General features: G+C 41.3%; 4 protein-coding genes and 1 pseudogene across 16 annotated transcripts; 4 read left to right on the top strand and 1 right to left on the bottom strand.

Annotated features, from left to right (window-relative positions):
• The first annotated feature begins 2631 nt into the window (after positions 1-2631).
• Pdcd4 (programmed cell death 4) lies at positions 2632-27780 on the top strand. Of its 2 annotated transcripts, XM_085694094.2 has the most exons (13): positions 2632-2773; positions 6218-6323; positions 7633-7935; positions 9430-9524; positions 9730-9843; positions 16874-17095; positions 18404-18501; positions 19346-19460; positions 23860-23967; positions 24436-24546; positions 25095-25234; positions 26993-27100; positions 27640-27780. In XM_085694094.2, the coding sequence occupies exons 2-12, from the start codon at positions 6281-6283 to the stop codon at positions 27051-27053; spliced, it is 1410 nt and encodes a 469-aa protein (XP_085550220.1). In that variant the 5' UTR covers positions 2632-2773; positions 6218-6280; the 3' UTR covers positions 27054-27100; positions 27640-27780. The 2 variants fall into 2 exon arrangements, with proteins under 2 accessions (XP_085550220.1, XP_085550219.1); XM_085694093.2 differs by having other exon boundaries at positions 26993-27780.
• Positions 27770-44965, bottom strand: Bbip1 (BBSome interacting protein 1). Of its 4 annotated transcripts, XM_048423421.3 has the most exons (5): positions 44786-44965; positions 43070-43179; positions 36457-36564; positions 31355-31430; positions 27770-30571 (listed from the first exon to the last, which is right to left on the bottom strand). In XM_048423421.3, exons 4-5 carry the CDS (start codon positions 31398-31400, stop codon positions 30405-30407), a joined length of 213 nt encoding a protein of 70 aa, XP_048279378.1. In that variant the 5' UTR covers positions 31401-31430; positions 36457-36564; positions 43070-43179; positions 44786-44965; the 3' UTR covers positions 27770-30404. The 4 variants fall into 4 exon arrangements, with proteins under 4 accessions (XP_048279378.1, XP_048279376.1, XP_048279379.1 ...); XM_048423419.3 differs by lacking the exon at positions 43070-43179; XM_048423422.3 differs by lacking the exons at positions 43070-43179; positions 44786-44965 and adding an exon at positions 44162-44302.
• LOC125393522 (F-box only protein 43 pseudogene) lies at positions 28450-29519 on the top strand (annotated as a pseudogene).
• Shoc2 (SHOC2 leucine rich repeat scaffold protein) lies at positions 44492-131659 on the top strand. Of its 6 annotated transcripts, none has more exons than XM_048423414.3 (9): positions 44492-44670; positions 90676-91610; positions 105842-105979; positions 117652-117782; positions 123721-123909; positions 125728-125850; positions 127678-127815; positions 128142-128259; positions 129372-131659. In XM_048423414.3, exons 2-9 carry the CDS (start codon positions 90908-90910, stop codon positions 129578-129580), a joined length of 1749 nt encoding a protein of 582 aa, XP_048279371.1. In that variant the 5' UTR covers positions 44492-44670; positions 90676-90907; the 3' UTR covers positions 129581-131659. The 6 variants fall into 6 exon arrangements, with proteins under 6 accessions (XP_048279371.1, XP_087763933.1, XP_085550215.1 ...); XM_085694089.2 differs by lacking the exon at positions 44492-44670 and adding an exon at positions 45206-45290; XM_085694090.2 differs by lacking the exon at positions 44492-44670 and adding an exon at positions 45652-45673.
• A 12972-nt stretch (positions 131660-144631) lies between these two features.
• On the top strand, positions 144632-148562 carry Adra2a (adrenoceptor alpha 2A). Of its 4 annotated transcripts, none has more exons than XM_087907811.1 (2): positions 144632-145396; positions 145574-148562. In XM_087907811.1, the coding sequence occupies exon 2, from the start codon at positions 145815-145817 to the stop codon at positions 147204-147206; it is 1392 nt and encodes a 463-aa protein (XP_087763937.1). In that variant the 5' UTR covers positions 144632-145396; positions 145574-145814; the 3' UTR covers positions 147207-148562. The 4 variants fall into 4 exon arrangements, with proteins under 4 accessions (XP_087763937.1, XP_087763936.1, XP_087763935.1 ...); XM_087907810.1 differs by having other exon boundaries at positions 145526-148562; XM_087907809.1 differs by having other exon boundaries at positions 144632-145433.
• Positions 148563-243793: the final 95231 nt, after the last annotated feature.

Genomic DNA, 243793 nt, shown 5'->3' with positions numbered 1-243793 from the left:
ACCTCATCTCTAACACAAAGTTAATGTGGAGCCGTAGGCTAAGGGCTTTATGTAACAAAAAGTCTATGAGAGTTTATAATGAGAGAGAAAAGGCCACACAGTGGCCTGAAAGCTGGGGAGTCCTAGGCTTAAGGCCTCAGTAAACGCCCTTTCGCCAAGAACACAGATGGATTAACTGGGTGCTTTTCATAGATTATTGGGCCAATAAGTACGTGTAGATTGAATTGCTAGGCAAGAATTCTTGACACTCGGTTATTTTTCTATTTCTAGTTGATTCTTTGATTTTTATTCTTTTAAAACATTTAGCTATAAAGGCACAGTTGATCAGGGAAGCAATGTTGGTGACAGTGGCCATCATCTATATTCCCAAGCTGTTTTTTTGCAACATATTGTGAGATATCTTGAGATATAAGAGTTCTGTGTTCAAATAAATAGATGTCAAGTTTCTTGGACTGCCTACCAAAGATGATTAGAGTCAGTAGTAAAGGAAAGTTTATTTTTTTTTGAAAAAAATGTTAAGAGTTCTTTCCAAAATGTGGCTATGAAAGTTTCTCCACAACTTTTTTTTCCAGAATACCTATTAAAATATTGCAAAATACATATGCTTCTGAAAATACCTTCTGAATTTTACTGGTAAAGAAATAGAAGTCTTGAGAAAGAAGTGGAGTTATTATTGCTAGTAGGGGACCTGGAACTGGAACATCGTTCCTACCTTGACCATACTGGTCAACCACATACTAAGGTGCATTTAGGGGCTTCAGATACTGGGACGAGGATCGAGATGGTGAGCGTTTCATGCTCCATTAGGCCCCTTTGCCAGGGCAGATTTGCTGACAGACACTGTTTTATATTTTAATCTCTATTAGATCCCTCTGCTGGGAGATTTGCTAACAGACACTGTTTGAGAGGTCTAAGGTGCGCTTTTGAAACTGGGGATTCTATTGTGTTCTTATTTGAGAGGTCTTGGTCTCTCTGCCCTATCGAGCCTGGCTATCCTGTGTGCTACACGAGTGTGGGAAGGGAAGAACTTAGCAGGGGTCTGCAGCTGGTGACAGGCTGGGGGAACAGAGGGGGTCAAGAACTAAAGTCAAGAGAGGGATGGGGAAAAAGAAGGCAGCAGCCATAGACTAGGGGAGAGAAAGGAGACAGCTGCAGATAGTTAAAAAACCCACAAAACTGAGTGGCTAGGAAGCTCTGATTATAATAATGACCATGACTCATGAGGCTAATTCAGATGCTGGCCATGTGAAGGAGTCCCTTACAAAGAGCTGGTGATCACCACCAACGGATTCTCTGTGAACTCATATAAGGCATATTTATTGCATGGGTTAGTAAATCTACAAAGCGGCTTCTTAAGCATACAATACAAAGGATGAGTGAGGGACAGATCTCTTGTCCAACAAGGCCATGTTCTTAGGGAGACAAGCCTGGACTGGGACTCAGATAAAATCATGCCAGGTAGAACGCAGCCAATGCCCCCAGAGATACAACAGGCCAGTACTCCCTTCGAGGAATTGGGTTTCAGAAAATGGATCATATGGGCAGGAGACTTGATAAAGACCGAGGGAGGTCAAGAGATGTTGATAGGATGTACCAGGCATTTCAAGATGATACGACAAGGGAGGTTGTGGACCGCGAGCTGTCCAAGTGGGTTCCAGACAGGCATATCCATGGACCAGGAAGGGTGTGGGAGGTATGGCCTCAAATCCTTTAGCTCACATTGTGGGTTGTAGGATGTCTGCTGGGAAGCAGGTACCCCAGGGAGGCTGTGGGATGCTTGTGAAGGAGTGTGCATGTGCCTGTGTATGTGTGTGTTAGCATTATATAACACCAGGCAGGAGATTGGGCAGTAAGGCCTAAGTTAGGGGATGGTGGTTGCTACTGAGCAAGGAGACACTTCAGTTCTGAAAAGACTAATTCTGTTATTGCCATTCAGTTTTTAGGTAAAAGTGGCCAGAGAAAAACAGGTCAGTCCTTTATAAGGGCACAGGGAGAGCCTAAGATACTTCCCAGTCTCAGGATATAACGACCCAGACAAAATGAGAGACATAGAGATGGCAGCCAGAAAGAAAAGTCACACAAGACAGCTGTAGAAGTCTGTTTCAGTACGGAAACTGTAGCCATGGTTGAGAAACCCAGCCTTGAAATCCAGAATGCAAGAACCACAGTGGTTGGCCGGATAGCAAAGGGAATGGGAAACGATTTTTATCTCAAAGGGCTTAGGTCTTTGCTATGAGAAAACTTCTGAGCACGTGGACGCACGGTAGGCCACGCGTGGAGCAAGGGCCGGCGACTGAAGTAGAAGATGGCTTTCCTACGCGACCAGGAACGGAGGGTCCGAGTCTGCCGGGACACTGAGCCGCACCCCAGCCCCGACTCCGTCCCCCGCCCCGCCGGCTCCCCCCCCCCACCGGCTCCTCCCCCCCTCCCCCGCCTTCCCGCAGAGCGGCTCCCGAGCCCGGGGCGCATGCGTCGACCGTCGGTGCCCCGCCCCCTTCCCCCAGTGCCCCGCCCCAACTTTCCACGTTTCACTTCCCTCCGTCTCCGCCTCGGCCGCAGCTTCGCCGCCACGATTGGCTCCCGGACCCCGTCGTCTCGGCCAATAGACGCCACGCTGTCGCCCCCGTGTTACTGGGTAGAACAAAACAAAAACAAACAGAGCGAGAGGGGCCAGAGGCGCTCCGAGGCGGCTGCGGCGGAGGCTGGAGAGCGGGGTCCGGTGGGCCGGAGACCCGAGCGAACGGCGGCGGCGGCGGGGCGGGGGCGACCGGAGGTCAGTACGGTGGGCGCGGCTCGCACGCGCGGGCTGCTGGCGGCGTCCTCTTCCCGCTCGCCCTCGGTCCGCGGACGAGGCCGCCGCACGTTGGGAGGGGGAGGGGGCGTGGAGGCCTCGCTGCGGCGGTCGGGGGCGACGGGCCTGGGTCTGCAGCCACCTTGAAGCCCTCAGGCCCGGGCGCGCTCGCCCAACGCCCGGGGCTCGGTCTCCGAGGCTGCAGCGCGGGGCCCGCCCCTTTCTCGGCGGCCCCTGCCTTCCCCGGCGGCTGGACGGGCGCGCGGGCGCTCGCGGCGGAGAGGAGCCTCCATCAGGTGCCCGTCCCGCTGCAGTTGGACACGGGGGACGGGACGGGTAGGGGAGGTGTGTGTGGACCGGACGGAGGTCGGCTGAGGGCTCGGCGGCCTCCTCCCGGGCCTGGCCGCCGCAGCCTGCCCTGCCCGGTGCAGTCGGAGGGTGGGGGTCCTGCGGGCGGGCTCGGTTCGCGGACAGCCGCCCGCCGGGCCCTGCGCCAACCCGTCCCCGGACAGGGTCCCTAAAAACGAGAAAGAATACAAGTTAGAGAAAACAAAGCCGAGAAGGGAGCCCCCTTTCTGTGAAGGCATGCTGCGCCCGCTCCCTCTGTCTGTCCAGTGCCATGATGTACACAGAGGGTCCCCCCCAGGCCCCCCCCCCTCCGGAACCTCAGAACTGCAGATCTTCCCCCACGCCCTCCTGGGAGCCGGCTGGGTAGCCAGCCACTGTCGTCACCTTAGCAGCTAAGGGCCTGGGCGAGTGGTGGGTGTGAGGCCTACAGGGTGCTTTGAAACATATTGGTAGATTCACAGTTGTGACATTCTCCATGCCATAAGAATCTGAGGCTTTGGGAAAGCCCGCATTCCTTAAAAAAAAAAAAAAGAGCTCTTAGCAAATCTATCCGTATTGTCACTTACACCCATAAAGTGCTTGCGACGGAGATATACATACATCCAGCGGCATCTTTGATTTATAATTCGGTTAGTTTGTCTAGTGTGGTAATGTTAAGAGAAAAATACTTGTTAGGTCTGCAAAAAATGAATGTACGCGGTTATTTTTTATAGCGTTGCTTTTGCATTACTGTGGTAGAGTGCTTTTAGCTGATTGCAAGTTGCTGATTAGGTGATTGTATCCCAGAGAAGAATTAAAGTAATTTTCTAGTTAACGTACGGTTTAAACTTGACTTCCAAAAATGCCAGAATAATTTATGGGGTATTTAGGGAACACACTGAAGAACAGTTAATTTCAGCCTTAGTTTTTCTAACTGTATGCATGCTTGTTTTCCTCATTGGAAATGATTTTGTATTTTAGTGTGGAGCAAGTGGGGTTTAGGGTTTTTTTTTTTTTAAAGTTTGAGGTAAATATTTTAAGGATTGTTAAATTGGAAAAAAAAAAACCCTTCCATTCTGAAGATACTGGAACAGACTGCCCTTCGCAACAGCAGTGCTGCTGTGGGTTGTGGCTGGGATCCTGATCTGGAGAATGAACTTTTTTTTTTTTTGGTTATAATTACTTAATAAACAGTTTATTATTTGTGATAGGCATTTCCATAGCTGTTTTCTGTATCATAGATTAATTATTTTCAGCGTTTCGAAAGCAGTATTTAACAGTTGGTGTAGCAAGTCTAGGTTGTCATAAACTTTTTTTTTTTTTTTGTTAACCCGGACCTTCCCTGTAGGGCATTGTGAGCTCTTGTGCGGTCACAGTCTGGGTTCTGCTACTGCTGCCTGCTGTGCTGCTCTTTCTCCTTGCACAGATCACCTGCTCTTCCTGCATCTCTTGAATTGTATGCAGAGTGAACACATGAAGTGCATGAAGTAATGCACGTAGAACTCATTTTTAATTAGATCGGGCTCGATAGGCAACACTCACAATCTTAGTCCTTTATTGGTTGGATGCTGCAGAAGGCATTTTCTCCAAGATTGTACTTGCGTAAAGAACGAAAAGAAACTTCACAGTGTAGCTTTAAATGAAACCATACTACGCATGACAGATTTCGTATAACATGCCATTCGTGCCCTGAGAGGAAGTGGAAGGCAGCAGCGTTTTCAGCCATGGAAAGTACTAAATGTTTGCATTTCCAAACTATATTTGTCCTATATCTGTATGACTCTCCACATATCTATTTTAAAATTCATTTTTTTCTAAATCCTAAGTTGTTTGAAATTAAAGTATTGGGAAAGTGATCATTTAGATGCACATGTCAGTTTATTCTGAATAGAATTAGAGGATGATGTTTCACTGTGTTGTGTTTTAGTGGTGTGGTTAGCTTTGGTGTAGCCTAACAATTATGGCATCACTTAAGCACAAGGTGTTATTTTTGTTTCACAAATTAATACGTTTTGGAGAAAAAGAGCATAGACTTGGAGGGCTCATGCAGATGCGACCACCAGTTCTGTCGTCTGTCTGCTCCTCCCTGAAGCAGTCTCCTGTGTAGGCTTTACCCTCCTTGCTTGTGCTTCCAGGGTGCTGTGCTATGGATTTGTTTTACCATGTCTGGCTTTTATTTGCTACTAAAGCAGGCTTTTTTAAAAACACAAATTTTAGATTGTAAAAACGATACAGTAAAAATAAATTACAAATAAATGTCATAATAGAAAAGGTTACTTAAATGTCTCCCTGTCTCAGTGCCTCATAAAACGACACGTGAAATGGCAGCTGCTTCTGCTTTCAGATAGTTTGTAGTTTGAAAGACCAATACATGGAATGTTCTTGACTAGCCACAACTGTTGTTTATATTTTAGAATAAATTTAAGTTATTGTTAGAGAACTATTCCAGTACTAATGTTCCTATATGCGAGCGTATGATTAATTTTAAGACTGTATTAAACGTGGGCTGGAGAGATGGAACATGGGTTAAGAGTACACAGTGTTCTTCCAGAGGACCCATGTCCAGTTCCCAGCTCCCTGAATGTCCAGCTCTGGAGGATTCAGTGCCCTCTTGTGGCCACCTATGGGTGTGTGTGTGTGTGTTCAACTCTTAAGAGATTTGGTGTGTATGTATTTCTTTAATGGAAAGAAGCATGTGTTGTAATAGTTTTTAATCCCAGTTTAAGGGACTCATTTACACATACTGAAATCTGATGTATTTTAATCTCAGTTTTTCTCTTTTTTCTGTCTCAGAAAAGCTTGTGGAGAAATTTGGTACTAAGTGTTAATTAGATTACTTTTGAAAGTAAAGCAACTTTTTTTTTTGTGCCTGTCCTGGAACTAGCTCTTGTAGACCAGGCTGGCCTCGAACTCACAGAGATCCTCCTGACTCTGCCTCCCGAGTGCTGGGATTAAAGGCATGTGCCACCACTGCCGGGGGCAAGTAGAGCAACCTTAAGGCATTTTTTTTTCATTCATTGTATTCAAGTAAGTTGAATTTACCTTAATTATGTCAGATTAGAAGGTGGTGAAACTTTTTCTTTTCCTTTTTAAACATAGATTTTAAAGGAGGACTTCCATTTCATATTTGTGTATAATCAGTGCAAGTGAAATTAAGGAAAAATGGATGTAGAGAATGAGCAGATCCTGAATATAAACCCCGCTGGTGAGTAATACCCTGAACCCTATCTGAGCAGACTTGGAACTATTCCATAGTTTATGTGAAAAAAATGATAGTAAGACTTTAAAGTACGTCCTTATCCATGCTAAAGATACCCTAGCTTTTCAAAAAGAGCAAAGACTCGGGAAGAGTTTTGAAAGGAAAAAAGATATAATAGCTGAGTTTGACTATTTGAATGTAAAAATGGTCAGCCTTGAGTATGGTGCAGTTCCAGGGCAGCGTGTCCACTAATGTAGTGAAGACTTCACACTTCATTAGCGTTCAGAGTAATGTTCTGCAGTTTGAAGGTAGAGAAGCTGAGACATAGCATTTTCTTACAAACAACTGTATTTTTTTGTTAAGAATTGAAAAGAATTAAATATAAATACAGTTTTTAGAAATTGATTCACTGATTTTTTTAAAGTATCACAAAACACATTAAAGTCATACATATCTATTTTACACATCATAATTATGGTTAGGCACCAGACAGTTTGGGTGATGTTGCTCTGAGTTATCCATCGTGAACAGAGCTCCTGCAGCGGAATGAATTCAGTTACCTTTCAGATCGAAAATTAGTAATTAAATAACTTCTAAGCAAGGGAACAGTAGGGATGGTTTTAGTTGCTAATTTTCCAACTTGTATAGGCTGAGAACTTTTCATGGATAGAAATCTGGGGAAATAAGTTAGGAGTTGGAGATGATGGTTTTAAGAATATTCATTATGTTGTAATGTTGAAGGCAGTCAATTCAACAATTACATGGCATTACATACTTGTCAAACACATATTACAGGCTTATTTGGAAGTTATTGTTTTTTAAGTATTTGTAACTGAACAGGGAAAGTTTGGGTGGTGATTTTAAATGCATTCTGAACCTTGGTTTCCTCGTTTGTATAAATTGCTGAACTTACAGTGTCCAGTAGAGAGCCTAAGAAGTATAATAGATAATTTGTTTAGTTTATTTCCACTGTCTGAATATTCTTTGTTTTACTCTCTCTATTTTCATAACTTTCCACTCATGACTCTACAGTTTATGGTCTTTACTATAACATAGATTGTATTATTCAGATGTGAGGTTCCTTTTTTTTCAGAAAACCTTACTAATTAAAATTTAGTCATTTCCTGTGTTTCCTTGGTAATGGGAAAAGAATCTTATTTGTCCTTTATTAGATTAAGCCATGTGAAATTGCTAATATATGACTACTACTAACTACAGAATGTTAATTTCATGGGTAGTAATCAAATTAAATTGTACCTGACTAACAGTGGATGTTGGAAATACTTAGTTTGCTTTCTTTGTTTTCTCTTTAAAGATCCTGATAATTTAAGCGACTCTCTCTTTTCTGGTGATGAAGAAAATGCTGGCACTGAGGAAATAAAGAATGAAATAAATGGAAATTGGATTTCTGCATCTTCTATTAACGAAGCTAGAATTAATGCTAAGGCAAAACGACGGCTACGGAAAAACTCATCGCGGGACTCTGGCAGAGGCGATTCAGTCAGTGATAACGGAAGTGAAGCAATCAGAAGCGGAGTAACTGTGCCCACCAGTCCAAAAGGAAGGTTGCTAGATAGGCGTTCCAGATCTGGGAAAGGAAGGGGGCTGCCAAAGAAAGGTTAGTGTGTGCTGTGGAAAAACCCCAGCTCCTGCACTGGGAGTTCCTTGTGCTAAAGAGGACTGAAGTACAGACAGTTGTAAGGTTTATGGGTTGCTTATGTATTTGCAGTGGAGCTGAAGGCCTGGAATTGGTTTTTCTTAAGGTTGATTCCTTTTTTTTTTTTTTTTTTTTGAAATAGAGCTTTCTTTATTCCCCCCCAGCAAAATATAGTACACATTAATGCTTTTAGTTAGGAATTTTATACACCCTATGAAAGTAGTCAGGTTAATCATAACTGTTATCAATTGAATCTGATTTTGATTTATTATTAAAAGTAGTAAGTATAATACATTTCGTAACATATTTGTAGTTCTGGGTCTGAGTTCTCTTTAGCTTTGCTGTTTGAATGGTGGAGTGGATTGATATATTTCGCTGGTGTATCCAGTGCCAAGAACACTGATAGACGTTTAACATTTGTTGGATGAGGATCTGTCAGCATCTGCCTGTAGTAGGATTTTGGTAGAATTTGGATATTGGACTGAATTTTGAATGATATGAGCTTCAATTTATACACCTAATTAAGACCCTGATAATTTAAATGGGTCTGGTGATGAACATGCTTGTAAAGTGGCGGGGGGAATGAAACATGGAGATTGGATTTCAGTGTCTTCCATTAGTGAACCTAGAACTAAGGTCAAGACAAAAAGATGATTATGAAAAACATTTGTTAAGGGGAAGAGAGAAAGATGAATATAGAGCTATTTGGACTATACTATGTATACTATAGTAGTCTTTCAGAAATTATTTTTGTGAATAGTTTCACAATCATTTGTATCAGAATGATAGTTATCTGATTCTGGTCTGCTATATTCCAAGGATTATATTCCAAGTACAGAGTGAAAACTTAAAAAGTATATTTTAGACAAATTTGGCCTTATACAATTGTCACATTTGATATGGAAGAGCATCTTATCTTGGCAAGTTGAAGTTTACTCTTTGTATACAGAAAAGAAACAGTTGTCAGTGCTGTTAATTCTTAAATAGCAATTATTTGTTAACATACTGTTAATTTGAAGTATAGTTTGTGTACTTATGTTGAAGAGTGTTAGACTTAAAGCATTTGATGGTGGTCATTATGGTTCTTTTGTGGAATCATAGGTTGAGGTTTTATTGCCTTATTCATAGGCCCCAAATGCATCCCTTGATTGCCCTCTTTCTGGTTCTAAGGAATGTCAACATTTAGAGCTTCCTCACAGTGTCACTTTGTGTAAAGTCTGAGGCATGGCTGTTGTTTTTTAATCTAAAAAAAATATTTTAAAGAATCTGCCTTGGTAGTTTCTAACCAAGTTATTTCAACTTGATGCTTTTGGAAATAGATGACCTGATGTTGAAAAAGTGGCCTAAATAGGAGTTTCAAGTGTAGTTCGTAACTGGAAAATGCTTAGCATAAGAATTCTCACATTGACGTTATTTCAGATTTCAGTTAACGTGTAAACTATCAACAACTTGCAGGTGGTGCAGGAGGCAAGGGTGTCTGGGGCACACCTGGACAGGTGTATGATGTGGAGGAGGTGGATGTGAGAGATCCGAACTACGATGATGACCAGGTAGGCGTCATCTGTCTGTAAGGTTTCTTGGCTTCACTTGTAAGAACAGCTTCCTGAACTTCTGTGAAAGCAGCGGCATACAGACTGTAAGTGGTTAGGACAGGAGCTGGTCTGTCCTGTCCACTGGTGATCACTAACTGGCTGGCGTATGAAATGATCGTGTCCGCTTACCTGAATATTTAACTATCATCCCCCCCTTCTCCAGGAGAACTGTGTTTATGAAACTGTGGTTTTGCCTCTGGATGAGACTGCGTTTGAGAAGACGTTGACACCGATCATCCAGGAATACTTTGAGCATGGAGACACGAATGAAGTCGCGGTAGGTTCAACAATGCAGGGATCGCAGACACTGACAAGGAAGCACAGCTGGAGTGATGTTGATGACTTTGGAGAAGTTTATGTTTTTGTTTTGTAAGGGCAGATTTCTCAATCAAGAATGGACTGTATGGGGCATGGTGCTTTATGCCTAAAATTGGAGTACTGCTGAGGGGAAGGTGGATAGGCCAGTTTGAGGCCAGTCTGGGCCACATAGGGCTTCCAGAGGAAAAAAAAGAATACAGTTTTTTTCCTCATAATTTTTCTTATGTGTTTATAGGTTCTGATGAAACCTATATTCCAGACATGAACTCCTTTTTGTGGCATAGGCCTTGAATTTAGTTTGGGAAATTGTTTCTTTGCTATGATAGTCGGGACACTAGTGCACACAGAGGAACATCCTGTTTAGTATCTTGGTGCAATCAGGCAGGAATGTTGCTAACAGTTCACCCTCAGCAGCCTGCATGGTCCCTTCTGATTGTGAAAGCTGTCTAGTAGGGTGGGGCATTCCAGTTCTATGTCCTGTATATATAGTCAAAGCATGCACATGTGTGGTCTTAAGCAATAGGGTCATAGAACCAGCTGCAGTAGCAATAGGATTTAGGATTTGTGGGACCTTATGGGCTTTCCTGGCCAACAACTCAAAAGGTGGTACTCTATCCCTGGCACTGAGATTTTTAGTCAATAATCTTATGACTTCTGGGCCTGCCCTTTTCTATTCATAGGGTACCATTTGTATTTAAACTTTTTAGCTGTTAGTTTAGTTTCTGGGGGATGCTCAGTGACTCAAAGCACACTAGTCTTAGAACAGCCTGCATGGCACTGGTGATGGGGCTTGGATACACCACACCTCACTGTTTCAAGTATGCTTGCTACCTTTGTGAAGTTTTATTCTGTGTCACACCAGAAAGGGGTTTGGCTAGGAGGTCTTCACTCTAGCCCTGTATGGCAAGCTGTTTTTAAGTCACTGGGGTAGAACCAGTATTAGATCTGCCTGTTGCAGTGCTTTCTATACCCTCACAGTTGCTCTTCTGGTGCTGTGCACTGAGCTTCTGTTCCTTCCCATGACTGAGACCAAAACCCTATTGGAGCTGTTTGCTTGGGTTGCTTTTGCCATAGCCCCCAGCCTTCTGAACTCCTGGTGACTTCTAACAGGAAGGGACACTGGGTTAGTGGACACATAGCTATTGAACCTGTTCCACAAAGATCTTAGCCATCTCAAAAGCCACTTGAGCCTTTCTGTGCCAATCCCATATAAATTTCATTATCATGTAGTGGGCAAGATGGGACATAAATATCTAATATCACAAGAGCCTCCACCCCATGCCTGTACCTCTTTTACATTTACAGGCACAGTCTGTTGTAGGATTTTGACAGTAACATTGTCAGCTATCTATGTGTCTTACCCAACTAGACCATAATACTCCCAAGAATTTTACAGCTGTGCCTAACCCTTGTGCCTGTGGATTGGTCTCCTATCCTCATTGCTATAGATGTACCTATATGTCTCTTAGGTGCATTTCTTGATCTGCAAAACACTCAGAAGCTAGCATTATGTCATCTGCATAACGAAACATTTTCTAGAGGATTGGCAGGGCAAGGCAACACCAGAAACCACCAGCCTATAGCAGAGAGAAGAGTACACAGACAACCTTGGTGAAGCAGCCTGAAAGCCTATTGTCATCTGCTATCAGAAGTGTCAGGTGATTCCAGAAGTTCACAACTAATAAGACACTAAGGTCAAACACAAACAGTGTGCGGTGCAGCACAGAAAGGATCCATCAGATACTTCCTCCACAGATCAAGGTTGGGTAAAAAGCATGATTGGAGGCACTAACTTAATTTGCTCCTTCAATCCTTAGTAGACATTTTCTCTGAACCATTGCATTTCCATATTTTGGAGTTCTTCCATGCAACGTCCCTGCATTTCTTCAAACGTGATGAGCTCAGTGGGCTGACTTAATCTGCTCAAACCCTCACATGGCTAAAAGTGAATGGGACCCTATTTTCCCCTGCTGTACCTGTAGGCTTCTTGGGTCAGAATGGCCCTGGGTTAGCACAGTGGCTGTAACTGTAGCTGTTGCCGCTCCATCCACCATATATGGCTGTTGGGGGAGTTCCTGGTTGGGCAAACAACCTCCACCCCTAGCGCAACCTTTTGCTGGAGGGAAATGTGCCCTCCTTAGTCTGCTGGGATAATTACCCACCCTTGGGGCAGGACTGATGGTCTTCACCTGTACTGCTCTACACGGTGTCTTCTGTGAACTGCTTGCTCTTCAGGCCCTGCAGCCGTCCAGAAGCCCCTGAGCACAGCTGGGCTTCTATCAGTTGTCCCCTAGGAACTCCAGCTCCACGCAAGTCTTGTCACAGTTGTCTTCCAGTGACCCAGACTCACCTCTCCCGCTGCTTTGTTTTTCCATATCTCTTCTTGGTTGCTCTTTCACTTCACAGAGGCACTTTATATGCTGGTCTAAGTCACTGAGGTCGCTCAAAGCTCTTCCCACTATACAAAGATCTTGTCCCACCAAAGGGCTCAGCAAAGCCACTAAAGGGCCACACCGGCCTCAAGGTCATTAACTCCTCTGTGAACATGGTTCTATCTGGCCCAGTGAACTGGGGATCAAACACAGCTCCTCTTACTCCTAGTGCCTTTGATAGCACCTGCCTCTTTCTCTAATTCCAGCCCCTGATATTTACGGGGACTTTAGGTGAAGATAACCAAGTGTTCCTAATGGCTCCGTAAGTCCTCTAGGGGCTGACGTCCCTCACTGACATCTCAGGTCTTGCAGCCTTGGCCTTTAGGAGGGATGGGAAGTTATATCACTCAGTGTTCCTGTCTCAGGCTGAGCACATCCACTCCTGTGACCCACAGCCTCACAAGCCAGACTCTGACAAGCTCTTTTGTTGCTTGTTTAAAAGTCTGTAATTCCAGCAATTCAAGCCCTGAGTATTTTCTGATCATCCTAGTTTCTTGCCTTGGACCATATTCTGGATTATGGATTTTCCCTTTTTTTCTATTGAAGGTTCGGCTTGTAGGGGTATATTCTGTTGCTTTTACCATGATTTCTTTTCACTTTGGCTCTTCCATGGGTTCCAAGGTCTTGGATATGAGGAAGGACTTTTGAGTACAGATCTAAGTTGTTATTTCTCTTCATTCTCACCCCAAACCTTACAAAATGGCAAGCCAGCACTTCGGTCCCATCCTCTTATTTCTTAGCCAAATTAGAGGCAAACACAGAGGATGCTGGCACATCTCTTTCTTGTAATTCTTCTTTGTACAACCACATTCTTGCTTGGCCACCATCTTCAGTTGCATTTCTAACTACACATAATAGTGGCCAGGAAACCTCTGCTGCTGCTTGCTGATAATCTTGACCCTTGTGTGCTAATCTTAAAGACTGCAAAAATTTCCTCTAAACCAGTGCTTCTCAAGATTCCTAATGCTGTGGCCCTTTACTATAGTTCCTCATACTGCATGGTGTCCCCAACCTTAAAATCACTCTGTTGCTATCTCATAACTGTAATTTTGTTGGTTATGAATCATAATACAAATATCTGATATGCAGGAGATCTGTTATATGACACTAAAAGGGTAGCACCACACAAGTTGAGAACCTGTTACAACTTTTAAAAGTTTTTTGAGACAGGATTTCTCTTGTGTAGCCTTTGCTGCGTTGGAACTCACTCTGTAGACCAGGCTGGCCTCGAACTCACTAAGATCTGCCTGCCTCTGTTTCCCAAATGTGGGATGCACCATTACCACCTGGCTCCTGTTGCAACTTTTAACTGGTTTTAGAGCATCTTCATATCCCCATGGTGGACCCCACTCATCAAACAGGTAACAGGTAACAGGTAACAGGTAAGGGTAACACCCCTTACCATAAAGAAAAAGACTGTCATTCTAGGATTTCTCCCACAGACATTCCTAATGGCTCAGCTTTAGTTTTATGTCTCATTACCCTTAGCAAGAACCATGCAACCTCTTGCACAACCATAGCACACAAGCGCACTAACACATGCTTAAAGGAAAGGATGACTATTGGAATTTCCTTTGCTGATGCTTTCTCACTCAGGCTTCTCAGCCTCAGCTGCGTGCCTTGATCTCTGTCCTCATTAGGGTTTTTATTGCTGTGAAGAGACACCATGACCATGACAGCCCTTATAAAAGGAACGTTTAATTGGGGTGGCTTGCTTACAGCTCACAGCTTCAGTCCATTATTGTGATGGGTAGCATGGTGGTATGCAGGCAGCTTTGGTGCTGGAGCGGAGAGTGCTACATCTTACAGGCAACAGGAAGTTGACTGATACACTGAACCATATCCAGGACATAGGAAACCACCTGCCCCTACAGGTGACACACTTCCTCCAACAGGCCATACCCACCCCAACAAAGCCACACCTCCTAATAGTGCCACTCATTATGAGATTATGGGACCAATTACATTCAAACTACCACATTTTACTCCCTGGCCCCCGTAAGCTTGTGACAGTATCATAATGCAAAATGTATCTAGTTAAACTTCAAAAGTCTCCATAGTCTATCACGATCTCAGCAGTGCTTAAAAGTCCAAAGTTCAAAGTTACTTCTGAGATTCATGCAATCTCTTAACTGTAATCACCTATAAAAATCAAAATAAAGCAGATCACACACTTCCAACCTATAATGGCATAGGGTATTCATTTTTACTCCAGAACATGGAAGGGAGCATAGCAAGGAAATACTGGACTGACACAAGACTGAAAATAGCTGGGCAAACTTCAAACTGTGTGTCTCCATGTCTCACGTCCAAGTGCTCTTCAGATTCAGGTCTCTTAACTTCCTTCAGTATTTTTTTTTTTTTTTTTGGTCTACAACATATTTCTTTCTCTTGGGCTGTGGTCCATTCCCTGTTAGCAGATCTCCTTGACATGTATCCCTCTGTCATCTCTAATATCTTGGGCTTCAATTTCACAACTTAATGTAATGGGTTCTCTGCTAGGCCTACATTCAGAGACACCCCTGACATGTGCCTGGCCTCAGCTGTTTTCTTTGGACACAAAGGCAAATTCCATAACCTGTTTCTCCTATCTTTAACTCTAAAGCTAGAACCACTTGGCCAAAGCTGTCAAGTTCTGCTGCGTACTGCTTATTCATTGAATTACATCATCACCAACATTCTGTCCTTCAATATCAAAGCTTGACTGTCCTTAAAATAGATCTCTAGACCAAGCTGGCCTCAAACTCAGCCTTAAATCTTCACCAGTTTTCTATTTTTCATAGTTTGCTTTACTGCCTAGACTTGCCTGTCCTGAAACTGAGATTTACCAGCCTCTCTGCCTTCTGAGTGCTGGGATTAATGTGTGCAGCCTCTACGCCAGCTCTTTTTTTTTTAGTTTCTTTCCTTCTATAAGTTGGAAACGTGGGTGGGTGCTTGCCCTGAGGTCACCACTCACTCTGTTTCATTTTTTAATCTATTTATCTCCTTGAACATAGGACTTAGCTTCATTCCACTTCCTGGTATTTTTTTTGCCTTTAAATTTACATTTTGTTATTTACCCTACTCAGCTTTCTCCTTTTCATTATAAATCTTCATTAGAGTTAGCACTAATATCCAGAGTATGACAGAGTCTATACTAGGCTGTTTTGAGATTTCTTCTGCCAACGGAATTAATCCAGAACTCCACACTCTAGCCTTGGGCAGATTCTTTGGACAAGGGCAAAAGGCAGCTAATTTTTTCCCCACCAAAATATCACAAGAACGATCTTTAGGTGACATACTAAACCCCCAACAGTTCAAATAACTCTTAGTACCTCTGTCTTCCATGGTAGTATGGCTCACGAAGCAGTGCTTAAAGCATTCCACTGCTTTCCAAACCCCAAGTACCAAAGTATAGATTCCTCCAAATACATGATCAGGCCTATCACAGCAATACCCGAAATCCCTGGTATCTACTTCTGTGTTGGGGTTTTTATTGCTGTAAAGGGACACTATGGCCACTTTTAATAATGTCACTCCCAATGAGATGATAGGGGCCAGTTATACTATTTGTAGTTGGGACCATGTACTCAGTTCTCTGCAACTCATCTTTGGTTCTGTCATGTTCTTTTTGTTTGCCAGTTATATTGTGTGACAAAACTTCCGGGGATGCACAACACACGTGTACTCACCTCAGAAAGGGAACCCACAACAGGCCAAAGTACAGATATACCAAACTACAACTTGGTGAATCAGCGAGGTTTATTGGGGTTCCTTACAGGAAAAGGGTTCCTTGCAGGAGCAGAAATGACTCTAAGATGTCTGTATAGCCAAATTCTACTCCAGTATGGGTGACAACCTGGAGCATACTGCACAACCTGTAAGCAGGTGTCTCAGTTGGTCTAAACCTCTGGTAGGCAGATCATCTGGTTTCTGCTGCTTCCAGGCAGCTGCTCTGGTCTTGCTGAACATCCTCTTTGCAGATTGGCTTTGTTTACTCTGGTAGGGAAAGATCTCTGGTAAGACTGGAAAGTGAGTCTCGTCAGTTTCAGGTACTTCTGAAGCTTTTTTGAGCGATTTACCTTCCTGTTAAGAGAGATTCCCTTGCCTGAAGATATGTTTCAGTCTTGGAGGAAACCATTACATAACACACACCACAAGGAGAAACGTGTGGCTCATGTCCTGCCTCCTGCAGGTCAGTCAAGTAAAGGGAATGACAGGTGAACATTGTATTGAGAGGAAGAGCTTGTACTACCAAACATAGTCTTCAAGAGAAAACTTTTAAGTAGAACAGACTGTAATATAAAATGGATTTCTCCACAGATGTTCACGTATTTGTAGAAGTAATAGTAATAGATTGTAAAGCAGAGATTTAGTTAATTAGGTAGTTGAATGAGCTGTGGACTGATGTTCAGACACTTAAAGGTTGTATCAATATTACTGTTTTAAACCTGTTAAATGTGACTATTTTGATATTTCTAAAAAAGGAAGGTATAATGATAGGTAAAAAGCATGACTACAAAAATAAAATTTTACTGAACTGTAGTGACAGGTAATTATTTTCTTTCTTTTAAATAGGAAATGTTAAGAGATTTAAACCTTGGTGAAATGAAAAGTGGAGTGCCCGTGTTGGCAGTGTCCTTAGCATTGGAGGGGAAGGCCAGTCATCGAGAAATGACATCGAAGCTACTTTCTGACCTTTGTGGGACAGTAATGAGCACAAATGATGTGGAGAAGTCGTTTGATAAGTTGTTGAAGGATCTGCCTGAATTAGCATTGGACACTCCTAGAGCACCACAGGTTTGTGCCGTTTCTCTTTTCATTTACTTCCTTTTTCCTTCTGTGCTTTTGGCAGTAGAAATAATAAGCTGTCCTGGCAGTTTTAATAACTAGAAGGCAATGACCCACATTGCTTACCACCCAAAAAAACAGCCATGCACGTCTTCAGGTCCCCCCCAACTTTGTTTATATCTTTGTTACTATCTATTAAACCAAGGGTACCCACTGCTAGGCAAGTGCTTTACCCCTGGGCTGTAACCTTCTCAGCCTTTCTGCTGATTTCCAAACAGTCTTGAAACTAAGTTTTATGTCTGACCTCTTTCCTACCCAGGTGTATATCGTTTCTAGACATACATGTATGTCTAAAAACATGTATTTTCTGCTCACATATTTCTATTACATGTATACTATTTTACCAAGAGTTTTTAAAATGTATGTTTCTCTAATAGTGACAATTGGCTTACTTGAGTGGTATTTGTTAAAACAGAATTAGAAGTCATAGCTTCCCTTTTGTCACCTAGAAAACATGCAATTGCTGTTTATTAACATCTGCATAAAAATTTAATTTATAGAGTTTCTAAATGAAATGGACTTATTTTCCATCCTCTTTTTATATACACATTTAAAGATGACATCTAAGTTATATTAATTATAAAAATTTATAAAGAATCCCCACAAAAACCTATTAACATTTTGTATTTCTAGTTTCTTGGTTATTTATCAATATCCTTTAAACTTTATTTAATTAGAAAATGGATTGTGCCACATACACTGTTTTTAGATTTGATTTTTCTTACAAGATGTATCAAATATCTTTTTCTATGACCCCACAGTGTACTTTGGTCTGTGTGCACTGCTTACCCATGCCATTATTGTCAGACCCTGAAATCGTTTTCAGTTTCTGTAGTAAATAATGCTGTGGTCATACTTCAAATGAACATCTGTGCATAACTTTTCTCCACAAGATACGTTTTATAATTGGTTGAAAAAACCATTCTGGACTATTTTATTTAAGAAATGAAGAGTGTTTTTTCTTGACTGTAAGTCATTTTAACAGATATTATTGATAACATGTTTAGGATGAGGCAGTGTAAAAAGTATTGAGGATTAAGTAGTGAGCTAAACAGATGTTGATCGGCGGCATTAACTTGAAGGTTAATATAAAGGAGTGTACGTCATACATGACAAACGGATGCTTTTGCATAGCCCAACATGTATTTTAGCTGTTGTGTAGTTCAGCTAGTTTCTATCATTTATCCATTTCAAAATTGTGGTCTAATAAAGGTTTATTTTAGATTTTTTTTACATAGTTCTCATTTCTTATTATAGTTGGTGGGCCAGTTCATTGCCAGAGCTGTTGGAGATGGAATTTTATGTAATACCTATATTGATAGTTACAAAGGAACTGTAGATTGTGTACAGGCTAGGTAAGTAAATTAAGTTTTGCTTCTTAGAATTTCAAAACCGGCAGTTCTACAGTGATACTCGCATTAATCAGATACTGTGAACATGTTGTCATTTATTTGCTCTTCGTTGTTAAAAGATTATTGACAGGGAATAACAGGAAGAGGACAGTAATCAAATGCAAAAGTTGTGAGCTAATTCGTTAGGTTCCCTCATTTCAAGTTACCCTTCTTTGGACCTCAGTTTCCCTACTTGTAAAATGAAAGCATTGAGTGTATATTGATCAGGATACCTCTGGGTCTGATTCCTGAAGTCATTTCATATTTTGTAAGATCTACTTAGTGAACCTTGTTTAGAATTCTGTAGAAACCTTTTCTTAGAATATGTGCTTTTCACTTTTGTTCTTTGATTTACTGAATTATAAGCCAAACATAGTGTTTTACTCTTTTAAGCTTCCTGGAGATGTGGGTTTAGACAGCCATGTCTCAGGTTTTCTAGATATAGATACTAATTTTATGGGCCTACGTTAGGTCTTAGTGGAATGACTTCTGTGGGTGGGAAGATGTGAATCTATATAAAGTTGTATGTGAAATGTTCCTTTTTGGTGATTAGATCAGTAATTTTGTCATGTGTTTTGGTCTTTTTTGATGAGAAATGGATGTAAAGGAACATATGTTACATTTAACATATGTAAGAATGTTAAATATTTTGCTAACTAATTTTAATTTGAAAAGTTATTTCCCCAAATTACATTTTTCTTGTTACACAAACATTGTCAATACATAGACACTTTTGCAAACTATAGATGCAGTAAACCTCAGCCTATCTGTAATTTTCTTCTTTTCTTTTTTCTCGTCTCTTTGGTAGAGCTGCTCTGGATAAAGCTACTGTGCTTCTGAGTATGTCTAAAGGTGGAAAGCGCAAAGACAGCGTGTGGGGATCTGGAGGCGGGCAGCAGTCTGTCAATCACCTTGTTAAAGAGGTACCTGATAAGCATTGTTTTCAACTTACATGTGTCCTTTGAAAGAGAAAACAATAAGACAACTACTAGATGACATTTTTGTGGGTAAGAATTTATTGTGATTGTATATTTGCAAGTAAAAAATGGAATAATCTACAAAATAGAAAATAATTGCATAATTGCTATTATTCCCTGTTTTGTGACTTAATGGCATGACTATTAAGAGGCCTTTCTCTTAATAGTGAATGTTAAGAATGTTGTCTGTGAGCATCTAAGGAAGGAATAATTATAACAGATGTCTGTGAACATCTGGGGTAAGCCTAAAATCTTGTTTTGTAGTTGTATTTAGTTTTAACTTAAAATGCCTTTTTGTTTTTGTTTTTTGAGACAGGGTTTCTCTGTAGCGTTAGAGCCTGTTCTGGAGCTCTCTCTGTAGACCAGGCTGGCTCGAACCCACAGAGATCTACCTGCCTCTGCTTTCTGAGTGCTGGGATTGAGGCGTGCACCCTCACCACCTAGCTAAAACACTATTTTTAAATTATTTAATAAATATTATATATAAGCAATTTGGGTAGTCTGATATTACAAGTTAGGGATTATTACTATTAGAGCAGATCAGAGTGGTAGATATTTATAAGGGTGTTCACTACATTTGCTAAGGAAATTAATAGTTGGGTTATTTCATTAAAATGCAAGATTTGCTTCCTGTGGATTTTCTCTCGTGTTCTTTAACAACTGGAAAAATGTAAGTATCTGACTACATATTTTGAGACCTGCAGTTAGAAGATTTGTAGTTTAAGTACTTTTTTATAGTATACTCTTTTTAATTTTGATTTTCAATTAGTTTGTGTGTGTGTGTGTGTGTGTGTGTATGTATGTGTATACATGTGTATCTTGTGTGTACTTTAGTTCAGAGGTCAACATCAGGTCTCATTTCTTAGGAAATAACACTTTGCTTTTTGAGACAGAGTCTTCACTGGTACCTTACCTATGACATTTTGTTTGTAATCTAACAAATAAAGCTCGCCTGAAGATCAGAGTACAGAGCTAAGCCACTAATTAGCCATAGAAGCCAGGCATTGGTGGCATACACCTTTAGTGCAAGCACTCAGGAGACAGGCAGACAGATCTCTGAGTTCAAGACCATCCTGGGCTATTTGAAATTGATCCAGTCTGATAGGGAAACAGAGCCAGACAGTGGTGGCTCACAGCTTTATTCCCAGTACTTGGGAGTCACATGCCTTTAATTATAACACTAGGGAGGTGGAGCCAGGAAGGGATATGGCTGGGTGGAGAAAGGAGTACAAGGCTGGGGGGAGACAGGAGCTCAGTGCAGTCTGAGGACGCAGTCTGAGGACGCAGTCTGAGGAGGCATTCTGAGAGCAGAATTGCCCCTTTGGTCTGAGTATTGGTAGAGGTAAGAATTGTAGTGGTTGGCTGTTTGCTTCTCTGATCTCTCAGCTTTTATCGCTTAATATCTGACTCTGAGCTTTATTAAGACCAATTACAATTCGTGTTACCCATAGTTAGGCTGGCCGGACAGTGAGCCACAGGTCTCCTTGTCTCTGTTTCTAATGTTGAGATTACAAACATACCATGTCTGGTGTACTACGTGGGTTATGAGGATCAAAGTAAGGTCATCAAGCTTGCATGACAAGAGCTTAATTGGCTGAGCTGGTGCCTTGGCCCTCAGTCTCTTTTATATCTCTAGTTTAAGTGGTAAGGAACTCAAATGGGTAGTTACAGTGTTGATCATTTTTTGCTTTTTACATAAGTAGATTAGATATGTCAGGTCATGACTGCATTATCTTTTAAAAATTTGAAGAGTTATAAGAAAAGTTAAAATATGAATATCCCAGGGATATTAGGCAAGGAAATGTAATAAAGAACATCCTGACTGGAGAGAAAGATGTCAAACCAGCTCTGTTCCCAGATGAATGATACATAGATTGGAGAATCCAGAGGAATCTTCAGAGAAACTCCGAAAACCCAAACTTAACCCATAGTTTAGCATATTTGCATTATAATAAGATCAATACATGAAATTCAGTTCTTTATACATTAGGATTGAAGGAATAACAGAAATGAAAGTGTTGCTGTATTTATAAAAGCGTAAAATTAGAATATGACAAAATTAAAGGAAATTCAAGTTTTATACACTAAAAACTGAAAAAATTGAAAGATATGCTACATTTATGGATTATAAGACAATATCGATTAAGATGATGATACTCTCTGAAGGTGATATTTTGAGAAATTGACAGACTCTTAGACTATGTGAATTATTTTTCAATTAAAAAGAGATTGGAAATAACAGTATATAAATTTGAAATTTACATTATTTTGGGTACTCATTTAAATGGAAGTAAAGGTTCAAGTAAATAAACTTTCATTTTTTAAAAAAGAAGTAATTTTTTAAAAATATTTTTGTATATGTGTGTGTGCCTGCTTCTCTGTATGTGTAATGTGTATGTCTTTATGTGTAACATGTATGTGTGTGTGTATGTGCATGTGTGCCGGAGAGTCCTTTACATACACATTACACATACAGAATCCTTTGCATCCCCTGGAACTAAGTTGTGGCAGTTGTGAGCTATTACGTGGGTGCTGGAAACTGAACCCAGGCCCACACAAGAGCTGCAAGTGCTGTTAGCCACTGCGCTTGTATCCTCAAACCCACATCCACTTTCTCAGTGGCATAGCAAATACAACTTAAACAACACACAGCGTGTAGTTTTTAGTAAACATACTTGAAATATTAAGTATTTGTATACAGTATGTTAAGTATGTAATATGTATGTTTGTATTAAATACTTTGTGTATGTGTGTAATGTGTGTCTGGTATTATGGTGGTCTACTCATGCATATAAGATACGAGTTTTTGTGCCTGTGCACATACATGGGCATCAGGTGTCTTCCTCTGTTACTCTCCACTGTTTTGCCTTGAGACAGTCTCTCACTCAACTAGAAGCTTCATATTTTTTCTTGACTTACTGGTTTGTGAGCTTTTGCAAGCCCCTTGTCTCTGCCCAGTGGTGCTGAAATCATATTTATGCATGATCATGCCTGACTTTATTATTATTATTTTTATGTGAGTGTGGGGCTTTGAACTTTGGTCTTCATTCTTGTATTCAACCAGTCAAAATACACTTAGTGTCATTAGAAACAAATATGCTTTTCCCAGAAAATTTGTAAAGAATATTATTTTTATTTGAAAAGCTCTTTTGCTGAAAAAATTTACCAGTCTTTTTCTAGAGCCAGAAATGATACTTTCTCCTTTGCTATGACTGAAGCTCAATTACTGAAGGTGTTAATTTTTTAATGTAATACTTTAATGTGTTTGGGTGTTTTGTCTGTATAGAGTCTGTACACCACATGTATGCAGTGTTCTCAGAGGCCAGAAAAGGGCATCGAATCGTTGTAGATGGTGACTAGTCACCATGTGGGTGCTGGAAATTGAACTTGGGTCCTCCAGAAGAGCAGCTATTATGTTAAGCCACTGAACCACCTACCACTCTCCACCCCCACTAAATGTTTTGAAATATTGAGTTTCAAATTCTCAATTGTAGAGAGAAGAGAAACTGGAAATCTTTGTTCTTGTAGTAATGTCCCAGTATCATCTCTTTTCGGTTCTCAATTACATTAAGACCACCCTGATACTTGGTGGCATTCCAAAAAGTAATGGAACTTTATGTTAGTGCCCTCTAGTGGTATTTAACCCCTTGTCCTTTTCAAAGATTTATTTTAATTATATGTATGTGCACTTGAGTTAGATTCCTATGGAGGACAGAGTTGTGGGATCCTAGGAGCTGGAGTTACAAGTTGTTGTGAGCTGCTGGTAATGGGTGGTCAGAGATAGCCTTAGGCCCATTCCTCTGCAAGAGTAGTGTGTACTCTTAATTGCTGAGCTGTCTGTCCAGCCTCTAAATCACTCCATCTATTCATTCATTCATCTATCTATTTATTTGTGTGTTTGTTTTTGAGACAGGATTTCTCTGCTTAATAGCCCTGGCTGTCCTGGAACTCATTCTGTAGATCAAGCCGACCTCAAACTCAGAGAGTTCTGCCTGCCTCTGCCTCCAGAGTTCTGGGATTAAAGGAGCCACCACTGCCTGGCAAATCCCTTATTTTTAATAAGATATATTGAAACATTATAGTTACAAGGCAGGTCATCTACATTATAAAACCTGCTTGTGGATACCAGTCATCCTTAGAAAACCAATGAACCATTCAAAGCCTGGAAGTTTATTTTTTAAATTATGAAGAAGTTCTTCAATTATGAAAAAATTATTAAATATTATGATACCACCCTGTCAAATCCCTATATCTAATATTGGTGTGAATGTAAATAAATAATTTAGGTAAGCACACAGCTCTTAAAAATTAGGAATTCTAACATTGCAACTTTTAAATATAACAGATTGACATGCTGCTTAAAGAGTACTTACTCTCTGGAGATATCGCTGAAGCTGAACACTGCCTTAAGGAACTGGAAGTACCTCATTTTCACCACGAGCTTGTGTATGAAGTAAGAGTACATTCTCATACCCAAGAGGATTGTCTTTCCCTTTTTTCTTAAAGATTTATTTTTATTTTATGTGTATTGGTGTTTTGCCTGCATGTGTCTGTTTATGAGTGAATTACAGACAGTTGTGAGCTGCCGTGTGGGTGCTGGGAATCGAACCTAGGTCCTCTAGAAGAGGAGTTGGTGCTCTTAACTGCTGAGCTATCTCCTAACCCCCCAAGAGGATTTTCAGTTGCTCTTTTTATATCGCAGTAACTGATGTTTATTTAATAATACGCTCTTTTTATATCGCAGTGACTGATGTTTATTTAATAATACAAAACTTAAAGACACTAAAATAATTTATAAGTTTATATAATCATTACAGAAAACATAATCACTACATGTTAGAGGAGAGATCTGATACATTTTTAGGAGCAGTTTCTCATGAACTGTTAAAAAATTAATTTACTCTTTTTGTTCAATTTTTAGGCCATTGTAATGGTTTTAGAGTCAACTAGAGAAAGTGCATTCAAGATGATCTTAGATTTATTACAATCCTTATGGAAGTCTTCTACCATTACCATAGACCAAATGAAAAGAGTATGTATGACATTATTTTAAATAATACCTCAACTGTATGATTGTATAAAGGTTATGAATTGTTAATGAAGGTTTCTTCTAGTGTATGTATAGTATTATGCCTGAGATTTTGTTTGACTTTTTAAATTTTTTGGATGTGAAACTTAGATAACACTTCAGCCTTTTTTAAAAGTATGATTGTTTAGTTTTTTTAACACTTCAGTCTTTTTTAAAAGTATGATTGTTCAGTTTATGAGATACAAAAGCATTTAAATGACATTTCTTTTCCTATTTAAGTTGTACATGTTTTTTAAATGGTGACACTATCTTATATACAAAATAGTAAATGTAGATGGAGGAATAGATAGGGAATTTGCTCATTGTTTGACATTTGCTGGTGTTTTTTAGAGAAGTTTTAAAGAAAGCAAATATACTTTATTTTCAAGGTTCAGTTATTCACTTGTTTTTGCCAGTTTGCACTGTATCAGTTTATAATATAATGGTGGGTTGTTTCATGACATCATAATTTTTATGCAGGGTTAACAATTGTATCTGTAATTTTGTTCTAGGGTTATGAGAGAATTTACAATGAAATTCCAGATATCAATCTGGATGTTCCACACTCATACTCTGTGCTGGAGAGATTTGTGGAGGAATGTTTTCAGGCTGGAATCATTTCCAAACAAGTCCGAGATCTTTGTCCATCAAGGTATTGTATTTAAATACTACTTTCTCATTGTAAAGTACTGAATGAGATAGTTGGGGAGCTAAGTTGTGTGTGTGTGTATGTGTGTGTTTGTCATTCTGCTGTCATGGAAATGAAGTAGTGTCTTTCTTGAAGTGACTGGAGGCCAAGAACTGTCTACTTAAGAGTTTAAGCTTGCTTGTACTCTTGCAACTGTGGACAGGACTACCATTTGGAGGGAGCTAATTTTATACAGTGTAGATGTTTACCAGGATGTTAGTAAATGTTATTTCAGAGTAGATACTATCACCAGAAACACAAGAAAATTGAAGATTATTTAATGAACCTTCAAGGTCTCATGACTAGTGCCTTGTATTGGCAAAGTATGAATTCAGACTTTCTAGACTTAAGGTCTAAATGCTTTCCTGTACTTGGCAGTGGCTTTCTTTGCTTCACGTAATGAAGAACAGACACTTACTGTAGGATTGTTTTTCTCTTTAAGGAATTATATTTGTACCACTGGGATATAATTTAAAAGAGTTGATAAGGGCTTTTCCCCTTAATAAGGTGATAGTGTAGCAAGTTAAAGACTTAGCTGTAGCCAGACATGTTTTATATACATTTTTGTTTGTTCTCAGAAAAACTACTACTAAAGTTTAGAGGCTCAGAGAGGAGAAGGTGGAGGCGTAGAAATCTCTGGAAATGCAGATCATGGCTAGATGCCATACGTCACACAACATCAGTGGAAACCACCACCTTAATGGACCACCCTGACGAGACCTTTTGTCTTCACTGTTTCATCCCACTCTGGTCTTAGTGTAGTCCTCAGTTTAAGGACACAGAGCAGATTCCTGTCTCAGTACCTTATGGTTGCTTTTTAAGATTCTTTTAAAGCTTGTGTTTGAAAGTTTGGTTATTTTCTATGGGGGCTTTAACTCTGGAGTCAATGAAGAGTTCCTACAGTTGTGTAACGTAATACCATACAACTTTGACGTTTGTGTTTGTGTGTTAAATACACATGCACTTGTGATCTTGCATGCTTGGGGCAGAGAGCAGGGGCTAATTCTGCAATAGGTCTGCCTATACCTACTGATGTAGGCTGCTGGCTGACTGTTCTTTGGGGAGAGTGCTGCTGCAGTAGCTGGAGTGCAGTGGCTGGAATAGAGGGGTTTCTTGAGTTTCCAAACCACAGTCAGCCTTCCCTTAGTGAGGCACATAGGCTAAAGAAATCAGATTACCTTTGGTTGTCTATAGGTTAGGACTTTATTAAGGCTAAGGGAAATTTAGTTATTAAACATTTTGGTGATATTTTCTGTTTATGTGGACTTGTGTGTTCATATCATGGTACATATATGGAGGTCAGAGGTCAACTTCTGGGATTTCATTATGTACCTCCACCATGTTGGATCAGGTTTGGTGGCAAGAGCCTTTACTTTCTTTGAATCACTTTCTGTTTGGCTCGCTTGCTTTCAAATAAGATAGAAATAAATACTGAAGTCTAAGTAAAATGTCTGTTTTGTATTTTAACTGTTATTACAACTAACAGACAAAGAAAATTCATTAGTGATTGTTTCTCTAAGCTCCTCATACTTGCTCTTTATCTAATGATTTTTAAGGCTAAGGTTTCTAGTAGTTAAAAAATATCTTTTCAAAGGAATTCAGACACACTGGCCTTAAACAGCAGAACTCTTTATGTCTAAATGTATAAACAAAGATGTCAAGGTTTTAATGTTTTTCGAGTCAGATTTTTACCTGCTTTTGTTTTTGTCCTTTTCATTACAGGGGAAGAAAGCGTTTTGTAAGTGAAGGAGATGGAGGTCGTCTTAAACCAGAGAGCTACTGAAGGCAGAGCTCTTGCAGTCTTAGCTGGGATAGCGGCAGATCTGAACTGTAAGAGTTGTTAGTGCAGGTTTTTTTTTTCTCTTCTTTTTTTTTTTTTTTTTTTTTTTTGGGTACAAGGCATTTCTGAAATTTTATAAACTTACATTTAATGGGGATTTTTGAAGGAAGTTTTTTTTTTTTCCTTTGAGGGGAAACTAAAGGAGGGACAGAAGAGTAACCACTTAAATGTGGAATATTCTGATAAGCTACTTTTTCTTAAGTGCCATGTTTATGACCTAATCATTCCAGGTTTTGCATTGTTGTCTGACTGCCACTCCTTTCTTTCAAGGACAGTGTTTTTTGTAGTAAAATCACTGGTTTATACAAAGCTTTAGTTAGGGGTGAAGTGAAGCTACTAAGCCCCATGTTGGCTGCTGCTGTGGAAATGCTGTGCTTCGGGAATAAACACACACATACATACTTACCCTACACACATCTCTAACTAACACACACACACACACACACACACACACACACACACACACACTTCTGTTCTAAAAAGAATTTTTAAAAGACGAGTTAGTCATGAGACTTTTTCATCTTTCCAGGGAACATATTGATTGGTCTTAAATACTAGACAGTTAAGTAAATGGTGGCTGGAACATCTATTTTTCTACAAAACTGGAAAAATGAACCGGTTCTACAAGAATGTACAACAAAATAAAACGTGAAGCAGTGTTGATTCTTTAGTGGGAGTACATTTATTTTGTGTGTTGAAAACTTCTTTTAGGTTTCTTGTCTAAACTTCATTAGGCCTTGTATTCATTCCCAAAGTGCAAGACAAAAAAAATGCTTTGTTGTTTCTTGAGACAGAGTCTGGTTATGTAGCTCTGGCTGGCCTGTGTCCTCAAACTCATGGTAGTCTTTCTGTGTCTCCTCTGTGTCCTGAGTGCTGGGAATAAAGGCACGGACCATCTTGCCTGGCTTTCAGAACAAGTACACTCGATCTTAGTGAATTCAAGTTATTACAAACTCTTTTTTTATTTTAACCTTCAAACATTAATAATAATAATAAAACAGGACTAGAGAGATAACTAAGCAGTAGTAAGCACCTGCTGCTCTTTCATAGGACCCAAGTTGGATTCCTAGCACCCATATCGTGCAGCTCACAACCTTCAGGAACTTGAGTTTTCTGGAGTATCAGATGTCCTCTTGTGACTTCTATGGACACCTGCATATAGGTGGCACAAACACAGACACTTACAAATCTTAGAGCAGTGTGATAGTTGAAAAACCTAAGGTTATACTGGGGAAATACATGTGCACACTTTATTTTTGTTTATTGATCTGAGCTGGAGTTGAATGAAGTTTGTCTAATATATAAACAGCTCTTATCCTTAAATTCTGTTAATGTCTAAAAAAGTATCTCCTTCAGAAGGAAAACATGTTCATTATGCAGGCGGCTCAACTTAACTTTCGCTTTTCTGAAAGGGGATTCGGATCCACAAAGCTGGTCTCTGGAAAACAACATAAGCCACGTTGTTAGCCTAGAAAAGCGTTTCTCAAAATGGGACAACTTCAGCAGGATGGTACTTCTAGCAGTCAGAAGTTGAGGTTAAGTTTTTCTCAGAACAAGACTTCTACAGTTGATGGTTCCATGGGAGAGTGTGGCTTATTTGGAGTGGAATGTCTGTCTCCAATTCAAAGCAATGATTTCAAAGGTTCTATCACACACGACTTTAGCGACAGCAGTTTTAGTGTTAGGGATGAGAATAAATGTCCTGAACTGGGCCAGACAACCTATGGAGCAGAGGTAACCATGTGTGTAACTCCAATAAGTAGTCTCATACCAAAAACTGGATTTAAGGGAAGCCAAACGCTTTCTTCAGCAGAAGTGAGAAACAGTGTTTCAGCACCCAGAAAGAGTGGTTTTAGCTCCCTTACCTGGAATAAGTCAGAAAATTCCATTTCTGACCAAGAGGGGTCTTTGCAGGAACTGTTTCAGAAGGGGACTCCCAGAGTGGGGGACCTTGTAAAAAAGCCAAAGCATCCTGGAAGGTTGAGAAGACTGTCCACTCTCTGGGAGCAAGGCTCCCAGTCAGAAATGGAAGATGAAAAGCAGATGGTTCCTCCCTACTCTGAAATGAGTAGGTGCTGCTTCAGGCACCTCAGAGGGTCAGCAAGGCTCCAGTGAGAAGATCAGGGGGTTGGGCTTTAAGCTTTAAGAACTTATCAAATACCCCAGCCTTGCATTTAGTGCATGAGCTCTTTATTAAAAGCAAAAAGAAGAGATTCCAGCAGGAAGATGACCATTCTTCGAGGAAAGGGATGAGGGGGAAATAGACTGCAGTGTGTTCTGACTGGACTGATTGACAAGAAGATGGGAATAGAACAGTTGGATATCTTGACAGAATTACAGTATAGAAATTTGAAGCATATTTTAACTATGATTTTAGATTCCTTGACTTCAGAGAGTTTATTCAGGTAAGAAAAGTTGCTCATGGAAGAAAAAAGTATTCTCTTAAATAAAAAAGTATTCTACTTAAAGCTTTACATTTATCTAAATATCTGTGTAATTACCAATAAATAATTTACTTTAAAGGGAGATCATATTAGCCTCTTTTATAAAGGCTAATTACTTAGCAAGGTTTCAAAGTCTGTGGCAATTGAAGAAGTCTAGTGACTGCAATCAACCATTATGTTTATAATTTCCAAAATATTTTCTTGGTTACAAGGCTAGGTAGGCTTTTAGAAAGAAAACCCTCTAGTGTTTTTTAAAGCTCATATTTATTTTATTGGTTTATTACTGTGATGGCTAAAATAAGCATTTCTAGGTTTTTGTATTTGGTAATCAACACTTTTGTAATTCTCTGTTTCTTAAAATTAGTGTAATTAAAAGCTTAGTTGACTCCAAAATAGCTGAAGGTTTTTTAAAAAATCAAATTTGTTAAGAAACCAGTTTTGTTATTACTGCTGTCATTATGGTCAGGGTACATACCATTAAGCATGACATGGTACACAACTGGTTAAATTTGTTTCTGGGTAACAGTATATTTAAGAATAAAGTTTATTTTCAGATTTAGGTGTCTAAAAAGATGAGGAACCCTTCATCCAGAAAAGACACATCTAATCTCTAACACTACTACAGTAGGTAGGGTGAATAAGGTAGTTTATAATTTTAAAAACCTTTTAAAGATCCCATAAAACATCATTCAAAGTTTTCTTTTTAACACAAGCCAATGTTTAAGTTCCCAAATTATGTTTTTTAAAATTATGAATGTCCAGTTTGATTATGTATTTTCAGCCTATAGATGCAGAATAGTTTCTAGTTCCTGAACAGGTGAGATAGGTTGTCCCCTTAAAGTGGTACTAGTCAGTGGGCTATTTGCCGGTCTTCTTTTTCTGCCATTTCTTGTTGGCGGATTGTATCCTGTGCTGCTTGCTGCATTTTCTCCAGTTTTTCCAGAGTCAGAGATTTTAAGGGTAAAAGCTTGGGTTTACACAGTACCATTGTGGTTACATCTTCTACAGACAACTGCCCTATTAATAAGAAATAAGAAATTAATTTGAGGAATGTAGACCGAAGTTTTTGTCCTACCCAGTCCCGCAGCTGCTCAGTTGCAAATAAACACAAATAAATAACCGTTCATTAATTATAAACGGTTTGGCCTATTAGCTCAGGCTTATTATTAACTAGCTCTTACAACTTAAATTAACTCATAATTATTATCTATGTTTAGCCACGTGGCTTGGTACCTTTTCTCAGTGCAACATTTTCATCTTGCTTTCTCTGCGTCTGGTTGGTTACCTCAGACTGAGCCTTTCCTCTTCCCAGAGTTATTCTAGTCTGATCATCCCTATACTTCCTGCCTGACTACAGGCCAATCAGCGTTTTATTGAATCACAAGAGCCTTATCCCACAGCAGAGGAAGATGCTTGGTGGTTTTGATTTGTAACTAAAATGTAAGTCCAAAATACTACTGCCAATGAAAAAAGTTTCTGCTCCTAGACTGACAAAGCAGTAATCCCACAAGCAACATTTCTTAACACTGCAGAAGAGTTAGGAAATAAGAGCTGGACTTCAATATAGCCCAGCTTAGTACAGTAAGATTTATAGTTACAAGAAACAGTACTTAATTTGGTATCCTTTGTTGAGAAAAGTGAGAATTTTTTTACAACCTACTCAAGAAAAATATAAGTGACAGTGGACTGTAAGTGAGGCATGTAACTCCAGAAGACGCAGATACTTAGCTATTCTGCTGTGAGATACTCATCACCAGGTAAGTCTCTAGTCATCTACAACGAAATACTTGTGAGATATACCTTGTTTTGGAAGGACTTCCCGGAACATCGACTTCACTTCTGCCATCTGTAACTGCTGGATACAGTGCTTTTGCTCCTTCAATGAAAAATCAGTTACTGACATTAAAATTCCCAAAGAATCCCTGGCGACCATAGCTGAAACAAATACTATAGAAAGTAAAGAGCCCTATCTGTAAGATTTCCTCAGCAGTTTTCTGTGGTTCTCTGAAATAAGGCTGAGACATTTTACGTGTATCTAGATCTCGTCAGTCTTTATTCAATAGTAATTGGAATGTTAAGCATTCTAACTTTTTTCATCCTAGGAAAAAATTTGTAAAACTTCAGTTCTCTTTTTTCCTTTTGCTTTTTTTGTTTGTTTGTTTCTATTTTGTTTTCTGAGACAGGGTTTCTCTGTGTAACAGCCCTGGCTGTTCTAGAACTCATCTGTTGACCAGACTGACCTCAAAGTCGCAGAGACCCACCTACTTCTGCCTCTCAAATGCTGGGATTAATAGTGTGCACCACCATTGCCTGGCATGTTTTCTTTTTTTAAAAAAGGAAATTCAGTTGATAAAAGGCATATAATAAGGCATCTTAGTTTACCAACAGCTTCTCTCTGGAGAAGACACTAACACCAATCTAACTACCAACTGAAAAGGGATGAGGCGGAGATGACGAGGTGGTAACAGGCAACATTTCCTAACCACCTTCTTACGTTGCTGACAGCTGATTCCTACCTTTCAATTCTGTGTTGCTCAGCTGTAATCTGTAAAGAAGCAACACAGTGGGTAAGCAAGCTATGAAATAGACATGAAGTATGCTTTAGTAGTTCCACTGAGATACTGTATGCTAAAGGACCAGGGTACATGTTTCTGTAGTATGGCTATCTAAGCCAGTAACACTTGTTCCAGATTACAGCCATACTGTCTGCTCTAAGTTCCTGGATCAAGTTGTAGAATGGTGCCTTTCTAAGTACGCTTTTCTAGACAGTGCCACCCATTCAGTGATGTTTCACTACACTGATGCAACCTTACTATGTCTTTCACAATGTTACTACCAAGATTTATTATTTATAAAGTGGTGATGCTGGCTTGGTGCCTGCTTTTCCACCCACTGCAAATTAATTATAACCAAGTGAAGCTGCTTTTGTTCTTTGTCATTCTTGTTCCACTCCTTAGACATTCCTAATATAAGTTTTCTACTTTATGTTCTTCTTCAACTGATTATCTTCTCATCCAAATTACTCTGGAATGTCTAGGTTCCTGAGAACCTCTATCTGTTTTTCAGAACTCCTGTCTTCAAACTTTATTCCTGTTCTCTCTCTGTTCTATCAGGGAGAGTAGATGATGTAAGGAATAGGCCAGGAAAGCAATTCTTCACTAAATGGAGTGGGGTAAGTACACCATGCAATTTCCTTAGAATGCACAGCCCCAAATACATTTTTCCTTCCTATTTAGGCCCGAAACTTAATACTCAAGCCTTTTTCTTCAATGTTGGGTGGAAGACTAATAGCAGTGCATATCCCTAATTAAATGAATATAGCTACTGAACCTCCTCGTATCTCCATTAAAAACATCACAATGAAAATCCTGTGCCTGCATCAGATCTGACATGCCACAGAAAAGGACTGGCATTACTGACTGAGAAAAGTAAAGCATAGTAACTAGTTTCCTTCATGCAAGCAAGATGCTGCCTATCATGGTAGGTTAAGTTTTAGCTGTTTACAGAAAGAACAACTTCAGCTTTGTATAATTAAATCACTACTCTTTGTTTTCCTTTGGTTTTTACCTCTTACACATCCAAAATACAGCCGGAGGAAAACAATGATACTTGGTGTTCATCTGTTTGACTGAGCCATTGTTAGTGGAAAGGGTGTGAGGCTAAAGGACTGGCAAAGAATGTGTTGACACTTGTGAGGGTAACATCAGTGCCCTCGTTTGCTTAGGCGGTTTCTGCTTTAGTAGGACTGATTCTTGTTCTATGCCCCTTAGGCCTTGACAGGAGAGAAACAGGAAGGGAAGGGCTAAAATAAGCAAGGTGGAGATCTAATGGCTAGCGTTGGCCAGGATACTCACTTTTCATAATTGCCCTTGGAGTCTAGAATAAGAAGGAACATTCTTTTCTTTCTTTTTTCTCATAGCAGTCTGCTACTCTCCAAACACAAGTGTTTTGTAGGGTGTAGTGATTTTTAAGGAGTTATGACTACTTCTAAGCAGATTATCAATGCAGATGGGATGTATACAAAACCAGAGATGGATGAATCAAAAGAGAACAAACATATATTACTGAAATGTGTATTGGAAAACTGCCATGAGGACCTATTATATGCCAGACAGTGTTCATCAGTGAACAACAACAAAAAAAATCTTTTGCCTTTTGGAGCCTACAGCTGGGGATAAGGGAAGGGAAACAACAGAAGTAGCTTAGTACAGATAGAAGTTTAAATTGAATGCTGGAAGACAGTAATCCAATTGTAATAGGAAAATCATGACGGTTCCATTAGGATGACACTTTAAGCAAAGACTTTTTTTATATGTGTGAGTTTATGTGCTACGCTTTGGAAATGTGGACAAATCAAAAAGCCTGTTAACTTCCACAGTGAAAGAAGGCTTATGGAAATGAGCACCCTCTTTCAACTTTTTTATACAGCTACTTTGCTTTATCTACTAAAACCAAGCATTTGACCTCAGAGCTATCTATCATCTCTAATGAAACTACAGCAGATGTTTATGAGTCGGGATGGCCACTCAGCATTGCATTAAAAATGACATTGACTAGCAACATGTTCAGCAATACTGAGTCCTCTTGTTCACCAACTGGCCAAGAGATAAATTATGGGTTATGCACAGACTAGAATGCTATCTCAGATTAAAAAATGACCCAGATTGTGATGACATATTAAAAAAAATATTAAAATGAAGAAGTAAACATTCTTACCATATTGGAACCCATATGTGTGTGTGTGTGTGTGTGTGTGTGTGTGTGTGTGTAAGACAGGGTTTCCTTGTAGCTTTAGAGCCTGTCTTTCTGGAACTCGATCTGTAGACCAGGATGGCCTTGAACTCACAGAGCTCTATTTGCCTGTCTCTGCCTCCCCGAGTGCTGGGATTAAAGGTATGCGCCGTCACCACCCCGTATGTTTAACACTGCTAAGTGCAGTGTCACTACACTATTGTTTGTCTTCAGACAGGGTAACTGGAAAATACTGTGCTGTTTCCTTCCCTTTTTAAAGTTTGTAATCTCTCTCAGAGAACATAGTTCTGATGGGCAGTGCACTTTAAAATCCAGAGAGGTTAATGCATACCTACCACAGTAATGGATGTCTAAAATGAATGCAAAAGAACTCAAAAACAATGTTTGTCATATGATATTTTACTGTTTTTGGAGCATTGAAAGACTTGTCTAAGAAAGATGGCTTTTAAAATCAGTCATGTATTTGGACAAGTTGGAAGAGAAGATCACTAAAGTGTCCTTTACCTTAAGAATGCACATTCCCTTCAGAGTCTTACCTGCAATTCATCATGACATGTTTCTTAATCAACAAATATTTTTCAATTGTATAGTTACAAAGGACATAATTTCTACACACTTAACATCAATTTTTAAAACATTGCAGTGTAAACAGCAATTTGTTAGTTAACATTTTAATAAAAAGGAAACGTTCTTAGAGCTTTTATATTATTCATTTTAATCCCTAGATCTCTTTATTTCTAACACAATTTTAATCTAATGTAACATTTTTATACTTGGTATGTTACTGATTGTACTAGCATATTAGCTGGTTACAAAAATTTAAATAAAGTTAATAAATTTAAATTAAAACTTTAAAATACACATTGTTAAAATTATTGACCACACATCTGTTACTAAGGACTTTTTTTTTCTCAGTAAGTTTACATATGCTTGGCGGAGAATTTATTTGAATTGCTATAATCTGACTTTTCATTTATATAGGTATAAGTACTGAAATGGGAATGGGAAAAATTTTTGTTTGAACTTGTTATATATTTAAAAGACCTATTATTAATAATTCTAGTGAACAAAAATTAGTAAATTATTTTTTCCTCACTGTGTATGCTAGGCTAGCATTTTACTAATGAGTTGCATCCTTAGTGCCTACACTTCCTTGTGTAGTTTTGGAAGTTGAGCACTGAGCAGTTCCTTTTGTGAAAGCTCAGCATTCCCTAAGAATCCCAAGTCCTTAGTCTTGAAATGCGCTGTATTTACTGTCTCTGGTACTCAAGAGATTTTGGTCCTCAAGTATTTCATCACAGTAAAATTCTGCACTGGCTAGGAAAATGCCTTTTTCTTTTTCTTTTTTATTATGTGAGTGTGAAGGGAGGGGTACAGGAAATGAAACTAAGCATGGTTATCTATAGGCTCCTTTTCTCAGGAAATTAAGCCTTAGAGACTTCACATGAAAGTTAATGGTCTACAAATTCACTATTCTTAGCCTTGCTTGCCTTTATTCTGCCCTGATTGTCTTTAGGTGTCTTGAAGTAAATGTGTACCCTCACTTAAACACTACTCATTTAATGTAAAATAAATCAAATTATGCAGTACTTAGAGATATTAATAGATTTTCAGAGAGAATTTTATAGTTAACTAAAATTTGAGATGCTCTATGAAGGAAAAGTTATTTTCCATTTCAACATCAAAACTTGAAACTTAAATGTACTAAAGTATGTAATGAATTTGCATCAGGAAAATTGAAAATATATTATTTGCCAAACTTATTTGATCCTGGACTTCTTTAAAAATGCTTACATGGGTATAGCATCTACTACAGCATCTAGATGTATGGTAAGGCACATGATAGGTGGCACACACACCAAGGAAAACACCATTATTTACAATATAATAAAGCTACTTTGAAATCACCCTTTTCCTGAATAACTTATAAAGATCAATTCAATATGATCTTTCCTTAGTAAGTGGAAAGTTCAGACACTCTTGGAAAACACTGTCTTTTAAAGTAACTACTTTAACATGAAAAGAGAAATATTTAGAGTATTTGAGAAATGGGCAAAAATAAGAGCTGTTTGCTGTTGCCTGTCAGAATAGCATTCTATGACACAAGTACAGCACTGAGACAGTTGTGCTGTGTGCACATGGAAACCTACCTAGAGTGGCGCGGATGGACATCCAGTGTCCTCTCTGTGGCTCTGTATCTTAAAGGTGGTCTTACACTGGCAGCTGCAATCACTGAAGAATCTTCAAGACAAAAGGACCTGCACAGATGTAAAAGCTGTTTTAGGGGGACAACTGAAAGGCTCTTTAAATAGTCTAATACAGGTAGTGGATGTTTCAGTCTTGGCAACCAGCTGGATTACGGAACCAAAAGAGGAGCTTTGGTCATGGTGTCTCTTCACAGCAATATAACACCGACTTAAAACATCACAATTCAGGTTTAGGTTCAACAAGTGTGTAAGTTCAGCTGGAAGATAAAAATGATTGAGGCACACAAAGTCAGCTGTACATCAGTATCAATGACAGAGATACAAAATCACTCAGGTGTGGAAAATGGTGGGTGGTGGGATTAGTGGTAAAAACACAAGAATACACAGCAGTGAAGCATCCTTTTAAAGCATTTTGCTAATTTCGTATGTGTGTAGGTGCACACATGCCATACTAATGCATGGAAAAATAGAGAATTCATATCAAGCCTCACATTGATCCCTAGCAATAAGAGTTCAATGAATATTACCAATACTGTACTGTACCTCTATAATGATGTCATAAAACTAGATTCTCTGAAAAAAATGAAGTCTAAAAATGTTATGGGGGTTTATTACTAATAGTTAATACAAACATACCAGTAAGGAGGAACATTTCAGAATTATTCACCCATCATCTGTCAACCAGGTCAGAACCTGCTTGCCTTCTGAGGTCAGTGTTTTACAGTGGTATGGCTATAGACTCCGTCATGCTCTGTACAGTCATACTCTCTTAGTAATGATCTTAAACACAGATTAGTTTGAATGTATCTAGCTGGGTGGTGATGGTGGAAGACTTTAATACCAGCACTTGGGATGTAGAGGCAGGAGGATCTCTTGACTTCAAGGCCAGCCTGATCTACTGAGTTCTAGGATAGCCAGGCGACACAGAGAAACCCTGTCTTGAAAAAAAATTAATATATTTATGTACCTTAACTTCACGTCACTGTTTAGAAGAAAGTCGTATGTGTTAAGACATTTGAGCAGAATGTGTGTGCACGTAAATTTTTTTTTTTTAACCTCAGAAGGCAATTTTATAATTTAAATTACTTTGGGTACAGCCAAAAAACAAGTAAGAAAACTTGAATTACCCACCTCGCATTCATCCCCCAATATGTAAAAGCAAACTGTGAAAGGCTCGAAAAAAGTAATCATGTCTAAGATTATATAGTTGTTAATGAAGAAAAAGGACTTGGACTATCATCTGCCACAATCCATTACCTGGTCCTCTTTGCAGTTTTCTCTATGCTACATCTGGGCAAATAGCTTGGAAGCCCATTAACACAGATATTTAAGATGTTAGAAAGAGACGAGACTATCGGTGAAGAGTAATACACTCTTCACAATCTATTGGAATGGTCATCTTTGAAGTCATTAATATTGTTAGAAATTAAAGTAAAAATGAGTCAGTCTCAGGAATGTGTATATATTTAAAAATTAACTATGGCATACAAACAAGTACTATACTTCTCTTTCACAACTGTCACAGACAATATATGTGGCACGTGAGTGATCTTTCTTAATTTTTAGATTGAGTAGTCTAGATGTTATGTTTGATAGCACTCTGAAAACAGCATGGGTTTTATTTATAGATTTTTCTTCCCCCAGTGCTGGTGATTAATTCAGGGTCTTGCATGTGATAAGCAAGTGCTCTACCATGGAGTCTCAGCCCTAAGTTACTATGTTTTAAAAGAATGTGCCATAGAGCAGTCACATTCGGAGCAGATATGCAATATGTTAAATAGCTAGACAGGGCTATAAGCTTTTAGCTCATATCTTTGTCTAGCTATCTGGGAAATGGAAGCTGTGGTCACAGAAGTGGTAGAAGGGGAGATTTTTATGGATCAGAACCATAAAAATCAAGAGCCAGGCCAGGATTTGGATCCATTTCTAAAACTGTTCTAGCTCACAGAAATATTTGGTTTTGTATTAGAAGTCACTTCCATAGGAAAATGTCTTCTCCTTATATTGCTCACCATCCCTGTTATTTGGTCTTCACTATCACTCTTCTCCCTGTGTTAAATAAACTCATCAGCTTATCCTAATTTATAGAAAACCCATCTCTAAAGTATGAAATGGAATGCTTCAGAGGTGTTTAGGGGTTCTGTGTGTTTCAAACAAGCCATGACAACAAAAGCTTTCGGAAAACAACTTGAGGTAAAAATTTTCTTTTAGTAATTTATTTACATTTATATAAATAAATATAAATTTATTTACATATAGGGTTGTACTCTATGCTAACTAGGTAGCTGTTTTTGCTGTTTCATGTATCTACTTTAAATGAGGTACCTAAGTTATACTGATGGTTAACTTAGCTGTGTGACCCTGAATACATTCCTTAACCATTATGCAGCTTTGTTTCCTCATATAAAACATACTTCATATTTCAATATCTATCCAAAATTAAAAGCTCCACATAAAGAGCAGATAGACAAATGCCTAGAAATTCAGCATGGTTTACTATCCTAGGTCAATCTTTTTTATGCCACAATGGACTTGCTCTACACTACCATTAAGGGATCTTCTAAGTCCCAAGACCTTTGAATTTTTGTAGACATTGTATTCCCTATAAATATGACAGCATGATTTATTTAAGTGTTTTTCTTTAACATTTTTTACTTATTTAAATTTAAAGCATCATGCACTGCCAAGTTGTATCCTTAAATGTTTTTTAGAATGTGTGATAAAGCAAATGTATTTTATAATATCTACAACTTGAGGCTGAAATCACGTGAAAGGTTTTAAGTGAGCAGTGAAGAGTAGAAGCCTATACGAAGTGTAACCAAGGGAACAGAAATCTGTTGTATGTTAAAAATCTATCTTGAATCTTTGACAGAGATGACAAGTGACTTGATTCTTACCAAGAGAAGTAATAGTGTGATGTGGGATTCTCCTCTGTATGCTGTAAATACCATTGGTTAATAAAGAAGCTGCTTTGGGCCTGTTGCAGCGCAGAATGGGGCAGGATGGGAATTCTAAGCAGATAGAGGAGCGGTGGTATCAGGGAGACACATGTAGCTGCTGGAGGAGAAAGACGCTAGGTACCGTACCGGTAAACCACGGGTCTCGTGGTAAAATATAAAATAATAGAAATGGGTTAATTCAAGATGTAAGAGCTAGCTAGAAATATGCTTAAGCTATTGGGCAAACAGTATTGCGATTAATATGTTTCTGTGTGATTACCTCGGGTCTGTGCGTTTGCAAACAAGCAGCTTCTGCCTACAATAGTGCTCTAAAGCATTTTGTGACTCTTTAAAGTCCTAATGTTTTTATGAAATATGGACATTATAATGCTGGAGCCCTATAGTCCCAGACTAGCTTAATTTTTTATTCTGGTCTGCTGGATGTTTAAAAAGTGTTTGAATAATTTTGAAAACCTGCAGATTTTAGCTGTATTTGGAAGTATTTGATAAACATGTACTCTCCAGTTCCTAGTCCTTAGGATTCCCACTGCTTCCCTCCTCTTATCAGCTCAGCTGTTAAGCACATCTAACATTGACCTGCAATAAAATACTGAGCCACTGCAATATATTAGACGACAAATTGTCTAAATGTGCCAGTCGTGCAGGGATAGACTTTTGTTTAATTTTTTTTTAAAAGATGGAAACCTAGTCTTTAATGTCTGTCATTTCTCCAACTTCCCCTCCCCCTCTTGAGACAGGATTGGGATGCAGTTGCTTAGGTTGGTTTGGGACTCCTGGGCTCAAGTAATACCCCTGTTTCATCCTCCAGCAGAGCTGGTGCGATTGGTGAAAACCACGGGATCTGGCCTACTAGGAACTAAGATTCAAATCCTAGATATTGAACCACCAGAAGCAATCCTATTATATAAAGGATATTCATTGTTAGGGCTTTTAAAATAAATTCTTTTGTAAATACTCATCAAGTTAGCTCTCTTAAAGTAAATTCAGTTTGGCTGGTGCAGTTTCAAGTGGGCACGGCACAGAATTGTAGGAACAAAATCTTGTTTTATTCAAATGTTGAAGTTGAATGATGAGGTTTCAAAAACATAGATTTTGGAAGAATGGGTATTAAATTCTTCCAAATAGGGCCTTTTGTATACTAACTGGACATTCGCCACTGAGCTACACCTCCAGTCCCATATAGCTTGTCCAGTGTAAGCTAATAAGGAAAAGGTGAGAGTGAGCCCTGAACGAATGCTTCCAAGCAGTTGTACAGTAGTAATGAGTAAAACACCCACTTTTACTCAAGCAAATGCTCATCTGCCAGCAGAGTGTGGACTGATAGCATTCATGTGGAGAAGCCAACTGACATCAGATATCAGACAGTTGGAGACATAGTAGATTCTATTCTGCTTTGCTAGCTGGCATCTGCTAGTATAAATGTGTTGCAACATGCTCAGTTTGGCTAATTAACTCAGACTAATGTTAATAAAATGTGTGGTGTCTAGTTTCTGAGATGTGCCTAAGCCTAGGAACAGGAACTGTTTCTGGGGGAATCTGGATGATGTCATAGGCACTGGGAGACTTTAATAACATATACCACTGTTAAGTTCATATTCATCTCATGTAAAATACTGTTCTTTAATAACCTGTTTTAAAATTCAGTTCTAGGTGACATTTTTTAAAAATATTAACTTTTAGTCTTGTGAAAAGTTAATTAGTAGCTGAGATAACTAGTTAGCTATTTCCATAGTAAGTAAGAAAAAAATTATTTGATAGTTTACATTGCTTTCTAAAGCTCATTCCTCAAATATCCAATTTTGTGCATAAAAATCGTGCTTTATTATTAAAAACATACACTTTTTCTAAAGTTCTCCAGAATCAATGAATTAGAATCTTTTATGTTTTTGACATTAAATTTGGAAAACTGTGTATCTCATTGACCTTTAAACATTTAATGCCTAATATGTGCCTAAATTATACTGCTTTAGAAGATAACCATCATACTGTGACCACATTGTGTGAGCTGTGAGGCAAGCTAAAGTACTTTACATAATATTTAAATTCTGTTCAAATTTAGTTTTAAACAACCACAGACACTTACAAGTGAATGGTCATATTCCATTTAGGTCTGATTCTAAAACCTAGTCTTTACTATATCATTTAGCCTTCTTGAATTTAGTACCAAGCTAAAATTGTTTCACAATCATATATGAGCACACTTCCTCCTATACAAAGAAAATAACTATTGAAACATGTTATTTTAACTTTCGTATGATAGCTAAAAACATTCTACACTAACCTAAGAGATTTCTTTTCACTTTCAAGATGAAAAGTAAGTGTAGGGTGCATTCTTGGGAGTTTCCCTCTTGTGATTATCAACTAAATTCCACAGTTTGCTATCCATCGGGCAGAGGATGTTACTAATGAACTCAGTGTTAAGTATAATCTTGGTTTTGCAATTTTTAATAGGCAATGCTTACTACCAAAAAGCTATCATAGAAACAACAGGACCAATTAGATCTTGCAGAAGAATTTCAGGGAGAAAATAACATTGCCTAAACTGGATTGTGGCCAGATGGACCACAGTTGCTGTGGTATCCACTATGATAACATCAAGATTGTGTATTTGAATTACAGAGTTACAGTCTTTCAACAGCAGTCCACAGGGTGCCAGGACTTGAAACTCAAGAAACTATGCTGACATCAGTATACTCGGCTGTAGATTTCATTGCATCAGCTTCCAGCATAGGCGAAGTAGCAACATTTATTAAAGGGAGACAGTCTATATTGCCAGCCCAGAGTACTAGTAAACACTCTATAGACACAGACAAGTTAAATGTCAAACTTTCAGCATGCTAAATGGGATGGACTAGTAACACATGGCAAGGGTACATGTAGTTGCATTTGAGAACACAACTGGAAAAATAATACTGTTACATAGTCATGTACAAGAAAGAAGCTTAATCAAGCCTCTTGATTCTTGAACTTCTAGGTCCACATGAAGTAAGGAAAAGGATCCATTTTCTTTTTTTTTTTTTTTTAAAAAAATGTTTATTTATTATGTATACAATATTCTGTGTGTCTGCCTGCAGGCCAGAAGAGGACATCAGACCTCATTACAAATGGTTGTGAGCCACCATGTGGTTGCTGGGAATTGAACTCATGATCTTTGGAAGATCAGGCAATGTTATTAACCACTGAGCCATCTCTCCAGCCCCAAGGGATCCATTTTCAACAATACTTCTGGTTGACTTCTTTAAAATGCCCATGTCACAGAGGGGAAGAAGATGGGACAATTCTAAAGTTAAAGATTGGTAATGTCCATGTACGTTACAAAGTTTTGACAGAATTTTGATTTGTATATTCTTTGTATTTTACTTCAGAAAACGGATAATTTTATTCATTTTAATGATACCGTATTTTTCAGTTTCTCTATTTCAAAATTCTTAGGAAATTTATATAGGAAATCTTATGGGTGTCTTAACAGCAGACCTATAATCAATTTTTAAATAGTAATAAGTTAGGAATGTGAGGAAAGAAATGTGTATATAGCAAAATGTTAACAAGTATTCTATATAAGTAAATGATGCATAACTGTACAGTCTCTAGCTCACCCTCCTTTTGGAGATCGGATTTCACTATGTATTCCAGCAGCTTTGACTTGAGATCCTCTTGCTTCAGCCTCCTGGGTGCATCACACCTAGCTCTTTTAGCTTTGCAATGTCTGCACATTTTCACAATGAAACAGATGGGGGGGGGTCATGCTGTAAAGATTTCAAAGGGTAGACCTAAGAAAACACTCAGTATTGGGGACTACGCTCAATTTTTGATACAGTGCAGAACAGTACCACTGCTAGGAGTGTCTCAGACATCCAGAACAGAGCTAACGAGGGAACGTTTTATAAGTGCATGATTAGATGTAGAGCTGGCGAATCCCACACAAACCATTTTATTCATGCATAAGCACAGTTGTGAGGTTAAAAATATGTAAGCAGCAGATACATTAAATAATGACTATTATAAGACATGCAAGAAGTGCTATAGAGGGCTGCAGAGATGGCTCAGGGGTTGAGAGTACTTCCCACTCTCCCAGAGGACCCAGGTTCAATTCCCAGCACCCACATGGCAGCTCACAACTGTCTATAAGTCTAGTTTCTGGGGGATCTGACACTTTCACAGACATACATGCTGGAGAAACACGAACACACATAAAAATAAATGATTTTTAAAAGTGCTATACAAGCTTGGGGGGAAATCACTTCCTGTTGGAGAGATTTGGAAACCCATCTCCAAGGATTACAGAATCATGGGCACAAAACTCACAAAAGGTGACAACAGACTAAAAAACTTCAGAGAAGACAAAAGTACTTCATTTTTTTTGCCTGGCACATAGGTTATCCATTGGTTAGATACAAGCAATTCTTAATTTACCTGAAAATTATCTTTTTCTTGTAGTTTACTATTCAATCTGTAGATACAGAATGACTGACTTCTTGACTCAAAAAGCCTACAGAAGGAACTGCATTATATAATTTCTTGGAGACACATACAACATTTTAAAGTGTTTTTTTTTTAAAGAATATTCACAAGCATTAAGTTGTTTGATAAATCGTAGACACTCACGACTACTACAGTATAGTATATCCTTACAAACAGTCCAGGAAGGGAAGCCAGAAAAAGATGAAAACTGGCGGTGGGAAAGTCACCTTTTTCTTTGATAGTTGGGATGGGAATTGATTCCTTTTTGATCCTGAAATACAGTCCTTAAAGGTCAGGGAGTACTGTACTTCATAGGAACTCGTGGAGGCGTGGTCAGGAGCTCAGCTAAGCAGTTGCTAGGGACCTAGGCTGCCGGGTCGGCTTTCTGGTCAGCCTGGTGGAGTATCGGGCAGCCTAGCCCTCCAGGGAACCTCAGAGGGGCGGAGGGAAGGCTGGCCACCGCCCTACCAGCCGGAAAGAAACCCTCCGCCAGCGGAAGCGGCCCTAGGACCTACTAGTCTTCTCAGAGCTCCCTGCACGCGGTTCATCCTGCCTGGCCGGCCCGCACTAGGTGACGGGGAGCACTCAACTCACTCTTCAACTCTGGGAGAGGCGGCACCCCCTGGGGCGCAGGTTGGGGCGACTACACCCACCTTCTGGCTAGGACCCTACTAGGAAGTGCCAAGCGCAACTTCCGGCGCGAGGGAGTTTTGAAGCTCTAAGTTATTTCTTCTAGGTAAGTGATCAGGCGTCTCAGTAAAAGGCCTGAAAACAAAGCCTGTGGTTCCTGAGTATGAATTTAACTCGTCTACTGTGGACTGACTGGTCATCTCTCCTGTAGGTATACTTACGAGTTCCTTCCTTCCCAGACGGCTCCGCTGTTGCCCGGGGTAACGGGGACGGAATGAAGGAAACGTGCGTACGTCAAACGAGAGACAGGAAACGCCTCTTGCCATTATCAATTATGGCTGTCTGGCCTTCCACTGTCACTTCCGCCTGGGAGTTGTTTCTCTACCCGGCTGGAGGCTTTCTCTGTGGCCGAGCTAGCCAGCGGCGCCCAGTGGGCGGGAGACCGCTCACAGCCGCGGAGGAAAGGAAAAGGGCGGGGAAAGGGAAACTGGCAGCACTACCTCCCTCTGATTGGACAAATGCATTTGCTCTAGCTCCGCCCATCTATTCCTCCTAGCGAATGCCAGGCTTGCTATGAGGCCCGGGGCGGGGCTGGAGCCGGAGTGTGTGGAGGGGCGGGGCGAGTGGGGGAGGGGCGGGGGGGGCGGTGGCAGGGGAGCGTCGCTCTGGGAGCGGAGGACGAGGAGGAGGAGGAGGAGGTGGAGGAGGAGGAGGAAGAAGAAGGAGGTGAGCGGTACTGGGGGAGTCCGGGTCCCGACGACAACCTGCGGCGGGCGAGGCAGAGGGGGCGACTTGGGGTCAGCGGTGCTGCCTTCCTGCTCGCCGGGCGGTCCGACTGGCTGTCGGTAGGGGGAGGCCCCACACGTCCTGACAGGCGCGAGCCTCCGGGGCCGGGCGAGGCCTGAGGGGTCGGTGCCCTGGGAGGCGCCGCGGCCGCTTTCCGGGGTGCCACGGCCGGGAGCCTCTGGTCCTCGGAGCCGTTGCCCGCACGGGGCCAGCGGGCGGGGCGCCGAGAGCAGCCGGCCGCCCCTGACAGCACCGGGCCGGGCCTACTGCGGAGACGGCGGCTGGGACAACCCCGGGGCTCGGGCGCGGGCCCGGGGCGGACGGTCAGTTGCGCTCGCTCGGGCTGCTCTCGGCTTTCTGTGCCGCCCGGCCGGGGCTGCGGGCCGCCGGGGATCGTGGGGACGGTTGGCGCCCGGCGGGCGGGCGGGCGGGCGCGGCCGCGGGGCCGTGGGGCTATGGGGTGGGGTCTCGGCGCCTCCTCCCCAAAGCCCTGGGCGCTGGGCGGGCTCCTTCGCGCAGACCCTGCGTGCGGAGTGGTGAACTGACTTTGGGTGTGTTGCCGGGTGGAAGGAGTTGTGGCCGCCGAGACCGCCCTGCTAGCACGCCTGATGGCAATCTCCGTGCTGGCTCTCAGGGCTAGAGGAAAAGTAGTGTAACTCCCCGCCCCCAGCTAGGAACGCCGGAGGCTGCAGGGCAAAATGATTTTCCCCCAGCCCCTCGGTATCCATTGTTTTGTACCATCCCCTCCCCCATGCCTAGGTAGAAGAATAAGGACTCCAAAGCAGTCATTTGCCCGCCTCCCCTCCTTCTCTCTCTCTCTCTCTCTCTCTCTCTCTCCCTCTCCCTCTCTCCCTCTCTCCCTCTCTCCCTCTCCCCCTCTCCCCCTCTCCCCCTCTCTCCCTCTCTCCCTCTCTCCCTCCCCCCCACTCTTTCCCCCATTCCCTTTCAGAGGGTTTGTGTTAACTGTACAAGTAGGGCTTTACAAACAGGTGGAATACATGTCTTTTCGGGAATTGGAAAGAAGATGCTTTGGGGCTGTGTTTCCCATCTCATCTCACCTTTACACTTGCAGATTTGATTTTCTTTCTGTTGGTTTGTGTAAAAGAGGAAACCCTGTTTTGCGATCTAGACCGTAATATTTTTGAGGACTCTAGGGATGCTGAAGGAAAAATTAGGTTGCAATTGTGGCTTGTGTGGTACACTGGTCTCCAGCATGATGATTAGTCTCTAAGCTTACACCTGTATAATCTTTTATGCTCTTCATACATGCCAGAAGTTCCAACATCTTCTCAGAGGGGTTTGCCGAATCAAACACTTGGGGTTGCTGTGTTTCAGAATCCCAGGGTACACTTGTGCAACCGAGTGTTTTTGTGTTTTAGTCATCAGCCCTGACAAAGACTTTTAATTTTATTAGTGCACTCCTGGTCTTCACTGTCATTCCTCGTTGGCATGGCCTTTATAACTGTTCTTTGCTATGTACTTGAAGAAATTTAGAGATTCAGCTATTCACAATTTGTAACATTCTACAAAGTAAATTACAAATATATTTTAATTTATCAGATTTTTTTTCATGTGACAGATAAAGATTTTAGATAAATACCTAAATATGTAATCATTTTCCACACATGGAACTTTGACTGAGTGCTTAAAAAGTATTTAAGTATATATAAAGCCTTTTAAACTTATTAAGACATAAAGTATTTTTGTTAGTTTGACTATGCATTTGCAAAGTAAAATAGACAAATAGAGGGTTTTGTATAAGATTTGTACCTTTCAAAGGAGTCAATGTAAAGCTAACATGAAATCACACTCTTGAAATCTCAGTTTGGAGTTATGGTCTTGGCCTCGCTTTAGAGTACATTTTCCCAAGGTGCTTACCTGAAGAAACTCTGTTTGTCTCCGTTGGCACTTGTCTTGTGATACGTCATTGTTTTCTCTCACTTAGAAGTTAGTATGGGTAGAAAAGTGATAGTATAAAGAGATACATTCATATTGTGAACCTGGATTGCTTTTTAAAAGTTTTTTTTTTTTTTTTTTTTTTTTAGATGTCATAATCAGAAAGTAGATCAGAGCTGTTTTTGGTAATTGTAGCAAGTACAGATCCTAAATCATCATGTGAATGACAAACCAATCATACATTTGAAATACTTTATGTTTAAATAGGAACCAAGGATTAGTATTTTTGATATGCTTGCTTAAATTCTTTTAAAATATTGTCACGTTGGGTCAAGGATGTAGCTCAGTGGTAGAGTTATATTTGCTCTGTGTTTGATTTTCTTAGCTCTGTAATAAATAAATAAAATGAATAAATAGTAAATAAATAGCTGTTCTTTATGTGACTGGGATAGGACATAAAGTTTCTCCCTCTCCCAGATATAAACTAAAAGTGTTCTATATGAAATAATTTCATGGTGATTTCTGAACAGTTGCTGAGATATAAATGTATTTATTTTATATGTATGAGTTTTGCTTACATGTGTCTGTAGCACATGCATATTTGGCAGAGGCCAGAATACTCAGATTCCTGGAACTGGAGTTCCAGAAGGCTGTGAACAGCCGCGTTCGAGCTTCAGTTATAGAAGTTTGAGGGTAGCTGTGTGGGTGCTAGGAATCAAACTTGGACCGGCTGGAAGAGCAGCCAATGCTCTTAACTGCTGAGCTGTCTCTCCAACCCCAAATGCATATTTTTGACTTTGATTATCCATATCAATTGTGAATAAAATTGGAATGTTTTGTGCAAGTAGCTGAATTTCAGTCATACTTGTTTTTAAAATATACTGAATTACCAATATTTCTTGTATGTTATAATATTTCTGAAAGGCTAATGTGTTTTAAAAGCTAATCCACGTATAAAAACTCTTGGTATTTTAGAACAAAACAAAAACTAGACTTGTATGTATATACAAGTATATACATATATATACATATATATACATATATACAAGTATATATATAGATGTAAGGGTGAAGATTGAGTGAAAGAATGTCTCTCAGCTTCAGTTGCTCTGCCCCTCATCTGTCTCTCATGTGTGAAGAGGCAAACAATGTTTATTTTAAATAAGATGTAATTCAAACCAAAAAAAGCAACCAAACAAATAAGTTAGTGGGTGCTGAGGTGGTAACCTAGACTTGGTGTAAAACTTCTTGTTTATAAAACTATCTAAATTATTAAGGGAGGGAATTTAGATATTAGGAAGTGACAGTGTTTATTTTTGTTAAACTTTTAGTGAATGGGTAACTGCTTTGTTGTAAGTGAATTGACATTGGCTTTGTAATTTAGCAGTAGAATGGTATGTAAAGTGATACTGAAATGAGTCGTGATTAGGTTGGTAGATAATTTATTTCTTGTTAGCCTTACCATATTTCTTGCATTATATATTGTATTATACATTTTATAATTTATGGCTAATGAACTAAAGCATGAACGTAACTGCTAATTTTATATTTTAACTGCTTAGTTTTCATATGCATGCTACACCAAATCAAAGCTGTGCCCTATAGATCTTTTTAGAATTTTTTTCTCTTAATGAAGTAAACTTCCAATATTCTTATCTACTTGTCTAATCTTGACTTAACATTTGAAATTTCATAAGTTACAAGGTACTTGTAGTGTGCTTGAACTTGGACTGTTGCAGAATATTTGAAATGTACTTGTTAATCAGTATAGGGTGGAGAAAAAATTCGTTAAATGGGAAAAAAAGGTTGTATTTTAAAATAGGTACCTATCTTAAGGTAAAATAGTTTTTATTTGATGTATTTTCTTTGGCCTCAACTTTTTAGCAAAATGTCGTTAGTTGGTGAAGCAAAGGTGGAATATGTAAAAAGACTCTAAAGCACTCTTAAGCTTTTGAGATGGTAACCTGTGTTTCTTGAGTAAGTATGTAGTTCTCATTGTCTGGTTTGAAAGAAAACCAGTTAGATCTCATACTACCTAATTACAACTTAGGAAGGTCAGAAATGATAACAAAAAGTAGTGCAGTTTGTACAGGAAGAGATTCCTTTATGGGCAAGAATGAACATAGTGTGGGTGTCTAAATCATTAAAGGAGGTCTTTAGAAAGGTGAAATCAGCCCATTAAGTATACCTGAGAGATTTTTATGGATTGTTTCTGTGCTGTCTTTATAGCACTATGAATTTCTAATGGTTCAATATTATTTATTCTCTATTACTATTTAGAAGTCCTACCATTTTAATTATATGATTTTATAGCTGATAAACCTTTTATTTAGGCCTGGGGAGATGACTCAGTAGGTAAAATACTTGCTGTGCAAGCATGAGGACCTGAGCTTGGATCCCCAGCATTGACCTGTGCCACCCCAGAGATTGGTAGGTCCTGGTCTTGCTCCCTGTATAGTGAAGGGGTGAGATTGAGATCTGCCAAGAGAACCTTTCGAGGGGTGAGATTGAGATCTGCCAAGAGAACCTTTCTTTAAAAAAAAAAAAAAAAAGGTATGAGAATGAAAGAGGATAAAGAGGAAGACACCTTATTCTGACCTGTGTGTACACGTGCACACACATACACATTCCAGTGCGCATGCACATACCAAAAAGATCTTTTAATTTTTCCTTCCTCTCCCCACTCCCACCTTTGTGAGACACAATCTTGCATAGCCCTCAAACCCTGAAACACCAGACTGGTTTGCAACTCAAACCTCCTGCTTCAGTGTCCTGAGTGCAGGGATTGGATAGGGAGTGCCGCCTGTTTTCTAATGTCCTAGAGGGAATGAGTAAATGGCTTGTTCTGATACAGGTAATTTTAAATAATAATTAATAAAATTAATTTTATCAGTTAATATTTCAAGTTTTCTTGTTTTGTAGTTCTTGTATTGACCACTTGGCTTTCAAGCCTTTCTTGGTAGTGCAGTCTTTAACTTTTCTATTATGCTAGGTAGTTCTTAAAGGGTTATAATTTGCATATGTCATACTTGTCTTAGGTGCTGAGAATTCAGAGGTAAATACCCCTTGTTTCCCACTTTCATTAAATAAGTATTTAATGAATTAGTCAAGTCACACTTACATATGTGTTGAGTGCGGTAACAGCTCTGTCATGACAAGTGCAGATGAAGGAAGGCTGAGACTGCTTGTGTCACTGGCAGTACTCACTGGAGGACATGCCCTGTGTGTGGTAGTTGAAGGGTAGAAAAAGAACAAGGGTTATACATTAGGTTCATTTTGAAAATTATGTGGACTAGCTATTTGGATTCCAATAACATTTTATAAAAATCCCTAAAATTTATTTGAGGTATATATGTGTACAGACAAAAGGATGTCACAGTGTATGTTTGAAATGCATCATCAATAAACTTCACCATGTGAGTTCCAGGATGTAACTCAGGCTCTGGGACCACTTGCTTTAACTCACTGAACTATCTCTCTGATATCCCATCCAATATTTTACGCTCCACTGAGATTTTCATTATAATTTATATTTTTAGTGGTTATTTCCTGTGTACCTAATTCAGTTTGGGCCTTCAACTATAGACCAGTATTAATGTTAAGGAATATTCATTCAAATTATTGCTTAAAACTTTTACTTAATTTTGATAAATATTTTAATGAAATACGAAGAGAATGCATTAGCCTAGTTTGTGATAAATGTGAGGCTTACTGATGATGTATTTCAAATTTATATTTAAGTATCTTTTAGGCAATAAATAAAGGATATTTATATACTTAGAACACAGTTAATTTTATTATGTAAACATATTCCTTCTGAGTATAAATAATAAAAACTTATTTTTATACTTAATTGACAGTGCCCATTCCTTAGGTGTTCCTGATTCAGTGGTCAGCTGTTAGATTCTGATGGGGAGCTTTGGGTGCTTTATTGTCTGTACTTGGGGACTGAGGGATTCATTGTTGTTTGAGAAAGGATCTCTTTAGGTCATACAGACTGTCCTGGAAATCAGCAATCGTCTCCCTCTCAAGTCCTGAGATTATAGGCCTGTGCTACCACATCTAGAAGTTAAATAATTTTTTATACAGTATTATTTAATGTTTCTTGAAGGATATAGTGAGACTTAAAGAAATTTGGTGTTTTCTGTTTTTTTGATTTTTATATTTCAGCAGTTACCTTAAAATGTTCCATATAATATCCCATATATCTCAGAGTTATTAGGAAACTAGGAATCTCTGGTACTGTCGCTTTGGGACGACCAGTGTCTCTTTTTGGACCAAACGTCAGTTCTTAGTTTGATATCATGTCATTTGGAAGACTTTTGATCTCTATATTTTAATCTCTATATTAAGAATCTTTATTTTCCCTATTGTAACATTCATCATTTTGTAATGATTTGCTTAATGTCTTTTTGCTGAAACATACAGTTCATGTTGAGCATTGATTGCTTTTCTCTATTGTTTCTTTAATGTATTAACACAGTGTTTTGACCTTATAGATTCTTTGTAGAAACTTACTTTAAAAGTTACTAATAATGCAGAGCTCCAGACAAACTGAATAGGCTATTAAAAACGACAGAGAGAAGCACATTTTTGTTCTCAAATACACATTTTTTTTAAATCCTTAGAACCCCTCAGACTTTAATTTAGGCTTTTTTTTTTTTAAAAAAAAACCTCTCATAATATGCAATTAAGATAATTACAAAATGGTAAAAAGGCTGAAATTACTCCTAAGGACTGTAAGAGAATTGACAGCAAGAGCCTGGGAAACTGTTTGGAAAGAGTAGAGAGCTGGATATGGAGACTGTAATCCCAATAGTCGATTGTCCTGAGTTCCAGACCAGTGTGTGCTATAGAGAACATGTCTCAAAACAAATAGAAAGGACAATTGGAAGACATTTATTTATTTATTTATTTATTTAATTTGTTTTTTTTTGAGAAAGGGTTTCTCTGTGTAGTTTTGGAGCCTGGAACTTACTCTGTTGACCAGGCTGGCCTCGAAGTCGCAAAAACTGCCTCCTTAGTGCTGGGATTAAAGGCATATGCCTCCATTACTTGAGTGGAAAGTAGTTTTTCAAAGGTTTTTGATTTTATAACAGCTTAATTTGTAAGCATGCGGAATTTTTTAAGGCATGTCTTATAGATAGAATAATCTAGGGGTAATCAAGTGTCATAAATCAACTGGTATAATTTGCTAAAGATTAAAAAAATGTATTTCAGAAAAATCTCCAATTTGAATGATATGATTTAGAACTTTTAGTGTTAAGCTTTTGTTATTGGAAAATTTTGTCTAATGTGGTAAAGCATGATAGGCACCAATGAATATTAGTGGGCAAAGTAAATGGAAACAAATAGTTTCCTGTGAACGTATTGAAATAGTACAGTAGCCTCTACACTACCTTAAAACTTTTCTAGGGTGGAATTTTATATTTAATCTCTAATTTTTTGGGTTAGCTGTGCAATATGTAAAATTTTTCTTGTTCAGTGGTGTTTGAAAATGTAACCTGTTATAGTGACATAACAAAATGGCCAAAGTGTTGTTACAGTTTTTATTGTTTAGTGGAAGTAAGCTTTATTTCTCTTGTCATCTTTCAGTCATTTGGGTTGGGAAGCTTAGGTTTAAGATTACAATTGTTTCTTTACTAGAATTTATTGTTGAATAAGAGATTGGATGACCTGAAGGAGAGAGTATATAATTTTGAAGCTTTAGTTTGTATATATTTGGGATAGAGAGTTGGGTATTTCACTCAGAGCCTTTATTTCTAGTTCAAATATTGGCGTTTATATCTTAATATTAAGACATCTTTAGTTCTGTGACTATGGGTATGTAGAAGAAAAGTTACTTTTGTTGTTAAAACAAATACTGGCTTATCGCCATGTGTTAATCATAGTTCTGAATTCATAGAAGTGAGAGAGATCCTTATATACTAGAAAGTTTAAAATAGTAAATTTTATGATTTAATCTCGAAGATGTTTATTTCTGTGCCTTGGAAGTGGTGTTCTGGAATTCTTAATGCTGGAACTATGGCCTCGATTCAGAACACCCACCGAGCACCGGTGGGAACTTGGCATGCTAAGTGGCATGTAGTGCTACAGTGTTTTAAAGCCTTCATTTGCCTGTTGTGTAATAGCTTATTGTTGTGCGTGCAGAGCATGGTGAAGAACCAAGTATGTGATAGTGCAAAGACTCAGACCAGCAGGCTTGTTCGGGTGCTAAAGACCTGAATTAATCAGATAGGATGATCCGTGAACGTGTGCCATAAATTGAATGGTAGATGTTTTATGCATTAAATAAAACAAGTATTTTGGAGCTTGAGAAATAAAATTACTTTTTAAAAATAGAGTCACTATTTTCAAAACAACTTTAACATTTTTTTTTTTTTTTTTTTTTGCCACGCCAGGGGTGGTGGTTTGTGCCTATAATGCCCAGCATCTTGGAGGTGAAGGCTGGAAAACTGAAACTCAGTGTTGTCTTTGGTGTCACAGTCATAGTAAATTCAAGGCCAGCTCTGCCTCAAATTTTTTTCTTTTTTTTAAAACTAGGGTAAGTTTAGTAACTAAAATGCAAATATTTCCACAGTCTTGCTTACAGTACTTAAAAAGTTCCGTGAATAATTTTCATTTTACCTTTATTAATAAAAATATTGTATGTAACATATACCTGTGCAGAGACCTGAAGGTGAAGTCATGTGTTTTTCCCTCTCACTTTCTACCTTATATTTTGAGATAGGGTTGCCCTCTGAATCTAGAACTTACCAGTTCAAGTATTCTGACTGACCAGAGCGCCATGCCTTGCCTATGTCTACCTCTCCTGTGCTGGGATAACAGATATATCCCTCCATGCTGACTTTTTACTTGAGTGTGACAGATTTCAACTAAGATCCTCATGCATGCAAAACAAGCATTCAATCCACCCAGCCATCTCCCTCTCCTGTTATCTAATCAAAACCCACTTATTCCCCAAGGCTCCCTCTCTAATGATAATCACAATGGGTTAAGCATAAGCCATAGCAGCAAGGAGTTCAATTCTTAGCAGGGAGGGTTACATTTAGAAGGTAACATATTCAATTGGAAATTGTATGATTTGGTTTAGTGTGTTAAATTATAAAGATAGTACAATGTCTGCTGCCTTTCAGTATTTTGAGTCTCATCGGATGAGAAAAATTCTTTTTACTCTTCAGTCAAATTAGTCACGGCTGTTTGATGTTTCTTTTGATCTTATATGAGTGGTTTTGCTTTGAAATATTTGGAAATGACAGATATTTTTCAAATTTGAAAGATGCCATATATGTTATATTAACCATTGATCTGGAGAGTTAGCTCAGCAGTTGAAAGCACTGACTGCTCTTGCAGAGGACTGAAGTTTGATTCCCAGCTCCCACATGATAGCTCATAGCTATCTGTAACTCCCAGTTCCAAAGGATCAAACACCCTCTTCTGTCCTCTGTGGGTACCAGGTATTTTGATGTTGAGATTGTACACATGGTAAATTAGAGAGTTGTAGTCCCAGTTAAAGTTTGTGCTGTGGGTTGCTAAATAAGAGTTTTCAGCTTTTTGTTTTAAATTTGTGTGTCTGGAATCTAAGTTACATATAAAGTGATATAAATTTCCTGGGAAAACTTCCACTTACGTATAACAATATAAAGTAAATAATCCTGTGTCCACATCTGCCAAACTATTAGTATTTTATCTTGCTTTCTTATCAAGGAATGAGGGAAAAGTAATTTTGAAGGTGCTGTATGAATGAATGCATGATATTCTAATTAATATGGACACATAGGGAAAACTTTTACCAGCAGGAATTCCTTTAAACCCCTGTGAGAACTAGTTCTATCTTAGATTCACTTAGCTGTCTTAAATGGGTAAGATTATGTAAGAATGTAAGATTACATTCCTTAAGCATATTAATATTGTCACATATTTTCTTGTTCTTTGGACTCCTACTTTAGCCTTCTAATTTGGAAGAATTTCTTCTAAAAATCTTTATCTTGAAAAATAGTTTTATGTCATTTAGAAGCAAGAGTTATTTATTTTTATTCTTAAATTATTTAAAAGAATAAAGACCTTTTCAGATCTTTATAAACAGTAACAAAAACATTACACCTGTAGTCTTGCCATCTTTTAGGTATTCATATAAAATTCTGAGTGAAGAAGAGTTGCCTATAAACATGGGAGATAAGGGTTATATTTTCAACCTTATCTAGCAGATGTTTATTGATCTATGTTTATTAATGGTAAATAAATTTCTAATGGCTTGTATTATGAAGCACTTCTTATACAAAATGCTTCTTTATGTAAGGAGTGAAATTTCCAGCATGATGTATGAAAACTTAACAAAGCCAGATGTGGAGGTGCACACCTGTAGTACACATCTGTAATCCCAACACTTTAGAGACTGAGGCAGCGAGATCAGAAGTTAGATTCCTGCCTGGGTTGCATAGCAAATTCCAAGTCATTCTGGAATATATAAAAGGCCCTACCTTAAAAGACCAAAACAAAATAACAGCAAAAGAATTCCAAAACATAAGTTGAACATTAATTAATTATTATTACTATTCAATAAATAAAACTGCTGAGATATTGTTGTAACTATTGGGTTATAGCTAAAAACAGATAGGTTGGTTCCTGTTTACTTATTACATTTTAATGGAAGAATATTACCTGAGAAATACATTATAGGATGTTAAGTTCTCTGGCAATGGTTGTTGGAGGAGGCCGTTTGTTTGTTCCTAGCCACTTAGCCTCAGATTACACAGAAATTGTATTAATTAAATCACTGCTTGGCCCATTAGCTCTAGCTTCTTATTGGCTAACTCTTATACTAATTTAACCCATTATTTCTATTGATCTGTATATCGCCATGTGGCTGTGGCTTACTGGGTAAAGTTCCCAGAGTCTGTCTTTGGTGGCTCCATGGCCTCTCCCTGACTTCACCCTTCTTTCTCCCAGCATGCAGTTTAGTGTTCAGTGTCATCGTCCCCCGTCCCCCCCCCCTCGCCCCGGGCGCGGGCGCGCGCGCGCAATCTGTTCCCCTATAGCTCTGCTATAGGCCCCAAACAGTTCCTTTATTTATCGGTGGTAATCACAGCATACAGAGGGAAATCCCACATCAAGTGGTTTGGGTTTTGTTTTTAAATTATTGTTTCTAGTTTTTGAAACAGAGTCTCACTTTGTAGTCCTGGCTGTCCTGAAACACCCTATGTAGACCAAACTGACCTTGAACTCAACAGATATCTGCCCCCTGTGCCTCCCAAATTCTGGGATTAAAGGCATAGACCACTAAGTCTGGTTGATAGTTGGCTTTTTAAAGTGGGAGGACAGAACAGATGATATGAAGAAAGGCTTTTCAATAATAAGGGATTTCAGAGAATTTGCTAAGTGAAGAGATTTATTTCTGTATTTGTAACAGAAGAAAGAGCTTGTGCAAAGTACAAGTTAAAAGAAATGGTAGGCCCTGATGTGATTGTGAAAGAGGGTTGTGTGACCAGAGTGTAAAGGGAAAAATACTAGGGTTATGGCAAAAGTGAACAGGGACAAGATCTTGCAGGCACACATGTAGGCAGATATTATATGCATAATAAACGAATAAGAAAAGATTGCAAATTACTGTTAAATGTTTTTAGGCTTTATTTTGAGGGCTACCTCTAAGTTTGGACGGTAACCTATTAAGTTTGATTGTTTGAAAGATCACTGTAATTACAGTGATTATGTTAAGAACAGAATGAGGTTGATATGGTAAGGCAGGTAAGAAAACCATAGGAGAGAATTGCTTATACCTGATTGTGAGTAGGATCCAAGTCTAATTTGTGGATCGTGGCATTGGGAATAGAGAGGTTGAAGTCAGGAGAAGTTTTTGGAGAAGAAAATACTAGGATTTGGTAATTGTTAAGTTGTAGGAGACTGAGGTTGATTTCTGTATAAATGATCTCTCTCAGATGTTCCTGATCTCCTACTTGGAGGTCTGCATTGATCATCTTCTTTATGCGTACCAACACATTTCTCCTTGGCTTTACCTGCTTGTCTGTAAGTGTGTAGCAAGTACTGTGACTGAACACAACCACAGTGTGTGAAGAATAATATAATAAATATTGACTGAATAAAGATATACTTGTTAATTAAAATTTTAATGTTCACAATTGGATAAAATTATTTTTTAAACTGCTAATGTCCCAAAACATGTTTGCCTACTTATGAATAGATCATTTTATAACCTTTGAATACCACTTGTAGGAAGTGTATAGCTTTTACTTGAGGTGCTGTATAAATTAAGTTCTTTAATAAAGTTCCTTTAGGCTTTATTAACCTCTCTTCTTTTATACAGTCAGGCTTTTTTGCCCTAAATTTTATGTGGTTTTCTTCTTTGTTAGTTTAAAAACTAACATACCTTAGTCAATGTTGGATTACTTTTGTTGTTGTTTACAAAGTGTGAAAGGAGTGTTAATTATTATATTTAATAAATGTTCAATATAGAGATAAAAGTAAAAACCACCCTTAATTGAACGGTTATATAACTAGCATTTGTTGAGTTTTCCTGGACTTTTAAAATTTCATATATATTTGTGAGTGATTAAAAATCTCAGATGAGAAGGCTTATAACATGCATATAAAACAGGGTATTAATATGCCTTTCATGCAAAGTAACTAAGTAATGGGTTACTTAGTTACATATAAATGAAGCCCTTATGGTCTGTAGAGGTGGCTCAGTAGTTGAGATTACTTGTTGCTTTTCCATAGGCCCTAAATTCAGTTCTGAGCACACGTTAGGGAGCTCACAGCCACTGTAGCTCCATTTCCAGATGGTCTGTCTGACACCTTCTGGCCTCTGCAGGCACCCACATACTCAGGGCATATACTCATGCAGATGTGAAATTTAAAAAAAAAACATAAAAAGAAGTAAAGGGGCCCTAAGCTTCATTTCTGACAGAGATCAGGTACATCGCTTAAAAACATGCATGTAGCAGTATGACAGCACTTGATGTAGGCGGGTGGGTCCAAGGCCACTCAGAGGGTAGCTTCTCAGTCTCAGTTGATTGCTATCACTGAGAAATGTGGACCCAGTGAACCCAAGTAGCTTGATGTTTTCATGTCCTCTCTCTCTCTCTCTCTCTTTCTCCTTCTCCCTCTCCTCCTTCTCCTCCTTTTTCCTCCTCCTCCCTCCTCCCCCTCCCCACCCCCTCTTGTTTTGTTTTTAGAGACAAGGTTTCTCTGTAGCTCTGGAGACTGTCCTGGAACTCGCTCTGTAGACCAGGCTGGCCTCAAACTCACAGAGATCTGCCTGCCTCCCAAGTGCTGGGATTATAAAGGTGTGCACTACCACTGCCTGGTTGTTTTGATGTTTTTAATGAGAAGTAGGAATCTAGCTTTTTAATGTATACTCTTAGTGATTAAATGGTAGTGATTTCATGAAAATTAAAACTTCTTTATGTATTAAATACAAATAGACACATTTCTCCTGAATATTACAAAAGTAGAATGAAAAGATTTTCTCATTAATAATGTAGATTAAAATAGCACTTTATGTATATATCAGATTGATGATGATAATTTGAAAGATTGAGAATATAAATTAATGGAGGCTCCTTGAAAGAAGACAATACCTCCTATAAAAATTTTAAATGTATATTGGTTCTTAGTTCAACTTGTAGCAATGTGTCTTACAGAAATCCTAGTTTTGATGAATGAAAGCTTATGGCCAGTAATGGCATTATCTGTCGTGGCAAAAATATTTTTTAATATAAATGAAGAAAATATCATTAGAAACAGCCTATATGTGGGTTGATACAGGAATAAATTGCTATAACCATACCACAGTAAGAAAGGATGAAATATTTACTGCATGGAATTCTAATGGATCATACATTATTTATACTGTGTATGATAATTAATGTCTACAAATAGGTTAGTGGATTATACTGTGTTTTAGTGTCTTTAAGTTTCCAGTGTTTTATGCACATCACAGTTAGAAATTCCTTTTAATATAATGACATTAAATATTGAACTTTTATAATTTGGGAAAATATATTTGTGCCTGAGAATTGGTATTATATGATCTGTGAAATACAGAAATACACTTTTGTGCATGGTGATCATAAAAAATACCTAGCAGTGTTGTTTTGAGTAGCCAATTCCTTAAGGTTTCTAAAGGCAACTAGTCATTTTTGTCAAGTCAGCGTAATATTCAAAAGAAGAAAAATAAAGTCTCTCTCTTACTTCTGCTTAGTTTTGTTTTTTTAAGTCCAAATAATGTGTGTGTGTGTGTGTGTGTGTGTGTGTGTGTCTTACATGCATGTGTATATGTGTACCATGTGTATTCTGGGTGCCCATGGAAGCCAGAGGAGGATATTAGGTCCCCTGGAACTGAAGTTGCAAACAGATGTGGGTTCTGGGAATTGAACTGGGAGAGCAACAGCTCTTAGCTACTGAGCTAGCTCTTCAGTGCCCGTTTTGTTTATTTTTTGATAATTTCTTACCTGATGACAATATATTTAGATCTCCCTCTTCTCCAAATCTTTGTGGACCCCCCCCCCCCCCCACATCCTCTCTTTTTTTTTAACTTAACTGAATTCAGTTAGGGATGCCCAAATGTGCATGGGCATAGGGCAGCATCCACTGGAGCATGGGTAGCCTATACTGCTGAAGAAAATCGACTCCTCAGCAGCTGCCAAGAGTAACTCCAGGAGGGGTTAGGCTTCCTGAACATTTTTCCTGGTGCTGCACTGTTGACTAGTTAGGCCTTATGTAGGTCTTTTTTCTAAACAACCATAGCTGTTGTAGCTTCATAATTATAGGATCCTGTTAGGTTCAGAAAGTAGTTTGTAGCAATCCTCCCCAACATCTGGCTCTTTAAATCCTCAACCCCTTCTTCTGTGGTGTTCCCTGATCCTTGTAGAGGAGGAGGAGGTGTTATTTAGGGCCCAGTGCTCCACAGCCACTTACTCTGTGCGTTTGGCCAGTTGTGAATCTAGGTGCACTACAGTTTGCTGCATAAAGAGCTTCTTTGATGAGGGGTGAGAACTGTACTAATCTGAAAGTGAGGTAAGTATTTAGATGGCAGTTTAGTGCTGTTACTCTGAGTAAAACAATGATATTAGGGCCTGTGCTCTCCCAAATCATGGGTTAGTGACGAGGTTTATAGTGCCGGATATGGGTTCCTTCTGTACAGTGGGCCTTAAGCCCATTTTTTTTAAATCATTGGTTGCTCTTGTAGCATTTTTGCCACTATTGCGTCCATGGGCAAATCTTGCCAGGCTAGTCATTATTGTAGCTTCCAGAATACACAGCAGGGTATGCCTTGGTGGTTTTCATTCTCAGTAGCCTGTAAAATATATTCTAGCACTGAGAAAGCAAGTAGGAATCTTTCAGATCAGTTTGATTTTTCTATGTGTTGTGATCAAAACATAGGAGTCTTTACTATCAAGTTTTAGTGAGTAACCAAGAGTAATGGCAGTAGCCTGTATTATTTTGGGAGTCTCTAGGACCCTCCCCTGACTAACAACTCCACTGGGTGTCCCACACTTGACACTAGGCTTTTTGTTTACTAACCTATAGCTTCTAGGAAGGGCACTTTCCCTGTGTAACTCCAATTAACTCTATAAATACATATATTTATAAGCTATATATATTAACCATATAAATATATATATTTATAAGCCATATAAAATATATATGTATATATGCATATATATGGCTTATAAAGCAGTTTTTCAAACATCCTTCTTGTTAGTTATCTTGCCTTCCTTGACCCTTTTCCCCATTCACCCCCTCCCCGCCCCCTGTGCTTGTGCATGTGATAACACACATGTGATCTAGTCTGAGATTTTTAAAATGAACATTAAACTTATGGTATCTTCTTTACAACTGATTGAGACAAATTGTAACAAATATAAAGGTATAAAGCAGTTCAGCATAAAGATGTATGCATACATCAATTTCTTGATCTTATTTTCTGTCGATCATTCAACATTGCCAGGCATTATAACATATACATTGTGTTTGGCAGTCACACCTTTTTATAGTCTTGTGACCAGTGCTTATAGCTTGCCTTTTTTGCCTTAGCTGTTGCTTGGCTGATTAATAAGGACAGTATTCCTTGAGTTTTACGAATTTGCTAGTTTTTAAACTGTTGATTTAATCCTGTTAGTTTGGATCTATAGTCTTAGGGCACACTTTCTTCCTTGAAGAGTTTGTAACTATCTGTTGATTTTCATCACTAAATACTCTTTCGTTTTTGTGTTTATAAACTTTAAATGTGTCTGAATTGTTCTCGCTCACTGCAGTCTTGACGATGTGGTAGAAATTTTCTCTAGTTTATTTTCTACATCAAGTAGGAATCTTACAGTTCGGTTTTGAACCTACATGGAGTTAGTGCCGGATCCTATAGCTTAAAAGGGCTCAGTGTCAAAAGACTGCCCCCACTGTAAACACCTGTCTGGCCACACAGACTTCTAGCCAACTAGCTGCAAACCCCATTCTTAGGTAAAGGGGTTTATAGAACTTGGGAAATTCTATTTTTGATTATTGGTTCAGTATAACGTATGTAGCACAGAGTCAAATGAAAGAGGTGTATTAGGCATTATGGGGAAAATGGTATGAATATTTTATTCCTTCTCAGCATCTTGGTATATTTACCAAACCAGAAATTCTGCAAGTTCTGTAGTTTAGAGATTCTTACAGATGTTTCGTTACATAGGTATGAGTGAGTGAACTGTTGGCCACTTGTTATTAGTATCCAGCCCCCCCTGGTATATGTGCAGAGGGGTAGGACTGTTTTCAGTAGCCTTATCAGGTAACTGAAGGTGTTCTGTGATACTTTATCAAAACTTGACAGAAGTAATTTTTTGAAGTTTAATGTACTGTTTGTAAGATTATATAAGTGAGCTACTTCCAGCTTTTTATTTTGAAATAGTAACAGACTCATGGGAAATTACAAAAAGAACATATCACCTGGCTTTTCACAGTGTTGGCATCCTACATAATTATAGTACAATGTTAGTATCAACCCTGGAATTGACACTGGTGTAATACTATTAGTTAGATTATAAACAGCTTATATTCTTTCATATATTCATTGAGTGTGTATAGTTATACATATTTTTGTCTCATAAACAGATTTGTTTAACTACCATCACAGTCAGGATACAGACTTTTTTTTGTTCAGAAACCAATTGTCCCTCCCCTCTCATTCCATCTATAAGGAACCATTGCTTTGCTCTCCTTTTCTGTAGTTTTATCATGCTAAGAAGGTTCTATAAATAGAAGTATAAAGTATGCCACCCTTTTTTTTTGTGCTTGATATTTTTCTAGGGCTGACGCTCTTGAGATCCAGGTTGTTATATATGTTAGTAGTTTGTTCCTTTTTATTGCTCTGTAGTGTTCCCATGTGTAGACATATCAGGGTTTATTTAATTACTCATTAAAAGACATTTGTGTTAATTTCCAGTTTTTGTCATCATAATTAATATTCCTATCAACAGTGGTGGACAGATTTTTGTGCCAACATGTTTTTGAATTTTATGTGAATAAATGCCAAGAACTACAGTTGCAAGAAACAATGTGTATAAGTACAGTATGTGCTGTTTTTAGAGGAACTTCACCCACACTATTTTGCCTTCACCCTAAACATGTGAAATATGTGTTCTCTCTGTAACCTCATTAGCATTTTGCTGTGATCTTGTTTTTACTTTGGGTTTCTGCTAAAGTAAATATGTAATGATGTGTCATTATGATTATCATTTTTTTTTTCAAGACAGGGTTTCTCTGTGTAACAGTCTAGCTGACCTGGAACTAGCTCTTGTAGAACAGGCTGGCCTCGAACTCATGGAGATCCACCTGCCTCTGTCTCCTAAGTGCTGGAATTAAAGGTGTGTGTGCCACCGCCACCAGGTGATGATACCATTTTTATAAACTGCTGTGTTGGTATTTTGTATATGATTGTGGATAAATTCTTCCGTCAGAAAGAACATCAGATTTTATTAAAGAATACACCCGATTTCAGATTTGGTCTCTCATTCCTGTTCCCTCTTTACTGTTCTTTCCGTTCTCCTCCAGCCTAGCCTGCTCTGCTAGTCCTTTATGTGTGATTTTTTTTTAATACCTGGTCTTCTAATTTCTCTCAATTTAGGGGTAAAATATAGATTACCAAATATGATTGAGGCAAACATCTATTAGTTTTAGATGTAGTTGTTACAAGTTGATACCTGAACTTAGATGCTAGATTTATTTGCTTTTGGTTCAGATCTTTATCTGTTCCTTTTTATTTCTTCAAAAACTCTCGTCACCAAATAAATTTGCTTCTGCCCTTCCACTATGCTTAATTGGAGACAACAACACTTCAACTCCTTTCTGCTTCTCTTATCTCCAAATAAATAAGCTTTCTCTGAGTCCATTCTAATCTACTTGAAAAGAAGAAAATGATCCTTTTCCTCTAAGGCCAAGTTTTATGCTGTGTGTACACCCTTTTCACTATTCCTTCTAAGTTGCAAGTAGCTGAACTGACAGCATTAAGAATTGGATAGGGGCAGAAGCTCTGTATCATGGTGCAAATATAGAGGTCAAAAAAAATCACTCTGGGTTCTTTTCCTTACACTTTTATACGTGTTCTGGGAATCAACTCTGGTTGCCAGGCTTGAATGGGAAATGCCTTTACTCACTGATAACCATCTCATCTTGCTGGCTCCTATACTGCATTTTGACAATATTTTTCTTGGCTCATGTGTATTATTATTTCTTTTTGAGCCCTTCTTTATCTGTCCATCCCAGAATGTTTACTTTCTCCACAAGTACCGGTATCTTTTATGCATACTCTATGTATATACTTTTTTATTACTTTATTTAACATGCTGTGGTTGCACCTGTAACCCTGCTCTCTCCCCTCTTTTCAAGCACACTAGCCTTCCTCTTCCTACCACCAAGACCCCACCCTGCTTTTACTTTTTAAAAATTTAATATTTTGTGAATTTCTTGCATGGCTACTGTATTTGCATAATTTCTCCCCAATTTCTCCCCACTCCAATTCTTCCTATGTGCCAACGATTGGCACAGTTGGATCATATAGTAGATTTATTTTTAGCTTTCTGAGAATTCTCTGTGCTGATTTCCATAATGATGATACCTGTTTGTACACCACTGGCAGTGAATGGGGTTTCTTCTTTCCCTGCATCCCCATCAGCATTTGTTTTATTGGTGTTCACTTTTATGACTTATAAGATAAAATCTCAAGAGTAGTTAAATCTCCCACACTGCTAAGGACATTGAACAGTTTAGATACTTCTTAGCCATTTCATTTCCTTCTTGAGAACTCTGTGTAGGTCTATAGCCCAAGCTTTGATACGGTGGTTTATTTTCTTGATTCTGTTTTTTGAAGTTCTCTATATACTCTGAATGTTAATCCTTCATTGAATTATAACTGGCAAAAATTTCCACTCTGCGGGCTTCAATTTTTTTCTTTCGCTACACACAAAGAAGCATTTTAGTTTTAAGAGGTCCTATCTTTTGGCCTTAATTCCTGAGCTGATGGAGTCCTTTTTAGAAAAACCTTTGTTGCACCTGTGTCTTGTAGGATATTGTGTGCTCTTTCTTTCAGTAGTTACAGAGTTTCGGGTTTCACATTGAGGTCTTTGATCCACTTGGAATTGATTTTTGTGCAGGATGATATACATGGTTCTAATTTTAGTTTTCTACATGTGTGAGCATCCAAATTTTCCATCACCATTTGTTGAAGATGCTGTCTTCCTCCAGTGTGTATTCCTTCAGTGTGTATTTTTGGCATCTTTGTCAAATCTGAGATAGCTATTAATTATGTGTAGTCACTTTTGGGTTTTCTATTTTATTCCATTGACCTACATGTCTGTGTTTGAGCCAATGACATGCGATTTTTCTTATTATAGCTCTGTGATAGAGCTTGAAGTCTGGTATAAGAATCCCTCCAGCGTTCCCTGTCCTTCATGCTTTGACTGTTTCGGGGTCTTTTGTGACTCTTACGTAATTTGTAGGATTTCTCTTTTTCTACTTTGTGAAGAATGTTATGTGTATTTTTGTTGGGCTTGTATTAAATTTGTAAATGACTTTTGGTAGGATGGTTATTTCTACAATTTCTATGGATGTATGCACATGGGAGGTCTTTCCTTCTAGTGCCTTCCTCAGTTTCTTTCTTCAACTAAAGTTTTCACTGTAGAGATGTTTCAACTCCTTAGGTTTATTCACAGTGTTGTAATTGGGACTGTTTTCTCCCCAGGTTGCTTTTGGTGATGCATTTGATTGCAGCAATTATAACTATTCAGGGTAATATTGTATACTGCAACGTTACTGAAAGTGTTGATCTCCTTTGTTTTGTGATAGGGTCCCTAAATAGCCCTGTTTTTCCTGGAATTCACTCAGTAGACCAGATTTGCCTAGAATTCAGAGATCTGCCTGCCTCTGCCTCCTGAGTGCTGATGTTAAAGGTGTACATCACCATGCCCAGTGAGTCTTGATCATTCATAGAGGTTTTCTGGTAGAAATGTGGGGCTCTTTTATATCTGATATCATATTATCTGCTATATAATAGAGGTAATTTGACTTCTTATTGATATCCCTTTAATTTCCTTCTTGTGTGAGGTAGTGCTTGGAGTAATATATTGAAAAATATATTGTGGTGACAGTGGTCAGTCATGTTTTGTTCCTACTTTAGTGGGATTTTTTTGAGTCTTTATTTGTCATAGTGTTGGCTGTGGGTCTGTCATGTAGTCTTTAATGTGCTGAGTGTGTTACTGCTAGTTCTACTGTAGTTAGAGTCTTTATTGTGGTGATGTTTTGGATTTTGTTATTTTGTTTCCCACTGGGATTGATCAGGACAGCCCATGGGCATGGGTGTGGAGTTAGTCACAGGAACATGGACAGTGGCTGTGCTCTGGAGGTAGTTACTCCTTTCTGCTGGCAGAAGTCTACTGCCGTTACTCCATCAGCTCAGACATAACTCTGGGTCTGCGTCTTTCATCCTTTCTTTGATTTTTGTTTCTAAGACATCTTGTAAAATATTCCTATCTTCTATTATTTTTATTTGGTTATTTTAAACCAGTGGTTTAACTTAATAATATCCCATTTATAGCTTAAGAAGTTAAAAAACAGTTGAGGCTCATAGGTAAAATGGAATAGGTTCTAGGTGATTATTCCAAAGGTTTTCATCTAGTTGGCATTTGAAGATTGTATAGTATGCAAAGATAGTTCTTATGTGTATATTCTGTCCATTAAATTCCTAAACATTGGTACAACCTAAGTGAATTTGTGGAATTCCTACATTTTAAGTAATTGGATTGTGTTCTTTTATGTTTGGCATGGGCTATCGAAGTGTTTTCCAAATTTGACTCTACACTTGAATTACCTGGAACACTCTTTAACATACAGATTATTCCTTAACCACACATACTCATTTGGTTAACAATCTTGGGTTAATTCCTAGGATTGTTAAAATCCTCAAATGGTTATCACCGATTGGCATTGATGGGACATTTGAGAATTTATTATTGGGTTATTTTTTTTCTCTTTTAACTGTTTCACTGCTTGGAGAACATCTGATTTATAAAAACCATTTTGGACTATTTCGGATATAAATCTAAAAGTCTGCCTGTGATTACACCCCCTTCACCCTTTATGAATATATTTATTTACTCTTCACATTTACCCATGTTATGCTCCCAGAATATTCTTAGATCATGGTGTCTTCTAGATAAAATCCGTATTATGAAACTTGTATAACAAGCTTTTCAAGATTTGACAACCTATACTTCCAGTCATATCATGGGTCCTGACTTCCAGTCATGGGAAAATTACCTATGGTTCCGTAAGTACTTCCGTGGTTTCTCTAGTGCTCAGGAAGCTGATGCCTACAGTGTGAACTTGTGAGTCCTGTTGAACCTCATCCTACTTCCAGTTCCTCTGTTCTTACAGTTTTGTAACTTGTCCGTTTCTTTCCTTACTCAAAATCATTGAAAGTAAGAATTTTATCTTTTCCTGTGAGTCCCAGTTACAGTGTAGCATTTTACTCAGAGGTGTGTAGTAAACAGCTTGTGAGTGAATAGATGGTTGGAAGGATGATTGATAGGTTTGTACTGGATAATCTTATTTTTTTTTCTGGCATTAGGTTGATATATAATTGATGATTTTTAAAAGATTTATTTATTATGCATACAGTGTTCTGCCTTCATGTCTGCCTGCAGACCAGAAGAGGGCACCAGATCTCATTATAGATGGTTGTGAGCCACCATTTGGTTGCTGGGAATTGAACTCAAGAACTCTGCAAGAGCAGCCAGTGTTTTTAACCGCTGAGCCATCTCTCCAGCCCTGATAATTTTTTAACAAGTGAAACTATATGAATTGATCATTCTTACTTTAAACCATGTTTTAGTGTACAAAAAAATGGATTTCACTGACATTTTCATGCAAGGATATCATTGTATTGTGTCCATATTTAACTTCCTGTTACCCTTTCTTCTTTCTTTCTTGATCAGTTACTTTGGGGGGAGGGTAGTTAACAAGACAAGGTCTTACTGTGTAGTTCTGGCTGTCCTAGGACTCACTGTGTAAACCAGGCTGACTTTGAACTCACAGACATCCACCTGCTTCTGCTTCCTATATGCATGCCTGCTGGGGTTAAAGTTGTATGCCACTAAGCATGGATTGATCAGTTACTTTAGAATTTTGGCTTATATAATACAGCTTAAGTATAAAACAAAATGACTTTTACATCTTAGTAGCTCAGCAATGTGTGCGTGTGTGTGTGTGTGTGTGAACTTTGTTATAAATAATGCTAGATATAAACAGCCGTTTCATTGAAGGTGAGTTAATAAAGAATGCATAAGGATATCTAGAAAAATGAATTTAGCGCTGCGTGACATGATGAGAGTTTAGAGTAATAGTTTTACCTCTACATTTAGAGGTTACTTTAAATAGCTGACAGCCTGAGAGTCTTACTATTGGAGGTTGGAAGGATTCTGTCTCATCTACTGCTTTGGTCCTCATGTTTTTCTAGTTTTAGCCAATGGGAAGGGAGTGTGTTCTCATTTGTGACTTTCTTAGCGTTTCCCCTCACTAATTTCTCAGTTTGTGAGCAAAAAGAAGCTTCTGGTGAAGCCATAAGTTTCTCAAGTTTCCTTTAGTCATAATAAGGAAGTTTTTCTTTATCAGTTTTATTGTGTTGTTAGTGACTTTCTGACAATTTTTGATTTTCATTTTTTACCTAGCAATCAGCTGTTCCTTTTCTTCTTTTCCTTTATAGAATTTGAGTACCCCAGATCTTCACTTCTAATGCTCCAAATTGCATTTTATGCTTTGTTTGTTTATCACTTGCTGTGCTAAACAAGCCTATATTGATTTGGCCTTGAATTTATAAAGATCTGCCCGGCCTTGTCTCTAGATTGCCACCACTCCATGTAGTTTAGATGTTTTGACTGGGGATGCTCAAATGGGAAAGTTTATGCAAATTTTCCAAAATTCAGAATATTCGGAAGTTTACACCTCTACTGGTTCCAAGCATTTTCAGTAATGCCTCCTATACTAAATCTGTACTGTATACTCGTGGTTACCCAGTTAGAAAACAAAGTTTGGTGTTGGTATGAGCAACAAACAGAAAAATTATCTTGAATAAAAATTGAACATTGAGACATGGATCCACTTTAAGCAGGTGGGTCCTAGTTTGAAGAGGTAATGTACCAGGTATGAAAAGAATAAAATTCAGGTTTAATATGTATATTTGTATAATATTTGGGAAAAGTTCTTTGAGGGAAAGGAGAGGAAGGATGCTTTGATATAATACATATTGTAATTTCATATTTGATGTGTACTTTAATAGATGCTTGTAACAGCTTTGGGGGTTGGGAATGTAGGTAGTTCAATGGTAGAATGTCTAGTATGTGTGAAACCTTCTACGTTTGGTCCCTGGTATCACAAAAAGACAAATCAAAAAGTACCCAGTTCTCTTAAATAGAAAGTTGAAACAATGGCTTTAGATGTTGGGGAGTGGGATAAGAAGAGGTTAAAATGAGAACTAGAGGTTCTAGTTCAAAACTCCAGATCAGAGTAATATAACAAGAGTTTAACTGTAGTTTTTTTTTTTTTAAGGACTAGGTAACTCCTAAAGTGGGTCTAATAATTCATATTTAATGTGTGTATTTGGTTTAAAATACAGATAGGACTGTTACACAAAGAAACCCTGTCCTGGTGAAAAGAAAAGAAAAGAAAAAAAATGAGACTTTTGTCATTTTCTGTTGTTGATATATTTCCAAGACGATGATACAGTATAATCAGTTTTTGGCAGTTTAGTTTAGTAGATAGCATGTAGTTCTCTCAACACTGTGCTTCATGTTTATTTGTTCAGTAGGCTAACCACAATTTGTGAAACTTGCCACCATCGAAGTTTCATCTGTAAGTTGCAACAGCTCCAAACTGTTTTTTTTTTTTTTTTTTTTGTATAGTTTTAGAATGTGACAGTGATGATTCAGGAATTTGAAATATTCTTGCTGGGGCTCATGAAAAGAAAGAGAGAAGAATAAAATACATGGAGCACAGGAAAATTGGGGGAAATGATTTTGTATCAAAACACAATAAACCCTAGGAACTTAGAGCATAATGTAAAAATCCTTAGCTATAGTGTTTTCTTTCTCCCTTATTCACAGTTGGGAACCAGTCTTCTCTGTTTAGCTCTTCTGTCTTAGTGTCCCTGGATCTTTCTGCCCTTATGTGTTTTCTCATTATGGAAAGTTCTTTGATGATTTCCCCCCTACAGGAATATATAAGCACCTTGAAAGCAGAAAACAGGACCGTTTCATCTGTACTTACATAATGCTTCCCACTTGGAGGAACTTGGCTAGCACATTCTTTCCCTAGCCTTTTACTTGTTGGTGTAATCTCTTGACTCTACCCAACCCCGTCTCTTAAGTAATTTTTTCTACATTTTCTTCTAAAAGTTTTATAGCTGTTCTTTACATTTAGGTCTTTAATTTCATTTTGAGTTAATTTTTGTGTAAAATATGTGCATTAGGACAAGGGTTTAAAAAGTACCTATTTCATTTATTTGCAGCACTAGGGTTGAACCCAGGACCTTATGAATGGTAGGTCATTACTCTCTACCACTGAGCAGCGTTCCCTTCCCCTTTCTTTTACCTTTTAATTTGAAACTTGTAACGGCTAGATTAATTGTAGTGGAATAGCTCAGCAGTCGTGCTTGAAGCTGTGTATAAAGTTTATAAAAGAAGGAAATAATCCTAAGAGAAGAGTTTACAGACAAGGAAGTTTGTAGATGAAGAAAAGAAAATGCTGAATTTACTGAGTTGGTTTTGCCTTTTATTTTGTGCTACGTAGGGTCACAGATGCTAGGTAATGACTCTGTCTCTGAACTACATCCCACTACACACACACACACACACACACACACACACACACACACACACACACACGTGCATGTGATTGTGCCATACTTGCCACAGCATGCTCATGGAGGCCAGAAGTCAGTCTTGGTCGGTCCTCACCTTTCCCCTTGTTTGAGACAGGGATTTAACTTGTTCATTACTGCTTATGCCAGTCTTGTGTAGTTTTAATTATACAGGTTCTGTGCTGCATGGGATTGACACAAGTATTTTATTTTTGGAGCTAATGCAAATGAAATTATGTTTTAAATTTTGATGTATATCTTTTGTTTCTAGTTCATTCTAGGACTGAGGTGGACTCATTTAGTAGTTTAAAGGAAGTTTTGGAGATTTTCTTCAGTGTCATACAGACCATCATGTTGACAAAAGAAAGTATATTTGCTCTATAAGTGTGATTTTTGCACCCGCTCTTTTTCCCTCCTCTTTCTTTTTTGCCTACCTAGGACTTTCACAACTCTGTAGAATGTTTTCAACCATGCTCTTGATGATTTTTGTATTGCTGTTCATGTACAGCTGATTGTGCTTTAACTCATTTGTCTAGTTTTGATATTGGGCATATTTCCCAAAAATGATTATTTCCTAGAGAAGATTGGGTAGAATTGATACTCTTTTTTAATTTTTTGGACTTTTTCTTGGGATATCATGAGTGGGAACCATCACCTTAGGGCATTCTCCTGATTCATACTCTTATTTGGGTTTCTCACAATTCATTGGCACATCTGTGATTGATAGTTTTTTCAATTTCTTTTTAATTTCTAATTATTCAGATATAATTAATCTTGAGTCTTTAGTTTTTATAGTATGTGATTTCAAAGGCTTTAGCCCATTTTTATCTGTTGTTGAACATTGTTATAGTGCTGTCTTCAGTATTCTGTTGTCCCTGTAATGTGGGATCTTCAGTGATATCCCCCATTTGCCCGTTTTTATCTTTGTCATTGTCGATAGAAGTTTATCAATTTTGTGAATTTTTAAAAATTGAGTTTCTGCCTTCTTAGTTTTGATTTTATGGATTTCTTTTGGTCTATTTCTTTTAGCTTTCTTTGGATTTTGCTTTTCTCAAGTATCTGGATGTGGGTATTTAAATGACTGGGATTTTATATTCTAATATTATCATTCAGGGGTAAATATTTCCCACTGATCTGCAGCTTACATCCTATATATTTTGATACGTTTTCAGTTTTACTTTGCTCAATGAGTAATTTTCCTTGTTAACTTCTTTTTTGACCCATAGATTTAGTGGTGTGTTCATTTTCTTATGTTTGAAGAATTTTATTATCTTTCTGTGACTGCTTTTTAGTCTTATTTCTTTTTTTCCCACATCATAACTCTATTTGTAATTTTTAACAAATTGAATATAGATTTTATCCATTCACATGCCCTATAATACATATGCTTTATAGCATCTAAAATGAACTTGTAAAAATAGTAAGCCAAGTGTGGTGATAATCTAAGCCAGCAATCACCCAGCATAGAAGATGTTGCATCAGGAAGATCATGAGTTTAAGGTCAGAATTTAGTCTTATTTCTTATGTCCAGAGAACATATATTGTATGATTTCAGTTCTTTAAAATTTAAAGTTTCTCTGTGTTTTAGGATTAAGTCTATTTTGGTATATATTGCATGGGCCCTGGAAATACATGTGCATTTTGTTTTTATTTCATATTCACTTAGTTCCTGTTAGGTTTACTTTGGTTATTCTCTAGTGAGGTAGTTGAAATTCCCCCATAGATATGTGTGTGGTTTATTTTATTTATTTATATGTGTGTGTGTGTGTGTGTGTGTGTGTGTGTGTGTGTGTGTGTGATGTTTGGGGCCTAGAGGTTGGTAATCAGACGTCTTCCTCAGTTGTTCTCCACATTAATTTTGAGACAAGGTCTTACACTGAACCTAGATCCTTTTAGCCAGACTAATTGGTTAGCAGGTCCTCAGGATCTCCACCCCAGCACCAGGGTCACAGATGAATGCTGTCATTACCAACTTTTATGTGGGTGTCGTGGACCTGAATTCCAGTTCTAATGCTTGTGCAGCAGTTACCTTACCAAATGAGCCATCTCCCCAGGTCAGGTTTTTCTTCTTTTATCAGATGAAAATACTTACATATTTTGAAGCTCTGTAGTTTTGAGACTATGTATTTAATGATGTATTATTTTCTTGGAGACTAGACTATCATTATATCAGCTCTCTTTCTGTCCCTGGTAATGTTACTTTGTTACTGATTGGTTCATTCTAGATTTTTGTTGTTTAAAATTTACATGGTATCTTTTCCCACAGTTGTTTTTATCATGCATTTTTATTCTTTAGAATTTTATATATCTCCCTTCCCCACTCCAGTTCTTCCCAGCACCTTTCCCATTTTTTTTTTTAAACCCACAATTCAGTTAGTGCTGTTTGTATGTACACTGGTGTATTGACATCCTCTAGAACATGGGCAGCCTACAAGGAGGCGTACCTGTTAAGAAAACTGACTCTACCTTCCCCAGCTGTCAACTACCAATAGCTTCTCAGCTAAGGGTGGGAATTCGTGAGCCCTTCCCCTATTCATACTGACTTGCTCTTACACTGGTCTTGTGCAGACAGCCACTGTGAGTTCATGTGTACAGTGGCCTTGTCAGGCATAGAAAATGCTGTTTCACCGTAGTTCTCCTCCAACTACTGGCTTTTGAAATTTGTACCCTCTCGTTTTCCCTGAGTTCAGCAGGGAGGAGGCATGATATAGGGTCTCATTTGGGGTTGGGTGCCCTACTGTCGATTATTCTGTGCACAGTAACTAGTGACTACACTAACCACCATCTACCGAACATTGTCGTAAGGATTTCATTTTATGTGTAGTGATTTATATTTCTTTATATTGTCTCCTCTTTGTAATTTATGACTTATAGTATCTGTTCTTATAATTTTATCACTCTTGCCGGGTGGAGGCAGAGGCAGGCGGATCTCTGTGAGTTTGAGGCCAGTCTGGTCTATAAGAGCTAGTTCCAGGAGAGGCTCCAAAGCTACAGAGAAACCCTGTCTCGAAAAACAAAGAAAAAACAAAATTTATCACTCTTACTTGTATCAGAATTTTACCATTAAAAGAAGCATTACTTAGCATAGTTGAAGCTCTTTTCATTTCATTTTTATGACACAACCATCTTGACTGTTACTGTTTATGTGTTAACAGCCTTCTTAGCTTTCAAAAGTCAAACATGATTTATCAAACTGAAGAATAAAAACGTTGCAATTTTATTTATCCACATTCTCTTACCTTTTCTTTCTTTAAAAAATTAAATTAATAATATATATAAAATTGAAAGTAGATTCTTTTCTCATACACGTACATCCCGACCACAGTTTCCCCTCTCTCGGCTCTTTCCAACTCTCTTCGCCTCCCCTCTCCTAATTCACTCCCCCTCAGAAAAGAGCAGAATACCAAAAGACAAGAGCCAAATGCTAAAAACAAACACAATAAGACAAGGCAAAGCAACTCATATTGATACTTGGCAAGAGAACCCAATAGGAACAAAAGAGTCTCAATACTGGGCAAAAAAGAGATACACCCACTCCCACTGTTAGGAGTCCCACAAAAACAGCAAGCTAACAGCCATAACATATACTTAGAGGACCACCTGGGTGTAGACCCTTGCATGCCTGGTGCTTGCTGCTTCAGTTTATCTGTGAACTTATATGAGCCCTGCTTAGTTGATTTGGTGGGCCATGTTTTCCTGGTGTTATCCACCCCTTCCACAATCCTACCACCTACTCTTCTGTGGGGTTTCCTGTTCTCTGAGGGGAGGGATCCAATGGAGACCTCCAATTTAGACTCTCCACATAATGTCTGACTGTGGATCTACTCTTGTTTCCCATCTACTATTGGAGGAAGCCTCTGTGATGATGACTGGACAAGGCATTGATCTATGAGTATAGCAGAATATCATTAGGAATCATTTTTTTTTTTTTTTTGCCAATTGTGTTTGATTCTACCCTAGGACTTTGGGTTATACAGTCTCTGGTTCCTGGCCATCCAGGCAGTGTAGGTCATGCATTGACTCTCTCTGGTCTGGTGGAGTGGGCCTCAAGACATAGGCTGGCCAGCCCCACCATTTGCCCAGCACATCTTGCATGCAGGACAAATTATAGTTGAGGTTTTGGGGGCTGGTTTGGTGTTCAGATTTCTCCTTCCCTGTTTTTATGCCACTACTGTGCATTTTTTGTTTTGTGTTTTCCATAGCTCTGTAGTACAACTTGAAATTGGGAATGGTGAGACCTGCAGGAGTTGGTTTTTGTTTTTTGTTTTGTTTTTTTGTTTTTTTTTTTTTTTTGCTTTGGGATTGTTTAGTTAAAACTAGTTTTTTTTTTTTCCATATGAAGTTGATAATTGTTCTTTCAAGGTCTGAGAAGAATTGCGTTGTAATTTTGATGGGGATTGCATTGAATCTGTAGACTGCTTTTGATAGGGTGGCTGTTTTAATGACGTTGATCCTACTGATCCATGAATTTGGGAGATCTTCCATCTAAGTTTTTATCATTCAAGTCTTTTACTTGCTTGGTTAGAGTTACTTCAAAATACATTGTTTGAGGTTTTTGTGAAGGGTGTTGTTTCCCTGATTTCTTTTTCAATCTGTTTGTCATTTGTATACAGTAAAGCTACTGATTTTTTTTTTGAGTTAATCTTGTATCCAGTTTCCTGAAAGTGTTTATTAGCTGTAGGAATTGCCTAGTGGAATTTTTAGGGTCATCTATGTATAGTATCATATCCTATACAAATAAAGATACTTTGATCCTTGCCACTTTGTATCCACTTGATCTTCAATTGTCTTATTGCTCTAGCTAAGATTTCAAGTACTATATTGAGTATATATAGATGGACAATCTTGTCTTATTCCTGATTGTAGTGAAATTATTTTGAGTTTTTCTCCATTTAATTTTATGTTTGTTATAGGCTTGCTGTGTGTTTTAAGTATGTCTCTTGTATCCCTAATTTCTCCAGAACTTTTATCATGAAAGGATGTTGATTTTGTTAAAGACTTTTTCAGTGTCTAATGATATGATCATTGTTTTTTAAATGTAGTTGATTTACATGGTGGATCATATTGACTGATTTTCATACGTTAAACCATCTCTGCATCTCTGGGATGAAGCTTACTTTTGATCATGGTGGATGATCTCTTTTCTGTGTTGTTGGATTCAGTTTGTAAGTATTTTATTGAGTATTTTTCAATTTATGTTCATGAAGGAACTTGGTATATAATTCTCTTTCTTTGTGTAATTTGGGTATCAGGGTAACTATGACCTCATAAAATGAATTGAGCTGGGGCTGGAGAGATAGTGGTTAAGAGCGCTGACTGCTCTTCGAGAGGACTCTGGTTCAGTTCCCAGTGCCCACATGGCAGCTTACAACCGTCTGTAATTCCAGTTTCAGGGGATCTGACACCCGCACACAGATATACACAGCAATGCACATAAAATAAAAATAAATTATTTAAAAAATAAAATGAATTGGACAATGTTCTGTTTCTATATTGTGTTGTAACTTGAGAAGTATTGGAGTTAACTCTTCTTTGAAAATCTGGTAGAATTCTTTACTGAAACCATCTGGCCCCATTTTCTTGTTGGTACTTTTAATAACTGCTTCTATTTTATTAGGGGTTATTGATCTATTTATATTGCTTATTTTATCTTGATTAACTTGGTTGGTAAGTGTTGTCTATCAAGAAAATTATTCATTTCTTTTTAAATACTCCAATTTGGTACAGGGGTTTTTAAAGTATGTCCTTATGAATCTCGGTTTCCTCAGTATCTATTGTTATGCACCCTTTTCATTTCTGATTGTGTTAATTTGGATATTCTCTCTCTGTCTTTTAGATAAGGCTTTGTCCTATCTTGTTGATTTTTTTTCAAAGTGTCAACTTTTTATTTCATTGATCCTTTGTATTGTTCCCTTTGTTTCTATTTTATTGATTTTAGCTCCCAGTTTGATTATTTCTTGCTGTCTATGCCCCTTGGGTCTGTTTCCTTCTTTTTGTTCTAGAGCTTTCAGATGCGCTGTTAAATTGCTAATATGAGAACTCCATTTTTTTAAAATAGCACTTAATGCTATAAACTTTCTTCTTAGTGCTGCTTTCATTGTGTTCCATAATTTTGGGTACGTTATACATTCATTTCATTGAATTGTAGAATGACTTTAATTTCTTTTTATTTTGGTCTTGACCTATATTTCTTTCAGTAGAGAGTTGTTCAGTTTCCGTGAATTTGTAAGCTTTCCATTGTTCCTGTTGTTGTTGATACCAGCTTTAATCCATGGTAGTCTGACAGGATGCAGAGAGTTATTTCAATTTTCTTGTATCTATTATGACTTGTGTCTGAGGATGTGTTTAATTTTGGAGAAGATTCCATGAGATACTGTGATGTGGGATTCCCCTCTGTATGCTGTGAATATGTTTTATTACCATTGATTAGTAAAAAAGGTGCTTTAGTCTATGGCAGGGCAGAATAGAGGTAGACAGGAAAACTAAACTGAATGCAGGGAGAAAGAAGGCAGAGTCATGGTATGTAGCTGCTGAAGGAGAAAGAGCAGTAGGCCACAGCCTGGGGTGATACACAGATTAATAGAAATGGATTAATTTACGATGTAAGAACTAACTAGGATACACCTAAGCTATTGGTCAGACAGTGCTGATAATTAATATAGTTTCTGTGTGATTTATTTGGGTCTGGGTGACTGGAAATGAACACCCAGTCTCTGTTTACAAATGGAACCCTCTGTCTGGCATGAATCCACATAAGACCTAAAAAAGTTTTTAAAAAACGCTCCTTTTCTGAAAAGGATTACAGACACACAATAGGACAAATTCAGACATAAAAGACCTCTAAACAGGTCACAGAGTGTTGAAAAAATGTACATAGGCTTAAGAAAAAAAAGAAAATGGGTATAGGCAGTTATAGAAAGAAAAAGTTTTAAAGAATACAGTAATTTTTGTTTGATTTTATTGAGCTGTGTATTTTTTTGTTCCCCTCCCTAAAATAAAGTTTTTAAAGAGACAGTAAAAGTAATATAAAAGAACAGTCATAGATTAAAGGAGTAAAGATAAAATAAATATTAAAAGTAATAGAGTAATAAAAAAGCCACATAAAGATAAAAAATACACAGAATCTGGATTATATATAATGTGTTTTCTTTGAAATTTTGACTGCAAAGAGATATTTGACTGTGGGAACTGCTAAGCTAAACTAACATGTATATTTTAAAGGTATCTTGACTTCAATATTTGAGTCTAAGGATATATTATTTTGGAAAAGAGGTTCTGCTTTTGTTTCCATAGAGGATGGGAACCTGTGGATTCCTTCCAGGCTAATGATTTTAATGGAACAAATCTCCCTTCTGCCCCGAGGGCTCCGTGAACCTTAAAAATACTTTGCCCAACAAACAGCAGGAAAGAGTTTAGAGAAAACAATACCCAAATTCCCAAAATGCTTGTTTATAAATATTTGTTTTCATTTAAAGTGAGATATGATATAGAGATGAATACTTTGCATTGGTATGGATCTTGGCTTATTGATACAAATTTAAAGTCAATTTTGCTATTTGTGTATTTCTACATTTGTTTAAGATATTATGTTTATACAACTCATTTTCAAATGTAATGTTTAACAAAAATTATGGATTAATAGATATTTATCTGTAATAGTCAAACTTGTATTCATGTTAGTTAGGTTTTCTAGGTGTACAGAGATGTATTTCAGATGGATAGGTGTTCTTCAAACCTTTCAAAGACCTACAGAATATGGCATTTAAAATATTTTAAGAACTTAGACTTTTCTCTACAGTGAGACTGCTTCTGGCAGTTTCCGTTACTTCAGAGAGGTTGATGGGCATTGAAGAAACCCGTAATGGAATTTGCCTTCAGTGTGACAAGGCTAGCCATTTGGGTAAGAAACTGCTCTTGCCTAGAGTGCTTGATGTTATGCTGTATGTACTGGACAAGTAGGACACACAGAAAAATGCTGAACTTACCAAAAGAAGGTGCGATGGTCCTTCAGGGTTCCTGCTTCATGAAAGAGTCTACCAGACATTCTGCAGGACACAGAAGAAAGTGATTGACAAACTGCCAATATAGATGAAAGATTTTTCAGATTTCCTGCTATGGAAAAGTCTGCCGGATACTATGGGCCTGTAGGCTGATGATGGATGCCCCAACAGTACAGAAGGACTTTGGGTGATTATCCAGTCATCGAGATGTTTCTGTCATTTCTAGTGTTTTGGAAATTGCTTACAATGCACTTACTGTTTACTTAGGTAATATTATATTCTTCTGGGGCCTTTGATGGAATTGAAGACTAGATAGTTATATTTTTCATTAGTTATAATAAAAGATAAATTAGATATGAAATTTTATATTAGAATATTTTTTTAATTTTGCCAGCTACAAATAGACTAAATATTAGAACTGTAATTCTTGTTTGATACTTGTTTTATGTAATTTTGCTATGTTAAAGTTAAAACGTTCCTTTTTATTTAGCTAGAAAAGGGGAGATGATGTGAGATTCCCCTCTGTATGCTGTGACTATGTTTTATTACCGTTGGTTAATAAAGCTGCTTTGACCTATGGCAGAGCAGAATAGAGCTAGGCAGGAGAAATAAACTAAATGCAGGGAGAAAGAAGGCAGAGTCAGAGAGATGCCATGTAGCTGATGAAGGAGGAATATGCTGGAACCTTTCTGGTAGGTCACAACTTTGTGGTGATTTACAGATGAATAGAAATAGGTTAACTTAAAATATAAGAGCTAGCTTGAAATACACCTAAGCTATTGGCCAAACAGTGCTGATAATAGTTTCTGTGTGATTATTCGGATCTGGGTGGCTGGGAAATGAACATGTAGTCTCAGCTTACAGTACTGACAAGAAGGTATATTCTTTTGTGTTTGAGTGGAATGTTCTGTAAAATCCGTTAGTTTCATTTGGTTTATAACATCTATTAGCTTCTGCATTTCTGTTTAGATAACCTTTCCATTGTTGACAGGTGGGTATTGAAGTCCCCCACTATCAGTGTGTGATGATTAATAAGTGATTTAGTCTGTATCAGTATTTCTTTTATAAAAGTGAGTGTCAGTGTGTTTGAGGACAGATGTTAATAAGAATTGAAATGTCATCTTGAAATTTTCTTTTGATGTGTGTGTAATGTTCTTCCCCATCTCTTTTGATTATTTTTGATTTGAAATCTTTTTTGTTAGAAATTAACAGGACTATACTAGATTGCTTCTTAGTTCCATTTGCTTGGAATATCTCCTCCCAATTCTTTACCCTGAGGTGATGTCTATTCTTGATGTTTCTGGTATACAGCAGAAAGATGAATCCTGTTTTTGTATCCATTCTACTAATCTGTGTCTTTTTATTGTGGAATTGAGACCATTGATATTGAGAGATAGCAGTGACCAATGATTATTAACTTCTGTTATTTTGTTGTTGTTGTCGTTGTTGTCCTATGTGTGTGCATGGGTACCCTCTTTTTAGTTTTGCTGGCATGAGATTGTTTCCTGTGTTCTCATGAGTGTAGTTAACCTTAGTTTGGATTTTTCCTTCTAGTACCATCTATAGGGCTGGATTTGAAGATAGTTATTGATTAATATCTTATTTTCTTTTTCTATGATGCTCAAAAGTTTTACTGGGAATAGTAGTCTCGGTTGGCACCTGTGATCCCTTAGAGTCTTTCGCACATCTGTCCAAGTTCTTCTGGCTTTTAGAGTCTCCATTGAGATGTTAAGTGTAATTCTAAAAGGTCTGCCTTTATATTTTACTTGGTCTTTTTCCTTTGCAGCTTTTCATATTCATTTTTTATTCTGTATGTACAGTGTTTAGATGATTATGTGGGAAGGAGACATTCTTTTCTGGTCCAATCTCTTTGGCATGTCCTTCTTTTGATTGGAAAAATTTTCTCCTATGATTTTGTTGAAATATTTTTGGCCTTTGAGCTGGAATTCTCCTTCTATCCCTAATATTGGTAGTTTTTGTCTGCTCATGGGGTCCCCAGTTTCCTGGGTGTTTTGTGTTATGAATTTTTTTTTTTTTAGATTTAACCTGTCTTTGACTGATTTATCCATTTCTTCTATTATATCTTCAGGGCCTGAGAGTCTATCTTCTATCTCTCGTATTCTATTGGTGAAACTTGCCTCTTCACATTCCTACAGTTATCATTTCCAGAAGACCTCAATTTGTGTTTTGTTTTTTGCTTCTATTTCTATTTTCAGGTCACGAACAGTTTTATTCTTTTTCTTTCAATTCTTTGTTTTTTCTTGGCTTTCTTAAGGGATTTGTTTTCTTTTTTAGGACCTCTAGGTTTTAAGGTCTTTTTCTGGTGCTTCAGCTCTGTTGGGATATTCAGGACCTTCTGTGTTAGGCTAGCTAGGCTCTGGAGGAGACATATTACCCTGACTGTTGTGTTCTTGTGCTGGCACCTGGGTGTCTGGGTTTTGGGTGATTTATAGGTCTAGGAGGTATTGATTTTTGGGTTTGTCTTTGTTAGGTGGGCGTTTTATTTCTTGGTTTCTGTTTTCTCTCTGAATTCAGAGTGTGTTGACTGTGGGTTGCCTGTTTTACTGGCCTGTTATGCTGGTGTGATCACAAGGAATGCTTGCTAGTGTTGGAGGCTGGGAAAAGGGGAGGCCGGGGTGGGGAAAATGGCCTGTTGCAGCACTAGGGGTGACCCTAAGGATTGGATTTGGGATAACCAATCAGCAAGCAGCCTGGTTCAGGCAGGTGTGGCCTGTGGTTGAACAGGGGGTGTTGGATCAAGGTGGGGGTCAGGATAAGCTGTAAGGCTGGGTGGGGAGGCCAGAGGGTGGATGGTTTGTGTGATCCACAGGAGGTGTGGAGGGGTTGGGGGAGGTTACAGCTGGTGTTCTGTTTGGGTTCACCCTGAGAATTCGGTCTGGGGGAACAGTGTGGAAGAGGTTTGTGGGTAGCCTACCTGTGTCTTTCCTTTTTTATGGTCTAAGTTGTAGTCTATAATTCTCTTAAGTTTGCTTCATCTGAGTGTGTTTTCATTTTATTTATATTTCTGGAGACTGTTTCCGAGTGTGCTATCCTGGTTTCCAGGACTGTCTTGTAACACTTGAAAGTTTTTTCAACTTAATTTTGGTCAGTGTTATTTCTGATGAAAAAGTTCACTGCTACTCAAGTCATTGTTGTACTGTAAGGTTTGCACTGGCTGGTAAATGTGATTTTCATGTTTATGGATAGATTTCTTTGAATTTCTTGATTTGACAGAGTTTTTTCAGTATTTTCTCTCTATAGGTTTATTTTCTTTCAAATCTCAGATATGAATTTTAGCTCTATATTCCTTTTCTCTGCCTTTGGCCTGTGAGAACATAACACTAGCTGTTTTGTTTTTATACAGCGCCTATGCTTCTTTGAAGTGTTGCGTTTTAGGAATCTTTGTTGTGATTTTATTAAGCTTTCTTGAATTGACCAGTTCAGTGAGTTTTATAGTTTTCATTTATTAAGTTTGTAGTTGTGACTTTTTTTGATTATTTTCTTGTATCTTTTATTCTGAAACTTTTTAAATGTTTGCTTTCAAGAGTGTGTATAGTTATTTGTTGGAACATTTTCCTTTTCCCGAAATATTTTATTCTTTTTTATTTTAAATTTTTTATTCATTTTACGTACCAACCACTTACCAATCCCTCCAATTCCCCAGAAAGGGTAAGGCCTCCCATGGGGAGGTAACTAAGCCTGGCACATCAAGTTGTGGCAGGGCCAAGCCTGTCCCTCCCCTGTGCCCCCCCTCCCCCAATCTAGGCTGAGCATGGTATCCCACCATAGCCAAAAAGCTAGCTCATGCACTAGGGATGGTCTCACTGCCAGGGGCTCCACAAGCAGTCCAAGCCTCACAACTGTCACATGCAGAGGGCCTAGTTCGGTCCCATGTGGGCTCCCCAGATGTTGGTCCAGAGTTTGTGAGGTCTCATGAGCTTGGATCAGCTATCTATTTGAATTTTACCATCATGATCTTGACCCATTCCCCTTGCTCATTTAATCCCTCCTCCCTCTCTTCAACTGGACTCCTGGAGCTCAACCCAGTGCTTGGCTGTGGGCCTCTGCATCTGCTTCCATCAGTTACTGGATGGAGGTTCAATGATGACAGTTAGGGTAGTCATTATTCTGCTTACAGGAGAAGGCCAGTATACGCACCTCTCAACTTTTGCTAGGAGTCTTAGCTGGTGTCATCCTTGTGAATTCCTGGGAATTTTCCTAGCACCTGTTTTCTCCCTAACACCATATAGGCTCCCTATATCAAGGCATCTTTCCTTGCTCTTCCTCTCTGTTCCTCCCACAACTCATCCATCCGGTTCCCTCATCCCTTCTCCCATAGCCCCCCACCCTCAGTTTACTCAGGAGATCTCATCTATTTCCCCTTCCCAGGGTGGTTCATGCGTCCCTCTTAGGGTCCTCCTTTGATGTGGGATTTCCCTCTGTATGCTACAAATATGTTTTTATTACCATTGGTTCTTAAAGAAGCTGTTTCAGCCAATGGCTTATTAGAGTAAAACCAGATGGGAAATCCGAAAAGAGATTTAGAGAGAAAGTAGGCAGAGTCAGGGAGATGTCACATAGCTGCTGAAGGAGATTGTCGCCCTGGAACCTTACTGTTAAACCACGAGCCTCATGGTAAAATATAAAATGATAGGAATGTGTTAAATTAAGATGTAAGAGTTAGTTAATAAGAAGCCCGAGTTTATAGGCCAAACAGTGTTTTAATTAATACAGTTTCTGTGGGATTATTTCGGGTCTGGGCTGCTGGTATCGAACAAGCAGCCTCTGCCTACACTCCCTGTTACCTAACTTGTCTGGAGTTGTGGACTATAGGCTGGTTATTCTTTGCTTTATGTCTAATACCCACTTATGAGTGAGTACATAACATATTGGTCTGGTTTATCTCACTCAGGTTGTTTTTTTTCTAGTTCCATTCATTTGCCTACAAATTTCATAATGTTGATATTTTACTGCTGAGTTAATACGCCATTGTATAAATGTTTCACATTTTCTTTATCCATTTTCGGGTTGAGGGGCATCTAGGTTGTTTCCAGGTTCTGACTATAAAGAATAAAGCTACTGAACAAGTTTGCACTCCCACCAGTAGTGGAGGAGTATTTCCCTTACTCCGCATCCTCTCCAGCATAAGTTATCATTGGTGTTTTTGATATTGGTATCTCAGAGTTGCTTTGGTTGCGTTTCCCTGATGTCTAAGGATGTTGAGGACTTTTTAAAATATCTTTCAGCCATTTTAGATTTCTCTGTTGAGTTCTCTGTTTAGATCTGTACCCTATTTTTTAATTGGATTATTTGGTATTTTGATGTCTAGTTTCTTTATTTTGGAGATCAGCCCTCTGTCAGATAAGAGGTTGGTAAAGTCCTTTTTCCAATCTGTAGACTGCTATTTTGTCTTATTTACTGTCCTTTGCCTATAGAAACCTTTTAGTTTCAGGAGGTTCCATTTATTAATTGTTGATCTCAGTGTCTGCACTACTGGTGTTATATTTAGGAAGTGGTTTCCTGTGCCATTGCGTTCAAGACCACTTCCCACTTTCTCTTCTGTGAGGTTCAGTGTGGCTGGATTTATGTTGAGGTCTTTGATCCACTTCGTCATGAGTTTCGTGCAGGGCAATAGATATGGATCTATTTGCATTCTTTTGCATGCTGGCATTCAGTTATGCCAGCACTATTGAAGATACTTTCTTTTTTCCATTGTATATTTTTGGTTTCTTTGTCAAATTTCAGGTGTTCATATGTGTGTGGATTAATGTCAGGGTCTTCAATTTGATTCCATTTATCCATGTGTCTGTTTTCATGTCAATTCTAAGCCATTTTCTATAATAGAGTTCTATATTCTATATATATATATTATATATATATATATAATTCAGCTCTATAATAGAATCTGAAGTCAGGGATGGTGATGCCTTCAGAGTTCCTGTATTGTGCAGGATTATTTTAGCTATCCTGGGTTTTTTATTTTTCTGTATGAAGTTGAATATTGTTCTTTCAAGGTCTGTGAAGAATTGTGAATTGTATCAATTCTATAGATTGCTTTTGGTAGGATTGCCATTTTTATTATTTTGATCCTACCTATCCCAGAGCATGAGCGATCTTTCCATTTTCTGGTATCTTCTTCAATTTCTTTCAAAGACTTAAAGTTCTTGTCATACAGGTCTTTCCCTTGTTTGGTTAGAGTTTTCCCAAGATATTTTATATCATTTGTGGCTATTGTAAAAGCTGTTGTTTCTCTGATTTCTGTCTCAGCCTGTTTATCATTTGTATGTAAGAGAACTACTGATTTTTCTCTTTTTAGTTGATCTTGTATTCAGCCACATTACTGAAGGTGTTTATTAGCTGTAGGAGTTCCCTGGTAGAATTTTGGGGGTCACTTATGTATACTATCATATCATCTGCAAATAGTGGAAGTTTGATTTCTTCCTTTTCAACTTGTATCCCCTTGATCTTATTATTATTATTATTATTATTATTATTGTCTTATTGCTCTAACTAGAACTTCAAGCACTATATTGAATAGATCTGGAGATAGTGGACAGCCTTGTCTTGTCCCTGATTTTAGTGGAATCGCTTTGAGTTTCTCTTCATTTAATATTATGTTAGCTGATGACTTGATGTAGATTGCCTTTATTATGTTTAGGTATGTTTCTTGCATCCCTGATCTCTCAAAGACCTTTATCGTGAAGGGGTGTTGGATTTTGTCAAGGGCTTTTTTTTTTTTTTAAGCATATAATGAAATGATCATGTGGTGAAATGATCATGTGGTTTTTTTCTTCCAGTTTGTTTATATGGTGAATTACATTTACAGGTTTTTATGTGTTGAACCATCCCTGCATCTCTGGGATGAAGCCTACTTGATCATGGTGGATGACTTTTTTGATGTGTTCTTGTGTCCCGCGCTACCGTCTCGCCAGCAAGAACCACGCGGTACACATAGGATACTTCTGCAGTAAAGCTTTAATGCCCCTTGGGAGAGCGGGCATCAGCTAACATGGCGGAGACACAGATAAGATGGAACCCATCCCTTATATAGGAAACAGACCCTGCTTTGGACGTGTCACTCTTTGATTGGTTCACTGCCCATTATCCCAGATGATGCCTCGGGAGTAGGCAGGGACGCAGTGGTAGAGAGTTACCAAGCACGTGCGCTGGGATTAAAGGCGTGTGCTATATCACCTTGAACTCACAGAGATCTGCTTGTCTCTGCCTCCCAGGCATTGGGACCAAAGGCGTATACTACCACGCCTTGAGGTCACAGAGGTCAATCTGCCTCTGCTGCCCAGGCAACAGGACTAAAGGCGTGTACCGCCACACCTTGGGGTCACAGAGGTCAATCTCTACCTTTGTTCCTAGAAGCAATGGAGAATGTGGTCCGGCCCTCCACATTCTTGGATTTGGTTTGCCAGTATTTATTGAATATTTTTTCATCAATGTTCATGAGGGAGATTGGTCTGTAATTCCCTTTCTTTGTTGCATCTTTATGTGGCTTGGGTATCAGGGTAACGGTAGCCTCAAAAAAAGTTTGGTAAGTTCCTTCTGTTTCTATTGTGTGAAACAATTTGAGGAGTGTTGGTATTAGCTTTTCTTTGAAATTCTGGTAGAATTCCGCACTGAAACCATCTGGCTCTGCTTTTTTTTTTGTTTTTGTTTTTGTTTTTTTGTTTTTTTGTTTTTTTTTTTGTTTGGGAGACTTAATGACCACTTCTGTTTCCTTAGGGATTATATGTCTATTTAAGTTGTTTATCTGGTCTTAATTTACTTTTGGTATGTGGTATCTATCCACTTCTTTTTCAGATTTTCCAATTTTGTGATGTATAGGTTTTTGAAATATGACATAATGATTCTCTGATTTCCCTCAGTGTCTGTTGTTTTGGTACCCTTTTCATTTCTGGTTTTGTTAATTTGGATATTTTCTCTCTGCCTTTTGGTTAGTTTGGATAAGGATTTGTTTATCTTGTTTATTTTTCTCAAAGAACCAACTCTTTATTTCATTGATTCTTTGTATTGTCCTTTTTATTTCTATTTTATTGATTTTAGCCCTCAATTTGTTTATTTCCTAGCATGTACTCCTCCTGAGTAAGTTTGCTTCTTTTTTGTTTTATAACTTTCAGGTGTGCTGTTAAGATGCTAGCATGAGATTTCTTCGTTTCATTATGTAGTCGCTTAGTGTTACAAACACTTTTCTCTTAGCAGTGCTTTCATAGTATCCCATAAGTTTTTGTGTGTCTTCATTGGATTCTAGGAAGTCTTTAATTTCTTTCTTTATTTCTTCCTTGACCTGGGGGTGATTCAGTTGAGCATTATTCAGGTTCCATGAGTTCTTAGGCTTTCTGTAATTTGTGTTGTTTTTATTCTAACTTTAAGCCATGCTGGTCTGATAAGATTTCAATTTTTTTTTCTATCTGTTAAGATTTGCCTTGTGATTGAGTATATGAACAGTTTTAGAGAAGGTTCCATGATGTGCTGAGAAGAAGGTATATTCTTTTGTGTTTGGGTGAGATGTTCTATAAATCTGTTAAACCCATTTTAGTTATGATGTCTGTCAGTTCCCTTATTTTTCTGTTATGTTTCTGTCTGTCAGACCTGTCCACTGGTGAGAGTGGGATGCTGAAGTCTCCCACTGTTAGTTTGTGGGGTTTGATATATGATTTAATCTTTAGTAATGCTGCATTTACAAATGTCTGTGTCCTCATATTTGGGACATACATGTTCAGAATTGAGGCTTCATCCTGATTATTTTTCCTGTAATGAATATGAAATGTCCTTCTTCATCTTTTTTTGATTAATTTTAGTTTGAAATCTATTTTTTTTTAAGATACTAAGATAGCTACAACACACGAGCTTGTTTCTTAGGTTTATTTCACTGGAAAATCTTTTACTAACCCTTTACTCTGAGGTCTGTCCCTGTAGTTGAGGTGTTTCTTGTATGCAGCAGAAGGATGGCTCTTGTTTTCGTATTCATTCTGTTAGCCTGTGTCTTTTTATAGGTGAATTGAGTTCATTGATATTAAGGCATATTAATGACCAGTGATTGTTTTTGGTTTTGTTATTGTTGGTGATAGTGTGTGTGTGTGTGTGTGTGTGTGTTTACCTTCTTTGGGATTTACTGGTGTGGGAATATCTATTGCCTGTGTTTTCGTTGGTGCAGATGAATTCTTGGGTTGGGGTTTTCCTTTTAGTAATTTCTGCAGGCCTGGATTTGTGGATAGGTATTGTTAAATTTGGTTTTGTTGTGGAATATCTTGTTTTCTCCATCTATGGTGATTGAAAGTTTAGCTGGTTATAGTAGCCTGGGCTTGCATTGTTGGCCTCTTAGTGTCTGTATAATGTCTGTCTAGGCTTTCAGAGTCTTCCTTGAGAAGTTGAGTGTTATTCTGATGGGTCTGCCTTTATATGTTACTTTGTCTTTTTCCTTTGCAGCTCTGAATATTCTTTATTCTGTATGTTTTGTGTTTTGATTATTATATGGCGAGGTAATTTTTTTTATTGTACAGTCCCTTTGATGTTCTGTGAGCTTCTTGTACCTTTATTGGCATGTCTTTCTTTAGGTTGGGAAAGTTTTCTGCTATGATTTTGTTGAATATACTTTCTGTACCTTTGAACTGGTATTCTCCTTTTATTCCTTTTATTTTTAGGTTTGGTCTTTTCACAGTGTCTCAGACTTCCTGCATGTTTGTGTTAAGACTTTGTTGGATTTAACATTTTCTTTGACTGATGCATCTATTTCTTCCATTCTTATCTTCGGTGCCTGAGATTCTGTCTTCCATCTCTTGCGTTCTGTTGGTTATGCTTGCATCTGTAGTTCCTATTCATTTGCCCAGATTTTCCATTTCCAGAATTTCCTCTTTTTTTTTTATTGTCTGTATTTCAGTTTTCAACTCTTGAACTGTTTCTTTCACCTGTTTGATTGTTTTTTTCTTGGCTTTCTTGGTTTTCTTTAAGGGATTTATCAATATCTTTCCGTTTTTGTCTGTCTTTTCCTTGATATCTTTAAGGGAATTTTTTTCTGGCTGTTTATATTTCTAGTTATTCACTATTACATGGTTTAGTAAGTGTTCTTCATGTTTTAAAGTGGTATGAGCTAATGGGAGTTAGGCTTTTCCTGATGTGCTAGCAAACGATGATATATTTATTTAATTGCAGCACCAAATTTGTCAGTGTATTCTCATAGTCTACAATTTTATGTTGAGGTCATATACCCCGTCCAATCTATGCATTTGGCTGCAGCAGAGCTTTTATCTTTTCACTGCCCTGTGCAAACCAAGCCAATTCTTTATTATGGGTAGAACTTCCCTATTTCTCTACATCCCATAATATTCTACTTTGCCACTCTAGCCTTGTAAATTAAAGAATGCATTGATGTTGGTTTATTTTTTTTCCTAAAATGATGTATTTTATGTCACTAATCTGACATTAATATGCTATCTTACCAGTAGTTGGCACTTGTGCTTTGGTTGCCTAAACCATAAAGTTATGTGATTGAAGCCTATATCCCATTTATACCTCCAACACCACCTAGGGCCCCTCCCCCCACCCCTCACCTTGCAAGAGATTTACCTTAGGGCTGTCATTTGTACTAGACAAGGGCTGTACCACCAAACTGTAATCCCACCCTAAAAGAAAATTTTTAAAAAATATTCTCCATTTGTCTACTTCTACTTGATGAACTTTTAGTAAAAGTCTCTTAATCAGATAAGATGTTGTAATTTAAGTTTTAAGCAATAGTACCAACAATATTACCAATGATAAGAATTAGTTACAAAATAAGAATTATTTTAAACTACAAAACTGTGTGTGTGTACATGACAAAGGTCAATTGTTCCTAAGCAGCCACAAATCCACCTTGGTTTTGGAGACAGGCTCTCACTGGAGTTAGGACTGACCAATGAGATTATGCTGGCTGACTATCAAGTCTTAGAGGTTCCTTGTCCAGCTCTGGGATTACAAGTGTACACAATCATGCCTGTCTTTGACATGGTTGCTGGGGATTAAACTCACGTGTGTATGATTGTTTAACAGGCACTTAACATACTGAGCCATCTCCCCAGCCCCTTTTATATCTAAAAGATTCTCGTGCCATAAGTTTTTCATTTTTAGTTCCTAAAATATTACTTTTAGTTACTGTTTTCCAAAGGTTGTCCTCATATCTCCGTGTATCAGAATCAACCAATATGCCTATTAAGACTCTTGCACCTGAGCTTTCTCCTCTTTTCCCCTTACAAATCTCCACTCATTTTGTACTTGTTCTTTACTGCTCCTTAGTCTGTGTCAGCTTCGAGGTCTTTCCTGTTATCTAAAGCCATTTGATTAGTAGTGTAGGTAAAACAGAGTCAGTGTATTTGTTAAATACAGACTATGGATATGTACTACCTGATTTGAATTCTTGATCTGTCATCACTCTAAAGATTAAAAAGCTAAGAGGTATTTAGCTTCTGTGTCTGTTTAGTTGGGGATAACAATTTATTCCTATACATTCTCATAGGAAAAGGTAAAAAAAAATGAATCCAAGTTAACTATGATACATTTTTTTTTATTTTATTATTTTTTATTTATTTATTTATTTATTTTGAGACAGGGTTTTTCTGTAGCTTTGGTGGCTGTTCTGGAACTAGCTCTTGTGGACCAGGCTGGCCTCAAACTCACAAAGTTCCACCTGCCTCTGCCTCCCTAATGCTGGGATTAAAGGTGCGCACCACCACCGCCAGCTTGATACAAAGTTTTGAGAGCTCAAAAGTAGGCCAAATCACAATAGCTAATAATTAAGCACTTTCTTTGTGTAAGCACTGTTCCAAGGACTTTAAAATACTTAGTCATTTAATATACGTAAGTTCTGTGGAGGGAGGTCTTATGCGTTTAGCTTTTGTAGTTTGCAGGGGATGTTTCCTGATAGATGGACTTGAATAATGTATAAGATATAAGGAAACTGGGAAATCCCACAATGATTACTTAGACTTTACATAATGTAAATTATAACCTAAGGTAATTTACTGCTGTCTTTGTTGTTTTTCAGGAATTTCAATGAATCACTGACTGATCAGCACCATTTTACCAGTTGGAATGAGTTATCAGAAATGGGCATAGCGCTTTTAGAGCCAACATGTAACAGATGGATGCAACTCCAAGCCGATCACCTCATGCCAATGCTCTTTTGACTGTATAGGATCTTTGTCTCTTCATCTTTGATTTGGATTGCTGGCAAATAAAAGGAGTTGATGTAGTGTTTTGTTTAGGCTTGAGTCACCATGAGTAGTAGTTTAGGCAAAGAAAAAGACTCTAAAGAGAAAGATCCCAAAGTGCCATCTGCCAAGGAAAGAGAAAAAGAGGCAAAAGCCTCTGGAGGTTTTGGGAAAGAAAGCAAAGAAAAAGAACCTAAAACCAAAGGGAAAGATGCCAAAGATGGAAAGAAGGATTCCAGTGCTGCCCAACCAGGGGTGGCTTTTTCAGTTGACAATACTATCAAAAGGCCAAATCCAGCACCTGGGACTAGAAAGAAATCCAGTAACGCTGAGGTAATTAAGGAGCTTAACAAATGCCGGGAAGAGAACTCAATGCGCTTGGACTTATCCAAGAGGTCTATACATATACTGCCACCATCAATTAAAGAGTTGACTCAACTAACAGAACTTTATTTATACAGTAACAAATTGCAGTCCCTTCCAGCAGAGGTGGGGTGTCTAGTAAATCTCATGACACTGGCTCTCAGTGAGAATTCGCTCACTAGTTTGCCTGACTCTCTTGATAACTTGAAGAAGCTGCGGATGCTTGATTTACGACATAATAAACTGAGAGAGATTCCTTCAGTGGTGTATAGGCTAGACTCCCTCACTACTCTGTACCTTCGCTTTAATCGTATTACTACTGTGGAAAAGGACATCAGAAACCTGCCGAAGCTCAGCATGCTCAGCATCCGGGAGAACAAAATCAAACAGCTTCCCGCTGAAATTGGTGAGATGGTCTGGGTGGTTATTTGTAGTATTTGTTAGCTAAGTAATTGTGTTGAATGCTTTCCATATTAGAAGATTTTCAAATGTCTGAAAGCATCTTATTTATATATCTTTATTTACAGTTTATTATATATTAGTAGATACAACTTGAGATTATTTTATTGACTTAAGTGAGTTACAAAACAAATATAATTAGACTTTAGACAGGTGAATCTGCTTTTTCATTGAAGAAAAATGAATTTAAAAGAGGCTGGCTTAATTTTTAAGTTACTATCTTAACACCTGATTTTTAAGTATCTTTATAGTTGTATTTATATCAGCTATATTGTCTCACTTTCCTATTGTAACTTTGTCTGAAAAATGTTTATTCAAATCCGTACCACGCATTTAAGTCTATGGGCTTTTGGGGGCCATTCCTGTTGATAACACCACAGGAGCCTACAGAGTCTCTTGATTGCTCAAGATGTAGAAAATAAAGCACTTACATGTACCCAGTACCCAACGCTAAACAGATCGCTCTAATCACCTGTCTTAAAACTCAGTGAACATTACAGAATTGGGGACAGGAAGTCTCTAAGAACCAGAAGATAGGGTGAAGGGCTATGAAAACCCATTCCCTATAGTGGATACAGCTGTTGTAACTCACATCAACTACAGTTTTCCTACTGGGCCCAGCCAAGGCCAGTACTGTCAATTAGTCAAGGAAGCAGGTCAGGTTCACCAGGCTCCCATAGATCCTGGGAAAGAAGGAATCACTGTTTTTAGTTGTGTAGTCTCTGCTATGTCCCCCAGGCTCCAGTGGACAGCTCCAAACCCGTGGTCACACAGATGGCCCTGGTTAATCTTTGTGGGTCACAAAAAAGAAAGAAAGAAAGAAAGAAAGAAAGAAAGAAAGAAAGAAAGAAAGAAAGAAAAGGGGAAAAAAAAGCAAGTAGACAAGGCTGCATGAGAGGGATTTGAAGGAAAGGGGAGGATGTACAGGTCGGTAAAGACATGAGGATATGAGCAGTCAGCATTCAAAAGGTATATCCATGAAACTAAAATACTATAATAATAAAGAAAATTTATTTTTTCTCTAAATATATTTAGAAAATCCAATATAGATATTTTAAAGTAATGTGCATACATGGTGTGACTCACTCCTGAGTTATTAAAATCGTCTCAAAAAAGTCAGTGGGTGAAAATGCTTCATTCCATGTCTTCTATAGGAAAGTGGCTGCTGAGTGACTTTAGTATTAGCTTCAGTCAGAATTTAATTTGTTCATATAGCTCCTTGTCCACAGATGTTAAGGCTGTTGGAAAATGAAATGCTGATTTCTCTCTAGAAATATAAAGCATTCTTTATCTGTATTCTCATTGTTTGGTGTTTGTGTTATGCATGGTCCCCGAAGTTCAATTAATTCACAGGTTTTCTTTCTTCAGATTTTCTTCCAGAGCATTGCTATCAAATATCTGGAACTGAAGAAATACATTTTTTCTGGGCATGGTGCTGCACATCTGTAAGCTCAGCAGTTAGGAGGCATTGCCCATTGGAGGTTCTGGGCCACATAGTGGACCCTGTCTCAAACCAAGCCAAAGCAGAATGTTCTATAGGAATGAAAAGCTAGGGGAGGGGAAGCATATGAACTGGAGCTGTTTAATGTTAGGGCAGGTGAGAAGAGTGGAGCCGAGCTGGGGCACTGCAGCTGAAGGTGAGCATTCACCTTGGTGTGCTAATAGGCACCACAGTTAGCCTTTTGTATTGAGTTTCTTTGTACCTGATACTCTTCTCATTTTTAATTTTGAAATGGGCTCTTTATTGTACAAAAAGCAGTCAAGAACTTCTGTCTTTAGAGAGAAATAGCAAATAATTACTCCCTTAACTTTTCTCATTGGTTCCTTTGAGCTCCCAGTTAAAGACATGGTTTTGAACAGTCTCTAACTGGAGGTATGTTAAAGCGGTTAGTTCAGGATGCTCTGGACAGTGAAGTTCTACAGTTTTATTTTTCTAGGAAGGCTGTGAAATGCTTTGAAACTAGAGATACATACCATTTTTGTCTTATGATTTCTTTTCTCTCCTGAGCATGTTTGGTTTAGAATTTTTTAAAGTAATTTATTAAATTACAATTTCAAAAGTTTTTTTATATTAAAACAGCTAGGTTAGAATGTTTATGAAAGTATTTTTCTGTATTATAGTAAAATGTTACATATTTATATAGTATACAATTTCATATGTTGTATTATAGTAAGTAAAATGTTACGTATTTATATAGTATACAATTTCATGTGTTGTATTATAGTAAGTAAAATGTTACGTATTTATATAGTATACAATTTCATGTGTTGATTGTCAGAAGGACTATTTTGCTTGTGGGATAATCTAATTATTAAAGAGTATGCCTTTTGAAGACCACGATCATTTTTGGATTTATAATCAACTCTCAAGGGCGGGAAGATGCCCTTGTACTCACATAATGCCCTGGCTTACGGTTTCAGTGCTGAGGAGGCAAAGATGTGCAGGTGCGTGAGCCCAGGGAGCAGCAGCCTAGCCTGACAAGTGAGCCTCAGGTCCCCAAGAAGCCCTTCTCACAGACCCCGGGTGCTGCCTGACGAGAAAGGTTGCACAGCGTTGTCTTGTGGCTTCCATCACCTGAAACAAAACAAAACAACCGTCACAAGGATATGTGGGGAGAAAGTAAAGTCAGTAATTTTTTTTTACCTGCTTCACATAACATTTATTGAAAACACAGTCAATTTATAGCTCTTGTCAGAGGTATAGTTTATCCAAGTCAAGTGGTATGTTGCCAATATCTAATAATTTGTTCATTTATATACTGATCAAATAATGTATAACTTGTTCATACATAATACAAAAATAAACAGAATCAGTGACTTTATTTAACAAATTAAATGAACTTAGTATTTTTTAACTGTTTCTGATGTGTACTTTTTTTTGAAATTTTTAGATTATAAATCTTGGGCCTTCAATGTATACAGCTTGAATTGAATTTCCTGAAGTCCAGTGTTTACTTTTTAAAAAACTATTTTGCCATTTTATATCTCAGTTTAATATGCTAATACTTTTATAATTTTTTTTTAGTATCCTTTAACATTCTGGTATTAATTTTCAGTATTTCCTTAAATAGTAAGCTTTAATCCTTAAGAAATTTTTTAATTTCTTTAGTTTTGCCAGGAGCAATAGAATTGCTTTTATGGATCCAGGCATTATTTATTAAAAATCTTACATGTATTTTTTTTAACAAATGCCAGTAAATAACTTTATAGGAAAAAGGAAATCAATAAAGAGAGGCCATAGGTGTTGCTTAAGAAATTCCTTTTAGTAAAGGGGCTATAGGTACTACTAAGTAGCTCATATTAATTGGAGATCAGTAAGAAATCTTAGAGACTAGGAAGTGAACTGCTCCCCAATTGTCAGGTCTTTCACTAAAACCTGGAGGATAGAAGCTGCCATCATGGTTAAAAGAGACAATAAGAGAAGTAAAAACAGTATTTGAACCAGAGAAATACTAAGGTTGTCAGTTTCTGAAGTGTGGAAGAGAGATTACAGTCACACCCTGAGAGCATGTTACCCAGTCAAAGGGTGCTTGGAGGAGCCTATAAGTCAGTAAACCTTGGGGAGGGAGGGTCAGATTGCTATCTCTCTAAGTCTACTGGTTAGTTGATCCCATTTGATTCAATTTTTATTTTAAACCTTTGTTTTTTTAATGTTTGTATATTACATTTGGATGTTTTTGTTCCATATCTTGTTTTTGTGGAGCTCACTTTTAGTAGTCTTTTCAGTACTTTTGTTGTATGTTATCTCTTGCTTCTTCATCAGAGGTCATACTTTCTATATCTGGATGCTTGATTGCATTTTAATTGGATGTCAGAGCATTGTTATAACATTGTTGGGTCTAGATTTTGTTGTATTACTTTAACTAATACTAGATGTATTTTGACATACAGTTCAGTTGCTTTGGAATCACTTCAATTCTTTTGTGTTTTCTGTACCATGTCTAATAGAAACTCAGAGACAGATGTTGGGGCTCAACCTGAAGATAAAAAAAGCGAAACATCCAGCTACTGGCTCTTACCTCTATCTTAGACCGAAACGGTGATACTGCCTCTGAATCCTCAGATTGAGACTGGCTGAGAGCTGTCTCCTCCCATTTTATATTCTGTCTCTAGGGATTAAAGGCGTACACTACTGCCGAGCGGTGGTGGCACACACCTTTAATCCCAGCACTCGGGAGGCAGAGACAGGTGGATCTCTGTGAGTTTAAGGCCAACCTGGTCTACAAGAGCTAGTTCCAGGACAGGCTCCAAAGCTACAGCAAAACCCTGTCTCAAAAAACAAACACAAACAAACAAACGAAAAGGCATACACTACTACTGCCTGGTTTCTGTGGCAAACAAGTGTGGCTATTGGGATTAAAGGTGTGTGTCACCACTGCCTGGTCTGTAAAGTCTGACCAGTGAGCTGTTTTATTCTTATCTTCAGCAAGCTTTATTTATTAAAATACAAGTGGAATATCACTACATTTTCCTTTTAAGCTTTTGTTATAGTGGTGCCAACTGCCTCTTGTTTAGGTCTAAGTTATCCCCAATATACTTTTCTGAGGACTCTTACAGATAGACTGTTTTATATAAGGGAATTTCCCAGCCATGTGCCACTCTGATTGGAAATTGTTGGGTTGCTTTTCACCATTTCTCAGTTGCTTTCTATAAGGTGATTAGGCAAATTCTAGGTGGGACTTCCTTTCAGGTTATATGAATATTACTTTTGTGCTATTATCTCTCACATTCTGCCTTATAATAACTTGTAGGCACTTCAGGTGTCTTGACTCTGTAGGTCTTCCCTGCTTGTTTTGAAACTTGTAACTTACTCCTGGGTAGTAACTTGACAACCAGAAGTCTTATAACTTTTCCTTGGTCTTAGAGAACATACATGGTCATGTTTGGCTCTTGTCTACTGTCTAGGAATCATTTTCCTATATACTAGGTTCATTTTCTAGTTCATTATAACCATTGAGCTTCATACTTCTAGTGATTGTTTCGATGGTTTGAATGGGTTCTGTATGGTGATTTGGATGACTTCTCTTATCACCCTTTATAAGCGTTAAAAGTTTGTTTTGCCCCACAGTTAACTTTTGTTGAAGTAGTTTTAACCTGACAGAGATTTGGATTTAGCTCCGAGGGGTTTGACCTGGTTATGTCCTTAAAAGCCTAGTAAGCATCCTTAGTCTGGAGCTGTGATTTTTTTTTTTTTAAACTCCTCTGGTATACAGCTCTTTTGATACTTTGTCTTCTAATCCTTCTGGCTTGGCAGGGCTGAAGTTCTAAAATGGTACAGTAGTTGGCAGCTGTAAGAAGTTTGATCTGCTGTTTTTGCTTTCAACTTTTGTTTCCTTTTCAGGCTCCTCAAAAAATCTCTTTTCACACATACTTATTTTTTGAATTGGACAGAGGTCTGAGGGGTTTATATGCTGCAAATTTTGGGACTATTCTTTGTGATTTTTCTCCTTCATGCTACTAAAGTTAATAACTCTCAATCTTGTCCTCTGTCTTCTTAGACTCTGGCTTTTGATGAGATTACTTTCCACAGGCAGATTTATGAATAATGCCATAATAGAAATGAATTTCATGTAATTCCTTTATTCATTACCTCTTGAGTATCAAAGCATAGATCTTAAAACAACAGTTTGTTATTTCAGGGGTTTTTTGTTTCATCACTGTCTTGACTTCTAATTCACGATTGTTTTTCAAAAGGTTTCTCAGTCAAGTTAGCCAAGGCTTTGGAGCATTGGATAGACATCTGAAGGCCCACTTCGGAAAGGCTAAACACTTAGGTTCAAGGTGTCATTGTCAGGATCAACTGACAAGGGGACTTTGCTTCAGCAAGTGACTTGAGCTTTGAGAAATCAGTAGAGTATAGCAAAGTGGTAACAGTCTTTTGAAATGTAATCACAGATGTCACATCTCATCATTTTAAACATATTTTGCATGTTGCTTGGTTCAGTACACTCAAAGGAAGGGATAATTACTTCCTTATGTGAATTAAGTAAATGTTAAGTAAATTAAGTATTGCAGTGATTATTAGAAGTAAGTATAAACCATAATGGCTGTAATATAAAAAATCTTCTTGTTAATGTTTTCTGCTTTTAGGGGTTGAGTCTTTTGGTTACTGATACTCTTATACTTCTCCCAGTATCTCTTATAGTACTCTGTTGGTTTCTGTATAGTTGGAGTGACTTACCGTAGACCCTTAGGTTTCCTCTCTGAGAAAAATGGACTTTTGGAACAATTTTCTGATTAACTGTCAGTTTACAATCCTTAATTTATATTCCATTATCTGGTCAAAATGGTTCATAGTCCTTAGTTTTATATTTAATAGGTGCCAGATTTTTTTGGTCCTTCCATGCCTTACGTTCTAAGAAGACAGAAGACAAGATTGAGAGTTAGTAACTTCAGTAGCATGAAGGAGAAAAAATCACAAAGAACAGTCCCAAAATTTGCAGCATATAAACCCCCCAGACCTCTGTCCAATTCAAAAAATAAGTATGTGTGAAAGAAGATTTTTTGAGGATCCTGAAACACAATTATTTTTTACTTTAGAGAAGTTCTGTAGAATAAAATACTTTCTCACTAAAGTATGTTGAAGAGTATTCATTTGTGCAACTTTTAAAGACCAGACCCGCTTGTAGTTTTCCAGTCATGATTTAGATTAAATGTTCAAAGAATTGATGTCATGCTTTTATTTATCTTTTACTGAAGAATATTTACAGAAGATTGCACCTACCATTAACATACAGTGCAGTGATTGTGTGCAAACCATGTAATCAGCATGTCAGTTAAACAGAACACCAGTGCCAACCATTGATGCCTGCCACTGTCATTACCTTGGACTTGTACAAAAATACATTAATTTTACTTGATTGTATTGGATTGTAAGTCATAATGTATCTATGCTTTTTTGTGTGGTATTATTTTTCTATGTTGTCTGAAGTTAGAGAATGTGTATTTGCATTCCTGCTTGACAGATAGTATAAAAATAACATTTAGTCCTTTTTTGTTTCTTTGATTTTTCCCCATTTCTTTTACTTTTATCCCTTCTTGTTATTCTTGTGATACTAGATAGCTTTTGCTCATTTTGTATATTCGAGCCTTTTACAATCCACTTGGCTGGACTTGCTTTTTTCTTTACACATAATAATATGTATATTACATGTGCGTTCTGCTGTGCACTTTTTGTTTGTTTACAATGTTTTGCTTTTAACAGTTTTTCTTTTGTGTGTAAATTATAAATTGCCACAGTACATATTTAACTTTTTGAGAAGAAACACTGTCACACCACTAGGTTTCCCTCACCCCCATAAAATGACCTTATTATTAGCCTATGAGATCCTCTTTTAAAATATAATCTCTACACATATCAGAATGTCTAAAATCAAAGCCACTCATAATCTCTAACTCAAATGAGGATTCTTTTCCATTACTAATAGGAATGTAAAATGGTTCAGCCACTTTAGAAGCCAGTTGTCCTTGTCTTACAAAGTTAAATGATGTCACCAAAATAATATATTTAGCCATGTCTGCTTCTAGATATATAAAATGGGTTAAAATTTATGTTCACATAAAAACTTATACATGAATGTCTTAATTAACACCTTTTATCTTTGCTAAAAATAGGAAGCAACTGAAATGTCCTTCATTAAGTGCATGGGTAAACTGTTCATCCATAGTGGGTGCTGCTCAGTGACAGAATGAACTGTTACGGTACAGAAACAAACAAGGAAACTTTGGGTGTAAGTGAAAGCCAGTCTGCTCATCCTGTGTGTCATCCCAATTGTTAGGACTCACTGGGGAGATGACTGTTGGTAAAGGGCAGGGGTGCTGTTTTTATGTGCAGGAGAGCAAAAAAGTCTAAAATGTCATAGTGCTGACTGAGTGTGAGAAGGAGTGCCTCCAAAGTTAGTCATATTCCTTGATCTCATCTGACTTGCTGTATTTAGTTGCTGATCCCTTTTAGGCTTGTTGTGCACCTTTCTTTATATCAGTGGAAGTTTAAGGGGGCTGGAGAGATGGCTCAGTGGTTAAGAGCACCACCTGCTCTTCCAAATGTCCTGAGTTTAATTCCCAGCAACCACATGGTGGCTCACAACCATCTGTAATGAGATCTGTTGCCCTCTTCCGGCCTGCAGGCAGAGTACTGAGTGGAAGTTTAATTAGAGTTAAAACAGCTTTAGGCATTTACAGCTAGAAAAGATGATGATAAGCCAAGAGTGCTGGTTCATGCCTATAATCCCAATGCTTGGGAGACTGAGGCAGGCAGGGGTGGAGAGTTTGAGGCCTATGTGAACTACATAAAGAGACCTTGTGTTAAAAGGGGAATGGAGGATGAAATACCAAAAAGTTTTATTCTGATGTAAAGAGTATTAGGATCCAACATTAATTTTTCTTTCAAACGATGCTTTGCACTAAGCACTGTAAAAGACATGGAAAATAATGTAGGTGTATATTGCTATTGTCCCCAAGGGGAAGGATCAGGAGGGAAGGAGTGGGGAAAATAGAGGGTTTTCAGCTGCTAGTAGTTGCTGCTTATATCTGTGCTGTTTGTTCAGGGGATCTGGGAAGACTGGTAGTAGTTGAGAAGGGAGAAAATGATGCTTTAGGTTGATGACCACTCACCAGATGTTAGAATAGATATTGTGATTTTTGCGAATTCATTTAGTATTGTGTAATATTTTCCTATAGCTTTGATAATTTTCTTTGTTTTGAAGTATGCTTTGTCTGAAATTACTGCAGCTGATTCCGTTTTCTCTTGATTAATGTTAGCCTTAGGTTTTTTCCTTCAATACTTTCCATTTTGTCTGCTCGTGTGTGCTTAAAGTGATCTTCTTGGCCACATTTAAAGTGCTGGGATTGCAGGTGCATCACTGGGCCAGACTCTGTCTCTATGCTTTTCCTTATTGAAGAGGTATTGCTTGCTTGCTGTTGAATTTTAGTGATTAGTAGATTAGTGATTTAGTAGATTAATACTAGTCTGCTTTTAGTGAGCACTATGCTACTAGATGCCTTGTGACAAATACTTTTGTGTCTTGCCTTAAAACATTTCCATTTCTCATAATTTCACTGCTATTAATGCATTGACTAACTAAACTGTTACTTATTAAATCAATTATGAGTAAGAAAATTAATATTTTAGCTGTGTTCCTTTAAGTTTCTGAATGTATTACTCTCTTTTTTTGAATTTATTTTTTGTACATCTGTTCTAGCAGGTACAGGCACCCTCAATTTTTGTTAGTCCAATATACCTTTGTTTCTCCCTTACTTTTGAAGGGCAGTTTTACTCTTAATAGATCTTCTAGGTTAGTGATCCTCCTGCCTTGCCTGTCTTCATTTTATTTCACTCCACTCTTGGCTTTGCATGGTTTCTGAAGAAAAAAATCTAATGTAATTCTTATTTTTTCTTTTGTATGTAGATTGATGTTTTTCTTTCTCTTTCAAGATATGTTTTACTCTTCCTCTAAAAACATTGGCATAATACTTACTTAAGCTTAAAGTAGAAGATAAGCTGTTCAATAAAAACCATTTCATATATATATGAAATATTTCATATTATATATATATATATATAATACAGAAGTTACTTAAAGTATGCTGTATAACAGATTTATTTGGTGCTGCAGAAACATTAAGATACACATAAATGGCTACAAAGGAAACTGGTTAACTAGATGCACAGGAAGTACATTTCAGGGACTGGGATCCTAATACTTCCTACCATGTTAGAAAAGTAAAGTTATCATAGTTGAATTATTATATTTCCTTAAAGCAGGGGCTGCTCAGAATCTTTGAGTTATTACAAAAAAGGTTCATGCATAACAATTCTGTACATTTAGGAGTAATATTTTTGATTACATACATTCTCTTGTACAAAGAAACCTCAACTTTCTAATATCTAATAAAGTCAAATGAACTAATATTGGCTGTCTATTTTACTAAAATGTTAATAAACAGAGAGGTATAGAAATCATAGGTAAGTTGTACTTTTGCCTGTAGTACCGCTATTACCCAATCTTATTTCTTTCATGTATTAGAGTTAGTATGTGTTGACAGAATGAGAATTTCATTACTGCAACAAATGGCAGAATATGTTGAGAGAGAGAGAGAGAGAGAGATCCTACTGTCACAATAACCATTGGCATCCTATAATATAATCCTCACAATTTTCTGTGTTAGTACAGGCATATAAAGGAAACACTGAGATAATCACATGATCTTTATTAAAATAATTCTCTGAAGTCTGCCCAGTGTACCAAAAAAAAAAAAAACAGTACAGATGTTAGTACAGATTTAGTCCAATAGATTGTTTGTGTGTGGAGATTGTCTTAGATTTTATGTTGCTTTAAATGCCTAGGTGAAATAAATATTTTTCCTGTTGCCTTTGCCCCTGAGAGCCTTCGTGAAAACTTCAGAGTGAGGGCCACTTCTAGGAGGGACTCCTTTCTTGCAGTCTCTCAGTTACCTCTCCTGCATCTCACAGTTTGGAGCAGCAGTTACCTCTGAACTGTTTTCCTAAACTCCAGCTCTTACTTCTGAATTCACATTTCTCTGTAGTTTTTAGCCCAGGAATTTGCACTTTGTCCTCAAGTCTCTGATGACCATAACAGAAGTTGTCAATTCACAGCCTTTTCATTAGTATTATGAGGACAGAAGTGTTGATTTCAAGTTTTTATGTATCAGAATGAAAATCAGAGTTAAAAATTCATATATAAATTTCTCTCTGTTCCTTATTAGAATTTTTGACATTAAAAACAATTTTATCAAATATTTATATCATTCATCGGATAATTTTTCTTCCTTAGGACTGTTGATGCATTGAATTACAGTTGGTTAATTTTTCAAGCACAGAACCAGTATTGTATATTTGGAACTGATAAATTCCTACGTTAAGTCTCTACATCTCTACTATATATATATAAAGTGGGTTTTCTTCTTGTACCGTCTTTGACTGTTTTTGATATCAGGGTAATGCTAGCCTAATAAAATGAATTTAGAAATATTTCCCTCTTTACAACATTTTGTGAGAGACTACGTGAGTGTTAGGTGATTCTTGTCTAAGCACTTGGTATGCGTCTCCAGAGAAACCATTTGTGCCAACAGCTTTTGGAGGGAAAAACTTTACAACTACATAAAAAATTTATCTAATGGTTAGAGTATCATTAGGAGTTCCTATTTGTTGAGTTTTAGTGTTTGTGTATGATTTTTTTAAGGAATTGTTTGTATAGCCAAAGTTTTTGAATTTATGATTCACAGTTATAAAGTTGCTTAAAGTACTTATTATTTTAAAGATGGAGGGCCAGACTGGAATCCCAGCATGTGGGAGGCAAGGTCAGGAGGTCTGTCATAAGTTGAGACTAGCCGGATCTACAAAGTGAGCTCTGGGCTGGCTAGTGGTACATCGTGAGAACTTGTCCCTCCATCAAAAACAGTAACACCACCACCAATTTAAAAAAAAAAAAACAACCAAAAAAACTCTAAGAAATGGGCTGAATATGGAGGTACATTCTTATACTTCTACCACTTGGAGACTGAAGTCATAGGGTCACAAGTTCAGTGCCAGCCTGGGCTACTGTGCAAAACTTGTCTCAAAACCTGAAAATGAAAAAGAAGAATGTAGAATGTACTCGCTTGTTTCACTGCTGATATTTGTAGTATGTGTCTTCTCTCTCTCTCTCTCTCTCTCTCTCTCTCTTTATCATTTCAAGTCTTGCATGTGTTATCAATATTGTTTTTTCCTAAACAGCCAATATTTACATTACTAGTCTCTATTCTGTCTTTAATTTTATTAAGTGTATTCTTAATTATTTATGTATACGCATATTTTTATTATCTAACCCCCAAGGTGAAGATTGCTCTGAGATTCTTCCTCTTATCCATTGTAAAAATAAATCTTAGCATGGGCTTTTTAGGTTGACCATATATATTTTTTTATGGTTAGAAAGTAGATGTTACATAGAATTTATTTAGCGGTTTAGTGGTAATAAGTGTGTTCATATAGTCCAACTATCATTATCCAACTACAGAACCTTTTCATACTCTGAGAACAACATTGTATGCCCATTAAACTCTTCCACCCTGTCTTCTTCAGAACCTAGTAGCTACTATACTTTCTGTCTATAAATAGAACCTCATATAAAGAGGATCATTTATTATTTATTATTTATTGTCCTTTTGTGTCTGGTTTATTTCACTTAGCATATTTTTCAAGGTTATCCAGTTTTAGCATGGATCGGAAGATCAGAATTCCATTCTTTTATAAAGAATCAAAATATTTATATATACAACATTTTGTTTATTCATTGACTTCTGAACATTTGAGGTTATACTTACTTTTTGGCTATGAAGAATGATGCTTCCATGAGTACTGTTTTACAGGTAACCGTTTTTATACTTTTAATTAGTCCCTGCTTTCAAAATTCTGTTTTTTTAAAGATAATTTCAGAATTCCCAGAGGTAAAATTTTGTTGTGATAACTGTATTTTTTTTAAATTCATAGTTTTTAAGGAACTAATCTACTGATTGCCACAGACTGTGCCAATTTCTATTCCAATCAGCTGAACTCAAAGTTAGAATTTTTGTGCTTGCTCTCCACACTTTATGTTTTCCAGTAACAGCTATCCTAATGGATATAGTGATAAAATGTATTGCTTTCACTCATCTGAGGTTTAGACACGTCGGCTGCCTTTGCCTGTGTACTGGCTTTTGTGCATTTGCCCCTTGGAAACCTGCACAACTTCTCAGTTTCTGTGTAGCACAGGCAGAAGGCTGTCTTTAGCTTGCAAACTTTCTATTTTAGTCTCCTACTGCCAGATTACAGGGTGTGACGCTGCTCAGATTGAGTCAAGTTTTAAATTGGCTTCTTTGGGACTGAGGAGGTCTTTATATATTCTAAATATTTCTGTATTTCTTATCAAATCCAAATGTTTTCTTCCACTCTTTTTTTCAGAGTTTTATAGTTTTTACTTTTTTCAGTATCTCCAAACCTCATACCTTTAATCTCAGTACTCAGGAGTTAGAGGCAGGTGAATCTCTGGATTCTAGATCAGCCTGTTCTATAGAGTGAGTTCCAGGAGAGCCAGAGCTACACAGAGATACCCTGTCTCAAACAAACATACATATCATGTTCATATCAACAAATCTATTATAAATAGAAAAAGGTATTGTATGAGGCCATTTGTTGGTTTCCTGGCCACCCAGACTCCCGAAATAACTTCACAGAAACTGTATTAATTAAATCCCTGCTTGGCCAAACACTATAGCATATTCCTATCAAGCTCTTACATATTAAATTAACCCATTTCTATTATTTTATATTTTACCACAAGACTCCCTACTGGCAAGGTTCCAATGTGTCTGTCTGTGGTGGTGGCTCTATGGCTTCTCACTGACTCCTCCCTCTCTCTCCCAGCATTCAGTTTAGTCCCCCCCCCCCCCAAGATCTACTCTATCCTATCACAGGCCTAACTAAGACAGTTTCTTTATTCACCAATGGTATTCACAGCATGCGGAGGGGAATCCCACATCAAAAGGGTCTTAACGTGCAGTTAATAATAAGAAATTTGAATTGTTAGTGTACCTCTTTCTAACCCAGAATGGGTAGGGGAAATGTACCTCATTTTCTATTAAATTGTGAAGGATTTTTTATTTAAAATATCATTTTAGTCATTTATATAGCACCAGAAAATGCATTTTGAGAGCATGCGTATATTTAGGTAAGAAGGTGTCTCTAATATCATGTGCTGAATTTGGTTATTTAAGCTAGTCAGTTTTTGAAAAATCTTAGAATATATTAGCATTTGTGCTCTAAATGTCTACTTCAAAGGAATATATGGCAGAATTAGAGGGTAAGGTGGTTTGTGAGTAGCTCAGTGACAGAGTACATGCTTAGTGTGTTTGAGGCCTGGGGTTCAGTCCCTAGGACCAAAAGACAGCACCAAGAACACAGCACAGAAGGCTGAAGGCCTTAGTTTATAAGCATCCTTTCCATTTCATTAGCTGTCAGTTTCTGAAGTAATTGTTTGAGAGTCTGGTTGAGCTGAAATTTTCTTTCAATACAGGACTGTCTGCAGCAGATAATTTACCGTTTTGAAGTACAGGTTGAGGTTAGGAATCATAAATGTACTCCCTTGCTTGCAGTATTACCTGATATATTCCTTAATGCTTATTATTATGTTGATCAATTTACAGGTGAATTATGTAACCTCATTACCCTGGATGTAGCTCACAATCAACTTGAACACCTTCCAAAGGAGATTGGAAACTGCACACAGATAACCAACCTTGACTTGCAGCACAATGAACTACTAGACCTCCCAGATACAATAGGTATGAGGGGAGAAGGAAGATTCTGATATCTATAACTACGTGATTATGGAAAGGACTATTTTTGATCCATTTTGGTAATACAAATTCAAAATTATCAAAGTAGTAGTAAAAGTTTTAGAATAGTACTTTAAATTACTTTTCTATTTCTTGGTAAAGGAAACTTAGATCTTAGGAAATGAATTCATTTGGGATTATGAAGAAGATAAAACATGGAGTTAGTGTATACTTACAGCAAAATGGAGGGATTTCTGTTTAGTTTATTTCAGAATGTCACATACTGTTATATCAGTGTAATCTCTTCTTTGTTAAAGTACTGCAGTGCAAAATAAAAGCAGTAATGTCTAGTTTTTAAAGCATAATGATATAACTCATAGTTGTTTATTTGTAATGTTGTGTTGGTAAGAGATGTTTTTAAGATGCTTAAAATATATTTGGAGGATTTTGCCAAACTGTAAACAGTTGAATTGAGCTATGATAATATTCTCACACTTGTGTAGTCTTGTTTTTTTTCAGTTGCCTAGAAATAGATATAAGCCAAAAAAGTTTTTTAAAATAAGTTTTGTTATTTAGAAAAATGTCATCTGCACTTGATTTATATAATCTGAATGACTATTTCTGAGGTGCTTTTAATAAAGCAGTTTAGGTTTAGAGTCTGTCTTTCTCAGTAATCATTTTGTTTTCCTCTGTCAGGTATCTAGAGTAATCATTTTAATAATGTCGTGGTCAGTGTATGAGGGTCTCCTAGCTGACACAAAGGTCTGTTGGTGTCTTGTTAGAGAACGAGCTCACCTCTGACTCACTCTGTTCAAGGAGCATCCCTGGAGGGCTCTACATCTGCAGGGTTTAGACGCAGCTGAACCCTTCAGGTGCATTTTCTGTTTGGGAAAGCTCTTGGGCAGAATTCTTCCCAGTATCTGATTGTTTCTGGGTTCTGAGTGTGTTTCCCGACTGCTAATATTAACCTCTGTTTTTTTAAGTCTTTGATTGTGAAGGATGTGTTCTGTTTGGGCTTTTGTTGTTGTTTGTTTGTTTGTTATAAATTATAGGAGGGAGTTGTTATCAACCTTTAGGTGGGAGGTATCTTTTATTTAATGATTTTATTTATTTATTTATTTATTTATTTATTTATTCAATCATTCATTCATCTATTTATCCATTCATCCATCCATTTGTTTATTTATTTTACATCCTGACCTTAGTTTCCCCACAAGTGGAGAGACTATCTTAAATAATATAAGTCAATAATTTACTTACAGAAAAGCAAGCTGAGATTTAGATATTATAATTACCATTTAACTTATGCCTTTTTAGTTCTTGGCCCATGGACCTTTCTATCATATTAGTATGTGTACTGGTAACAAATTAAATATTTATTATTTAAACTGGAAAGGCAAAATTGTCTGCATCATGTAACAGTTTATAGGAATGTATTTTTAAATTTAAAATATAAAAAGAACAGATGGATGATTCAGGATATTAGAAACCATAACAACTTTTCTCTGCTTTGTTTTTAAAGTAATTTAAGTGGCTAGGTTGGACAGAGAAGTGATCTCAGATGAAAAAGCATGGGGGGAGTATGTTCTGTATTTGTGAACATGAATATGTTAAGGCTGATACAAAAAAGAAACAAACACAATTCTTAGAAATGTCTACCAAGGAATTCGGGAGATGGACCTAGTGACTAAAGTGCTATACAGTCGTGAGGATCTGAGTTCAGATTCTGAGCACTCACATAAAAAGCTGCACACGATGGCATAACCCTGTAATCCCAGTGTTGGAGAGATCGAGTAATGGGGATCCCAGGACGTCATTGGCCAGCTGATTTAGGTAGCTAGTGAGCTTCAGGGTCATCGAGGAACTTTCAGAAAATGATAGGGAGAGTAATAGAGACACCGAACATGGACCTCTGGCTTCCGAAGGCCTGTGCACTAGTATGTTCTCCTCCTAACACACACATGTGCATACAAATGAAAAGATGTGTTACCAAATTAAATTAGTTGGAAAATGTTATATAATAAACACAAAGACCAAAATAATGACCTATATGTTAAAGTCGAAGAAATAACCTGGAACTAATAAAAGACAGAAATAATATAAGTTAAGATTAAATACAACAAAAGAGAAAAGTTTTGAAAAGAGAAGGTAGTACAGTGAAGAGACTAGTAAAATACAATTTTATATTTTCATGAGCTTGATGCAAATTCAGATAAGCCTCTGTCCCACAGTATAGGGGTCTGAACTTGGATCTCCATCCCTCTTAGTAAGTATATCAGCCACTGAACTGTCTCCTCAAGTCCCCAAAGTTTCTTTCTAGGGAATTAATGAGACCTGTCAAGACAGGTCTAAACAAAGGTTGGTTATTTCTTGAGTGAAATGATAGAAAAACATAAAACACAGATAATGAGGATAATAAGACTGGAATTGTTTACCAAAGTGAAATAATGGAAAAAGGCACATTCTCGTAGAATGTTGAAAATTAGATTCATTTATTTATTTATAGCAAATAGTCTCACAAATCATTATAAAATACGTTGTTTTGTCTAGTAAAGTTGCTCACCTATAGTAAGTTGGGAATGCTCCTCTTCATTGTTTGGGAAGTTTATATGAAAGTGGCATAGCTTGGGACTGGAGCGATAGCTCAGCCGATAAGAGAACTGGTTGTTCTTTCAGAGTTTGATATGGCAGCTCACAACCATCTGTAGCTCCAGTTCCAGGTGGATCCAATGGCCTTTTCTGGTCTCCTGCTGGAATTTAAGTGGTGCACAGATATACATGTAGACCAAACAAAGAAGCATACTAAACTATAAGGGGGAAAAACAGCTTTAATATTTGGTAAAATTTATTAGTGAAGACATTTTTTTCTTATTAATAATGTTTTAAAAACATCAATAGATGTGTTAATTTTTACCTTAGTATCTGTTTTTGAAAAGTACATAGTGACATGTTTAGTGTCTATTATGGGATGTCCCCACATTGAAATCAGTGTCTTAATTAAGTTTGCTTAATTTTGAACAGCTGGTTGAATAGTAAAGGAAAAGTAACTGCTTAATTTCAGTTTAACTTTTTTCTCTCTTGTGGTTGTCATGTTAAAAATAACCTAACAAAAACAAAATAAAAATCTTTTATGAAATCCATAATTTTACTTGGTCTTAGAAAGAAAAATTGTTGGTTTAGTCTATTGCAGCTAAGACAGGAGAGCAAACGTGGCCCACCCCAGGCTGTGTGTAGAGCTCAGGGTCCTGAGTCACAGCGTCTCTTTAGGCTGCTAGGTTGTTTCTTGAGCAAGTTCTAGCCAAAGGGACGTTGTTTTTGCCCTCTTATCTGTTGAGGAATCTCCTTCTTCACTCATTACAATGATGAAATATATATAGAAAATGGTCATTGATCCACTGTTTTTTTTTTCTCTCATAAAGCCTTAGCGGTGTTTAGTGTTTTTGTGAATTTATCTGTGTCCCTGTTTTGTTAAGGAGCAATGAGCAGACGTTGCAGCTATCACACTCACAATGCCCTGCACATAGAGAGCACAGACTGTGCTGGGTGGGAAGAGTCTCCTGTAGAGTAGGACCAGGGTCCTGTAGACCCACTTCCTTTGAGAAACCTTCTTTCTCCTAGTTCTCTTAATTATACATGTCTGTTTGTTTTTTAAATAGAGGTAATTCTTTGTTTTAATTTTTGTTTGTTATGTGGCTCTGGGGATTTGAACCCCTGGGACTTGTACGTGCTAATCAACCTAAATCCAGTCAAGTATTGTAGATATGATGACATCTGATTTCATCATTATTTTATTTTATGGGTATGAGTTTTTCCTGATCCCAACAGAGGCCAGAAGTGAGGATCAGATCCCTTGGGACTGGAGGTAGAGAAAGTTGTGAGCTGTTGTATGGGTGCTGGGAATCAAACCTGCTGTTCTCTGTAGACAAGACAGACAGTTGCTCTTAACACCTGAGCCGTCTCTCTGGCCCTTGACTTCATTATTAATCCCTTGTAATTAATTGTAATTGTAGACTTTATGTCTCACATGTTCTACATGATCAGATCACAAGTATGTATTAGAAAGCAGTGAAAATGGAAACATTAATAATAAGAATTTAAAATAATATTGCATTTATAGAAAATAAATTTGTTAGTTGCCAGGAGATAAAATAGTTTTTTTTTTGGGGGGTGAAGGCAAAGTTAATAATTAGTATTTATTGGAATGTTCATATTATAATCATTTCTCATGTATTGTTTATTACATAATTCAGTTTTGTCTTTTCTCATCCCACTGTGAGCTGTCAGCTGTATTGAGGCTCACAGCACTATCCTAGTATGTTGATGCTTTGATTGTGTAGCCGAAGGTTAAGATTTGGTGAGGAACTTGAGCATTTGGATTGAGCTCTGTTACATGTGCACATTTTATGTATTTTTTTCTTTTACATATTTAGAGATGCTCAGCATTGAAATCAGGGCTCCATACATGCTAGACAGGCACCCTGTCATCAGTAATTCTCAACTGACATTTGAGATGAACAACAACTTATCTGAAAAAGTTAGTGGCAAGCTTGATCTACATGAACAATGGTTCCCTTTGTTACTTTTTCTTAAAAACATGCTGTTATTACTATTTTTTTTTTATCATAGCCCAATTTTGAAAGTGTGGCTACAATGAGCAAACAAGAGCCACTCTCTCTGCCCTGTGGAGTTGCTGGTCCTGGAGCAGCTGCTCAGTTCTTCCAAAAGCTACCCTTCTCCCCCACCCTAAGTAGCCCAGTTGTTTGCACTGCTTTCTAGCATCAGCTCGTGTGAAACCATTCCTTTTTGCCAATAAGCACTGCCATTTAGTCCCTGCATCAGCAACGCCAAAGCCACTACAGCTCCTGAGCTGGGTGAAGAGGCAGAGGAGAGCAGAGAAGAGCAGCTGATGGCACTGGAGTCAGAGTCTTTGCCTTACTCCTGGTCGCATAGAAACCTCCTCTACTTCAAGAGTTCTCTGTGAATAGAAGGAAAATGTTAAGTCTTATTACAGCCTAATTTTGTTCCAAGGATGAACCTGCTTTTCCATAAAATATTGTGGGATTTCTGATAACCATTCTAAAATCAGGGGAGAAGGGTCTAAAGTAGAGTAAACATTTAATTTCTTTTTGAAATTTAGATAAAGAGAGGAGGATGCAACAAGACCTGCAGTCAAGGCTGAAGCACAGGCCAGTTCACAGAGGTCTTTGTTGCTCCAGACTCTGGAGAAATGTCAGAGATTGTGGTTATAGAGGCAAAGGTTATGCTGGGACTGGTGGTGCAGGGCATGGGGATCTCTCTGTGAGTTCAAGGCCAGCCTGGTTTCCAGAGTGAATTCCAGGACAGCCAGAGAGAAACCCTGCCTCGAACAAAACAAAAACCAACCGACCAAACACCCCCTCCCTCACACACACATAAAGGCTATGAGTGATTTCAGTGTAGCATTATCTATAATATGTTGGTTTTTTGAAGTAGTTGTATTCCTTTGGTTTTTGACATTTGGGATTTTTGCATTTCTTTTTAGCTTTTTTTTTCCAGTTTGCTTAAAAATGCACCTTTGATGTCATTTCATCTTTAGAATGGTGTATTCTTCATACTGATTTTTTGTTACTTTGTTAAAATAAGATTAAGACTGTTTTAAATAGTCTTAATCAACTGTTAACACTGAGCTAACCTAAAGATGTTTTACATTAGCCAGATTTGAAAGTATCTATTTTAATTCATAGCCATGTAATTTCACCATTCTTTAAACATTTGACAGCATTAGAAAGCAAGCTGTCAAAGTGGAGCAGAGAACAATTTATAGTCAAAGTGAAGCACTTAAAGCTGTTGGTGATTGGCAGTGATCAGCCTACATTTATACAAACTTCACCTGTGCTGGTTTTCTTAGCTGTGGAGTCTCAACATTAAAGCAGACCTTTTCTGATTTCATGGCTGCAGTTTAGCTTGTAGTTGGAACCAGTGCTGAAGAATTATAACAAATGTCAAACCTGTGCTGCCTCTTGTCACCCCCCCAAGCATAAATGAATATTGATATATCCTACTTAATTTCTACAATCTCTTTTACTTTGTTGAGAGTAATAAGATCTTTATGCGGGTGATTCTTTGACACTCTCTTAAATAAGCGATAAGGCATTTGCAGACATGAATTTCTCATGGGTCTTATTTTTAAAAATTTATCTTTTTTCTAACCCTCCTGTAAAGGAGGACAGAGCTTAGGTGCAGGAAGGGTAGAAGCTCTGTTCTGTCCTAGTTAACATTTATGAATTTCACAGCGACAGTTTTAGTTTGAAATATTTTAATTCTGGAAATCTATTGTGATTTTAAGGGTGAGATTTAGTTTGCTTCTGTTTCCTGGCTTTTGAGTGCTGAGCATTTATAAGTCCATCACCACACTGTTTGTTACTACAGAATGAGATTGAGAGACATTTAAAGCCTTGTGTTTGTCCCTTGCTCTACTGTAGAGAGTAATTTAGTAAGGCATGCCAGTTGCTTTAGCAAAATTATGGGGTCTTTCCATTCATTATTAACCCTTTGCTTTTCTGGTAGTCTTCAAAGACTGCTTGGCAGATGTTTCTGTGATATAAAAAGGCATCACAAGGAGAGAAAGAGATACCTTATATATTTCTAGTTCTTTTAAAAGATTTATTGCCTTTTATAGTCACAGTCGCTACTTGAGGGGAAATCCCATCTTTGCTGGCTTTATTGTGACAGTGGCCATTGGCAAGGAATAAAGTATAATCTTACTGCTTGTCCCGCAGAGAGTGAGTAAAAGAGCATGGGCTTTCACTTTGTGGAAGTGAAATTAATTTAGCTGTGTGGTCATCACATTCATAACAGTTTATAATAACTCTACCCTCTGACACATCTTGAAATACTCTGGTGTGTGCACAGATATATGTATGAAGGTTTTTATTACTGAATTTGTCTAAACATTCAAAACATGACAGTAGTTGAGTCATGATTAGATAGATACTGTAGTCACACGTACAAACTGCCTTATAGTTGTTAAATAGAATGAAACATATCAGTTCTTTACACATCTTTCCTGCCATGATATCCTTAAACTGGGAGCTAAATAACTCCTTCCCTCCCTAAATTGCTTCATGTCAGGTATTTGGTCTCAGCCATGAGAAAAGTAAGTAATTACTGCTTCTTAGCCATTGTTTTTTTGTTGTTGTTAAGATTTTTATTAAATGATTAATAAAATCATTTTCTACAATGATTTTTTTTCTACAAATTAAGTAAATATTTGTAGAACTTGTTGTATAATTCTTGTATTATGCTACATTAAGGCCACATTCACAAAAGAAATTTTACAAAATTTCTGTAATTTACTTAAAAAACTTTTTATTGATTCTTTGTGGATCACATCATGCATCTCAATCCCTCTCATCTCCCTGCCCCTTCGTATCTGCCCTCTGCCCTTGCAACCTCCCTCCAAATAAAACTTAAGAAAAGAAAAAAGAGGTCTTTGTCGTGGAAGCTGTAGTGCAGTCCAGTGAGTCACACAGTTTACCTTTTGCTTGCAACTGTTCATTGTAGCGAGTGGCTTGAGGCCTCTGGTCTCTGCTTCACTGTTCACACTGGGCCCTCACTGGGACTCCTCTTGGGTATCCTTTTGTTGCCCTGTGTTATGGAGATCCTGCAGCTTTGGATCTGCAGGTCTGGCCCCTTTACATGCTCCAGCAGTTCATAGATGGGGTAGATGGCGGAGTGAACTAACGCATGGCTCGGGTTCTGGGCCTGGATGGTGGCTGAGTGGGTCAGCCTGCCAGCTCTCCCTCATCCTCACCATCAGGATAGTTCTCCAGCATACCCCTGGCTAGTTCATCCTGTGCAGCTAGCAGCAAGGGGTGGGGCTAGCTCCACTCCCTATGCCCTCAGGGACCAGCTCACAGGTGCCCACACCAGCTGGGCCAGCATTCTTAGCTTTTTTATCGGATGTCACAGAATGGCTATCTAAAGCTTCAAGCCATGATCTATTTCTTGACCTTTGAGCTCATTTCTTAAGTTGATGATGAAAACGAATGCCATATTGTATTATACCCAAACATCTTACCTCTACATTTCATTTTTAAACTATAAATCTTCTTATATTCATTCATTCATTCATTTGTGTGTGTGTGTGTGTGTGTGTGCGTGTGCGTGTGCGTGTGTGTGTGCGCACATGCATGCTCATGCATGCAGAAGAGAGGTCAGAGGACAACTTGCAGAAGTCTGTTTTCTTCCACCATTGTGGGGTCCAAAGGATTAAGCTCAGGTCTTCAGGCATGGTGTCTAGCCTCTACCTGCTGAGCCTGCCCACTGGTCCTATCTCTGCATGTTTATATTTTTCTTCTCTGCTTATTCCTTTCTGCTGTACCAGGCAGAGATGTTCCTTTGCAATAATAGCTCTGGTTTATAAGGTCATTTTTGATCTTTCCTACTAGGAATTGTCTTCTATAAATATTCAAAATATTTTGTTCAGGCTTCTCAGCTACTATCATACTCTGACCATAACAGTCATTTGTAAGTGTCTTGAGAGAGTAGACTGTCTAATATTTGGCCTTCTGTATTGTAACATCTGGGTCAGTAGATGAGAGCCAGAGTCTTAAAAGTAGTCACGTAAGGAACTTTTGATAGGAAAAAAAAGTGGTTGTTCAGTTTTTCTCAGTTACAGAAAAGTAGATTTACCTCAACTATTAAGGTGTAGGATTAAATATTAAAGGTTAATCTTCAAAACTAGCTACATAATTTTGTGTTGAGATGATGAAGGAGAAACTAGCAAAGAGATAGAACAGATGAGTATTTTAAGGGTATAGAATCAGATTGAGCAACTTGGACAAGATAAAACTGGTATTAGGAATTATTTTCAATTCATGAAGTCTATGGTTTTTTTCTTTCTATAAGAGTTTTCAGAGGTCAGTCTGCTACCTTAATGTTTCTCAGTGTTTGCTCTGTTGTCATAAACTTAGAGCAGTATTCAGCTGTGGATGTTCTTTGCCTGGCTCTGCATTAGTGTTTTGGCAACAGAACTTATGACGATGTGAAAAGGGATACAGAAGTAGAAATAGGCATTTATAATTGGTGTGGCCCCCACTGATTCCAGAAGTATTGGCATAGTATTATGTGTAGTGTAACCGGTACATCAAGGAGTCAGTCGGAGCTGTGTTGTCTCAGAGTATAAAGTTGAGTTTTAGGTATCAAGAAACTGTCTTTGCAAATAAAATTTTTGGATGCTTTTATTCTGTTAAAGATTCAAATGTGTACTGTCTACAGGATTTCTTCCAACCTTGGCCTCACCTTTAAGGTACCACATATGTAGACAGAAAACAGATTGACTTAACAAGAATCAACTAAGTAAAATAGCCTTGACAGTTTAACCTGAAATGTTTTATTATGAATATTGCATACTTGAAAACAGATTGAAACCTAAGATATAATAACTTGGGTAGACTTACAAATATATATACAGATTTAAACTGAACTCTGAGGCTAATTGTCCTGTAAAGAAGCAGTTTTGGTAAACTGCATCACAAACATTCTAAAAGTGGTCTGTTCTAGGACCAAAGGTTGTAATAAAATAGCCTTTATGTGAGAAGAGAACATTTTAGTCGTGAGCATAAAGATTAGCCATCTGTGATCAGACCCTTATTCCCTAAGAGGTCACAGATGGGCTGAGATTAGGGCTTGCTGTGAAAGCATGAGGACTGGGGTACCGTCTTAGCTCTCAGGTGGCCATGCCGCAGCCTGTGCTTGTAATCTGGGAAGGTGGCAATGGAGCTTCTCCAGGACTTGCTGGCCAGCCAATACTGTCGAGTCAGCCAAATCCAAGTGCAGTAAGAAACTATCTAAGAAATAAGGTGGGGAGTAACTGAGGAAGACACACAGCGTCAACCTCAGACCTACACAGACAAGTGGGCATGCCTGTGAACCCACTCACGTGTGTGGGTACACACAAACCCATGTACACAATGAATTTTTAAAAAATCCACAAAGTATATATAGCTTTTAACTATTTGAACTAATAATATCAGACTCAAGAATTGTCTGCCTTTGAAACATAATTCTTTAAGGTTTACTTACTAATCTCAAGGTTTAGCTTATAAATGTTGCCATCTCATTATCTGGTTGAAGGACGTGCTAAAAAGCAAAAAACAATTAAAAATTAAAGACAGTAGCATCTCTGAGCCTTCAGGATACATTTTCACGTTTTCCTATTGTATTCTGCTATCTCCAGTTTTATTATTCTGCTTTTGTTGTACATGTGGCTGTCCCCATTCTGGCCAGTATATATTTAGTCATAATGCGGTAGAAACAATAGTAGAGAAGGTTTCTAGTATCTCGTTTCTGGTCTGTAAATTCTCTGGTATTTTGGAAAGGAGTCACTCCTGTTTTGTTTTGTCGCTCCATCCCCATTTAAAGTGGGTCCATCTTACCAGAGTGCCATCAGAAAGATACCAGTGAAACATCTTTAGTTAACTTAGAAATCACTTTAAGGCAAGGTCAACTTATTTTTGCTGAGTGATAGTTTTTATTGTTGCTTTTATATTCTGTTTTACACCTTTTGGAATCTTCACCAGAACTATAAATTCTCGGTGGCTCAATATCCCCACAGGATTGTAGAAAGAAATGTAGTGATGTAGCTGTGGAGTGGCTGCAGTCTAGTGGGAAGGCAGAGACGCCTGGCAGGGTGTCTGTGTTACAATTGATTAGATTTAAGATATAGACTCATGAGAATATATTGTGAAAATATAACTGTTACCATGACACTGTAAAGGATAAAAACTACTTTCAGGTGGTAATTTAGATGACCTCTGTTGCTAGTTTCTTCACTGAGAAGCAGGAGGTGAATAGTGACTGGGTGAGGATTGGGGGTATAGCAGCTGCTCTCCAAATACTGTCAAGGTTTGATTGATACTATGGTAGCTGTGTTAATTATCATAGCAGTGTTGTATCCTAGAAAGTTGGGTCATGTGATGAGCAGAATAAAATAAAATAGATACAATAGATTGGTAAAAGTACAAGGCTTCAAATATGTATCTGCAAAAGCTAACACATGACACAGTCATCCATTTCTGTAATTTCTAACATTGAGGAAACTGTTTAATGTAGGCAGCATTTGGCATTTTAACCTGACTATCCAGAAATGTCAGAGCAGTCGCTGTGATCTGTAGTTAGAAATGAATCAGTCATGACAAAGGAATATACCCAACTTAGTGGTTGTTACTGTTGCCCTTCTGAGTATCAAAACAAATTTATATGTGTTGTTTAGAAAGTTTTATATGAATCTTTTATGATAGTAGACCCTGTATTCACCCAGGGAGCTTACATGTAGCTTCCTATGTTTTCTTGACAATGAAGCTCAGAGATATCCGTGGGATGATGTTTTCACTGTTCATATGCTCAGTAGCGGCTAGTGTGTATACAGGTTGGATATACTTAGATATCTTTGATATCATAGCATTTGTATAAGATGCCCAGAATCATGTGTTATAAGTTAAATCCAAAGATTATAATTAATTTAGAAATTCCTTGAAGCTGTCTGTCTCATTATTTCTCTGTTACCAAGCCCTTGGTGTAAAGATCTGCTGAAATAGTACTTCAGAGTAACTAATGATTATCTAGTGAGTAGCTTATGGTAGTTAAAGGCTCATTAGATTTTCTGAATGATAAATTCTTTTTTCTTCTATTTACAGGAAACCTGTCCAGTTTAAATCGTCTTGGCCTGAGATACAATAGATTGTCAGCAATACCCAGATCATTAGCAAAATGCTGTGCACTTGAGGAGTTAAACTTAGAGAACAATAACATTTCTACTCTACCAGAGGTAAGAAGCAGATTAGAGGAAATAAAATGTAATTGAAACTAGTCTGCAAGAAAATGGAGGTAAATTAATTAGTTTTACAGGTGGATCCATAATTTGGTGATTGGGACTATTTAAACAGTGAAGATGTTGTCACAGACCACCATTAAAGTAAATTCCAAAAACAGAAAGTGTGTGTGTAGGAGCATACTGTTGTTTTAATGTGGAGAAGGTGAAACCAGAGTGAATGAAAGTCTTGCTTTAGTTGCTCGCTCTTTACTATGGAGAAGCAGTAGTTACACCTCTAAGAAAAAGTTTTATTTATTGTGAAGATTAATACTGACTATTACTCTTTTGTCACCCAATTTATTACCCTATTGATGTAGTAATGTCAAAGCCTGTTTAGTGTATAACAGCCAAAAAAGGATATTTTAACTCCTTATTTTAACTTGAATTATGTTGATTCTATTAGAAAAAAAACCAAAACATTGGTCTAGTAAGAAGTCAACTTCCATCCCCCCACCCCCAATATCTGCCTACTTTTGTTTTCTTTTGGTCTCAGTAGAAGAGACACCTCTCACTAATCATTGTACTCTGGAGCCATCTCCTCTTTTGTAAAAATTAGTAAAGATCGGTTTGTAGAATAACGAACGTGTTTCAATGTGATGTGAAATTATTCCCTTTCTTGTATTGAAACTAGTCTGCCAATAGTTCTGCAATGCAAATTTTTGGCAATGTGTTTTCTTATTTTATTCAAGCATAATACAGTACTCTAACAAACTAATTGAAGGGACTGCAGGCTTACCATTGATCTTTACAATTTCTTTTCTAAGTGGTATCTGAATGTGTATGTGAGAAGAGTGTGAATCTGTTTGTCTATTTCTGTGTTACTTTATATATGGAGACCTATTTGGATAAATATATCAGTTGATAAAAAGATTTAACTCATTTGATTTGTTTGCTAGGGGAAAAATACATAAAGTCACATCTTAATTTGGCTTGTTTTACTTTTGTTATGTGTGTTTTCAGAAAACAGCTTGGAGAGTATAAAGATGTTTCCTATGATTGCAGTTGCTAGGCTAGCCCACTGAGATTACTATGACAGTACCTTTCCTTAGCAGAATTGTAGCATTTACCTGAGATAAAGAGTGAAGTTCAAGGTAGGCGATCTAGCTCCAAGAACCAGACTGTCTGGATTTTTGTCCTGTGATAGTGATAATTCAGATGAATCAAGATGGGTGAGGTTATACTGTTTAATGTTATCCGCTTCTCTAATGACTCACCCTTAATAGATTAATTAGCACATTAAGTAGGTTTTTTTTTTCCCTTGGTGGTACTGGTGGCTTTTTTTCTTTTAGAGACATTATCTTGTAGTGTAGCCTTTTGAGCTGGTATTTGCTATGTAGCTCAAACTAGTTCTACACATGTACCCTTGCCTCAGCAGGATTCCTGAGTGCAGAAATTACATGTGTGCCACCATGTTCAGCTAAATTCTTGAGGAGCTTCCTTGTGTTCATCTTCTTAGATAAAGACTGGGTCCCTATAAAGTATAAACATTTGAAATCTATAATTTTATATACAGATTTATTATCAGTGAAGGAAGATTGATAATTATTCGGCTCTTAAGATATGGACATTACCATAGGTGATTATTTTCATGTTTAATATTATATAACTGAAATAAGTCAGTTTATTGGCATCTGTATTATTATGGTATTATAAAAATAAAAACATAGAAGCCTCTTTGTTCTATGTATTTATCCTTTTTTGCAATCTCTGATCAGACCTGACCTTTTTTCTTTTGTTTTTAAACAGGGACAAGGGATCCTACAAAGTTTTTTTCCATGCACTGGGCTTGGGAGTATTAAACCCTCTTTTTACTTGTGATAAGACATTATTAAAAATGACAGCTCTCTCTGGTCTGAATATGAAAGACTGTGTGTATATGTTTTCCTGTGCATGTTCTCAAGAGAGACACTGGGGAAGCCTTTAACTGACTTTATCCAAATATGAAAAATTAAGTCTTACTTAAAAAGTCATCTATGTGCTTTGGAAGTAGCAAATTTTCAGTGTATATGCGTGATTTTGTTTGACCGTAGACTAAGTAAGGAAAACAGAAAGATCCATTAGATGCCACTGAAAAGGCTTTCAGGCTGCTTTGAGATGATGAACCATGGCAGCAGTTTACAGGAGAGGCTCATTCCTGCAACCAGAGCTGGTAAAAATGAGTACATTTTTCTATTGGAAGACATCAGAGATTGGACTAGTATTAATGTAGACATATACATATAAAACATTTTAACATCACTAGGCACATGTACCCCAGGTCTGAAGCCAAGAACTGCACATCTGTGGTTTTATTTACTCTTCAGTATAACCTTTCTATTAGGAAGCAGGCATTATATAGGTAGGAAAAAGAATTAAGGGAGGTTTGGGGCCAAATATGTGATTAAATATTTATCTGAAAATCTGAAGAAGATGGATTATTTAATTTACTTACTGGAGTTGACAAAAACTGTTTGCACAAGTGTAAGGTTGGAGTCCACATCCTGAAGCATTTCACAGTTGACGCCAGAAGTGGGGGCTTGTCTAAACTCCCTTCTTGTTGCCCCTTCCCAGGATCAGAGCTCAGATACTAACATGTTTTCAGCTCAGTAAACAAAGTCAGTTGTTACAATAACGTTTGTGACCAGAAACCCAGGAAACCTTAATAAAATAGGTTGAAAATGTATTTTTTGAAATGACTGTCATGCAAAGTTTTCTTAATCACACACTTACCAGTTCTTTTACAATAAAAATGTTAAGAGTACCTTCTTAGTGTTCTAGATAAAGAACACATTTCTGTTTCTGCTCTCTTCCTTCATTCTGTAGTTATTTCATGCCTTTTGCTAGCCTTGCTATTTCTACTGATACCTCAGATTCCATCCCCAACTAGCTGATGTTCAACTACTCCAAGTTTGAACTAACTCACATCTCAGTCCAAAATTTTTTCTGAACTGTAGTCTGAGTGTGCCTTTGAGTGTCTTATTTCAAACTCCTGTTTCTAGTTATTCCAGTGTTCTTTCCTTTGAATACAGAAATTTAAATTTTAAGTATTTATTGCATACTAGCAAAACTGTGTGTTTTATTTCTGTTAATCTTCACTTGAGCTTATATGGCATCTTTATTTTACACAGTGAACAAACCATGGTTCAGAAAAGTAACTGGCTAAAACCACAAGGTATTAAAAGATAGAGATAGGAGTCAAAATTATCTTAGCCTGTAGCAGAGTTTCTCATGTTAGTGAGCATACCCATCTCCGGTGAAGTCTCATAATGAATATTGTGGTTCTGTGGGAGTGGCCCGGATCCTGTTAACATTCACACTGGATGCTGGATTTGATATCCCTTGACCCAGACTTTGAATAGAAAGAGCATCCTCTAATTTTTTACTAATGATAATGCAATTATATGTTACTCTTGATTGTTTTTCTTAATCTGTCTGTTTCATTCTTTAAATTTATTTTTAAAACATCTTTTCTCATTTTACATACCAATCCCAGTTCCCTCTCCCTCCCCGCCTCCTGCTTCCCCCACCCCATTCCTCAGAAAGTGGTAAGGCTTCCTATGGGGAGCCAACAAAGTCTGACATATCACTTTGAGGCAGGACCAAAGGCCTTCCCCACTATATCTAGGCTGAACAAGGTATCCCTCCAAAGAGAATGGGCTCCAAAAAAACCAATTCAGACACTAGGGATAAATCCTGGTCCCACTTCCAATAACCTCACAGACTGCCCCAACCACACAAATGTTCCCCACATTCAGTGGGCCTAGTTTGGTCCTACTCAGGTTCCGCCGCTGTCAATCCAGAGTCAGTGAGCTTTCACCAGCTCAGGTCAACTGTTTCTGTGGGTATTCCTATTGTAGTTTTGACCCCTTTGCTCATATTATCACTCCTCCCCCTCTTTGACCGGACTCTGGGAGCTTGGCCCAGTGCTTAGCTGTGGATCTCTGCATCGAGTTTCTTCAGTTGCTGGATAAAATTTCTATGGTGACAGTTAAGGCAGTCATCAGTCTGATTACAGGGGAAGGCCAGTTCGGGTACCCTCTCCACTAATGTTTTTTGGGTCTTAGCTGGGGTCATCCTTGTGGATTCCTGGGAATTTCCCTAGTGTCAGCCTCATAATAGCTCCCTCAATCAAGATATCTCTTTCCTTGTTCTCCCTCTCTGTCCTTCCCCCATCTTGGCTATCCCCTCATGTTTTCTCTCCCCTTCCTGTCTCCTCTCTTCCTCCCCTTCTACCCTCTTTTCTACTCCCCCTGCCCCCCCTCCCAATTTTCTCAGGAGTTCTTGTCTATTTCCCTTTCCAATAGGGGATCCATATATGTCTCTCTTAGGGCTCTTATTACCTAGCTTCTCTGGGGTTGTGGACTATAGGCTGGTTATCCTTTGCTTTACATCTAATATCCACTTATGAGTGAGTATATACCATGTTTGTATTTTCTGGGTCTGGCTTACCTCATTCAGGATGGCTTTTTCTAGTTCCATCTATTTGCATGCGAATTTCAAGATGTCTTTTTTTAAACCACAGAGTAATACTCCATTGTAGAAATGTACCACATTTTCTTTATCCATTCTTCATTTGAGGGGCATGTAGATTGTTTCCAGGTAGTGGCTATTACGAATAATACTTCTATGAACACAGTTGAGCACATGTCCTTGTGGTATGAGTGTACATCCTTTGGGTATATGACCAAGAGTGGTATTGCTGGGTCTTGAGGTATGATTCCCAATTTTCTGAGAAATCACCATACTGATTTCCAAAGAGGCTGTACAAGTTTGTACTTACCCCAGGAATGGAGGAATGTTCCCCTTATTCCACATCCTCTCCAGGATAAGCTATCATTGGTGTTTTTGATCTTAGTCATTCTGACCTGCGTACAGAAGCTTCTCAGTTTCAGGAGGTCCCATTTATTAATTGTTGCTCTCAGTGTCTGTGCTGCTGCGGTTATATTTAGGAAGTGGTCTCCTGTGCCCATGCATTCAAGGTTACTTCCCACTTTCTCTTTTGTGAGTTTCAGTGTGGCTGGATTTATGTTGAGTTGAACTTGGTTTTGTGCATGGTGATAGATATGGATCTATTTGCATTTTTCTACATGTTGACATCCAGTTATGACAACACCATTTGTTGAAGATACTTTCTTTTTTCCTTTGTATAATTTTTGCTTCTTTGCTAAAAATCAGGTGTTCATCGGTGTGTGGATTGATATCAGAGTCTTCAATTTGATTCTATTGTTCTACCTATCTGTTTTTATGCCAATACCAAGCTGTTTTCATTATTATAGTTCTGTAGCAGAGCTTGAAGTCAGGGATGGTGATGCCTCCGGATATTCCTTTCTTGTACAGGATTGTTTTGGCTATCCTGGGTTTTTTGTTTTTCCAGTGAAATTGAGTATTGTTCTTTTGAGGTCTGTAAAGAATTGTGTTGGGATTTTAATGGGTATTGCATCGAATCTGTAGAATGCTTTTGGTAAGATTGCTATTTTTGTTATATTGATTCTACCTCCCCAAGAGCATGGAAGATCTATTTTCTGGTATCTTCTTCAGTTTCTTTCTTTGAGGACTTTAAGTTCTTTTCGTACAGGTCTTTCACTTCTTTGGTTAGTGTTACCCCAAGATATTTTGTGTTATTTGCGGCTATTTTAAAGGGTGATGTTTCTCTGATTTCTTTCTCAGCTCTTTTATTATTTTTATATAGGAGGGCTTCTGATTTTTTTGAGTTGATCTTGAATCCTGCCATATTACTTAAGATGTTTATCAGTTTACTGTGGGTTTGCTGTAAACTCTAGATCATTGTAGTGATTGTCCCTGAAGGTGGTCATAGAACCAGCCTTTTCAAGCTGCAGTTTATCCCCTAAAAGCTATTGCTCTGTTTAAGGCAAATATTACCTTATTTCTTAATCTTACTCTTTGATTTTTACAGAGTCTGTTATCCAGTCTTGTAAAATTGAATAGCTTGACCTTAGCTAGAAATTGCTTCCAGTTATATCCAGTGGGAGGTCCATCTCAGTTTTCCACCATCTATTCCCTCAACATGGAACACAATCGAATCAACAAAATCCCATTTGGAATTTTCTCCAGAGCTAAAGTGTTAAGTAAGCTGAATATGAAGGTAAGTCCCTGTCTGGGTTGTGTGTGTGTGTGTGTGTGTGTGTGTGTGTGTGTGTGTGTGTGCTATAGTTCTCATTCATATTTTCTGTACTAGGGTGGAGAGTAGGTAATATCTTGTTGATGAAATCTATACTGCTAACAATCATGAGTTAGGACAATTCTTACTGCATAACAGATGTTTTCAGACTGAGCACACCTTTAGCAGTTTGTCCTTGAGACGAAGTCTTGGGTGTCTCCAGAAGTATAATGCTAAGGATATATATTACATAACTATCTATTTCATGAATGCCAATTTATGCCAAAAAGGTTTAACTTCTTAAAGTAATATATCTAATGAAATAATATGGAACCACCAAACTTGATGATCTAGACTAAGACAATATTAAATATTTATTATAGTATTCTCAGTTTATTTAGTAGAGGGCAAAGGATGTAAAACTCTCCTTCTACACAGGTTTAAACTGTTTTAAATGTGCTAGTTATTATTAAATTCCTAGGTATTGTGTAAGTACATCCTGCAGCACTTTTTAAGACAGTGTTTCTCTTTGGCTGTCGGAGGGATGGATGGATGACCCTCAGGTTCTTTACCTGGCCATATGCCCTTCAGTGAGAAGCTTCCAAATTGATAATGTGACTTTATAAGTTTACTGTGTAAGGAAAAAAAATCATGGAAAATTGTCAGTGCTATGATTTAATTTGTAATGAACAGATTTTAGGTCCAGAGAAGATAATGGAAATGATCACACACCTAATCCTGACTATAGCTGAGTAGGAATCCAGGAAACCTGGGTTTCTTTGTTTCTAGACAGAATGTTCTGTCATAGTATACTGCATGGTTTTGTCATTCTTTACACTCTGCACCATAAGTGTGGCCTTTAGTAATCTAAATCTGTAACTTTGTTTCTATACTTTGTCATGATAACTATTTGAGTGTATATGAGTAAGATTTTTAAGTGAAGATAATCTTAAAGTCCAAATAATATTTCTTAGTCTGTTCATGTGAGAAAGGATGCAGAAGTAATAAGTAGCCTTTCTGCTGAGTGCTCCTTGTGTAACAGTGCTGGTGGCAGACTTCTTGCATACCATGCACAAGGTCCTGGGTTCAGTCCCCAGCATAAGTAACAAGCAGTGTCTCAGTTTCTAATAGGTGTAGGCTATGATGAAGCAGGTGTTTGCTAGTTTTTCCCTTTGTAGATATGTTTTAATTGCTCTGCTGTTGTTAGAGTTTATCTACCTGAGGTTTTAGAAAATGAATGTGAAACTGATGAACTTTGTCTTAACATTCCATCAAATGTGATAAAAGATTAACAAAACTTTTTCTTGGAAATAAAAGTGAGACTTGAAAGTTTTTTCTATATATGTACTATACTTTTTTGTAATTTTAAAAACTACATTTGTATTTGTTTTTGTTTGCTTGAGTAACATAGCTCATAAGGGGAGGTCAAAGGACAGGTTTTTTGGCAGTTCTCTTCTGCCATGTATATTCTACTGCTCAGGCTGGTGGCAAGTACCTTTCCCCACTGAGCTGTCCTGCCTTTTGCCTACCCATACCTTAACTGAACATTCTTATTATACTCAGTGATTTTCTGTACATTATTATGAAGTAGTTTAACCTCAGAATAAAAGCCTACTTAGTTAAAACGTTGGAAGTTCAGAGTCTTATTGGTAAGTTTTGGCTCTTGTTTTCTTTTTCTACTTATTCTACCGGTTGATAAATATGAGAATAAAATTTTCTGTTTAAGAATTTTGCTTGCAGAGGAAAATGTAAATGGTGACTTTATTTTTGTGGTTCTACCTGGGTGCTTCTTGTCTCTACCAGGACAATCAGTTGACATCACTTCCTTTGGATTTTGGAACTTGGACCAGTATGGTAGAATTGAATTTAGCCACAAATCAGCTCACAAAGATCCCAGAGGATGTGTCTGGCCTTGTTTCTCTTGAGGTGAGTGAATATAGTATAATTAGAGATAGTCATAACTGAACTCCATTGGGTGCACAACCCTGTGAGGGGAGGGAAGTGTTGCTGCCATTGAACCACTTCTGCCTGACAGAAGCTGAGAGAATTAAATGCAGAATCTTTGAAGAGAAAGATGTCTAACACTTAGCACCTTGAAAACAGTTTCCTTTCATTCCTTTCAGGATACATGGCATTACTTGACAAAATAATTACTGATTCTTCAGATTGACACTCACAGCCTTTTATTGTATGGCTTTGGCCTAATTTTATCACCCCTTGTGTTGGTAATGTGTTGTCCCTAGCTGTAGGTCTGTGTACCATCCCAGTGTCTGGAATATTGCTTTTCATCCTCTTGATTTTACTTTTTTCTTTCAAAAGCTTTTCCCCATAATTAAAGATCCACCCTAGTCAGGAATGACTGTTACTGTCTTTACTTAGTGAAGTTTTCATCTTTAACACATAGCTTAGGGAGATAGTAAATATGCTCTTTTTAAGATTTTTTTTTTAAAAAAAACTTTTAAACGTTCTATTATATTGTAAAACGGCAGTTCCCAACCTTCCTAATGCTGCAACCCTTTAATACAGTCAGTTCCTTATGTTGTGGTGACTCCAACCATAACATTATTTTGTTGCTACTTCATAACTATAATTTTGCTGTTGTTATGAATCCTAATGTAAATATCTGACATGTGACCCAAGAGGAGTTGCAGTGCACAGGCTGAGAACCACTGTCATAAGGTAAATGGTGCGGTGCAGCGGCTTACAGAGATTGAAACACGGTTGTGCTTTTGTCGCTCCGTGTTTGGATCTCATTGACTGAAGCTTTAGTTTCCTGAGGAGTGAAGTGAGGTAATAGCACGTCATAGTTTTAGTTCAGTTTAAGTGAATCACATGAACAAAGTGCTTTTGATATAAGGTCCTAGTAAACTCCAGTGGTGGCTATTGTTCTTGTATTGATCTTGTTGTGTGTGTGTGTGTGTGTGTGTGTGTGTGTGTGTGTGTGTGTGTGTGTGTTTATGGATTTTATAAAGTTGGGGCAAATAAGTAGACTTAGCGTTAGTGACAATTTTATGTGGCTCTTTCAATTTACTGCTCTTTTTCCTAATCCAGCTCCCATTATTGTCTCCCTCTTTTTTTTTTTTAAGTAATTTTATTAAATTATAAAAGTTTCCATTTACGCGCCTCCTCCCAACACCCTCTCACTCCCCCCCCCCCTCCCCTCCTCCCTCTTTGTCCCTAAAGGCAGTCAGGGCCTCCTGCCCTGTGGGAAGTCTAAGCTCCTCCCCCCTCCCTCCAGGTCCAGGAAGGTGTATCGTCTCCCTCTTTCCATGCTGAATTCTAACTTCTTTGAGAAAAAGAACTCTAGAGCTTCCTCAGCCCTTTTACCCTTTAATGTTTCTAGGGTGTAGTGAAGAATTTCTAAATCGTAACTTCAGTTACTGCTCATTGTTATAGACAGTTGTAAGTCAGTGGCTTACTTTCCTTAAGTGAATATTTTAGGGAATTTTGAACAAAAATTAGGTTATTAATACTTGTAATTATTCACTGTCAATATTTTAGTTTTAAGACAGTAGTTAATTTTGTTTTTCCTTTCAAAATTTAGTTAATAAACTATTTCCATGTTTTTAAGTAATTGAATAAAATCTCTTTGTAGTATATTTGTTTTAAAATGTATTACTCAATTAAATATTTAATATTTTTTATTATTAGTCATTTTTGGGAATTAGCATTGCTTAATCCTTAATCTTTCATAACAATCATGTGTAATGTTATTTCATGAGTTGTGAAATGCTGTCAATAATTTCTGCTTAGGTTCTCATATTATCGAACAATCTTCTAAAGAAGCTTCCCCATGGTCTTGGAAACCTTAGAAAGTTACGAGAATTAGATCTAGAGGAGAACAAACTAGAATCCTTGCCCAATGAGATTGCTTATCTCAAGGATTTGCAGGTAAAACTCTTTCCTGGTGGTGTTAGAATTATATGACTAAAGTTCTTGAAACCATTCCAAATTACAAGTTTTTCTTTAGATTTTGATATAATTTTCCAATTAAAGGTTTTTATCTTGTTGTCCTTATGTGAACGTCAAATATACTGCCTGCTTTTGTTCTCCTAACAAATGAAATTGTTTGAAAGAAAATTTTGTGTTTTACTAAACAAGTTTTACCCAATTTAATTTTCCTGTTATTTATTTTATTCATTAGATATATCATTATAAATGTATATATCAGTTGTAGGAAATGTATGTGTAACTTTTTTATTTTGTTAATCTTCTAGAAATTAGTCTTGACAAACAACCAGTTGACCACTCTTCCCAGAGGTATCGGTCACCTCACCAATCTCACACACCTGGGCCTTGGAGAGAACCTGCTTACTCACCTTCCCGAGGAAATTGGTATGAACCTGTGGGCATCTGACTCTGCTTATTGCCTTTGTGCTTTCAAATAGATAGGTTTGATAAATACACTTTTCTGTGAATTCATTTACATCAAGCTCAAGACTTTTAATGAAGTGCCAATGATTTTTCTCCTAAATTCTTAAAATTCAGCCTGTGTTTAAGAATGGCTAGAATGCTGCCAGTAGGTAGACCTTACTTATGAAACTCAATGTACAAGATTGTTTTCTGTTCTTCTAAACTTAATAGTTAGATGGGCTTGCGGTAAATTAGCACTGTCTGTGCTGTAAGGACATTTTTGTTTTTGTTGTCTTTGTTTAGATTTTGTTTATAATAACTAGTTCTGAAACCACAGAAGTGAGCTACTATTTGTAGCTTCTAGAAGAATATTCTTCATAGGGATTTAGGGTTAATTGTAGTATTTGCTTACTATTAAAGCCTGGATTTACTTTTAGAATTTTTCCAAATAGTCACATCTAATATTTATATAATTAATATGGTCACTTTGAATTTAGGCATCAGGTCATAATTCTGTTTTATAACAGAGTCCGTTGAGTGTCCCTAAATTAGTGATTCTGTGGATTATAATCTGTTCTCTATAGTATCCTTTTCTGTAAGCAAGATAAAGTAGTAAAGAATGTTTTTGCAAATGGTAGACAATTTAAAATTTAGTTGTGCCACTTGGCTGACTTTGTAGCTTTGGATAGAGACTGTCCACCCTAATGTCTTCTTACCTGTAAACCAGGACAGTAACTCACTTCATGGAGATTGCCTTGAGATTAACTATCCCACGTGTAGACAAGTCTCTCTTGCTGCCTGTTGGCTTACTACTTTCCTAGTGCCATTGGCAAGTAGTCTATGTTTTGACTTTTAAAATAGAGGCTTAAAAATACATATGTGAATTCTCAACTGACCAACAGAATGTCTGAAAATGGAGTGTTTCCACAAACCTCATAACCCTCAAAACCATTGTGATTCTTTGGTTATAAAGATGGGCCTATAAATTTTGGTTTTAAAAAGTTTCCCCAATTGATTAGAATATGCTGCAATTTGAAATCTGCAGTAGTGAAAGTTTTAAGAATAATAATTAATTGTTTTCCCTCCCTAAACAGGCACACTGGAAAACCTAGAAGAACTGTATTTGAATGACAACCCCAACCTTCACAGCCTCCCTTTTGAGCTGGCTCTCTGCAGCAAGCTGTCAATCATGAGTATTGAGAACTGTCCACTCAGTCACCTCCCACCTCAAATTGTTGCTGGAGGGCCTTCATTCATTATTCAGTTTTTAAAGATGCAGGGTCCATATCGTGCCATGGTCTGATACAAACTGCTGGTCCCACACACTGTTCAAACATAGACTGCCATTAATGTTTCATATCTATATCTGTATCTGTGGATATTGATCTATGGCAGATTTATAAAGACTGCATTATGTGTTTCTGCTAATAGAGGAATCATAGCCATTTAGATTTTTTTAATTCTGTAAAGAAAAAAAGGCTTATATAAGTTTTCTTTGCTAAATTTGATGGATGGTTTTCTGTTGTGTAATCTGATATGCCAGTTTGTGTAAAAAATCTTCCAACAAATTATGAAGTCATTAAATTTAAGGGACAAAGTGATATAGTCAGATATGTGTTTCTCTTAGGAAAATGTGGGCTAAAAATTTTGTTGCAACTTTTCGTATCCATTTCCCCTTACCGTGTCAGATCTTTATAATGGCATGAGCCCTGCAGGTAGAATTTTTCTTTAACTTATTTTGAAATTTGAAATTTAAATTTTTTATATTGTTTACAGTTGGAGTGAATCACTGGATTATTTTGATTTGCTCTCTTTTAATCAGTCAGATATAGAGTTTATATTCTCTGTTAAAAATTTGCGTCAGTTAGTTTAAATGTTAAAAGATACTTTATTGAGCAACAGCTGGCAAACGGAAAATATACATTTAGAAATCAAAATTTCCACTACTTTTATTTCTCTAATGAACTGTAAAATAAATATCTGAAGTGAACCTTTGGGGTCGGGGTATTGAGGCCTTTCTTAGAATAAGTATTTTTAATTTTTACTTTGGGGAGCAGAAGTCTGTGGTGGAAGGTTTTCTTTTCCATTCCTGAAAGTTGCAGATCCACAAAAATTAAACAGAAATTTGGCAAATAAATTACACATAAACACACATTCTATATATGTATATACAATGCTATATAGATATGTATTTATTATATCATAAACTACAATAGGTGACTTTAAAGTCTTTACCCTTTCCTTGTACAATGAGATGAATGTCTCTCTCTAAAGACTGCAGTGTATGTATGTTTCAAGGTTATTTAACAGTGTACTATGGTTTTATATCTTGACTCGCCTTGTACATCTTTCTGTTCTGGAGTATCTGTGTCTAAGCACAATATCTTCACACTGTGCTGTATTGCTGCTGAACTAAATGCACTTTCCCCGTAGATGGGGCACTGGCTTCAAACAATTCAGTTCAGTACCATTATTTTCAATTTCATTTCTCCTTTGTTATTAGGTGGTATAGTACAGTTATGAGAAATGGCACATTGCATCGACACTATTGGTAGTTCCATGGAAGTTACGTAGGATGTGCATGTACTATTTGATAATATTTTCTTTTGCTTTACTGCCTTTATGAATAGCAAAATTGTGAATGTGTGTCCCTTACATAGTACTCTTATTTTTGGTCATCTTGGTCTAGGTCAGTTTAATTATTGAGGAGACCCCACAGAGCAAGTGCATCCTAGAGTCCATCCTAAAACACACCTTCCACATGATGAGTAACTATTCTGTATAATTAAATATTGCTGCTTAGTTTTCTGTTTTGCCTCCCCCCATTTTGGGGGGTCATTTTGTTCTAAACAACTATTTTTTTTACAATTAAAACTGTAATATCAAGATAAAAATTTGGACTTTTGCTTTTCCTGGCACTCAAACTCAAGAATGGGTTTGAGGTCAAATCTGGGTTCAAATTTGTAAGGAACACCGAATAAATGGAAGGCAGGTAAAGATATAAAACCCTAGAATGCTTAAATGTGCTGTAAAACTATTGTAGATGTTCACTGGATTTTACAAAGTAATATCCTTTCTCTTTTTCCACCTACTGTGGTTTTTCAGTTAAGATTTTTGTTTATAAAAGGAATTTATTACAGTTCTACCTAGAACTTGTGTGTGTGTATGGTCTTTGTTTTCCTTCCTTCCTTCCTTCCTTCCTTCCTTCCTTCCTTCCTTCCTTCCTTCCTTCCTTCCTTCTTTCTTTTTTTCTTTTAAATCTCATATCCATATGTATTGATATTAAGGTCATGGAACTGAAACTTGAGAGATAGTGGTCTAGTGTCTTTTCTTGTGAAACATGTTTTTTTCAAAATGAAAATATATGAAAAATTTTAAACAATTTGGTTTCCTTACATTTATTTAAGTTATTCTACAATAGAGGTGGAAAATGATCACAAACTTACATGTAGGACTAATGCTACATATACATAGTGTATTATTAATCTCTTCAAGATGTAAACTACAGATCTTCTTTAGAGATTCTGTTTCTACCAAGAAGCTAGACTCCGCTTAGGAGGAGGAATACTAGTGAAATTAAGATGCTTAATCCTTGAGTGAGGGATGGTGAACGGCTACATAGTCACTAACTTTTTTCATGAAACGTCATTGGGACTAATTGCCATATTTAAAAGTTGCCTTTCTTTTAAAAGAATAATGTTTGACTCTACATAAGATTTGCTTAATAAAATAAGAATCATAGACTGTTATCTGAAACATGCAAATTTTAGTTAATCTGTAGCAGTTAAATGGAAACAACATAGTCTTTCTTCTGTAGGTGTTTATTTAGAACATCGCACAGAAAGGAGAGATGGCGATTTATAGATTAATGAAAACGATAGAGTTTAGACAAGAAAACAAAGGTTTTCTTAACTTCATGCTTAAAATATGGGCAATGTAGTTGGAGTAAAGTCACAAAGCTTGGATTACAAGTTTCTAATTAAATTTGTGTAGTCTGAGCTATTTAAAGTGAACGAATTTAGGCTGGGATGTAGCTAAATGTAAGATGTAGCCTAGCATTCACAAGGTCCTGGTTCAACCCCAGTATGCCCACCCCCAATAATACAAACAAAAACTACCTCATACAAAAAAAAAGGGGGGGGGGGAACAGTTAACCAGGCATGGTGGTTCAAACTCAAGGCTGATGCAAGATGATCTTAAGTTCAAGAATAGTCTGGGTGATGTATTGAGATCTTTCCCCCACCCCAAATCAAAAATAGCATTCTTGCCACTCAAGAAGTACCCTTGTGTCCTGTTCTGCAGCTGCAACAGCTTCCTGAGTGCTGCATGGCTGAACCTTGGAAAGTTCCAGTCCCTCTGCCCTTCTAGTGTAAGGTGCTCTGCAGGCTTATCATCCTTTATAAAGTCATTTACACCCTGAGTTTTTGAAGGGTGGAGTCCTGTCCTCAAGGTATCTGTCTCACTGTTCAGTCCTAGCTGCTTTGTAATCATGCTGAGTCTCCTCAGGCTCATAGCAGATGGATCAGCAATTGCTTTAAGTCAGTTTAATACTTCTTTCTTCACCAAACTGCATGTTTCAAATCTTCTGATTCTTTTTTTTTTCCTTTTCAGTTATTATTGTAGACTTGGGTGAAAACTGCAAGCAGTAACCACAGAGCCTAGATATTAAACTGTTGAAATTTCCTGTTAGTCTATTACTTTTAAATTCAGATCACTCAGAATTTCACTATACAGAGTACAGCCAAATTCTCTGTTACACTGTGACATGAATAGCCTCCCAGTATCCATCCCAATCTTCCTTTTCCCCCACCTGAGATATAAGCAGCATGTGCTGGCCATGTTCCTGTCTTCTCTGTGCTCTTGTGAATTGTCACCATGGTTGTCCATTGAGCTCCTATTCAAGTGCTTCTGTAGTCTGTTACACTGTGCTCTTCCACTCTCCTCCCCAAACTGAAGTTCCAGAGGTCTAGGTGGAGACTGGGAAGCAGGGCAAGCAAACTAGACCCAGACATGAATGGCCTACTTCTTCAGGTCTACCTGCTGTAGGGGCTGCAGTTGAAAACACGGGCCTGTGGAGGACACTGAATGTCATGTATTGACTGTCAGCCTTTAAAAAAAAGCAACTGCAAATTATTCTTCCTAGGCTGCCTTCAAGTTTAATGCAGTATGTGTTTTTGTACCTAATTATCCAAACAGACTTCAGTAGCTGTTACTTGTTCATAATTTTTTTTGATAATTTGTATTGTCAGAATTCCAGTTTGGCCTTAAATTTTTTAAATATGATTCAAGTTGTTTTCTGAAACTTTTAAAAACTTACGTTGTTTAGGGTTTTTAAATATTTGTTTTTAAGAGAACAGTTGTGTGTTGAGTCATAAAATTAATTTGTCGCTCCACTGTGTTGCTTCCCTCGCTAAAACAACCATTCATACCTCTGATAGCAGTGGGTTAAATAGGTGAATGCTGATTTCATCAGTGGTGTTGAGTAAGGCAGCCAGTGAGGGCCTGGTCAGAGCCCCCCGGCCTGGAACTGCATGCACTAAACTTGAAGCTTCACACCTGCCCAAGACTCAGGTCTGTTATGTGTAATGTATACATTATCTGCAACTATTTCTGTTTGCATAGTTCTTTTTACTAAAAAAATTTAACTTGGGTGATGACTTCAGGGATTTGCAATTATCTCCTGTCTCAGATCAATCTAGCTTAGAAGTACACAGTACAGTGTACTCTCAGGTGGTGGTTTTTGTTTGTCGTTGGATGTGGGGGCAGTGTGTTTACTTGATCACTGAGGAATCCTTTCTAAAGCTTCATCTTTGGAAGAGGTTGTATAGAGCTGTGAGTACAATCTTAGAGAAAAGGGACTTCCTGGCAGCAGTCCTGAATTGCTTCAGGAGTCTACCAGATTATGTAGACAGATTGCAGCCCTTCCCCCCAGAACATGGCCAAACATAAATTAGTGACAGTTGTCTTTTGTAGGATGTTGACTTAACTCTGTGTTTCTTTGTTCTCCTATATCCTAAGTTTGGAAAGTATATCTACATCCTTTGAAAATCTGGGCTATCAATATTTTCTATGTTATGTATCTTGGGAAGAAATAGTGAACAGTCCACTTCCTGTTTGCTCTCTTTGCTTTCTGGGTGAAGATGTGGCCTCAGCTTCCTGACCTAGTCACCAGCTACCAAACCTCTTTCCACCATGATGGACTCTGCCTCTGAAACTGTGAGCTAGAATATAATCTTCTAGTTCCTTCTGGCTGTGGTGCTGAATTACAGCAACAGGAAGTAGCCAATACATGTACTATGTTACACTTATGGTAGACTTCAGAACAAGGAAAAGTATCTGAGGTAAAGGGACAAGATCTAACTAAAGGTCTGTCTTAAAGATACAATCTCCAGTACAGTGGCACAGAGGCTGTCAAAATATGTAAGGCGGGAACAGCCACAAGAAGTGGCTCAGGCCAAGGTCAGCTTACTTTTGTATGTTGGAGACTTCACCCTCCATTAGAAATTATTTTGGGGGACCCATGTAATATTGAATTTTCTTGAAGTTACGTGCTAAATGAAAACGAAACATACAAACTTGTCATATTGTTTAGCATGGTGAAAACAGCCTAGAGGAGCCTTTAGAGCATCTGTGCTATATTAGAAATAAGATCTAAGATAAAATGATGTTCTTAACCTTAAAAAAGAGCAAATTTAATCTAAAATAATCCAAAGAAAAAAGAGAGTAGGCATCAATGAAAGTAAAACAATAAGTCAATAGTGAAAAATCAGTAAAACGAAAAATGAGGTTTTTTTGAAAATATAAGTAAACAGTAAAACTCATAACCTTCTTACCAGGCTAAGACCTGCGACCCTACTAATTCTTATCATAATTGAAGGCAAGGGCGTCACTACAGCTCCCATGGGGGGAAGAAAAGGTAATAGAACTAACTATAAGAATGTCTGTGACGCTAAATTTTAAAGCTAAGACAAAATGGGCCAGTTCTTTGAAAGATACACTATGCCAAAATATACACAAGAAAAAAATGTATATTGATGCCTATTGAAGAAAATGAGTCTGTACTACTATTTAGTAGAATTCATCAAACATATAAAGAATCTTTAAATGGTTTCTCTATAGTTCCTTCTAGAAGATGGGGGTGGGGCTATCTCTTAATTCCTTGGGGTCAGAATTACTCCAATACTAAGCCCAAAATCCTTACAATGAAGTACAGAGATCTGGTGAACTTAGATGCAAAAATCCTCAACAAAATAACAAATTTTATCCCATAAAATAATGTACAAAAGAATTATACAACACAACAAAGCATTGTTTATGCCAGATACACAAGGCTGTTTTCATCATTAGAAAACCAGTGTGTAATACATCACACCATTAGGTTAAGAAGAAAACTATCACATGATCATATCAATCAGTGCAGAAAAAACACTCTTTTTAGTAACTTTTTGGTAACACTCTTTTTGGCACCTCTTTTTGGTAACTTTCAAGAGCTGATTTTCCAAAGGAGCAAAAACAGTTCAATGCAGCAATGATGACCTTTTCAATGGGAGGGGATATCTGGCTATGTCTCTGTCTGTCTGTCAGTCCGTCCGTCCGTCTGTCTGTCTGTCTGTCTGTCTGTGTATCTAATCAAATCCAAGTCCTAAAACCTAAAATGAATCATATGCACAATGATAGAATAGAAAACTCTAAGCTCCTAGCTCTGTGGAGAACAAAAGACCCAGGATATACAACACACCGCTGAAGCTGGCATCACTGCCCAGCAGGAGACTCACTGCATTTGGGCCTGACTATGGAGGTTTAGGTATAGCACCAAGGAACATTTGTGGAAAGCATTGTAAGTTGAGTATCATTAATTTTTTTTTCTTTGCAAAAGGCACTACCAAGAAAATGAGAAAACAAACAAAAGGGGAAAACACTGTAGACTGAAATACCGACAAGGAATATATTTGATAAAGACTTTAATTTGAAATACACAAGGAACTCTTTTTTTTTAAGAAGATACATTTTATTTTTTATTTTTATTGAGCTATACATTTTTCTGTATTCCCCTTTCTTCCTCCCCTTGCCCTTCTACCATCTCCCATGACCTCCACACTCGCAGTTTACTCAGGAGATCTTGTCTTTTTCTCCTTCCTATGTAGATCCATGTATGTCTCTCTTAGGGTCCTCTCTAAGTTCTCTGGGGTTGCGGACTGTAGGTGGATTTTTCTTTGCTTTATGTCGAGAAGCCATTTACAAGTGGGTACATATTATATTTGTCTTTCTGGGTCTGGGTTAACCTCACTCAATTTGTTTTTTTTTTTTTTTTTGATCCATCTATTTGCCTGCAAATTTCAAGCTGTCATTTTTTTAACCACTGTGTAGTATTTCATTTTGTAAATATACCACAATTTCTATATCCATTCTTCAGTTGAGGGGCATCTAGGTTGTTTCCAGGTTCTGGTTATTACAAATAATACTGCTATGAACATAGTTGAGCACATATCTTTGTGCTTTTCTAGGCACAGAGGGTGCTGGGAAGAAGGGCAGAGACACCAGGAGATGTGGAGGAAGTGATTATCTTTTGGGTATATACCCAACCACGGGATAGCTGGGTCTTGAGGTAGATCGTTTCCTAATTTTCTGAGAAATTACCATACTGATTTCCAAAGTGGTTGTACAAGTTTGCATTACTACCAGCAGTGAAGGAGTGTTCCCCTTACCTCACATCCTCTCCAGCATAAGTTGTCATCAGTAGTTTTGCTCTTGGCCATTCTTACAGGTGTAAGATGGAATCTCAGAGTTGTTTTGATTTGCATTTCTCTGATGGCTGAGGATGTTAAGCATTTCCTTAAGTGTCTTTCAGCCATTTTGAGATTCATCTGTTGAGAATTCTCTGTTTAGGTCTGTTACCCCATTTTTTTTTTTTTACTGGTTATTCTTTTGATAACAAGTTTCTTGAATTCTTACATGAGGAACTCCTAAAATTCAGCATAACGGAATGACTGATTTAAAAATGGACAATTTAAAATGGACAGCTCATGAGATATGTGGGTGGCAAGGGAGCTGGAAGGAGCCATGCACATCAGTCACTAGGGAGTTACAAACGAATAAGAAGCCTCTCATGCCTACTGAAGCATCAAAAAGAAAACTACCGATGGTTACTGAATGCGGGAGGAAATAGAAAATGTACAGCCACTTGGGAAGATGATAAAGTATCTGCAGGCAGCCTCCGGCCCCAGCCACCCTGACACAGCACACCGCTTTCCTTGCGTCTTGTTCTTCGTCCTGCTGTCAACGCTTCCCAAGATGGAAATGCTGGGCCAAGGGGGTGAAGAAGTAAAACCAAGAACTTACTTTCCTTGGAGTCTTCCCTCATTATCTGGCCCACAGAGGACCCTTGTCTGGCTCCCTGGCCACAGAGACGGAGTTTCTCCATCTCTGTCATCTGCTCATACCTTCCTCTGAGGACAGATTTGGGGGTGATAGGAAAAGGCACCTCTCATGGGTTTTTTTAATTTTTGCTTTTTCTTCTTAGTCTGTCTACGGTTTATTTTTTAGGCTGTCACTTCTGTGTTTCCCAGATGTTTTAGCTGTAATGCTAGTGTGTGTCACTGGGATATTTGGTGGCTGTTGCAGGACTTTTGAAATATCTCTATTTCATCTCTTATTTCCACTTGATTGGACAAAAAGTCTTGAAGTGTGATCATCTTAAGAGTGCCATCATTTCTGGAAATACCCTTTAAAAAAAAAAAAAGACAGGCTCTTACTATTTAGACAAGGCTGGCCTTGAACTCAGATTTGCCTGCCTCTGCATTATGAGTGCTGGGATTAAAGGTTTGTGTTTCACTACTTTCTATTTTTTCCCAAAAGTTCAGTTATATTTTGAATATCTTCAAGTCCAACATAAACTCCTCTCATCGTTCTTAGGACAGACTAAATTATGTTTTGTGTGTGATTTCCATCAGTGAATCCTACTCACTGAGATGCTAAGTAGTTTTACCGTTAAAGCTCTTGCATCCATTTATTCCAGCCAAGGGTTGTGATTGTACAGAGTAGATACCAACTGGAAGGGTAAAGGGAGGAGTTATTGTGTGTCCTGTGGGCTTTGGGGTCACTTAGACTCAAAGGAAGAGAAAGAAGGGACCTACCACTCTGTTCCACAGCTGTGAACCTGGACACGGAACAGGGACAGAAAGTAGTGTCTCCTTCCCGAGGTGTTGAGACTGTATAGCTTCTTCTATCTGTTAACCTGTGCTTTTGCTTAACCCTCTTTTCTTTGTTAGGGGAGGGAAGAAAGGAGGAAAGGAGAGAAAAGGAGATCAAGAAAGCAGAGTATGTACCTGCTCCTTAGTGACCAGTATGGAGTGCTGTATCCACCTTGCCCCAAAGCCATCTCTGCCCCTCAACTGAACCAGATGTCATTTACCTGTATCGATCTGTTTTCTGTTCTGTTTCCAGTAGAGTTCGCTCCGGTGGAGTTAGCTTGTGGAAGGCACCTTGGAAGCACCAGTCTGCTTATCCAGCTTGTTTCCTCAGCTTTATCAGCTGGATTCCCCTCTTGAGTCTCAGAATTGACCAGTGTTTGTATTTCTTTTCTGGTGTAAGGAGCCCCGTGCATTTACTCTCTTACCTTTCACACACAAACCTAACAAAGCTGTGTTAAGCCTAGTAAAACTGTGTTTCCCACTTTGATGTTTATTTTGCTTAACTTTATATTTCTAGTGTTGGTTTATTAACAATCCTTGCTAAGACTGACAGATTGTAGGATCTATTTGCATTGGTTCCATGAATATTTTGACTAATAAAGAAGATAGCATTGCTAGATAAAAAGATACATAATGTATATTTTGTAACCATTAAACCAAAGTCTGAGCTGAGTATTTTCTATGCATTCAAACATTTAATCTCCATTTAAAAGCATGTGTGAGGTGTATAAAACTATTTCCTGTTTTCCACATGAGGAAATGAGAAGACCCAGAGAAGTCAAGTAAATAGTTATTAAATGTCAGAAGCAGGGCCAGAACTTATTTTACTCTCAAGTTCAAAATATCAGTGTCTTACTTGAATTGCCACTCAGCACCTTTCAGGCAGGAGCTTCTTTATCAAGGAAGGGTCTGTTTTTGGTGGTGTTGACCAAGGAGAATGGATAAAATATAATTTAAATAATCATAGTAGTCGTCACAGTTAGATTCATATTTTCCCTCCCTCCATCGCTCCCTCTCCCCCCCACACTCTCTCCATACATGCTTCATGCACATTGTCTCCGTGGTTTCCTTGAGCAAACATGAAGGGTGACTCACTTTACCTAATTAGATTAATGGAATGTTGGTTTAAGAGTTATTACTGTCGGTGACAAATGTCTACTTTGTACTCCTAGGCTGGTGCCTCTATCTCACCTGTCAAGTGTGAGAACAAATAACCATTGCTCACCATAGTCTATTCAAGGGTTGCTTTTCTTCATGTGTTTGGGCAAAGCAGGGTCATTATTACTCAGCTTGTTGGGGTGGGGCAGGCACTTATCTGAGAACTGTCCCAGAACCCTAAGGAAGGTGATGATATGCTTTCTGTGTGCACACAAGCTCGTGAGAGTCACACTTTAGTGGAGACACGAACACCTGACTTCAGTTTCCAGGCCAGCACATGGCTGCCTAATGCTTTAGAAAGCGACAAAGGCAATGGCAAGGCCACTGGTTTATCCGCAGCAGCCGCAGACATCTGGCATCAGACATGACAGGTGGTGAGGGCACCTCCACACGCACCCCTGGAAGAGGCCCTTTCCTTCTGGCGACTGTCAACTTGCAGTAATCATAGGATGCCCACAAGCTTCAGCACAGGAAAAGTAAGATGGAGGAGTTAGGTAAAAGCTCAGAGAAGTGATAGACTTTCCTCTAGTGAGTCCTGTTTCCCCTCTCAACAGCAAAGATAGTGAGTTGACAGATGTTTGTGATTCCAGCTGTGTGCACAGCCTGAGCAGTAGTTGAGAACATTGTGTTCTACACCTGTTCATGTTCAGAAGGGTGAGAGTGTTGTGTTAAGTTACCATCTCTCTCTGGGGGGTGGAGTGTTGGGTGGCTTGTGTTTGTCTGAATGGGTGACAGATTTCTGTTTGAAAGCTTTGACCCTGCCGGTTTTTCCTTAGACAATCAGATCTTCTAAAACAACAAACAAACCAAAGTAACAGAGGTCATAATAGCTCTCCCCCACTTAGCTCTCCATTTCTGTTAAATTGAAGTTACCGTCAAGTTAAGTGGATTAATTACTTTATACTGATGTAACCAAATTTCTGACAGAAACCACTTACTAGGCTCACAGTTCAGGAGGGTTGGTCCACAGTTACTTAGCCCCATGCCCTTGAAGAAGGAAAGAATATCATGGTAGCAGGAGTGTGCTTGCTAGTGTGGAAAGGACAGGGATCAGGCTTACTCTTCAGAGGCATGTTAATTAGGCTCCTTGTTGTGACCCGAAGCCCTGCAAGGAAAGAAGGGTTTATGCTGGCATATAGTATGATGGAAAGCAGTTCATGGTGGGCGGCAGGAGCAAGAGACTGCTGTATTGGTTACATTAACCACAATCAAGGAACAGAGTGAACAGCAAGTCAGGCCCAGCTATAAAACCCTAAGGCCTACCCCCAATGACTCACTTCTAATGAAACCCCACCTCCTAAAGGATCCACAGCTTCCTAAACAGTACTATCAACTGGGGCCAAGTATTCAGACACATGGCTGAGCCTGTGGGAAGCTTTACCAAATCAAAAGGTGCCCCTCCCCTGCCCCCGTGACTTCCTTCCTTCACCTAAGTCTCTCACTTCTTTGCATGGCCACAATCTTCCAAAATAATGCTTCCAGGTTGAGATCAAGCTGCTGACACACATTTTTCAATCAGGCTTTAACAGTAGGACTGAGAAACCAAGGCACATTTAGGTCTTGTTTGACATTGAAACCCAATGTAATTCAAGGACAAACATTGTGTAGCTTAAGTAGCATCCACTTTTTGGCAAATCATCTAATTGACACAATTTGAACACCTCTGCCAACTTAAATGTTCTTCGGGAAAAAATAAAAAAAAATGAAGAATATATTCATGAATTAGTTCGTGTGTAGATGGATCCTGATTTGGGACTGAAGTAGTAGCCATCTTGGCAGCCTACCTATGGGCTAGTTGTTGGCAGATCAGTCAGATGTGGGATTCATTCTTTCATCTCATGAGCATTTGGAAGGTGGTTAGTGTGCACTATCGGTAGTGTTTACTAAATTATTTACGTTAAAAATGCTAGTACTAAGACCCCACCTCAATCCTAGTGAATTGGCATTCTCAAGGGGTCTGTTCCAGAATATTTATTTGGTGGTCCTGGGCGTGGAACCCAGGGCCTCATACAAACTAGACATCCCTACCCCAAGAAATGTGATTGTAAACATCCTTCTTCAGGAGTGCCCTAGGAATAAAAGGTAAGCCCTCTGTGTGTGTGAGCGTGTGGTCCTGAGCCAGAGCCTACTGTGTGTGTGTGAGAGCCTACTCTGTGTGAGTGTGTGGTCCTGAGCCAGAGCCTACTATGTGTGTGAGCGTGTGGTCCTGAGCCAGAGCCTACTGTGTGTGTGAGCGTGTGGTCCTGAGCCAGAGCCTACTGTGTGTGTGAGCGTGTGATCCTGAGCCAGAGCCTACTGTGTGTGTGAGTGGGTGGTCCTGAGCATGATCCTACTGTGTGTGTGAATGGGTGGTCCTGAGTCCATTGTGTGTGTGTGTGAGTGAGGTTTATTCAAGTTAATACTGATACTGGGAGAGGAAGGGTTCTCACCTCTTTATGCTCTCTATCAGAGAGCATAAGAAATGTCCAGTCTCCCATAGACTGTGCCTGATGCTGTGTCAGGACAGCAAGCATTAGATGTGGAGTGAGTGACACACTGCCCCACATGTGCCTTACTGTGGTGGTCACAACTGGAGGACACCTCCCGGTTAGAGGAGCACTTAGAACTTCCCAACAGCCTTCCTTTTGACAAAGTCAAAGCCTTTATGTTACCATCATGCCCCTATCTCCCGAGTACTGGGTTACAGGAATGCACCTCCCCACTCTGGTTGTACAGTGGTGTGGAGGATTGAACCCACGGTTTTGTACATGCTAGTGAAGGACCCCCCCACCCTGAGCAGCACCCAACATTCTCTGGATGAGTCTTTGCCGGTCTTCTGAGGGCAGAGCCTTAGTTCGTGGAATGGTGGTGGAAAATTCCCAGTAAATGGCTGACAATGTACTTAGCCTTTCGGACCTTTGTTTTCTCCATTTATATAAGCAAATGATTGGACAAAATTATATATATCTTATAAGCTGCTTAGCATTGTGTCTGGCCTGTGGCCAGTGCTCAGATGTGGTATTTTGGTGTTTATTTTTACTAATAGTCATAGACCTTCATGGGTATGTCCAGGGAGGGATCTCCCTCAAGCCACGACTCTGTTATGTGATCTGCCTCAGCTCCCATGAGGTCTGCACCACCACCCCAGAAGTCTGCACATCTGAGATCCAGGCTGCAATTCTTAACCTGAGCTCATTCTTTTTGTAGCTTTAATTGGCTTTATAAAAATCTTCACATAATTTGGATACTTCCTGCTGCCCACTTTCAGTCACATTTCCAAATGAACACATTTGCAGTGTCTTGCCAAGAGGCTCGGAGCAGAGACGTAGGAGACGACAGGGAACAAGAGTCTCAACAGAGAGGAGACAGTTAAGTTAGCCTTCTTGGTTTTCTTGAGAGTCTGAGAAGTCTCAGCAAGAAGACAGGAGCAGAGGCTCTCTACTGGGGGAAGTATTGGGGAGTAAAGGTGCTAACTCAAATGAGACACTTGAGAAATACTTAGAAGCATCATCAAATACCATGTTATTGGTCAGGGATGAAACCATCAGCTGGAGTTGGAACTGATGGCCAAGGTCATTCATTTAGCCCGCAGTCCTCAGCCAGACCTGAGCCTGCACCATGTCAGAGCTTGGAACCTGGGCTTGAATGACAGCATATGGCATTTGATCTGGTAATCTCTGAAGTATGACAGATGTTTCTTTAGGTCGTGTGGCCACCCTATTCACATTTCCTGCTCTCCTGCCTTCACGATCTGCCTGCTGCTCATCTGGAGTGCAGATGGCATAGTGAATCCTGTGCTGCTGACATCCAGCATGCTTGAAAACCTCCATCAACTCCCATGCTCCTACATTCTTATCAGAGAGAGCATGTAAATACCCTCTCTTCCTTGGCTAGCACCCTGCTCCCACTGAAAGATGTTGTGCAGGTTGTGTGTGTGTGTGTGTGTGTGTGTGTGTGTGTGTGTGTGTTGGAGTGTGAGGGAAAGGTACATGTAAGTGGGGTGGAGTTTAACTTAAGTTTTTTTTCTTTTAATTGTACAAATGTGTGAGATACTGTATGTTAATACAGTATTATGCACAACATGTAGTGACCAAATCAGGGAAGTTAATATTTCTATTTCCATAAACATAAAAAAATTGATTAACACATAATTGTGTTATTTAATATATAATATATAATTTGTGGACTGCAGTGTGATGCTATAAGACATACACACAAAATGTACCGATTAAAACAGCATGATTAAGGCTTACATCTACTGATGATGTCCTGACGCTCCTCTTTTCTAGCTCTTCATAAAATATCTGTGCCTCAACAAATGCTTAAGGGTTCCCAGCAGTTTAAAGCCAACAGAGAGGAGGGCACAGGATTCCCTCGCCATCTGTAAAGGTTCGAGCCTCACTCTCGTCGGAGGTAGACACATACAACTCGAAGATTTCTGCAACATGATACAGTGCAGTTTAAAATCTTGGTTCTTTTTGTTTGTTTGTTTGATTTTTCTATTTTTTCTATTGAGCTTAGATCCAGACTTGCCCCAAGACAGAAAATATAGGAAAGGACTAGAAACTGGAGCCTGGAGCCTCAAAGTCGCTTCCCAGCCGTGACGTTCAGCGGCCAGCAGGTGTCAGTGCGCTCTCGTTCTGCCACGGCTCAGGGCCTACGCCTCCAGGACCCTTCCCCACAGCCGTTCAAGGCGGCGCAGTGCAGACCCCAGCCCACGAACGTCTCGCAGACAGCTCCATGGCTGCAAGGATATGTGGCTGTCTCTCCCCAAGTATGAATAAGTCAAGCTTGGTTCGCTCACGCGTGGGTGTTGTCCATTCCGCTTCAGCGGTTCCAAAGGAACCCGCACATGCTTATCTCTCTAGGATCCCTTTCATCCCGGCCACCACCAGGAGCTCCTTCCTGGCTGGGGCGGGGCTGCTTCGCCAGCGACCCCTACACGACGGTGCGGCTGGTACCCTTTCCTGCTAGAACCCAGTTAGATCGGTGTACTCCAGGGTGTAACTGTCTCCTGGCCCGCCGGGAGCTGCGCGGCCAACTCCCAGCAGGGGCCGCTCCCCACTCCTTAGGCTCTCTCTTAAAGCCCCTTGTTCACAGTACCCGCCTTTCCAAAAGGCCAGTACAGCCTGCGAGGCAGCTCTCTCTGGGGTCCGACGCGGGTGCGGGCTCTGGACCTGAGTAGGGGAGGCGCGAGGGGCGGAGGAGGGTCGGCTTCCCACGTGGGGGCTGACGCTGGCTGCTGGGCAACGCCGGTTTCATCCTGGGACTATAAAACCAGTGCACCGTAGAGCGGTGGAGCAGCGCTTCTGTGCAGACGCCCAGCAGCCGGTGCACGCCGCCCAGTCACCCCAGCGCCTTCAGCCCCAAGTCCTGCTAAAACTCAAACGGTCTTCGGACCCCCGCCGGGTCTGCTGCGCTCAGAGCCCACCCAACTCGCGGTTAGCGGCCACCCTTGCCTCGGCCTCGGCTTCCGGAGGGTCAGTCGCTCACCTAGCTTGGCCCTGAGGACGTGTGTGGGGGGGTGCCTTCATGCGGTCCCCACACGCTTCATCCCGCCACCGCTGCCCCAGAGCTCCGTGCGCTGCGTCCCAGCCCCAGCAGGGCGCACAACTTTGGAAGTCCCGTGGCTCTATAAGAGGAAGCAGAGTCCGCGCCCTCACCCAAGGTCCGGCCCAGCCCGCTCCACCGCTCCTGGGGGGCAGCGACAGAATCGGAAATCGCTTCGAGGGTATAAGAAGATCGACCTAGGACCCTGAGCCCTCACCAACACCCCTCGGCTGCCTTTTGGGGTAAGACTTCCTGCTTTCTCTCAGCTCAAGAGTCAAGGTATAGATGCCTATTTAAATACATTTGTATAATTTTCTGACATCTTTCCAAGTCATCAGGCCACCGATGATTTCTTTTCTTTTTTCTTGAAGAATTAAATCTCTAACTGCCAGCTGGCCCTACTCTATCCTGCCTCTTAGGAAAAAACTTGGCTGTGTTTGGGGAGCTGGAAGAGAGAAGGCGCCCACCCGGAGCGGTGGACCAGCCGGTGCCAGTTCGCGGGCACTAATCCATGGACCACTAGCGGTCCCCCAGCTTGGGCCTGGGCTCCCTATGTGAGGCGCGGCGGGACGGTCCGCGCGCCAGAGGAAGAGGAGGACCCACGGACGCGGGGCCGGAAGGCAGCTGGCAGCAGGCCCAGGAGAACCGGCACCCGCGTTCATGTTCCGCCAGGAGCAGCCGCTGGCCGAGGGCAGCTTTGCGCCCATGGGCTCCCTGCAGCCGGACTCTGGCAACACGAGCTGGAACGGGACTGAGGCGCCCGGGGACGGCACCCGTGCCACCCCTTACTCCCTGCAGGTGACACTGACTCTGGTGTGTCTGGCTGGCCTGTTGATGCTGTTCACAGTGTTTGGCAACGTGCTGGTTATTATTGCAGTGTTCACCAGTCGTGCACTTAAAGCGCCCCAAAACCTCTTCCTGGTGTCTCTGGCCTCAGCGGACATCCTGGTGGCCACACTGGTCATTCCCTTTTCTTTGGCCAACGAGGTTATGGGCTACTGGTACTTTGGTAAGGTGTGGTGCGAGATCTACTTGGCTCTCGACGTGCTCTTCTGCACGTCGTCCATAGTGCACCTGTGCGCCATCAGCCTGGACCGCTACTGGTCCATCACACAGGCCATCGAGTACAACCTGAAGCGCACACCGCGCCGGATCAAGGCCATCATCGTCACCGTGTGGGTCATCTCGGCCGTCATCTCCTTCCCGCCCCTCATCTCCATAGAGAAGAAGGGCGCTGGTGGCGGCCAGCAGCCGGCCGAACCGAGCTGCAAGATCAACGACCAGAAGTGGTATGTCATCTCGTCGTCCATCGGTTCCTTCTTCGCGCCTTGCCTCATCATGATCCTGGTCTATGTGCGTATCTATCAGATCGCCAAGCGTCGCACCCGCGTGCCGCCCAGCCGCCGGGGTCCGGACGCTTGTTCCGCGCCACCTGGGGGCGCCGATCGCAGGCCCAATGGCCTGGGCCCCGAACGCGGAGCGGGCGCCGCGGGCGCCGAGGCCGAGCCTCTCCCCACCCAGCTTAACGGTGCCCCGGGGGAGCCCGCGCCCGCTGGGCCCCGCGACGGGGATGCGCTGGACCTAGAGGAGAGTTCGTCGTCCGAGCATGCCGAGCGGCCCCCGGGACCCCGTAGACCCGAGCGCGGTCCCCGGGCCAAGGGCAAGACCCGGGCGAGCCAAGTGAAGCCGGGGGACAGTCTGCCTCGGCGCGGGCCTGGGGCCGCGGGGCCTGGGACTTCTGGGTCCGGGCCTGGAGAGGAGCGCGGCGTCAAAGCGTCGCGCTGGCGCGGGCGGCAAAACCGCGAGAAGCGCTTCACGTTCGTGCTGGCTGTAGTCATCGGCGTGTTCGTGGTGTGTTGGTTCCCGTTCTTTTTCACTTACACACTCATAGCGGTCGGCTGCCCCGTGCCCTATCAGCTCTTCAACTTCTTCTTCTGGTTTGGCTACTGCAACAGCTCGCTGAACCCGGTCATCTACACCATCTTCAACCACGACTTCCGCCGCGCCTTCAAGAAGATTCTCTGCCGTGGGGACAGAAAGCGCATCGTGTGAGCGAGTGGGATGTGCCCTGCTTACAGACGCTTGTTCGATGCAGGGCCCGGGCTTCGAGAGGGCGTGTCTGTGCATGCAGCCCCAGCACTCTGAAACCCAGGACCTACCTGCTCCTTGGTCTTTGAGGACACCTTTTGTTACACGTGTAAAGTTCTGGCTGAGAGGGACACATGCGCCTTTTGGTGGTTGTTTCAGTTGCTCCCCACCCACAGCCATTTTCTGGTGGGCTACTCCGATCAGTATTGTTTCCTAATGACCTTGCCACCCTCTCCACCAGTCTGACTCTCCCAAGCTCTTCAGAGCAAGCTCAGTACTAGAGAAGGCATGGCTGCCAAAGGGTTAATGAACCAAGATTTCCTAGCCCGGGCTAATTACCACTCTCCCCTCCCCCCCTTTAAAAAACCATTCAGGGCAGCCCTGCCAGCCCTCCCCACCCCCATTGTAAATATACATTATTTTTGATATCATACTTTGAAGTCTTCAGTGTTGGCATTGGTGTGATGTTGAAACCGTGGAGATGCTCTCCAGCAGCTAACCTGGTCCAGACCAAGCTCCTTCGTGATGCGAGCCCTTTTCTAGTGTTATGTTGCTCTCTGTGCTTTTTACCAGTAACTGGTGACAGTCCCTCGGACACAGACCTGCTTTGAGATTTCCTGACAGGGAAAGGGTTTCTGTTCATGTTCCTCCCTCTTCCCCCCCCGCCCGTGCCTAACAGCATAATTGCCTTTTCCTATGTAAATATTAGAGCGATGGACCAAGACAGAAGGAAATGAACCTTCCGCCTTGCATCAGCCCTGTGTATGAAGCCATTATCTTCTGAGGCACCACTTGCCCCAGTAACTCACTTTGAAACCGACTCTGTGGATTCCCCACTACTCTGGGGCCAAGGCTTGAAGAAGAATATGTAAGTTTCTAGATTGTATGTGTACCGTCCCTCCCCCAGAAAGAGCCATCTAAGAGGGAATCTTTTAGCTGCTGATTTTAGCCACACAGGAGTGGAAATTATGTGGAAGAAACAAACCTGATACAGTTTGCACAAGGTAAACAGTGAGAAGACAAATGGGCCTGCGCACTGTACAGCGCCAACCCCAAGAGCTCTTAGGTAGGAAAGTGTTCCCTTCCCCCTGCTTTTCTGGCTGAGATCATGTCACTAATGAATTGCCAGAGTCAGGGAGGAAGGCAGAGACATGTTTACAGCAGGGTTTCTACTTATTTTAGGTGGACAGGGAAGGCCTGTGCTCTGATTTCACGAAAGAAAAACTAAATGTCAGCACTTGTTGCTTATGACAGTGAATTTTTTTTAAAAAAAAAATAAAGTTTACAGATCAAATGTGAAATAAACATGGATTAAGTGGCTCTCCCTGTCTGATAATTGAAGTTTCAAGTTTTTTACCCCTGGGATTCCCTATAACCTACACATTGTAAATTGTCTCTACACCCCTGCACAGTAACAAACTACAAAGCGTGTGTTCCTCCCATGCCAGCCACGCTGTGACTGTTCTAAGCATTGCCTTCTTGAATCTTTCCAAGAGCGCTGTGAGGAGAGTCCTGCTGTTATTCCCATTTTACAGGTAAGTTCATCATATTCCATTTCATCTGGTTGAAAAGTCTGTGCCCTTAGCCCCCAGAGTTTCCATAGCTGTGGTGTCGACACACACAGTGTAGGTATCCTGAGTATGCAGTATGCACGTACCTGAACGTGTCTATATGCCCCAAAATATGTGTTTTCCTCAAAGCATTCGTCTATCCCAAAAGTGCGATATGTACATACAAAAGTCTGGAATACACTTGAAAAAGTACCTCGTACAGTAAAATGGGCTAATATCAATGCAGTAGCTACCCCAGAGCTTGCTAGAGGCACCTACTGTGTTAGTTGGTGGCTTAGATTCTCTAGCCAGAACATGCATCCTTGTTGTATGTCTCTCACGTCAACATCTGCCCTTTGCTTCTGAGGGTTCAAGACCCTCACAAATAAGGTTATAGATGATAGGACTTTAATTCTTGAAAAGCCTTAGTAACCTGGCTGTCCCACCTTACCCCACAGCTGAGGAGACAGGCCTGTGGAAGTAATGAGCTTGGGATCCCACAGGTGTAGATGATGGAGCACTGGCTTCAGGCTGCCCTGAGGTAGGGAGCTAGCTTCTGGGCCCTATGTATGACTGTGAGGAAGGCCTCCCTTGGTGAGGACAGAGAGGGTTTGAGGGATAAATACAAATGACAGAATGTGCTTTCGATGGGAGAGAAAATTTTGTAAGTACAGCCACCTGTAGCTTGTGTGACCAACTCTGCATGCTCCAGAAGCAGATGCTAAGCGCTCTCTGGACGCACTGGCAGGATCATGCCTATGGTGGAGGGGTGTGTGCAATGATGGGCAATAGGTGGCCCTGGGAGGAGACCCAGGACTGGGGAGCCTGGGGGAGGAAGATAATGGGATTTTAGAGGTCTGGGTTTTCCAAGACAGGAGGGAAGGCAGGCACTTGACTCCTGTAACCCTTGTTCAGGGGCTTCACAAATCAACCCCAGTGCTGTGGCACCAAGGCTGGCTCCCTGGCTGGCTACCGAGGCCTGTTCCCACTCTACCTCACCCAGACTGCAATCTCTCTATTCTAGGGCACCCACTGCCCTAAAGGGAAACAGTGCCAGACAATAGGTCAGCTTGGCAGGCCTCCAGCACCAGAGCTGTGTGACCCAGGCATAGAGGCGGATAGATACCTAGTTCACCGTCAGTTTGAATCTGCCCCGCTTGCTGTATCCCCAGAGGTCAGCTGCTGCCTAGATGGAACAGTGAAGGCAGTGGTGTGTACAAAGGTGCTGGTATTGTGGCATCTCCCATCCAATACATTAGCAGAGAAGTCTTAAAAATGGGTTCAGTCTAGAAAATGAGAACAAGAGGGCTGGAGCCCACGCTGGACTCTGGGCGTCCGAATTCACAGCTGGACTTGCTGCTCATTTTCAAAGGCTCAAGCTGCAGTTTGTGAAGGTGTATGTGGGGGTGAGTGCGGGTGAAGATTGGAGATGGCCCCACATCTTCTGTCCATAGTCCCTGGTTCTTCTGAGCCAAGAGTGTTGGCGCTGTTTCACGCAGTATTCTTCTTGGGCTATAAAAATGCTGGGTCTGACCAGATTCCTCGCTGTGAGGGCAATGGGTTTCATGGAGGGTGAGACCCTCATTTTAGTTTGGGCAGTTGCATAATCACCTCCCACAAGGCTTTGTTCAAGGGCTCAGGTAAGATGGCGATAACATGGTTCAGATTTCCCCTTCTCCACGACTCAATTTAATCTGCGTTTGAGAGCCCAGATGTGGCCTGAGCTCCTTCAGCACCCACACTGCCTAAGCAGAGATTCTGAGAGCTGGCTAGTTATGCATCATCCCAGGCTTACCCCTGTCTTGCCCTGACTCCCTGTCAGTTACTACCTATCTATACCACAGATTCTGTTTGGCTGTAGAATGTGGAAGTCTGCTGAGAACACCCAACATCGGCTGGTGCCTGCTCTGCATCAGGTACCGTGCTGGGTGTTGAATGACGGTTCTTCTTTCTGGCATGCACGGTGTAGCCAGCCTTTGCTCTTGTGGGAGCTAGCAGAAGAGTCTTCACCACCCTCAGTGAGCTTCAGACTTGCAGAAGAAGACAAGATGGGTCCATGCGGCTTGTTGAACGCTATAGAAGAGTGTCACTACAAAAGCAAAGAATTATCTAGCACAAGGAATTCCAGGGAAAGAGGGAGACCAGGCTGCTGGAGTTGCTAGCGCTATTTCCAGCATGGTCAAAGCTAGAAATGGAGGACCTCTTTTTGCAATTTGGATTAGGAGCAAAAACCAGATAGTACACCGAGAAGGGGTGCTGAAGGGAGACTGAAGGATTGTTCACAAGGTGCAGGAGGAGAAATGGGCACAGAAGAAGAGGTTTGGAGAAGAGGTGAGGGCTGGGCTCTGTGTCCTGGCTGAGGTCAGGACAAGATAATTGGCTCTAGTTCTAGCAGATGAACTGTCAGGTCGTGGACCTCTAGGCCTAGCCAAGACCTTGGCTTTGATTTCAACAGTCCGTTCTTGGGGTTGGCAAGGCCAGCTCCTGTCCCTACTCAAGATATCTGTTGAAAAGGTTGTCTTCCTTATCTAGGACCCTAGGACCCTGTTGTCTCCAGAACTAGGGCTCATTTACCCTTCCTTGGGCCCTAGCAATCTCCAAGTGGACCCAAGAGTCTGTCTTGCAAAGAAACACCATCCTCAGGAAAGGGTGTACCTGTAGCGGGAGCCAGGCCATGCCACTGCAATCACAAACACCATCCTCAGGAGAGGATGTACCTGTAATGAGCACCAGGCCACAGCACTGCACAGAGTCACAAACACCAGGGTTTAGTTTGGAAATAAGATCAATCCCTTCAATCAACAGAATCCTGGGATTTGGAGTTCGACAGGAACAGGGCCTGTTGGAAAGAAAGAAGATGCACTATCAGGAAGTTGGGTGTCTAGTTCTAATTTTGCTGTTGACAAGCTGTGTGACCTTGTCTTTGTGGGATTTGCAAAAAGAAACTCATTGATTGGTCTAGTGTTATTTCGACATGTGTTCTGTGGAGCTAATTAAATCTGTCTCTGGTCTCCCCATGTACCTAGGTATCCATCCGTTATCTATCAAACATCCATCGTAAAGCATCAACTTCAGGTCTCTCATCTGCCTGTCACTACTTGTCACATGTTATTTATTAATCTATTTATTACTTATATAGTGTTTTTTGAAAATAAATTTTGATCATAATTAAATAATTTCCCTCTTCTTTTTTCCCCTCCAATCCCTTCCATGTACCACCCCTCCATGCTTTTGTTGTTGTTGTTGTTGTTTCAAATTCATGGCCCCTTTTTCTTTACATTTTGTTGTTGTGGTGGTGGAGGTGGTGGTGGTGGTGGTGGTGGTGGTGGTGTGTGTGTGTGTGTATTCCTAGTTACGCAAATACAGTACAGTCTATATAATGTAATTTTGACAGGTCCCTTTGGTGACATGGTGTGTTCTGTTTCACAAACTGTAGTGATCCATGTTTGCAGGGACACTTGGCTCAGGGATCTCTGTGTGGGGGGGGTTTTCTGTTGATCCATTTTAAGATGGTATAAAATTCTAAATCTGTTCTCTCTTGTCACTGTTGGGTGAGGTACATGTAGGGACAGGTCCTTTCCTTCTGGAGGACAGATATTCCTAGAGTACTCTACTTATTAAGGGGTTGGAATTTGTGCTGTGGTTGACAGATGTGGATTAAGCTTGCTTGTGCATGTGTGTACATGTGAGTGTGTATGAGTGTATATACACGATTACATGGGCATACATGGGTGTGTTTACACTCAAGTGCATGTGTATGAATGAGTCTCTGTGTGAATGTGCTTTCCATGTGCGTGGATACACAGGGCTGCCTGGCTTGTCTGGGCTGAAAGATCTAGAATATTGAAGGTGGACATGCAGTAGAACATTGCAAAAGGAGAGCCAGGGGAGCATGAAACTGGCTCACCAATTCTAAGTGCAAGGAACCCCAAGCTTAGAACAGGCTCCTGTAGCCAGAGAGTTGTCCTTGGCCAGGGTAACAGCATGGAGCTAGATCAGCAGTGATGCATCTTGGACAGTGGACACTAGTTTTCAGTGTCATTTTCTTTAGCACCCACACTTCTCTGCTTTCTACAAAAGCGAAGAGTTATCTAGCACAAGGAATTCCAGGGAAACAGGGAGACCAGGCTGCTGGAGTTGCTAGCGCTCTTTCCAGCATGGTCAAAACTAGAAATGGAGGACCTTTTTTTGCAATTTGGATTAGGAGCAAAAACCAGATAGTACACCAAGAAGGGGTGCTGAAGGGAGACTGAAGGATTGTTCACAAGGTGCAGGTAGGCTTGAGAGACACCTCTAAGGGTCAGTGGGAGTAGGGGGCATTCAGCATCCTTAGGCACAAAGGAATGGGCAAGAGAGTTGCTGACCAAACTACCTCAGCTGAGGCTTCAAGAAAGGTGCTGGCAGGCACTGCTGATGGGAGGCCTTAGCCAGGCTGCCTTTGGGCAGGGAGAGAAGCAGCCTTCTCCCTTGCCTCTTTTGCTAAGGCACCCAAATCTGCTGGTGGCAGCCCTCACTGCAGACTCAGAGAGTAGAGAAAGCTCCCCGGGTCAGCCTTTCAGGACCCAGCTCAGGTGACGCATGGAAGAGGTAAGGGCAGAGCATTTGCTGTCAGACCTGAAGCCAGGACAAGGCGAGCTAGAGTGAGGTCATCTGCCTAACTCCCGTGCTTTGACCATGGACTGGTCGCTGGCATCACTGAGCAGCTAACTGTAGAGAAAATAACAGATCTGTCCTTCTCTTTTGCGGATGTGAGAGACTGTCTCCATATTGTCCTGAGCATGGCCCACTGTGTGTGCATTTGTTTGTGTACACAGACATACAGACAGATAGGTGTGCACACACCCACGCATCCTCTTACTCTTCTGCAGTTTGGGGAGCCCCAGAGAATCATTGCCGTAGTTCTCTGGGTTTTGACCACTTTGTCTCTCAACCTGAGCTTCAGGGGCCAAGAAGCAGCCACTAAGTGGTTTAGAAAAGATGCCATTAAGGCTGAGGTCTGGGTGGAGAGAAGTAGGGACTGGCTCAAGTCACAGCCATCATGTATCCCTGCATACGTAGAGAATTCTTAGCTCACTTCTCATCTCTGGGCTGTCTTCAATGTTGTCTTAGCGCGTTTTCTGGACACCATTTAAGAACTTTTTTGGCACTCTAGTCCTAGTGTAGACACCGAGACATGGGATTCACTTCCTCCTTCCTTCCATTTAATAGTTACATTTGAAGTTGTGATTAAACTGATAGAGTTTGGTGTAGAGTGGTGAACAAGGAGATCAGAGCTGCTGCCTTTGTGAGGGACTCTGATACAAACGGCACCACGGCAGTGGCAGATGAGAAACACAGGCTCCCAGCACGGAGAAGAAGGATGCTGGAGAAGCAGTCAGCAGACGGAGAGCCGAGGGGCGGAATGAAATGAGTCAGATAAAGAGATGGACATCTGGATGAAGTTTCCCCTGGGAGGATGGTGTGGTGTTGAGAGTCAACAGAGAAGGGTGCAGGCCGGACTAGGCAGCTGCCAATAAGAGATTTTATCCTGGAGGTGGTGGGAGCTATTGGGATCTTTTTAGATGAGAGAGGGAAATGATCGGATTTGTTTGGAGCAATCATTGTGGCTGCTGGGTGAGAACTGATGAGGAGTGTGTGTCAGTCACCCAAGCTAGAGATGCTAATGGCTTCTCTTGGGTGCTCACTTGATGACGATGATGTTCTGGGGAGCCTGGCGCCCCTCCTCCTGCAGAGGTCACCCAGCTGGCAGTGACAGTCTCTGTACAGACCTAGAGCTGTCTCTGCCTGAACCACGGTACCACTTCTGTGAACAGCCATCTTTCAGGGCAGTTCCTGGTCTCAGAGATCACTGTTTATTGCTAAAAGGAAACTCCCCTTGGAGAAATACCAGTTGGCCTTGGAGATGTGGAAAACCGGTCGGAGGGCTGCTCCCTCCCTTTCCCTCCTGTTTCCTATCCTCTGCAACCCTACCTACTCTCAGGCAGTGGTAGGGGTGGATAAGGTGGGATGGAGGTGGGGTGCAGGTGGGGTATTCAGAGAACTCCAGAGCACACTCTGCATGGTCATGATTGGCTGGAAATGGTGAAAGCATCTGCCGAGTGTCACCACCCAGGGCTCCTCTTGGGATCTGATAAGCCACACATCTGGGTCTCATCTTATTTCTGCAGTGCCAGCTTGTCTAGACTCCTCAAGAATAGTCATTTGTTTTCAATGACTTTAGGGAACCTGTGGCACATGCTCTCTCCTTTGCCCACAACCAGGCAACTCGCTGCTCCAGGACAAGCCTTTCCCATAGCTTTCCTTTTTCATTTTTTTAAATTGATTTTTATTGAGCTCTACACTTTTCTCTGTTCCTCTCCCTGCCTCCCCCTCCCCACTCAGCCCTCCCCTAAGGTCCCCATGCTCCCAATTTACTGAAGAAATCTTGTCTTTTTCTGCTTCCCATGTAGATTAGATCTATGTAAGTCTCTCTTAGTGTCCTCATAATTTTGCAGAAAAATGGATGGAGCAAGAAAATATTATTTTGAGTGAGGTAACCCAGACACAGAAAGACAATTATCACATGGACTCACTCATAGGTGGTTTTTAAACATAAAGCAAAGAAAAACAGCCTACAAACCACAATCCCATAGCTTTCTATATTTGCTTCTCTGCCTGCACCTAATCTTTTCTCTTCTGAGACTTGATTGAACAGGAGGACTTTCTCACGAGCCTACAGAGAGGTGCCGGGCTTAAGAGGGAATGGTATTCTTGTTTCCTTTCTGTTGCCATGACACAAATCTGACAGAATTCAACGTGGGGGAGGGAAGATTTTATCTGAATTCTGATTCCAGGTTATAATTCATCATTGAGGGAAGTCATGGCAGTTAGTTTAGGACCCAAGGCAATCAATCACATAATATTCACAGTCAAGAGTAGAGAGAAACGAACCTCTTCTTGATGCTCGCTTACTCAGCTGGCTTTTTTTTTTCATTCTTAAATAGTTCAGCGTCCCCTGCCTAGGGAACAGTGACACCCACAATGGGCTGAATCAAGTAACCATTAAGACAATCCCTCTGAGATATGCTCACAGCCAATCTGATCCAGACAATTCCTCACTGTGAGTCTCCCAGGTGACTCCAGGTTTATTAGATTAACAATAAAATCTAAACAGCACACCTGCATTTCTGAGGCAGCCGTTTCAAAGCTCAGTTTCGGGATCAGAAAGTCCTGACTTGAAATCTAGGTCCTGCCATGTAGCTTTGGTTTTTACTTTAACAGGTGTCTGCAGTTTCCTCAGGTGTAAGTTGGACAAGAAGCAGCTGGTCTTTGAGGCTTAGGCTGTGAGTGGCCCTGGGCGGCTGTGCGTGGCACTGGGTGTCTGTGTGTGTGTGGCACTGGGCGGCTGTGAGTGTGTGGCCCTGGGTGTCTGTGTGTGTGTGGCACTGGGTGTCTGTGTGTGTGTGTGTGTGGCACTGGGCGGGTGTGCGTGGCACTGGGCGGGTGTGCGTGGCCCTGGGTGGCTGTGAGTGGCACTGGGCGGGTGTGCGTGGCACTGGGCGGGTGTGCGTGGCACTGGGCGGGTGTGCGTGGCACTGGGCAGCTGTGTGTGTGTGTGGCACTGGGCGGCTGTGTGTGTGTGTGGCACTGGGCGGCTGTGTGTGTGTGTGGCACTGGGCAGGTGTATGTGTGGCACTGGGCGGCTGTGTGTGTGTGGTGTGGCACTGGGCGGCTGTGTGTGTGTGTGGCACTGGGCGGCTGTGTGTGTGTGTGGCACTGGGCGGCTGTGTGTGTGTGTCACTGGGCAGCTGTGTGTGTGTGTGTGGCACTGGGCACATTGGTGTGCTTGTGTTGCTGATCCTTTCCTCTCTATTCCGGGAGCTGGGAGGTCTTTTCTTAGGAAGCTGCTGGAGGCAGAACGGGCTGGACTGTCAGGTTTGTGTGGGACCCTCATTAGCCCTCAGAGCCAGGGCTTTAAGGGAATTCACAACAGGGGTTTGAACTCTTGGGCACTTTCTTGCAGCCTGCTGGAAGACCTTGTGTGACCCAGTAGAGCGAGAGGGTGGACTGGATGAGCTTCCAGACCTGCGCGAGACCTGTGCTGACTAATGGGTTTCTAAGGAAACACCCCAAACTAGACTCCTGGAACAGGTCAGTGCTTTCATTGCTCTGGACCCTAGTCTGGTTCTACCCCTCCTGGAGGTAACACTATTCTGTCTCCATAAGGCTCCTGTTTCTTTGCCTGAAGAATCACGTATGCTCTTCCTCTGCTCCCTTAAAAAGGTGTGTAGGATTGCCTGGAGAAGGGATTCTGTGGAGGGCAGAGATACTCAAGTGTCCTCTGTGGAGATCTCTACCTTGCTCCCACCAATCCCCCAGCATCCATACCCCACGGTTCCCAGGACTTCTGACGGGAAATGACCAGAGCCGCTCACCACTTAGCATCTGTCCCAGGCTCCCCACCCAACCTGTCCGGGTGTAAGTTCTGAGAAGAAACATAAAATAAAGGGAAGCAAAGGGAACTCGTGATGAGTCTCTTGACTGCTCCACGTCTTAATTACTCATCTGTAAAATGGCCTGTGTGCACATACATAGCAATGCATCACTGAGAGTTCATTTCTCTTTTACTGCATATATGTGTGTTTTCATGTGTGGCTGCATGTGTGTTCATGTGTATGTTGAGGCCATCCATCCATGTTGCTACCTTCCCCAAATGCTCTTTACTTTCTCTATGGAGTCGGTATCTCTCCCTGATCTCAGAACTCACTGGGTTCCACTAGACTGCCAACCATATGGACTTAGTGACTCCTCATCCGTGCCGCTTGGTGCTGGCATTGCAGATGGTCCCATTTCTACCTAGCATTCTTTTTTTATTACTTTATAAATAATACCAATCAAAATTTCCACTTCCTCCCCTCCTCCCACTTCCCTCCCGCACCCCTAGACACCCTCCCTTTCTCTCCCTCCAGTACTGAGAGAGGGCAAAATACCCTGACCTGTGGGAAATCCAAGGCCCTCCCCTCTCCATCCAGGCCTAGGAAGGTGCGCATCCAAATAGAATAGGATCCCAAAAAGCCAGTACATGCAGTAGAGACAAATCTCAGCACCATTATCATTGGCTTTTCTGTCTGTCCCAATTGTCAGCCACATTCAGAAGGTTCAGTTTGATCCCATGCTCCTTCAGTCCCAATCCAGCTGGATTTGGTGAGCTCCTGTTAGCTCAGCCACACTGTCTCAGTGGGTAGACCAACTCTTCATGGTCCTGACTTCCTTGCTCATATTCTCTTCCCTTCTGCTCTTCAACTGGACCTTGAGAGCTCAGTCCAGTGCTCCGATGTGGGTCTCTGTCTCTATCTCCATCTATGCCGGATGAAGGTCCTATGGTGATATTCAAGATAGTCATCAGTCTGACTACAGGACAAGGCCAGTTCAGGCACCCTCTTCTCCACTGCCCAGGGTCTTTGCTGGGGTCATCCCCATGGACTCCTGGGAATCCCTCCAGAGCCAAGCCTCTTGCCCCCAAATGGCTTCCTCAATTAAGATATCTCCTTCCCTGCTTCCATATCCATCCTTCCTCCATCTCAACCATCCCACTCCCCCAAGCTCTCCCCAACCCTCCCCTTCTTCCCTCTCTTTCTCCCTCTCCCCTTCCCCCCACCCCACCCCACACTCATGCTCCCAACTTTTGCCTGGCGATCTTGTCTGCCTCACATTTCCAGGAGGATCTATATATATTTTTCTTTGGGTTCACCTTATAACTTAGCTTCTCTAGGAGCACGAACTATAGGCTCAATGTCCTTTGTTTATGGCTAGAATCTACTAATGAGTGAGTACATACCATATTCATATTTTTGGATCTGGGTTATCTCACTCAGGATAGTGTTTTCTATTTCCATCCATTTGCATGGAAAATTCAAGATGTCATTGTTCGTTTTTTTTTTAACCACTGAGTAGTACTCTAATGTGTAGATGTGCCACACTTTCTTCATCCATTCTTCCATTGAGGGGCATCTAGGTTGTTTCCAGGTTCTGGCTATTACAAATAATACTGCTATGAACATAGTTGAACAAATGCTTTTGTAGTATGATTGGGCATCTCTTGGGTATTTTCCCAAGTAATGCTGAACCCTGAGGTAGGTTGACTCCCAGTTTTCTGAGGAACCGCCACACAACAAAAACGGTCGATTGTCTTCAGAGTGAGAGATTTTGGGTATTTTTGTTGTTGTTGAAATGTTTATTCTTTTAGCTGACTCACAGTCATGCTTTAACATTTTCTGCATTCAATTAGCAGATATATTTAAGATACAATGATGGCATATGAATGCAAGAGCTGAGACCAAGTATTGATTTTTGAAACAGGGCAAATAAAAATGTTAAAGTCTATGAGTCTAGCAGAATATCATTAGGAATAATTTTATTGACTTTTTAATGCTTTTATTTTTATTTTTGCCAGTCAAATTCGTTCTGTCCTAGGTCTCTGGGCTCCCCAGTCTCTGGGTCCGGCCTTCCAGTCAGTGTCGGAGGTGAGCGCACTCTCATGGTACAGGCCTCAAGCTGGACTAGTCATTGGTTGGCCACTTCTACAATTTCTGCACCACCTTTAGCACAGCACATCTTGTACGCAGGACAAAGGTTTTGTGGCTGGGTTGGTGTCTCAGTTCCTCCACTGGAAGTCTTACCTGGTTACAGGAGATGGGAGATGCTAGGTCAGGCTCTGTGTCCCCCATTATTTTGAGTTTTCCCTAGGGTCACCCTCATAGATTCCTGGGAGTTTTCATTGCACTAGGCTTCTACCTCACCCCTGAAATGCCCCTCAGTTCTCATCATTCTCACCCTTCACCCCCACAATCTGATCTCTTCTGTTCCCATTCCCATCACCTACACAAACCCCTCCCCCATCTACCCATGATGTCTATTCTCTTTCCTCTTCACGGTGAAAGTCATGTATTGCCCCTTGAGCTTTCCTTGTTACCTATCCTCTCTGGGACTGTGGATTGTAGCATAGTTATCCTTACATTACAGCTAATGTCCTCCTGTAAGTGAGTACCTGCCATGTTTGTCTTTCTGGGTCTGGGTTACTTCATTGTGTAAAATGTACTACATTTTCTTTATCCATTCTTTGGTTGAGGAATATCTAGGCTGTTTCCAGTTTCTGGGTATTACAAATAAGATTTCTATAAACATAGTTGAACAAGTGTTCTTAATGATATTCTGCTATCCTCATAGATGGGTGCCCAGCCAGGAACTGGTGGAAATGAATGCAGAGACCCACAGGCAAACATTAGGTGGAACTCAGGGAATCCTTTCGAAGGGTGGTGGAGGATTGTAGGAGCCAGAGTGGTCAAGGACACCACAAGAAAGCCATCAGAATCAACTAGCCTGGGCTCATAAGGATCCACAGAAACTTAACCAACAACCAGGGAGCCTGCATGGGCCTGACCTCGGTACTGTATATGTATGTTACAATTGTGTAGCTCGATCTTCTTGTGGGACTCCTAACAATGGGGGTAGGGTCTATCTCTGTCTTTGTTGCCTGCTTTGGGGACCCTTTCCTCATATCTGGTTGCCTTGTCCAGCCTTAATAGGAGAGGAGGTGCCTAGTCTTATTGTAACTTAATACACCCTGACTGGTTGATATCCATGGGAGGCAGAATGGATGGGGTGGAAAGGGAGAGGTGCGGGTGGGGCTAGGCGGAGAGGAAAGGGGAAACTGTGGTTGGGATGTAAACAAATAAACAAATAAACGAAAGAAAAATGTTAAAATGTGAGTAAATAAAGGACAGAGTTTTCAATGCATGACTTTAGATGTTTCTGGATGCCATAACTATTTCTAATAAAAATAAACAATATAAAAACTCACCCGTACAACAAAAATTTGAACTTACATAGAAATTAGCAATGCTCACGAGGATGCACTCTATGGTTTCATTCTGTGATTAGAAATGAGTAAATCAGGGCAGGGTTGTAGTGGGGTGATAGAGCATCTGCTAGTGTGTGTGTGTGTGTGTGTGTGTGTGTCTCCAGGTTCTACCCCCAGCACTGTGGGAGAAAAAAATACAAAAGGAAAGAAAGGAACAGCTCTTCCTCCTGACTATGGACTCCACAGGCTTGACAGTAGTGAGCAATCCCCAGTGCTTTACCTTCCTGGGCATCATAACAGTACTCAGGCCATTAAAAAACTCATTAATTAATTATAAGTATTATTAAGTATAGAGAAAACTGCTACATTTTAAACCTGCTTGTAAAGTACTATAAGATATTTAGTACTTGTCTTTTTATTCCGATTTTTTCTTGCACATATTTAAATATTTTCCCATAATGACTATATATCACTTCGTGACAAAAGTGGAATTGTCGTTGGGTCAGAGGGGACACATGCCAGTGTGGAGAGGAGCTGAGCTTTGTGTTTTACAGACGCGAGAGCTGCTGCGAGGAGGAAAGGTGAACATGGCAATGTAAAGAGATTCACGCGTGAGAATGAAGCCCCTGAAAGGAAATAAATGCAATGGGGAATGGCAAGAGGGAAAAGCATAATCGAGAAAAATTTCATATCCTGCACATCAGTGATGGGCTAATTATGATGCGGGGAATTCGATATCCTTGCTGAGGGCTGACACACGAGGAAATGAGTTCATTTTCATCTGGCCAACGGAACAATGTTCTAGCAATATAAGAAATAACTCAGAGAATTGTGAGGTTTGATAGGGCAGTGATTTTTTTTTTTAAAAAAGGGAAATCATAAAGTTACAGTGCAAACGAAGAAAATCCAGTGCTTGGAAGGTTGTGGTGGTGCAGGATGGCCATAGCTGGTTTCAGTCTGTTTTCCAATGCCAAATGGAAATACGTGTGCTCATACGCAATTGATAGTTGTATACGATGGGTCAGAAAGAAACGTGGCAATGAATAAAAAGGTTATGCTGAAATACCATTGGTTTTCATTGCCATGCTTCTAAAAACACTAAGGCATGGAAGAAAACGGGATGCTTGTTCAAAGGCGTCTCTGACACTCTTTTTTAGTGTGTGAGTGTATATAGATGTTTCCATGCATATGTGATGGGAAGCCTTCAGCCAGTGGCCTTTGAGAGGCTTGACTAGGTTGGGTGTAGCCTTGGGTGTCAAAAAGGTATGAGCTGCCCACTGGCTCTCTCTTCTCTCTCTCACCTGGATACTGGGTTCGTTTCTTGTTCCTGGTTTGTTCAGAGGCCAGTGATCTGTGAGTTTTCCCTAAATAAAGAACCCCTTTATTATACTCAGTCCTGAGCTAGTGTGGGATTATTTTATTCACATTCACTGTCACATGTGTGCGCCTGCGCGCGTGCGCACACACACACACACACACACACACACACACACACTACACAGAGGCGGATGTGAATGACTTTTTGGAAGAGGACACTACTGCCCTTCAGAGGAATTCTGTCTTCAGGAACAGTCCCTGCTCTTCAAATGTAGTGATATTTTATTTGTATTTTAATAAATAAAGCTTGCCTAAAGTCCAGAGAGTAAAACAGCCTCACTGATCAGCCTTACAGACCAGGCAGTGGTGACCACACCTTTAATCCCAGCAGCCACACTGGTTTCCCATAGAAACCAGGCAGTAGTGGTGCACGCCTTCTATCCCAGCACTAGGGAGGATTATAAGACAGGAGGAGACAGCTCTCAGCCACAGTCTCATTCTGAGATTCCTGGAGGCAGCATCACCATTTCAGACTGAGGTAGAGGTAAGAGCCAGTGGCTGACTGTTTTGCTTTTCTGACCTTTAATCTGAACCCCAATTTCTGTCTCTGGGTTTTTATTAATCATGTTACACTTAAATATTCCCCAGAGATTGATTCGGTGACAGGGATAGGAGCCAGAAGTCGACGTGCATTCTTAAAATCCCATACTTGGTAGGCCAAAGTCACAGGACTGAAGTTCCAGACTAGCCTGGACTATGTAGGTGAGACCTTTTTCAAACAGAACAAAACAAAATAATATAAAACAAACAACAAAAAAGATTGGACTCAATAGCACCACAGGGCTTTTGATATCCAAGAACCTTAAAGGCAGTGTGCAAAGGCCTGCTAGGACTGTCTTGTAGGCTAAAGAGTCCTGGACAGGCTGGAGATGCACAGGCTGGAAGGTCATGGAGGCATCCTCTGAACAAACAACTTTGCACTGTACTTGAGAACATAGCAGCACATATAGGTACACAGATGCACTTGTGTGCATGTTCATGTGTAAAACCATCATTTAAGACCTGCAAGAAGTGACTCCAGAGCCTGCATGAATACCAAATTCTGAGGTTGCTCAATTTCCTTATATAAAATGGTATATAATCTGCATAATTTCCCGATGGACTTTAATTTTTCTCTGTACTACCTGTAACACTCAGTATGATATACAAACAGTTATTATATTATACTCTTGTTTGAACAATAACAGCAATACATATATGTTTAGTATGGATGTAGTTTATTTTTTGAATGTTTTTCACTTTTTGATTCATAGCTGTTGAATTCAAGGGTGTAGAGGCCATGTATAGTGTGTGTGTGTGTGTGTGTGTGTGTGTGTGTGTGTGTGTGAGAAAGAGAGAGAGAGAGAGAGAGAGAGAGAGAGAAAGGGGGGGTAATGCTATTATGCTATTAAATCTGGCTTTCATTTTCTAAGGGTGACTGTGACTTGGTAGGAAGCACCAGAATGGGGTGAGCATGGACCGTTTAATACGGCTCAGTGTTTCTTCTTCTTGCCGGCCTCCTATTGTGTGCAACAATAGACACTATAGAGCCTGCTGAAGGACAGCATCAGAGCCAGTGTTGTTCTGGGCACATGGGAATGGCCAGTGTTGTTCTGGGCACATGGGAATGGCCAGTGTTGTTCTGGGCGCATGGGAATGGCCAGTGTTGTTCTGGGCGCATGGGAATGGCCAGTGTTGCTCTGGGCACATGGGAATGGCCAGTGTTGCACCTGGGAATGGCCAGTGTTGCACATGGGAATGGCCAGCATTGCTCTGGACTCATGCCCGCTCGTCCTGTGTCCTCTGTCCTGGACCTCCTCACCACTGCACTCGCTCGTCTGTGGACAGCTATAGCCTGTGCTCTGTGTCCTCACTGTTCACCTTGTCCCATTCACAGTTCACTTGCTTCACAGAGTCACAGTGCATTTTTGGTTGCTATGGTGATCTCTGTGCCTCTACGGCTACTTTCCCCTTCATGTTTTAGTTGTCTAGACTTTGGATTTGGCATTTGCTCTTGCCATATGGGTATTGGTTCCTCTTGACGATGATTCTTGCTTAGTGACACTGGTGCCCTGCTTTCTGTCCCAGCAACAGTGGTGAAGATCTTGGAAATTCCACCATTGACCCAGTTTCTGGGCCAGACTGTAGAAGGCAAGATGGCTGGTTCCAGCTTTGTAGATGAGGTCTGAGCAAGTCCCATGACTGGGGAAAGAGCATGGAAACCAAATCCAGGAAGTGAGCAGTCATGTGATCTTCTTCAGTAGGCTGCAGAGCTTAGGGTTTTCAGGGGCTAGGACACTCAGTTTGGCTTTCTTCATATCCACAGCTTTTCTGCAGTATTTCTAGAAAATGCCCCACACTTGGGTAGAACAGAGGTAAAAATAGTAATATGACAGTCTTCTGTTTGTGTTTTAGTGTCGTGTGTGTGATGGGGACTCTCTATAAATAGGTCCATTGTTACATGCTCCATGGTAAATAGCTATGGTTTGCTTACCAAGTATATTTCTTCTTATACAGCAACACCACTTCTTACATATGTTTTGAAACCTTCATGGTTAACTTAATTGGATTGAGAGACATCTAGGAAACTAGTGAAAATACACCTCTGGGTGTGCTATGAGAGCATTTCCAGAGATGAGTAAATCACGAGGATTCTGTCTCAATATCCATTGATAGATCCAAAGTCTAAGCACATCACTGGTAGGTGGAATTGTGGGCCTTGTTGGTGAAAGTGAGTTGCTGTGGAAATGCCCTTGAAAGACATATCTTGACCTGGCCCCTTTCTGCTCCTCCTCTTTGCTTCCTACACGCCATGAGCTGAGCTATGCTTGTCCACTATACCCTCTCTGTCATGATGTTTTTGTTCTGCCTCACATCTGAAAACAGTGGAGTCAGTCAGCCATGTACTACAGACTCTGAAGTCATTGTCTATAACAAATCTTTCTTCCTTTAAATTTTTTTCAAGTGTTTTACACACTAATAAAAGATGGGTGGTCCAACAAACAGATTCTGATGAATCAGAACTCCCAGTCCGTGAGTTTGCGATGGGCTTCAAGGTGGTCGTATAAGCTAGGTCCAGGCTGTAGCCAGTGTATTCCCACCCCTGACCACAGCGATTGGGTTAATGCAATGCCAAAGGCTGGCTGAGATTGTTGGGTGGGATCAGATGTTCTTTCCACTGTCCCTGCTGTGCCCACCCATCATCTGAAGCCATGGTGGAAGATGATAAACTCTGACAGGAGAGGAATTGGCATATTGATACCAGTGGTGCCCCAGTCTGGTTGGGATGGCACAGAGGCAGAGCTAGTTCAGGAAACAGACCTCAGAGTAGCAGGCATCTCCTTGCTTAGGTGGTTGTGGTTATGCTTTTCATCCTGCACGGCTTCTGCACGGCTAGCTTAGCCCCAGAAATAATAACACATAAGTTCTATTCATTTAAACACTGCCTGGCCCATTATCTCTAGAGAGTTAGTTACTGACTAACTCTCACATCTTGATTAACCCATTTCTTATAATCTGTGTAGCACCACGAGTTGGTGGCTTACCGGGAAAGATTCAGCATGTCTGACCTGGTGGCTGGTTCCATGGCGTCTGCCTCATTGCCCTCTTCCCAGCATTCTGTTCTGTTTACTCCGCCTACCTTATTTTCTGTCCTATCAAAGGACCAAGGCAGTCTCTTTATTAACCAATGAAAATAACACATAGACAGAAGGCCCACCTACATCAGTTCCTCTTTTTCTATTTAAACAAAAAGGAAAGGGTTTCACTTTAACATAGTAAAATTACATATAACAAAACAGTTATCAAGCAAGAATTACGGTTACAATATTTATATCTATTTTATCTTTTATCATCACTAAGGAAAAATATAACTATAACTAACCATTCTTCAACTCCATCAAAGAGTCCAGAAGGATATAATATTACCTAAGTAAACAAGAAATAAGCAACTTCCATACTCTAGAAATGACAGAGACATCTTGCTGTTTGGATAGTCACCCAAAGTTCTTTTGTACCGTTGGGGCATCTATCTTCAGCCTACAGGCCCATAGTATCCAGCAGACATTTCCATGAAGCAGGAAATTTTAAAGGCAGTTCAGTCACTATCTGCTGTGTCCTGCAGAATGTCTTGCAGACTCTTTCATGAATCAGGAACCCTGAAAGACCATCTCACCTTTAGTAAGTTCAGCAGTCCTCTTTCTGCAGGTTCTTTGTGTCCAGTTTATGCAACAGTCCAGGCAAGAGCAGTTTCTTGCCCAAAATGGCTAACCAACTCCATATGGAGCCTCTTCGATGCCCATCTTCCTCTTGAAGGAATTGGTGCTGCAAGGAGCAGATGTGTCTCATTGTCATGAAAAGCCCTAAGTTATTAAAACATTAAATGCCATGTTCTGTAGTCTTTGAAAGATATAAAGAATATGTATCTGAAATATATGTATGCACATCTAGAAAATCAAACTAACATTACTACAAGTTTGACTATTATCGATGATTATCCATTAAAAACCTATATTTTAAATTATACATTGCATTTTTAAATGAACTACACAATCACAATAACTCAATCAAGATCAGAAATATATATACATATAGCAAAATTGACCTTAAAATCCATACCAATGTAAATTATTCATATCTATATCATATCCCTCTTTAAATGTAAAAGAACATTTATAAGCAATATTTGGGAATATGGACGTAGTTATTTCTCTCCAAACTTCTTCCTGCTGAATAGGGGCGCTGTTAATCAGGTCTTTCATGATAACCTGTGTGCTAGGTTCATCTCAGTTGGCAGTTGAATGAAGTAATTTCTTGAGGGTGTTCACAGCAACCTTTTAGGAGGACGTGGTCTATCATACCATATTGGGATAGAAATAATCCACAGGGTCTCATCCTCTGTGAAAAGAAAAGAAGACCTTTTCCAAAGCATCATAACCTTAGATCCAAATTTTGTAGTCAAGGTATTTTCAAAATATCTATCTTGGATTAGTTCAGCAGCATTTATAAACAAAAGTCTTTTAGCAGCTGTTGCTCCTTCCTCAGCATTCAAACAATTCAAAGAGAGCATAATAGAATACAGTATCAAGATTCTCTGTGTATTTTCCATCTTTATGCGGCTTTATTTTAACCTCTATTTCTTCTATTTTTACTTTTACTTTTTGAGACAGGTTCTCTGTATATCTTTGTCCTGGAATAGCTCTGTAGACCAGGCTGTCCTTGAACTCACAGAGATCCCTCTGTCTCTGCCTCCCCAGTGCTGGGCTCAAAGGTGTATGCTACCACACCTTGAACTCAGAGATCTGTCTGTCTCTGCCTCCCCAGTGCTGAGATTAAAGGCATGTGCTGCCACACCTTGAAGTCACAATCTACCTCTGCCCCTTGAAGTCACAAAGGTCAATCTACCTCTGCCTCCCAGGCATTGGGATTAAAGGTGTGTACCACCACACCCAACTACTTTCTTTCTTCCTTTTTTTACTTTAAGAACTTTAACTTTTAGCCTTCATATATTTTTAACACACTGTAAAATATTTAGAGGTTTTCTTTGTCTCTGAATCTCTCTTTACTGTATATCTCTCTTTTTCTGACCACATGAGTCTTTAATGGGTAGGACTAAAGCCATGGCTTTGACAGTTAGATCCAGCCCATTTCTTAGCTTTCCAGCCTCATGGCAGAGGTACCGCTGGAGCCATTTTTATTGCCACAACTCTGTGGCATTTCAAGGTCCCTGCCAGCAAGCAAGCTGCAACATTCTGCTCACAGACCACATTCAAATCCTCCATAGTCAGACTGCCTGCCTGAAAGAGGCAGAGTTTGCCCTGGCAGGATGGCCCAGGCATCTTTTTTCCTGCTATGACTAAAAACCAAAAAGCTTGCATTCAGCTTTTCATTAACACTGTTTAAGTGTTTCGTGGCAGGACCTCTTAAAAGAACTGCAGGGTTTTGAAGCTAAAGCTGAGTCAGGAAGCCTCTCTTAGATGAGTGCACTTGCTTGCCTCTAGCAAGCAGAGCAGACCCAAGAAATTGCTGCTACCAAGAAAACATACTTTACTCTATTCTTTCCCAAGCTTTCTCAGGCTTTCTGTGGATTCAGTTATCCATGTTGGGTGCCATTTGTAGAAAGAACGGCGGACCACTTCCCACCATCCACCTGGCTAGCTTTACACCCAAAATGATTACACGGAAACTGTATTCAGCTCCACGTTGGGTGCCATTTGTAGTGAGGAGCTACGGGCAGGCCTGCTTTTCATCCTGCACGGCTCCTGCATGGCTCCTGCATGGCTAGCTTAGCCCCAGAAATAATAACACATAAGTTCTATTCATTTAAACACTGCCTGGCCCATTATCTCTAGAGAGTTAGTTACTGACTAACTCTCACATCTTGATTAACCCATTTCTTATAATCTGTGTAGCACCATGAGTTGGTGGTTTACCGGGAAAGATTCAGCATGTCTGACCTTGGTGGCTGGTTCCATGGTGTCTGCCTCATTGCCCTCTTCCCAGCATTCTGTTCTGTTTACTCCGCCTACCTAATTTTCTGTCCTATCAAAGGGCCAAGGCAGTCTCTTTATTAACCAATGAAAATAACACATAGACAGAAGGCCCACCTACATCATGGTTACTTCTGTTTCCAGGTCCCCAGTTCAAGCTGTAAAACCAAGATCATTCTATTGGAGGCTCAATGGAGCCATACACACTCATTAAACAAAAGAGTGGGGTTCCAGAATATTTTCACTGGCCTCTTCTCCATTATTGTCAACCTAATTCTGACTTTAGATTCTTCCTTCTCTCCAACCCCCTGGTTAACCAAGTTCACCTGTGAGTAAAGGCCCTATGATCAGCAAACTTCTTTCCCAGGGTACCATGCTAGATTTCAGTTGGAGAGTGTGAAAGATTTATAGAAAAAAGGAAAAGGAGAGGTAGAGGTAAAGAAAAATTTAAATAATATGGTAAGAAGAGGATTCTTAATTCATCCTCTAATGTTTTGTTTCTAAGCAGCACAGATAGGTTGTAAATGGAAAGCTTAACATGGTCAAGTCGTGCAAGTTGGTGACATCCCATGTATCTACCATCCCTGTGTCCTGACCCATAGAGTGTGAAGGAATAGGAATTGTGGTTAAAGGACTTGTCATTGTCCTCCCTTTGTGGAGATCAAGAAGGACATACAGGGACATATAGGTCCCTTCCTCTGTCTGCAACCTTATTGGATCTCATGGATGTAGCAATATTATGCTTCCACCCCATTCCCAAGGAGCTGCACTGACAAAGGTCTGTTTTCCCACTGCTTTCACCTTAGTCTAACCGCTGCCCAACCTTGGGAGGCTTTCCACAGCCATGGTCCCGGGCACATCGGCATTGTGCTCTGTTACTGATTAAGAAGAAGTTCATGGCTCATCAGATGAGCAGTTCTGTTTCCTTGCCCATTCCAGAGATGGCCTTGGGGAACTTGGGCCTCTTGCATGTCGGATCCCAGATGTGCCTCAGCTGTGTGTTAAGAATAGACAAGAAGAGAGGACTGACCACAAGAGAACAGTCAATGAAAGCATCTCCTGTCTCTCCCCTATCCTCACCCAAAGCCCTGTGAGATCAGGAGCAGGAGTTAAGTATAGTGGAGCTTCCAGGACTCCTTCCCTCCAGAGGGTACACATTGAGGAAAGGAAACCAATGCCATTGGATATCTCTGTAGACCATTCAGAAAGGGGGGCCTGGACCATAAGCCAAGTTCCTGGGTCTATGAAATAGGCACCAATCCTTCTGTCACTCATTATCTCTGTGATGACATCACCTCTCCATTCACAGTTTCCGTTTACTTATCTGGGAAATGGTTATCCTGCCTCCCCTTCCTTGGTTATGTATAGTGAGGAAGTTGCACTATGTAAACAGTCTGTGTCTTAAATAGCAATGATAAAACACAAGACATGCATACTTGCTGTGGAATAATGCTCTTGTATCCTGTTTAGACATATTCATTTAATAAAACACTGATTGGCCAGTAGTCAGCCAGGAAGTATAGGTGGGATGACCAGACTAAGAGAATTCTGGGAAGAAGAAAGGCAGAGAGTCAGTCACCAGACAGATGCAGAGGAAGCAAGATGAGAATGCTGCATTGAGAAAAGGTACCAAGCCATGTGGCTAAACATAGACAGAATTATGGATTAATTTAAGTTGTAAGAGCTAGCAACTAATCAGCCTGAGCTAATAGGCCAAATAGTTTATAATTAACAAAATCTTGTGTGTGTTTCTTTGGGACTGTATGGTTGCAGGACAGAAACTGTCATTTACATGTACTGAAATGCTCCTGGTGGGTCTGTGCAGGTATAGGACAGTCATGAAGCACTGCTCCAAGGTGCTTGGTTTGATCCTCTTAACAGTGTGGACATTTGTCCTTCCACCTTGAACCACAAGAAACCAGATGTTCAGCATGATTTTGCAGTCATGGATGTCAGAACAGCTGGAGTGGAGGGAAAGCACACAAGAGAGCACAAGCCTCACAGGCCTCAGGCTCACTCGGTGATTTATCTATCCCTGGCCTCAGAGCAGGTCCCAGACTATGGCAGAAGGGATCGGCTCTGGGACCTCCACATGGGACATAGTAGTAGAGGTGTCATATGGGCACGCAGGAGAGAAACTCACCCTCTGGCATCATCTCTGCTTCTACTACCCCTTAAAACACTGGTGCAGCTAATGAGAAAGAACAACAGGCCTGGCTTGCATGACTTAATATAGCCTGGCATTCAGGCTCGGACCAGGATGCAAGTGGAGACTGGTAATTGAAACCACAGAACGTCTCTCTGATGGGATGGCAGAGAGCCTGCTGCAATCTTGAAGTCAGGGCACACCCCAGCTGGGCAGGTCCCTGGGGACACCCTCAGATTTCTCAGTGTGGGCGGAATTGAGTCCTGGTCAAGTGTGCCTTCTGCAGACTCTGGTCCCCTTGTCCAAGCAGTCCAGCACCAGGATGACCGGCCCACTGGGCTCTTGCAGGTCAGTGGTGGGGTCAGTGTCACTGGAGGCTGTAAGTGTTACCCTCCAACGTCCTGGAGAATGGTGACCATAGGAGGAGACATATTGTTTTGTCACTGTCTGTACCACGAGAAGCCATAAGTGCCACCATTCTGACCTCTCGGAGAACAGAATAAAACTGTAATACACCAGGTTTCTCTGCCCAGATCCCGTAAATGTCCAGGTTGCCTCGGTTTTTGCCCTACATGGAATCCCTGGGGATGTAAGGGCAAGGTGTAGAAAGTGAGAAAGGAGTCAATGGCAGTCAGGATGTATTTCCAGGGCCACCATACGGGATTTACAGGGTGACCAACTTATGTCTGGTTGCCTCAGACTGTCATGGTTTGGGTACTAAAAGCCCCAAATCCCAGGAACTGTTTCATTGCACTGAGAACCAGTAAGGGTAGTCATGGCACCCCACCAAAGACACCCCTGGACCATGATGCTTCATCACCCCCACTCCAATGCACCTCCCCACCCACTGCACCTCATCAACCCCCTGTCCCTGCTCTCTGCTCTGCCAGGAGTCCAGCGAGCTGTCTGTGCTGGACCGGGCGATGTGCCCAAACTGTAGAGTTACCCCATGGCACTGCTGGAGCTTGACTCATGCCCTTTGACCTGGCCTTCATTTCTCTACCTGCTCCGCACTGGTCTTTCCAATGATCTTGCTGCCTCCCCACTAGGAGTGATAGTCTAACAGCAGAACCGGGGAAAAGGGGAGATCTGGTCATGTCAGGGGAACCGAGGAATAAGACTCTTCAGTCTGTCCCAGGTTTGTAGAATCCCACCAGGGCAAAGACCACCACTGCCACCTCCTTGTCATTCCTCCTGGAAAAACACAGAGGCTTAACTACCACTCGGTTCCAACTGCAGGACGGCATGAGGAGACAGTAGCTAGGGGTTTGGTTTCTGAGGATCATGATACCCTCACTCCTCTCAATGAATATACTTGTGCGAGAAACACACACTGTTTGTCCTTCAGCATCCTGCTCCTTCGCATGGAACACATACTTCTCTTGTTCATCGTCTCTCACCCTCACACCTCTATGTCAGCCATTCCTCGGGTCTCAAGGAAACACGGAACACTTGGCGACCACTGAGGACCAGGTAGGCACCATGGTAAGGCAGTTTTCATTGCCCTAATGAGGACTCATTTAATCCACATAACTATTGTGCCCACTTTACAGACAAGAAACTGAGTGGTTTCCAGGGCCTTCCAGCTCTCTCATTCATTAGGTTTCCAGAGCCCTCTGGTTACACCATGTTGGAGCACTCATCATTGACATGGATGACACCTAGCTTCTTGTGTGCTTCGTCCATGAACTGAGTCCCAGGGAGGGCTGGCCTTCTCCACGGCATATCCCTGATTCCTTGCTTAGTGAATAAGTGAATGAATGGATGAACAAGTCAACCGTGAGCCTCAGGGACGACAGGAGCTCTGAGACTGAGGTTCGTAGAGTAGGCTTGCCTCACTGCGGCAGGGCTTCCCACCTGGCAGTGTTAGCCAAGGGGTTCTTGATGGCACAGGGCCCTCTTTTTTTGAGTAACAAAATAACCATGAGACACTGATTTTTAAGCATAGAAGCAAACCTGAACTTCGGGGGAGAGAAGGGGAATAAGATATTTCCTCGAGTTCTCTACTGGGACAGGCTTAGAGGGTACTGCATGCTTGCAGAGCCGCCCACAGGCATCTCCCTCAATCAGTCCTCTCCCACTGCAAACCCCCCTTGGGTGGGGAGGTGCTTTGGGGAGAAAGTTTGAGAATGGTTGCCTGGAAAGTGGTTGGAGCTCAGGATGTGGGCATCTCAGCCTGTGGGGAAGGGAAGGTCCAGAAAGAGAGGTGCTGAATGAGCAGAGGCGGGGGTGGGCACACACGTGCCTTCTCCTCACTGCAGTTCTGGAACAGCAACGGGTCATCGCGCAGGCTTTTGAGTGGCCCATAACTGCTGTGAAAAATGCCTTGTACCTACATCCTGAAGCACTATTCCAGTCTCTGGAAAACCTCACGCTATTTTAGTTACATTGGCGTGCGCGCGCATACACAACAACAACAACAACAACAACAACAAAAATAAACAGCCAACCATCTTTCCTTCCCACCAGTCAATTCACTGTTTATCTCCCCTGCTCTGAAATGCCTGTGCTCCCTTTGACTTAGTGGGATCGGCCAGTGGCAGAGCAGATCTTCCTGTCCCTCTCTATTTTCACACCCTGTGTCAGTGTTCACATGGGAGAACCGTGGCTTGTGCCATTTTGGGGCCTGCTGTATAGCCTGGTTTTGTGCTTTTGAGATGGGATCATGTGAGATGTGACATTAATAAAAGACTGGGGTTTCCAGGAATCTGGACTGGATGTGGCTCAAAGATGGTAGTATTTGCCTGGAATCTCACTGGCCTTGGAGGTAATAGTTGATGTGGGACGCCCTTCAGAAGGCTACAATTATGTGTTGCTTTTTTGGTTGATGAATAAAGCTGCTTTGGCCTATGGCAGGGCAGAGTATGACTAGGTGGGAAAGCCAAACTGAATACAGAGAGAAAAAAACATGTAGTTGATGGAGATACCAGTAGCTGCCTGAGAAGCAAGATGTGAGGTAACAAGCCACAAGCCTCACGGTAAAATATAAAATAATAGAAATGGGATAATTTAAAGTAATTTATGAGTTAGTAATAAGCCTTAGACATCGTCCAGACTTTCAGAATTAATATAAGCCTCTGAATGTTTATTCAGGAACTGGTGGGCAGGAGAGAAACCTCCATTTACAGATAGTAGTATGTTAGACTGCTGTGCTATGACCATCAGACAGAAATTTAACAGTGTAAGGGGACATAATCTATTTTGACTCTTGGTTTCAGAGAGTGTGGTCCATAGTTTCCAGGACCCATGTCCTGGGGAAGAATGCAATGGCATTAATAACTTGTGGTGGAGGAGGCTGTTTACGTCATGGTGACCAGAAAGCTGACAGCAAAGAAAGGATGGGTATGTCTTGGGGTTTCTATTATCGTGGGGAGATATCACGACCACAGCAACTCTTATAAAGGAACATATTTAATTGGGCTGACTTACAGTTTCAGAGGTGTAGTCCATTATTATCATGGCAGGACAGGGCAGTGTGCAATTAGACAGGGTGCTGGAGAAGGAGCGGAGAGTTCTCTTTCTCGATCTACAGACAACAAGAAGTGAACTGTATACACACTGAGTGTAGCTTGGCTTAAAGCCCGATCACACAGTGACTTTCTCCAACAAGGCCACACTTCCTAATAGTGCCACTCCCCCATTTTCTTTGAAATCACCACAGGGTACCAAATCTAACTACATTTGTCTATTTTTAAGTTTTTATTTTATGTATATGGGTGTTTCTCTGGAATGTATGTCTATGTACTGTTTGTATGCTGGTGTCTGCAGAGACCAGAAGATCATATTAGATTGCCTGGAACTGGAGTTAGCCGACTGTGGTGAGTCACCGTGTGGGTGCTGGGAATCAAACCTGGGTCCTCTGTAAGAAACCTGGTTCTCTTAATCTCTGAGCCATCTCTTCAGCCCCAGTCAAGTCTAATGTCAAAGTCATGCTTCCAGGAACTAACTTCCTCTTCCCAGGTCCTAACCCTTAAAGCTTCTGGCACCATTTGAAATAGCACCAACAACTAGGGAGCCAGCATTGAACACTTGCTCCTGTAGGGAAACCGTTCATGTACATATAAAATATGGGCTAATGGGTTGATGCTGCATTTCTTCCACAGTGGAAGCTTTATTCTTTACTTCTTCCTGCTGCCTGGTGCAGGGGCATTCTTATTCTCTCCAAAGCCTGGGAGGATCACCTTGCAGGATGGCCAGCCCCTAGGACCGGGATACCAGGAGCTGGTGAGTCATGACTTAGAATGGCAGTCAGCCTGGGCTAACGCCCTACCTTAGGGCTAATATCGCTGTGACTGAATACCATGACCAAAGGCAACTTGGGGAATATAGGGCTTATTTTGGCTTATAGTTTCCTATCACAGTTCATAACGGAGGGAAGTCAGGGCAGGATGTCAAACAGGGCAGGAACCCGTATGCAGAACCTGAGGCAGAAGCCCTGGGAGAGTGCTGCTTTCATGCTTGATCTTCACAGCCTGCTCAGCCTACTTTTTAATAGCATCCAGGACAACCAGTCCAGGGCGGTGGCACTGCCCACAGAGCTGGGCTCCCCCACATCAATCATCAATCATTAATCAATAAAATGTACCACAGTCTTTCCCGTAGGCCAGTCTAGTAGGAATATTTTTCTCCGTTGGGGTTCCCTCTTCCCAAATGAGTCTTGCTTATGTCGTTAACCTAAGTCCCTGCTGTGTGCCACCTTCCAGTTTAGCTTGTTCCTGCTGTCATAAACTAAGCCTATGGGCAAGACTGTTGTCTCCAAAGGACATACTGGATTAGGACACTCCTCCTTGTGAGGTTTCCTCTGGGAGCCAAGGAATGCCAGGTCTCACAGACGTTGGTTTTAGTATCATGTGTGGAAGCTGGTTTTTTCCTCAAGCTTGGTGCTAGGTTCAGACTATTAGACAGATACAACCACTGTACCTGAGATCAACTAGCAAACAGGTGGTCGTCTGTGGCCTGTGCCAGGGAAGGAGGAGGGAGCTAATGGAAGGGATCTCCTTCACCCAGCACCATGCAGCCTGGGGATTGGGTGATGATGACCCTTCCAACTGGACAAGCCTGCTGTTGACTTCCTGCTGCTCTCTCAGGTGGGGCTGAGATGTGAGGAGGAAGTGCAGGCCTGGGCAGAGGTCAGGTGCAGAGAAGGGAGGATCAAAAGGCTCTGGTGCTGTTTGCTTGTCCCAGATGTCTGCTGAAAGTTGCATGGAGAGAGTAGGGGCACACAGAGCTGTGCTCTTCTACGGCACTTGGCCCTGCTGCTGGTCCAGAAGCCCTGGCTGGCGCAGTACAGGGGAACAAGGTCAGACAGATTCTCAGCTCTTTCCTGGGTAGGTAGAGCCCAGCTCACCTTGTTAGGACAGACTGGGAATCCCAGCTTGGTTTTTCTGCCTTTCTCTTTGCACAGGTGAGAAGGGGAATCAGAAGGCAGATACTGCAGAGGTAGAACCTGGAAACTGTTTATATTTTCCAGATGTATGACGTAATGGTTACTGTATGAGCTTCCTGAATTGGGAGAAAATTAATCTTAAGTGCTCCCCCTCCAATCCTGTATTTATTTTGGATTCTACTTCTTTAAAACTTTAACGTGAACCTTATCTGGTTTGGACTAAGATCAATACTGGGCTTTACTTCCCTCGAACGAGGACAGAAAACAGCCCTCATGTTGTGTGCCACCTCGGTTAAAGACAGTTGCCACCTTGCTTGAAGATGGTGGCCACGTGGGAAGAAATCTGTGGCTAAGGCCAGACTCAGCAGAAAATGGTGCTACAATTGATTAGCAATGTCTGCCATTGGGAGATAAAATGGTGCTACAATTGATTAGCAATGTCTGCCTTTGGGAGATAAAAGGGGCAGTGTCCATGCTGTCTTCTATTTCCTAACTATCCAGTTTGTAGTCAGTAGATGTCTAAAATAAGAGATATGTCCTCTTTTTCCAAGGGTCCAGAATCTATTGTATTGCCTTACTCCCTCCATAGTGGGCTAGCCTCCACTCACCTCTGAAGCGAACTCCAGCTACTCATATAGCGCTTCAAAATTTGGACTTCACCTTCTTCCCAACTTTCATCACTGCATGTACCTGAAGCCCAGGCGTGACAACCCTTTTTCTCACCGTGCCATGAATTCAGTCCCCTTCATACCTCTTTGTCTCTGCAGCTGCTGTTTCTGGGCTCTGAGATGACCCCATTTTCACTCATCTAAGACCCCACATGCCACTTCCTTGGTGAGGTCTTTGTGTTCCAGGCCACCCGCACCTGTAGCATTGGCTGCCTTGGAAGATTCTGTTTATTTCTCCATCATTGCCTGTGGCCTTAAAGACAGAAAACTAAAACCACAGTGAGCCATTTCCCATTATACCATCAGCGGTAGAAAGCGGGGGTGGTTGTGCGAAGCCATAGCCTAGCAGGAGCCCCTGGCTCTCTAAGGATTTCCTCAAGGTTTTCTCTGAATCCGTGTGGAGTTGAACAAGCTTTAGGAAGCACGGTAAAGTGTTGGGTGATGTTTTACTCTTTGCTCTTTATTCTTTTGGCTTTTTACACTTCCCAGATCCCAAATAAACTACACACACTTAGTCTTACTTATTAACGCCTGCTCTTAGCTTGGCTTGTTTCTAGCCAGCTTTTCTTAAATTATCCCATCCATCTTTGGCCTCAGGGCTTTTATCTTTCTCTATTCCTATCTATCTTTTCTTTTCTTCTTACTCCATGTCTGGCTGTGTAGGTGGGTGGCTGGACCCTGATGTCTTCCTCTCTTGTTTCCAGATTTTCCCCTAGATTTCTCCTCCTATTTATCCCCTCTGCCCGCCAGCCCCACCCATCCTATCTTCCGCCTTGCTACTGGCTGCTTAGCTTTTTATTAGACCATCAGGTGTTTTAGACAGACAAAATGTCACAGCTTCACAGAGTTAAACAAATGCAACATAAACAAAAGTAACACACCTTAAAATAATATTCTACAACAGTAAAGTCACTTGAAAAAAATTGTTTTGGAGTCTTATTTTATAGCCCAGGTAAAACTGAAGCTTGCTGTGGAGTACAGGTTAGCTTCCAATTTGTCAGTCCTCCTGCTTGTGCTTCCCAAGTGTCGGGATTCCAGCGTATGGCACCACACCCCAGTCTTCAGTGATTCACATTTGTTCTGACCTGTGATGGACTGGACATGGCTTGCTCAGCTCAGCGATGGAAGTGGAGGGGGCAGTGACCGAACTTGCCTCAGAAACCTCGCAGAGGCAGGGGTGAAACCACGCTGCTGGTGAGCTGAGCTGGCCTCTCCAGGTGGGAAGCCTGGGGTGGGGATGGCAGAACCGAGCCAGGCGCTGCTCTGGAGGGCAGTGTGAGGTGGCAGTGGGCAGAGGTTAGAGAGGGCCTGCTCCTGGGGGAGAAAAACAGCTCAAGTTGGGCCTTGAAGGGAGGGCGGGGAGACTGTTCCTGTCGAGGAGCAGCATGAGTCTGGCATGAGCCATGCTTTGCCTTCAGAGAGGTAATTCTTATACATTCCTCAGACAGATCCTCAGTTTGTGGGGACGAACGGTGACACCATGAGGGGTTCACTGGGGCCTTCATTCATTGTCTTTTCCCATAGCGGCTATTGTTGACCTGTGTGATACCTGACCTCGTTCATCAATGACTCCCAGTTAGATCCAGCCCTGTCTGGTCCTATCCCACCAGCTGAAACCACAGGGAGGGAGGGAGGCTGCATTGATGCATTTTTTTTTCTGCAGCTGTGCTAAAATAGCTGGAAACAAGTGGGTAACTTATACAGAATAGAAGCTTATTTGAATCATGATTCTGAAGGCTGGGAAGTTCAAGAGCATGCTAAAAGCATCTTTTTAGAATCTGAGGGCCTTCTTTTAAAATATAACATGTTTACTAATTTTTTGAGAATTTCATATAGGCAAACAACGTGTTTTGATCATTTTCACCCACATACGTTCCCTAACTCCTCCCAGATCTACTACCCTCATCTCCTCCCAGCTTTGTATCTTGTCCCGCGTCCCCAAATACCCACTGAGTCCAATCGGTGTGGGGTCATCTACTGGAGCATGGTCACCCTATCAGGAACCGCACCCTTAAAGGAACCTTTTCCTTCGTGCCCTTTTGCTATATTGTGATGTGGTGGGAGGGCTGGCATGGCCAGAGAGAGCTTGCTTTTGTAACAAAGGAACTCCAGGAACCTATAAAGCTACCAGCCCATGAGTGGATGAATCTGTTTGTCAAGGAGCAACCAGCGTAGCCCAGTCATTCCTCCAAAGGTCTGAGCATTCAACACTACACTGGGGCTGTGTTCCTAGATATGAACTTTTGGGGAGCTCATTTGAACCACAGTAGAGGAGGACTCTTGTAAAGCCTCCATTGTAACCTACTACCTGTAGAAGGCCGCAACCATATTCTCCACCATAGATAGCGCTGCACCGCCAGGTGAGCTAGAAAGCTCACACATGTTGGTATTTTTCCACTACTCCCAAGGTATCACCTGGGACTGGGAGCAGTTGACCAATCGAAGAGTGACACGTCCAAAGCAGGGTCTGTTTCCTATATAAGGGATGGGTTCCATCTTATCTGGGTCTCCGCCATGTGGCTTATGCTCTAGCTCCCAAGAGACATAAAGCTTTTCTACAAAAAGATCCTATGTGTACCGCATGGTTCTTGCTGGCGAGACGGAAGCGCGGGACATCTGGTGCCGAAACCCGGGAAAAAAAAGAACTTTGCACCGCAGGAGACCCCTTAGACACAAGGAGGATTCAAAACTACAGACATGCATGCTCAAAAAGGTACGCTCTAAAGTCCAGAGAGCATATCAAAAACTGAGCAGCAATGGGAGGTTATGCGTACACCCAGATAAGTTAAAAAATGACCCTCCGGTAAAGAATGGGGGAAACAAAAAAGAAAATAAGTTAAAAAGGACCCCCCAATGATTCTAAAAAGCAAAAATGGGGGAAAAGGCTGATTTACAAGGTCAAAAGCTTTATGTTATGTTGTTCATGTTGTTTTTTATGTACTGGACAGGAAAAAGATATTTAAATTTAAAAACTGCTAAAAAAGATAGCTTAAATTTAAAACATGGGCTTAAGAATATGATGTTTTGGAGGAGAGACTCTGTTTTCGCCTCCACGGAGGATGGGAGCCTAAATATATGCTTGAGATCCACATGGTTTGAATCACCGAGACCTCCTAAAATGTTATAATGTTTACCCCTAAAATACAGCGGCCCAATAACAGCAAAAAGCAGCCAAAGAGACTAAACAACGCCCAAATTCCCTAAAAGATTAAATGAGGTCCTTTCAAGCCTGCTTCTCTGAGTTCCACTTTGCTCCATACACCGGTTTGGGCTCGAACTACCTACCTCATAACTAGATAGGTCAAACCTCAGTTAGTACACAGGGAGGGAAGGGGGATCGTGAACCCCCAGAACTAGCATGTAGAGAGAGGAGGAGGAGGAGCTCAGGTTACCCTAAGTATCCCTAGGACCCAACTCTCCTCAAGGACAGAGGTGGTTTAAATGCTTTATAGGGCTGAAGAAGTACAGTCCACCAACTTGGGCCCCCCAGGCACCTCCACCACAGAGGAAGGGAGGGTTTTCCACAGCATCTCCTGGATGAAAGCAGAGGTGTGTTCTCTTAGCATCTACCCTATTATGGTCTGAGATCATTCTGGCCATCTTACACATATCCTGGCTGTATCTCCTCTGTGTGTTCAGAGCTCACTGGAGAGAGGAGACTAACAGTTGAAAGTCAACTGATGCATATATATATTTTGAATATAATCTCAATGGACATGTTGTCTTAGGGTAACCACTGCTGTGATAAAACACCATGACCAAAAGCAACTTGGGGAGGAAAGGGTTTATTTCATTTATATTTACAGTACAGTTCACCATCAAAATCAGTGAGGTCAGGAATGCAAGCAGGGAACAAACATGGAGGAAGGAGTCAATGCAGAAGCCATGGTTACTGGCTTGTTCCCCATGGCTTGCTCGGTCTGCTTTCTTATAGCACCTAGGACTATAGTCCAATGATGGCACTGCCCACAATGGGCCAAGCCCACCACATCAGTCACTAATTAAGAAAGTGCCCTACAAGCTTGCCCACAGTCCAACATTCTGAAGGCATTTCCTTACTTGAGACTCCTTCCTCTCTGATGACCCTAGCTTGAGTCAAGTTGTCATAAAACCAGCCAGGACGCATGTCCTCAGAAAACTGTGCAGAAGAAGTTTCTACTTGACATCACATTTTGCCAGACTCGATTCCTCTTAGTTATGCTGCCAAACTGTGCTGCCCGTGGAAATACAATGTAAGCCATATTCCTGACATACAAATATCTAGTAGCATTTAAAAACATAAAAAGGAAACAAGTGAACTACGTATGTTATATTTATTTTGTCCAAACTCTCCAAAATTCTCTCATTTCCACATAGAATAGCATGTTTTAGCTACAATTCCTTGTCAGTGTGACATGATAGACAACAGGAGCAACTCAAAGGAGGAAGGCAGAGTGAGACTTTACAGTGTTGATCCCTTATGGAAGGCGTGGGGATCAGAGCAGTTGCTGTCATGGTGGCCCGGAAGCAGAGTAACGGAATGCCAACATAAAGCTCTAAGACGCCAGCTCTGATACCAAGGACAGAGAGGGCTGGGGACACAGCTGAGCACATGCAAGGCTCAGAGTTCAGACCCAGCTCCACAAAAGAAGCAAGAAAACAAAAACCATAAAGCAGAGCCCCATACCTCCCATCTCCTCAAGGGCAATTTTGTTCATGGGTTTGGGGCGGGGCACTGGGCTTATGTGGATTCAGATGGCATCTGCTGAGGACTGATGCATTGTTCTGCAACAAGCCCAAGCTGCAATACTGCTGCTCCATTTCACAGCTGAAGAAAGCAGGGTCTAGAGCAGAGTCTCAGTGAGTGGGTCGAGACCACTTCAGTGATGGCTGACCCTTCCTTCCACAGGGTTTGCCTAAGACCTTGGGAAAACACAGACATTTTCATTATGATTTATAACAATAGCAAACTTACAGTGATGAAGTAACAACAAAAACAGTTTTATAATTGGGGTCGCTACAACATGAGGAACTTCATTAAAGAATTGCAGCATTAGGAAGGTTGAGAACCACTGGTCTAGAGAGACCAGGTACATCTGTGGATAAAAGGATTGAGTCAGGGACCACAACACACGAGGACAAAAGCCCAAGAGAAGGCACGGGAATCCCACACGGCATCTTTCATTTGACTACTTTCCGTTGTGTGCAGATCTAGGGTTTATTCGAGGTTCTAGAAGGCATGGTGTCCAGAGAAGAGAGTTCCAGCCTTGCTCGCTTCCTTTACAAGCACTTGGTGTCCTCTGCCCCTTGGAGAGCCATCCCTGAAGCGGTCCTGTTTGAGGATGGGCATGACCTCAATTCCTGTGGGAATCAGTGGGTGACTCCCAGGAGGAAGCCGGTCCTCAACACAGTCAGGGCGTGGTGGGAACAGAGGCTTGGGACCCCTTCCTGGGTTAGGGTTAGGGCCCTGCAGGGCCTGCCTCCTTACAACCCTTGCCTTAGCATCTCTCCTATTCTCTGCCTCTTTTCAGCATATCCCAGAACCCATTCATCCACTTAATTGTCTAAAATCTATTGTGCACCAACTGTTTGCTAGGCACTTGTTCCACCGCGGTGAGCAGAGTAAATACAGACCTGCACCTATGCGCGTCTTGTTCAAGATAGCAAGCGGCAAATCAAACACACACACAACTGTGCGGTATCAGCCATAATCAAGGGGAAGTCCAGCTGATTTGACACGGGTAAACGTTTTACATGGGTAATTGGGATCGTTCAGGCTTCTCAGGTGTTTCTGAGAGCCAGCAGGATCAAGAACCACCATGAAAAATGGAGCCTGGAGTGGGAGTCGGTAAGTAGAGGTCATGGGTTCTGGACCTGGGTACCCCTGCAGCTTCCTATTTCTAGAGTTGCATTGGGGCATTTTGATACAGACCCACCAAAATGAAAAATAAATACTGTTTTTATTTCCAGGCAACACAACCAGCAGTTTGTTATCTTTGATCCCTTTCCACTTAAACAATCCCCAGCTTCAGTACAGCATCTGGAAGAGGAGGAGGCTTAGTGTGGCCCTAAGGACTGTTCTTACACAGTACTTAGTAAGCAATGAACAAAGTTGAGAACACAATATTAGATTAAAAATTAATATTCGAGTAGATAATATATTCAGATGATTTAAATAAAAATGCTTAGAGGCTTGGGAGATCAGTTGGCTGAGTGTCTGCCTCGAAAGCATGAGAACCGGGGTTCAGTCCCCAGAACCCAAGTAAAATGTTAGGTGTGGAGGCATGCACTTGTAACACCGGCTGGGGAAAGTAGAGACAGGCGGATGTCTGGGGCTTGCTGGACAGCCACTCCCAGAGAGAGACCCCATCTCTAAAAACAAAGTAGACCGGTGCCTGTAGAGGAATGACATCTTAGTTTAACCTCTGGCTTCCACATGTGGGCATGTGCATATACATATGTATACATGTACTTTGCACACACACTCCCCTTCTCCTGGAAATTAAATCCTTGAGAATTTTTAGAGTGAAAAACTATTCCCCCCATCCAGGTTCCTCTCTGTGTATTCACTGTCCCACAGGTTAATAGGGAGGTTTTATCTGCTCGTTTAATTCCTTTTGAAAATGCAAGTAAATCAAGAGAAACTCCCCCTCCTTCTCCACGTGGTTTAATACACAAAGGGTGATGCTATAAGCTCGAGCCCACACTTCCCTTTCTGTGTGAGTGCGTTAAGAGCGACCCCGTTCTTCAGTTTCCCAAGCAGCTGAGCAGCTCTTTGTTTGGTGAATGAACTATAGCCCACAATTTACCTCACCACCCGGGTGCCTGTCTCCCATCGTCTGCTACAGTAAATCACACTGCAGCAAATAACCTTGCAAACACGTCACTTACCATGTCTGCAAGTCTGTCTGCAGGGAGGTCCTCAGGTTGGGCGTGTGGGGTAAAGGTCTATGTTTGCAGTGTCGTTTGGACAGAAGTCACCGAACGGTTTCCTGTGGGGGTTTCCCTGCTGCTGCTGTCTGAGAGCCCCAACAAAGACAGGGCTGTTCAGTTTTGCTCTTGGCCAACTTGCTAGCTTCATAACACAATTTCCATGTCAATTTAATTTGCATTTTTCTTATTAGAAACGTAGTCGAGCATCCCTTCATGTCTTAAAGAGCCATCTGTAAGTTTCTTTTCTACTTGCTCATTTGTGTCATTGTCCTCTTTTCCCTGTTGTAAAAGTTCGAGCATCTTAGAGAGATCAGCCTTTAGTCCCTGAAAGGCATTAGCTATATCCCCTCTAGATTATTCTTGACATTTTTTTCCATGCAGAAACTTTAGCATCTTGTATGTCTGTATGTATGCATGTATGAGGGCGTGAGGCCAGAGGATGACTTTTGGTATCTCTCCTCAGCCATCAGCTCCATTTTTTTTTAATTGAAGAATTTTTTTCTCATTGTTTTTACTGATCTATACATTTTCCTCCACTCCCTCCTTCCTCTTCTCTCTCCTTCTACCCTTTCCCATGACCCCCTACCACCCAATTTACTCAGGAGATCTTGTCTTTTTCTCCTTCCTATGTAGATTCTTGTATGTCTCTCGTAGGGTTCTCTTTGTTATCTGGTTCTCTGAAGTTGTGAATTGTAGGCTGTTTTTCTTTGCTTTACATCTAAAAGCCACTTATGAGTAAGTACATATTATATTTATTTTTCTAGGTCTGCATTATCTTACTCAATATGATTTTTTTCTTAATCCATCTATTTACCTGCAAATTTCAAGGTGTCATTATTTTTGACCGCCATGTAGTATTCCATTGTGTAAATGGACCACATTTTCTTAATCCATTCTTTGGTTGAGGGGCAGCTATGTATTTCCAGGTTCTGGCTATTATGAATAATGCTGCTATTAACATAGTTGAGCACATGTCCTTGTGGTATGATTGAGCATCCTTTGGGTATATAGCCAACATTGGTATTACTGGATCTTGAGGTAGATTGCTTTCTAATTTTCTGCAAAATCGCCACACTGATTCCAAAGCAGCTGTGTAAGTTTGCACCCCCACCCGCAATGCTGGAGTGTTCCCTTTACCCCACACCCTCTCCAACATAAGCTGTCACCAATGTTTTTGATCTTGGCCTTTCTGACAGGTGTAAGATGGACTATCAGAGGAGACCACTTCCCAAATATAACACTAGTAGCACAGACACTAAGAGCAACAATTAAGAAATGGGACCTCCTGAAACTGAGAAGCTTCTGTAAAGCAAAGGACCCTCTGGAGTTTATTGTGACACAGAATCCTATGCTGTCCTTTTCTTTAAGCCTCCTTCCCTCCAGATAGGCCATACACTTCCTAATTCCTCCACATGCCCCTCCTCCGAGAGGCCGCATTCATCACACACTCAGTCCCACACAGAGCCGTGTGTTTATCACATTTTCTGTTTCACTGGGGTGTTACTCTGCACACGTTCGTGACACTGGCTTCATTACTGGAATTTGGTAGCATGCACTCTCCTGTAATTCTTGTCTTCAGGATGTCTATTGGCATTTTGGTCTCTTTGTGTTTCTTCATGAACTGTAGAATCAGCATGGCTACTCCTGTGCCTTCTCCCATGTCCCCTTCGATTCTATTGGTATTTTATAAGTCAGTTGCTGGTAAAAACAGATTCTAAAGCGAAACTTCCGCATTCCAATCCCAATTGCCATCTTTCTCTTTGAGTGTGCAAGCTTTTATTCTTTTAAACCTTCGATCTCTCCGACGCATATTTCACAATGCACCACATTTATGAGAACATTTACACACAGAATTTAATTTGGTGGTGAGGTCAGAGGCTATGTAGTCCAGTTGCAGGCTCCCAAGTAGGGTCTCAGGTTCTTTTTCCTTTGTCCCTGGGATGGCACATCTCAGGTCACGTGCTGATAGGTGCACCATCTCCACATGACAATCCAGATGTGACTGCCATGCCTTCCCTCCCTCCAGTGGTGGTCCTTTCCTTGAAGACTTTCAGAGGCTATTCTTACAGAGTCACATGTCTAAGACCCAAGGGGCCACCAAGATTGACTTACAGCGATCAGACTTAGCTTTTGGTAGTCTCACTTCTACCATCTGCAGAATGGGATGAGACTCAGAGTCTGTAGATCTGTAACTTCCCCGGGAGAGATGAAGGGAGCGATGGCACCCTCTCAGGCACCCTGTTGTGGGGTGGTGAGTGTACTTTCTGTAACAGCCCCAGGCACTTGAGATCACTGGGAACCATGGAAGCTTCCTGGCTCTTGCCCCAGACACCTGCAGGCATATCCCCTCTCTTCTGCAATGTTTCTCTGAGCATTCCCAGGGCACTAGTTTTAGGTTCTAGGTATACAAGCCTCCAATACACATTCTGGTTCATGTTCTTGCTTCTTGGGTCCTGCCTTACCCTCAAAGCCATCCGCTGTAGTTTTCGATACTCTGCCAGATGCATTTCTTCATTGATTTGTAAGCACCTGCCTGGTAGATGTGTCCTGGGATTGCCCTGCCCAGCCCTCAAAATCCTTGCTGCATTGGTGAGAAGTTCTGAGAATTTCCCCACTGCTTCAGACAACTGGCATTGGTGCGGCGTTCCCTTTACTGTACCTGCTCAGAGACTGATGGTCAACTTCTAACTGAGTTCTTCAGACTCAGCTGAGTCCCAGGTCACAGCTTACTGTAGGTCTATCTCCATGAGTTGGCCTGGAGTGATGGTACCCGTTGAGGGGACAGTTGTGCCAACTATGGCTCTGACATCCTCTGTTTGTCTGCTTGAGCATCTGAGACCTTTTAGTTGGATCAAGAGGAGGGCGCAGGCTGTAGCAGGTCAGGCCTCACAGAGATGCTAGGCCTGCCTCTTTCAGGGGTGCCCCTGCAGCTGAGTAGAAGGGGCTGAAGGTACAACTGCTTCACTCTCCTGAGTCTGGCCTCCTAGAATTCTGCTCTTGTCTTTGAGTGGCACTCACTAGGTGGGTTTCCACCTCCATGGTGGCTTAGCTCCTGCTGGCAGCTGTGGGGGACAGGGAGAGTGCAGTTTCCACACAGGAATTTGATTTAGGATAGACCTGGTGGCAGGTGTGTCCCTGCCAGGTCACAGCTTGTTTCTGTCTCATAAGCGTTTGTTCCGAGTCCACCCTGTGCCAGTCCTGGGGTAGGGGAGTCTTTGTGGGATAAGAGCACCCACACATCCCCAGAACGCAAGCCAGTGTCAAGAGTCTCATGGTCTCTCATCTTTAGGAAGTTCCCATGAGGAGACACTGCTTATTTCCCCCCTTCTCTTTCTTATTCCAGTTGTTCAGATGAAGAAAACCAGGGTCCGAGAGGCTCGGTTGTCTCCCACCTACATGGGTATTGAACCACTGCACCCAGACCTGAGGTAAACTCTCTCCTTGGCCCTACATCTGTCCCTGCTCTGAGGTACTCACTGTGTCTTCATGAAGAACAGTTGGGCCTCCCCAACTTGAAGGGATAGGAGAACAAGGCAGGCCATTCCTTCCTGTGTTGAGTCAAAGGGTTTTTGCAGGCAGTCTGAACTACCCATTACAATGCCTGGGTCTAGGGTTTTATCTTAACCTCCTTCTGCCATCCTTGTTTCTTTGCCAAGTTTTAAGGACCAGGAGATGGACACCCAATGAAGCAGAAGAAAACCTTGCCTTTAGCTCTGGACACCTATTTTCCCTGGAGGAGAGGAAGGTGGATCCTTTATAGAAGGATTCCCAATATTCTGATGGCTGTGACACAGGGCTGGTGACTCTTGGGGCTTGTTCTGGTTGCAAACTGTGTTTGGGGAGCAATGATTTTCCTGCTTTGTTACTGTGTTGTTCTTCTTGGGAGTCTGCCTCTATCAACTCCAGGGAGAGAGGGTAGTAGCAGGCTGTGACGGCCATTTCTATCCACGTGGCACAAGCTGACATTTGGGAAGAGAGACTCTCAACTTAGAAAATGCTCCCACTACAATGGCCTTTGGACAAGCCTGTTGGGCCTTTGTTTGGACTAATTATGAATGTGGGAGGGTCCATCCCATGGTGGCCGACAACACCACTCCGAGGACCTGGATGGTTTAGGAAAGCAAGCTGAACAAGTATGAGGTGCAAGCCACTAAGCATGTTCTTCTCTGGCCTCTGGTTTAGCTCTTGCTGCCAGGTTCTTACTCTGTTTGAGTTCTTGCCCTGACTTCTCCAGCGATGAACTAGCAGAAAGGTATGTTCTCTGGAAGTACAAGCAAAGTGAGCCCCTTACCTCTTCAAGTTGCCTTTATTCATGGTGATTTTCATAACATCAGAAACCCAGCTAGGTCACAGGCTGAAGGAATGATTCTACATAAGTACAGCCGGGTGAACCAAGGAATGCATTGGTGTTATATACAGGTGCATGAACAACTTATGGGCAGCTCCACCACCAAAGAGTCTTCTTCTCACGTAGATGTTGTTAACTGCTTATGCATTCTCCTGGGGGGCTTGGGCCTTATGATTCTCATGCACTCTCTTATTCTTTCCCTAGCGAGTGTAAATGTGAGGGTCTCATGCAGGTAAACACAGATGCTTCGGTGTTGAGACACCAATGGCAATGCACAGTCACTTGGAGGTCTGAGTGTCACAACAGCTTCCAGGTCTGAAACTGTTCATGCATAAGAGACAAGGGACAGCTTAACTGGCTACTTGTCCATGGAGGAAAATTCAGAAGGAATGAGATGATATACAAGATATCCCATGGTTGGTGTCTGGGAACTTAGCACACCTAGGCCTCTGCTCTCCAAGTTGTGAGCCCTTTCTTTGTTGGATGGTGGGGCAGTTCAAAGAGATCTGGAATAGTGGCTGAGCCAGACCTATATAGACTAAGCAATGGGAGCCCCATTGATACACAAAGTAGTCAAAATTTGACCAAGGAATGTGGCTCTCTGAGTGTCCCGGTCACATAGCAGCCCTGGTCTGGGAAGCTGGAGGAAGTACCAGATCAGTGTTTTGAGGGGAGTAGGAGTGGGTCAGGCTGTTTGGACACTTCTGCTTTCTTGGCTGACTAATGTTCTAACTCTTTGTTTCATCTGGCTCACAAAGAGCTTGGTAATAGAACTGGAGAAATCGGAATGTAAGCGTCTTATAAGTCTCAATTAAGTTTGAAATTTGCACACGTTGTCCACAAAAAGCTCATCTTGAATGGTGGGGCTGTGGTGCCAGGACTCTGCAGGAGGCCATGTCCAGGGAGATCAACCGCTTAGCTGTCCTGGGTCCTGAGGTACTTGCAGGGCTTGGGGTAGCATCTTATGAATCTGTGGAGTTGGTCCCTTGGTTTACAGAGGGAGGTGGCACAGCTTGTCTTTGGCTTTGGTAGCAGGTGCACAACCAGGCCATAAGACCTGCTTCAGTTTTGGTGAACATTTCTTTATGCCCCAGCCTTGTTTGGGTTCCCATGATACTCCACATCCTGAGTTTTGTTTAACTCACAAAGCCAGTTGGACATTCTCATTTGTTTCCGTGGACATCCCATTTCAAGTCTATCTGGGGAGTCCCTCATCTCTTCCCTGCCTCTCTTCTCCTCTGTCTCCTTCCTGCTTTTCTCTAGAAAGAGCACTATATGTTTTAGATGAGTTTAGCACTATTCATTTGTGAATAGACTGTGGCTAAAGTAGATTGCAGTTCATGATGTGGGTGACTTGGTCCTAACAGGTGAAGATCTTCTCAGCAGGGGAAGCCCAACCTTCCTCATAGTGGGGGAATACCAAAGGGAAATTTCTGTTGGAAGATGACCTTCGAATTTGAACTACCACACCTCCTTCCCTGAGTTTGCAGGCTTTGCCATACAATGAAGGTTTTGTTTTCCCAGCCTCTATCATTATGAAGCTAAAACTTGCTACCCTTTGTATTGGTGGAGGCATAAGATTATCTCAAAGCAGCTATATCTCACATTTATTTATTTTCTAACTTACTAACTTTTCTTGCATTAGTGTGTGTTTCTGTAACTGTACATGCATGTGTGTGTATTTACATATGGAGGCTGAAGGCCAGTCTTGGGTCTCATTCCTTGGAAGCCATTCCTATTTTTTCAGTCAAAGTCTTTCCATTAGATTTAGGCTTGACAACTCGGCTAGTCTTGCTGACCAGTTGGCCACTGAACCCCAGAGACCCACCTGTCTCCACTCCCTCAGCACTGGGATTACAAGCATACACTCTCATGCTTGGCTTTTTTTTTCTTATGGATTCTGAGGGTTGAAGTCGTGTCCACATGCTTGTATGGCAGACACTTTACTGGCTAATGTGTTCTTATGTGGTGTGGGATTCCCCTCTGTATGCTGTGAATACCATTGATTAATAAAGACGTTGCCTTAGGCCTGTGATAGGGTAGAGTAGAGCTAGTCGGGCAAACTAAACTGAGCTAGTTGGGCAAACTAAACTGAATGCTGGGAGAAAGGAGGCAGAGTCAGGCCGAAGTCATGTAGCCCTGTTGGAGACAGACGCCAGAACTTTACCCAGTAAGCCACAGTCTTGTGGCGATACACCGATTACTATAAATGGGTTAAATTAAGATGTAAGAGTTAGTTGAAAAGAAGTTAGAGCTAATGGGCCAAGCAGTGATTTAATTAATACAGTTTCTGTGTAGTTACTTTGGGTCTGAGCTGCCGGGCGGCTGGGAAACAAACAAGCGAACTCTTACAACCCTTATGCATGCTGTTGTGTCAGGTGGTAGCTCTCTAGAGATGCATGGGTTTGTCCCTGTCTTTAAGAGATTCAGAATCTGAATAGGGTAGAGACACAGCTAGGTAACAGATTCCAGTTTACCATTCTGCTCTGGGGAATGGGAGAGGCAGCTTTAATTCCTGGTTCCCTGGAAGAGAGGACAAGCTCCTCACGGTGCATGCTTGGGCTTGGGTTGGATTTTGGAATAGAAAGTTCTAGATCTTCATCATCTGTCCCTGCCATCTCCCTTTCACAATGTGGCTGCCAAGATCTGGTGATGTGCTGGTATAGACTTTTTTCTTTGTTTGTCATGGATATGTCGAGTGAGGTGCAGAGAGACTGGACTGAGACATCGTTATCCAGAGGCTGTTCTGAGAGTGTGTGAATGGGCGAGATGGATGGAGAAGACACTTGTGTCTTAGAAGCAGGCTTTGTCAAATGGTAACACTTTTACATTTTGAAGATCTATGTGAACCCAATAGATCAGAGAGAGTGTTCAAGCTTTCTCATGGAGACCTGTCAACCCCCTACCCCTTGTGTCTTAATGGTAGAATAAGATAGTCCGTGCACAATCATATTACAGATGCTGTGGTAAGTTACCATAAGCATCATCCAAATGCATTGTTGCAGCAGTCATAGGAGGTAGATACTGGGGGGAATTCAAATTTTGAGGGTTTAAATGATTCACCTAAGATCACGCTGCTGGTCCACAGCTCTCAGAATACTACTCGGCTCTATGCGTCTGTGGAGTGTTACCTGAGAACGAGGGTGCCGGGAACGGTCGCCTGTCAGTATCATTGAACTTCAGGGGGATCACACTCTTGTTCTGAGCAGGTGATGGACTCACTGGCTTTTCCGGATATTTCTTAGAACCCAGGGTTCTTCTCTGATATAAAGAATGTGTAAGAAGGCAGAGCAGACCTCTTAAGGGTAAACAAGCCCTCTACAAAACAAGAGAGCTGGAAGGATATGTGTGACCCTGAAAGAATGTGAAACTTTACATTTCAGATTCCCCCTTTCACCAGGCAGCCCCAACTCTTGCCTTTCCCATCAAGAAGAAAGAATTAGAGAGCTGGTGAACTTGACAACCAAATGTGACAGTAGTGAGGCACTCCTTCAGGAAAAGGTACCCTTCCCTGCAACACGATGCTGTTGTTATTCTTGGCTTTTAGTCTTGCTTGCTCCACTAGGAAGCAGGATGTGCTCCACCGCCTCTAGCCCACATCCTTCTCTACTGAGTGTGGGGTCCATAGGAAACTACAAGGTCTGTGAAGCCAGGATTATCCGCTCAGGTGCCCTTCATGATCATGCTTTCCTTGACTTCCAGGATGGCTTTATGTGGAAGGATCCCACAGCACTTCTCTCCGAGAGAAGGGGAAATGGAGACTCAAAGATGTCAGGTCACACATCCGAAATAGCTAGCAAATTATCCCACAGGCATCCTAGCCAGCTTTAGGTGCTGTGATAAGGAGGTGGACATACAGAGGTAGTGAGCTACCTGGACAGATATGGGCATGCTCACAGGTAGCAGAGTGTCTTGTTGCCTCTTATGGGATCAAACCATTCCTGAGCTCTGCTTCTATGCTGGGGACTCTGGTGTGTGTTCAAGAGAGCACTGGCTTGGGTGCATCCTCCTTGTCTCCCAGAGCCTACAGTTTGGAGAGATAAGACTCCAGGGAGAAACAGTAGCCCACGCCACAGGGCCAAATAACTCCTGCAGTAGAAGACAAATCCTCAAGGGGAGGCCAGCAGGCTCCAGCTGCAGGAGGTCTTTAGAATGTTACGAGGGAGATGGGATTTAGACTTTTTTATTTAAACAGCAAGTGTTGTCTGTGCTCTGGTGGAGAGGACATGGAACAGAATTTTAAGAAGAAGGACCATCTGGAGCTAGGGTGACAAACACGCAGCTGAGGGAGGAGAGACGGGCACCAATCTTGGTACTAGAAATACAAGCAATCTGTTGAGATTACAGAGGAGCTTTCAGGAGCTCCCAGGTCGTGCCTTACAGGAGAGACGAGAAAACGGAGAGGCGGGTGTTTCTAGAAGGTCGTGTCCCTTAGGTTGCTGGGTTTAGAGTCACTTGTCTCCAGGAATTGAGGAAGGGCATCCCAGGATCTGACCACCTAACAGGACTGCCCGATCAGGTCACTGCGGATCTCTTTGACCCTATCTGCCCACTGTGCCCAGTGAGCACCCAACACCTTCTGCCTACCCCTCAGGGTGACCACTCCTTCCTGCTTCATGATTTGCAATGGCTGTTCCCTCTGTCAAGCAGTTTTTATATTTCTAGCCTGCCCCACTGGCTCCTTCTCATCTTTTGGGTTCTCTTTCTAGAATGACCGTTCCCATCTGAAGTAGATCCCATCTCACGTCTTCACCCAACCCCTACCCACATCACCTCACACATTGTCCATCGCTCTGTGCACACTTGCTCTGCCGTAATTTCCTGGTGTTCCTCCTGCTCACCCACTGTAGAATGTCAATACTATGAGGTCACGGATTTTGTGTATCTTTTTATTTTAAACATGTGAATGTGTGTGTGTGTGTGTATGTGTGTGTGTGAGAGTGAGTGTTATGTACATGAATGTGGATATATGTGTGTTCACCTGACGAACACATTCACATGTGTGGAAGCCAGAAGTTGATGCACACATCTTCCTTGATTGTTGTTCATCTTCTCCACTGAGGCATGATCTCCCACTCAGAAGCAAACCTTTGTTGATTTGGCTAGTCAGGCTTCCCCTCCTGCTCTGGAAGCCCCGGGATCTGCTGTCCAGGTGCTGTATTACAGGTAGATTCCAGGTCCACCTGGCACTTATGTGGGTACTGCTATATGGACTCTGGTCCTCAGGATTGTGCACCATACGCTTTACCCGCTGAGCCGTCTCCTGAACTTTATGTCTGTCACGTCTCCATAGAACGCACAAGGTACAATAGATCCTCAGTTTATTGTCCTGGGATTTGTTTTGGTCTCAGAAATCCGAATGGAAGAGATATATAAACATGCTCTAAGCACCTGAGTGTGGTTTAACATACTCCTTCCTTCTCCACAACGATTATAGTCTTGTATACTATACTAAAATCAGGCCTTTCTAAAATGGGCATAGTGAATAAACCCTCGCACTGAGCCATCTCAGACTTGTAGCAGGCCCAGGAAAGAAAGTTTGGCTGTGTTTCACTATGGGGATTTTGGACGTATTTATTAATACAACATAGCTCAGTCTGTTCTGACTGGTTAAGAATCCTAAACTCTCATTATATTTTCAGAGGGGCCAGTAGATAGGTCAGGAGCCCAGGGGAAGTCAAGCTCTTGCTTGGCACTTGCTTCTTTAGGCACCAGGCATATTGAAAACCTTTCACGTGTGTTATTCCTTGATATTTCCAATGAAAAGGAAGCTAGTAGGAACGTGGGCCATACCTGGTTATCACAGAGGCTAAACACAAATACAGGATGTTGGTGCTGGAGGAATACTGAAGACCAGCAACATGAGTGTCTCCTGAGCCGTTTCAGAGATGTGGGACTGGAGGACCCTCGCTTGGCCTGCATCCAAATCTGCACACACTTCCCCAAGCGAAACATCCACACATTGGTGCATGAGACCTACTGATGGGAGACTCCTCTGGTGCTCAGTGGGCCCTGGAGGGCAGAGCAGGGCAGCCAGCACTCAAAAGACAGCACAGACCTCCTACCCTGAACTCTTTGCCCTGTCCTTTCAGGAGAGCAGGAACCAAACTGTTAGTGACCTGATTGGACATCTAGTCTCTTTCCGTCCCGTATTCCTTGGCTCCTCTGGCAGGGATATCTTCAGCCAGTCTGGGCAGTGGCTGGTAACCAGAGCTATTTATTGACTGAAAACCACTGGCGGAGAGTGTCCAGGATGTGTTCTCCTTCCGCTCGTGGGTCTCTCAGAAGAGCATGAGAAGTGGGATGAACATAGAGACCACACGGCCCCACAGGGCACAGCTGATGTGTCTAGGAGCGGGGGTGATCCCTCCGTGATGGCAGCTGTGTATAGTGGCTCCTTTGTGAAGAGAGTGTGTCTGGGTGTTGATTGGGTGTCTGTTCTGACTTTAAAATACCCCGACTCCCTGGTGGGTGCTTGACCTTCCGGAAGATCTCACACAGACCTTAGCATCCTGTAGCTCCTGCCTCTGCTTCAGGGGTTAAGCAAGGCTAGCCCGTTATCGGGCTACAGATGAGGAAACGACCGGAAGCTATGCCAAGAGAAAGATTATAGCTCCCTGCAGACATGGTCGGAGCTGGGCAGCTGGGAGAGGAAGATTTCAGTGGCCCATGGTTCTTGGCACCCTTATCAGCTCGGGACATTCATCTCCATGGTGCCGGCACGGTTGCCCTTAGAGAACTGGAGTTCTGAGCAAATGAATACAATTTGGTGTCTGCCCCCACTGGAAACACCACCTCACCCTCTGCTCTGTTCTTGTCTCTTTAGAATTGTTCATGAAAAAGGTTTTGGTCCCCTCCCTTGGCCAAGATCTGACTCTCCATCCAGTTAAGTGTGATGGGTACCTCGTAGTACAGAGTGATTAATTAATACAACATATACACATACATACATACATATACATATACATACACATACACATACATACATACATATATATATATATATATATATATATATATATATAAAAATATATAGTTTCTCTAGGGAGCCAAGCACTGGGATAAAACAAAGCATTGTTTGTTTGTTTTGTTTTTGCCTCTGAGCTAGTTTTTAAAGAATAAAACAACAGTGGCTTGTCTTTGATTGCTCACAGCCCTGGAAGACAGGGTTTCTTATGACTGTGCCTTGGACAGTGAGGGATGGAGACAAGAGTTTGGAGCTGTAGCTTAGAGCATTCGCCAAACATTCGGACCTGGATTTCTGAGCTGTTCCTATCATTTGGTTCCTTAGAGGCGTATCTGTGACGCAGACAGGGATGGGCGTGCTGGTAGAGGGATCCGGAAGGAGAACGGTGCTCTGGACTCAGGTCTTAGTCTGTGTCTGCTGACCCAAAACACAGGAGTCAGTGGATGCCCAGGGATGCTGGGGGGAGGGGCATCACCATTATGGAGCCTGATTTGTTAGCTGGGAGGAAGTTAACCAAAGTGCAAGCCCTTCAGTCGTGGAGCTGGCTGCAGCTCTCAGCCTCCCCTCTTGTTGGGTGCAGACTGGGCACTTGCCCCATTTCCCCAAGCTGGGCTCTGCTTTTGTTCCCATTTGGAAATGTGGCTGCAGAGGGGCCAAGACCAGCAGAGAAGCTCCTCAGGACAGTCGCCAGCTTCCTTCCCGTGGACAAATGGAGCCTGAGCCTACACTTGGCAAAGTCCAGAAAAACGAATTAAAACAGCGAAGCTCTCATCTCCTCCCCTGTTCCCTCTCACCCCGGACTCTGACAGATTTATTTTGGAAATGACAGGAGGCCAATGGAATCACTTAATTTCCCTGATAATAAATTAGCCCCAAGTGCACTAATTGAAAGTTTCACAACAAGCAGTTCCTCTCTGCATGGCCTCCTTGGTAGGCTTCTCTTGTCTGACAGACAGCCTTCTGGTCCTCTGTTCCTCTCCCCTTGTCCCTGCTCCACCCCAGGAAAGCCTGTCTGGTGACATTTTCGTAATTTCTGGGTTTAGGGATACTGACCTTCGAAGGAAGACCCTTGAGGATTTTGAGGCAGGGAAGTAAAACACTGAGAATCAATGAGGTCAGGGTTCGAGTCCTGGCTCTGTCACTTCCCAACTGAGTGATTAGGGAAGTCACAAGCTTCCATTTGCTTCAGCATCTGCCAATGAGGGATCATGGTGCTCAGCCAGCCAGATGGGGTGCTGCTGATGGGCCTTGGCACCAGAGCCTGTGAAATCGCCGGCATCTAATAGGTCTTCAGCAAACAGCAGTTGCCTCGTACAGGGAGAGTGTGCGGTTTCATTAAGAACAAAAACAAACATACATCGCCCTGAATTGTTGGAATCCGGGAGAGGGCAGGACACGGAGTGAGGATGAGGTGGGGATGGAGAGCAACGGGAACAGAAAGACTAGCCGGAAGAAGATGTTTGCAGATGGGCCGGAGACCTGCCTTTGTTCAGTGGGGCTCAATCCCTTGTGTGATCCTGCCTGCCACAGCCAAGGTACCACACAGTCACCAGTCTCCCCAGCCAGATGTCTGAGGCTTTACAGCCATTGGACTGGGCCAGCTGGAATTTGGAGACCTGTCTCTATTCCCTTGCAGCTCAGAAACTAGGTGCCCATCTGGATGTTAGCTGGAGAGTTGGAAGCAATGGTGGCACTTTTCCCCATGATGCGTGAATAATGTACAAGGCACAGTGGAAGGCACAGCTGTTGGGCATTTTCAAGGCAAATGATTACATAAGACTAAGAAAAATATATGGTTTGTACAATCAAAGTCTGGGCTGAGCATGTGTTATAGGCAGAAGTCAAGGATCAGCTGGCTGTTCTTTTGACTTGAGGATGGATACATTGTGTATAGTGGTCTCAATGTTAGCATGGACACGTGGTGTCCTTGTGGCTTTCTCCTGTGACATCCCATATATCATTAGTGGCATCCAGTTCTAGCACTGGGCTCAGTTCAGTTGGGGTCTAAGACAGATAAGTCTTGCCTTGGTACTCATGGGATGACAGTGTGTCACATTTGCACAGAGAAGAGCAGAAACAGGAAATTATTGTCCTAGATTGGGAGCTATGGAGATGAACTTCTGCCTAGAAAAGGGAGGTATACGTGAGCCAATAGCTGGGTGACATAGCTCTTGGACGTTTATTTAGAGGTGAGGACAGCTGCAAATGTATTTCCCTTCATATTCAGCTTATGTCTTTGTGTCTCAGACCCCTCATTTATAAAGAACACACCAAGACTGAGGATATAACTCAGCTGATTGAATGCTTTCCTGGTGTAAATGCAGCCCTGGTTTTGATACTCCACACTAAGTCTGTAATTTCATCACTTAGGAGGGGAGACAGGAGGACCAGAAGTTCATGGCAAGCCTGGGTTACACTGGACTGACTCAAAAAAGAGTCAGCAGGAGTCAAAAGGGAGGGGCAGGAGTGGGGGGGATGAGCTTGGGAGGAGGGAGGGAGGAGGGGGAAGAAAGGCGTCAGTCTCATACGAATATTAAATGAAAACGGGTCTACAAAGTAGACAGACTTGATCTATTACTGATATTTTGAAGCGGCAACTGCTGCCGTGTTCTTGGAAGGGATTATTTGGTTAAGTAAGTGGACTGTCTCTAAGACCAGTGTTTCTCAGTTCCCTCTCCCCCGCCTGTTGTGCTGGGGTTGCTTTCATGGTATGGCCTGGTTTGAGCTTTCAGAGCAGGCTCCTAATGAAGCCCTCATGTTTCCCTGCCTTCTTCAAGGAAGCTAAACTGTGGGCCTCCTCGTTCCTGGGGCCCATAGCCACGATGGGAAGTTCATTTTTCTTTCTCTCAGCAAAATGTGTTGTTTTTTTCCTGGGATCATTTGCAGGTCATTTGGGAATCTTTCCATTTTGTTTCAAGGTCCAGTATTGAGTTGAGGGAATTTTAGCTGGGAGATTTGTGTGTGGGGGAGTCAAGATTCTCACAACCACAAAGCACAGAGGAAGTAGCTGACGACGTTTGACCCTTCTTCAGGCAACTCATGTGGTCACGTGAGAATCAGTGTTGTTTAACATCCTGGTCCCCAGTTTGCATTGTGGCTCAGGTGAGTGCTGGTGAGAGGCACACAGGACTGGAGCTGAGCTTCAGATGTTCAAGGCCCAGGGCCTTCTCTTCTAATTTGGAGTTAGAAAGGTCAGTGGTGAAAAAATGAGACCCAAGGGTCTCCCTTAGAGGTGCCCAGCCTGCAGAGAAGAACTCTGGCACTCTTTCCCCCGAGGCAAGTTAACTCAGACCTTCACTGCTGCCCAGAGGTGGATTCTGGTCACCCGTGTAAACTCTTCTGGAGCTATGAGACCCATAAGCTGCTAATATTTGTTGAGAGACTGGATTTACGGTCATTCCTTTGATTTAAGCCATTGTCTCTAGAAAGCCCAGGGAAATGCAAATATGTTTTCTGGGAGAGGCAGCAGGTTAAGTCATTAAGCATATAACAACAGTGTGTTGACTTTGGTTTCCTAACTCGGTCCCAAAGAGCTCTCCTGGGTCATTTTGGTGACAGGATCTGGTGGCTGGGCAGGACTAGAAAGGGCATGTCACACCTGTCGGGGCACTGCTGGAGCCCCAGGCTTTAGAAGAAGGGCCAAGCTCTACATTCCTCCAGCCTTTGGGCAGTGTTTAAAAGAGGAATTAAAAAGCATGTCCCTCTCAGGATGCTTCCAAATACAGGTCCTCGGGAAAGAAAGGCAGTTGGCTCCCATCACCAGCCGAGAGGGTGTTGGTTTCTCAAACGCTACCTTGTGTTGGAAAACCCTGGGCTGTATTCCATACATGTTTTGAAGTTTAAATGGTTGTAGTAAACATGTATAAGGTGGTGACCACTCAGGAGCTAACCTGCTGATTGAGCATTTGCAGTGTCTGGCCACTGACACTGCTGTCCATTTTCAGAACCTTACAGGCATCTCAGCCTCGCACCTCTCTGCCCAGCCCCTGGTATTGCCATTTCCGTCTCTGTGAGTTCAACCACTTCAGGTCACATCTCAAGAATCGCGTGGTATTTGTCCTTTGGTGTCTGATTTCCTTCCCTTAGCACAGCGTCTGTCTGTGCTGTAATGTGTGTCTGGGTTTCTGGTCTTCCTAAGGCGGACTCCTGTGCTGCTACGTGCACATGATGAATTCTATTTATCTGTTCGTCTTTTGCTGCATGAATTGTTTATACCTTTGGTTATTGTGAATGCTTCTGCCTCAAGTGTGATGTGCAAGCCTTTATTTATTTATTTATTTCAGCACCCTTTATTTATTTATTTGTTTGTATATCCAGAAATGAAACTGTTGGATTGTAGAGCATCTCCCGACTTAGCATTTTGAGATCTTCCTTTCCCTAGTGGCTGCTCCATTTTACATTCCCACTAGCGATGCATATGGGGTTTTCTTCTTCATTATCTCCAACACGTGTTATTTTCTACCTTTGTTGTTGATAATAGCCATCCTAAGAGATAACTTTTTAAAAAATTTGTTCTTTCACCACAGATACAATAAAGAACGGGCACCTGTATAATCTTTGATTGCATGTCTTGCTTCAACAAGTGATGAATTATGAGGATTCAGCTTGCATGAGGACCAGAACCGTGTAAGTCAACAGCTATTTAATTGAGTTTATGATCATACATTAGAGCTGAAGCTGATGTAAGTAGTGAGTGATTGCTACTTAGGACTTTTGTAAGAGTATTTGTCAAATTTTACATTGGCGAAATAAAAAGAGTTTAAAAAGATCTGCCCCAGTATCAAGTGTTCAGGCAAGCATGCGTGCATGCATAGTTTTTAAATGTGCTACCCTTCAATATATGCCTGTGGGTGCAGCAGTGACACACGTGTCAAGGGAGGAATCAGCCAGCTTATGCCTGGGTTTCATGCCACTTTGTACAGGAACTCATGTCTGGTACCAAAATCTGGCCAAGAACCTAACACTGGGGAGCTTACAGGTCCCAGGGGTGATGCTACTACTATTATTCTGATAAATGGACAAAGAATTTATACAAATATTATATTTAACAAAAATATCCATTTGAAATTGATCAAACCAGAGTAAAGGAGATTACTTCCCTTTAGACACAGGAAATGATTGCCCAGAGCCAAGTCAGCTCTCTCCAAGTCACCCAGCTGGTGGATGTTAAGACCTGGGACTTAAGCCTGGGTCTTCCAGCTGGAAACCATCTGGCCTGCACCACTGCCTAGTTACTCTGGTAGCGGAAGGAGAAGCATGTGATCAGTTAACTTTTGTGTTAACTTCATGTGATACCGTCTGATACTGTAAATGCTCTTCATTCTGTCAATGTTCACCGTGAATCCTGAGTGCACAAAGTCAAGGACAGGTCAACCTTTGAATCCCCGGGCACTTAGTAGTCAGCTAGTGAGTGGTCTGATTGTGTGAGGAAGGTTGTTAGATCGCAACCTTTCGAAGCCCTTTGAGTGTCAGCTCAGGATGAATGATGGAGACCTCCAGTGTGGGGATTTGTTTCAGCAGAGATGTGTGAAAATGAGGGTGCCAAAAGAGATGTGGTAACAATGACTTCTCTCCCTGAGACTGGCAAAGTCTCCAATGAGCAGAGGACACTAGAGCAGGTGTTGCCGTAGGCACAATGGAAGATGAATGTGGGAGGAGCCTAATTTGACAAAAGCTCTGCTTGGTAAGGTGTCAAAGGACAGGCACAGTCTTTTGGAATCTTACCTATTGATACTGAAGACCTGTTGCAGGAAAGGGTTTTTTCTTTTGTTATTGTTTTGTTTGTTTGTTTTGTTTTTTCAATACAGGCTTAGTTTGCACAGTCCTGGCTGCCCTGGAATTCACTCTCTAGACCAGACTGGCCTTGAACTTACAGAGATCGGCCTGCCTCTGCCTCCCAAAAGCTGAGGTTAAAGGTGTGTGCCTCCACCGCCTGACTGAATGACCCTAAGAACTCAGGATTCTTCTTTTCGAGTTCCTCGTGTCCTCACTGGCATTTCCCATAGAAAATCCACGCCAGTACAATGGGTGATTCCCATGTTTCTGAAACAGTGGTGGTTATAATAAAAAAAAATAGCTTCCAAGTTACCTACAAGATAATTTTGGTTTCTTTGGACTGTTCTCTAGGGCATCTTCCAAGCAGTTAACGTCCCCTCCTCCCTACCCCCAGCAGCTTTCCTGTTAAAATGATTATACCGTCCTGAGGGCCTAATGAACTCGTTGCCATGAGGTACTTGGCACCGGGGCTGGTGAGCCCAGATGTCATAGAGCCACTTTGCCGCTTCGCAGCTGTGTGAAGATAGAGAGCAGCCTCTTGAACGAGGCTCCCCAGCTGTTCCACAGCAGACTCGGGCTTTAAACCCAGCTGGCCTGGCTGCAGAGGTCCTGCTCTTAACCACGGAGCTGCCCCAGTCAAAACACCCAAGTACCAGCTGGGCCCTCACAGACTGCAGGGCGAGCTCCAGGGCTGGCAGGACACGTGGAAGGGAGGACGGACAACGGATCCCAGTCATTAGGGCTTTGGCCCCATACTGAACTTCTCCATACTGAGGTAGCCCATTTCGAATGCAGTTAGAATTTGTGACATTAGCACTAAGATTAGAAGGAGTCATTGTGGAGCTCATAGAACAGGGCATTGTTCCCAGCAGCAATCCTGTGCGGGGAATGAAGATGAGGTGTAATAATGATGACAGGACCAGCAGCAATCACAACATTTCTTGTATAAAGTAGAAGTCTTTTCCTACCCTCAGACTTCAGAGCAGGTGGTGTGTTTGTGTGATGTTGGTGCCTGGGACTCATGGCAAAACTCTTCTTTCCTCACTTCTCATCAGACCATAGGATGATATGGGAGTTCCCTCTGTATGCTGTGAATATCATTGGTTAATAAAGAAACTGGCTTGGCCTATTGCAAGGTAGAAAGAAGGGTGGAGTCAGGGAGAAGCCAAGTAGCCCCACTGGAGCCGGACGGAACTTTACAGGGTAAGCCACTGCCACGTGGCAATATATAGATTATTAGAAATGGATTAAATTAATATGTAAGAGCTAGCCAATAAGAAGCTGGAGCTAATGGGCCAAGCAGTGTTTTAAATAATACAGTTTCTGTGTGATTATTTCAGTTCTGGGTGGCCCGGACAAACAAGCAGTTCTCTCCTTCTACAAGAGGATGTTCAAGTTCATGTGCACAGGCAGAGCCCAGGCTGGTAGCTGTAACACGAATTCTAATTGGTCTTAATAATAAAAACCTGGAGTCAGATTTTGGGGTGAAAGCTGAAAGATTAGAGAAGCAGAGCAGCCGGCCACTAGTTTTTACCTCTACGAAATCCTCAGACTGAATTTGGTATCCTGATGTATCCTGTCTCGACAAAACCTCAGACTGAATCCTGAGCTCCTGTCTCCTCCCTCCTTATAGTACTCTCTCTACCCAACCATCACTTCCCATTTCCACCTCCCTAGTGCTGTGATTAAAGGTGTGAGTCACCACCACTTGGCTCTGTTTCTGTTTTAGACTGGTTCAATCTTGTGTAGTCCAGGGTGACCTTGAACTCACTGAGATCCCTCTGCCTCTATCTCCCAAGAGCTGAGATTAAAGGTGTGTGCCACCACTGCCTGGCTTCTATGGCTAACTAGTGTGGCTATCTCCACACTCTAATCTTTAGACAAGTTTTATTTGTTAGAGCACAAACAAAATATCACCACACGCAGATTCATAAGAGAGCAGGGTAGGAAGTTCTTCTTCCCTGTGAGAGATGATCCCCACCATCACAAAGGCTTTCGGGGCACACCCTTGGCTCATCTTCACTGCCTGGGGATGTGAGGCAGAGAGAAATCGGGAGTCCTGACACCAGAGCGAAGTTCCAACTTCGGTTATCTGAGTTTTTGAAGAAGGTGGGTCCAGCACAACCCTGATGATCAGGGAGAGGACAGGTTGAGATGCTGGAAGGGACTTGGGGAAGGGAAATGTGTAGCAGGTTTTTTTTTTTTTTTTGGTCCACCTACCAGCTCCCAAATCATGACATGGAAACTTCCTAGTTATGAATGTTTGGCCTTTTCTAAACTCATAATCTGTTTATTTTTATCTATGTTTTGCCGCAGGGCTTTTTACCTCACTGACTGTCTATATGTCCTACTTTGTCTGCTGGCTGGCTACCTTTCTTTCTCCCTTGTTCTTTCCTCTTTCTTCTTTTCTTTCTGCCAGCCCCACCTGTCTCCCTCCTGCATAGCTATTGGCTGTTCAGCTTTTTATTGACCAATCAGGTGCCTTAGGCAGGCAAGGTGAAACAGCAACACATCTTTTCATAATTAAGTAAATGCAGCATAAACACATGTAACACACATTTAAACAGCTAAAATAATATTCCACAACAGAAATATGCAGGGCTGGGTAGGTCAGGGATCTGAGTAAGAGCACTTTGCATCTTACCTGGGAATCATGACTTCACTGTTAAGAATGGCAAGTGTCTCCAAAGAGGGAAATGGGGTTGTAGTGATCCAAACAACTGCTTCAAGACATCCACTGCATCCAGAAAGCCACTGCTCTGGACATGAGGACCCAGGGCATCTTGTTTGAATGGTTCAGAAGCGTTCATGATAAACACATAGAGGTGCTTTGCAGAGGCTGACAGAACCTGCCTCTAATGCATCCAGGGGACACTAAACACTTTAGTATATTCTCCCATGAATAATTTCTCCAAGGCTAACCACATTAGGCTCCTGCGGGGAGGTGGTTTGGGCCACTCTGTCAGATATCTTTGCCACTTAAGTGAATGATGAAGAGTGGGCCAGTCACAGTCCTGGGTCTGTGGATGAGGCAGGCAGCCAGGAGAGCTGGCCCCAGAGGTTTTATTTCTTTGGCTGTGTAATCAGATTGGAGGCAGAATGCTTATCTGTGTCTTGTCTGTCTAATCTCTATTTTGGTGCCATCCCCCCTTCTCTACTCATCTGTGGTTGTCATGGTAACAACTTTGCCCCCATCATTACAGGTCCTCACTCTCTTCAAAAAGATCTCACAGTGGCCTGTACCCTCAGAGAGCAATGGGAGGTGTGCTTTCTGAATTTTCCAAATGTGTAGAGCTAGGACACAAAGACATCCCAGGACAGAGACGGTAGCCTTAAGGACCTCAGTAGGCTGGATACAGAGGATGGAGGGGCTGGCGTCTTGGTCCAAGAACTCAGCTTTGCCAGATTGAGAGAAAAATGAGACAAACTTTATGTTTTACAAAAGACTTAACATGTAATAGTTATGGAAAAGTTATACCACACAGCTTATAACACAGACTCCTGCTATGAGGACAGGAACTCACTGTGGAGTAGTCAAAAAATTACAAATGAGTGTGAGCTATAGATAGCATGGCTAGGAGAGAGGGAGGGAGGGAGAGGGAGGGGGAGAGGGAAGAGGAAGGGAGAGGGAAGAGAAGGGGAGGGGGGAAAGAGGTAAAGAAACAGAGGGCGAAGTGGAGAGAGGAAAAGAAAGAGGAGAAGAGATCAAAACACATACACACACACATGGGGAGGGGGGAAGAAACACACAGAGATAGACACACACACACAGAGGCACATTAGCTTTGACTTAAATCAATCCTTCACAATTTTCTGTTAACACATCCAATTATAATCTGTCCCCCCCCCGGAAGAATTACATTATGGCTTTATATTTGGTCTGACACATTTTACAACTTGTTTTTAAAACAATATAACTAAATACTATAGTTTTCAAACTCATCAAATTCTTTTCCAAGCAAAAGTAGTCTCAATATTTGTTCTGAACAAGCATATATGTATTTTTATTCTTTTTAAAATTTTTATTTTATTTAACATTTTTCATTTACTTTATATTCTGACCACAGTTTCCCCTTTTCCTCTCTTCCCATTCCCTCCCACTGACTCCCACCTCCCTCCCTCCCCATCCACTCCTCCATCTCCTAAGATGCCCCTCAACTGAAGAATGGATAAGGAAAATGTGGTACATTTACATAATAGAGTATTACTCGCTGTAGAAAACAATGACCTCAGGAAATTTGCAGGCAAATGAATGGAACTAGACAAAAATCATTCCGAGTGAGAATGCCCAGACGCAGAAAGACAAGCATGGTATACACTCACTCATAGGTGGATATTAAATACAGGACAACCAACCTACAGTCAGTCCACAGCCCCAGAGAGGCTAGATAACAAAGTGGGCCCAAAGAGGCATGCATGATTGCCTGCAAGGGAGAATAGGCGAGATCTGCTGGATAAACTGGGGTGGAGGAAGAGGGGAGGATAGGGACCTTTGAAGTGCTGCAAAATGCTCTGTTTGCGAGATTTAGCACACTTGTAAAGCTGATTTTGTCCATTGTCTTCTCTTCCAGTTTTTCCTCATCCTTGGTGGGGGATACACCTTCTCAACTGCTATGTACAAAGTCCTAGTAGTAGAAGACTTTGAAGGGCTATGGACATTTAGAGTTGTTGGTTTGTTAATGTTTTTAAGTAAGGGTGTTCTGTACAACTCCAGTATGAAAACACCTGTTTCCCCAGGGCTTGGTATTTTATTTTGAAGCTCTTAATCCTGCTTGTAAGTGAAATATGCTATCTTTTAAAAATATCTATGTTTTGCACTATAAGTGAGGCTAAACTTTTTTCTTCCATATTTTGCATTTTAATCTCTTACCAGTTATCTATTAATTCTTGTTCATTTTACTCAGCTGATAATAAATTCTTATTTACTTTGAGAGTTTTTAATGTCGCTCCTATTAGCCCCTTTCCACTTAGGTTGCAAATATTTTCATTAACTTTGGTTTTTGCTTTGAATTTATTTATATTTATCTTATAAATAAATATATTTTATAGAGACTAATCTGTCAAAAACTTTCTTTCCTGTCATTGCCTTCAAATATCTGTACTGACCTGTGATTGTATGTTCAACTATGTTTTTGTGTTCATGCTTTCTGAATTTTGTTTGAACATTTAAATACTCATAATTTAATTATAGTGCAGTTTAAACCAGTATTCAGAGGGAAGGAGATAAATTATGGGGAGGACAATTTTGATTCAGTGTGTGAATGAGATTTCTAAACAGTCAGAGCTGTGCAAAAAGAGAACAACCACAAGCAAGGCAGGAAGCCCATCTCATCCCTGACCTTCCCACCCTGGTGAATACCCAGCTGGCATTCTGAACGTGCTCAACTAACATTTGCCGAGTGACCAGTGGAACAGGAGGCCTCATGCTTGGAGTCTGTCAACACTGACTTCCTGACCTTGGCTCAGGTTTTGGTCCATTCCATCTCTGTAGGTCATCCCAGAACTGAGAAGTACGGCTCCTGGGGTGAAGCTGGGGGTGACGAAGCAGGCAGGGACACAGGATGTGGTCCATAATGCCTATTTCCTAATTCTCCGTGCTCAGTTTTGAAGGGAGGGCTTGCCGCAGCTACTGCTGTTGGCCGCACTGGGATGGGAGGAAAGAAATGAGCAGATGAACTTGTTCTGAGCCAAGAGCGTTTGCACAGGCTGGGTAGGTGAGGCAGGCCTGTCGGGGAACTTAGGAGGACCAGTGAGATGCATTTGTTAAGTCCCAGAAGCACAGTGCTCTACAGTTGTGTGGCTCTCAAACAGCTTTCCTGGGGCTTCTCTACCAGCAGTTGAGCTAAATACCACAAGGAGTGAGTTTCTGCTTCTTCAAATGGTTCAGCCACTCAGGGTGAGGAGCCGGTGTGCACTGCGCTCCTGGATGAAGTATAAGTGCAGGTACAATGCTGCTCAACGAACATGCCTACGGACCCACGTGTGGACCAATGCCAATGTGCTTTGCTTGGTGATTTTTTTTTTTTTTGAGATATGGACGTTACCTCTTAGACTTCATCAGCTTCATCAGCCTGGAGTAAAAGTCTGGGTACAGAGGAAAGACAACTTCTCTGGCTCTACCTCACGTACACCGTGATCCTGCAAGAATCAGTGTGAGCGCTTCTCACCTCTTGGTAACGCTGCTCGATGTACTTCTCCAGCTTTGGTGAGGCAGACATCAGCATTCTGCCCTTGGTGCTGCAGCTGTTGCGGCCTCCTGTGATCTGGGTGCAGCTGGCCCATCTCCATAGCAGAGGACAATGTTAGCACCACGGTGGCGCCTCTTCTAGCAATGTTTGAATAATATATGTAGGTATGGGCCCTGTGACTTTATCCTGTGTGGACTGGGTTCATATGGACTGAAAGGAGCTCTCATGTGTTCTGATGGTAATGTAAACAAGATCATCCATTATGTACATTAGGATGGTGAATTCTCAAAGGACGAAAAGATACTCCAGCTGTATTTCTCCTGAGTCTTTATCCAAAGGGCTCCACGTTCCCACATCACAGAGATGTTTGCATGCCAGCATTTACTTCAACACTGTTCAGAAGAGCTGAACTGTTAAACCCACCTAGGTATCATATCCAACAAGGGCAGAATGCAAAGAGCAAATGCTGTATACATGCAAAATGGAGGATGAAGTCCGGCATGTACATGGAATGGGCACATTATGGAGATAATTGTGTTAAGTGTAACACACCAGTCTCAGGAAGACAAATATGTGTTTTCTCCCTTTTTTGGCTCCTAGATCTTGCATAGACACATGTATATATGCGACATGGAGGTTGCAGCTGCGCTATCTAGAGGAGCAAATGGGAGACTAATGGGAGGCGCGAGAAAGGAGAGCGTGCAAGGGCACGGGGGAAGTGCCCAGTGTGCAGTATGTGTGAAAACATCCCCACAGAGCATAGTACAGTGTACAGTAAGTATACATGATGAACATTCAAAAGAAAAAGGTTTTAAAATTAAAATTAATACAGAAAGAAGGAAGCTTGCTAGTGACACCCATCTTGTAATCTCTTCTCAGGCTTCTCTCCTAGCGTTTAGAGGAAGTGTCGTCAGCAGGACAGGGGCAGCATGACTTCTGCCACCAGCGGCAGCATGACGAGATGTCGCTCCAGTCACTTGGGACTGACTTCTGGTTCTGATGGCTGCTGGCGCTGTGAAGTGATGTGAGCCACTGACGCATCTTGTCACTGTCTGCCTGTTTCCCCCGCCCCATGCTGGTATTTTTGGAATAATAGTTAAAAAAATACATCAACCTACAAAAAGGGATAATTATTAAACACCGTTTGCCATAAAATGAGGTTGTGTGTCATACACAATCTAAGTTTGGATTTTTTTTTCTTGAAAATTTCCCCTTTTACTCCTTTTGGAAAAGTGCCCTTTTCCCCACGTTCAGCATCTGCAGCAATCCAGAGCCCACTTTCTGGAGCTTTCTCTGACTGAAGAGAATCCTCCATCATTTGAGTGGCTATGCTGAGGGCCACCAAACCACCCAGCACTGAGGAGTTTCAGCAGTGAGCTTTGCCACCGTAAGACACAGTCTTATTTGGTTTATTAATTTTTCATCCCCAGATCCTGCCATGTAGGTTTTCTGAGATACATCTGCTCTTGTAGAGGCCTGGCTGGCTGGGTTGCTGGGTGACTGAGTTGGTGCTCTGGGCAGCTGCCATGGAGGGACAGCAAATTTACCCGATGTGAGCAAGGGGACAAGTGCTTTAAATGCATGACTTTGTTTAAGGTCCCCAAAGAGTGGTATTTGTTGAAGGTTTACCATGCCAGGAGCTACTCAGTGATTTTATGGCATTTCCATATGATCCTTGTATGAAGAGGCATGCTTATTTAGGCTGTAGCTGATAGTACCTCAGCTCCTGGCACTTCCATACGATCCTTGTATGAAGATGCGTGTTTATTTAGGCTGCAGCTGATAATACCTCAGTGCCATTCTCTTTGGTGTCCAAGCCTAGTTTTATTAGGAATCTGAAACCAAAAACCACCCTTGGGTTGGGTCTAGATGACTTTCGGCTTGGTTGGATCCGGGTGCACAAATGGTATGATCAGAGCATCTCCCCCATCCCTTCATCTCTCCTTGCCTCTCCATCTTCCTCTCCCTCTTTGCCTTCCTTTGTATTGACTTTGTTCTCCAAAGAAACTCCTTACAAAGTAGCAAAGAGAAGGCTACTGGCAGCTCCAATTTGTACCCCACCTGTTTAAACGCTTTTTTAAAAAAGAGATTATTTAGGTGCTGTCCTAGTTTGGGTTTCTGTTGCTGGGAAGAGACATCATGACCATAGCAACTCTTATAAAGAAAACATTTACCTGGGGTGGCTCACTTTCAGTTTCAGAGGTTCAGTCCTTTGGCATCCTGGTGGGGAGCATGGCAGTGCACAGGCAGATGTGATGCTGGAGTAGATGAGGGCCCTACATCTTGCACAATCTTGTTATTAGATCCACAGCACAGGTGGAGAGACAAAAGGTCAGAGATAGAAAACTTGCTGGACTGCACCCACTAGACTCTAGAGTCTTCTTTCCATTATTTGGCCTTTATTTGAATTCTCCAAGCACATTGCATCTCCTTCTTTAGGGAACCTGCTGCTCTGCTGTGCAACTGGAGCATTGACTGCAGAAAGTTTCCCAGGGATCCAGAGTGGGCTTAGAAGAGAGTTCTGAAGAATGGGCAGGTTTACTGTGAGCTGAGGGTGATGGTAAAACAAGTAGCACCATCCATGGCACAGAGCCAGCGCTGCCTGGTGAACAGTACACTCATGAGGCTCTTCCTCCTGACATTGCTTCCATGGAGCCTCTCCCTTTGATCACGGAACCCCAGAAATCACAGCCTTGAGACCTTTGAGGTGTGTGCACCTCTAATTGGTGAAGGAGGGGTTCACTGTAGCATCTGTGCTTCTGAGAGAGGGGACATTACCTTTCCATCCTCTTGCGCCTCTGGAGAGCCCTCTCCTGGGCCCTAGTCCCAGGTGCACAGTTAAGATGGGGCAGACTGATTTACTGCACTGTCCTCTGGGAGGAACATCTTCCGCACAGTTAAATCTTCTGTAGACACTGACTCATCACGGTTAAAGGCCCTCTGTGCGCACTCCTTGGCCACCTGCTCACAATCTGAGTGTTGTGTCTGCAAGAGGCAGATGTGAACGTCTGGTCACCCAAGATGATTTCACACTTTACACACACACACACACACACACACACACACACACACACCATGAAATAACAGGGAGCCTTTGTAAGACATGGATTTCTATCATAGACCTCTGTCAGCTCTTCTAAGCAGAATCTCTTTCAGACTTTGTCTTTGATAGACACACATCCCAGCACCAAGCCAGCTCTTTTCCAAGTGGCATCCAGCTGAAATTCATGGCCCCACTTTTGTCTTCATTGTATTTGTCTCTGAAGTTTGCTTCCATTATGAAAGCTGATACTAGTTTTCTACTTAAGCTAGGGATATAAAATTTTGCATAAGAATACATTTTTTTGGAGGTGAATGGGTCAACATAAGACATTCTAATTATATATGTCAGTGAAAGTTCAACTAAAACAAAAATCAAATAAAGCAGAAGCAGCAGTAAATATATTGAAAGGTTTTTTTTGTCTTGTTTTATTTTTTATACAAGGACTTGGATCATCTGACTGAGGGGTTGAACGAGTCTAAAATTCAGAGTTCATGCTTTCCAGAGAGCTGAGCAAGAGTGACCGTGTGCGGGCTGATGCTGCAGCCTGTAGAGAAATCTCTTCATCAGGGAAGCCCAGCTCTGAATTTTAGATTGTTAGATCAGTGATGGGACTTTATCTAGAACCATCTCCCTTTCTCAGCTCCACTGAATGTTAGATTGTTAGATCAGTGATGGGACTTTATCTAGAACCATCTCCCTTTCTCAGCTCGACTCAAGATGGGTTCTCTTCCCTTCTACAACAGTGTGTTGCATTTGATGTAATAACTGGGACTCTCTATGTCACACTGACACCCAAGACACTCCTTTAGATCACAGCAAGTGACAGAGTTTGCCCAACGGGGTGAGGTGGATAAGTGGCAACCCTGAGTCAAGCAGATCTTGAATGTTGAAGCAGAGGGAAGGAGTAGGGAGCTGGAGAATGAGGCTTTCCAGGCTAATGGTGGGCATTGTAGCAGTCTGCAGTTGACATGGAAGGGTGGGAGTGGGTTGGGAAAGAAGACTACAGCAACCTCCTCTTCTGCCACCCCTTGAGTTCCTAGCTTTCGTTGCCTTCTGTTGCCCTAACTTTGTCTCTTCTATTTCACAGAGTTAAATTTATTCTTCAAGTCTTACAAAAGATCAAACTCCAGTCAACTGCATAGTAATTGTGAAATTTGCAAAGCCTCCCTGCTCACTCCCAACGAGACCCTTGAAGTTATTTTTTTTTATATGTATGGGTATTTCTGCATTTATGTGTGTATACGAGGTGTATGCCTGGTGCCCATAGAAGCCAGAAGAAGGCTTTGAAACTGGAGTTACAGACACATGTGAGCTGGGAATCAAACCCTAGTCCTCTGAAAGAGCTGTCAGTGATCTTGATTGAACCACCTCTCCAACCTGCAATGGCTCCCTTTAAAAAAATCAAAGACTAGCTGGGTGGTGGTGGCACATACCTTTAATCCCAGCACTTGGGAGGCAGAGACAGGCAGATCTCTGTGAGTTTGAGGCCAGCCTGGTCTACAGGAGCTAGTTCCAGGACAGGTTCCAAAACTACAGAAAAACCCTATCTTGAAAAACCAACCAACCAACCAAACCAAACCAAACCAAACAACAACAACACAACAAAAAACCCAGAGACTTAGCTATTAGAGTTATTGGCAGGCATCAAGTTTGCAGCTCTGAGGTCGCTCTGCCCAGTGACAGTGGTCATTGATTGGAAATGTACTTACATGGTCATTAATCAAGGACATTTTCTTCAAATTGGAGGAACATCTGAAAAGAACTGAAGGGAGCTTTTCCACTGAGACATCAGAAATGGATGTGGACCTTGGTTTCAGAAGACTGACTTTGTGCAAGGCTGCGAGGTGGGAAGGAGGAGGAGCTGGCTTCACTTGTCAAACCAGAAGTTTTCTATGTCCTACAGAAGCCTTAATTAATTTTCCAGGCTGTGAGCTGCGCCTTCAGGGAGCACAGAAGGTTGATCAGATTTCCAGTGCCTGATCCATAGAACAAGCCTTGGTGTTAAGTCATCTTCTCGGTGACATTCTGTGATTGACATGTTGACAGGTAACATGTAATCTCCCTTCCATTATTGCAAGCTGAGCCCTTTTCCACCACAATCCTCCTGTGGGAAGCGGGGCAAAACCCTGGTAGACCAACTGGATAGATGGGGCGAGGAGAATGGATCTGGCTGTTTGTATTACACTCATAATATCCAAGAAAAAAAAATCATTGTCTGGAAATCTCTAGGAGTAAGTTGTCTGTTAGGATAAGAGGGAAAAAAAAATCCATATTCTATTTATTGTGTGTGTGTTTTTGTAGAATGCGGTCCTTACAGCTTTTCCAGTGTAAAAACATAGCTCTCACCTAAAAGTGGGCAAAGTTTATTCTAGAACTCAGGGTTCTAAGTAACCATGCTTGGGAATACAGTTTCATCACATTGCAAATTCCACGGCCCAATGTTCAAATAGTTTCATAAAGTTTTTATACTAACAGAACAAAGGTAGTTAATAATCAAGACATTTTAAAACTGCAGTGATGAGACCATCACAGAGGGAAGTTATAATCAGGAGAGGCAATATTAGCCACGGGTTCCAGATGCTTTATGGCAGAATTCTTAGATCTTTGATTGGTGGAGAATAGTTTTGTTGAGTTAGAACATTCCAAAGGTTTTTTTTTTCTTAATCTGTTGTTAGGGTAGTAGGTTTGGCTTTATCTAGGAGTGACAGGATGATAGATCAGAGACAGAGCTGGGCAGGAGATGGCTCTTTGGTGGCCATAAATACAGCCCAGGAAAAATTGTAATTAGGCTCTGGAGCTGCAACGTTCCAGCCTATCCACATCATTGAAGGTTTTTTATTTGAAAATTTTATTTTATTTTTGATTTTATAATATAATTATATTATTTCACCCTTCCCTTTCCTCTCTCCAAACCTTCCCATATACCTCTCCTTGTTCTCTTTTTAATTCATGGCCACTTTTTTCAATAATTGTTGTTAAATGTATACATACATACATACATACATACATACATATATATATATATATGCATATACACGTTTTTCTAAATATAACCTGATTAGTCTTACAATGTCACCCATGTATGTTTTCAGGGCTGATGGTTGGTATTGGATAGCTAATTGATGTGCCCTTCCCTGGAGAGAATTCTTCCATTCTCAGAATTCCTGAGTTACCTTTAATTCTTTGTACAGAGGTTGAGGCCTCATGGGCTTCCCCTTAACCACTGTGGCATGTCAACTGTTGTTCTTGCTCAGTACCTATTTAGGTAGTTGTGTCAGTGAGACTCAGTGAGTGTAGCTTCTGACCTCACTAGGGGACCCAGTTTCGAAGAAAACTCCCTGATCCTCTGCTCCTGCAGTCTTTCTGCCCCCGTTCACAGTGTTCCTCGAGCCTTAGGTGCGGGAGTTGTTTTGCAGTGGTGTCCATTGGGATTGGGCTCCACACCTCTGTGTCGGGATTGGTTGTAATGGTGATGGTCTTAATCTGTTAACAGAGACCATGAAGTTTTAATGTTTTAATGTGTCTTTGCAGGAATTCTTGCTCATGCAGCAGGAATGCCTCTGTCTTCATGACATCAGTTGTGCCTCCTCGCAAGAATCCATTGTGATCATGCATGTTGATTGCTGACATTCTCTCATAGAAGGAGGGAGTAGGGAGGTCATTGGAACCTTCTCTGAGTTTCCAGCTACTCCTCCCAGTCATCTGAAAGCAATTTTGTCCTAACTGTGGCCTTGAGGACTACAGTCTCTAGGCTGGGAAGGTTGACTGAGGGAGTGGGCTCCATCTAGGCTGGAACATCACCCATTCTGGGTGCAGAGCTCCCGCTCTGACTGCCTCAACCTGCACCTGCTGTCACCCTCACCCTCGCTCTGTAAGCCTAATAAACTCACTGGTCACCCCGAGTGAACTTCAGTTTGTCATTGGGACCTTATGAGGAGGGAATAGATATTTACGTCACTCCGGGGAAGGAGTTCTGATAACAGAATTAAATTCTTCAAGTGTGCAGTTGATGTTAAGTCAGGTAATAAAAATAGGCCTCATTTCAAGAGCCAAGTTCATATGAGTGCTAGAAGCTGGCTGGGGGGTCAGGGAAAACCAAGGTTTTCCTGATAGAAATGGAAAAATAGTGCAACTATTCCTAACCTTCCATGGTGTGTGTGTGTAGGGTGTGTGTGTGTAGGGTGTGTGTGTGTGTGTAAGAGAATTGGTAGAGAGTGAAGTGTGAAGCTGGTTTTGAATGAAAGGAGAGTGTAAAGGTTGACACAGAGATCAACATGGGACTTCCCTGCCTTGTTGCCCTAGCTGGTTAGCAACCCTGAGAGGGAGAGGGCAGAGGTGGGATTTGCCCTTTTGTAGAAGATGTGAAAGATTTTTTGGAGCAGTTTCTTTTCTCTTGTCCTCTATGCCCTTTAAAGACTTAGTATCGCCAGAGGCCACACCTCTTTGGGAACTCTTTTCCTTCCAAGGGTAGACAATAGCACTGGTTGGTCACATGACTTTATTGGGCGTCATATGCAAAGATGGAGAAGGCAGTCTGTCACTGGCTTCAAAGATGTCTTTCACCTGAATTTCTTCTGGATTGCTTGGGACTTGGGTTCTGGCTACCTGGATGCTATCTTGACTTCATAGATGAACTGTTTGGGGGTTCTTTTTCTGCTGTAATAGTTCTGGGTATAGGATCTCTGTAACCAGGTGCTTCACAGTGTTGCCAGTTTTCCAGGCTTTATCTGTCTCTGCCCTCTGCCACCTCTGGTGGGTAGATTCTACTCCCAGGCTTACCATCATTCGGTAACATGCTTCTCTTGCCTGGCTAAGGTTCGTGTTCCGGGTGGGCAAGAGGAGAATGCAGGAGGAAACCAGGCACATGGCAGTCTATTTATTTTATGCCAGGAAATATAGTAGATTTCTGCTTCCATGTTTATAGCTCACTGACCAGAACTGGGGCCCAGGGCTGCTGCTAGCTACAAGGGAACCTAGGCTGGTTCTGTGCTGAAGGAAGAAGGCAAGAACAGATAGTGAACAGAAAGTCATTATGAACATGGTCTTCCGACCACCTTCTTGTCTTGGTGCTCTGCAGACATTCACACTGCACACACTGGCTCCAGTCTCCCAAGGGCCTCCTGTTTCTTGCTCCTCCTTCCAACCCCCTTGGGAATCACCTGAAGCTTTCCTCAGATATCCTTGACATGGGAGCATGGCTAACCTGGGAGTTTTAGTTCTAGATCCATTGTGGTCTTCATCGTGTGGCTGCCTTTGCCTTGCCTTGGGCCCTGCCTGGCTAGAGACTGAGTACAGCAGGGACAATGGAGTTGTCCAGTGGGGACTTTTAACTCAGAGACTCTTCATCCAGCTGCCCCAGGCTTTCCCAGAGTTCTGCTCTCCTTGGCACCTCTTGCTCAGTCTTCCTTCCAGCCCCCACCCCCACTGCTGTTAGAATTACCCTGTGGTTAAAAGGCATCTCTCTGTCCCTTCCTCTCCTTCACAGGCATTTCCTCAAACCTCTTGTCAGTTACTGCAGTCTTAGTCTCTGCTTCTTGGGGAGTGAGCCTGGCCTGCCACCATTCCTGCTGTGATCTCACATGTCGCTTTTCTTATCCAGTGACCCCTGCATCTATCCCTGCGTTCTCCAGTCTTCAAAGAAGTACAAGGCTTCACTTGTAATTTCTTTCTCCCGAGAGAGAGAGAGAGAGAGAGAGAGAGAGAGAGAGAGAGAACATTGTTTGCTTGAATTCTAATACTCAACCTCAGCTCACCACACAAGGAACCAACCATATTTACTGAGCATTTGTTCTGTGTGTTGGACATACCAAGATGCCTGTCTGAGCCCCTGTCCTGATGGATCTCAGGAGCAGTGGGTTTAAGAAGGATCTGACCTTAACTCTAGTGGATGGTACCTCCTCTTACCCCCCTTCCCTCAAATGCTGGGGATCTATTGTTTCTCACCATTCCTACCTTTTGACTTCTCTGCCATTTTCTTGGCAAATTATAGACAAGGCAGCACAGCTGTTGCCCTTGTGTCTAGCCCATCAAGAGTCCAGCTAACACAGACCCATTGTGACCATGGCAACCCTAATGGAGCACAATGACCCAGAATGAATCCAGTCCCAGCCTGTTGTGAAACGTGAGCTCTGTCTGCTCCAGACTGTTTGGAGAGAAAGGTGCCTTGAACCTGGTAGGTGACGGGTGAGGATGGAGAAGCTGGGGGATGTGTACCCAGTGAAAGTGGAGAAGAAGCCCCGGTTGATGCCAGTGTAGAACGGTGGTGGGCGGTCCATGTGCTGTGAACGGGGTTGGCACACGTAGCTGGTCATGTTTTCCATGTTCTGGATCTGTGTGAGCTTGGTAACTAAAGTCACAGGAAAGATTTTATTTCTCAGCCGTGGAAGGCCCGTGGGTATCTTCTATAGAACAACACTTGCACAGGTATGCACGCTTCAAGTGTACAGATAGGGCAAGGCTCCTGTTCACGGTTTGCTGCAGTCCTTTTTGTTCTCTGCAGCCGGGAGTGGCTTCAGGGCACCGCCTCACCCATGCTCCTGCTTCCTGTTCTTCTTAGTGAGGAGGCCTTCGCTCCAGGGACTTCTGCTGTTGTTTGTTTCTCCGTTCTCCATTGCTTTGTGCGTTTCCTTGGGTGCTTGTTTGTTATGTGGCCTCTCTTGAGTGCACGGCTTCTGTGTCTAGCTCATCTTGTCTCTTCCAGCATCTAGCACAGGTCCTGACATGAAGTTGACTGTGCTCAATAAAGTCTTCAAGGCTAGCATTGTGTCTTTCCCCCCTGGTGTTTGTGAACGCACAGTCAGTACAATACAGGGACACCTGAAATTTGAGAGATATTTTTCCCCCTAGAAGTTCCTCTTTCTTATTCTTCAGCTGCCAGGACAATCAGAGCATGTGTGGCTCAGATAGCTCATTGTCACCCCTGCCATGGATCATACCTCTGCTCCTGAGGTACAGGGCTTGAGGGGAGAGCTAAGAGGAGAGAAATTTCTATCTTCACCCCTCTCCCACACGTCTTGCTCTCTCTCTCTCTCTGTATATGTGTGTGTATCACGTATCTCTATCCTATTGCTTTCTCTTAGCTCTTGCTACTTGGGATTGAACCCACGGCCTTGTGCATTCTGAACATGCTCTTTACCACCTAGTTAGACCCTCATAGCCTCCTACGACTTTATTAAAAGCAATCTGAGCTATGTACACCAAACTGAGAAGTCTTTTAGGTAGAACCAGTCAAATGTCTCCCTTATTTATAAGTCAACCACCTTCTGACCTTTTCTAAAAGGGTAAAGTATAAATTAAAACTGCCCGAGCCCTGCCTGTCTCGAGTCTCCATCCTTGAGTAACAGCAGAATGATGCGGAGGCTGCCTTTGTCAGTGCTCCCCTGGATGCTCACCTTATTGACTCACAATCCTAATGGGGACTACCTAACCTTTTCCCTAAATTTTATTTTAATTTTTAAATTTATTTTACATACCAACCATAGTTCTTCCTTTCTCCCATCATCCCCCTCTCCTCCACCTCACCCTCATCCTGATGTGGGATTCTTCTCTGTATGCTGCAAATATCATTGGTTAATAAAGAAACTATTTTGAGCCTGTGATACAGAGTAGAATAGAACTAGGTGGGGAAAACTAAATTGAATGCCGGGAGAAAGGGGGCAGAGTTAAGAGAGAAGCCATGTAGCCCTACCAGAGACAGAGGCCAGACTGAACTTTACTGAGTAAGCCACAGCCACGTGGTGATACACAGATTACTAGAAATGGGTTAAATTAATATGTAAGAGCTAGCCAATAAGAAGTTAGAGCTAATAGGCCAAGCAGGGATTTAATTAATACAGTTTTTGTGTGGTTATTTCAGGAATCTGGGCAACCAGGAGCCAACAAGCTGCCTCCTTACAACATCACCCCACCTCCCATTCACCCCTCAGAAAGTCTAAGCCCTCCCATGGGAAGTCAACAAAGCCTGGTACATCAAGTGAAGGCAAAAACCAAACTTCTCCCCTCTGCACCAAGGCTGCAAGTCCGGCGTGCGACCAGAGGGAAAGGGCTCCAAACAGCCAGCTCGTTCACCAGGGATAGACTACCTAACGTTGGCCTGCCTGCTAGCTAGAAGACAATCATAAATGGACGACACATGTCCATCTTACCTCACCAGCTCAGGCGTGCAGTGCTGCTGAGCAGGGCCTGCATTCAGTGCTCTTTGGGAAATGTTTCCGGGAGGGACAAAGTGACTTGGTCACCTTCTGTTGTCCCTGAGCACAGCTGCATAGACATTTCTACCAGTCCTGCTACTGTTGACAGGGTTTTGAGCCTTCTGTGGTCACCGTTCTGCTTAGAGAAGCTGCCATGCAGACGCTAGACAAGGAAAGCCCAAGGAGGTTCCACCAGAACAGAGGGGAGGGGTGGCAGCAGCTTCAGCACCAAGCCAGCACAACTGAGGTGTGCTCCTTACCAGTCCCTTTCTCAATCTGTGAATGGGTGCACACATGAGTGTCAGAGTCGTGCATAAGTGTGAGTGTGCATGTGGAAGGCAAAGGACCACCTTTTAGGTTTCTTAGGTCCCTCCCACTCTTATTTTTGAGACAGGCTCTCTCACTTGCCTGGAGCTTGCTGAGAAGACTAGACTTTCTTGCCAGCAATTGCAGAGCTCCACTTGTTTTTGCCTTCCCCACTTTGGGATTACATTTACATCACAGCTATCCTCCCCGCCCCCATTTTAATGTGATTCAGAGGACCAAATTCAGGTATTTATGCTTGCAAAGCAAAGCCTTTACTAGCTGAGTGATCGCTCCAGCTCCTATTTTCTATCCTCCATTGCAGAGTGACTAATTGTTCCCTGGATGGCCTTTTGCTCACCTCCTGTGGAGTTCTCTGTGATGTCCAAAGGCTTTACTCTGCAGCTGGCTACCCTCTGCTGTGGTCCTAGCACGCCTGCTCTTGAGTGTCCATTGCTGAGGCTGATGTGGCTCACTTCTCCTCTACAGTTCCATTCAGGTCTTTCCGTGGGCGCCTTGGTCCTACTGAGCATGGCTCTTCTAGCGTCCCTTGTCCCTTCCACCCAGGGCGTCCCTTTTGTGTTCATCTGACATTAAACAACTTTAGGTTTCAAGTCTACCATCACATGAGGGACAACTTAGAACTGGGCTGTCATATAACATCAGGGACAGTCATTGAAAACATTTTGCTTTCTCCCTGGTGACTTCAGATTCCTCCAGAGAACATTTTTGAAGTTGCTCAAGGCCTCAGAACCCATCAAAAATTCTTCTTAGGCAAACAGGGCAAATTTTAGAGCACATTAAGACTTTTTAAATGTCCTTAGGGGATTTGATTTCCTGAACATTTCCCATTTTGTGATCACATGGCAGGCAGGGTCCTTTGGCTGCTGATTCTGGGGGTGAAACGGGCTTGAATCTTAAGAGCAGTAGAATTGGGGTGGTTGGGCTGGTGCTGGGAAACTTTAAGAAGTCTTGTGGGTCTGCGGGGGTCAGCAAGTGGGGGCAAACTAAAAATAAAGCGTTAATGTGAAGAATTGAGGGCTTGCAAAATTGCTTTCACATGACAATCGATAGGGCTTTAATTCTTGTTTGTAAATTTTATTTATCTTCTTATTTTATTGAGTATGGGTATTTTGTATGTCCATACATTTCATGTGTGCAGTGACCATGGAATCCAGAAAAGGGGTGAGATCCCTTGAAGTGGGAGATACAGATGGTTGTTAGCTACCACGTGGATGCTGGAAATTGAATTCAGGTCCTTTGGAAGAGCAACCAGTGCTCTTAACTTCTGAGCTGTCTCTCTAGCACCAAGATGGGATATACACTTCTTGTATTTATGGATAGCAAGCAAAACAAAGTGGGTGGAGAATGTGATGTCTGATGCCCTGCAGAAAAACCAAGAGGAGGCAGAGGCAGTATTTTTATTTTTTAAGCTTCTGGAGTTGAGCTTGTGTCGTGGTGACCTTCAGTCCAGTTTTAAGGGAGAACAGGAACAGTGGTGAGAAGGGATATGGCTGCATGTGTTCAGCAGACTGACAGTCACCTTGGCATCTTATGCGCAGCAATGAAGATAGTAATGGGGAGATAACATATATTAAACCCTGCCTTGCTTTCTTCTCTATTTTTGTCAGTCTATTTTTTGATTTTTTAAAATGTTTTTATTGAGCTATACATGCTTTCTTAAGTGCTTTAGCTGTATTTTCTGAAGTCATTGTGGAAATATTCCCCTTTTACAGATCACACACATGAAGTCGTAGTGGAAGTCACAGCACTGGGGTGGGAATGTTCCCCTTTTGCAGATCACACACACGCTGCTGAGCATGCCCACAAGGCTCTCTTGGTTCTCCCCATTCTCCCAGGGCTGACTCACTAGAGGAAGCAGTCCTGTTCTCTACCAGGCTGATTACAAACAGATTTTGTATACTGGCTTTAAGGACCATTCTACGATCCCTATCACTAGCCTCCCCCTCGGTTACTATCTTGTCTATCTCTTCTAGTCTTGGGAATACCATCTCATTTTGGAGGCCCTTTCATTAGCATTCCTTTCATCCTTCTCGTCCCTCATGGCGGGGGGGGGGTTACTTTAATTTCTCCATAGGTGGTGTTCAGGCACTTGCAGTTTTACAAGCTTCTGTCATTCCTGCACAGGTGATTACAGTCTGCTCTGTCATGAGAATTACATAGACAGTGTCCTCCTGTGTTTGTTAGAGTAGCTCAGGACACTTCTTTTGGAGGCAAATGCAGGAAAGTAAAATGAGACATGAGACATCTAACGTTGTGATCATATGTAGTGGATGTTCTGAGTCAGTCCTCATGTAACCCAGGTTGGCCTTGAACTTGCTATCTACATTCTTGGACTGCAGGCAGGCATCACTACGCCAGGTCTGATGTGGTGCTGGGAAATGAGTTCAGGGTTTCAGGCATGCTAGTCAAACACTCTACCAGCTGTTCCCAGGTACAGTGGTCTGGAAATCAAACAGACAATATTTCTCAACTTGGTTGTCTAGGATGTCAACACACTGTGGAGTCAAATGTCTTGTAGACACTTCCCCAAACCTTATTCTGTGAACTGCAGTAAAGTTGCCAGCACCGAGGATCTGAGAGCATGGCAACACCAGTGAGAGTGACAGCTCTGTGTTAGGAAAGCGTGTTCGGCCTTTCGGGATCTCCCAGGAGAACGCTGTCCACGGGAGCAGTGGGTGTGTTAGCAGCATGGAGGCGTTGTTCAGCACTCCACAGTAACCCAGTAGGCCCCAGGCTAGCCTGAAGACAGTCTCCCGGAGCTCTGTGGCCGAGCTGTGGAGCCCGACACCTTCACATTCTCTGGACAGATCTGGTGTCGCACCAGGACTGTGGATTCTAAAGCAACACTGATGCTACCAAAGATTCGGAAACTTTCCCATCCTCTGGGGACACGCGCAGCATGGGGAGAGAGTAAGATCAACACTGCTAGTGAAGTAGCACAAGAGCCGCCTTCAGCTCTTTTCCATTCTAGCTCTTAGGAATCTGGGAAAGCAGAGGCTTGCCACAGTTAACCGACTTTTCCTTACACGGTCCTTATGCGTTACAGAGACTTTGCTTCAGAATTTGCCAGGTTTTTACCTGTTACTCTAAGCTCAGATTTTCTGGATTTCCAAAGGATGGAAAAGGAAAATAAATTGGTATACACACATAGATATACTGCCCCCCCCAAAGCAATAGCTTCCTTTCAAGTTATCAAAGAAAATATTCTTTCTTGTGTTCAAAGCATAGAGGAGAATACATTGAAAATAGATCTGAACTTCCTCTTTCTTTCCCCCTGCCTGTCCCATCTTTGCTATTCCCTGTACTTAGCATTTACTTTGGACTGATCTTATTTACATTTCGTTCCCAGGATGCAGGATCATACCTGGCAGCCTCTGCCCTTCCCAAACTATCAGTTTTAGATAGGAGTGAAGTGGAAGGGCATAGTCATTCAAAAATCAGTGGTTAAGCATTTATGATCTAAATCCAATCTGGAAAATGCAAGATACAATGAGAGGTGGCTGTGGAGGGTCAGGAAGGTACCTCTCAGGAGGTGGTGCTGGAGCTGAGACCGGAGGATGAGGCAGAGTCCTCTGAGTGGGGCTGGGTGGGGAGGGACAGAGCATCCCATAGGGAAGTTCATGAGCAACAGGCACAAAGATTCCAGAGCAGGGGAAAACAGTGTAGCTGAGCAACTAGAAGGAGGCAAGGATGCAGCAGAATGCAGAGCATGAGTCCAGGGGCTTGTACAGGATCCTATAAGCCAAGGCCAAGTTTGTGGACTTAATTTCAAAGGCATCAAGAATCCACTGGAGTGTTTATGTAGTGTTCATCCTAAAGTTAAAACCAATACAAGGGAGTTGGGAACTGGATCAGGAAGTCCATTCAGGAGGCTGGAAGAATAGTCTAGCCCTGAGATCCTGGGACAAGGGTGGTAAAGTTGCAGAGGAATGATGGGCTGGAGAAGCATTGCAGAGGCACAGCTGTATCAGTAACATCAAGTGGGGGAAATGAGACATGCTGCCAATGCTGACATTTCTGGGTCGTCAGAGGTGCTGGTTCCTGAGGGGCAGAGGCTGAAGGGGAGAGGGGCAGTGACCAGCTCAGGCGCGCATTTGTCAGGGTGAAAATGCTCATCTAAGTAGCCATGAAGAAGTCAGGCTATAGGTGGGGTTAGCTCTTAGAGGGCTGTACTAACCCTGAGAGAGATCGTCTTCCTAATATGAATTTTTCTTAACTCTAAGCATCCTTGGTGTAACAAACATCACCACCTCCGTGGCTATGCAGGCCTCTCGAGAGTGCCAGTGTCACTAAGATGTTGAAGAATCGTGTCTGGAATCTGCGGGGGTGCTAGTCTTTTCTCGCCTGTGCCTTCTGTTGTTCAGTTGTGATTCTAGTGTCCAGAGGTCTTGGGTCCCAGGCTGTGATTATAGGTGCTGTGAAACTAGGCTTGTCACAAGCTGAACAGATGGGAATGGCATGTCTGAACCTCAATACTGGAGACGGATCACCGGATTCAGGAGTCCCTGGAGGTCAAGGAAGTCGGCCCCGAGGAAGGAGATCAAAGATGTCAGAGAACAGTGAAAAAGGGAGCCGAATATTAGGAGAGACTGCTAAGAAAATCAATAGAAGCTAGCCAGAGAAGGGTTGAGGCTGGTACATACACACATGGGGTGCAGGGAAGAGCAGCAGGCCTGCTTTGTGGGCTCCCCAGGGAGGAGAAACTCCTAACGGTCGGGGACACTAATAATACAAAATAACAAGAAACCACAGCAGAAATTGTCAGCTGCAGCAGACCCGCTTGTTCAGGAAGAGTGTGAGCAGTCTGGTCCTCCCACTTCACACAAGTGCAAAACTGAGGAGGAAAGGGAGGGCTTCATTTGCACACCGAAGACTGGTTGGCTCCCCGCCCCCCCCCCCCCCCCGTTTTTATTGTTCTCTCTTTCTTGTGCAGTCCTCAGCTTTCAGTCTCTCTTCTCCTCTGTCTCATGACTTGACACCTCGGAAGAACTAGGCCAGCGTTAGATAAGACTGAGAATTGTGTCGGGGTTCAGAGTAAAGTGAGACAGACAGGTCTTGGTGGTGGCGGCGGCGGCTTCCGGTTTGCTCCTTGGCTGATGCTGAGCCAGCTGCTGTCACCTCCTCTTTCTTCAGAACCTTCTTGTTTACTTGGAAGATGAGAGCATGCAAGACTCAGAAGGCAGGAGAGTCCACATAGCTGTAAACAGGGGTGGGGGACAGTTCACATGACTCTGCAGAAGTGCAGCTTAGTCTTTATGGTTTGAAGTCGTCAAATCCTGGTGAGAGTGGCCAATCTGCCTTTTGCTTGTCACGCTGTTAGGTGGATCCCCTTGTCTTCTGATCCTCAGTCAGTGATGATGAACCTTGTCCCTTCACTAGGACTTTAAAATGAAGTCAAGCAACATATACAAACCCTTTATAAAGAATTAGCCATTACTGTTACCCTCTACACAAATCTGTCAGAGTTTGCAGTAACGGGCACGCACAGACCCTGGGACTCACATTTGTTAGGCAGCGCCAAGGCCTGAGCTCCACCCCAGCTCTGCAGTGGAATGCAGCAGAGGGACAACATATTGCGACAACCCCAGGTCAAAGAGAGCTGAACTCCCCAGCAGTCAGCTTGAGGGGAAATTAACTAATACAAGATTGTGGTATTTCATTAGAACTAAGAACTTTTTTTTTCCCTTTTAAATCAGAAACTGCTACTGGTATTATTTCTTGATTTAGGTTAGGCTTAGAAAATATTTGGCAAAGAGAGAAAATACCAATCTGATCTGATCCTTCTTGTTAGTCCAGTCGGGAGAAAGTGCTTTAAAAGGGGACCGAGTTCAACACCCAGGCCCACTCTCCAAAGCTGCTCCGTCAAGAACCGGGAATAGCTGGGCAATGGTGGTACACACCTTTAATCTCAGCACTCAGGAGGCAGAGGCAGGCTCTGAGGGTTCAAAGCCAGCCTGATGTACAGAACTAGTTCCAGGACAGCCAAGGCTACACAAAGAAACCCTGTCTTGAAAAAACAAGAGCCAAAACCCCAAAATGAACGAATTAAAATTTAAAAAAGAACCAGGAATACTCTTTTCAGGACCGTGTCTTTTTACAGAATCCTATTATTTGGGCAGCCAGCAGCCGTTTCTGGAGAACTTTTGGGTCTAGATACAATAACAATTCAACTGAGGAATGAAAGAGGGATGTTGGACCTAACATTTCAAACCAAGAATTTTTCCTTGAAGATTACTCCCTTATAGGTACAGAAAGGTATGAAAAAGATATGAACAAAAAGTTTCCAGCGACAGATTGCATAGCCAAGAAAGAGTGTGAGAGCCACAGGTCTGTCCATGGAAAAGCAGCACATAACCCATGGACTCTCTCACAGCGGAATACCCCACAGCTGCTAAAATCAAAATAACATGGGTGCCCAAGCATGACCCGGACAAGGGTGACTCTGGTAGACTTGCTAAAATGGAGGGAGGAAAGTTCTGGAAGCCTCACTCCCAAAACTACAGGAATGCTGGGCGTGGGAGAAACAGTCTTCCCCAGGGAAGAACACACTGACTGATTATCCAATACCAAATGGTCAGTCGTGTGTGTGTGTGTGTGTGTGTGTGTGTGTGTGTGTGTGTGTGTGTGAGAGAGAGAGAGAGAGAGAGAGAGAGAGAGAGAGAGAGAACAATTAAAGAAACAGAGGTCATGAATTTGACAGAGAGCTGGTAGAAGAAGGTACCTGGGAAGGTACCCGGGCAAAAGAAGGGAAAAATGTTACACTATAATCTTTCAAAATTAAAAAAAAACAAGTTAGATACATAGGCTTCATTGGGAACCCATGTGTCTATCTTATGCTGCTTAGTAAAATGCAAGACAGCATGTAGACAATGTGTTTATCTTTAGGGAATATTTTGACATTAATAATTTATGCTTTAGTATGCAAATTGTTGGCAGACCATATATCAGATTGACTAGTTATCCCGTGACAGTGAGATTCTGGGGCAATGTCACATCTGCTATTGTCTGTCTGTCAGGGTTGAATTTTATATTGCCTCATATTACACGTGTTATCAAAAAGCACAATAAAAATACTAAGCACTGTTCAGGGAGGTAAGGAAAATAATGCGTAAGTGCGGCCTCCGCCCTCATAAAGGCCGAAGTCTGGTGGAGCGGAAAGAGCAGAAAACCACATCGGCCTGTAATCCTTCCATGTGGTGACAGAGCTGTGAACAACGGCGCAGTATTGTGGGAGCCGTGATTGGAAGCTTCCGTGGAAGGGAGTTATAATCACTTTCCTGTCGCCACGGTAAACACTGACTGAAAGCACTTGGGGAGGAGAGGTTTACTTGGCTGACACTCCAGGTCACAGTGCATCACCGAGGGAATCAGGGCAGGAACTCAAAGCAGGAACTGATGTTTAGACCCTGAAGGAATGTTTTTTACTGACTCGTTCTCAGGGTCCTGTTCAACTCCTTTTTTATACAGTGCAGACCCTTCTGGTATTGTCCATAGGGGACTGGGCATCAATTAGCAACCAAGAAAATGCCCCACAGATATGTCTGCAAGGCAATGTCATGGGGACAATTCTTCAGTTGCTGCTTCCTCGTCCCAGGTGTGCCAGGTAGACAAGATGAGCCATCATGGTAGGGTTCCTCATCTTGGTCTGCAAGGATACTCACAGTGGCCATGGCAAAACCGCTAGGTTAGCAGGTGCCAAGGCAAGATTCAGAACATTGCCATTGTAGTTCAGGAAGCAGTTTGGTCCTGGGGTCATTCTGACTCACAAAATGTCACAGGAGGCCAGCTGGTGCAGGGGACACTGGAAGACAGATGATCTGAGGGAGGCACAGAAGGTCAGTTGAAGTCAAAAGCTGTTGCGTGTCCATCCTCTTGAGCCTGTATTAAATCAGAGATGCTTCATTTGGTGATCTAAAGACCAGTTCCAGACGATTCTAATTACCCACAAGCTTCCTGTTTCACAGACTTCTTAAATCTTGACTTTATGATCCAGAGGCATGACATTCATGTCTTCAGAGGAATTATTTATCAAGAGATGAAATCACTGAGATACTTGGATCGATGGCAGGGTGAAGGGACAGAACTTCACATGTCTTGTTGACAAGAAGTACTTTGTGTTTGCACAATGCTCCTGCCATCATTCACACCAAGGAAGACTTCCGTGGACTCATGGGGACCTGCCTCCACCTTTTCTGATTCTTGAAGACGGGCTCTGATTCTGTGTTTCCTGCCATGCTCCCGTTTAGACTGACTTCCTAATTTGGAGAGGTGGTTAGGACCACAACTTAGGGTAGAGAAAGTCCAGGGTGAGTCTTCTGTCTCTGATATCGTTCTCATGCTGAACAACTAGAGAGGAGGAGAGAAAAGGGAGGAAGAGTCAAAGGGGGCAAAGATGGAGAGGAGAGGGCTGGAGAAGAGAGCTGTTGGCAGTTCAATGGGAAAAGTGAAAGGGCTGAGCAAGGGCTGGCTGCTCCGTACAAGGAACTGTACTTACTCAGAGATTTACATCCATCTATGTTTCCACAGATAAGCTCCACTTACAGCCTCCGGGCTTTCCTTGAGACCTGGAAACTTTCTTTTCTTCCAGGTTTTTTACCCTGCAGGGCTCCTTTAAGGCCTTTTAGAGCAATGTGTATGGTTTTCAGCCAGGTGTGTTGTCCTTAACATACACTTAAAAAAGGCACAAGTTCTAATTATATTTCTTGAGGATGAAGCACACCTGTCTATTGAGTGCCTGTATCAAGACTCAGAATTCTACCAGAGGCCCAGAACCTTCCCTTGCTTGCCTACTGTTCCAATGTCTAATGTTGCACATAGTTCTATTTGTTTTTTAGTTCTTATTTTCTGTATATGAGGGTTTTGCTTGCAATGATAAATATGTATTGCATGCATACCTGTTGACCGAAGAGTCCAGAAGAGGAAATCTGATTTCCTGGAATTGGAGTTTCAGGAGGTTGTGAACCACCATGTAGGTCCTAGGGCCTGAACAGAGGAACAAGTGCTCTTGACTGCTGATCCATTTCTCCAACCCAAGGGATTCATTTATTTTTATGGGTATGATTATTTCTCTGCATGTAAGTGTATGCACCATATGCATGTTTGGTACTCAGAGAGCCCAGATGAGGGATCAGATCTTCTGGAACATTTTGAGCCACCATGGATGTTCTGGAAACAGAACCTGGGTCCTTTACAAAAACAGTAAGTGTTCTTAAGTGCTGAGACATCTCTGTAGCCCCTAGCTGTAAATACAGAGCCATACCTTGTCTATGTCTGACTTCTTTGTTTCAATATTTATGAGATGAACATTTTTTTTGTCCTTACAGTTTTATTTAGGACCACAAAGTTTAAACTTTATGGTGGGGTCAATAAATCACGAAATATTCTCATTATACCTAAATATTCTAATACATGTTCTAAACTATCACAAAGGAAATAACTGAGACACATATTTTGTTTGTTTGTTTTGGGGGAGGGTTTATTTTACAGTTGTCATCCAGGATGTTGGGATAGGAACCAGGAGGCAGTATCTGATGTGTAGGTCTTGGAGGAGTCCTGTAAGAACATTCTTACCACTATCCAGCATTTTAATGAATATTTATTCTACTGTTTATGGACACTTGGCTATTCAAATTTTGGGGTGTTACAAGTAGGCCACCATGGACCTTTTTTTGTGCACACACATTTGTGCATATATGCTGGCTGTACTGCCAGAAATGAGATTTCTGGGTCATAGGGAACAAATTTTTCAATTTTAGCAACTACAGAGGCATGGATTTCAGTGTGGCTGGGCCAGTTAACAGTCTGCTCCAGATCCTCACAGATGTCTGAAATGGCCTTCCCCTTCTCCATGCTGGCAGAGGCACTGTGGTCCCTGTTTGTAATTCGGTATTTCCCGGATGACACACGGAGTCACACACGGAGTCACACAGCTGCGGGACTCCTCTTCAAGCCCCTGCTCAGGTCATCTGCCCATCCTTTCAGTGTGTCACTTGTCTCTGATTATTTTGGACATGTTGATTGCTTTTTGTTTTCTTTAAAAAAAAGATCTTGGGATATTTTCATGCAGAATTTTCAAAAAATTTTAATGTAGTCCAATTTATTAAAAATTTCCTTTGTGGCTAGTGCACTTTGTAGACCTTTGAGAAACTTATGCCTACTCCTAAAGCATTCTCCTTGGTCCTCCTGTATTTCCACCTTCAGTCTGTGTAAGACTGACGTTTGGGATTAGTAAGTGCTCAAGGTCAAGACTGTTGCTTTCCTCCCGCAGAAATGCAGTTGAGTTAGCCGCATCGAGAAGAGAAGCCCATCCCTTCCACACAGTACTGCGTGTTTAGAGTCTGCTCACCCAAAGCACAACTGCATCTTCCTGTGTTGACATTTCTGGACTATCTCCCATGTCACCGTTTAATTATTTTATAGCCCTACAAACTGCAAACCTGCCTTTGTTATTTTAGCTAATAAGAGAGGTGTGCGAGTTCTTGTTTCACCTGTTTCCCCTTTGGTCTGTTAGTTCTGTTTTATGTATTTTGAAGCTTTGCATATTAGGTTCATAGTACTGTGGTCACATCTGCTGGGCAACTGCCTAAGTGTGTGAAGCAAAGCAGCCAGGCCGCTGTTCCTCTGGTGTTCGTCTCTTTATGAGTCTATTGTTGCATCTTATTTGATCTTTCCCTTTCACTGACTTGCCAATCTCTGAGTTTTAACATGATTGTCAACATGATTATGTTTCGAACCATCTCACTACTTTCCAGGAGTCCCACCTATCCCGCCCTTTCTTGTGGATTTTTTTTTTTTTGGTGTATGTTCTACCTATTTCCCTTGTTAGCTTATTAACTAAAGATCTTTGTTTTAGTTAATGTTTTGGTGTTCTCTTTTAGATTTACAAAATCATGTGGAAACTCACAAAGACTTGACGCATGGCAAGACATGGAGTTCAGTCCAGATCATGGTCATCGGTCAGTCCTGTCAGAGGTCAACATTTTCACCTGGGAGACTTGGTCCTGTTTAAATTCAGAGTGTGGTTTGTGCAGTAATAAGATGAGAACCTTTCAAAGTACAAAAAAGGTGAAATATCTTTAAAATATATTTTAAAGAAAATTTTTATATTTGTATAGATATTATTTCACAGTTTTTAAAATTTCATGTGTACCTGCTTTGAGGAAAGCAGAGAGCTTTCTGTAATGTGGGTGGAGCTTTCTGTAATGTGGGTGGGGCTTTCTGTAATGTGGGAGGAGCTTCTGTAATGTGGGTGGAATCTATTCCTGCAGCTCTTCAATCCTTTCAGTTAATGCTGCATTCTCACATCAACGTAAGCTTCCCTCCCAATTTCTCCATCTCACACACCTGGAGCACGCCTCACACGTTCCTCTTTGTTGAGACTTTCTGTAATCTTGTAGGCTCTATTTTTCCTCTCCAGTCATTTTGCCCTGGTTTCTTTCTCCCCACCCCGCCCCACCGCACATGCTCGGCAAATGCTCTGGCACTGAGCGATCCCTAGCCCTTTGCCTTCCTTTCTCAGTAGAGGGTGATTCGGTCTCAGCAGGTTGTTTATTTATTTATTCACTAGTCTCACTCTTGAGTGTCATTTTGCCATTATTGCTTTTGACCTTGTGATCATCTCGCCTTGGTTATCTGTAGGTCCTGTCTCCCCCAGACCCACCGTCTTCAGAACGTTCTTATCATTGCCTTTTTATGATTTTATTGCACATCACTGCACTGTGAAGTTTTCTTCATGTTCATATTACTTGGGATTTATCAAGCTTGTGAGATCTGTAGGTTTGTAGTTTTTTTTTTTTAAATCAAATCCAGGAAAATTTTGGCCATTGTTCTTCGGAGATGTTTTTTGCTTTATCCGCATCCCCACTTCCTGAGATCCTAGCCACACGAATGTTAGACCGCTGCTGGCTTTGTGTCGCTGGTCACTGGGACTCTGGTACCTTCAAACATTCCATTTTTCTTTTCCGTGTTTCGGTTTAAGTCTTTTTTTTTTTTTCTGAGTCTTCCCATACTTTGGTCCTTTCCAAGAGGTAACTAACACATGAACACATGATTAAAAGATGGTGGTCAATTTGATGTGTCAATCTGGTTGGGATATGTTGTCCAGACATTTGGCCAAGCATTCTGGAGCTTTCTGTGCCGGCTGTTCACTTATTCCTCTGTTTTGTGGGTGGGGTGAACGTTTCAGTTTTAAGTTGGTGGCGTTGGAGGGAAGCAGAGTGCCTTCTGCTATAAGGGCGGACTTTATGCAATTACTAGAAAGGCTGGGAAAAGAAAGGCTGACCCTGCTTCTCCCGAGCCAGGGCTCTGAGAAGGGTTCCTGCAAATGACTTCTTTTGGACTTGACTGCTATATGGGCGGGATGATCTGTCCGGCGCGCTTTGTGCTTGGCAGTGTCGAAATCGCGTGAGTCAATTCCTGCACACAGATCTCGCCTGGGCTTCCTGGGCTTTCCTACCGCCTCCCCCATGACCCCAGTAAACACACAGTATTCGGGAAATTTTTTATTTTGCTGTATATTTTTTACCCCTAAAATTCCAGTTTGGTTCTTTTATTCTTATCTTTAAAAAATAAAAAAAAAGATTTATTGGGGCTGGAGATGAGTGGTTATGAGCACTTGCTGCCCTTGTAAAGGACCCAGGATCAGTTTCCAACACCCTCATCCTGTCTTAGTCACCTCCAAGTCCTGTTCTAGGGGATCTGGTGTCCTTTTCTAGGCCCCTTGGGCACAAGGCATGCTGTAGTGCAAATGCATGCATGCAGGCACGCAAAAATAATTTAATATACAAATATTTTAAAAATATTATTTACTTATTAGCATATGTGTGCATGCATGCCCCGTTACACGTATGGAAGTCAGGGAAATTTCTGGAGTCAGTTCTTCCTCCATGTGGATCCTGGGGACACAGCAGTTTTCAGCCTTGATGGTAAGCACCTTTGCAACCCCTACCCCCATCCATCTCACCAGCTCTTTTTATTTTATTATTTTTACTATGCTGATGCTTTTTTAAAATTATTAGTGTATGTAGAATGGATTTAGAAACCACTGCTTGTTTGTTCTTTCCGTTACCGCTGGATCTGTTCCATTCACCTCATTTTCTTCATTGACGGATCGTGTAGCCTCTGCTTTCCTGTGTTTCTAGTAGTCCCATGATTGTGTGTTGGATGGTGGGTTTTTATTATTGCTGATGGGGTGGGTCTGCTAAGATTGCTAAAATGATAGACCACAGAAAGACTTGGAAAGGCCATGGAGGAAGCCTAGCCTGTGGACTGAAGCTTCTACCACAGAGCCTGGGCTCTCCCAGTGTTAGCCTGGGCTGAGACAGGAAGGGAAACTAGGTGAGTTCTGCTTTGTTTGGGATAAACCTATGCAGGCTGAGTCTGGGTGTCACAAATAACACAGAAATGTTTTCTCAGCGTTCTGGAGGCAGATGTCTGACACGCTGGTGGCAATTTCCCTCAGCCTCTCCCTGGTTTATGGATAACTGCTTCTTGCTAAGTCCTCACGGTTTTCCCTCTGTCCCTTTCCCCAGGGTCTTCTCCTTCAACTAGATTAGTAAGAATGAATCAGGCTCTTGTGCCTCTGATCACGTTTTAAGACCCTATCTCCACACTCCGTGCAATGGCTAATCTTGGTTATCAGTTTGACATACCTGAGAAGAGGGAGCCTCAGCTGATGAACTGCCTCTATCAGCTTATCCAGTGGTGCATCTATGGGGTACCTTCTTGATTGCCTGGCCCACTGTGGGTGGTTCCATTCCTAGGCGGATGGACCTGGGTTGCATACCGCAACAAACCAATTGTAAGCAGCATTCCTCCACGATCTCCATCCATTTCAGTTCCAACCTCTGTGTCCCCGGCCTGGCTGGTGACGAACTCAGTGATGGATTGATACCTAGAAGAGTGAATTGAAGTCATTTCTTTCTTTTTCCAAGATGGTTTTGATTATGGTGGTTTTTTTGCCTTTTGTTTTTTAAATCACAAATACAGAAAGAAGATTAGAATACACAGTCCCAATAGAACTGAGAGATTCAGTCCAGGAACTGGGGAAAATAGCTCTGTCTCTAACATGTTGTTGCATATTTTCCCTCAGTTCACATTGAACTTTGTTCCAGCAGGTAGTTTTGTGGCTAGGGGGCTCTTAGAGTTTCATTAGAGCCAGTCCACAGCCATCTTTGTTACAGATAATCAGCCTCAGTACAGGTCCATGACTCTTCTAGACCTTCCTGGAAGATCTGACAGTACATGGCCAGTCTCCACTCTGGTTACAATTGAAATTTATCTCAGTCTTTTTTTTTCAGTTTCTGTTGTTTTAGTAATTCATCTGCTGTGGGACGATCTTTCTGTACGCTGTGAATATGTGTTACTCTCATTAGCTGATAAGTAAAACTGCTTTGGCCTATGGCAAGGCAGGAGAGAATTAGACAGGACATCCAAACAGAAATAGAGGAGAAGAAAGGTGGAGTCTGGGAGACACCAGTTAGCCACCAAGGAAGCAAGACATGTAGAAAATAAGGTAACAAGCCACTAACCATGTGACTAAACATAGATAAGAATTATGGGTTAACTTAAGTGTAAGAGCTAGTTAGTAATAAGCCTGAGCCACTGGCCAAACAGTTATAAGCAATATTAAGCCTCTGAGTGGTTATTCAGGAACTGGCAAGGAGGAGAAAAACCTCGAACTATACACATCCACAATTACTTGTCTTCTGGTTTGTTAAAACAGTCAGTCAGTCAGGTAACACTTGCTACAGTAATATCTGTCAAAGTGGCCATTAAAAATTCCAGCAGCACATTGATGATGGAGAAGAATTTTGACGTTTTCATCTAAGTAATAATATTTTAGCACAGACAATTTTATCTTCTTCATCTTGGGCTTATTTTCCTTGGGAGTGGTCTAAAACTCCTCCATCCTTTCCTAGAGCCACCAGAAGGGTGACCGACTTTTGAATGTTGTAATCAGACAATAGTATGGCCTTCTTCCAGGCTTTGCTGGTCAGAAAGAATCCCTTTCCCATCCTGATCTTGGCCTTTGCACTCTCTACAGTGTCAGGGACTCAGTCCCGAGCTCGATAGTCCTCCTCGCAGGAGCCTATGAAAATCTTATCTTGGCAATTCTTCCACTGCAGCTGGTGGGCAGGAAAGCTCTCTCTGCCTTTTCAGTTTCAGGACACATTCGGCTTATAGAGTCTCTGCGTCTTCGGAGTTTTCCCTGCTAATACCAGCTTAGCGTTTGGCAGCAGATAAAGAGACCCCCATGGGTTCTCTGAAGTTTTCTCTCTGCCCCACAGAGTCCAGCTGCCTTAACTGCCTCACATTTACTTCTGTGTAGTGCCAGCCCAGCAACTGAGAAACCCTGCTTGGATGTCCCTTCCTCTTCCCCAATTATCACTGCCCTACAGTGGCTGCTGTTCAGACTCTTCCATCATCGGTATAATTTCCCATCTTCTAGCTGTTGACGGCAGCAGCCACCACCAGCCTCTTCCCCTGTCCCCGCACACATCATTACCTGCTGAAGAGTTCCTCTGTGTGTACATTCTCCCTCTGCTTTGTTTTCTTTACTTTGCTTCAGTGATGTTTCCCTCTCCATCCAAAGCTATTTAGAGCACTGTTTGGAATAGATGCTTGCTATTCTCTTATTAGCATGTATATTTTGACTGGAAAACAAGGCTAATGGAGTGTGATCTGGGGACTTGGCCCAGATATTTATGAGGAGACCGGCATCAGGAAGATGAGATCTAGGGTCTGGAGCTGTGGGAATCAGGTGGTATCTTCCCACATAACTGTTATCCCCTCTTTCAAATTATGTCCCAACTTTTCACTTTCTCCAGTAGCTTTTTCCCTGTAGGTAAGAAGCCAGTATCTGAATACAGATGAGGGAGTCATGGCTGTTGAAGGTCAGCCTTGCTTAGCTTGAGACTCTGCTTCGTTCTACGCGATGCTACTTTCTCAGTTTGTTTTTGCTCATTGCTGGGCAGGGAATGCCCAGCCTTGGCTCTATGACTGCCTTTGTTTGTCACCAAGATGCCACTTCCTCAGACCCAGTGCCATACGCATGCCAGGTGCTCTTTAGTTGATTACAGGGTGGTTTTCTTCTAGACAATCAGGTACTGAGCAATGGGATGGGGATGTTCCTGCCTGAGGGGCACTGCCGGGAATCTGGAACATTCCCTCACCTCTCCTTGTCCTAGTGTGGTAAACAAAACAAACAGATTCACATCCACAGTTGTAAGAGTGACTTGTGGTGAACTCAGGGAGGCTTATCTTTATCAGCAGTTCTCAGGGCTGCTACACTGGCTGTTGGGAGCCTGCCTATTTAAAGAACCTGCCTACTCAGCGATTCAGCCTTTCTCTCCAGTCTGCCACCAGCTGGGGTCCTGGTTGGGTTGTGTCATACTCGTGGGGACAAGCACAGATTAACCTGGGTTTTGGTTATACAGAGTTGGGTGCCAGACCTTCACAAAAGACTGTTTTGCTCCAGTCTCAACAGAATGGCCAGGCTAGTAATTTTATTAATAAAATCCAATTACAGTCAGAAAAGTGTTTAAGTAAAAAGCACTGTGTCTACAATTTAGCTAATTGTGGACATGCTCCTCATGCAGGCACAGCCAGGTGAGGTAGGATTCCCCTCTGTATGCTGCGAATATGTTTTATTACCTTTGGTAATAAAGGAGCTGCTTTGGTCTATGGCAGGGCAGAATATAGCAGCAGAAAATTCAAGCAGAGATAGAGGAGGAAAGAAGACAGAGTCAGGCAGATGCCTTGTAGTCATCAAAGAAGCAAGAGGTAACAAACCACGTGCCTTGTGGTAAAACATAAAATAAAAGAAATGGATTAATTTAATATGTAAGAGTTAGTTAATAAGAAGCATGAGCTAATAGGCCAAAGAGTATGTAATTAATATTAAGCCTCAGAATGGTTATTTTTTAAGTGGCTTTGGGAACAGGTGGCTGGAGAAAACCCAGTCCAGGGGAACCAGTGGGACAGAGAATATTTGTAGCTACAGCCAGGCAGTGTGGTAAACGTGAAGGGAGGACCTGTCAGGGCTCCTTTGGGTGTAAGGGACAATGCTATAGCACATAGGCTCGCTGAACCTTGTGCACTGTGTAGCTTGCACACTTTGAGACAGTCCTGGACCCTGAGTCCTGTCATGGACATGGGCCCTCCATGTCAGTTAAGTTAAAAAGTTGGTCTTCATCAGACTCAGGTTTTCATTCCCTTTTCTCCTTTTTTCTTGTTGAAAAGCCTCCATGTGAAAGACTCCCGTGGGCGTCTTCCTTCGGGAGAGACCCCGTGCCCAAAGATCAGTCGAAAACACGCAGCCGGATGCAAACAGCAAGAGGTTTATTCGAATACACAGGTACCTGGGGCGACAAAGTCTCTCAGAGGACTTGCGCCCCGTCCGGCTGGAGCGAGGGGTTTTTATAGGAGAGCAAAAGCGAGGTTTACAGAAGCAAGATGCGGGGTGGTAAATTCTTAACCTAAATAACAATGAGGGGACTACTCAGCGTTTTACTGTTCCCCTTATCCTGTCCTCCTTCCCTGGCTGGCGACCAGATGTCTGATTGCACAGGCCCTGACTCGTGACGAGCCCCGCCTTATACGTGACTCAGGCCTCGCAATCCTCTCTTCATCCCTTGAAGTCTTTGTTCCTACTCAGGCCAGTCCATAAATCTCCTGTCCTGCAGCCAGATAAGGCTGTCCTTGCTCTAACCTCAGGTATCTTTGCTTAGCATTCCGGAGGCCCTGAACTGAGCTTGTTATTTGTTCAGCATTCCGGAGGCCCTGAGCTGAGCTCGTTACTGTGAATCCTTTGCAAAACGGTATAACTGTGGCTAAAACGAGTTGGGGTCCTTCACATGTTGAGTGCAGTCTTGCAGAGGGCTCTGACTGAACTCTATGAGGCCATTTCTTCATTTGACCTTCATGTACCTGGGAGCTGGGTGATGATGCCAGTGTTTAGAGAGTGTGAACTCAGATATGTGCAGCTGGAAAGAGGCAGGTTGGGCCGAGGCGAGGTAGGTAGGGACCAGTGATGCTTTCTAGCTCTCAGAGTCATGCTATGTAGACAGAGGCTGCTCATTTGCTTCCCGGCCATCCAGACCCAAAATAATAACACAGAAAATGTAAATGTATTAATTAAAACACTACTTGGCCTATTAGCTCATGCATATTCTAGCTAGCTCTTGTATGTTAAATCAACCCATCTCTATTAATTTGTGCATCACCACAAGGTTGTGGCAACTTAGCATTACCAGCTAGTACTGAGTCAGGAAGACCTCTCTTAAAGGAGCCTCAGCACCCATGCTCACCGCAGGCAAACAGAACTCATCTGAAAAAAATTTTGTGGCTACAAAGAATCTGTGCTAATCTCTGGGTTTGTGTGTGTATGTATGTGCACACGTGTGTGTGTGTGTGTGTGTGTGTGTGTTGTGTGTGTGTGTCTAGAATTCCTTTTCAAGACTCTCAAGTTTTATGTGGATATAGTTAGTCCGAGTTGGCATGCGGTTCTGTAGATGATGGCTGCTAGTTTGTTTCCTGTCTACCTAGATCCAAAATAATCACACAGAAACTGTATTAATTAAAACACTGCTTGGCCGATTAGCTCATGCATATTTTTAGCTAGCTCTTACATCTTAAATTAACCCTTCTCTATTAATGAGGTCTACTATTAATGAGGTCTTCTCTATTAATGAGGTCTACCAGCAAGATTCCGGCGGGCTCTGGTGGGTGTCTTTCTCCAGCAGCTACATGGTGTCTCCTTGAATTTGCCCACTCTCTCTCTATATCTTCATCAGCTTGGCTGAAAGCAGTTTTTTATTAACCAATGGCAATAAAGCATATTCATAGCATACAGAGGGGAATCCCACATCAATGCTACTTCCTCCCTGAAGCCCAGTTCCACCTTCTTGTCTACATCAGTCTCCCCTGGTCTCCATACTCTGGTCCTCCCAGATGCTAGTTCCCTTGAAAGATACTTGTCCTTCGTCTCACTGGATCAGAAACCTGCTTGGAACTCGGCTTGTCTGCTTGACTAACTGATGCTAGCGTGATGGCGGTGGTGATGCCAATAGAGTGAAACGGCCTCTCAGAGGTGGGTAACACATCTTCCCGAGGAGGGAGAGCATGCTTTTTTTTTTTGAGGAAATGGAAAATTCAGGTACTGAAGAGGATGCTGGTAGAAAGATGAGTAAATCGGGTCACTGCTTAGATTCCTGTTCAGAACCTATAAACAGGAGTGCGGCTCAGTGGGAGCATGTGTAAAGCTGTAGGTTTGGGATATGTGTGTGAGGGGTGGAGATTTCTTGCCAGTAAAGGAAGTCACTGAACACACTATGGTGTTAAGGATTCCAGGTCATGTCTTGCTTGTGTGGTGACTGTACTTGCTGGTTCAAGTATCTACTTCTTGTTTCCTTCCTCTTCCAAAAGGAAGATGGCCGACTGTGACCCACATGAGGAGGTGTGTAGGATGTCACATGTCCCAGACATTCTCCACGTGTCTTAGTTCCCATGTGTTGGATCCTTCTGCAATTGTCCCCACTGCAGCCGGAGAAGAACATGTAGGTGGCAATGGTAGACAGTACATAGTCACATGGTCCACTAGCTTCTATTTTTTACAAGAAAGTTAGATTTCACTTTATTGTTCTGTCCCTTCCTTATCTGCTCATGTCTTTCCCATGCTGTTTGTCCTTTCTACTCTTTCAACATCTCTGTGTTCTTCATTTCCTCCTTTGAGAATACCTGTTCCCCCAATACCAGCTGGCTCTCTTGATTCATCCCTCAAAGTCCAGCTCTGGTCCCCCAGTCTCTCCTTGGCCACTGACTCTCACTTCAGCTCCAGTGTGCTTGTGAGTCATTTCCTGTTTGCTAGTGCGTACTGTCTGACACAAGCCAGGTATTTTATAGAGTAACTGAAGAAATCAGGAGGGAAGATGGTTAATCATTTAATTTGTAATCATTTAATTTGCGAAATAAAACAATAGAAAAAGAGGAGATTGCAGAAACATCTCTCTAGCCAGGGCCGGTGGGAAGGGCTGTGTCAGAGAGAGGACTCTGCCAATATGACATTGCTTGAGATTGCCACAGGCGTACAGCAGAAGGGTTCTGAAGGTTTTCCAGAGACTACTTGAGGCATGACTAAGAACTCGTTGGCTTGCTTGTTCTTTCATTCAATATTTATTGACCTTTATGCTCCAGATGCCCCTTCTAGGAGCCAGAAATACGGCTGGAGAACAGACAAAAACAAAACAATATTTGTGTCTTTGTGAAGTTTGCAATTCAGTCGGAACATTTAGTAATAAATAAATAAGGAGGAGTTTTATTTATTACTAAATCACTAAGTTGGTAAAGTATAAACATGAAGATCTGCATTCGATTCCAAGCACCCACCAGGCTTTTTACATGGGTGTGGTGTGTGTCTGTGATCTCAGAAATGGGGAGGCAGAGACAGGAGAATCCCTGGGGCTCACTGGTTACCCTGTTTAGTTGAATTGGCAGCCCCCAGGTTCCGTGAGAGAACTTGTATAAAATAACAAACAAAAAAACCTAAATGTAATCCAAATATATTGCGTTTGTGTATGAAATTGCCAAAGCATAAATAAATTTTAAAAAGTAGAGCAATTGAGTAGAATCCCTTACACTAACCTCTGGTCTCGTAGGTACACAGAGAGAGCTGAATCTCCACCTGTATACATGCATACACAGACACAAGCATGTATTGATGCATGTGCACACACACAAAACTAGTAAGCACACACAGAGAGCTTCATCTTAAGCTGTATACATGCCATGCATACCCAGACACAAGCATGTACTCATGCATGTGCACACACATAACACTAGCAGGCACATAGAGAGAGTTGCATCTGCACCTGTATACATGTATACACAGACACAAGCATGTACTCCTGCAGTGTATTCTCTCTCTGACACACACACACACACACACACACAAACACACACACACCCCACTAATCCAGTCAATACCCCAGGCAATGTTAAGCACCATTAAGAAAAAAGTCTTAGCATCAGCAGAATGTGGAAGGGAGAATTGCATGTCAGTTGGAATGATCCAGCCTCTCAGAGAAGATTCATCTAAGCTGAGGTCTGGATGAAGCAGAGGCTCGGTCGTGCACATATCTAATTTTACAAAGACAGTAATTGGTGCAGGCAGCAGGAAAAACAAGTGCAAAAGCCCTGGGGCAGAAGCAGGCTCGATAGGAACACGCCCGTGAAGTCTCCTAGTACTGAGATAGCCACGGGACTTTCACCTTGTGTTTTACCAGTTTACATTACAGCCCTTGCAAGATAAGCCAAATAATGTTATAAGTTCATCTCATTATATACAGTGGACATATTCCTGGAAATGTGAACACATCTATACGAATTTAATTTGTGTAATTGAATTCCCTTTAAAGGCACACAGGGAACTTTTTATGTTAAGTGTCTCCATGGTGGTCCTTTTACTAAATGAACCATCAGCTCAGGAGAAAACATTAGGTTCTTCTCATCCTAAAACAATATAATCTTACATCTGCAGAGAACCCAAACATTTGCGCATTGTCTAGAAGATGGAGGTAGTACAGATTCATATATTTATAAATAATATATGTCCATCCGCACAGGGATCACTGGTGTTCTTGAGACTCCATCTGTATGGTGGCCCCTGAACAAGAGTGAGATATCAGGGAGCTCTGCTTTTCAGCTTCTTCTATTCATTACTGGTGAGTTGGCTAGAGTGCCATTGCTAAAGGTGGAGATGATATCCATCCGTCCATCCATCCATCCATCCATCCATCCATCCATCCATCCACATTTCCATCCATCCACACTCCCATCCATCCATCCATCCATCCATCCATCCATCCATCCATCCATCCACACATCCATCAATCCATCAATCCATCCATCCATCCACACATCCATCCATACATGTTATGTATCATACAGGTAGCATGAAGGTGGAGATACACCCATCCACCCATCCACCAATTCATTCATCCATCCATCCATCCATACATACATACATACATCCACACATCCATCCATACATCCATACATAGTATGTATCATACATGTAGCATGAAGGTGGAGACACACCCCTCCATACATCCACACATCCATACATAGTATATATCAGACAGTATATGTGATCTATATACTGCAGCCAGAAGTATGCAGGTGAAATTTATTGGAAAGTCTGATTTTATGACTCTAATGTTGGTTGGGAGTGGTCAGTTTGAGTTTATAGTCCTAGTTACTTTGGAGGCCATGATAGGAGAATTGTTTGAGGCCACAGTTCGTGTCCTCCCTTGGCACCATTGTAAAAGCCTGTGCTATAAAGTGAGATGACTGGTCATCGATTTTAACTCCAGTTCATGTCTGTTATTCAAAGACGACAAATCGTAGCGTAAAGAAAATAAAGCTGAGAGTCCTGATGACGGAATTCAAGGCTGTAAAGTAGCTCTTTCCTTAATCTCAACAACAGGTCAATGTTTTCCTAGATAAAAGAGGTTTCCAACCTTTCTCCTTTGCACAGACTGTAGAGACAGGAGCAGGTGGAATGGCCCATTTCCTCATGCTATCTGGGTCATTTCAACCAAAGAAGCTAATAAGCAATGAATAGCACGACTCATGCCAGTTCTGTATGTATATGAGATTTCTCCCACGAGAAATGTTTTCTTGTGTCCTCTTAGGCGCAGTGAATATATCCAGGTATGTGAAGATGTTGCTGGAAACACAGTTCATAGTTCATGTATTTTTGTGAACAGATTGTTTGGAAACTGAGATAGTTACTTTTTAAAATGTATCATTTTTATTAAGAATTTTAAATGCAATTTTACATAACTATTCTCATTCCCACTCCTATCCCCTCACCCTCCATCCACTCCTCAGAAAGAGTAAGACTTCCCATGGGGAGTCAGCAAAGTCTGACTCTTCACTTGAAGGCAGGGACAAGTCCTTCCCCTTATATCTAGGCTGAGCAAGGTATCCCTCCAAAGAGAATGTGCTCCCGGACTAGTTCAAACACTAGGGATAAATCCTGGTCCCACTGCTAGTAGCTCCACAGACCACCCAAGCTTCCTGTGTCAGTTATTTTTAATTATCAACTTGACATTTCTAGAATCTAGATCTAGACATTAGACATCACCAGAGAGGGGAGTCTCAGTGAGGGGTTCTCTAGATCAAGTTGTCTTGTGGGCATTGACGTGGGATCTGTTTACACTATATTTAATTGATATGGAAAGATCCAGCCTAAAAGTGGACAGCAACATTTCCTAGTTTTGATACTGGATGGTGTAAGAATAGAGAAAGGGAACTGAGCCATAGGGATATGAGCATCCCTTTGCTATGCTCTTGAGTGTGGGTGGAGTGTGACTGGCTGCTTAGGGTTCCTGCCACCTTGACTGTCCCATGGTGGAGTGTAATGTGGGAGTGTGAGCTAACAATCCTGCTATTCTCCAAGCTTCACTGAAAGGACGTTTTACCCTAGAAGTAGGCGGGAAAACCAGGACAGGTACCCAACTTGTACATAATCCAACAGCTTTATAGGCCACAACTATTCATTGAAAATAGTCGGTTATTAAAGCAAAAGAGGGAGAAATAATACCAGAAAATAACTAAGTAAATAGCCAGCTCTTGTATCTGTGGGCTGAATCAGCTGCAGACAGAAAATTTCACATAGAAGCTGGACAGAAGTAGATGCTTTCTGTCATTTTCTCTAACAATTCAATACAACAATTGTTTGTATAACATTTACACTGCATTGGTTGTTATAATAATGCAGAGGTGATTTAAAATATGCAAGAGATGTACATAGGTTATATGCAAACATTGTAGTATTTTATGTAAGGTACTTGGGTATTCATGAGTTTTAGTATAAGTGAATTCTAGAAAGAGGCAGTCCTCAGAGAGGTCAATGTAGAAGGCTCCAGCCACCACTCACAGATGACAGTCACTGGTGCTCTCTGCACTCCACTTGTAGGGTGGCCCCTGCACAGTGAACAGATTGGGGAGGTTCTGTTTTTCCAGCTTCCTCTTATCATGAGGAAACTGACAGGGATGCTTTTGTTGACATGACAACAGAGATGTTGTTGATACGACAGGGATGCTGTTGTTGACATGATAACAGGGATGCAGTTGTTGACATGACAGAGATGCTGTTGTTGACATGACAGAGATGCTGTTGTTGACATGATAGGGATGTTGTTGGCATGATAGGAAGCTGTTGTTGACATGACAGGGATATTGTTGTTGACATGACAACAGGGATGCTGTTGTTGACATGACAGGGTGCTGTTGTTGACATGACAACAGGGATGTTTTTGAAATGACAGGGTGCTGTTGTTGACATGACAGGGATGTTGTTGTTGTTGTTGACATGACAACAGGGATGGTGTTGTTGACATGACAGGGATATTGTTGTTGACATGACAGCAGGGATGTTGTTGTTGACATGACAGGGATGTTGTTGTTGACATGACAGGGATGTTGTTGTTGACATGACAGGGATGTTGTTGTTGACATGACAGAATGCCAGTGTTGACATGGATCAATTTCTATGTGATGTATGTTTCCCAGCATTTTACAAAGTAAATAGTTTATCATGAGTTTGGTGTATGTGCCCAGAGATTGGGTCTACACTTACTGGAGGTGATCAGCAGAGCCATTTGTTTGGTGTCTATAAAATGCTGTCACCTTCCTTAGCATAATTTCTCAGTACTGTGCTCCTCCTGGCTTTCCGTCCTTCACCTGCAGATGAATAAGTCACTAGCCTCCCCTTCCTCAAACGCTTTCTGAACTTTTTTCCAGCCCATGTGGCTCTTGTCTGGCCTATTTATATTTTACTCTGCAATATTCAAATTTGGAGTTACTTTGTCTGCGTGCGTGTGTAGCATCTTCACCTAGTCGGTGACCTCTTTAGAAATATCCTCACCCACTCCTTTGCCCTGTTAGTAATTCCATAGCTGTTTTAGCTTAGATGTTCTCCTGGGTACATGGTTCCTACTACACCTGTTCACAATCTAGAGTTCACTGTCAAGTTCACAGATGTGGGTGGACCTGCCACCCCTGCTGACTCACGGCTGACATGTGATGTGTTGGTCCTGACAGTAGGACCTCAGTCTTTCTGCTTCTCTGGAGCAGGGGGCTTGTGATGTCCAAGATGGCTGCCAGGAATAAGACTCCCCTGAAACAAAAGACACAGTCAATTATTCTGCTTCTGGTCATTTTGTGTTACATAGGTTCTCTACAAGGCCATCATGACAGATGGAGTATAAATATTACAGAGAGGATTTAGTAGAATGACTTATACAATGGTATATGGCTAGTACAAAATGGCTGCAGAGTGGAGAAGTTAAGAACTCAGTGGCTG

This window comes from Myodes glareolus, chromosome 7 (genome assembly GCF_982192425.1).
Source record: "Myodes glareolus chromosome 7, mMyoGla1.1, whole genome shotgun sequence".
Classification (NCBI taxonomy): domain Eukaryota; kingdom Metazoa; phylum Chordata; class Mammalia; order Rodentia; family Cricetidae; genus Myodes; species Myodes glareolus.
The sequence above is the reverse complement of the archived record's forward strand: the minus strand, read 5'-3'. Positions and strand labels throughout refer to the sequence as shown.

Coding starts and splice junctions, on each gene's coding strand:
- Adra2a (XM_087907811.1), top strand. CDS start 145,815: ATGTTCCGCCAGGAGCAGCCGCTGGCCGAGGGCAGCTTTGCGCCCATG.
- Bbip1 (XM_048423421.3), bottom strand. CDS start 31,400: ATGGCAGAAGTGAAGTCGATGTTCCGGGAAGTCCTTCCAAAACAAG. Junction 30,572..31,354: donor GGAAGTCCTTCCAAAACAAG/GTATATCTCACA, acceptor TCTTATTAATAG/GGCAGTTGTCTGTAGAAGAT.
- Pdcd4 (XM_085694094.2), top strand. CDS start 6,281: ATGGATGTAGAGAATGAGCAGATCCTGAATATAAACCCCGCTG. Junction 6,324..7,632: donor CCTGAATATAAACCCCGCTG/GTGAGTAATACC, acceptor TTCTCTTTAAAG/ATCCTGATAATTTAAGCGAC. Junction 18,502..19,345: donor GTAGATTGTGTACAGGCTAG/GTAAGTAAATTA, acceptor TCTCTTTGGTAG/AGCTGCTCTGGATAAAGCTA.
- Shoc2 (XM_048423414.3), top strand. CDS start 90,908: ATGAGTAGTAGTTTAGGCAAAGAAAAAGACTCTAAAGAGAAAGATCCC. Junction 125,851..127,677: donor CTGGCCTTGTTTCTCTTGAG/GTGAGTGAATAT, acceptor ATTTCTGCTTAG/GTTCTCATATTATCGAACAA. Junction 127,816..128,141: donor CTTATCTCAAGGATTTGCAG/GTAAAACTCTTT, acceptor TTAATCTTCTAG/AAATTAGTCTTGACAAACAA.